The sequence below is a fragment of the Perca flavescens genome, chromosome 4 (genome assembly GCF_004354835.1).
Source record: "Perca flavescens isolate YP-PL-M2 chromosome 4, PFLA_1.0, whole genome shotgun sequence".
Classification (NCBI taxonomy): domain Eukaryota; kingdom Metazoa; phylum Chordata; class Actinopteri; order Perciformes; family Percidae; genus Perca; species Perca flavescens.
In genome coordinates, this window is record NC_041334.1 from 16,823,184 (window position 1) to 17,111,541 (window position 288,358).

A 288,358-nucleotide genomic window follows, 5' to 3' on the forward strand; every position below is an offset into this window, starting at 1 on the left:
TTAACTGAAATATACTTTGGTAATCAGTTTATCTCCAGATAATATTTGACACAATAAGAAGACCCTGTCAATAAATCTACCATAAAAATAGAATCTTGTACTATAATAATATTCATCTTGGATACAATGATTGGCCAGTCCTAAGGAAAGAGAAGAAAAAAAAACATAACTACTAGAAAGAAAAGTTCCCAACTGATATAAACAAAATACTTTTATACCACAAACACCCAATATATTTTCAATACACCTTGTTCAGGGTAATTGCACGCATGCACTGAGTTACACAACATGACTGGGACCTGGCTCTGCTTGCACTGCGTGGATAGCCACTTGAGTTCTTCTCTTTAGCTCCCAGAGAGGTCGACTGTGTGTAATGTAAGTGCAGCTTTGCCTCCAACATCAGGCACATCTGTATGCTGCTTCTGTGAAAATATACTAAAGGTTACGATCTTATCTGAGCTACAGACTGTGTGTGCCCTCTCTGTTGTAATCTGGGACTTGTTTGATATTTTCTCTGTTGGTGTCTTAACAGGACAGCCTCCTCAACCCGGTAACAGATGTGTTTCAGAGCCCTTAATATCCATTTAAGGATGGAGACTGAGTAATGATCACCGGCAAGTTTGTCTCATGCTACAGTTGTGCAGGCGAAGGATCTGATCTAAATCATGGATCAGTTGTGGGGAGAGGGGGCGTGCTGGTTTCTAAGTCGACTATCTTGTGTCGTCCAAGCAGAGCCGGTGCCAGAATTGGAAGCGCGAGTTTTATATTCTTTGATCATTTTTCAGAATTATACTGCAATCACATTTAAAATACAGAGCTGGGGTGGATTTAGTGGCTGGGATGGGGGAGGCCAGGGATTTGGGGGAAGATGAGGTGAGGAGAGGGGGTTGGGGGTGTGAAGGAGGGATTCTGGGAAGGCTCACCTCACAGATTGAGTGACAAGCACTATAAATTTAACAGTTACTATTATTCTTTTTTTTTTTTTAAAAGAAGTTTGGCAAGAGAAAGGAAAGAATGTGATGCATGCTAAAATGTCCAAGACAATGCTGAAAAGATAAGATGTAAACAAAATCAGCAGGTAGGTCTCTGGATTATTGCAGTTCGGAAAACTGCTTAAACATGACAGGAATTAATTCTATTTTGTAGTCTGAGCTGTCAGACCTCCATGGCTGGCTGTAATACACTCGTGTGCCACCAGAGATCACTGTGGGATAGAGTCTGTACAGAGCAGGCTGGCTCTTGTTAGACCCCCCACCCCCCACCCCCCACTCCTGCAGACTGATCCTGTCACAGAGTACCCCTTCAGTGTAAAGTGCTTTGCTGTCTCAGCCACATTTGGGATGAACACTAGACCTTTATTGTCTGTAACACCTGGTGACAAACATTCTCATGAAATAAAGTGACACCTCCAGTTGTGTCTAGAAAATAAATAACATAACTGTGACAAAATGTAAAAACTTACCAATGTGAGAACAATATTGCACATAATCTTACAAAACTCTAAGACTTTGTCCACAGTGATAGAACAGTGTACAACAAAAGACAACACTAGTAGGTTATAGTGTCTCTGAATTAAGTGATCCATATTTACAAAGGTGAAATGACCATTTCTACAGCTCATCCATTCGCAAACTCAAAATCTCCTATTGCGTTACATAAGACTATTTGAGCAAGATTGAAATATAACAAGTAACAATATAGTGAACTCATACTTTTCTTATTTTTTGCAAAAGACTTGTTTTCAAGGTTTCTAGCCATGTCGCCGGCTGAGCGGCAAACACTCCAGAGTTGATAGGAGGTGACAACATTTGACAACCTTTCACCCCACTCTGCACCTTGAACATGTAAGTCATCACTATAGAAACCACTAAAACAAATATTGCCACATAGTACCATGCAAACAGCAATTATAAAACATTTATAATTCAATAAATAAATTCATTTCCAATAAACTTCTCCAATAAACATCAGATATCTTTTCTTTTGAATACATTTTAAAAGGCTCAGTTGATGCAGGCAATGTTGTGGAGACAATCCCAAAATAGCCATGTTCTTCAAAAACTAATGTGAGCGTTAAACAACCCCTTTGTCAGAGTTAAGCGTGACAAGCATATTAAAGAAAATCTTCATGACTTGGCACCCTAAAATCTTCAAAAACTAGGAGAGGCTGCTTCTTAAGTATCACAGGTGTCAAAGGTAGGTATGTTAAAAATTTCCAAACAGTAACGTTTAGCAGATAAATATTCATATTTAAACATTTTCATGATTCCTGTAATTTTCTTTAAGTAAAGTACGTAAATTAATAATCTGGTACGTTAAAATTGGTTCACTTTATTTATGGGATTAAACATGGTAATAATCGAGAGCTTTTTTTTAAAGAGAATAAACGGGTGGGGGATTTGCCCTCAGTTGTTTAATATTGCATCAAGGTATTCAGTATAGTTTTGTAATAAAAACAGAAAGCTAATGCTGTCCAGAGACCTCAGGCCAAATGTTTACAGGTACAGCCTCGTCTTGTTAAACAACAACCACCACCACCACTGATATGTATGTCTATACCCTTTTTCACTTCATCTTTAATGTTGCTTAGTCATCTCTATTTACAGTAGAAATAAATCTATTGATACTAGCAGCATTCACAACATATGGTCCGACATTCAAGCAACACTAAAAACATTAAATACTGTTTGTAAATAGTTCTAGAAACTAATTTGTTTTGCTTCCCTATATTGTATATACTGTATATATATACTTATTTATTTATATTCATATTTCTACTACAAGTGCAAATGACCAAAAACAGTTTCTTCCAGAAAAAAACAAACAGAAATAAATTAAAGTGACAGCTGTCCTTGGTCAAAGTGAGATGATTCTGTTTTTTTTTAAAGACTTACGAAATCTACATATACAAAATATATGTGTAAAAAAATAAATAAGATGATCGCATGAGTCCAGATTTCAACTATTGCACATTCCTTCCAAGATGCACTTTTTGAACCTAAATATGATTTGCTTACCAGTCATTCAGTCAGGCTCAAATCTTAACCAATCTAGAGGATATAAAATCTCACTGGAGAGTCTACTGCATAGAGTTCAGTCTTGTGGACAATGTGAGTTTCCTAGCTACAGAAGCCATTGTCCTCTCCATTTATTTAGACTTGACCCTTTAAATAATCAATCGATAGATGTTCAAAGTCTCAATTCTGTAACAGCTGATATACCGGCTTCTAATCTGAGCTTCCGAACATCTATTCTTTTATCATTTATAGGGCGACTTTCCAACTACGGTGTCATCGTTACCGTACTAGTTTCATGTAGACACCTCAGTTTTCCTTCTTTTATGTAGCACACTTTGTTCCCTCTAATTCAATAGAATTTTTGTTCACTATTTCTCTTTGAAAAATACTTTGATATGGCACATTTAATGTAATCTAAATTAGGCAAAAACAACAATATATCTTTGAGTGACAATCAAAATGACATACAACTATTTCATTAATATGTGTAAGTTTTGTCTATAAACATAAATACATATTTGTTCTCTAGATGAAAAAATAACATTTAGTGTTTTGTTTTTTTTAATTTAATGAATTTGATGAATTCATCAAAGTTTCACTTTGTTGCACAGTGGCGGACAGTGCAGGTGCAGTGCTTGTTGAGGTTACAATGACGGTTACCATAGTGACAGGAGCCTATGCCATCCAATAAATAAATAGATAAATAAACGTTGAAAACTGCGTTTTTGAGCTGTCCCTCTCAGCGAAGGAATGTTTTCTCTCCACTAGAAGCTTTTTAGTATGTCACAAAAATACTACACTCATACTGAACAACGCGTCAGAGCTTGTACATTATTTACAGTGATCCACACGAGAGTCGAGGGGTGCTGGCATTGACAATCTCCTCGGGGTGTTTGTACTGTCCCCATTGTTACACCAGCCTTCTGGTAGGAAACGCACTATTCACAGTTTTAATTACGTGTCAATCTCTACAAACTAAGCTAGCCTTGTTGTATTTTTTTTGGCACTAACAGTGGCCAAGGGGATGAACAGCCACTAAGAAATCAATTGAAAGGAGGACAGGTAGAAAGACAGTGATGGCGGTAACACAACAAGTGGAGTAGAAACACCCACACAGTTATAAGGACGCCATGCTAAGGATTATCAGGTTAAAGATAATACTGAAGGTTTGATCCACATGCCTTTTCAGTCTTCTTCGAAAACCAATGTGAATTTCACAGTTCGTACTTAAGGACTCTGTTCTCCTTCCAGCTGGTGGTCCTGACCGTGGGTAGCAGTGTCTTTTTGCCTTGAAAGATAAATCACATAGAAGACAACAGGCTGGAGCGCTGTGGGAGGTGTGCGATCACCACAACGGAACTAAACAGACAATCCTACGTTGAGCTCATTTCAGTTAGGCTCTCGTTCTCCTATTCAAGCAGAAGCTGCTGCTGTTATGCCACACTTATATTTGAAAAAAATTAATAAAAAAAAAGTAAAAGAACCCAACAATAAGGAATGCAAAGGTTTAAACAAAGACAGACACAAACATGCATGCACGCTCACACCTCGGCTTAACAACCCACACCCAACACCACCACCTCCTCCTTGCAGAGTGACTCCGACTCAATGCCAGTTATTACAGTAGATCGAAGACTAGCGAGGAAAAGAAGTCTCTTCAAGAACAAATCTAGATAGCGTCTAAATGAGTCTAGAGCTGACAGTAGTTATAGTTGCTGAGCGTGTGATAGTGCTCATCGGTCTGCTGGGGATGGAGCGGAAGGAGAGGTGCTGAAGCTGAGCTGGGCTGTTGGTTGGGTGTGAGAGGACTATCTTACAGAAATAAGCGGTGATAGAAAACATAATGATGAAGCAGCGTTGATGAGAGCGTGGGAGTAAGGTTGACACAGGGACAGGGCTGAGGGAGGGGCATGGGAGGGGGCTGCTCTTTCAGGAGTAGATGGTGATAACCTCGCGGCCGCCTCCGCGGACCAGGAGGACCCGGTTGAGACCGTCAGTGAGGACCTCGAGGAACTCCATGTCTTGGAGAGAAGTGTTAAAGAAACTAGAAGAAACATGTACAATATACCTGTTTACATATATAATATACTGCAAGCACTAATACTGGGTTTCACAAAACAAAATACTTAAATCAATAGTTCAGTATTTTGGGAAAAACTTGTGACTGGGAGTTTATATGCCAAACTCTTTCTTGACCAGGAGCAGCCACTTCCTGATATAAGTTGTATGGATCTTCTCATCTGTCGGCAAGAAAGCCAATAAGCGTATTGTCCAAAATGTCAAAATATTGCTTTAAGACGCCCTGTTTGCTTTTACCTGTAGAAAAAAAAAAGTTATAAACAAAGTCATAAAGTCATAGTATAGTATTTAAAAAAAAGTCATAGAATAGTTTGTCATAAAAATGATAAGTCATAGTATGGAAAAAGTCAAATAAAAATTCATAGTATAGTATGTTGAAAAAAGTGAAGAATGTCTTAGTATATAGTATGTTGATAAAAGTCAAAAAAGTCATAGTATAAGTCGAAAAAGTTGTATAACAGGCATATTATAGTATGTAGAAAAAAGTTATAAAAAAGTCATAATGTATGTCAAAAAAATCGTATCAACAAAAAAGTTATATAGTATGTTGAAAAAAAGTCAAATAAAAAGTCACAATGTAGTTGTGCTGGTTCGATGTTGTATTTATGGTTCACACTGAAAATAAAACAGACTGAAAATGAGAAACTCTCAATACAGAAGTAGGGTTTGATCCTTCCACCTGAGATTATGAAGTACCTGTTGAGTTTCCACAGGTACATGTCGAAAAAGTCGTAAAAAAGTCATAGTATAGTATGTTGAAAAAAACATACAAAAGTCATAGTATGTCAAAAAAAGAAAGAAAAAAAGTTAAAACGCTCCTTTAAGAGAATTGGACCCTCAACCTCAAATCTTCATTACATCACCCACACTTTAGCCTGCTGAGCTATTTGCGAAGCTAGAAGTGTGCTGGTTCGATATTGTATTATGGTTCACATCGAAAATAAAACTGAAAATGAAAAATTCTCAATACAGAAGTAGGATTTGAACCTTCCACCTGAGATTATGAAGTATCTGTTGAGTCGGCAACTCATCTTGGTGAGCTATACCTGGAGCTTTTCTTTATTTATTTGTTTAAACATTTGTTGTTCAACATCAAACATCTTTCATAATTAGTTTTACTGAACTGTAACTGACAAAAAATCTATTTCAATTGAACTGCAGTGTGCTAAAAGAGTAATTAAAACTAAAATATCACCTCCAAATGTTATTTCAAAGGTCTATCTTCTGCCTGCAATGACACTGTCTGCTTATAAATCCTAATTAGTTATTTGCCTCCACTGCCTATTTACACTATTTTCTGATCACAAATGACAGTGATATTTTTTTATTCCTGAAACCAAGTAAATTAACTTACCATTTATTGCTTATAACACAAAATACAGGTTTATTCCTGAAGCAGGAAAGTGCCTCAAGGCTTAAACTGATTTTGATTGTATCTGTAGAGCGCCACTAAAAGGTTTGATTTTTTTTCACACCACCTGAATGTCAATTTACAAACAAATCCGTTCATTATATTTATAGTGCAAAAATGGGAAAAAAAAACTTTGATCTAAAAGTCTTCTATATGAATCCTTCATATTAGTGACATAAATGTTTGCTTTTTCCTTGTTACAGGGATGATGGTTTTTCCCCCCAGTGTATTTGAGCGTCCCTCATTTCTTGAAAGTCCTGAGGATAGTTTTCAGATTAAAAAAAACTAATACAGATTCACTTGACTGCACTTTAGGCCTCCAGTCTTTTTTCGTATTAAATTTTAAACTCTGAGCTATCTCGAGCTGCCTTTATGGCATCGTGATATTTGAAAGAATGCAAGTGACTCAACAGTAATGGAAGCGTCCTACTTGTGTTTTGAAAGCTCTGTCTCTATCAGTAACTCCTCTCAGTAAACCTTCTGTCTGGGTAAAGGATACAGTTTTCGTCACCTGTCCTGTTTTTGGGTGGCCCGGGCATGTTGAGGAGGACTAGCTTGGCCTCTGAGGACTTTTTGATGATGACTTCATTCAGCCGAAGCGCTGTGTGCATACGCCGCACATTGGACTGGTTCCTGAGGGGAGACAAAGCAACAGAGAATAAGGTCAAACTGTTTTACGCTGATCAAGTGATATTTCAGAGCATGTTACAAAGCATTTTGTGATACTAAGCTGGTCGAGGTGACAGAGGCTCATTCACACAACAAGTATTCCATCTTCATCTGCTCATGTGGCCAACACTGTCAGTATGACTGAATGAGGTTTATAGGGACTTCAATACTTACAGGTTCTCCCACTCGCTGCAGCATGGCAAGAAGAGAAACATATGATTATCAGTACTAAGATGGGAATGCTTTTTTAGTGTACCCAATCTAAGCTCTGCTAAAAAAAACAACCTTATAAATCCTTCCACAGCACTCTGGCAGACCTCTTTGGTGCTACATTGTACAGAAAAATAAAAGACCCAAGGCTCTTTTGGTCAGGAACAAGAAGGTACTTCACCTTTACAACAGGTTCAATGAGCATTTTAAAGCACTCACGGCTTCATGTTGAAGATGTCTTTGATGCCCTCCGGTGTGGCTGCGCCAGGCGGTTTGGCCGGCTCACCGTCACACTTCTCAGTCCAGGTCAGCTGGATCTGCTCCCCGGGGCTCTTGGCCTCCTCTGCGGGGGTCAGCGGGGTGGCTGGGGTTGCGGGGCTGGTTGGGGTGGTGTTGTCGTGGATGAGCTGGACCTGGGCAGGGGGGGACACAGGGGAAGAGGCCGACTTTGACTATGAGACGAGAGGAGGAGAGGACGGATGTGGATTTACATGTACATTACATTGAAGGTTGAAAGAGGCGCGGTTGAGGTGGATTTAGAGGAATGCAGGTCAAAGTCACAGAGAGCCACAGTGTTTGAGAGAGGGAGAGGGAAGAGAAGTGTGATTAAGGAGCATTACTTTGTTTAGTCTGCATATTATGTGGTTTGACGCAATCGGTTCAATGGAATACTATACCTTCTGTAGCATATTTCCCAAAATGTCAAACTATTCCTTTAAAATTATAGAGTTGTAGTATTTCTATTACAACACACTTTTATTTTTAGTTGTCATTTACCGTGTGTTGTGTTCTACTATGTTATCCAGTTTTTGTTTATCAAGACATTTTATAACTTAAAAAAAAAAGAAAAATAAATCACAACCCCCTCAGAGTGCCTGGTTTTATCCCCCGGCTCAATCTGCTGAGTTAAATCACCTACATGTGAGCACACAAATGATCTTTACACTTCAAACTGGGGTCGGCTGTGCTCTACCTCTTCCTCAGGCTTCTCCTCCTTGCTGGCGGCTGGCGGGTCCTCGGTCACGCTCAGCTGGGTGGTCACGGCGGCCGGGTTCTTACGGCGGATTGACCCGCGGGATGAATCAGTGATACTCTGGATCTGTGAAGATACAGATGAAGAAAAAGCAAGGTAGGAGTCATATGAGTGGAGATTTGAGGATCGTTTCATTGCAAATGTACTGATGTGGAGAACCAGGCAATCTTAAAGTTCTACAAAGAACTTGGAGGAGCTAATAATAGTAACACTGACATCAACATCTTTTATTTTCAATATCTGTCAAAACTGTGATTCACAAAAGCAAAGCAGTTGCTGCTGTGGCTGTAGTTAACGCTGATAGAAAGGGTAAATATGGTGTCCCACTGCGCCGATTTAACCGTAGATATGCTTTTGTCCAGAGGGGCTTATGTGTCAAGTCAAGTCGAATCATGCTGAGCCATGCCAAGTCGGCCCGTCAAGTCATGTCAAGTTTATGTGTGCATCTTTGAGTGCATTTCAAAACAACAAAACTTTGACATAAGCAAACTTTCTTACCTCTCTCTCACGCTCATTCTTGCTCAGGTTGATCTGTTTAAGCATCTGCGACCGTTGTTCCATCACCAGGGTCTTCTCGTAAGTGTAGGCTGAGATGTCACTGTCATGCTAAGGTGAAAGAATGAATGAAAATGTTTTTTTGTGCTTTTCACATCCATTTAACAGAATATTCAAAGCCAAATCCCTCATGCGTGACGCTGTCTTTGTTCCTGTTGAATCCTGGATGAGATATGCTTGCAACACAAGCATAAACTAGTTGAAATGACGTGTCCACCGACCACTTCTCAAAGCAGATGTGGTTATATCTGTTCTGAATGGCCACACCTGGAGGCAGGGTGAAAAGCGTGCCTTTCTAGAGAGGAGTGAGACACGGTGAATCATACAAATTGGCAAATCAGCACACACGTTCGGACAATCTTTCCTCAAAGGCATTCATGGTGTTGCGCTGGGTTGTGCACGCGGAAATGTGACAAGAGTAATAGTGTGAAGAATGAAGAAGAAATTAAGAAAAAAAAGGGCTTAAAAGAGAAAATGTATTACTTTCCCACCTCCGCATACCCATCCTATTGCTTCATCAAGTGGGCGTGAATGTCTGAACGTTGGTTTTAAAAAGATACAAAAATGGCGGACGCATTCACCCCAATTCTAATGTAGGTGAGATGAGGGGAGAGCATGTTTTTCAGACTGTACAACAATTTGACGAGCACTTTTGCTGTAGAATACTGATGCCTTAACACACGCACACACACACACACACACACACACACACACACACACACACACACACACACACACACACACACACACACACACACACACACACACACACACACACACACACACACACACACACACACTGTATTTCATGCTGTATCTCGCACCAAGCCTGAGGCATCGCTGGGTTATCTAATTATGTAACCAGCTCCACTGAGATTAATTATTAGTTATATTCTGACATAAGTGGTCACAGATATATAAAAAGTCAGTCTAGTCTTGAGAAAACTCACCATTTCTACAACTTCCACCATGGCATCAATACGGAGATGATAGAGGAATGTGGTCAGGTCTTTTTTCATCTGGATGCTGTTGTCGTCCAACTGGGCCACAGTGAAGATGCGGATCTTGCACTTCCTCCAAACCTGAGCAGCAAAAACACTGCTGACATATCCTCACAGAAAAATCTGTGACTACTTTATGTTGGTTTTGGCAAATCTACCGGTTTAGAATTATGAAAACCTACATAATTCTACTACAGAAACTATTTCTGAGCTGCATCTCAGAGTATTAAAACTGCAAAATGAACGTCTTAAAAGAACATTACAGAAAATATTATGAAAGGATGACGGGATATGACATACATCAGGTGTTTATTTTGTCTGTAAGAATCTAGACCATGCTTTGCTTTATTTCTTGATTTTACTGTAGTGTACTTGAAATGTTTTTTTTTTTTAGTAATGACTGTTGCGCCGTACCTTGTGCTGGCGGAGAAGGAAGGGCAGCAGCATCAGCATGCCTCCATCATGGACAATCCACCACACGTCGATGTGACCCTCAGTGAAGCGCTCTCCATTGGACGGGAAGGCCGAGATGTTCTTTGGGACAAGCAGAGCCAGGTGAGCAGCGGTGGTTTCTCTGACCAACTCTGCAGAACGCACACATACAGAGAGGCAGAGGTGTTAGTGATTACTACTTCTACAAATTGTCTTCATTATAGAAACTATCATGACAGGATTTATTCATATTCTTTCGGATTTCGTTTTTTGCAAGGCTTTCTTGATGTAGCTAATTGGCTGTGGTTGACCTCAATGGGGAGCTTTGACATTGATCAGCTATGATTATAATACATGTGTGTTTATGATCTGAACTGGCATGTTTCTGTTACTGCATCGTTTTGCATGAATAATTCTTTTGTCCATTGGCAAATATTCATTCTTTTCTTTCATGCTGTACTGATTTTTTGCGTCACTTGTCCCCTCAACAGAGAGGTTAAGTAGCAGGATGAGCTGCTGAAAAGCTGGAGCCGGTAGGGATTTTGTCCTGCTGAGATGCTTCGGGAGCGATGCTCGAGATAAAAAGCCTGCAGTTAGTGCTTAGAGAAGTGCACCACTCCAACACTACCCCAGAATCTGCCTTAGGCAGAGCCAAAGCTTTTGGATGGGATTATTGGTTTCTTTGCTTTCCCAGGGACCCACCAACAAAGTTTCTCCAGGTCTGGTGCTCGTCTCCCTGCCTCCAGTTGCGTGGCCAGGATACCAGCACAGCGTTATGTTTCAGGCCTCCTAGCCCACTGGCCTGGAGGAGGTGGGAGGTGGCATCACGCAGGTTCGAGGACACGGTCACTTGACAGAAGCCCTTCACCTTCTCAGTCTCCATCAGTTTGCGCAGCGCCTAGAAAAGCCAAAGACGAAGAATAAGAATACCTTCTTTTTGATAATGTAATAATAGTGAGATCTGGGACCAGCTTTCAGCCCCTACTGGCTTGGCCCCTTGATCAACTATGTGCCATGTGGGTCTTTTCTGGCTTGAATGCAAATGGTCCCTCCTTCCTGTCCTTTTGTTTTTCATTTGTAATTGCGTTGTGTCTGATCACTGCCTTCCCTTACCCTTTGATCACTACTATTTACATCCTGCCTAATCACTGAGAAAAATGAATACATTTTTATATGACATAAGTTTAGATAGACTTCCAGTTCCAGTGGTGACTGTAGGTAAGTCCCATTGTTAAATATAACGACTATAATAAAAAGAGACATGAATATTAGTAGGTACACACATACATATATATATATATATATATATATATATATATATATATATATATATATATATAAATACCCATATATGTATACAGATTTGTACACTAAACAGAACATAGAGAATCCCAGGTTAGACAAATCCCCTGATGAAGGTGAAAGCAATGTCTGTTTCAAATATCCCAGATTTTAAAACAAACATTGTCTTTTGACCGTGATAAGTATAAGTTGTGTTCAAGTATATATCTGTGGCAGCTAGCTACGTGAGGTTTCCTGTCTGTGATCCAATTTAATGAAATAAATGATCTTCCACAGAAGAACAGAATTTAACAAATTTTGTTCTTTTTTTTATCATCTGGATTTTTATGCATTAATCTTATCTTATGTGTGGGTTTTTTCAAACTTTAGGGCTCCCTACCTTCTCTGCACGCTGGCTCTGCTCGCTGTTCTCCAGGTAGGTGCCCTCTAGAGCTGTTCCAACAATGGTCAGACCTTTGCCTGCCTTCAGCTGGTTGGTCAGAGAGAGCAGACGAGGCTGCTCCACATTTTGCTCTGCGTCTGTACTAACCAGCGTCAGCAACTGGGGCCTGAAGAGAGGGGAGAGAAAGCAGAAAAAAGTCGAGGGTAAAAAATGCAGGGCAGGGAGAGCGATAAAGAATCAAATAAAGGTGTGAGGAAATAAATGGGCGAGTGGGTAAAGTACAAGTCCTAGTTGGGAAGGAGAGAAAAAGAAAAACAGCATACAAGGTTGATGTGTTAATAGGAATTCACAAATAGTTTTCTTTTTTTGAAAGCTGTGTGTAAAAGAATGGCTGAACATGTACAGACATGATGTTAATTTCTCTGTTAATTAGAACCACGGTAAAGCAACACAATGTGTACCTCCAGTTCTTGGTGTGCGGTGGACCTTCCTCCAGCCGCATGAGAGCGTAACGTGCAGCGCTCAGAGACAGACCTCGTATCCCATCACCCCACTCTTTCTCCGCACTGTGACACGGACAGGCGCCAATCAATATTCGTCAATCAAAACATGAACAATAGCTTTGCAGCTTCATTCTAAATTTAAAAAGTGACAGTGATACAGTCAGCACAGTGAAACAACTTTTAGATGACAGTTTGACATAATGCAGTGTGATAAAGGATTAGGCATCACTGGTAAATGTCAAGTTAACATGATGTCATTCACCACAGGGAATCACAGCACTTAAATACTCAGTGTGCATGGCTTGGTATTACTCCATTATAAGTGTGGATGGATTACTGAGCGGGCCGCACAGGCACTACTTTAAGAAAACCGATCCCTCCTCTCAGGCTTTTTTTGCTGGTTTCCTATAATATTGGTATAGTGTGTAGTAGTGAGTGTCAGTGTGGATCTGCTGTGGTAGGAAGGCCGCTATAGTTTTTGAACCTTCATCTGCAAAACATCGCTGAAAGAGATGCAAAACTACTATGCAGCCACATCGTTTGTGATTGCTTTGTGTCTCTTTAAGTCTGGGGGTCTTGCTCCTATACAGGAAGGGTGAGGGGGCGTTTTACATGTCTGTGCCCATTGGCCAGTTGTCTCAAAATCCACCCATGTTTATAAGTAGGAAGTTATGCATAACACATGGTAGCTACATGTTTCTTACAGTACACAAAGTGGTCTGCTAGGACATCAGCACCCCTCACATGAGTTACAGGAGCCCCAACAAAAAGTGGAATTAATTTCCCTTTAAAGCCCTGAACAAAAAATATTGGAGTTAGAAACTCCGTATCACACACACGCATGCACGCGCGAGCACACACACACACACACACACACACACACACACACACACACACACACACACACACACACACACACACACACACACACACACACACACACACACACACACACACACAAGCAGCAAAACCCAAAGGCAGCCAGCGAATCCAATCTCTCCTGGGGTTGCGCTCCACTTACCCTGCAAACTCTATATACTTGTAGATCGAGCCGGCAATAACCATGGCGACAATGGCGTAGTACCAGGAGCAGAGGAACATCAGAGTGAGACACAAGCTCATCCCCAGGAAGGACAAAGCCCTGCATAGAGACACGGACAGTAAGATAGATGCCCACAGAGACACATTTAAAATCTATTACCAAAGATTCAGCTGCTATTTGTCTCAGTAGCTGCTGAACTGACCAGTGGTAGAACTTGAAGCGGGGCCTCCAGTTTGGAGTCCTTAGCAGTGTCTGCAGAGCACAGGCCAAGTTCACAAACATGTAGCACATCAGGAAAAACCTGCAGGACACAGAAACACAGAAACTCAATTTAAAACAATGATCTTCTTATGTCCTTTGTGCCATAATTGGGTGATTACACCCTGATTGCTTTCCAAGGAGTATGTTGTCTTAACATTCACTGGTAGTTTAGATATATTGCTAGAGCAGAAAAGCGGCCTGCCCTTTTGTGTGATGAGCTAAATCCTGAGCCCATAAAATTTGGCATATGCAAAATTGTTTAAAGAATAGCAGGGGACTGGCTGCTCTGAAATCTCCCACAGTTGGTTTTTCAAAAATGGCAGTAAATTAGAGAGTTCAGTTCTCACATGGAGAGGATGGGAGCCACCGCATCCAGGGAAGCAATGAGGATGCCGATCTCGCAGATACAAGCTGTCAGCAGCAGGGACCATGTGGGTTCTCCGTTGGCCTTTCCTTGGCCAAATATCTGCGCGGACAATGCAGAAACATTAACACCACTGTTTTTTTTTTAAAGAGTAGGCCTGCTTAGAGTGCTGTTTGTCCCAGCATGTAAAGTTCTTATAAAGTAAGGGAAAATTATGACAAAGTAAAAAAGTCGACAGACTTACCCGAAGGGCGGGCACGATGCCGTCCTTGGCGATTGCCTGCATGAGACGAGGAGCTCCTGTCAAACTCTGCAGCCCTGCACCGCAGGTGGAGAAGAAGGAGCCAATCACGATCACCCATGGTGATGGCCAAGCCAACGTGCCAATCACCAAATTCCCGTGGACTCCCTCTCCAAACCTTAAGGAAATGTGACAAGGTTGCTTGCCATTTCAAAACACCCCAAACCTCTTTTTCTTTTTTGTATTATTAACAGCAAGCATATTATGGAAGGAATAATTTCAGGGGAAAGTTTCTCTCAGCTAATCAAGGATGGACTTACTTGTCCCTGAGGACCACACCCTCGATGCAGGCACCAAACAGAACCACACTGGACATGTCTGAGCAGTTATGGATCAGGAAAGCAAAGGTATTTCATAGACAGGTGTCATGTTTTTAATATGGTGGATATTTGATATTTGTTTAGCTGGCATGAATGTTCCTTAGATAAGATCACAGAAAATGAATATAAAAATCATAAACCTTTCCCTTTGAAGATGCACTTAATGATCTGATAAACCAATCAACTGTGGTTGCTGAGAAGACATCAATCGATTTTGTTTAAGATAATATATCAGAGATCAATGACATTGTAACTAACCTCCTTCTGCTTTATTAACTTGTGATTGCATAGGCAGCCTGCTGATGCGATTAGATGTCTAATCAAATTTTAGACCCCAAGCTGATTACTTTGAGATACATGGAAGACATTCAAGAGGGATGTTTCAGAGTTAGAGGCCTGTAAATAGGCCAAACGTTTCACACACCATTTTTGGTTTAAGCTCAGTAATCTTTTGTTTTACATTAGTATGTGCCATAACCGTGCTAGCATCTTTTACATCTGTTCAATAATTTTACAGCAGATGAAATTAAATATTCAATAAAATACAAACATGTCGGAGGACTCAGAAGTCTTTGAGTTAAAAGAAATTGCCCATATTAAACCTGTGACACCAAACTGATTCAGTAGTCATGCCAAAATGATTTAAGAAAAGAGAGTCAGCATCATCTTCCATGAATGATACAGGCATACCAATCAGATAAACAATGTAATACCCCTAATCAAAAATCAGAATGGTATTTTAGCATTTATGGCCTTATTATGGTGCTCCCTGCAGGCCAATCAGTGTGTTTTTGTGACAGTAGAGCAAAGCACCACAGTGCATCATCACTTTAAGTCCCGTCAACATTGGACCCGTGGTGTTTGACATATCATCGCAGGGTTTAAAATATAATTTGATCTAATAATCTGGCTGGAATACATCAAGTACTTTTAGATGGCTAGTATGCCTGCTGTAACAGCTGCACGTTTCATACTGTCCAAACAGTTTATTCCACATTCTATTTATTCTATGTTTTGTATATACTCTGCACTTTTTATATACTTTTTGCACTTCTGGTTAGATGCTAAACTGCATTTTGTTGTCTCAGTACTTGTACTGTTGTGCAATGGCAATACAGTTGAATCTAATGTAATCTAAACAAGGTCATAATTAGAATTTGTGTAACACAATCCTGGGAAGTATATCTAATTTATTATGTTTTCTCTGGCTGATCAGCAGGTTTTAAAATACACTATTCCACTGATATAATATTTGACAAAAAAACTGGCATCATTTTAAATACTTAAATTATGTGAAAAATAATCGGTCTGTGCAATGGCTCTTGTTATCCTGCAGAGGGCAGTAGTGAGAGGATACAGACGAAAGAGGTGGTGCAGATAGCTGCAATGGTTCCAACGGGGATTGACTTCTGGGCATCACGCAGGTCTCCGGAGCGGTTGGAGCCAGCCATGATACCTGAACAGATAGTCGAGAAGCAAACATTAACAAGGTCAAGAGATTTACACAACACAGGGCCTGTTAGAAGCAGCAGAATATCACTGAATTCATATACATGCATAACACAGAAACTTCAAGACAACCCTTCCCCCCCAAATTAATGAACAATGAATTAATGAAATACAAGTCCCAATAATGCTTCAATAGTGCTGCAAATTCGGAAGTGCCTTAAACCTGCATTCTATCTGAATTCCAGCAGGGGGCGACACGTGCGGTTGCAAAAGGAGGTCGGTTTCTGTAGAAGTCTATGAGAAAGTGACCCACTTCTCACTTGATTTATTACATCAGTAAACATTTTCATGAGTTTATGGTCTCATTTGCTAGTTTTAAGTCTTCTGCAACACAGAATGATTATTATGGTCTCGTTGATTTTAAAATCGGTGATAAAGCAGGGGGTATTTTCGGGCATGGCTATGATTGCCAGTGAAAGTGTGTAACGTAACGTAGAGTGTAAGGGCTCCTCCCTCACTCCTCCCTCTCGTCTAAAATCGTAACATCCCCAACCAGGATGGCTGCGCCCGTAACGGCAAACTCGACGACTCATAACAGATCTCCACAAACCAATGGGTGACATCACACATGCTCTGTCCATTAATATTATACAGTCTATGGTTTTAAAATAAAGATTTTTACCTGTCACAGAGGGGAAGTAGATGCCGACCAGCAATGTAAAGAAGCTGGTGATGTCGGCCAACACGTAGCGGTTGGCGTTGGTCAGAGGGTCATCCTGGTCTTCCGCTGACTCTGTGAACTTTTTGGCAATCAGATCCCCCTTCTCATAGTAGGTCCCAAACAGATTGTCTGGATGGGGGAGAGGGATGTAGGGAAGAATAGACATGAGAATCGGGTGAATGTTTCATGTAGACAAAACCAGATTTAAAAAAAAGGACATAAACATGCTCTCATTCGAGATTGCAAAGCAGTTAACATATTTTTAGATGTGACTTACCTAAATGTAAGATTATCTGGTTTACTTTAGCTATGCAGTGGTCAAAAAATAAATGTATTTTAGGCTCCAAAAGGCCTGGGCTTAAATTCAAGTTCAAATATGGGGCACGTTGTCTCCCACTTAAACCTAGTGCTTGAACCGTGACCATTTAGGGTTAGCCCCAAAAACAAAAACATGGTATTCAGATCACTAGTATAACTTGCGGTTAGGTTGATTACATTGTAGTCATAAAGGCATCTTCTAAACTAAAATACAGTGCCTATAAAAAGTTTTCATCCCCCACCTCGAAGTTTTCATGTTGTATTGTTTTACAGCATTGAATCAACGTAGATTTAACAGATTTTAATTTTATTTTTTTACACTTAACAACAACAAAACTTCATGGTCAAATTGAAAACAATCTCTATACATGGATCTAAATTAATTACAGTTTAAAAAAAAATGTAATCTATATTAAAAAACAAATATTCACCCCCCTTTAATAGGACACAATTATAACGACAGTGACGACAATTTGGTTTTAGTCTCTGACTAACATTAAAGGGTCTTTTTGTTAAAACAATAAAACATGAAAACTTCCAAGTCGGGTGAATACTTTTTCAGGCACCATACGGGCTCTGATTTTCAAACGTGGACCCTTAACAAAGGGCTTACTGTTAGCTAGCTTTGGGCTTTCTGTAGCCTCAGGTTTCAGGTAGCCTTGGGCTGACAAATGTAAGTGCTACTATAATAAGGGTCTATAACTTTCTTCTGCTTTGTTTTGGTGAAACTTCAGCATTTTCTACATTTCCTGGAAAGACAGTCAACTCTTTTTATGGCAATATATGTTTCTATATCTTCTTTCTATATATGAGATGTAAAAATACATTCTAATCCAATTTAACAAAGTCAGTGTATTTATTACATTGATGTAAATGGTTAGAACAAAATATATACAGCCTTCCTTAAAGGTCCCATGACATGGTGCTCTTTGGATGCTTTTATATAGACCTTAGTGGTCCCCTACTACTGTATCTGAAGTCTCTTTCCCGAAATTCAGCCTTGGTGCAGAATTACAGCCACTAGAGCCAGTCCCACAATAAGCTTTCCTTAGTATGTGCCATTTCTGTGTTTGTAGCTATTGAGGAGGAAAGAGGGTGGGGGTGTGGCCTTGACCAACTGCCACTTTTCTCGTTTGAAAGCCATGATGCCATGGGACCTTTTAATAATTTCATTATTTACTCCCTGCCCCTTTTTTTCTGCAGCTGCTCATACTGGAGACGGATGTTTGTACAACAGAGAATCACTCAGGCACCTTTGCACAGCAGTGCAGTTTGACAAAGCCGTTTACCTTCGAGGAGAGAATGGCAACACCACTAATTATCTGTGATTCAGCAACATATTAAGACAAGAGACAGAAAGACATGGCCTTGTATTTGTGTGCTCACTGTATGAAAACTATATATAGGCAGATCCAAACGGGATGAACCGACCTGCCAGGATTCCACTGGTGACCCCTGGGATGCCCTGGATCTGAGTCACATTGTTGGCTGTAAAGTACTTGTCGCAGGTAGCGTTGAGGAAAGGTGAGTCACAGAATATGCGCCACAGCTGGGTGGTGACTGTCCCATTAGCTGTCTCAACGGTCTTGGCACACACATCGAAGGACTTCCACACCAAAGTGCGGTTGCCCAAGATACATACGCTGGAAAGAAGAAAAGCACAACACATTTGTTTTGACTTCTTGTGTAATACAATATCAATAATAATACATTAAATCACAAAATACCACATTCTGCCTGTCATTTGACCTGATTCCAAGCAATTTGATTAATTTGGTCACTCATGGTATAGTCTCGCTTTGCCAGACCTTCCTCCACAGCCCTGCGGAGGAGGGTCTGGCTAGTCCACACAGCATTCCAGGATGGGAGAAAAATGTGCTCTGGTTTATTGGCATTTCTTTAAACCAATCACAATTGTCTTGGGCGGTGCTAGCCTCGGGTAGGAACTTGTTTTGGTGGAACGTGTACGTTCAAAAATTGTTTTAGTCATGCAACCCGAAAACTCAGATTGGACAGAGAGTCTAGCTAGCTGTCTGAATTTACCCTTAAATGGACCTGAGTTTAAAATTAGTAGACTACTCATGGTGCAAACACTTTACAGAAAAAAGTAACCAAAATCATTTAAATAGCAAAACAAAATAAATAAAATACTTTAGAAACTTAAACCACAAACAATATTCTCGCAAGGAAGCTTTGATTTAGTTCTTTTTGCAGGTCAAAACACGTCCGAGCTAAAAATGCCCTAAAGTGGGTTGAACGTCATGAATCAGCATTTTAATGACTATGTTTCAGTGTGTAGCAGCTAGGTCCCGCTCAGTTTCAACCTAGAAGTCTAATGGTCTCCGGACCTGGTCAGAACGTACAGTAGTTTTATTAACACATGTAATCTGTAAAGTAATCTGAACGAACGGAAGCATGTCAAAGCAGGCGGAGTATTTGAATGAAAACGAAACCCATACTTCATTCATTTCCAAGCTTTCAAATCAATGCAGATGGCTTTCTAGCATCGAACCAATGTAGTGACATGTTGTCACAAACCTAGCGGCTGTTGTGTGCTTGTGTTCCTACATCAGTCGTGTATTGAATGTGCCCATGTGTGTTTCTCTGTGTAAAGGATATATTTTGCAACTGTGCTTATGTTCTGTTTTCTGTCTCGGTTGTCGCTGCTTACGGGAATTCGGGAGCGTCGATGCCGGTCTTGATGACCCCGGCGTAGACGGCCAGGATGGAGAGAATGACGCAGGCCAGAAACACCAGGGCCAGTTTGTTGACGTACTTCACGCCCACAAACACCACCGTGGCCATGGAGGTCAACAGGATGGTGCCGTACACACGCATGTTGTTCAGCAGGGCAGCCTCTGCTTCAGCACCCTCAAGGCCCTCCAGGGGAAAGATGGCCGCTTTGGGTGCTATGTAGATCTGAAGTAGAAGGGTTAAGTTATTATTCCTCCCCCCACCTGTATATAACAAGGGATATCACACCTGCAATTTTCTCATAAAAGTTCCATACAATTGCATTGTTGCTAAAGGGCATCTTGGTGGTAGTTGTTTAGGGAGTGTTACTCATCCACCTTCCCTCCTCACTCTTCCCTAGCCTCTCTGGGGATGTAAACTGGCAGATTTCAGGCTTTTCACAAGCCTGCTCCTCTAGCTCACTGTTTACTGCTGAATTTAATAAATCTCACCAAGGGTAAAAAGGGAAATATAATAAAAGAGAGGTGAGAAAAGTGTGAGGTGAGCAAGGAGGACAACTCTGTGAAGTGTGGAAACATGGGATGCTCACATTAACGGTCCTCTACTGGAGCTTGAAGCAGCACATACAATACTGCTCTTCTATTTTAATTCAGCTTAATTAGAGAACTCAAGCATCGTATTAATATTCAAAATTAACTGCCGTTATTACACTTTAACGATCTAAGAATAGTCCCATCATATATAAAACGGTAAACCCCTAATTAGCCTGTCAGTATCTGTCATCAGCTTTAGATGATTCATGCCAAAGCTGTTACATAAGCATGGGAATTTCTCTTTTATTCAAATAATCATTTGGTTTCCACTCAAGACAGTTGAATCACTATAAAGAGGAAAATAAAACTGAGAAGAACAAGCAGGGAGTCGGGGCTCATTTTGGTCATTTGGCTGGAGAAAGTGATTTGATGCTAAGAACAGCATTATCACTAGGCAAACAAATCTCCTGCTTCACTGTGAACTGTTCCAGCTTCCTAAAATAGCAACATCAGTTTGTGTTCTAGGCTTGGGTGGAAGGATGAAACATATTCAAATCAGCCTTCTCCAGATCCGCTTCTTACAATTCTGCAGGGATTGTTATTTTACAATGGAAACTAAGCCAGCTTTGACCCAGAAGACAGAATTAACCTCCATGCATGATCAAACTCTGAATATCCATTAGAGGCATCCAGAAGGAGAATAACGGAAGAATACAAATTAAAAAAAAAAACACACACTCCGGTATTCTGATAACAGTGGACCAAAGTGATGAGAGCTGTTTCAAGGAATTGTCTTGTTACTCCGCCAGTGTGTTGATCGCTTGCTAATGCAGTATTTACATAATTACCCAATAGCCCATGCAGCATGGGGGACTGCATTGGAAGGAGTAGAGAACAAAAGTCAGAGGAGGAGGTAGTGGAGGAGAGGAATGAAGACTGAGATGAAAGATCCCTGCATTTCATTAACTGATCAGAACTCACGTTGAAGAACACACAGCTCGAGCAAAAATAGCTTCAAAGCGCTTTGAGGAGGAAAATAGACTAAAGGAGAACGTTATTTAAAAAAGGCATGTGGCACATACTTTAGTGATGCACTGCTGGGTTCCCTTATTATTGGGAGCACACAGTTCATTTGCCAATTCACCATTAATTGTACTGCACTGATGTGTCAGTCTCCACAGCATTCAAGCTGCACAGCATTCTGCTGTCAGAAATTATCAACAACTCTTCCTGGATTATATTCTGCTTAATTACATTTTGGAAAAATCTATTTATATTATATAGTATCTATGGTTTATCATGACAGACGTTAAAGGAAAAGCTTGACATTTTGGGAAGGACGCTTGTTAGCTTTTCTGGCGAGAGTTAAATGAGAAGATTGAAAATAAAATAAAATAAAGAAAGAAAGATTGCCCATATTCTCAGTAGACATCAGGGATTGGTTTTTGTGCTGCTGTTTTTTTTGGCTCCTTGCCTCATATTGAACAATTTCCATTTGGCACCAGTTTTGGACCGAAGCAACGTGGAACCAAATCTTTTATGTAATACTAACATAATTTAATCTGTTAGGTCATATCCAATCATAGCACTTTTGCACTTGATGCTTAACGACATTACCATCCTCTCGAGAGGAGATTTTGTGACAGTGTTATCACTATGACAAAACTGTCAAAGTATAATGTTGCAGAGTTTACTGCAGGAAAGGAAAACGTTTCAAGTACGCCGTACAAAAGACTGTTTCCTTTACTCGCATTAACATGAAGCCACACACTAGGCTGTCAGTGGTCTTTGCTTCTAATTTCTGGTATGATTAAAAACATGGAGATGTTGTCACATTTCTCATCAATTATTAACCAGCGTCTCAGAATAAATCTGAGGTGAAAAAATACCTATAGAGAAATGCACCATTTTATATCTACAATGCCAAATGTGAATATGTGTTGTCAAGTAATTTGAGTCCCATGATCGTATACACATTCACTGTCTGGTCCGACACACTCGTAGCACATTCCTCCAGATCCCACCTCTCTTCCAAGCGACATCTCAACTGTTTCCATTTGAGAGTATTGTGAATGGCAGAAAAATGTGTGAAAACGATAAAACCTCATGATGACAGTAACAGAATGAGAGAGGGGATGTTTCTCACCAGGAGGAGCTCAATGGCCCCCAGGATGTACATCGCTCCAGCGAAGGTTGTCCCCAGATAGAAACAGATCCCCACTGCTCCCCCAAACTCAGGGCCCAGTGAACGGGATATCATGTAGTAGGAGCCTCCAGCTGCACACAAACACAACGATGTTAACAGAAAGGTTTGTATGTTTGTATGTCTTTTAATGTTCAACTGTATAAATCACTCAATGTGCTTTTCATTTTAAGTAAAAGCTCAAGCACAACATTTATGAAATTAACTAAGTGAATTTCAATCAATTACATTTTCTCTGTCCATTATTTAAAGCACACTAAACTACTTCAATTTAAGTTTGATATTTGAGTGCCACAGTTTTTGGGCTACAAAAAAAATCATCATTAATGTTATTTGGCAATAATTCTTTTTTTTCTTCTTCATATTTTACTCTATAAAATGTAACCAGAGCCCAACATATTGTCAATTGTTGAATTTCTGCAACTACAAGCCAAACCACCACCCCCCCACCTAAAATATCCAATTCATAACAAAGAAAAGCAAGAATTCGTGAAACTATAACAAGTAAATGTCTGCTATTTTTACTTGAAAATATATTAATTGATTGTAACACCTGAAATTGATTATATTGATTATACGTGTTTGTGAAATTTTACAACTTTGCTTTCTCATATTGTTTTATAGTTGTCATTATGTTATGCTGTTTCTGTGACAAATCTTTTTTTTTATCGTGTTTTACCACAGTGCAGCTTTATTTCCTAACAGTGTGCAAATAAATTAACTGAGCATAAATAAATAGACCTTAATCAGCACTTTGCAGCAGCATAAAGGCTGGTACCAGTTATAACAGAGACAGTTATAATTGGCTTACAGTTTCACACTTTTCCACAAGCCTGTAATTTGCTCTGACCCCAGCTGTATGCACTTCAGCTGGTAAGACGCAGGCCATCATTACTATGTAAACTCACATTATAAAATATAGCTATACTACGTACATTAATGTGTCTGCATACAGATACAAACGCATACATTCACTTTTACATTTCAGGCATTTGGCTGAAGTTTTGTTTTGTGTAAACGATGTGTGATGACAAGTTAAAGTGCACAAGAACCCAGACTAAAGCTTTTAATGTTTCTGGGGATATCAAGCTGCGCTGGATGTAATGTGCCAAAAGCAATCAGTGAAAAGAGAATTTTAGAAGCGGACAGACTCAAACAGTGATGACTGTGTGATGCCAGCGTCTGCTCACCCACCTGGCACTACTCCATTGGTAGCGATGGCACTCATCGAGATGGCAGTCAGCATGGTCTGCACAGAGAGGGAGGGGAAATGACAGAGGAACATGATATCATCATATTTACCAAATCCTGCATATAATGTGAATGTGAAGAGTTGATTGCGGAGTTTCTCATCCTTAATACACTGTTAATTACACCCAAATGTACTGTATGACAAAGTAAAGAACTGGTTTCCATCTGTAAATGTAACAATGTTCATAATTAATATATCTTTACAATAAAAGGAAAACAAGACTATGAGTCTACAGCCATGCAGGCAACTATGTTGTACTTAGCATAGCGGTGTTTTGAACTAAATGCTAATGCCATGAAGCTAACATGCTCACAATGACAATGCTAACATGCTAGCAGGTAATAATGTTTACCAAGTTAGCACAAAGACTGGAAACAGCTAGCCTAGCCCTGTAGCATCTTAATTAAGCTTGTTAGCATGGTAGGATTGGCTAATCAGCACTCAAGACAAAAGTATTGTACAAATTAATTTTTTGAGCTTGAGAAAGATTTAAAGATCAACCTCATGGGGGCACTAGAGGAAAAAAAATCGGAAGATCACTAAAGTCATTAGTATTCATCATCTAGAAACCTTCAATGTCTGTACAACGTGCCAATCCACCCAATAGATGGAGAGACATTTCACTAAACAAGTAAAATCTTTGACCTGCTGGTGGTGCTAAAGGAAAGGTCAATCAAAAGATCATTGAAAATCTATCCAATAGTTGTTGAGATATTTCAGTCAGTGGTGGACCGACCGACCACTTTTTTGTCAGATAAGCCTACCACTTTTAGAAGTTAACTTTTCACATTTTAATTCCCTCCCAGTGCAGTCCATGATATAAGCATCAGGCCTGTTGTATATAACATCAGAATACCCTGTGTTGGAGTTTACGTAAGGAGCACCCCAATTTAAAGCAAAGCTAAATGCTGAAGCTTGGTTGTTGATTAGATATATAATAATGCCACTGGGCCTGTCAACAACTGTCAGAGCCCATTCAGACAGCCAATTACAACTCTAATGTAACTCCGGTGCTGGGAGAGAGGAGAAAAACACCGGAAGAAATGTAAGGGCATGCTAGGATGGATATCTGCCTGCAACACAAACAGCCTTTACTGCTCTGCAGAGAACGAGAGAGGGAGAGAGAGATGCACGCAGCGAGTGGAAGAATGGGCCAGAGAAAAACCAAATGACAAAGTGAGAAATAGAAAGATAGTGTGTGTGACAGTACAAAGACAGCATTAAGATTTCATCATTCTTTCAAACGCTATTGTTGAATTTCTGAGTGTCTTTTTACATTGCCTGCACATGAAAGAGAGTGACGAAGCATGAGGAGGAGATGTGAGAGCAGGCTAGTAAAAATCTGTGCCATCTCCTGAAACAGCTGCTACGTATACATTTTCTCCGTTTTACTGCTGTAATTATATTATTTGTCTAATTTTATTGTACCATTATTGTTGCATTTGTTGTTTTAGTCATTGTTTCAATGTTTCAAAATATGACTTTTTATAGCCCACAGTCTCTTTATACAGCTGTTACTGATTCAGCTTCTAAAAGATGGTTTTTTGGGGCTTTTATGGCCTTTAATTGACAGGATAGTCTGAAAGAAAGAGGAGAGAGGGGGGATGACATGCAGCAAAGGGCCGTGGGCTGGATTCAGGGGGCACACTCTACTGGGTGAGCTAGTGGTTGTCCCATTACTGACTGGGCTTCAACCCAGTTTATGAAAGCTTTCACATTTGAAAAAAATGTTGACGTATGTATTCAGTGTGAGGTGGGTCTTTCCTGGGTACAATTCATTGTAACATATTTTACATTTACAACAGCAGGACAGAAAACAAAAAGTCAACCATGATTAGTCTGACTTGCAGGATCTAGACTTATTAAAAAAAATCCTGCCATATTTCAGATGGAATTCTCCTCTCCTTGCCGCTTCCCTCCCGACACTATTTTGCAAGGGCACTGTCGCCACATCCTGGGCTTGTATTGAATTCATTTTCATGTATTTCTTTTTTCTTTTTTTTTTTAGCTCAACTTCAATACTTTTTTGTTCTGTTGTGAATGTTGTTTAAAGAAAGTTTTAGTTTACAGTTTAGTTGACTGTAAATTACATTTAGATAATTTACAACATGCCAGTATATGTTACGTAATCACAACTTCTTTTGAAACACCCAAATGTTCGATTTATAAAAAACAACTCTTAAATATCAATACCAGTATCGGCCTCAAAAATATAGTATCACTATTCTGAATTCACTGGTTTAATGGGTTTTACTTTTGATTTCTTCTTCTTCTTTCTTCTATGGGTGGGGCACTTTTAATAAACGTAAGAATACTACGACATTTATTACTATTATTATTAATAACAATGAATAATAACTATTTTTTCCTTGACACTGTATAATATCATTCAGTGGTCATTGTTGTGGTGTTCTTGCACTGCGATTCCTGAAGATTAAATCTATCTATTAAAATAATTTTTTTATTTAGGTAACTTAGACCAGCAAGAAAGACTGGGACTTAATAACGGAAGAAAAGTCTGGTGAGTCCCAGCCGGTTATGTTGGACAATCATTACGTCCGTCTCTGTGAAGACTGTAATGTGGTTAGTGTCACCTGAGGGCCCGGTGGACTGACAATCAGGAGTGAAGAATGAGTGGGACTGGGCTCTGTTCGTCTCTCTAATCTGGTCATAATGAGGCCGAAAGCTCTTCTCCCACCACAGCAGATAAGACAGTAATTGTTTAAGTGTTTTATCTGATGTGGGCAACAGCCACGCAGAGGTAGTGCGTCGCATACTTGACTCATAGAATCACCACACAACTGTACACGACTGCCACCAATTGGAATGGAACTATTTGATTTAGACATACTAGTACAGTCAAATAGGGGCAGATGTACATTAGAGGTAATATTTGGCTCTGGATTAAATGTATTTCAGTTATGGTATGAAGGCAATGTGATTTTTTTCCCCAAAAAAAGCCTGGATTTTGTCTTTCCAAAAAAAAAAATATATATATATATATACCTGAACGGTGAACAATGTGATTGTGCATTGAGTTTGGAGGGTGGTTTCTTGTTTCTTTTTTTCAGCCTTTTCAAAATCAAACACACATGAGCAGAAGTGTAAGGAATTGATTAAAGTGTGTCTATCTCCTCTAATGTAAACTGCAAACATTAGAATACCCGGTTTACTACTATAGTAGTAAACTCTTCCTCTAAAGTACATCATAAGCTAACTACATTCTTTTGTGTGGTTGCTAGAGTAAGCATTCAAACAAGGTTATATCCTAACAATTTTTTTATTTTTTCCTTATCATACTGTGCTGTGTGTGTAGAGCTCATTATTGTCAACCTGCATTACAAAAACAATGGCGCTTAAGTTCAATGTCTTTTACATTGAGCACCAGCTGGTAAGGATGCTGACTTTTTGCCTGGAACACTCTTTAGCTTCAGTCTTTTTTACAATAACTTATGTAGCCTTCAAGTGCACATTTAAGGCCTTTTCACAGGCTTCTAATTTCAAAATGAGTCAGCCGGTATAGTCTGCTAGAAATGAGAAACCTGCTTTTGTCCAACTCTGTGTGAAATTAAGGACACATTGTGTAAAAAAAATCACATAGAATTTCGAGTGGTAAATCTGCCACCATTATTTTTGTAAACTGCATGTGTGTGTGAGAAATACTTGACAGGCGTGAAACCAGTAACTAAAGGGGGTGGGGCTTAGCAAACTGTCCCTTGATCCCTTACTTTAGATAAATTTGGATGGATTTCATCGTAGTTGTAGATTTCTCCTTTTTTTCTGCCAATGTTAACAGTCTACAATACATTTTTTGTCTGGACCACGACAAGCTCCAGACGGTCTGTCATTTTCTTGACATGCAGCTAGCAGATGTGCTTTTGTTTTTCAATTGAATTCTATTTCGTCACTTTACCTTTACTGATAGACGTGTCCTACTTTTTATTCCACATGACCCCTCTGGGCGTCACTGCAGACAGGGACATTAATAAATGGCATCAATCAGCTGCTGTCACAAACACAGAGGATCGCTCTCTGACCGTCCTGCAAAGTTTGCACTGATCTCAGAAGGTCACGCTCTAATTTGCTGCAAATGTAAATGAACTCGATGCAAATGTGAATTAACTTGACGTGTAGATTAAATTCTTTAAAATTTAAGGCTAACATTTTTCAGCTTTTGTCTCTTATTTTTTCCCTGGTCAGATGATGGATGGTATATCCTTGACGTCCACTTCCGGGATTACTCCGGTGCCGCAGGAAATTCGGCCGGATGCATGCGTTTCCTTCCGCTTTCTTTGTGTTGGAATTTTAAACTCCGGTGGATTTATGAGAACTATCTTGACTGCACTAGCCAGACCCTCCTCCGCTCCGCAGCGTGTGGATGGTCTGGCAAAATCAGACTAGATGATGCATGGCCAAAAATCCCAACTACTTTACCTGATGACCTCATGTCTGAATCAGCCCCTGATTGGTGGACTGGCACTGGAGGCAACAGTGCTGTTGCAGTCTGCTGTAGTGAGCAGGACGTGCAGCATCTTTTTTCCCACTGACCCAGAGCCTGTGGCCTGTTTTATCGTCCCACTTTCAGGCAGTGCAGGTAATGTAAAGCTGTAATGGTTCGAGAGTTTCTTAGATAAAGAATATGCCCTACTCTGGTTTGCCAACACTGTTTTTCTCTATGAAGCCTGGAGTCAGTGCCTGTATGTCCAAACTCAACATGCACCCACAAGCCCTCTGGCCTCCAAGCGGGCCAGTAGAAAACTTCAGTTTATGCCGCCTCGCCATCTGTCTTGTTCACATGAGGTTCAACAGGAGACAGCCTACATATTAGACTAAAGGGATAATTTCCTTCTCAGGCAGTGTGAATGCTAGCGAAACTTGAAGAATTGCTAAGTCGCCATGATTACGTCTGAGCCCGAGGAATGTATCTGGCGAAGAAGCTAATTTTCATTTTTAAGAAAAGCCTGCTGATATACCCGTGACTCTGACTGCAAAGGACACTTTAGGTCTCTTTCTTCCCAAAGCTACAGTCAAACTCTGATTTGGCCTTTAGTCGACCCCAGACTTCAGCGGAAATTGGTTTTGACAGGAACGGAGTTTCTGCGCTGCCCTGAGAGCGTGCTTCATTAGCATGCTTCATTACACAAATGCACAATAGTTTTGTCAAGTACAACTTCATCCATTCACATACTATGGTACAGTAGAAGTCTATTTTCAGTGAGCTGTTTATAACTTGAAATCCCTTTGGACGGTATTGCAGAAGGCAACAGTGTCAGGGGAAGGAGATGAAGGTGAGTTTTTACCTCAATGGATGGAGACTAAGCACAAGAGGACAAGATGCAGCTGTGTGAGAGAGGTGGAGGAGAGTGGTGGCAAAGTAGGAAAAAAATTGGATGGTGAAAAGAGAGGGAGAGGAGAAGAAAGAGGAAATAATGAGACAGTAAAATAAAAAAAGGATAGAAATTGAGATGAGAGCAAAAAATTAAAGAGATGAAGGGAGAATAGCATCCTTAGCATTTAAATGAGTCAGGACACAGAGGGCAGACCACCCTTCCCCTCGCAGCATTTGGATTCGAGACGTGCAAGTAATGAGGAAGGCCAAACAACAGATGACTTTCCATCTAGAATATTAAACCTCATTTTATCTTGGTGTCAAGCCTGCATTCATTATCTGGGCTAAAAATACACACATGCCGCGCTATGTTTGCATACATGGGCTCGGAGATATACTGACTTTTAAAATGGTTGTGTATAATTTTATAGTTAATGGTATATAATGTGTCAGCTGTTCCACATGGAGGCACATTCCTTATTTTATGACTCCCAGGACGTGCGCGGTGGTCGACGGCTCGTTAAAATGTTCTGTCAAAATGTTGCGTGACCGAAGAATAACGATGTAAGTGTTCGACAGTTGCAGATATGTGCTGCTGTGATTGAACATATAATGAAAAGTGCTCTGTCAGTGATATCCCATCATGCAGTCATGTGAATAAAACATGGGGTCACGTTGTATATAATCCAGCTTCACAGCATGCGTGATTCCTCCCCACTTCAAGTTCTCTGGATTTGGTGGGGATCGCTGCATACATGTATTTACACACACACACACACACACACACACACACACACACACACACACCCTGGAGGGCTGGGTGGTTATGTGTTATGTAAGGAGCTCAGGAGGAGAGAGGTGGGGGTTTCTCACACACCGTTCACGCTCAGGCTTATTGCCCCGGGGCTGTGAAATGATTTTGGTGTGACTGAAAAGAAATAAGTGTGTGTGCGAAAAAGATAGAAATAGTGAGAGAAATTGAGAGAGAAAAGGAGGGAGGAACAAAATGTATGTTAAAGAGGTTAAATATTCCCCAGTATGTGACGTGTGCAAGGCAAGCATGAAGGCATTTAGTATAGTACAGTCTCTGCATTTGTGTGTTTGCATGTGTGAGTCTGAACTAGCTTTGATCTTAGAGCATTTTTACTAACACTGCACAATTTCTTACTCTGTAAAAATCTTTGACGTTCAGTATAACACAGAGCACCATATTTTTTTTCCAGAAGCTTCCACAGAATATTCTCACATTCACGAATGAAACACAATTTAATAAGCAGCCTTTTTACAGTTTTTTTTTTTATATCTAGCCTATATTTTAGAGGAAATGATAAACATATTTTCCCCAACAATTACATGTTATATCAGTTTTTAAATGAATACAACCATCAAGCAAAAGAAATAAGGAAAAAAAGAGACTGCTTTCCCCCAGTACGCGGTTTTAAAGCCCTCTCTACACTGTCACAGAGAAACATGATTGGGAAGCATATTGCCTGTGTGTCTGTGCAGGCAACTTTGCTATGGTTGGGATTTGAGGGGGCTGTTCTATAAATACACTCTGTGCTAGAGGAGAATCTAGGCTGCACAAACACACAGACATGCCAACATACAGTCCTGTCACAAGATTGTATGCGCTGCGTCCATAATAATACAACTAGAGCAATGAAAGTGTGGCATCGTCCTTCTTTTTGCATTTCTCAAAGGGAACCTTGTTTGGTACAACGTGTTTGAAGTTAGCCTTCATAGCTACTGTCATGTGACGGTGGCAGTTACAGCAACATTACACTCCACAAAGGGCAGTGTGATCAAATTAAGATACAATTTAAAACTTCCTCGCTTGAACTGCTACTTTAATAAGGCTTTGTCGGGTTTGAAGCAGGGTCAATATTTCCACTTTAGCAAGTTAAAATAGTTATTATTTCCCAAAGGCAATAAAACTCAGTATGTTATTGTGTACGCCAATAGACTGCAGTGCTACTCACATGTTTGTCCACCTACCAGGCAGTGATGAAGGACATTATGTATAAATCTATGTGTAGAATGAAAGGTAGAAAAAGGGATGACTAGTGCTGTACTTCAGAGTGGTGATTCACTTATTGGCATGTGAGCATTTGAGAAGATGTTAAATTGCATGTTTTCCCATTATATGTGTGTATGTATGAATGTTTCAAATGTGATATTTGAGTTATATATATACTATATGTTTGATTTTTTTTTTAAGGTTAAGTCAGATTCTGTCAAAAGACCAAAACCAACAATGAATTGAACATTCAACAAGTATTTACAGTATTGCCATAGACATTAAAAACACATCACTGAGCCACACTGCTCTAATTGACGTGTTCCATCATTACCATGAAAATGGGGCGGGCACTGAAGTTAATTTTGAGTCGATCCCACATACACCATTCTGCTGTTGTAAATACTCGCTAGCAGCTGAATGTAGTCCCAAACAAATGCACAATTTACTCCTGTTGAGTAGGTGTTGCTGAAAACAATAATGCCCATCTGAAATTACTCAGCCTATATAAAAAAATACAATATAGTACATAATTGGGACCAGTTTTTCAAGATTTAGGTCTTTAGTGGGAGTGGGAAAGCAACGGGTCAATATAAATTCTAATCTAACAAAGACTTAACAGAGGGGTCGAAGTTGACCTTTCCTACAGAGCAGACTAATGTTAAGAGTCTGCATTTAGAGACTCTTAAAGAGAATTTATGACGCCTTGCACTGGTCTGTAGGGCAGTTAAATCTGAGCTTCAGACAGCAAGAACCTGGACAAAATCATTAGGGAGGCAAGCTTTGTGCAATGGTGTTTTTTGGACTCCACAGAGGAGGTGGGAGAGAAGAGAAATATATTCATATTGACCACTTCATGATATAGCAAGGTGTTTTGTTAATCAATTATGCATTTGTTTATGGATACAATAGGTTTCTGAATCAGAATCAGAAAGGGTTTTATTGCCAAGTAAGTTTTTTAACACATACAAGGAATTTGTTTTGTTTTGTGTCACTGGCTAATCCAGTGAATTAAATACCTGACAAATCAAGGCACTTCATCACATTCATGCAAAAGTCATATAAAAATACCGCATTGTCCACAATAGGCCAGCCAGCCACAGATACAATATTAAAGTAATAGCTGTGGTATAAATGGTAGGCAAATTGATAAGATATAATAGTGCATCTATAATACAGCTGGTACCTTTTACTAATGCACAGCTCATTACCTGTACACAATCTGCTGCCATGCATGCTATAATATGCTTTTCTTCAGTTTGAGTGTGCTGCAACAGAAGGGCTAAAATAAAAGTAGGTGACACTCACTGTGGTACAGCACATGAAGACTATGAAGAAGGTCCCAATGACACCTCCGATTCCCACCAACCAGGTCATCCTGAGGAAGAGGATCACTCCGAAGATGTTCTGGATGCACGGCAGGTAGACGCCGATCAGAGTGCCGAGCGCGGGGGCCTGAAGTAGGACGAGAGAGGAAGTTATTGTAATACAAACTCTAACTTGTCATTGACTGATGAAGTTAATTAATAAGTGTTATTTGGAACATAATTGATAAGTGGTCATTTCCCAAACAGGATTCATCAGTTGGCCTGCACTGTGACACAATTTTGATGATGAAGATTAAGTTCCAGTAACACTTTATATGGCAGTGTATAGTATAATTTTGAATCTCAGATCTACAGAAGGTGAATGTTTAGCTACCGTAAGTATCTCTTCGTTATTTGCAATAAGTCTGACACACCAGATGTGCAGGACCCACTGAATGACTCCTGCTTCACTTTGGGTGTCTGTGTGAATCATTGAAAGTCAACATAGCAGCCGTGCATGCTGGGACACAGTGTGCAAATTAGTCTTGGTGTCTTTTTTGTCCGAGGGTCACGTGTAAAAGAAAACACACTACAGATGGTCATTCTGCCATTAAGGCAAACAGCCATTTACTTGTAGGACAGATTATTACTTTCAAAGGCCCACTTTGTAATTCTAATATGGTGCTTTAGGTTGAAATAGCTGCTGTTGCGACATAACTGTCTCTGTTTATTTTTATTTATTGTTGATGTGTTTTCCATTATGCCAATGTTAACAAACTCTTTCTTTCTTTTACTTTTCCTTGTAACTGTTGCAGCTTAACATGGACTTTAAACTGTAATGTTTGCTATTTGTTATTTAAGTATTTAAAAGTTAACAGGCTCAATTCATCCGCCCAATTGCACCTTTTAGTTATTTTTTTTTATTTAAGGATTTCCTTTGTTGATTTCCAATTCCAGTACAATAATTACTTTGAGTCTAAGACACAAAGAAAACTTGGAGATCAGGAGGCAGCCAGAGGACCAATCTGTTCAATGGATGGATGGATTATTATTTTACTTCTTTACAGGCTCCTTTATTGCAGTGGATTAGTTCTGGTTGGTTTTGCTGCAGTGCTGTCCCTGGTGTGGATCAGTGGACAAAGAGAGAGCTACTTTGTACGTCCTTATACAGCACGGAAATCGGTTTCAAGGTTGTTCCATTGAAGGCAGTTACTGACATACAGAGACTGAAGATGTATTTTGTTGTACGTCAGATTGATAAATAGGAGATTTCTTTTCCCAAAGGTTTTTAGGATGTTCTTAATGTGTGTGTGTGTGTGTACCTATTTTTGGTGTATGAATGTGTCCTGTGTGTGTTTGTGTGTGTGTCTGCACCAACGTGATGGCATGTATTAAATCTGAAGGACACATCAGCTGACCCTGTACATAATAGAGAAATATTAATTTCCTGCTCAAGGACAGCTTGGCCAATGATAGGTAATTATGCCGATATCCAGCCATGACCTATTTTACCAAGTGGGAGCGCAGACCTTAACTGTCACAACAATACACGACACATGGACAAACATTCTCTGCTGCATCTCTATGCTTAAATGCAGACAAACAGGATGGAAATGGGTCTGATTACCTGTAGTTCATGTCAGTAAAGATACAGACAAGGATTTGTCACAAAAAAGGTGCATATTCCTCGGATTGGAAGCAAAATGGGTGATAATAATTCATCTCACACTTGAAGGTTGAAGGTGAGTTATTTACTAGAGTTGTTTGCTATATTGTTTTAGTTCTGTCTATATATTTTTTAGAATGGGATATACTGTTAAACTACTAAATCATAAATTTTGAGATTTAGTTGTGTCTTTAAATGGATTCATTACAAATCCAACATACACAAACTTCAAATAAATGGGTTAAAAAAAAACCTGAGGTGTTATTCCTAAATCAATCAATAACCTTTCACCAAACAGAAATACATGATGTTATTGATGCAAAACATCCAAAAACAGGCAATTTAAGTAACAACAGCAGCAGCAGCAGTTTACAACTATGTATATGAGCTAGATGCGCCATATAAGCAAGAAAGTAATAACTGCTTTTCTTATTCCATGGCACTGTATGTGCCTGTTTTGGGTTTTAAATCTGCACACTGTCAGAGTTTTTTTGCTGTTATATCGTGGCAATTTTATGAGACATATTAGCAACATTCTCCGTGAACCATCACCTTATCGTGGTGGAGAGGTTTGTGTGTCTCTGTGAACCTGAGGGCTGTGTTGTCTGGAGCTTTGTGCTCCTGGTAGGGTCTCCCAAGGCAAAGTGGTCTCAGGTGAGGGGCCAGACAAAGAATGGTTCAAAAACCCCAATGAAAAAGCTAGGCAGAGATGGAGTGACCCTGCCCGGAGGAAGCCCGGGGCCCCCGTCTGGAGCCAGGCCCAGACGGCGGGCTCGTCGGCGAGCGCCTGGTGGCCGGGTTTGCCACGGAGCCCGGCAGGGCACAGCCCGAACAAGCTACGTGGCTCCCATCTCTCCAGCCCATGGGCCCACCACCTGTGGGAGGAACCGTTGGGGTCGGGTGCGATGCCACATGGGTGGCAGTGAAGGTCAGGGGCCTCGACGGACCAGACCCGGGCGGCAGACGCTGGCTCTGGGGACGTGGAACGTCACCTCTCTGTGGGGGAAGGAGCCGGAACTGGTGCGGGAGGTGGAGCGCTACCGGTTAGATCTGGTGGGGCTTACCTCTATGCACAGTCTTGGTTCTGGAACCATACTCCTGGATAGGGGTTGGACTCTTTTCTTCTCCGGAGTTGCCCAGGGTGTGAGGCGCCGGGCGGGTGTGGGGATACTCACAAGCCCCCGGCTGACCGCCGCTGTGTTGGAGTTTACCCCGGTGGACGAGAGGGTTGCCTCCCTAGGCCTGCGGGTTGTGGGGGGGAAAACTCTGACTGTTGTTTGTGCATATGCACCAAACAGGAGTTCGGAGTATTCGGCCTTCTTGGAGACCTTGACTGGAGTCCTGCATGGGGCTCCAGTGGGGGACTCCATTGTTCTGCTGGGGGACTTCAACGCACACGTGGGCAATGATGGAGACACCTGGAGGCGTGATTGGGAGGAACGGCCTCCTGATCTAAACCAGAGTGGTTGTTTGTTGTTGGACTTCTGTGCTAGTCATGGATTGTCTATAACGAACACCATGTTCGAACATAGGGATGCTCATAAGTGTACCTGGTACCAGAGCACCCTAGGCCGAAGGTCAATGATCGATTTCATAATCGTGTCATCTGATCTGAGGCCGTATGTTTTGGACACTGGGTGAAGAGAGGGGCAGAGCTGTCAACCGATCACCATCTGGTGGTGAGTTGGGTCAGGGGTGGGGAAGACTCTGGACAGACCTGGTAAGCCCAAACGTGTAGTGCGGGTAAATTGGGATCGTCTGGAGGAGGCCCCTGTCCAACAGACTTTCAACTCACACCTCCGGCGGAGCTTTTCGTGCATCCCTGTGGAGGCTGGGGGCATTGAACCCGAGTGGACAATGTTCAAAGTTTCCATTGCTGAAGCTGCGGCGAGGAGCTGTGGTCTTAGGGTCTTAGGTGCCTCAAGGGGCGGTAACCCACGAACACCGTGGTGGACACCGGTGGTCAGGGAAGCCGTCCGACTGAAGAAGGAGTCTTTCCGGGATATGTTATCCCGGAGGACTCCGGAGGCAGTTGCAGGGTACCGAACGGGCCCGAAGGGCTGCAGCCTCTGCCGTGAAAGAGGCAAAGCAGCGGGTGTGGGAGAAGTTTGGAGAAGACATGGAGAAGGACTTTCGGTCGGCACCAAAGTGCTTCTGGAAAACTGTTCGCCACCTCAGGAGGGGGCGGGGAACCATCCAAGCTGTGTACAGTAAGGATGGGACACTGTTGACCTCAACTGAGGAGGTAATAGGGCGGTGGAAGGAGCACTTTGAGGAACTCCTGAATCCGACTAATACGCCCTCTATGTTAGAGGCAGAGCTGGAGGATAATGGGGGATTGTCGTCGATTTCCCAGGCGGAAGTCACTGATGTAGTCAAACAACTACACAGTGGCAAAGCTTCGGGGATTGATGAGATCCGTCCAGAAATGCTCAAGGCTCTGGGTGTGGAGGGGCTGTCCTGGTTGACACGCCTCTTCAACAAAGCGTGGAAGTCTGGGACGGTGCCAAAGGAGTGGCAGACTGGGGTGGTGGTTCCCCTTTTTAAAAAGGGGGACCAGAGGGTGTGTGCCAATTATAGGGGTATCACACTTCTCAGCCTCCCTGGTAAAGTCTACTCCAAGGTGCTGGAAAGGAGGGTTCGGCCGATAGTCGAACCTTGGGTTGAGGAGGAACAATGCGGATTCCGTCCTGGTCGTGGAACAACGGACCAGCTCTTCACTCTCGCAAGGATCCTGGAGGGAGCCTGGGAGTATGCCCAACCGGTCTACATGTGTTTTGTGGATTTGGAGAAGGCGTATGACCGGGTCCCCCGGGAGATACTGTGGGAGGTGCTGCGGGAGTATGGGGTGAGGGGGTTCTACTCAGGGCCATCCAATCTCTGTATGACCAAAGTGAGAGCTGTGTCCGGGTTCTCGGTAGTAAGTCGGACTCGTTTCAGGTGAGGGTTGGCCTCCGCCAGGGCTGCGCTTTGTCACCAATCCTGTTTGTAATATTTATGGACAGGATATCGAGGCGTAGTCGGGGTGGGGAGGGGTTGCAGTTTGGTGGGCTGGGGATCTCATCGCTGCTCTTTGCAGATGATGTGGTCCTGATGGCATCATCGGCCTGCGACCTTCAGCACTCACTGGATCGGTTCGCAACCGAGTGTGAAGCGGTTGGGATGAGGATCAGCACCTCCAAATCTGAGGCCATGGTTCTCAGCAGGAAACCGATGGAATGCCTTCTCCAGGTAGGGAATGAGTCCTTACCCCAAGTGAAGGAGTTCAAGTACCTTGGGGTTTTGTTCGCGAGTGAGGGGACAATGGAGCAGGAGATTGGTCGGAGAATCGGCGCAGCGGGTGCAGTATTGCATTCAATCTATCGCACCATTGTGACGAAAAGAGAGCTTAGCCAGAAGGCAAAGCTCTCGATCTACCGGTCAGTTTTCGTTCCTACCCTCACCTATGGTCATGAAGGCTGGGTCATGACCGAAAGAACGAGATCCAGGGTACAAGCGGCTGAAATGGGTTTCCTCAGGAGGGTGGCTGGCGTCTCCCTTAGAGATAGGGTGAGAAGCTCAGTCATCCGTGAGGAGCTCGGAGTAGAGTAGCTGCTCCTTTGCGTCGAAAGGAGCCAGTTGAGGTGGTTCGGGCATCTGGTAAGGATGCCCCCTGGGCGCCTCCCTAGGGAGGTGTTCCAGGCACGTCCAGCTGGGAGGAGGCCTCGGGGAAGACCCAGGACTAGGTGGAGGGATTATATCTCCAACCTGGCCTGGGAACGCCTCGGGATCCCCCAGTCGGAGCTGGTTAATGTTGCTCGGGAAAGGGAAGTTTGGGGTCCCCTGCTGGAGCTGCTCCCCCCGCGACCCGACACCGGATAAGCGGACGAAGATGGATGGATGGATGGATGGATGGATATTAGCAACATTTTCAAAGTTTGTTCACAAGAGAGCACTGACATTTTTTTGTTGTCCTGCTTGTGGTCACAATTCTTTAACAACCACATTAAAAAGGTCTAATGTTTTTATTATGTGTTTATGTGAAAAAAGACAATTGAACAATATTTAATTTAACTCTCAAATCTCAATCGACATCAATCTCAAAGCCCAGTATCACTTGGGCTGTAATCTTTTATCTTCTGTCTTCAGCTCCAACATTGCAAAAGTTTTTTGAACACTGCTTGGTTGTCATTAATGGCCACTAATATATTCCTTCAAAAGTTGTTATTAAATGTGCTATAACAGGATGTACACTACAAGATGGAGAATTAAAAAAAAAAAGTCCTGCATGGGAAGAGACGGCAGATGCTGAATTCATAAACCAGACTTTTAATCAAATCATGTGATTTGTTTGGAGAGGCAAGTCCAAACAGGTCTTGCAAATATAATTATCTTTTTAATTTCCTTCAGATAAACAACAGAGCAAGAGCTCACACTCTGAACTGTAAATGGCAAGCTCATCACACAGGAAACCCTTGATCTGGTTGTGAAGAAACGCAAAAAACATGTTGAATCTCATCATATCATATCACACATCATATGTCCTATCAGAACATATCTTATATCATATATGTTATGTGCACATACACTGCATCACATATTGTTTCACACCATTATGTGACGGTCCATTAACCCAATGTAACATACAGTCAGTGGTGGAAGAAGTACTACGATCATTTACTGAAAGTAGTTTCTTTTGCTATTGGCATAAAATATACTCAAAGTACCAGTCCAGTATCAGTCGTAGCGGCACTGCAGTGGAGGGTCACCGGTTTAAGTCCTGCACAGACCAACGTAGAGTGTGGACTGGTAGCTGGGGAGGTGCCAGTTCCCCTTTTAGGCACTGCCGAGATGCCCCTGAGCAAGGCACCAAACCCCCAACTGCTTGGAGCACTGACTATTACTACATTTACACTCCTAGGTTTTAGTTTTTAAGCGGCATTTTGAGCCACAACATAATCCCTGTGCATACAAAAACTATTCTCCGTTTAAACTAACACGCCCAAACCGCATAACTCATGACCATTCACGTATACTGGGCATGCGTGTGCGGATGTAAACAGGAAGCAGCATGTTAACTCCACCTGGTTGGTGTTGCCATGGTAGTGGCTTTTAGTTACAGAAGAGACTACAAGAAAAGCAGCAATGGCGAAAAATAAGACGAGCGATTTCTTCTTCTTTGTATGGACCGACAACGAGGTGGAACTGTTACTGAAAATAACACGCGACTACAAGGCGACAAAGGTGGCAGAAAACACAGACTGCAAGTCTGTCTGACTTTACTCTGCTGTTCAAAAGCATGGATGTAAGTTGAAAATACAAAAATACTTTGGAGAAAGAACAACAACGGTAAAAAGTAAGACCAGGGACTGATGTTGAGGTGGAAACGTTACTGAAAGGTAAACGTTACTGAAAGGTAAATGTTACTGAAAGGTAAATGTTACTGAAAGGTAAATGTTACGAGAGTAGCGTAAGTTAGAGTGAGAAAGACAGGTGCATTGAGTAGGGGACGTCAGTGCTGAGTGGCCGAGCAAGGAAGGATAGCGAGTGGTAAGAGTCAGTGAGAGAAGCTCATGAGTGCAGCTGTGAGGGAAAAAGAGATGCAAAGTGAATTAACAGTGAACAATAAAATACTGCCGCTTTTCCAACGGGTCTGGCAGCCCGAAACAGGAAAGATGAAACATATAAGCCTACCTAACTGATGATAAGCATCATTGTTTCCAAAGGTCTCAGTTTGTGGCTTTTGAGAATACAACACCAGAGATTTCAAACCAAAACGGGGTCTGAAGTGTTTTCAAGTTTAGGGGCTCTGCAACACCAGAGCAGTGTGAATGCGTGGTGTAAACGTAGGAACATGGAAGGCTTCTATCATGTGGACGCGCCGACAGTTTTGTTGTCATTACTTAGAATTCCTTTAAGCTTTAAGTACAATAGTTAAATAAATGTACTTAGTTACTTTCCACCAGTAGCATGGCATGTATGCAGGCAACTTATCATTTACATGTATTGTGCACCAGAATGAAACTATAAACTAAATAATAAAATAAAAAAAATAAAAAATAAACTATAATATATTATCCTCATTTTAGTATCTAAACATAACATTGTTCAAGGACGAGTAGTGGAAACTGTCGAGAGCGAAAGAAAGTACTGCACAGTGTACTGTTGTACTTAAAGGTGCCCTGTGGAGTTTTTATGTAAAGAAAGTTTCTGTTTACATTCACCATGTGTGAGTCCTCGTATCAGGGATGGAAATTAGCTTAACCTACCAGCCACGGTGGCGGGTAAATAAATGTAGCATACCAGTGTTTCAGCTATATATATTTATTATCGGCGGTCCGCCATTACTAAATTGTCATGAAGTCGTAATTAAACGACTCTGCCATGAAAACCGCAGGTAATATGACAGCTACAGTAGCTTGGAAATTAGCGGTATGGACACTGAATTTGCTGAATTTACAGTTTAGAACCGAGACAAGAAGCAAAGGTTAGCAAACGCTGCAGCCCCGCTGACTCCCCGCTGCAGGAGACGTTGTATTCCCCTGACACGCTGTATTAACGTTACTGTTTAAAATGTTTATCAGGTTTACTTAGTGTGGATGCATACCGCTCAAAACCAACATCAAATCGTAGTAATCTCAGTATTTTGTTTTCTTTCTAAACTGTTAAACCACCTGTTTCACGTAGCATTGTTTCTAAGTTACCGTCTATGTGCTGGAGTGGTGTTTAGCTAGCAAATAAGCCCACTGACGGCAACGTTATTTTTCATATTTTGGCACAATGTTAAATAATGACAGTAGTAGTGGTCATAGTGAGTTAAAATGTGGTCTAAGATGCACAAATTGCAAAATGTTATGTATCTGGACTTGTTCATTAACGTTAGCTCTGTGTGATATCTGCAATGTTAAAGCTGAACAGACTCAAAGTAGTAAAACGGATTTTATTCTGATCCAAAGACTGTAAATCCTAGTGGAAACACTCTATGCGTGTGCTAAGAGAGAAAGAGAATGTTAGTATTTTCCTTAAGACCTTATGAAATAAACATGATTGAGTATTATAGATCTTGTTATATTATTTTTTACATGCACTTATACAATTGCCGGTTAAAAAAGAATGTGGCTGGTTAGAAAGTTGAGTGGCTGGTAAATTTTGGAATCCAACAGCCACAGTGGCAGGTGAACAAAAGTTAATTTCCATCCCTGCCTCGTATGCATGTATGAGGTAAAATACAACTGGGACCTACACAGAAAAACATTCCTCCATAGTGCTACTTATGGTCAAAAACTTCACAGGGAACCTTTAAAGGTCCCATGGCATGTTCATGTTCATGGAAATTTCACATTATGAGGTTTTTTAACATTAATATGCTTTCCCCCAGCCTGCCTATGGTCCCCCAGTGGCTAGAAATGGTGATAGGTGTAAACTGAGCCCTGGGTATCCTGCTCTGCCTTTGAGAAAATGAAAGCTCAGATGGGCCGATCTGGAATCTTGCTCCTTATGAGGTCATATGGAGCAAGGTTACCTCCCCTTTCTCTGCTTTGCCCACCCAGAGAATTTGGCCCGCCCATGAGAAAGAGAGAGACACCATGGCTTTCAAACAAGCAAAGTGGCAGTTGGTAAAGGCCACAGCCCCACCTTTGATATTATCCCTATTATTATTGTTGCATTTTACTCTTATAACATGCCATCTATAATTGTCTCATTGAGCCAAAATGTTACCTACAACCTTGCCTCTTCTACAACCTAATCCTCGCAGCAGGAAATCTCTGAACCTTCAGCCTTATTGAGCTTTAATCAAAGATCCACATCGTGGCCTCCACAGGTTGCTGTAGGGAGCAGCTGAGAGCAAACCTCGTCCATCTCTGTCATCTCCCCCACTATAGGATAATGAGTCGCACAGTTTGTCTGTTGTCTAAGCTAATGCAAATAAGATTGTGACTCACTGTGAGTGTGCCCTTCAGTGTGACGGGTAGAGGATTTTTCATCATCTGCTTGTCGAGAGTCTTAATAAAGTTTAACTTTTTTTTTTAATGAATACTGAAATCCTGAATGGGCGCCAACCTTTAAAACTACATTTGTATTATGTAAGCAATGTGTACATTTAGTGGAATAGTTGGCTCTCTGTGCACCAATGGTACAATTACATGTGAAGACGTCGTTTAGGCTGCTGGTCCAGTATCATATCAATATCACTATGATTTCCTGCATTAATACAAAACCCACAAGAAGACATATGCTAAAAATAAAGTCTGCATATTTCAAATATTCAGTCAGAAAGACGGGACATATTTTAACACATGGCTACAGTTAATAATTAGAAGGACAATGTTTTTTGTTTTTTTCACAAACAATCACAAACTATTAGGATAAAAAAGACTACATGTATAATTTCCAAACACATATCATATCTTTTCACCTCCAAATTATTTTATTTCAATGACTCTCCTGCCCAGTAGCAGTGTAATTAAATAGACTGAGTTTCCATTGACGGGTTCTTCAGGGACTTCATGTGTAATGTACATTAGCAGTCAGGTGTTGCAGGAAGAAAGGTAACCCTGCCATCAGCACTTTGTTGTTAGACCCAGAACTGCTGCTGCTGCAGAAAGTGGTCTGAGGTCAGTTTGTAATAACAGGTAAGTTATTAGAAGGGAAATCTGTGAACATTTACATACAACAGCAGACACAACGCCCTGAAGAGGATGAAGGCTCTGTAAGTCCTTTCAAGGTGGCTGATTCTAATAATAAAAAAAAAAGATTTCTAAAACTACAATGACTTTGTTTTGTGGTGTTTGAAGTCAAAAAGGTGAACCCATATTTCGCAGTCTCTTTTAATAGGAACAAAATCATTGGCAGTATTCAGTTCAAACAGATCAAAACAAAAGGTTCCAGCCAGGATGCCAACTTCCTAGTTTGTTGATTTTTATCAAAAAATAGATAAGAAAAAAAAGTATGGCTTTGTAAATTTAAACAGCATTTTGAGGTTAGACTGCGAAACCAAAACAGATAACATCTTGGCAGAATAGTTTGTCAAAAAAGCTATAACAGTACTGTAAAAAATGAAGTGAGATATTTTTGTCCTCTAATGTTTTTCATACATATCTGTAGACTCAGAGGAAGAAAGGTTTAAAAGCATGGACAGACCGAAAATAATGATTACAGATTTTACTAATCTGACCTAAAAGGTTTATGAATACTACACAGTATTACAAAGGTGTTTATGCCCCATAACACTCCACAGGAGAGTAACATAACCAAAATAGGCAATAACCCTCTCCAGACTGCAAGATGTCATTTTCCCCACCTGCTCCCCCAAACAATGGAGAACCACAATCAAGCAGACCTTGTATGTTGGCCCGTTGTATGAGTGTCTGTGGCAGCTGAGTGATAAATTATAATCCCCATTGAACAATGGGCGGGCTTTGAAAAACAGTGTGTGACTGCTAGAAATCCTTGGTGTTACATAAGATGTACTGACGCAGATAATAGAAACTGAGAGGGCTTACACTGAGTCTGAGAACCTGAACATGATAAAACACCTCTGTGGGTTTGGTACACAGCCACCAAAACAAAAAAATCTGGTGAACTAATGGATGCTTCTAATGGCTTTTTATTGAGAAATCTCCTGAAACAGATGAAACGATTGTGTATGCATTGAATCAATGACCCTGTTGGGGGTGGGGGGTGGGGGGGGGTTGGACATTTATTGAAAGTGCCACTTTTCTATTTTCATTCAATTGGTGTTTCATTTGTGGACGGGGATTGCAGTCCTGACCTGCGTCTGCTCTGATAAATGCATACACACAAGCACACACGCACACGCACCCACGGAATGAGTGTCTGTTCAATGGGCTTGGAGCCAGCAGAGTGATGATTTCCCCGGAGAGCAGGCCACCGCGAGCAAAGGCAGCACTGACTGCTGCAGAGCCACAGGTTGGCCAGTGTGGCACCACTGAACTAGGAAGGAACAGCTGCCCACCGACCCCCCTGGGAAGTGTAGTCAACCCACCGAATGGATGGCTCAGGTGTGTTAGATGCAACAGGACCTTTCAATACATCTGCCGTGGCACGTACTTCAGATCCAATGCCTCCTGCTGCCCTACCACTTACCACTAGCCTCTCACCAGGCTGGACCGCTCTCTCTCTCTCTCTCTCTCTCTCTTTCTCTCTCTCTCTGCTTCTCTCCAGCCTCCATCAGGAGCACTTTATTCACATGATCCACTGAGCAATAACCAAACACAATGTTATTGCATTCTTCATTCTGACACTGCCTTTATCAGTAAAACAACAGCACTGATTATTTGTTTAATTATTTTTTTTTTAATCCACACTTGCGGTTATGAAAGTCTCAAAGTAGCAAATGTGACGTTGTTGTAATGTTGCAGCACCTATTTGGAAGGAGGTTGTGGTGGATGGTTGGGTCAACATGTGAATGACATAAGGTAAGGTTAGAGAAAGATTGCGTTAATGGTAAATACAATGAGAAAAGAAAAATGATGGCTTTGCAATTTCAAATACTGCATTGAGCTTAGACTGGTGAATCTGAAATATAACTTCTTGTCCAATGTTTTTACAAGTTGCTTTCTACAATATATGTGTGCATGGAAACCACGGTGTAGTTCAGTTTAGGTAAAGATCGTGATTATGCTAAATAAATTATGGTCTGGTTAAGGCCTTCATACACTGGAAACATTTCTTTTGTACAATAATTCACACGTCAATATATTTATATTATTAATATATTATAATGTTTTTGTCATGAGTACTTTCACAAAGAACGAGAATATTACTTGGCAATATACAAATGTAATCTTTTTCCTAGACATATGCTACACTCTATATACAGTCTATGGCTACTCTGCGTAACTGTTTCCCAGAGACCTCATGTGCCCACAGCCTTATTTTGACCCTCCTATAGAAATCTCCTGAATTGATGAGGCTAACAAAGGGAGGACCTTCTCTCTAGTCGACGTCAGAGTTTGGAGATGAGAAGAGTTAATAAGGGAAGGTGAAAGCAAATTCACATCCTTGGTTAGCTGCAGGGGAAGGAAAATGAAAGAGGGCAGAGGAGTAGGGGGAGGAAAGTGGGGAGACTACATACATCTGAAAGGAGTTTCAGGAGATAAAAGGAAACTTCCAGCCCCCCGGGCTCTGGGACACCCTGCCAACCTGCTTAGGCTGGCAAAACCAGTGTCGTCTTTTACTGTAAATCACTTCTTACAGGAATTCTTCTATGCTCGGCAGCTGTACCAGAATCTACTGCACGTGGTTTAATGTTTATTAATTCCTTACCGGAGCTGCACCTGACTTTGTAGGCCAGCTGATTAGGTTGCTATAGAAAACATCATCCAATTGTCCCCACTTTCTACAATAGATCAATAGAATTCCACCAATACATAATCAATTCATATGATAGTTAATTCATAGTCATTGTCATTATGTCACACATTCTTGTTGGATGTGTTTCTGATCGGATTGGGTAAGAACTTAGAAGAGAGGAGAAATGGATAGAAGAGAGGCATGAAAAGGAAAGATAAGAGGAGGGAACAAAAGAAAAGCAGACCAGAGGAAAGAAAGTGAGAAGGTAGGTAAGGAGAGTTGGAGGAAGTGGGGATAGAAAGGAAAAAAGAAAACAAGAGAGGAGAGGCAGCAGCAGAGGGGAGAGGAGGAGGAAGAAGATGAGAGGAGGGAATTGGAATAGAAGGAAAAGGAGGAAACAAGGGAGGAGTCAAGAGGAGAGGAAGGAGACGAAGAAACGAGCGAGGAGAGGAGCACACTTTTAGTTGTATTTTTGTGGAGGCAGAGACAGAGGCATGAAGTGGAGCGGGTTAGGTGGAGGGAGAGGGGGGGGAGGCTAATGACAGTAGGGGAGGTAGACTGGGAGCTTGTAACGCCATCTCCACGCTCTGCTGGCCAAACAGGAGCTGATAGGGCAAATGTGTTTCTGCTCAGGTGTGCTGAATTATTAAATAGACAGTCAGAGGAGAGGCCAGCCAACATCAGCCCCCTGACCGACTGTGGATGAACCAGCGGTGTGTGTGTGTGTGTGTGTGTGTGTGTGTGAGTGTGTGTGTAAAAGTGTTATCCACTAGTTATCTGTAAAACACTGACTGCTGTATCTTAACGTACTCTATGATGCTGAAGGCTCACCACCTTGAAATAGCGTATCTGTACATGTACACTAGAATATTCTAGGTTAAAAGACTCCACAAAGCCTCATATGTTCCCACCAGTTGTGAAACCTCTATTTAGCCTCACTATCAGGCTAAAAGTCTCCTTATCCAATAAAGCACATGTGCGGCCGCTGAAATTCAGGTCAGCAGCAACCTGGCCTCGATGAAAGCAGAACAGGTGAGTGGAAAATGGTTTCTACGCTGTAAAAACCTGCCTACGAATGACCCAAAAAGTGTTGAATCTAGAGAAATGTGATAGTGTCAAACAAAGAAACTGCCAATCAAGTAAGCAAAAAAGATTTCTTGGAAATCAAGCCACTAAAAACATCTTAAAACTAACTATGAAAAAAGACTTCAGAAATTCAGGACAATAGCTCCTAAAGCCGGATTATTTGCTTTGTAATTTATCCCAATCAAGTTTGAAAATAAAATGCAAATGGTGCTTGACTTTTTCTTTTTATCATGGATTAGAAAGAAAAAAATAAGTTTTAAGAGCCTGAAATAAGATATTATGAATTTCTTGCATTGTCCTTTTTTCAGTGTAGCATAGTAGTATTTTTTTAAGCAGGAATGCCAGAATAGAGCTGTGTCCAGCTTCGAGGATTTTCTGCTTTTCTTTATCATGTATGACTGTGTATTGAATATCTTAAGTTCATTTAATGAAAAAAATAATCAACAGATTAATCAATGATGAAAATAATAGTTAACTGCAGTAGAACAAAAACCTCCACTTAGCTTGTTAGCCTGGTGTCTTCACTAATAGACAAAATGTGAGGTGTGAAATCTCAGTTTAGCTCCGCTGTGAACTCATATGCACGCTGCTGTAATATAACATGAATTGACATTAATCAGGACACATCCTTCAGAGGGCTGCCTATGTGAACACTGATATGATGCACCGGGCTAATGAGAGAGGGCGGAAGTGAAAAGGGGAGGGTGAGGGCAAAGATAAAAGCAGGGGTCATAAAACAACTACGAGGGAAACATTTATATGAGAGAACATTAATGTGTAAAAAAAAAAAAAGGGATAGAGATGTTCCTGTAATTCTCTACAAGAGCAATCGTCTAGAAAATTACTTGAATAAAAGTAAAGAGCGTTACGTTTGGTCGATGCACAAGAATATATGGAGCAAATACGGTAAATAAGTTAGAAGTTTGTAATTTTAATACACACAGATTTTAGTTCCACACACGTGTCGAAGCGATAACTAAATCAGCCTTTTATCATCTAAAACAAATAGCCAGAATTAGAGGTCTCACGTCCAGACAAGATTTAGAGAAGCTAATTTTCATCTCCAGCCACATGCACTACTAAAAAGGTGCCTTGTCTTGTATTCCCATAAAGATCATTAGACAACAGCAACGTATTCTTGACAATGACGCCAGATTTCTAATAAGAACCAGAAGAACTGAACATATTACTCCTGCATAAATCTTCCTTTTTGGCTACCATTTAGTTATCACACTTGGGAAACTGTAACTGCATTGAAACTGTATACAGTATATTGTGCATTACTGTATTTTTAGTCAATTTGTGGTCTGATTTCATCTTCCTCTGTATTTCCTTTTCCTCTTCATTGTGTTGCCAGCACTACAAACTGTAACAACAACACTGACATATTGTTACCTTATAAACTTGTTATACTGTTGCCTATCTACTCATCCAGCCGATACAGAGCAACATTAACATTTATTTGGAATCGTGTGTCTTGTCATCTGATGAATTTAAGTCCACAATTCAATTCAAAAAGATCTGGTCTTTCAATTCAATGGTTCTTAGCTACTAAATGCTCAACTATGTTGACCAACTAGTCGCTGATTTTATTTGTCTGCTGTTTGGTGCTTTGTAGTTGCAGTGTAGAGGGTGTTTTAGAGGTTTTTGCTAAAACCAGATGAGAGTGGAAACAGTTATCTAAAACAGTAAAGTTGCAGTCCAGAAACCAAAACAACGAGCTGAAAGATGCTAGAAATGCTCCAAAGACGTTAAAGGGAACTGTTGAGTCGGTTGATATTTCCCTGTGGGTTTTTCACAAGTCATTTGATCCACAGTTAATATAACACATATCGATTCTTTAAATTGTCTTGTAACACATTTCTTTGCCTTAAGTAAAACACTTGAATTGCCCCTGTGTTTGAAAGGTGCTATTCAAATAAACTTATGTGTAATTTCAAATGAGTGAGGTCAGGGAAGAGAAAATTGCCGGCAGATCAGCTGTGAATGGTTTCTATTTTAACCTGCGCGACCTCCAGACTGCTCCCTCATGTCACATGCCAACCAAATCTCTAATCTTGGCTTTAACACTGCGACAAAGAAAGCCCGCTGCTTCGTTCCCCCTCCCTCGCAACTTACTCACTCACTCCAGGGACCGATGATGAAGGAGATGGAGAGCAACGACGAGAGAGAGGGAGTGGAGCGAGAAATAGAGAGGGAAGGCGAGAGAGAGAGAGAGAGAGAGAGAGAGAGAGAGAGAGAGAGGTTGGTGTGTGAGCGAGAAAACGCCACAGGCTTCCTTAATGAAAAGCCTCTCATGGCGATGGAGAGATTGCCTGTGGAATGGTCTGCTGATTGGAGAAGCAGCAGCTTGGTGTAGTGTGCAGACTAATTAAAGTATTGAAGGGGTTGGGGTGACAGGGGAAAGATTAGACTTGCTCCCAGGGTTAGCCGAGCCGAGGGGAGCCAGACAAATACACCTTACATTGGGAACAACTACGTAGGATAATGGGGGAATATACCACAAGCAAACGGTGAAGCCATTTTGAATGAATGCTTTACTCCCATGTGGACACTGTTGTTGTCTAACGCTGCTACATGCAATATTTGTATGATCGCGACATAATAGGTAGTAGCTTTGAAACCTGTTTAAAGGTTAGGCCACCCAAATTACATCTCTTTCTAGAAACAGTGTCCCTGTCTCACTCTCAAGGACTATTTCTTCCTGAGAAGAAGTAGTTTGTGCTCACAGTGAGTCTATGGATTATCTTGATGAACTGAGAAATTCTGGAAAGAGAGGTTGCTGTTGATGTTTTCAAATGTAATTTGAATTGTATTGGGCTCGAGGCAGAAATTTCATTGTGCAAATAAAACCAAATGTATCTGCATGACTAGATACCACAAGAAGCAAGTGGAAACATATTGTATAATAATGTTTGGGTGAACGTGTGGTTTGATAGCATGTTTTGTGCTAAAATGAATTGATGTCAAACTGTCCGTCATCAGCAAATGTAGTTTGCTTAGTTGTCATTGAGATGGCTAAGTTTAGTTTTTAACAAGCGTAGACAGCCATGGTAGCAGTGAGGCTGTACCAATGTAAATGGAAATGTTAACAATTTTGCAGGTGAGAAATAAGAGAGGGAACCTCACTGAGTTGAAGGGAAATAATGGAAAAGTGACTGACATGTGAGGAGAAAAGCAAATATATAAGGGAGAAGAAATAGCAGGCTGATTGGGCACCTAGGAAGACAAGCTGGGTCAGAGATCATAGAAAAGCTGTCAACCTGTCACTGCTGTGGCTACTCAAAACTAAACTGTGTTTTTACCTCACATAGTCTGGAGTTACAGAGTTTTATAGGAAATATGTTACCACATTAATCAGTCCATTTCCCACCAGTCTGTCACGCTAATTTGGGATAACTTCACTCATTATTTGCATTATCGTCATCGTTATCGTACGTCTCTTCTCATTTCAGCTTTGCAATGTCATATCTCGCCTTGCTGCTAAAACCACCGTTACCCACAGGATTAATAATGTTGCTGCCTGTCTGTCGATCAAGTGCTGAAAAGTAAACTCCTTCCTGCTGGCATCTCAACACCCAACAGCAGAAAATACCAGGGGATCATGTGGAAGGAACTTATTAGTGAGTGGCATTTAAGATGCAATCCAGAAACACGAACAGGGAATTTATAATATCAACAGAGAATGATTGACAAGTTTTAAACTCATGGAGCTTTTCTTTCTCGCCAGTGAGTGTGTTAACAAAACAATCATAAACTCTGCTATTAGGGATTCATGATGTAATGGAAAGTACAAATCTATATTCGGAACACTTAACGACCATCTCCTGGCAACAAGCTTAACAATCTGTCAGGTGAACAAGTTGTCCAGAATGCACAATAAACAATATTACAGCAAATGTGCATCCACTGCAAAGTGATATATCTATGCACACTTCATCATAACAGCAGACTTTTGCGAGATGATTTTAGTAATTTGCTTAAACAATATTTTCAATATTATTATTAATGTTGTAATCAGTATCAAACTTCTACTGCAGCAACAGGAAAAACTCCTCTGCAGCATACATCTCTGATAACAACAAGCTGCTTTAGCTCAGCATGCAGTTACAAGCATTACAATGCATCAAGAAAATACTACACTTATTCTTATTACACACAATGACCCCAGAAAACCCATTAGTGCTTTTGTTTTTACTGCAGCGCACTTAATCTCCTGCAGTTCTTAATGATTTATAGTAGAAATACAAGGATTTATTGAATGGAGCAGGTCAGTTTTACCTGAATTTTACATCCTCATGCATCGAGAATGTGTTGTGTTTGCTGCTATAGAAGTTACAGATTACCATAGTTTACAGTAAATTAGTGTGGTACGGACAGCTCAGAATATGATTTACATGATAGAAGAGAGATGAAAATGGAACAAAGCCCATATAAGCCTCAAACAGAGACCTAAGTTAGAAGTCATAAATCTTCAGAGAGCAAATTCCATATAGGCTCTTTTCAGAACAAGAATAGAGCAAAGTTGTACTACATTATACTACAGGAGGAAACGCAAATATGCGGCCAATAATGCGCCATAGTATGCATAGAGAAAAAAAAAAACGTTAAACTAGAGTGTTTTTGCCAGAATTTTGTATTGTTATAGGTATTTGAAAGTAAATAAAATCCAGATAAATTCTTCGACTTTTTTGAAAATTAAAACTATAAAAAGCCCGTTTTGTAAGAGCAGATATAGATTGCATTGCATCCAAATATTATATATATAGATTCTCTGCTCTAGTTGACAGACAGTTCAGCACATAACAGCAGGGTGTAAGATGCAGGCAGTTGCAGCATATATGGAACGCCATAACCAAGTGGCTGGCTTGTGTGACTTCCCAATCCAGAACAGTGTTTCCCCTATAACTGTACATATAATGAATATAGGGGAAAGAATGAATATTTGGCATACTTTTTTTTTTGTGGCCGCGGGTCGCGAGGCCAACGGGAACCCCCGCCAGACAAAAAAAAAACATGTATTCAAAAAACAATGCCAAATATTCATTGTTTCCCCTATATTCATTCTGCAGCGCCATGAACTGCTCCGCTGTGCGTGGAAACTGTCTGTGGTTAGTCTGTAACAACAGGACAGTTAAGCCTGGTATCTAAACTGCTAAAGTCAGTTGAAGGATTGTCGGTAGCTGACGGGGAAGTAGAGCCTCTGATGGGCTTTGCTTACAATGAGACTGATGTTCAGGTCCCATGAGAGAGACTGGTGTATGGTGGTGCCTAAGAAGCGGAAGGAGGTGACCCTCTCAACAACCTGGCCATTGAAGGAGAGGGGAAGGTGCTGGGCTGCCTTCTTTCTAAAGTCAACTATCAGCTCTTTGGTTTTAGATGTATTGAGGATTAGGTTACTGTCCTCACACCACCTCACCAGCTGTACTACTTCAGCCCCGGTAAACAGATTAATCACCATCAGAGATAAGACCTACTACAGTGGTATAATCTGCACATTTTAACAGTCAACAACTGATGTTGAGTGGGATATACAGTTGTTGGTATAAAGAGAATATAAAAAAGGAGACAGGACACAGGAGACAGGACACACCCTTGTGGGGCGCCGGTGTTAAGAACCCTGGTTGATGACACATTATTATGAATTTTGACATATTGTTTCCTACAGGACAAGAACTTCAAGATCCATTTACACAGTACAGCATTAACACATATGGCTAGGAGAGAGTTGTACAGCCTGACAGGGATAATGGTGTTAAAAGCTGAGCTAAAATCAAGGAACAGAACACGTGCATATGTGGACTTGGCCTCAAGGTGTTGGAGAATGGTGTCACGCCGTCAGGCCCTGCCACTTTGCTGATGTTTCGACGGTAGAGCAGCCTTCTGACCTCTGACCTATGCTCTGAGAAAAAAGGGGGTGACCAAACAACCCGGGTGGTAGGGACTGAGAGAGCTTGTCTGAGTTTCACTGGACTCAAATCTACAGTAAAAATCATAAAGCCTCTCAGTAAGGGAGGGGTCACAGTCTAGAACATGATGCTTGGTCTTGTAGTTAGTGATTATCTGCAGGCCCTGCCAAACACCCTTAATGTCATGCACTTGGAGCTTGTTTTCAAGTTTTACTCTATAAGTGGCTTTAGCTGTTTTAACTGCCTTTTGAATTTGGTATTTAAGGAGTCTGTATTGTACTTTTCACCACATTTAAATGCAGCATTGTTCTCCCTGCATAGGTGCCTTACTTCCTTGTTGAACCAAAGCTTGTTGTTACTGTAGCTGGTGACAGTTTTGGTGGGATACACACACAGACTCACAGACATTTATGTAGGACATTACAGTGTCAGTGAAAATGTCAATATCATCATGTTCAAAAACACTCCGGTCAGTAATACTAAAGATAATACAGATGATGCTGTTTTGCCCTCATTGTTCTCAGTGAAGTTTGCTGGACGTGATGTACCGCACTACTAATGTAGCGTTTTATGTGGAGTGAGCACTGCGCCGGACTCTGTTTAAAAAAATAGCCATTTAAATGCTACATTGCTTGTAAGGAAATAAGGAAATAAAAAGGCCAACATATATTTTTTGATGTGGTTTCTCAAATACCTTGACGGGTTTCTTGCGCGATGACTCAGCCTCGTTGTTCTCGGCCTCCTCGTGCTCCTTGCTACCTTGTGGCAGGTTGGAGTAGTTGGCCAGGCTGCTGAGAAGAGAGGCCACCATAGGACTGGTGTCCATCTCCTCCTGTAGAGACGCAAACATTAACAAAAGGGCTGCAATCAGTGGGTTTAGAAGGAGATGCAATTCTTCAAAGAGTGTGAACCCACAGCTTTGGTACAGCTGAGCATTTTAACCCTCTCAGCCAGCCAGGTGAAACAGATACTGTAACACTAATAGTGTACTGTACTCAGATAAGTAACTATTTTAGGTTAAAAAACAAAAACAAAGTGCTTATACAATACATTTTCTGATTTTGTTTTCTATTTTCTTGTTTAATCTAGAATTCCCACTGAGAGCACCATGTAAATACATTTGTGCCGGGTTGTGGCAAATTGCCTTGCTGAAGTTCTTTCCTGTAGCAGTGTGATATTTGCCGGCATTAACCTGAGGTTCCAACATGTCCTTCACACAGTAATTACCCTCATTAATAGATGTCAGAGACCCTATCTCTCACTCTCACTGAATTGTGAGAGTGAGTGTACATCCTGCTTATTACCATCATGCCCGATTGTGTGCGTTAAAAAATCAGTGTGTGTGTGTGTGTCTGTGTGTGTGTGTTTGTGTGTGTGTGCAGAACACTGGACCGTACCTCAAACAAGGCCATGTTCTTGCCGTCATACTGCTGGGTCTTCTCTTCGGCAGCATCACTGCTGTTGATGAAGGGGCTGTTCTCCTTGGGGTTACTGTCACCTGAAAGAAACAGACACACACCTTCACTTTTAGACTGAACTGAAATAAAGAAGACCACAAAGACACCAGCAGCGCGCGTAAAGCACAGACCAGACCTGAGCTTCTTCATGTCAAAATAACACTTTTGTAAGCAAGAACAGGCCGACTTTTATTTCACTATTTATTAATTTATTGATTAAGCAAAGAAAGACACACCAGGAGAGGAGGGGAAGCTTTTTACGTCTCCATAAGTGCCCGCAGTCAGAAATGCAGAGGAACAGAACCATAATTAATGGAGTGTGCATTCACAATATGTGCAGCGCTATATATTCCATATGGCCAGAGGAAGAATGCAAACTGGAACATCTCAATCAGTTTTTCGCTACACTGACAAACAAGGAGATCACAAGACTGAACACGAATGCAGAGAAATATTAAGAAATGTTTGGCAGCTTTTTTAGTCTCGAATCACAGAGCAGTAGAAACAGTGTGATGTGATGTTATTTAGGTGACAGCTTGCTGTAGGCATCCTGATTCCATCGAGAAGCATCTGTGCACAAGTTCACAGATTTAAGGCACGAGGCAAATCTCCAAAACAAACAATATTGGAAGGGCAGCGTCCGACTCTTGGGGAAACAACATTTTGCAGTGTAATTGTTCCACTTATAACATAATAACTCTTCTTATTTCTCTTTCCAGGGTTTTTGTTGGTTTGTTTTTTCTTTTTGAGCAGAATGAGAGATTGAGAGGATGAGCCGACCTTGTTCGATGTTAACGTGCTGATTAAAGGCAAACTCAACACATTCTGAATCCGTTTCTGTTTTCTATAAAACAGTCCTAAACTTGTTTATTGTGAAGTAGCCACAGGACGCTTCATTTGTTAAGGTTATTATAGCTTAGAAGTTTTGGACCTTAGAATTTTTGAATATTTTATACAGGTATTTGTTGAGCTTAGAACTGGCTAATGGGTTAGAACTGCAGGTGCGTATTGTAATACACACAATTGAGGTAATAAATACCTGTGCTGCTGCTAGAATTAAGACAGCTTAATTGTGCTTCTACATTAAATACCTGTGGTGGCTCTGTGGGTAAAAATTGTCAGTTTGGGCTGGATTGTATGCGGGTACTTTGTCGAGACAACATGGTGCAGGTTGAAGAGAGGCTCTGCAATCTTGTTTGTTTTTTATAGTAATCGTGGTTAGATTTGCATGTGGAACTCTAGCAAAGCAATTTACTATCTTATTTCTTTCGATTAATCCATAATCATTCAGTCTATAAAACGTCAGAAAAATCCCAAAGTACTGCAAATGTTCGGGATATATTATTGATTATTAAAACTGGTGGATTAAGTGAGTAATTGTGCAATCACCATCATAATGAGTGCATAATTCTGACTCTTTAATCACAGTGTTAAAGCAGTGCTATGCAGAATTATACTGTAAATCAATCCCGACACTGTAAACAATTGCACACCATGACAGAGATTAGGAACAATGGATCAACATCTGAAATAAACACAGAGGATTGAAGACATTGGACCTGTTACTGTAACTACCACCACAGCCTCATGTGGATGTCTGTCATTTTACACCTTACTGTTTGGGGCCTTAGGCTTTAATTAGCCTCAGCACTTAAAGTGCTTCCTAACCAGACGTTTGCTCTTGTCTCGAAAGAATAATTAAATCCAGAACCACTTTGTTCACCAAGTACAATGAAGGTCTTGGTGGCGAAGGCTGCACAGAGTTAGCTGTCTTATTTGCGCCTTCCCCTTCAAGCGTCTCTGGAGGGAGACAGCAGATTGCTCTCCCTCTGGCTCTCGGTCCTGTCTTAGACTGAGCAGCACGAGACCCAGTTATTTTTAGCCAGGATGCTGGAGCCAGGATGCTGCAGCCATGTGCAATGACGTTGGGGCACCGCTAACAGCCGGCACACTGTTCTACAGAGACAAAGCAATAGGGCCACTCAGACAGAGAAGCAGAGAAACAGGGCCGTGCACAGAGATTCGGGGCATGAAAAGAGCACAAGAAAAAAGAAAAAAGCAAGCAGAGGAGAGGTTAATACAAAGAGATGGAAAGCAAGAGAATAAGGGTCCAGATGAGAAGATGGAAAGAGACACAGATAGATGGAGAGCGAACAGTGACAAGGAGAGAGATATGGGCTCAGACAAAGACAGACCTGAAATGGGAACCCACAGAGGGAGATAGAGGGAGAGACACTTATGTCTCCTGCTGTAAAATGTAAAAGCTTCTACTGCACTTAAGGCTCAGCTCACAGGTTAAAACATACACAGGCGGTTAAAAGGGAAGCTAGAGCATCCTGCAGAGACTTGCTTCTGGTACTATGCACCGTACAACTGGAAAAAAACAGAAAAACCTGATTGAAGTTAGATACACTAATTTGTCGGAGTGAATTTCAATTTTTACTTACTGATATTTTAAATATTTGTGACATAAATGATACAGCTGATGCTAATCCGCTAATGCACCTATGACTTGAACTAAAACTGAGCTCCATTCTTTCACATATTAGCCTTTGTAAGTCAATTTAAACCACACTTGATAGTACAAAATGATTCCTAAGTGCCTGAAGTCTCAATTTACTACTTACTCTACACACACACACACACACACACACACACACACACACACAGTTGTATATCTGAATAGCTAATGTCCCTTTTCTATCACTTATCTCTCCAGGGCCCATTTCTCCTCATCGTCTAAAAATTAAAACTCCACCATCAAAGTAATGATGGATATACACGGTTTGGAAAAATGACAGTGCCTAAAAGAGTTTTGCTCTGACCGCATCCCCCAAGCAGCTTATCCTCCTTCAATCTGATGGGATCGGTCCAACAATGGCTCTCGCTATCAAAGCCTCTCCCTATCTATGGTCAAAATCCAGAGCTGTACTGCTCACTGAGCATGCGATCGTCTTCCAAATCCTCGACTAAACAAAAACATTGAATGTGCACTCTTCTTTCATTTTCTTGTCCTAGACTTTTTACAGTGTTAAGATATTGAAACTCATAATTGCACCGTGGTTTATAACCTACAGTAGTTAAAGGGTGTGCTTTACCATATTGATTCATTTATTTTGCTACTGGTGCTCACTGCATTATTGTTTCATATTCAAAATGAATTGCAAAGATGCCTTGTTTGTAGCATGGGAGGAAAAATGCATACCGGCCATCTTTTTTTATGTTGTCACTGTGATGTTCAGTGCAGTTGTACGAGCTACAGCAGCACACACTGGTTTTCTGACCAGGTTTTACAGAAAGGTTTAACCAAATTCAACTTTGACGCTTAAATACGCCAACTTCCGCAACATGCATCCAATGGCATTGACAGTAGAGCTGAAAAGATTACTCTATTAAATGAATGTGAACTACTTTGATAATCAATTGATCACTTTTCAAGAAAAAAAGCCAAACATTTTGTGGTTCCAGCTTCTTTAACGTGAGGATTTGCTGGTTTTCTCTGTTCGCAGTGCAATCTATTGACTTTACCTTGGGCTCCGGGAAATATTGATGGGCCTTTCACCATTATATGACATTTTATTGACTAAATGTTATGTTAATGTGACAATTTTAGGACTGCAATTAATTCTTATTTTCATTATCTATTAATATATTGAATGTCTTCTTGATCCATCGAATAAACGTTCGGTCTATAAAATGTCAGCAAAACAGTAAAAGGTGCCATCTTCAAATAGCAAAGTCAAACAATATTTAGTATCACATAAGACAAAGTGAGAGGCTGGATCGACACAAACACAAAAATTGATTAACTGAATACTTTTCTGTCGATCAAAATCATTGCTTTACCTCTAATTAATAGATTATTAATACTTAAACAGGTTATGACGGCAGCAATTTCACTACGATGAAATGAAGTTCATTTTGTGCATCTTTTGATTTTTTTAGTTATGTGACTTCAGAGAGAGCATGCTGCTATTGTTTACATTATGATGTAACTCACAGCCTCCTAGCTGGGTGTTTTTGCAGGATTTTAATGTTTTATGTTGGCTCTACATTCTATGCTCTACCACGCACAATAGGGTATAGATTTGAAAAAAGAACTGCGTGCAAAAATTCAAAAAATATAGATAAAAAATCCAAAGTGGAGAATGTACAAACGTATAAAGATGGGAATAAAAATGTACAACTACTTAAATAGTATTCTTAAAGATGTAAGTAAATCCTATGTCTGCAAGTTGCACTTAGTGCAGTTTTTTTTATATATACTTAAGTCTTATCTAACACTCAGTCAATCATATATTGTGTTTAAGAAACAAAATAACATTTGGTGCACTGTCAGTTATGCTATCCCACTACTAGTGTATTTCTCACATGTTCTGTAGTGTCAACCAGTAAATATAGCCTAAGTGGAGGCCTGGTCCACTGCTCTCAGTCGGACATTTCACAGTTTTCCAGCAGATATTTGAATGAAGCCACAGAGGATTAGTTGGTGAGAACTATTTGACTTTGTTTTATTGATCCTTCATGTACGACAGTGAGGTGGCAACAGTCATGGTTATTGCTCACTCTTTTTCTCTCTCTCTTTACACATACAGTCTGCTGTGCTCTCTCTCTCTCTCTCTCTCTCTCTCTCTCTTTGACCCTTTCTGCTCTGTGTCACGCTGCTATACTGCTCTTTCTCTCTGCGGACTGACTTCAAGGGGAAAAGCCTAAGCGCTAGATGTTGATTCTTGGGGAGCTGACTCAACAGAGGCTCAGGGACCACTTGTTGATTTGGTGTGTGTGTGTGTGTGTGTGTGTGTGTGTGTGTGTGTGTGTGTGTGTGTGTGTGTGTGTGTGTGTGTGTGTGTGTGTGTGTGTGTGTGTGTATGAGTGTTGTGATGCTGCATATGTTTGGCTCAGTCCCCACTGACGGTGTTGTACAGCAGCAGATGAAAGGATGCGGCCAATTAATCTTAGTCTGGGCTGAGATGGCTGGATTTCAGCCATTTCGTGTGAAAATAGGGACATGTAAAATATGATAATTGAAAAATTAGGTCTTTTTTTCTTGTCTTTTTTTTACATATCCACATCACCATGTATTTACAGTTACTTCATGTATGAAAGTAAACATAGAAAATCCTTTTGGCTGTTAGTCAGACTCACAGTGGAGTAAACAGTGAGTACAGTACATGTGCTTGCAGAGACATTTAATTTGTATCCAGAGAGGAATGCTTTATCTGGTGGAAGAGTGAGGAATTTCAATGGAATTAGTGGGATGGAAACAAACAATCAAGAAAAATAGTTGGATTTTCTGGCTGCGTTCCCTGCAATTGTTCCTTGGTGCATCGGCAAATACAAGCAGGTCATGAGTTTACTGATCCTCTTGTCATCTCCGAATGTCACCACAGTTACACATTAATTCCTGTCTGGCAATCATTGGCAGATCTACCTCTCTCTTTCCCTCTCTCCCTCTCTCTCTCTCTCTCTCTCAGTGGTGGAGTCAGGTGAAGGATTAAGGTCACTTTAATCTGAATACCAGTCAAATCAGGATTGACAGTGATTTAACATTTACCCAAACATATCCATGTGCAATTCAGAAAAAAAGGATTTTGCCTAAAATTTACCTAAATGTAAGAGCTTTCAGTTACAAGGCAGTTTAGTATTATACAGATCACAGAGGGGCAGAGAGGTACGTATGTGTTGAACTTTAAACAAAACTATGTTAACATATGAAGGCGATATCATCTATTAACATGATTTTCCAATACTGATACATCAACAATATGGTTAATGTACTATGTATTTTGTATAATTTTTTTTCATTGCACCTTCCCTTTCTCCTCACTTCTACGTCTACGTCTACGTCTACAGTACATTTTACTTTTGTTTTTTCATGCTACATTTAGATGTAGTAGATGTCCACAATATATAGTATTCAAGTGTTTAAAGTTACTTATCTATGCACCTGTTCTTGTATTTCTGCTGCTGTGGTTTGACTCATCTTATCTAATATAAAACAGTCCAGGTATGTAGCTGATGATTATTTTATCAAGTATTGATTAATGTGACGACTACTTCCTTAATTTATTGTTGGGTCAATAAAATGTCAGAAAATAGTTTAAATGTCCCTCACAAATTCCAGAAGGCCAAAATGACACCTTCAAATCTTTTGTTTTGTCCGACCAAGAGTCAGAACGGAAAATGATATTTGAAAAGGAGAAAACAGAAGGTCTTTTTTTTGGCATGTTTGCTTGATAAGCGACTGAAACAAATACGTTATTACTGAAAACAGTTGCTGATTAATGTTTTGTTGATCGACTAATCTATTAATCCACTCATTGTTGAAATATCTATTTGATTAATTTTATTTACAATTTTCTGGACTACACAAATTTGTAAAATGATGACAAGATGTGATCATGTCATCTCAACTCAATAAAGGTCAAAGATGATAAACGATCAAATTTAATTATTGCCCAGCCGTAGACCTGTCAATTGGCTTAACCTTTCCAATTGATTGAAACTAAATACACTGCCTCCATCAGCACAAAGTCAGACAATTTGTTCAAATTCCAACAATTTTCCAACAATGAAATGTTTGCCAGGTTTCTGACACATGCATTGATTACGCTCTCTATCAGTTGTAGACAGCTATTAATACCGACGTACGAAGAAGTGAGAAACTACCTAAAAATACTGCATTTACAAGTGATTTACACGCTTTCAAAAGCACAAACATAATGTACAGAGGAAAAAAATAGCAACAGCATATGGTAACTTGCCCACACCTGCCCCCACACACTGTCATAAATAGATATTCTCTCACTCTCTTCCTTCCTATCATGGCTTCAGCACCACATCAGAGACACAACAGCCTTGTATAACGGGATCTCACGTTATGTGTTTTCTCTCTCTTTCTCCCACTCTTCCCAATCTAACTCTCATTATTATTATTCTCTGCTGCTGCTGTCTCATGATGTGTTTTTATGGTTATATTTACATGGAGAACACGCGAGTGTGGATGGATATGTAAAAACGCCCTTTTTTCCCTCAGTGCGGCTGCAGGACAGGACCTGTGCCCTGATCAGTATTCAGGCTGGTGCTTCAGCTCGGTATGAAATTGAATGCAGCCTTGCCTCACAGGGTACGACTTTGACACAGTCCCTTCTTTTCATTCCCCCAATATCTCCAGCAAAGATTCTTGCTCTTGATTGGCTCCTGAGCTGAAGGCAGCTGATTGGCTGAGAGCAGAGGGAGCCAAGAGGATGCCTGTGCACGTACATGAGAGTGTAAGGCAGCTCTTAGCATGTTGACCGGGCCTCTGCACATGTCACTGTCTGATGATGAATGCGTAGGTTTGGTTCAATTACCCCTCAGTGGCGCTGCCTTGCCTCTAGCTGTGCACGTCAGGATTAATTTTTGTTTAATGGCAGGCCCCTGCAATGGCTTCCCAGCAGCACCCTCTCTATCTGACATCAGGCATTGAAGGTGATTGTACGCAGGAGGAGACTGACAGGCAAATAAAACTAGCATCCCTCCTCTCTTTATTTGTTCATCTCTGCCACTACCGGCTGAGCGCAGGAATATCTTGACAGAGGAAGATACGCAGATGTTGCTGGGAGCTGACAACTGCCAGACTCAGCTATGAAATGATGCAGAAAAAAGGTGGATCGACAATGTTATTACTGTATATCATAAGGACACTTTTTTTCATAAACTCTTATCGTTCTATGACAGGATTCAATTTATTCCTCTGCTTGTGTTTTCACATTATCGTAGAATAACGGTCAATAATCTCTAGTGCTAATATTTTATAGATAAGAATCTATTTCCCCCCATTACACACATTACAAAACATTTGAATACCCCTGTTAAAGTTTTTTTTTCTTCTATTCAGATAGGAAGTTAAAAAAAGTTAAAGTTGAAGAAATAAAGTTGTCAGGCATAAAGTCTCTGCTACACTGTAAAAATAAGTTTAAAGATAATAGAACTGTGGCTTTAAACATTGACCTTGAGATACACTTTAGTCTGTTGGATCAAGACAAGGGCTTCCTTCCACTTTTCAGAATCATACTTTTGTCCTCTCACTTTTACAGTTTCAATTCATTTCTTTCTTGAAATCATTTCTGAACACTGTTCTTCTACTGTCCATCAGCCTAAATCCAGATGAGAGAAGCTATGAGTTGTTAAAAAATGTGAATATGGTCATCTAAGTGGCCTTTATTACAGAATTAAATTAATCTTTATTTTTATTTACAGATAATTATTCTAAAAAGACATTTAAACTGATCGTCACTCAAAGATAATGTAGTAAAAGACAGTGGCCTGTGTAGTAAATATGGACGTATAATATTTGTTTAAGTCTTCATTGTAAAAGATTGAATTGTTTTGCTAAACATTTTTTTAAATAACTTCATTACATATTTCTTAACAAAATTATAGGTGCAGATCAAGTTAGTCCATTAAAAATGCAGCACTTTACAGTTGGGCTACAGCTACCAATTAGGTTTATTATTGATTGATCTGCCAATTATTCTCTCAATTAATTGATTTTTGTCGTGTCTATAAATGTCAGAAGGTAACAAAAAATCAATCCATCACAACATTTCAGAGCCCAATGGGATCTCTTCAAATATCTTCTTCAAAGAGCTTCTGAAAACAAACATAAGCCCTCATGCTGCTTTCATGGAAAATAACTATCACACACACACACACAAGCACTTTCTCTTCTCAAAAGCTCACATTACTCCATTTTACACCCAAATGTACTTACACACTGGCACATCGGCGTTTAAACTTTTAAAACCAGAACCCTTCAACTCTCCGCAGACATACTTTGGCTTGTTCGCTTGTCACTTTCGGCATGTTCACTTGAAAAGAAAAGTGTCAGGCAGGAGGCCGCATGGTATAAGGCACAGCGAATGGCTAGCCATGTAAAGCCAGTAACACTGAGCCCCGGTGGAGCCTGGCTATCTGCATCCCTCAGGAGGTTGGCTGGCTATGGGAGAACACTGTGTGTCATGTCAGTCAGCAGCATGCCTCCTGCATGCATGGAGACTGCCGGTGGCTAGCTGCCTACTGCTGCTGTAATTGGTGAGCCACGGAGCCTAACAGGACTGGAGGGATGAAGGGAAGAGATGAAAAAAAATACGTAAAAAGAATCGCGGGGGTGGAGGTGAGGGAGTGAGAGTGGCAGGGAGGGAAAAGAATTGAGTGGGAAGAGAGGTGAGGTTGGGTAGGATTATACACTGGTGAGGTAATTGGTAGAGGAGCAAAGGGGTCCCACACCTGCTATCTTTTACTTTTTTTGAGAACAGCGTAGCCGGAAAGAAGATACAGGGGCAGGACGCAGGGAAAGAGAGGGAGGTGACAGGATGGGAGAAACGATAGCAGCTGGGAGATTGACTTATTTTCACGAGGTCATGGATTAAAAATTCTCCCCAACTTATCACATGCCAGGAAACCAATTTAACTTGGAAACATAATTTCCTTTGCCGTGCTCATGGTGCCAGGTCCGGACGTGGAGCCAAGCGCTATCACACTTTTATTACATTTGGCGCATTTTTGGACAGGGGGCTTCTATGAGAGGGTTCAGCCTTTTGACAAGATGACGATAGAGGTATCTTGGCTGAGTCAGAATTTGCGTGAGAGAGAGAGAGAGAGAGAGAGAGAGAGAGAGAGAGGATAGAAGAGAGGGAGAGGGGGTCGGGGGATCCAATCGCCTGCAGCAAAGTCTTATAGATGGCAGGGATGGTTTATGCGATGGCTAGGTCTGATCAAAGGGGACAGGGCTATCATCTCACCAGGTCCGCAGCTTTCTGGCTCTCTGATAGATTGCTGGAGGTGTGAATCGAGGTGCAAATTAACACCTGAGTGTCTTCTCTGCTGACCGACCCCCTCCCTCAGGCTCTGGCCACGTTCATCCATCCCCACCTCGACATCCAAGAGTCAGAGAGAAAGCAATCTAGCCAAAGCCCAGAGGACAACAGGGGGAGGGCACATCCTCCTCTCCTCTCTCAGCACCTTTCCTCATTTATTTCATTCTCCGGTCTTTCTCCTCTAAGGTGTGATACCACATCCCTGTGGTCTCTTCTCTCCAACACCTGTCTCCACTTTCTCCTTCCTACTGCTTTCCTTTCTGCCCTTATTCCCAACCCCTGAGTCCACTCTCCTCCAGAAAAATAACAAAGTCGGCAAGCAGGCAGGCCCGTGGACACAGAAAACCAATCTAACACACTAAGGTGAAATGGGATAGATGAAGTAAGTAAAAAGATGAGAACTAAAAAGAGATCAAATAAAGGAAAAGGATCATAAAATTTATGACAATCTGCAACCATTCCCTTGTTCTGCTTCTCAATTATGAGGATGTGCTGTTTGTCTTTGTCTTATGTAATAGTAAATTGAATTCCTTTGGGTTTTGTACTGTTGGCTGGACATAACCTTTTGATTTTTAGTTTTCTCACATTTTCTAAACTCAAATAATTGATTAATTGGGCAAATAATTGGCTGATTGATCTTTACTGTTGCAGCCTTACTTTTATCACCAGTTGTTGACAAGCTGTCCATATAATGTATGTCCCATTTGAGTAACCTGGGGATTGATTGAAATTCCTTTTATACAGTTTCATTGGAATGTTTGAGGTTTCTTAAAAGCAGCAAATTGTTAATTTATAAGGTCTATTATTATTATGCAGAATATAATCATTGAGCTGGCTGGTTATTCTTATGCAAATACCCAAACAGCATGACATTTTTTATGCGTTTGCAGGACCCACTACTGGTTCACAGGTCGACTCGCCTAATGGGAAAACTCCCAGAATCCTACATGGTTTGTCTGCTTCTACTGGCCTGGTAAAGCCTTTCCAATTGCTCAAAAATTAAAGCAAAGCAGCACTCAGGTACGCAGTTATTGTACCATTGACATCTCTCACAACAGCGCCAGTTTTGCTATATACATGACAGACAGCTGAAGCTAAAACATCCTTAAATATCTCTGTGATAGTACATCACAATTAGTGGTGCTGACCTATCTGCCAAGTGTGCAGCATCATACCACTTCATGTGAAGAGACAGAAAGAGAGACTTATTATGTAACGTTGCCAAAAATAACTTCAATGAAACCATCATCTCTGAAAGTCAAGGCAAGCTGGTATGGTGGGGTGAAAGGCTGAGGGGGATACATCTACATCAAACTAATTTGCAAGGAACTAACAGCATAAATTCAGCTGATTTGCAAGGCAACAACATCAGTGAGTGGAGAGGGTCATAAAACTCATGCAACCGACTCCATCTCAGCCCTGTTCAGACGTGTGATAAAGAACTGTTTCAATTTGCACTGATCCAGGACCATCACACCATGTGTCACAGTCCTGGGTTGCTAACAGATGTTTTTTCTTACTGTCATCTACCCAACATTACTTTTCCCCGCAGTATAAGTTTCTAAGTTGATTGCCCATCATCCATCGAGTTTGTATTTTCAACGTTTTTCCTGTAATAAATTTCCTGAATGAAAGTGAATGAATCCATCTGTTAAGCCCCTTCCTCAATGCAAACCTAAAATTATCTAGACGTTTGCCAGCGGACCTGTATGTGTTGTATGCAAATGTCCAAATCAGTACGACAGGACATTGACAGACTTTGCCCTGCCAGCTCCTTAGTACAAAGTCTGTGTAATCTCTGATTGAGCCCATGTGTAAATAGAGCCGGTCTATGTATCTATCGCAACTTGTGCGACACAGAAGACAACAAACATCAGGGTTAAGAAGAAGGATGATTTACACGAGGACGACTGGAGAGACAACGATATTCGGGAACTACTTTTGGACAAGGGCCGACGCCTAAATCATCAGACAAATTCAAAGAGCGACAAGAGACTTGGTTGTTTTCTGACCAAATTATGAACGGGCTCCGTGACAGCGGTGTAATCCGCTTCATGTCCTGCCTCCTGGCGCCACCCCTTGTCTGAACAAAACAGAGTATTTCCAGTAATTGAGAACACATTTGACACAGGCAATCTCCTGTTGTGTGCTACATGAAAGGGAAACTGACAATGCCCAAACCTGATTCTCCTGACACAACACATTCTCACTCCCAATTTGTCAAATAATGATACTCGGTCAGGATCCCTTGACGTCACTTTTTAACACTCTTGGAACCCCTTTGGCGTCATTTTTCAACATGCAGAGTAAAGCCACTTAGTTAGGGTTGGAGAAATATTGTGAGTGGGGTTATTAGATAAACATTTAAGGGACAGACGGGACAAGAACGGGACATGAAACCCGGTCTTCTGGGTGACAGTCCTTTGCTATTTGACCCATCCACCACCACAACCTACCTTCTTACACGGAGTTCCGGCCTCTGACCAAGTATTCAGTATTTGACGAGTTGAGGGTGAGAAAGCCTTGCCTGACATTGTCCAGAGATCTTATGAGATGCAGCTTAACTGGTACGTAGTGTAAAGGTGGATCAGGGAACCTAAACAGTAAAGTTATGGCTGGTAAAACCAAAACAATGAGCTGAAAGAGGTTGAGTGATAATTCTCTAAGGGTTTGTCACTACAAACGACGCCTTTCATATTACACCCATTGTTAATACAAAAATATTGATTAGTGCTGCAGCTTTAAGTTCAACTACAATGTATAATGCTGTATCAGCACCAAAGACTTGACATTTTAAAGGAAATAAAAAGAGAGAGAAAGCAAAGGAGTAGGAGGCAGCGAGGGATTACCCATAATGAGAAGAGTTTATAGCCTTCATTTGGTAAAAGTAATGGAGTCAGGAAAGATAGACTGCAGACTGAAGCACTGCAGCAGGCGGGCGGAGAGACAGACACAAACAGATGGACAGACAGACAGATGGAGCCGCAACACATAAAGATTAGAGCCTTGTTCTTCAATCTGGCCTGGCCAGATAAGACTACAGCATTCAGGGATTTATCAGGTGCCTCAGTACAGGTGCATTACCTGGACGGCTGAGCGTAGTCCCAGTCATTTACTGATAGCGTACAGTATACATGCCTTAGTGTGTGTGTATGTGTATCTCAGTTTCTTGTGTGCTCGTTTGCCCATTTATTTGTAAGTGTGTGTGTGTGTGTGTTTGTTTGTTTGTTTGTGTGTGACCACTCTGCCCATAGACCCACTGCAAGGCTGAGGATCATCTTGTCAAAGCCCGGCAGATCTTAGCAGATATTTCTAGTCTCTGGCAGATAAATAAATAATTGAACACTGGTTTGGATTTAGACAGAGATGAAAGCTTTAAGAGCTGAGCTTTTTTCATCTGAGCCCTAAGAGAGAGAGAGAGAGAGAGAGAGAGAGAGAGAGACACACACACACACACACACACACACACACACACACACACACACACACACACACACACACACACACACACACACACAAGAGAGAAATAAAACATGGCAACAAGCAAAAATACATAAGCACACACATCCATGTCCCATTACTCCAGAAATAGAACCACCTCTTTAAAGTGCACACATTGAATTATTGTACAGTATAATGTCAATGCTAAATAGGGCTTTTTAAATTCTCATGTATGCTAGTCACTGGCATTTTATAAAATATTAATGCAGCATGCAGCCTGAAAACACTTCTTTAAACTCCCACAAAAACCCCTCTCTCTTTGGATGCACTCTGGAAAAAAATGTAGAGAGGAAAAGAGAAGAGGGCAAATGCAACAGAAAGTTATAGCCAGTGAGCTCGGGGAGTTTATTTCCACTCTACTGTATCTTTTGGTCTAGACAGAATTATTTTTAAGTTTAAAAAAAAAGGGAGAGGAAGTTGTAAGAGGGCCTCTAGGCAGAGGAGGGAAGTGAAGGGGCTGTTTGAAAAATCATCCGCTTTTCCTCTTATTCACCTCCTTTTCTCTCTCCGTTACCCTCTGTAGACTACTGCCTGGCTGGTAGGAAGCACTGTGCACTTGAATAGAGTTGCTGTGTGTGCGTGTGTGTGTGTGTGTGTGTGTGTGTGTGTGTGTGTCCTGGTGGGCCAACAGACTCAAAGACTGTGGCTTTTGTCTGCCTTTGATTACTCCTATGAATTATGCATCCTGCACCTCTCTGTTTGTGTGTCCATGTGTGTCTCTGAGTGTGTGTGCTGGTGTGGAACTGAGCCAGAGACTGCAGTGTTTAGTGACAGTGACTGATACTGCTTCGCCCTTCTCAGACTCTCTCCTTTACAAGCACACGCACACAAAGTCATGCATACTCACACGGCCACACACTAACACGTTTATACACACATGGAAACTCAGTTACGGTGACAGATATTTGTCCTTGTCTCCTCTTTACTCTCTCATCTCTCATCGGACGTCGATCTCGGACAGAGATCTGAGCCCAAACTTCTGAACACTGTGAAGGTCAAAAACTGTGTGTAACATTAACAAAGCTGTAATACTTTAATTAAGTCAGGCAGGGTGTGGCGTGAGTCTGTGGTACACTCTTTTACAGGGACATTTGAGAATTTGTGGAACAGTTTAATTGTTTGAATGATAAACTTTAGTGCACGAAAGCACGGAAGGGAGGGAGAATGTGACGGGATGAGGCGGAGGGAGGGGCGAGCTAGCCTTGTTTTGTTTGAAAATACTTTGAACGTCAACAAGAAGTGTCGTCACCCAACATCGCTTAGAGCACCTTTAAGTAATTTTTTTCGTCAATTGACAAATGGATTAAATTGCTTTGGCACTAGTTTTGACATAAGATGGTACAAGCCCAGAGGGGGTATTGATATACAGAGAGTTCAGTCTACAGATCCTGTGGTCGGAAATAATCTCTGTTAGCTGCCAGCTTGTCAGCTAACACTGTAAAAACACTGTAAACCAACACAAAGCACTCAATTAAGGTTTTATCCATCCACAACCGGATGCAGGGCTCGCTATCGGTACTTAATACCTTTGAGGTATTAAATGAAATAACCCAGTACAGAGTAGTATGGAAACTTCTCTTATACAATACCTGCATTTGATCCTTCTTTTTACCCAGATCTCGAAAAAAATTACTATTTGGATGGTTTTGCTCGCAGCCAATCACCGCGAGCATTCTTTGATTTAATGTGACGTGTGATTGGCCCACTACCACAGCAGCTAATGGTGGTGACATTTTACACAACTGAATGCTTCCATTCACATAATGGGTATCAAATGAAGTATCAGTATCACTTTAAAGGTACTGGTATTGATAATATTGATACAATTGATAATTTGATTTATGTGTGATGCTTGTTTCTCTTCTCCGACCAGTTTGTATCATGGACCTATTCAATGGTTTCATTATACAGAGAGATGTTTCATTCTATTGTCCTTCTTTCAATACCGTGTTGTGGTTTACTGTAAAAAAAAACGTTGTTACCAGGGCTTAATTTTTCTCCAGTTAATTTCTGTTTGATGAGCTGCTGGATTGTTAGGGCATTACGTTAATGTCCAATTTATCTACAGAACATACTGTATAGCAAAAATCTGCGATATTAAAGAGAGCCTATGTAAGTGGCAAATACTAGTTAATGCTCAAATGTAATGTAACAGTAGCACAAGTAAAGAAGAGTTAAAAAGTCAGCAAACTGACTCAGTAATGTCAGGTCATCAACACATATCTAAAACAAACTTAGCTAACATTAGCCACCATAACAACAATCTACAATTACTGGCTGAGTGAGCAAAGGTCCATTTTATCCACGAATTTAACTTTAGATAAGCACATAAGATGTTGGGTCCAAACTAGTTTAATGATAGCCAGACAGATTCTTTTAAGAGGATTGAAGAATGAAGGAGGGCCGTCAATTCAAGAGTGGGCTTGTGAGATGGCTAGGGTGGCGGCGTTTAAAAAAATGTCAAACAGACGGTTTGTAAGACTGGATGTCTAAATGGGGAAAGTACTTTAGCTTTCTGGAGGGCTCCTAAGAAGCTTTGTGCTGGGGAGAGACGTGTATGATGGGCTTACAGTGTGGTCATTAAAGATAGGATTTGGTTTACAGTTTGACTATTTTGTTATTATTTTGTTGTATGGTCTTGTATATAGTTGTTATTGTGTCATCTTTTATTGGTTTTTGTCTGGGTGGGTGGTGATGATGAGTGTGTGTGTGTGTGTGTGTGTGTGTGTGTGTGTGTGTGTGTGGGGGGGTATGTTGCGAATTGTATGCTCTGTAAAAATTGTTAATCCCAACTTTTCACATTTGAAAGAGATATAATGTGTTATTTCTTCTTTCAAAAGTACATAATCTCGCTTAAAAAAATGCCTATGTGCAAAACCGCCAACCTCCTTAAAGCGCCTACGCATGATCCGCAGCAAAACTGCGTGGTAGAGCGCAGAGCACGGGGGCAAAGCGCAGCGCAGGAATGTTCTGGAATTGGTTGCGCCTTGAAACGACAGCGGCGACGAGGTCTGGGCTGCCCCACTCTCCTCATGGGAAAACAATGGAACAGCCAGCGCAGAGCGGTTTTACCGCGGATTATGTGTAGACGGCTTAAGGCATCAGCACTGTTAGATCTTTCATTAATTAAAACCTCTGTGTGTCACACACCAAAGAGCAGCACTAATTGCCACAAGCTGTTCTGTGGGGAAAACACAAACATCAAGCAAGTGCCAGAGATTTTCTTTCTATCAAGAGTTTCTCCTGGACCACATTAGAATTGGAATTACAACCGACCAGGTGCAAACTTCAAATAGAGTGCAACAATGCGGCACTTCTGATCATAACTTATTATGAAGTGACCTTATTGCTGTCACAGTTATATCACCACATCCATCCATCTTACAACACCTCTCTCAGGCCCAGAGGAGTCGTCCTCTGCTGATCATTAAGGAGAGTCTGGAACAACCCCTTAGTCATGGCCGAGGAAATCCCTCAAGACTGTGTGTGCTGTGTATACAGACAAATGGGGAAGGCTGGGCGTTTTGAAATATGCAGCGGTTTACTCTGTAGCTGCACAGTCATACCTCTTACTGACAAGATAGCAGGTGATGCATTCAGCCAACTGTGTTCTTTTTCTCTCTCTCTCTCTTTCTCCTTAATGTAATCTGACTCTCTGCCTTCCGTTTCTACAGTATCTCTGTGCCCACGGCAGGATATACAGTGGGCAAGAGAGAGGAAAGAAATACAAAAAAGGGGAAGAGAATATAGGAGATAAAGTAAAAAAGAGAGATAAAGGTTGGAGGGGTGACTGCCGTGTTGTTACAGTTGTGGGGGAAATGGCTGCAGTAGAGAGAGAGAGAGAGAGACAGAGAGAGAGAGAGAGAGAGAGAGAGAGAGATGGAGTGTAGGATATGAGCTCTGAGACAGAAATTGAGGAAGAGATCAACAAAGGGAATCCATTCAGTCCAGACATTGGTTTTCACACTGACATTGTGCTGCTCTCGGGATCCATCCATCTCAGACACAATGCATTCTCTGCCCACACCACATTTCCACTGAATAAAAAATACTGTCTTTAAGATATAGCGCTGGGAGGTGTCCCAGCAGCTCAGAGGGGGGACAGCACACACAATGTTGGGCCTTTTATGAGTTTGATCATCCTTCTCGCACCGCTCTCACCATCTCTAATGGTTCACATTTTCCAGTCTCAACAGGAGGGAGAACAAGGTATGATAAGCAACTTGACACTTCTTTGCACACTTTCAGCTCATATTGCAATTTATTCTATTTAAACCACTTCCTGAGGACTTTTTAGAGAGATAAAATTGGTCTTTTAGCTTAATTTACCATATGGGAGGGGTAAAAAAAACAACTATGAAATACACAGTTTCTCAGTATTTACAAACACAGGCTGAAATAAATGAAGAACAAGCAGGCCCACATATGTGGTTACTATAAGGAGTGAGGCAGAAGAGATATAGGGACAAGGCTAGTTGAATTCTGTGTAGGTTAAATGTTACATAACTTAAACACTATATTTGTATACTATAAAATATTTATTTTAACTTTTCAAGCATGCAGGGGTAAACCATCTGTATCTGTGTTTTGCAATCACAATACAAAAAAAAAAAAATATATATATATCTAATCGTACATTCTGTGTATATATATATATATATATATATATATATACATATACAGAATGATAGATAGATATAGCATCTGTTAACTTGTATCAGAAACAGCTCACAGCTTAGCTTAGTACACCTGCCAGCTAAATATTTATGTCATGTGTGTATATGGGCACCTGTGTTGGGTACGTCTTCGCTGTTGATTTTCTCATACCATGCCGAGTCAACTTGATTACTTGTTAGAACTTGTTATTTATTGTTCTCTTGTTACCTCATCAGATTGACCTCTGGACTTTTCTTCGGCTGCTTTTATGGATCCTCTAGAGGGACAAAGCACTGATAAATCTCCAGGTGCAATGTTACAGTATCTAATCTAAAATGTTGGTACATTCTCCTATGTGTTTAACTTCAAATACTGAGGGTCGCTCTGTGTACAACTGCCTAATGAGAAGAGAAGAGGTGGCTCCAACCAACCCTAATCTCCCCTGCTAATGCTACTGTACATCAAAGTGCCCAAGATCTTCATACTTGATAATTGACGGCAACAAACAAGTGAATCATGTCATACTGTACAGTTTGATCTCCAGGTGGCATTGCTGTTGATATTAGATTGAAATTTAAAGATATAAAAAGGCCAAAACAAGAAAAGACAAAATTACGATCAAAGTCGTTTGTTCTTGGCTGCCTGTGTGACTGATGTTCCCCCGGCGGCAGCAGCAGTATTCAACACAAACCAGCCAGGGGGCTGCTAATCTCTCCCCGTCCTCCCTGGTTGTGTGTATTGTCTAGTGTTTGACAAGCCACCTCTGCCAGCTTCCAGCCTCCAGCCACAGGACTGGCACAGTTGCCTTTGAGCCTGACTCAGAGAGATTTAATGGACTCCAACCAAGAGGCAGTTAACCAGGCCGCCATTTTGGGTAGTCTTTCTTGTTTCTGGGAATCGCTTTCAGGTCAGTGACTCTACCAACAATCAATAGGTTTTTTTTTTAATGAACAATGATGACACAGCTTGACTGAAGTCTATACAAGACTGGAGTAGGAAGCTGTTAAGATGTGATGAGTGCAGTGTTTTGTAACCAACTCATTGATGGTGGGTTTTCACTGGTAAAAACATAAACTTCTTTTACTGGAATAAGTCTGTTGCTGTTTAAATGTTTGGTTTAAAGACATCCGCAGCAACAGTCAGTGACACAGAGTTCCTCAATATTGAACATACAGTCACCTAAAGGATTATTAGGAACACCCTACTAAGACCATGTTTGACCCCCTTTTGTCTTCAGAACTGCCTTAATTCTTCGTGGCGTTGATTCAACAAGGTGCTGGAAGCATTCTTTAGAAATGTTGGCCCATATTGATAGGATAGCATCTTGCAGTTGATGGAGATTTGTGGGATGCACAGTCAGGGTACGAAGCTCCCATTCCACCACATCCCAAAGATGTTCTATTAGGTTGAGATCTGGTGACTGTGGGGGCCATTTTAGTACAGTGAACTCATTGTCATGTTCAAGAAACCAATTTGAAATGATTCCAGCTTTGTGACATGGTGCATTATCCTGCTGGAAGTAGCCATCAGAGGATGGGTATATGGTGGGCATAAAGGGACGGACATGGTCAGAAACAATGCTCAGGTAGGCTGTGGCATTTAAACGATGCCCAATTGGTACTAAGAGGCCTAAAGTGTGCCAAGAAAACATTCCCCACACCATTACACCACCACCACCAGCCTGCACACAGGTAACAAGGCATGACGGTACATACTGACTCTACTATCGGAATGTCTCAACAGAATTCAAGACTCATCAGACCAGGCAACATTTTTACAGTCTTCAACTGTCCAATTTTGGTGAGCTCGTGCAAATTGTAGCCCCTTTTCCTATTTTTAGTTGAGATGAGTGGTACCCGGTGGGGTCTTCTGCTGGTGTAGCCCATCCGCCTCAAGGTTGTGCGTGTTGTGGCTTCACAAATGCCTTGCTGCATACCTCGGTTGTAACGAGTGGTTATTTGAGTCAAAGTTGATCTTCTATCAGCTGGAATCAGTCGGCCCATTCTCCTCTGACCTCTAGCATCAACAAGGCATTTTCACCCAGAGGACGGCCGCATACTGGATGTTTTTACTTTTTCAGACCATTCTTTGTAAACACTAGAAATGGTTGTGCGTGAAAATCCCAGTAACTGAGCAGATTGGGAAATACTCAAACCAGCCCGTCCGGCACCAACAACCATGCCACGCTCAACAACCATGCCACGCTCAAAGTTGCTTAGATCACCCTTCTTTCCCATTCTGACATTCAGTTTGGAGTTCAGGAGATTGTCTAGACCTGGACGATAGCCCTAAATGCATTGAAGCAGTTGCCATGTGATTGGTTGATTAGATAATTGCATTAACGAGAAATCTTACAGGTGTTCCTAATAATCTTTAAGGTGAGTGTATATTGAAATATGTCGGTTCTACCCTAACGATCGTAATGTTTATTAAGGTAACCTTGGGGGTGATCATACTAAAATCCTGTTTTGAATGTCAGTCATGTCACCATTTTGCCACTTTCTCTTCCTTCTGTGTAGCGGCGGGGCTGTGTGATGAATTTAGCTTGTCAGTGATTTGTCGTAACTGCTGAGTTCTTTCGCATTCCCTCTGCTGCGTGCCTTATGAATACTGAGCAACCAACTGTGTGTGTGTGCACGCGTCTGTGGTTGTATTTTGAATACTAAGTGTTGCATAAACTGTACCGGTATGAGTGTGTGTGTGTTGAGAGCCGAGTGTCTGCGTCTGTGTCAGTTTGATTCTGCGTGCATGTGAGCGCCTGCGTGGATTAAGTTAGGTGGTGACTGATGGCATGTCCATGCTTGGCTATCCACAGCACATCTTCTTAGACTGTCTGAGTGACGGGAGGGAGACACACTCTAGCTGAATAAAACATGAATTCAGACACGCTGTCAGCAGACACAAGCCTCCACCCGATGATAAGACAGTTGTGCATGTGCGTGAGACAAGAACAGCTCCTTCATAAGATTACATTGAAATATTTATCATTTATCAGTTTGTGCTAAAACAGAAAAAAAGTTGCAACTTTTGCTTGTTTACAGCTTTTAATGTGACAATGTGCTTAATTTCCTTCATCTTACAATACTTTGGCTTCTATTTTCTGAAACTAACAATGAGTCTGTGCATTTAATAAGACACACTGGGAAGGAATTGTGTATAGGTTTATGCAGAACATGCTCACTTAATTCCATTCTTTCCGCAACCACCTCGCCTCAGGGAAGGGAAATGCAGCCAAACAAAAGAATATGTAAACCCTTTATTAGACATAAACATGCATGCATAAACATCATGCACAGTTCAGTCATTTATGACTAACGCATGGTACGAAATGTTCTGTCTTTCAGCCTTGCTCAGCATAACCTTGTCACATCCATGAGAAACATCATCTCTCCAATATGCTTCAGAATCTAATCTCTGTTCACTCTGACCTGATCCTTTCTTTTATTCTCCTGCCGGCTCCTTGCGTCCTCACCCTTGGCCTATTTTCCTATTCACTCTCTCACTTTACTCATGTCCTTTCCATCATCTCCCTTTCCCCCTTCCAGTCTTTCATAAACAGCTGTTGGTCTACTGTTAGCTTCTATGTCGGTGGATTCCCAACTGATGAGGCACTGGTTCTTACTAAGCCTCGGCAGATGTGCTGCTGGTGTTAAGTACACTCCTTCTAAGTACACTTCAGCTTCACTTAAGAAAACATCTGAAGCCTTCAAAGTGCAGGTTGACCGGGCCAACTGATTACTGATTACCACAGCCCATTTATTACTGAGGATGTAAATCTATGAAAAACTAACACATCCTCCAAACTAAAAAAATGACTTAAACAACTAATCAATATTCTAAATAGTTGGCAATCTTACAGAATCCTTGAGGGGCAAGGTGAACAATATATTTTTTGAGAGCAATATTGCCCTTAACCTAAAGTAAAATTGACCTTAAGCTTATAGGAGATTGACGTCGGATATATTATCTCCTGAATACAAATTGAGTAATTTGTTTTGGGAAATGAACTCTTCAAGATTGCTGCCTGTTTTTGTAGGGCAGGTCATTTTCCAGTCTGACTGACATGGCACACGGTCATTGGCTGAGCAAATACGCACCGGAAAACCTTCAAACAGCCATTACAGGTCATAAAAACATTTTATGGAGAAATCTCACAGTTCCATTATGTTTTACAGTAGCCATTTGTTGTTGTTGTTGTTGTTGTTGTTGTTGTTGTTGTTGTTGTTGTTGTTGTTAGGTAACTGAGAAGGTAAAACCTTTTGTTGATGCTGCATTTGGCTTAACTTTTCAATGCACTAAGCGCTTCATTCTGCATGGCTTACTCATTCTCAACAATTAGGCCTGTCCTAATATCTCATAAGAGGAAAGGTAGAATTAAGATATTAATAATATCTCCTACGCAGAAGATAATATCCTGTACGTAGAAGATAACATCTTGCACATACAACACTTGCCAACGCTGCCCGCAAAAAAATGTTTTCACCTTGCCTCTCTCCCCCGCCACACACTGAACATTTAACCGCAGCAGCTTTTTAAACTGTGACATTAGACCTCACCACGGAGGACAGGAGCCCTTTTGATATGAACGTGTGCGTGTGATGCTCCTTGCTTTTCTCCGCTGCCTTTGAAGATGGATGCCGGTGAAATGCTAATTATTCCGGGCCACGAGGCCGGACGCGTGCACAGTTCAAAGGCGGGGCTGGGTGCAGCCGTACCTCAAAGCGATGAGGGGTTGAATCTTTTCCGCACTGAGGCTTTACCGAAGGCTGATGTCTCAGCGGAGGCTGCCTGCTTGCTTTCCCCACATGTGTTACACAACCCCCCTCCCTCCAGAATGTATGGGTATAAGTGTGTGTGTGGGGGGGTCTCTGTCTGCATATGCTTTTGTAAGCATAGTAAAATGAGACACTCTTTTCCTCAGTGGCAGTGTACTGGAAGATACTTTAGCCTCCATGACGCTGCAGATTTGAAAGCTACACTCTCTTCTCTCACTGCCTCTCTGTACGTGATGTCCTTTTGAAAGCAATATATCCTACAATCCTTCACTTCCAAAATTTCCTGCTGGATGTTTGTCTTCTTTCTGACTTGTTAAAGTTTTTATTTGTTCCCTCATCAATCTCTTTCTAGAGCGTTGTCTTAGTTGTTGTGTCGCAGCAATCTCTGTGGTTTTGAGCTGGCGATGTGTGCACAACTGGAATGAATAGCTATGACTTGATGGTGCATTGTACTGCAGTAACTGTGTGTGTGTGTGTGTGTGTGTGTGTGTGTGTGTGTGTGTGTGTGTGTGTGTGTGTGTGTTGGGGGAGGTAACGGTGTATGACAGGTAAATAGAGGTCACTTCCTAAAGGAGGATAACAGAGGAGGAGGACACAGACCACATACACACACGCACGCACACACGCACACACGCACACACACACACACACACACACACACACACACACACACACACACACACACACACACACACACACACACACACACACACAGCCTCCTCAGGTGATTTATGAAACGTGTCAGCTTTGCAAGTGTTTGCATTTGAGGGGGATTTTGATGTATCACCCTTGAATGCTCAGTTCCAACAAGTTACTGCTGGATGCATTTTCATTGCTCTTGACAAAATGTGTGTGTGTGTATGTGTGTTGACTACGTAGCATAAGGATGTGTAGTACAGGGGACTCTCATTATTAGATGGAGCTCGCTGTGTCATCAATCAGTGCCGGGGAATAATTGCACCCGTTTGCTATTACTGATAGTTTACTGTCTGTAACCGTTTAGGAAAGTCACGAAGACACATGCACGCACGCATGCACACACAAAAACATTTGGGCTTTACGATAAAAGTAATACGTATGTTTTCACATGATTAGATGACTGAGTGCTCTAATGTCTGAAGTGGCATCTACATGATTCATCAAGGAAAAAGCAAAAAATCACATGGTAACATGATCACATTGCATGAACACACAGAAATGACACGTCCGTGACCAAAAAGACACACAAGTTAAACTTTTAAGCTGGTAAAAAAGACTTGACTGTGCTATTTTTGGTCTTGTGCTGGTTTGGTGTCTGTGACTGAAGCAATAAGTGATGATGGGATGATGAGACATCCTTTCTCGTTTCATCTCCGAGCTCCATCCCATCCGGCAGACAGGCTCTGTTCCAACAGAGGTCTGAATGAATATTTAATCATTTTACATTTTTTAGATACCTGTGTCAACGACCACTCTCTGATTAAAAAGAAATTCATCAACATGTCGTCTCTACTTCGCTTTCCAAACTGGAAAGGTATATTGTGAATGTAAAAGTTGTTTTGTTGTGTAAGAATAGCCTGCAGGAGCTTGGCAACAGAAGGATCCATGCCATGTTAAGGACCTATGAGTACTGTTTCATATTCACAATGTTCCTCACATCTGAGTCTACACATTTTCACACTCTGCTGCCTCTGACCAGGCCAGAGTCAAGCCAGTTCAAGCCGAGCAAATTACCCATATGTCCTTCATTTAGACTGTCAGAGGAAACATGTCAAAGCAACACCAAAGATTCTTTTGTACCTTAAAATAATGTTTCCAAAATCGTTTCAGTGGTTCGCCAACTTGTAACAGGGTGAACGGCACTTCTGCATTTGCTTTGCGGCCATCTATCGGCTAAAACCGCACTATGCAAGTTTGCCAGATCGGGTAGCGGATCTATAGTTCGAATGAGAACGGTAACGGACAATTCCGCATCCAACCTGTAGGGGGACTGAAGAGGAAAAGTGCTTTGGTGTTGCTTTAACAGCCCACCAAGAAACTACTTCCAATTTAATGTGGTAAGAATATAGTGCATACGGAGAGGATAAAAGAGAAGTATACTGCCTGTTTTTGTTAGGGGGATCCAATTACAAAGAAGGTTGGCATGTATCTTCATCTGCATCTTTATCTACCTCTGTCTTCAATTGAGAGAACTCAGCTGAAAAAAAGAGCGTATTTGGTCGGCCACATGTGTAGATATTCCAGATTTCTCTCGTTGGTCCACAACACACAACAGCTGCTCAGCCCCATCTAGCCTGTACCTCCATTGCTCCAAAGCTAACTTTTGATTCTACTTATTAGTGTGTAGCAGCTTAGACAGCTGCTACACCCCAAATTACAAGTGTAAGCTTTAACAACAAACTGGTGGGTTGGATTAGAATGAGGGTTAAGGTAAAATGCACAGGGTCCAACATAACTTTTTTTTAATCCTGGGCTAGTAGATCAGAGTTTTACCGGCCCATTGTATAATTTTACTGGCCCGGAAAAAAAGAACATGCATTGTAATGATTTATCCAAACAACAAACAAAAAGACTGTTCTGCATCTACAAAGAGTTTAGTCAGTTTAGTTGGATTTGCAAGCTAATAATTCCTAGTTAGTATACAGTAATAAAATGAGGCTATATAATTACAGTGTCCTCGTCCTATGACCTCATAAGGAGCAAGATTCCAGATCTGCCCATCTGAGCTTTCATTTTCTCAAAGGCAGAGCAGGATACCCAGGGCTCGGTTTACACCTATCGCCATTTCTAGCCACTGGGGGACCATAGGCAGGCTGGGGGAACGCATATTAATGTTAAAAATCCTCATAAAGGGACATTTTCATGCCATGGGACCTTTAATCCAAATGGTTAGGGTAATCAGAGAATCCTGAGGCTAGTCATGGTCATTTTTTCATGGTATTTGTTGCCAGCCTTGAATGATATCACACTGGCAATAAGCAAGAGAAGAGAAAAGGTGTTCCACCGCTGCGGTACAGAAGTAAACACAGGCTCAAGGCCAGAGAATGATTAGCCTAGATGAACTTAAGGCAGAGAAAGGAAGTGCGGTGACGGAGCAGCTCTTGCCATGACAATTTTTTAAAGCCATTGATAGATGTTGCGTTTTCTTGAATTTTGAGAAAGGAGAGGCTTGGTCCAATGAAGATTTAACAAAAAGATTTAATAACGAAATTGCAATGCTGGTAATAAAGAGGAGACAGATGTGTTTGACAGCATCCTTAAAAAGGAAAAGGTCATCCACAAAACCTCAGTCACCTTTCTTTTTTGTTTTGGGAGGGGGTAACCAATCCAATCCATATTACATCTGCAAAATGTGTCAGAGCTCTTTTTCTCTTCATCTTTTCCTCTGTTCCTGGCCTTGTCACTCTCTCTGCATCCTGCCCCTGTTGTTAGCTGAGTGGGAGGGCTGGAGGACTGCACAGCCTCTGCATGGCAAACAGTCCAAGGAGAGGGAGGAGGTGAGACACAGCACTGATGTGAGTGATTCCATTAAAGGGCGTTGACACTGGCATTAGAGGCTATTGACACGGCCACAGGTATTAATAACATAATGAGGGTGTTAAACTGTCACAGTGTGCTTGGTTAACATGGTCCGTGTGTGTGTAAACGTGTAAATGTATGCATGTGTGTGCTCTCAAATGCTCTGTCCTGTGCAAGGCTTGGTGAAGACGCTCTGAAAAGACAACGGCCCGGGGTTCGACTCCGACCTGCGGCCCATTGCCGCATGTCGTTCCCCCTCCCTCTCCCTTTTCATGTCTTTAGCTGTCCTGTAAAATAAAGGCCTAAAAATGGCCAAAAAAATAATCTTAAAAAAAAAGAAAGAAAAAAAAGAAGCAGTTTGAGTGTGGGCCAAGAGGGCTTTTTTTGTTACCTAACTTTTTGGAAAGCATCTGGTTAAGGTCATTAAAAGAGAAAATAAAATTGTAAAAAAGGCAAGAAAAAAACTTTTTACCATGCTTGTGCCTCTGTAAATTTGTTTCAGTCTCACTTAGACTACTTCAGACATCAGCGGCAAAGAGTTTATTATTTAGTTATTATTAGTAACCACTTTATTTTGAGCTTACACACAAAAAAGGGCGTTTGCTTAGACCAACCAGTGATATACAGTATGTTAGATTTTCTGACCTTTCATAAACCAAACAATTAATTGATTAAATAAAAGTGCTCATATTATCCTTTCCTTTATTGTGTTATATATCTTTTTTGTGCACGTTATAGATTTAAAAAGTGAAAAAGCCAAAAGTCCACCCCAAAGGGACTTACCATCTCCAACAGAAAACACTGTTCACAAACTGCTCCAAACAGCTCTACTGTAGTCCAGCCTTTACTTCCGTGATTTAACGCGTCACTTTGTAACACGTTATAATGCTCACCTAGCTGTCACGTTGCTTGGCCTCCGGTGTTGCTGCTTGCAGCTTTCTTGAGAACCGCTCACTCAAACAACTTCACACTGGACACTTCCTTGGGTCCTGATAAAGTACACCTGACCTGCCATGACAAATTTGCGTCCACTGGCAATGCTAGAGTATCGTGTCATTTGCTAACAGCTAGCTATTTGGGACCAGGCCATTTCCGGGAACAAAAGTTTATTATTGAAATTGTTAAGAGTATAACCCCTTGAGATGAAGCATCACGTTTTTGAGGTAAAAGTTACATCGCTGATGTTGAAAGAGTTTTCTATAAAGTAACATCTCCGGTCTCTCTTTCTTCATCTGTTTTTGAATGAACTGATTGTACTCATTCAATGGCTCAATTGCACACAAGACACACTCTCTAAGATTGCGCAGTTCTGTTTGCTGAATAAATAGAAGTGGAATAACAATACAGCCTTTTTGGACGAGAGCATCTGCATGATGTGATTGTCGTGTCGGTGGAGATTGGGTGTGCATATGCAAGATTTCCTTTCATCTGTTTCACAATCACCTTCTATGTGCACTGTGCTCATCAACTCTCAACATCGTTCCCTCTGAATGACGTTCTATGTTGCAATCTTGAATCATCATTGCTTTTGAAAAAAATCTACATCTATAAATCAGCTCGTCTCCTCTCGTGATTCCTCTGCCTTGTTTCCGGTTAACTGCCATCTCTCCTCAGTCGCTCCTATCACTTCTCTCTCCTCTAGCTGGGGAGCCAGCGTCACTGCAGTGTGACCTACTTAGCTGTGCTGCTGCTGACTGGCATGGTTGAGAGTTGGCATAGTAAATGTAGGCACCAGAGAGGCACCCATGATGGGCACCGCCAACAGAAACTCACTAAGCAACCAAGAGACAAAAAAAAAAAGCAAGAGTCGTCCAACCACTCATCCTGCATCTGTGTGTCTGTCTGGCTTTGGTACCAACATCTCACATCCACCTTTCTTGATGTCGATATAGGACAAATTATTGCATGAAGAAAATTATTTTCTGTGCACGGTCTGCAATACCTATGATACTTGATACTATGATACTTCATTGCAGGCGCAAGTCCATTTTGGAGATGTTTCCCTGAGTAATTCAAGATTCATTATATGTCCCCCGGTTTCCTAATAAGGTAAGTAATTTACTGCGGTAAGATTGTTTCATTTAGCTTCACATATTGTTGGATTCTATACACTGTAAATGGCAATCTGCTAGACCCATTTGGACATCCATCTGTACGCCTAGGTAGCAATTGTTATTGTTCTATCAGTCTGGCTATCACTGCTAATGCTAACTGCATGTCCTTTTTCTATCCCAAACAAAGCCTTGGTAATGAGAAACTGTCGATTTATTTTTTCCTGGTAAAAAGTTAATAAAAACGGGTGCTTGGAACAGAAAATGCAAAAGCTTTCATAAATGAATACTATGAGCTGAATCACTTGTGTGTTTTCTCAAACTATCAGGAGAGCAAACAGAAAGATTAATCTCTGCTTATATGAAAAAAGGCTCTTCGTCTGTTGTTGAAGATGTACTGTAACAGTAGCAGGCCGATGTATGTTAGCAGTGCATATAGCATGCAGCAAGAACAGGTTTGCCAAAAAAGTAAGCTTTAACTAGCCAATCAGTAGTAATGACACATTGGTCCCACCAATGTCATTTTTCACTTTTCACCTTTCACAGAAGCTTCTGACGTTTCTGTCATCGTTTTGGCGTGGCGTTTTCACTGGCACAGAAGCTTCGGTAGTGGTCGCAATTAACTTGATTTGCTGACTCGATGTCTGTCAGTCTACTTACAACAACCTCTTATATGTTTTCTTGAATTTTGAGAAAGGAGAGGCTTGGTCCAATGAAGATTTAACAAAAAGATTTAATAACGAAATTACATGACAAAAACAAGTTTTAACGCTGCAGCAGACTGAAAAGATGCTTCTCCCTGTGGATTCACATTTTACAGGCCCAAACATTTCTCAGTTTCACAAATATATTCCCTTGAATTTGTGGGTGGCTCCTTGGATGAAAACTCTCTCCATTGGTCCGTCGTCGCCCAAAAGAAGGGCGTACTTCTGAATTCTTAGGTTACTCTCGGTCATAGAGCAAAGATTTTTGCATGAGGATGTAACTTCTTTTCAAGCTACAGCAATTAAGCATTCTTTTGTTCTAAACTAGTTGGCACGACAGCAGGGGTTGGCTCCAAGACGGATAGACAAAAGGTTTCTTCCTGCCCCCTTGACCATTTGGAACAAAGAACGACATGATCTAATTATCTCGAGAAACTTAGGAATCAGTATGAAACAGAAAGATATTGATTGGGTGTAACAGTATTGATACAATCCTTCCGCCTTAACCCAGCTGCAGCATATATTGTGAATACTTTAAAACATAAAAATACATAGACATCAAAGATCAGCATTGTTTTAACTTTTTTAAACTCAACCTAGATCACTGATTCAGAGAATTCTGTGTTACAGCACTGTATAATAAATAAAATAAATACTGATTCAGTAGTACTTGCAGAGGGCATGATACAGACAAAATGCATGACGAGAGATATTTCAATGCTGGTAATAAAGAGGAGACAGATGTGTTTGACAGCATCCTTAAAAAGGAAAAGGTCATCCACAAAACCTCAGTCACCTTTCTTTTTTGTTTTGGGAGGGGGGTAACCAATCCAATCCATATTACATCTGCAAAATGTGTCAGAGCTCTTTTTCTCTTCATCTTTTCCTCTGTTCCTGGCCTTGTCACTCTCTCTGCATCCTGCCCCTGTTGTTAGCTGAGTGGGAGGGCTGGAGGACTGCACAGCCTCTGCATGGCAAACAGTCCAAGGAGAGGGAGGAGGTGAGACACAGCACTGATGTGAGTGATTCCATTAAAGGGCGTTGACACTGGCATTAGAGGCTATTGACACGGCCACAGGTATTAATAACATAATGAGGGTGTTAAACTGTCACAGTGTGCTTGGTTAACATGGTCCGTGTGTGTAAAAACGTGTAAATGTATGCATGTGTGTGCTCTCAAATGCTCTGTCCTGTGCAAGGCTTGGTGAAGACGCTCTGAAAAGACAACGGCCCGGGGTTCGACTCCGACCTGCGGCCCATTGCCGCATGTCGTTCCCCCTCCCTCTCCCTTTTCATGTCTTTAGCTGTCCTGTAAAATAAAGGCCTAAAAATGGCCAAAAAAATAATCTTAAAAAAAAAAAAAAAAAAAAAAGAAGCAGTTTGAGTGTGGGCCAAGAGGGCTTTTTTTGTTACCTAACTTTTTGGAAAGCATCTGGTTAAGGTCATTAAAAGAGAAAATAAAATTGTAAAAAAGGCAAGAAAAAAACTTTTTACCATGCTTGTGCCTCTGTAAATTTGTTTCAGTCTCACTTAGACTACTTCAGACATCAGCGGCAAAGAGTTTATTATTTAGTTATTATTAGTAACCACTTTATTTTGAGCTTACACACAAAAAAGGGCGTTTGCTTAGACCAACCAGTGATATACAGTATGTTAGATTTTCTGACCTTTCATAAACCAAACAATTAATTGATTAAATAAAAGTGCTCATATTATCCTTTCCTTTATTGTGTTATATATCTTTTTTGTGCACGTTATAGATTTAAAAAGTGAAAAAGCCAAAAGTCCACCCCAAAGGGACTTACCATCTCCAACAGAAAACACTGTTCACAAACTGCTCCAAACAGCTCTACTGTAGTCCAGCCTTTACTTCCGTGACGAACGTGCGTCACTTTGTAACACGTTATAATGCTCACCTAGCTGTCACGTTGCTTGGCCTCCGGTGTTGCTGCTTGCAGCTTTCTTGAGAACCGCTCACTCAAACAACTTCACACTGGACACTTCCTTGGGTCCTGATAAAGTACACCTGACCTGCCATGACAAATTTGCGTCCACTGGCAATGCTAGAGTATGCGTGTCATTTGCTAACAGCTAGCTATTTGGGACCAGGCCATTTCCGGGAACAAAAGTTTATTATTGAAATTGTTAAGAGTATAACCCCTTGAGATGAAGCATCACGTTTTTGAGGTAAAAGTTACATCGCTGATGTTGAAAGAGTTTTCTATAACGTAACATCTCCGGTCTCTCTTTCTTCATCTGTTTTTGAATGAACTGATTGTACTCATTCAATGGCTCAATTGCACACAAGACACACTCTCTAAGATTGCGCAGTTCTGTTTGCTGAATAAATAGAAGTGGAATAACAATACAGCCTTTTTGGACGAGAGCATCTGCATGATGTGATTGTCGTGTCGGTGGAGATTGGGTGTGCATATGCAAGATTTCCTTTCATCTGTTTCACAATCACCTTCTATGTGCACTGTGCTCATCAACTCTCAACATCGTTCCCTCTGAATGACGTTCTATGCTGCAATCTTGAATCATCATTGCTTTTGAAAAAAATCTACATCTATAAATCAGCTCGTCTCCTCTCGTGATTCCTCTGCCTTGTTTCCGGTTAACTGCCATCTCTCCTCAGTCGCTCCTATCACTTCTCTCTCCTCTAGCTGGGGAGCCAGCGTCACTGCAGTGTGACCTACTTAGCTGTGCTGCTGCTGACTGGCATGGTTGAGAGTTGGCATAGTAAATGTAGGCACCAGAGAGGCACCCATGATGGGCACCGCCAACAGAAACTCACTAAGCAACCAAAAAAAAAAAAAAAAAAAGCAAGAGTCGTCCAACCACTCATCCTGCATCTGTGTGTCTGTCTGGCTTTGGTACCAACATCTCACATCCACCTTTCTTGATGTCGATATAGGACAAATTATTGCATGAAGAAAATTATTTTCTGTGCACGGTCTGCAATACCTATGATACTTGATACTATGATACTTCATTGCAGGCGCAAGTCCATTTTGGAGATGTTTCCCTGAGTAATTCAAGATTCATTATATGTCCCCGGTTTCCTAATAAGGTAAGTAATTTACTGCGGTAAGATTGTTTCATTTAGCTTCACATATTGTTGGATTCTATACACTGTAAATGGCAATCTGCTAGACCCATTTGGACATCCATCTGTACGCCTAGGTAGCAATTGTTATTGTTCTATCAGTCTGGCTATCACTGCTAATGCTAACTGCATGTCCTTTTTCTATCCCAAACAAAGCCTTGGTAATGAGAAACTGTCGATTTATTTTTTCCTGGTAAAAAGTTAATAAAAACGGGTGCTTGGAACAGAAAATGCAAAAGCTTTCATAAATGAATACTATGAGCTGAATCACTTGTGTGTTTTCTCAAACTATCAGGAGAGCAAACAGAAAGATTAATCTCTGCTTATATGAAAAAAGGCTCTTCGTCTGTTGTTGAAGATGTACTGTAACAGTAGCAGGCCGATGTATGTTAGCAGTGCATATAGCATGCAGCAAGAACAGGTTTGCCAAAAAAGTAAGCTTTAACTAGCCAATCAGTAGTAATGACACATTGGTCCCACCAATGTCATTTTTCACTTTTCACCTTTCACAGAAGCTTCTGACGTTTCTGTCATCGTTTTGGCGTGGCGTTTTCACTGGCACAGAAGCTTCGGTAGTGGTCGCAATTAACTTGATTTGCTGACTCGATGTCTGTCAGTCTACTTACAACAACCTCATGTCAACCTCATCCGCGCTTGTCATCATTTTTTGTTGTTATATTTCATGAATGTAGATTGATATCCCTCTAGCTACCTACAAAGATGGAATCTCATGCCTACAAAGCGCACCAACCATCTTACTTGCTGAACAAACCGAGGATGTGGGCAAGCTGATCTTTAACCCGTCCTGTTTGGTTTTGGACTTAAATCCTTAACATTGCTGATGTTTTCTCGGGCCTGCTTGAAGAACCAGATCAGTGGGGAGAGTTCAGTGAGAGTTGAGCAAGTTGTTAATCACAGTGGCCCAGTATTCTCTAAACTCTCTAGTAACTTTCTGGAACTCACTGTTTGGTGCCTTCGGGCATTCAATAGTTTTAAACAAAAACTATCTGGCCACTTCTTGGCCCAGGCCTGTTTGTTTCTCTCAGTACACTCCACCCACAGCGGGACCGCACCAGCAACACAAGGAAGTCAGTGTTCATCATCAAGGGAAAAGCAAGTAATTCTTTGACTGTTTCGTTTGTTTCCCTGTATAATTTCTTTCCTTTATCTCTCCAGACATATAAACCTATATGCATGCTGCCTTTACAAAAGCACTCGTTAATCCCACAGTGGGATTCATGAATACCATGCAAACACAATGCACGATTCTGCCATACCCAAATCATTAAGTGGAATGCAGGTGCTGTATACTGTAGATGACACAGTAGATGATGCTGAGCTGTTTATTCAGTGCTGAACTGTACCTGCACTTGTCAGTCACAGTCCACAGTCAAACATGCAGCAACAATCAAGGCACAATTCCATTCATTTCAATACAGGATGATGTTTTCCGGGGTGTTCATGCATGTGTGTGTGCAAGATTGTGGAAGACTGCGTGTTGACAAATACAGCTCCCGTGTGATAGGCTAGAGTGCATTTTCCTGTACCTTCCTTTGCTTTCTGGCATTGTGTGACCTACTCCAGATGTTGTGCTAACAAGCTGGGAGATTAGTTCCACCTCGTCATACCATCTACAATAATTTAGAGTAACAAAGCTTTTTTTCTTTTTTGTTTTGCTGTTTTCTCCCAGTAACCACCACACAGAATTTGTATGAAGCCGCACTCCAGTTCATCTACCTCCCTTTACAACATTTGTGGGAACCACATTAATGTCTTGATTTCTGCATTCCCTGTGCAGTGCAATTTCTTGGAAGAGAACAATATGTAAGACGATCCAATTATCCGTCCACATAGCCAATCCATCATAGACGTTTTATTAAAACAACCACGCACCGTTCCTCCATAATGCGTAATTTTAATTATCATTCGTTCTGCGGACATTCATGATTCTGCATGTGTGTTTCTGTTCAAATGAATGGGAGAAAGAGAAGACTATACAGTTTGTTCTTATGTAAGTTTTTATCAGATAAATTAATGTGGACATGCTACTGTACCCCTATGCCTATAGGTGCCTGTGAATATATATTCATGTGTATATATATATATATATATATATATATATATATATATATATATATATATATATATATATATATATATATATATATTTGAGCATAAGCTGATATCACTGAGTAGAAATGCACTTTTACATGAGAGCCAAGCAATCACGCCTCAGTGCCTCCAGCTCAGGCTTTACTCGCTGCATGCCTGGTTTCCTCATGCAGGACTGACTGTCACTTTCCATCTATATACCCATTACGCAGGACCCCCTCACTTGCCTGATTAAAAACAGGCTAATTAGCACAATACCATTCCGGGAAAACAGGATTGAAATGATGGAAGCTGTGACACATTTCACAGTTCAAATACATTATAAAGGGTGTGTGTGGCATATAATTGGTCGCATCTAACCTCTGGCAACACAATTCTTTTAGTCTTCGTCAATGTCTCCAGAGAGGAAAGGATGCCCTGTGACTCTAATGAAGGTCTGGTTAGGTTCTGACAAACACCTCTGTGATTTGTCCGTAAGACCATGATGGACTGCGCTGCAGCCAAAATGGTCCAGGGACACTCCAGAGACTCCTGGCTCCTGATGAATCATTAGCTTGGGGTGTGATTGGCTCTGTAGGAGTAGTGTTGCCACACATGGAGCGTTCTATTCAGAATTAGTGGGGAGATGATGGTGCAGCACAATGTGGGTCCTATTTCACAATAGGGATTCAGAGTTGTTACACTCTGATACTGTGCTGTACCTTGCAGTCAGACTATATTAATTTACATAAGGGAACCTTATATTACGGGTATTAGAGCAAACATGGCAGTAGTCCTCTCAGAAACAGTGGAGGTAAGTCAGCCGCAGTGGCGAGGCATTTTAGAACAAAGGAAGGTTGGCAAGGGAGAGGCAAGTGTGAGAATTGATCAAAAACGGCAGGTGAAAAGGAATGCGAAGTCATGTTGCTATAGCAACAAGCAACGTAGCCGAGGATAAAGGCTGGAGTTCCATGCAGTCCCTTTCTCTTTCTCTCCCTCTCTCTTTAAACAGAGAAATATGAGCAGAGCCACTGCTTGACCATCTGAGCAGCTTCCTTATGCTCTCAGTGAACAGATAACACGTCGAGTATACTGTCCATCTGAATGTGTCATTTTACATTTACTCCGGGGGGGCTGGGGAGCACTTTAATCCCGCTACGGTGTTTTTCTTGGTGCCAAAGCCAGAGAGTGCGATCCATTCCAGGATGGATCACATGCTAACCTTCCCATTTGTATGCATGAGACAGTGTTGCTGCCTATATCATTTCTAGAGGCAAGCGCCTGCGTAGTTGAATAATAGAGCCAGGAAGACTGCTGGTTGCTACAGCAGCAGTGAAGCTCAGAAAAATATTTCACTGCGGCAATATGTACTGTACCTGTTAGATAAATAATACTACACTAATAATAATAAGTGTTTGTTCTTTGGACAAAACAGACTTAGAATTCACATGGCGAGAGAGTCTTTTTTTTTTTTCAGTAAATGAGCCTTGGAACATTTTTGGGGAAAACATTATAGATTTAGTAACCCTGGAGGCATCAGAGATGTTTGCGTAACATTTTGTTTGGTGCCATCTGTGTCCATATTTATGAGTTCAAAGAGGAGCAGCAGCATAAGCAGTGAGGCTGCAGTAATGGCCGAGGCTGTGGGCTTCTCAACAAACAAAGACTCGACAATTAACTGACTGTCACCTCAGCTTGAAAGTGTTAATCTATAGCCTCCTGCACTAAAATCCCAAATATGAATTTGATGGCCTCATTCAGTCAGACATGATTTGGCCACCAATGTACCATTAGGCCTGTCAGGCCTTCAGGCCCAAAACATACCAAGCACAGATGATTATTCCCTGTTGCTTCCGCCTCTGAAAGAGAGGATGACATCTGAGGCAAAAAAACAAGGCCATAGGCATACTTTTTAAATAATTTTTCTTTATCTGTCTGTCAGGGGAATGAAAGCAGGAGACAGTCACTAATTCATTGGCCCCTCACAACAAATACTCTTCACTACTCTCCGGCTGATCAAAAGATACTTCAAATCCATTCAAATAAAATCACCCTGATTCAAAAAGCTCAAAGCTAGTTCAAAGATCGGGGAAAAAAACACTGCCCGCTGCGTAACAAACCACAAAGCAGTGCACGGACCCGAGCATGTGGCATCAACACCAACCTGTTCTTATTACTGAGGTAATTGACGAAGCTGACCCGGCAGCCATCTTGTTTAGAGACATCTGCTGAGGAATCCTTTGATGTGTCGGAACCGTGATGGCAGCCCCCCCATCCCATTAGCCCCTCTGTTTCTTTCTCCCTGCACATTGTGCCTCCCAAATATCAAAGGCTCCTTCACTCCCTCGCTCTGCACCATCAACGATAATGAAGTTAAGTGAATGTGTGACGAGCTGCAGCAATCACGTCCAAGAGGAGTCGCGGGGGAAGAGGTTAGAAAATGAGGGAAGACGATTAGAACGAGTGGTGAAAAGGGGAAGGAGTATCATTTCAAAATCCAAGAGTTTGTTCACAGCTTTAGTGTAAGAAGGGCACACACTCACAAGGATGAACATGTGTTTTTTGTCAACACAGCAGAATCATTAGCTACTCAAAAGATCTAAAACTACGGTTACTCAAGTTGACTGGGAAGCAGCTGTGATGAAGAGCTGCTGAGCCAAGGTCCTGGGCTGCTAAGCTAAAAAAGTAGCGGTCTGATGACCAAGCTGGGAGGCAGATGAAGAGTAGGAGGATGAGAGGATTAGGACGTGTTGGGTTTAATAATCTAGACATCCTGGACGAAGATGACAGGGTAGAAAAGGAAGAAGACGATAGATAGCAAATGAGGAGGGATCAGCAGTGTTTAAGAAGAGGTCTAGGGATTACTGGATGGAGGTCATCAGAAGCTCTCGCTCTCACATACATGTACTGGAGAAATCTCTTTCTTAGAGACCGACATGGAGTAAATGGACTGAGATCAGAGGACTTCACTTGACAGCACTTGAAAAATGAAAAAATTATAATATGTGAAGCACCAGCGGTGATGGCTTTCTGTTTTAAGCATTCATAGAATACAGTATATGTGGCTGATGGATCATGAATTATAAGGCAAAATAGGAGAACATAAGGGCTTCTATTTTAAGAAGCTAGAGGCTTTTATGTCCTAAGCAGAAGTCTAAAGCTGCATTATTGAATAATAAAGACCATAAGACCATAATAAATGCATTCATTAGGGGAGTCACAGTGGTGGGAAGTGTCACTGACAATATTTGAATGATGCCGCAAGAACATGTACAAGAAAAGACAGCATCTATTCAAATCAGTCTCGGAGAAAAGATGTGAATAGCTCCAACGCTGTCGTGTGAGTGGAATATTTCACTCGAGTTAAAATAGGATGCAAACTACAAAAAAAATGTGATGGAATATGAGGCTCATCTAAGGTTTCCCAACTTACTTGTGCCCATCAAGATAGAAAGATGGACAGAGATAGACAACTTCAGTTATCTTGCCATGTTAGGATCCATGTAGCCATCTTTCTGACTGAAGTCTGAAGTCTAGTCAGAAGAATGAGCCAATAATTCTAGCTTTAGATTTGTGTACTGAGGGTTTCGATGTTTCTACTGCTGGTGACGTCTCAAACGGTTATTACAATAAATGAATGCACTTGGGAGTGCAGTTTCTTTTGATTATAAACATGTTTTTGTAGGGAAATTGTACCTACAGCACAAGAACTTCATGGGTGGAGTATCACACAACATTTCACTACTGAGTCAGGTGATAAAATCTCTATATTGTAAGTTCACCACTACCAGTGAGCCCTTTTACATTCTACATGTAGTCATTTGACCCATTGTTAATATAACACATTTTTTTACAAAACATTACCTCCAAGTACAAAAAAACATCAAGTGACAGCCTGAAGTTTCAATTGATAAAGCGAATCAGAGGCACAAATGTGACAAATAGTCAAATTTCATCTTGTCAAGTACCCAAAAATGTATAAAACTTCTGTAAATTGGGAATCCATAGAGACAGAATATCCTCTAATCTTGCTTGCTGAACATAAAACATCAAACGCTAAGAGCGCCTCTAAAAATCCATGTATTTAGGCTGCGGCACATACCACACCAATCCCAGAGCTCTCCAGTTAAGTTGCTCCATTTCCTGTGTGACAATAGCTAAATGGGTTCCTATTGAGGGCCGAGATGGGACACGGGGCAAGTGGCATGGCTCTCCGCCGCCTGTGGGGGGGCCCGGCTGACAGATGGTTTATTTCCATTTGCTGAGGATGCTGATAGGCTCTCTGGGCCGTGGCGAAATGGGAAATACTATTCATACAGGCATATCAGCGCCAGACACTCGGCTGACTGAGAGTTATGCAGACATGTCAACTAAGCTGCCGTCAAAGAGAAAGAGAGAGAGAGACGGTGAGCTAAGTGATCGGCCTAGCCAAAGGCGACACTGTACTCAGGGGAACAGTGCATGAAATACATACCTAAAGACATAAATATTTAATTGTGAGATTATACTTTACATCCATATGTCCACTTAGCTGGGCTGTGTTTAAGTGTGGGCTGAAAGGCTGATTGGATCAGATGGCATAGAGTGGCTGCTGTGGGGTGTGTAAGTGGCATTTGATTGCATTCTGTGTGATTGGGAGAGACCAAATTATGTAAAATGTTTAGAGATGCACCTGAAACATGAACGTAAGTAGTTATAAGTATGGTACATTATTAAATGAGCTGAAATCATACTGTATGGACAACGATGAAATATATGTGTTGACAGTGTATTTGTGCTACTGTTCACATGACATATGAAAGCAGCGTACGTGTGAAATAATCACAGAGGCTATTAGCCAATAATAACATATCAATCAGTCTGTCTGCCTCTGCACGTCTCTCTGTCCTCTTCCATCTTCTCTGTCATGTCTGTTTCATCCCTAAAAAAAATTACACTATGACATGAAACAGCCGTAACAACATCTAACAGCTGTACCATAGACTGTTAAAACCAAAAGCATTTAGTGTGTGTGTGTGTGTGTGTGTGTGTGTGTGTGTGTGTGTGTGTGTATGTGTGTGTGTAAAATTAGCTGTCTACAGTTTGTTCTGGGGGGAAAAGTGTCCTCTTTCTACAATGAATGACTATTTTCCCAAACAGCTCCACTGATAGCCCCGCCATTGAAAATGTTCAAATTATAGTGTTGCTCTTTGTGCCCTGGTCATAATGGCCCTAATCCAGTAATGTCCCTGTACATTTATCTGTCACTTCAGGCAATGTGTGAAGGGGAAACATGATACATTGGTACATCATTAACTAATTCAATAGGTTATTTGACTGTAGGTATTGATTAATGGGGATTTACTTTTGTATCATCATATTTATTTACAATCAACTCAATCAATTTTATTTGTCACAGCAAATTCCATATAAAGAAGATAATGGTTTCTGTTGAAAGAGTAGGCTTCAAATCACCCCGTAAAAACAAACTGAGGCTCCCCCACTGTTCTCTGCATTATAAGCCCTGGAAAGAGACATTTCATTATGCTTCCACCCACACATCCCCTCCCAAACCCCTGCCAAACCATTTCCACTAAAAAACCTTAATATCCTCTAATGACCCTTTTGGGTTTCCTAATGGCCAGGAACTAACAGGAAAACTGGAAAGACAGCAAAAGCTAAAACATCATCACCAGTTCTGTCCATTTCATAGTTAAAGCCAAAATTACAAATGGACCATTGGGCATTAATGTCGTCAGTCATGCAAATGAGGAGATTTATAATCAGAGTCTGCCTTTATAGGACTATGGCATCTGGACAGCAGGTTGTGGCAATGAATGAGAGGCATTGTGCATAATAGATCAGTTTTCATCAATGGAAACATCCCTGTCAATCTTAATTACTTTAGTTAGCAGCCAGTAAGCTAAAACAGATAAATCCGTATATATATACAAGTCTTTATAGAGTAACATGCAAAAAATTAGGAACAACTCAATTTTGTCAATATATTGCATTTTTACTCACCAAACCTTATTATCTAATCCATAATAATTTTATACAACTCCTGTCCCTGTTTCACATTAACGGGTACAGCTGACGTGGCACTAGGGGTGGGTAATATGGTTAAAATTCTATCACCGTATGTGTAATTTAATATCCCAATATCGATATTTATAATTTTTTGGATAAAATAATAACAGGAATGTCTATTTGAAAGTAAATACCTAAACAACCAATATTGCCAGTAAAAGGTCCTGGCCACTGATTGTCCCCATCACACACACCTGATACTAGTCACCACAATATTAACAGTATGGCAAAATGTCTAGACAATAATTAATAGATTAGTTAATTGGCAGAAAATGTATTGGCAAAAAGATGATTATCAGTTTATCGTTTAAGTCTTTAAGTCAAGCAAAATATTAAATAATTGCTACTGAAATTTGAGGATTAACTGCTTTTCTGTTTTTTGTATCATTTTAAGTTGTTGGCTGGCTGTTGGTTGGACAAAATAAAACATTTTAAGAAGTCTTTCAGATCCTGTGATGGGCATTAAAAAAATTGTATTTCATTGAATAAATGATTAATTGTTTAATCTCTAGATTCTATGTCTCTGCTTTTTATTACTTAAAAGATAATAGTAAGTTGCAGCCCTAATGATGCATCTCCCACCCCTGTTGGTAGCATTGAAAGTCTATAAACTCTGTCTACTTTAAAACATATTTTAGGGTGGACCTGACCAACAACAGGATGAAATCAACGTACTGAAGTTACTTTCTTCATTGATGAAGAAAAACTAGTTTACATTTCTGAATCCATGATGAAGGGAAGGGAATATCATTTGAATTTGCTTTTATTTTTCCTCAAACATGTCCTTGCCTTTCTGTGTGTTCCCACTGCTTTTAAAAGTTGCCTCATTAATAACTTGTTCACTACACTGTCAGTAATTAATCCGTGGTAACTGTTTTCATCATCTAAGTTGCATTATTTGCATCATCTGAACTTCAATTTGTGCACTGAAGTTGTATGCAAAAGCATGATGTTGGTGCCGTGCCCATCTGCCTCATTAGCAATTCCAGTCCATCCCAAACATTATGTGTGTGTAAAGTGAGTCCAATGGTGTACTGCTGGCCAGAGTCCTGACGGTGAAGCAGACTGTGAGGGATTGATCCCCCTCTGTGCCCCTCCCAGACCCCCCACCCCCTGCCCAATTACAAGATTGTGTGTTTGATATCCGCCAGGCGCTCTTTCTCGGTTCCACAAAAATGTCCACCTCTGGCCTTGCAGTCGCCTTGCAGTCCCTCTGCCCACTCACCCACCAATTAAGCTACTTTTTAGTTTAAAGACACAGAAATCCCACAATACCATGCTGTACAACAGAGGATCCTCCCACACACACACACACACGCTGGGGTTTCCACAGCTGAAACTGTACATCCACATCGCCCCACCCCACACACGCAATAACGAGTTTCTCCACTGCTGCTGGCTGACTACAACACCAACAGTTTTCTTCTGCGAGTCCAGCAGCTTGTATTTGTTGTGCCAGTATAAGCATACGTGCACATATATTAAAAGAGAGCACATGCATATGTATGAGAGTCACAGTACACACACACACATGCTCAGGGCAGGAAGTAAACACGTGATGGCAAAGCGCATACTGCATAACAACTACTCTCAAGATGAAAGTAAGAAATATATTTTTCAGTTGGCTGGTGGTTACCTATTAAATATGGAGCTGAGAAAATTGTTTAGCTATCCTCGGAGAGAGTGCCGTGACGCAGAGGTACGCGTGAGCTTAAAATGAGGAAAACGTGACTTCTCTCTGCTCTTTTTGAAATGCAAATGATTTATACGCCAGGGAAATTCCCCAACCTAAATACTGTCTATTCCAAATGAAAGTGAATCTACCACCGCTGCAATTTACCTGGAGATACTAATGAATGGCAGGAGGGAAGCATTTTGTTTGTCATGTTTAACCTCAGTAGAAAGGGTTCATACTTAGCAAATATATGGAACATTTCCAACAGCCCAGACTGTAACCATGGCAATCCACATTACCTACTTGGTTATTTGTCTCTCCTGAGCCAAAGGAAAACAGCTTGATACAATGGGATGAAGCCAGGCTGTGACACATAGAAACGTAATAACAGAAGTTCTTTGGCTTTTATTTTCTCTCAAGTGACAGACCAGAAGTCTTCATGTACAGAGTTGATACGACTGATTGTTGTGCTACAGGGCCAAGTGTGTATCATGGTTCTGAGGCCGGTCTCAACCACACACCAGCCAAATCACTGCAAATAGGTATATGAGTGAGAGCAAATCAATATGAGGCTTTTCATTACGGTTCAATCTCCTGGCACAGGCCGGTTCACAGTAATGTCAGATAGGGTGGAAATTGAGACTCATCAAGGACTTTGGTCTCTTCAATAACGAGCCGCAGGAAGGCGACGATGTGTCACCGGTGTGGAACGTGAACCGTCAGCTTCGCTGGACTCGTTTCAACTTATTTGATCTAAGGTGTGCAGATTAACACAAAGTGCTGCACCTGAACCAAGTGGATTTCTTTCGATACGAAAACTGCAAACATTCAGGAAAAGCTCACATCTTTAAGATCATTAAAGGAAAAATCCTCCTGCTGATAAAGTGTTACTCGATCAGTTTTTAATACTGTAGTCTCGCATTGCCAGACCTGCAAAGGAGGGTCTGGCTAGTCCACAAAGCATTCTGGGATGGGAGAAAAACATGCTCTGGTTTTCTGGTATGTCTTTATTGCTTCATAACTTTAGTCCGTAACTTTTTGATATTATTGAACGTCCGTTATATTCAAGCCATTGCCAAATGAGTTGCTACAAAGCTAATTAAAACCCTCCGCTCCACACAAGACAACTCTCTCTGTATTTCTCAGTATGGCTACGTTCACAAGATTGTGTCCCCCGCTGACTTTCCCGCGCAGAAGCTCAAGTGAAGATAATTACCTTATCCAGTCCATCATGTTTTTTTAATCCTCCGTGTCCGCCTTGGCTACTAGCAACTGCGTGGAGGAGGTGATTGATCATGGAAGGCTTGTATGATGTGAACGTGCACAGTGTTGCTGTCATTACATAGAATTTCTCATGGGGGAGACAGAAACTACGCACTATAGCTTTAACATGGGCTGTATTTTTGGGCCATGCTTTAAGCATTGATACATTGTCTAGTAGGGTTTCCTGTAGGGCTGCAACAACGAATCAATAAAATCGATCAAATTTGATTATTAAAAAAGTTGGCAACGAATTTCATTATTTGTTGTGTCGCGCAACTATTACGCCACTCAGTCGCAGAGATAAAAAAAAATTGAGTTGAGTGCAGAGTGGAGCAGCGCGGAGCGAAAGAAAAGAAAAAAGAGCAGAGCGGGGGTAGAGGAAATACGGAGAGAGACCGGAGAGACCCGTAACGTTCTGAAACACAGGGGAGAGATTTCTCTGAGGCAGAGAAATCAGTACGACCTAACTGTATGTACACACCGCCGCCGACTTGAGCTTCTAAAGATACCGAAAGTCATTCATTTTCAATGGAAGCTGGCTTCTCTCAGCTGCAAACGCCAGCAACCAATCGGAATATAGACGTCCTTCGCGCTGGCTGATTCCAGAGAAACATACGATGTAAACTTTCGTTCCTACCAAAACATTATTAGCTCATAATCGCCTTTGCTGGGTTCCCTATCATTTATGATATGTTGTTTGCGTATAGGGACCAGTTAACGTTACCTGCCGGTCACATCGTCTCTAACCAGTCCTCTCACGGTGAAGTCCTGCATGGATCAACAGATGGTGGCTGCTCGCTCTGCCTGCATTCTGCTGCGGTTCAGTGGCTAACGAGTGAGCTAACTGCTAACAGACACCGCCGCGACCAACAAACAATTCAAATTCTGTCATTATATATGCAATTTATAAAAGGTTTCTAGTGTCAATGGATTTTTCTTCAGCCGTGTGTTGAACATGATCGAAGAATGCTGCCTCGTCAGAGTGGCCAAGCGTCCTTGACAGGGCGGCCGGAGCTTCTTTGCAGCTCAAGTTGGCGGCGGTGTGTACGTACAGTAAGTCATCCAAAGTGTGGGAGCATTTCACACTAAATAAATCTAAAACGTGTTAATTGCAAGATAAGCAAAAGCGACATGGCATGGCACGGGCGCACCACGGTGATGAGTCAGCATCTAAAACATGTTGGAGTCCTTGATGAGGAGGGAGGGAGTTCAACAGCAGGGTAAAGTCACTACACTATCCTACTTCTGTTCCGTTCTGAAGTGAGGAACTCTTCTGGTAGCTCTTCTGGTGCTGCTGTTTACTCGTTATCCAGCTGACTAGCATGACAAGCTAGCGTTAGCTCGGTAATAACCGTAGTAAAGCAGGGGTGGTATAGTTTGCAAGACTAAAGACACGGTTTTATTCACTCGCCTTTTGTGGCCCATTCATTTTTCAATCTGTTATCATGTATATATTCTGAGCTTTGTCCCGTATCAGTTATTGTTGACAAATATATGTGTGTGTGTGTTGTATAAATTAACTTAATTTGCACTTACTACAATGATGGTAATAATTTAATGAATACGCTTCAAGTGTGTGTGTGTCTGTGTGTGTGTGTGTGTGTGTGTGTGTCTTGTCTGTATCTGCTCTTTGGGTTACTTACCTTTATACAACTATTAACTAAAACAACAAGTATGTATCTAAGTATGTACTGAGTTGATGTAAATCAATGTTTTGTTTTTTTATCCGATTCATCGATTAATCGAAAAAATAATCGACAGATTAATCGATTATTAAAATAATCGTTAGTTGCAGCCCTAGTTGCCTGCAAAATAATGAACACTACAATTAGCTACTAGAAAGTAAATTGTTCTTTAATAAAACTGGTTTAAAATATTTTGGTGACACAGGAAGATCATTTGAGAGCTACTTTTCTTTCTGATATTGTCTTATATACGTAGCTGTAGCCCTAGAGGTTTACAAATCGACTGAACCAGAACTCTATTGAATCTGGTTTGGTAGTAAAGGGGCCTGCTGTTAAACAAGTCAGTAATGATATTTTATTTTAAAGATACATTTTTTTCTACTTTGAATTCTAGTTAGGTAGTGTTGTTGTTGTCCTTGGGCGTTTTTTGATTGCTAAAAGATTTTTCACCAGAAATGACCAGCATGACACCATTTGCTTATTCCTGCTTTTTGTCTTCCTCGATACAAAAAATTAGATACTCTACATGGTTTCTCTGTGATAATATATTGCTTCTTCATCAAAATGTTCATCCTTTATATATAATATATAAATGCCTTGTATTCATTATTTTGCCTCATTGAAAAAAATAGTCTTACTCTATTCTTATGTTTTGACTTGTAGTAGTTGTTTCATACAGTGGGTATAATGCAGAGTTATGAAAGTTGTGAGCGAGATGACCAAGGTTCCCGTGTTCAGCTTGGTTGAGCTTCTTTTGGCATGATTCATCTCTTTCCTTCACTTCCACTGACCTCCTCTCCCCCTCAATAAAACCTCTCTTTCTGAGACTATCCATTTGAAATATTTTACCTCGGAAACCCTTTAGCTCCCCTGTGTTCCTACCACTGTTTCTGTTGCTGTGCAGAGAACTAAAGTCATGTAATCAACGTGTTCATGTGTTCCAAACGAAAGGCAGTGATTTTGCTTTTGTCTCACCTAAATGCAATGAAAACTTGTTTTCCATTACTTATTTTCATGAAATTGCACATACAATACTCTGACACCACTAACGTTGATGGAAGTTAAATGCTGAATAAATGTTTTATTAGACAAGGAAAATAAAACATGTAGTAAAGCATATGTGTATGACTAATGGTGGTCTCTTGGTACTTGCTTTTGTGTGAGCTTTTCATCGCAGCATTAGTCGACAGCAAGCTTTGGGAAAGCAGAGCCTTTCACCGCTGATTATACTCTCTCCTGCTTATTAATTGACAAACCAATAAATGAATACCCATCCATTATATATAGACACCCACTACTGATGGTAACCATACTCTAATTAACAAGAAAACCATCTGCCCCATCGTTACGTAAGCCATTGTATTCATGTTTCATTACTACCTTTATTAAATTCAATTAAGTGATACATAATTATAATCTATATTTGGACTTCACGAGCCATTTGTACAATGGTGGTTGGTACACTGATGAAATATAGCTCTGACTCATAAGGTGAGTTTTTGTGAGGATGGTATTGGATAAGAAAGAGTAAAAATGTAGCTAAAACAGCTAGACATAGCTAATACAGGCAAAACTACCTTATTTGCAAACAGAAAACAGTAAACCGTATTTTTGCACAATATCAAATTCTCCTTCTCAAAGACACTGCTGAGGAATACAGTGTAAAGCATTGTCCTTTGCAATTTACATGGTTGACACAGCAAAAATATGATTATTATTAATAATAATAATAATAATAATAATAATAATAATAACAACAATAATAATAAATGTATTCAGAACACAATGGAAGGGCCATAGTACAGTAAATAAAATAGGACAATATACTGTATACAAAAATATAGCAATAAATATATGGTACAATGCAATTTTAAGTATTACTAGTCAGTATTGAACTTGACCTATACAGTATTTATACTGCAGGCTACAACAGGTCTATGTGTCTACTCATGTGGAGATGATATATTTTAGTGCTAAGCTACTGAAAATGCATTTTTGTTTGTGCAGCCAGAGAACGCAATCTCTCTCACTTACAGTACATTTCTGCTCTCTCTCTCTCTCTCTCTCCATTCACAGTATATAAGTCGCAGAGCAGGTAGACAGAGAATAATGACGTTGAGCATGCACAACAACTGCCGACCTAGGAGGGCCCCGGGGAGCATTTTGCAGTATTATGCAGTCAGCCATAACTAAAACATCATTACAACCCTATTCACAGCCCTGACCAATATACAGACTGGCTGGAGAGAGGAGATGAGTGGATGGATGGATGGATGGATGGATCCCATGGATTATTGTCATCAAGTAATCTGACGGCTATTTTCTCGATTAATTTGTACAGCAGGTGAAGAGAAAGTAATTCAATAGCAGCAAAGTAGCAGCTTTTCAAGTGGATTTTCTAATTAAAGGTATAATCCGTCAAGATTCTTATGAAATCAAACCCAGATTTGGTTGCTATTTATGGTAGCATTTTTGTCAGCAATACCCACTCAATGTATTTTTTTTTGGACATAATTACCTCTCTATATATTATTCATCATTGTTAGTCACCATTCCTATGTGGTATTTAAATTGCCTTCGAACGTTCATCAACAACAATATATGTGAGTATTCTTGTCTCATTACCCTTTATTGTACTATTAATGTTGGTGTACAGTATATAATATGAAGTACTTTTTTATGCTTTATTTGTGTACAGCAAATGTTAATGTATGTGATATTTTGTGTGTTTTGTGTATTTATTCTTGACAATTCACTTTCTCTAAAATGTATCTTATCTAACAGGCAATAATGTTAGAAAATATTTTCTTAAAAAGACTTTAGAGTGTGATTTATGTGGAGCAAGCTGGCTATCAGCAGTCGACTGACCTGCTGAGCCAAAGGCTGTTCAAGCAGAACGCATGAGCAATATTCAATTATGCATACCTTACAAAAACTACTCACTCATTAAACTGGAGCGAATGAACTGAATTGACACATTAATAAGGAACTGAATACATAAATGAAAAACTGCAGACAGTAACAAACATGTAGAAAAGTAGCATTAAATCACTTTTGCTTGCTAACAAGAACCCAGAACAGCTCCTCTTAATGCTGTACCATAATCAATGAGTGTAGCTGTAACACTGTAGCTTATCATTGTAATGATGACAGGATCAAAACTTTACATGATTCAGTAGATGTATGAAAATACAAATGGTACTCTCCACATTTAAACACCAGCAAGTGAGACATAAACCCCACTCTCATATCAATGTCATCAAACATTTTCTGTGCTGCAAATGCATCACTAAAACTTAATTTTCCCTTCAACTCGTGATTGCATCCCACCTCCTTGCACCACTCACACTCCACTTGCTCCAAAGAGAGAAATCTGCACATAATTAACAATATGGTGGGAGAGCAACATGATGAACTTATGAATATGTAAATCAGGCCTTTACTCAACATGCATCCACTTCTTCCATTACAACCTTTATTAATTTCCGTGAGAATTATGCATTTCATCTTTGCAAGCTTATAAAAAGGTGCGCAGTACAAAAACACACCCCTACAAAACACACACACACACACACACACACACACACACACACACACACACACACACACACACACACACACACACACACATACACAAACACCTTCACCCTAAAGCTGTGTGTAACTCTCTGTGCTGTCCTCTCCCAGGCTGCGACCCAGTCGTGTAATGAAGGCTATAAATTAGCACCTTGGACAGCGCTAGGCAGCCCTGAGCTCCTCCTGGATGTACATACTACTAGAGTCAGGCGAGGGAGAGGGGGGGAGCCTCTTTTAGCACTGAGGGAGAGCGGACAGCGACAGCCTCTCAAATTCCTACTGTAAAGAGGCAAAAAGCCCTCCCTATCTGGAGCTGCCCTGCATATTACTGATGACTAAACAGACTTATTCAGGTTGTTGCACAGCTGTGATTCAGATGAAAGGGATTAGAGGGGGAGGGTGTGTGTGTGTGTGTGTGTGTGTGTGTGGATCTGTGGGTATATGTGTGTGTGAATTAGGTCCTATCCTAAGAGATGCTGTAGCAGAGAGCACAGTGACAAAAAGAGAGAGATAGGGAGAGAGTGACACAGGGGGAGGAACAGATAGAGATATGTTGGAAGGAGGTGGTGGCGGACACTTATTCACCTCTCTGAAGGTCCGAGGTGTTTGTGCACATTACATGCATACTCTTAAGTTATAGCTATGCATTACTACGGAACACATAAAAATGGGAAGCCTGACCAATGAAACAGTCTACCATCTACACATAGCTGGAGAGGCGAAGAGCTTGTATGAACATGCGTGCCAACTTTAAAACTCCGTTCTGCACACACTTGGATGCATACACATGAATGCAAATCAGACGGTAAATTCGACAGTGCGTAACGGTAGAAGCACACAGAGACAGCAACGCTCAAGTAATCTTGTTAGCTTAACACTTCTGCATGCACCGTTATGTGGCTTTATGTCACGCCTGGTAACCTGTCCTTGATCGTTTGAATTCGTCACACTTATAAACTCGGTCATGTTTCAACCCTGTCGCCAACTTCTTACAACTGCTGTCCGTGCTCTTAGCGCACCATTGTAATCCCCCCACCCACAAAAAAAAGAAATGCCCGCATTAAGTTAAATATTCATGTTCCCAGCGCTGATCTATTTTTATCATTAAGCCCTCACAGGTAGGAGAAGCAGCGTTAGTGACTGTTTTCTCATCCGCAACCTGTCTCCCCAGTGCAGTCCTGACAACCACAGGAAAATTTGTGTACCGTAACGCAGAATGGGAGACATAAAGGAGTGGGAAAAAAGCTGTGGGAGAAATGTTGAGAGCAAAAGGGAAAAAGGACAGTGAAGGAGAGAGCTAGGCCTTAAGAGTGAGAGAGAGAGGTATGCAGAGCTACAACAATCTTCAACATATAGCAGAGTAAAAAGAAATACTGCCGGTGTGCAGCTTCTGCAGAATTATCCTCAGTTCAAATGAGCCGATGGGTTGGCCAAACCAAAGTTATCTGGGACTTTAATGGCATTGATGACTTAATACTATTCGAAAATAATTGTGCAGTGTCTGTCACTAGCACAAGAATTGGTTCAATCTCCGTCCAGGCCTGAAAAAGTATGTGCTCTCTGGTGAACAGCCGGTATAAAAGCACCCACAACACAGCTCTGCACAAACCAGCAACCCACAGGTTTTTTCCAAAAAGCCTGCAGAGACTGAGGACTGGGTTGAGCGATGGGGATTGGATGGAGGGCGGATTTTTGACAGCTGGGGGCGATGGGATTAGCAGCAATGGTGGTTTGGTATCTGTAAATGTGAGTGGTTTTGTGTGTATGTGTGTGTGTGTGTGTGTGTGTGTGTGTGTGCTAGTGTGTGCTAGTGTGTGTTTGTGTGAGCGTACACTTGCCCATACCGCCTGTCCATAGAGTGCCATATGTGGTGGGAGCATTTACATTTGCCATTAAGAATTTGGTCATTTGCACCAGGAAAACGTTCTGTATTGTGCATGCACGTATGCATGTTTGATTGTGTGTGTGTGTGTGTGTGTGTGTGTGTGTGTGCTGGACAAAACTGTAATGCCCTTACACTCACCATCCATCGTATGGAGTAAGCCCATTACTATTCCTGTCACAACAGCCTTGCAGTAAGAGCAGCAGAGGAGGCAAGCAGGCCGACCACCGTACAGCGCACACACACACACACACACACACACACACACACACACACACACACACACACACACACACACACACACCTCCTCTTCCAATGACAGCTCACTCCCATCAGTGTAAACCAAAATTGTGCACGTTATGTGCTTTATGAGGCACTTCTGTGCAACGTATTTGTGTGGGCAGATGTACAGTACAGTATCTACGTGTCTTGCATTGCCATATGAATGCCCCTGTTTTTTGCATATCTGCTCGTGTGTGTGTGTCTGTGTGTGTGTGTGTGCGACTGCATGACACATCCCATCACTCACCCTGGCTTTGCGCTCCCCCGTCCCCCTCCTCTGTATCGGTCAGGTTGTTAAGCATCCCGGCTCTTCTACAGTACTCTTCTGCTGCGGAGCGGTGTCACCGATTGAGCTCTCGGCGGCTCTCCCTGCGCTCCACCCACTGTGATACAGCCACAGAAGCAGCGTAGAAAATATGCCAGCCGGATCCACCTCGCTCCTCGCTGCCCGTAGGATGCGCGAAAAGAGGCAGCAGAAGAGAGAGAAGGATTTTTTTTCTCCCTCTGTAGATCCTCCTCTTGACGTCTCTTCTCCGCTGGCTTGTAAGCCTGACTCTCTTGCTCTCTCTCTGTTGCTCACTCTCTCTCTCTCTCTCACACTCTTCTCTCTGTTGCTCTGTCTCTCTCTCCAAGAGGAGGAGGAGGAGGAAAGAGGGAAGCTGCAGGAGTTTGGTGGATGATGGAACGCCTCAAAGCTGCACACTTGCTCTCTCCCTCCTTCTCCTTTTTCCTTCTCTCTGTCTCTTTTTTTTTGCCTTTCTCACTCCTGATCTCATTCTCTCCCACTCACAGATACAAAAAAAACTCCCTCTCCCCTGCTCAGATGATGTTGCTCAGTCACTGTAACTGCCAAACTGATTGCATATTGAAGCAGTAGTGTGATTTCTTCTCCATATATTTCTCCCCTCCCTGCCTCCCTCTTCTCATCGCGGCTGTCAGACAGAGAGGTGATTGTGGAAGTGGAATTGATGTTGTTAAAGAGAGAGCAGGCGGTAGCCTCGCCTCTCTGATGTTTTCTGTCCACAGAGGTGCATTATGCATCGGCTTTTTCTCCTGTCAGCTTTGTAATAAGCCGCCGCGCTCACTCCCTACTTTAATGTCAGATGCAAATAGAGCTACTGTTTCCTTCAAAAGGATGAACAAGCCCTATCAACATCATCTGTATGCAGTTATGATAAACATGGAGAGCCATGTACTCATGGAAAGACAAACTGCATCACCAATACGGTCATCAGTTTGGTTTAGTATATGCACAAAGGCATATACACACACACACACACACACACACACACACACACACACACACACACACACACACACAGGCACACACACACCTGCCTCTCTGCTCTCAGCTAACAAAACAGAGCATGGTCCTTTATCTTTTTCATTTTCTCTTATAATCCACCCTTTAGAGTGTAGATGTGTTTGGTTCCAAACAGAGATGCTGCATGGCGTCGGCACAGCATTGAAGCCTCGCTGTCAATTAGGCCCGTCTCATTTTGATGCATGCAGATTAATTTCGATCTGGTACACTGTGTACCGTGTGCAAAAAAAATAAAAAAAATGTGTAGTATGAAGACAATCTGCGCGCTTGTGTGTGTTTCTATGTGTTTCCCAGTGGTTGTGATCACACACCAGAGATATGAAAGCAATTAATCTTGGTTTTAGTCATGGTAGCGCTGATGCACGGAATAGATTTTCTTCAAAAAGAGGAGGAAAAATGTAACTGCACGCTCTGCTCCAGTGAATAAATTTATTACCAATGTTTCAGACAAAACTGGTTTTGTCAAGGTACAATTACCCTGACAAAGAACTAATACCTTAAAGCTTGGCAATACATTTCTCTACTGAGCTGTGTGTACAGATACATTTCTCTCTCTGTGTTCATTAGTAATCACACCATAGCCAGCAGTTTGTTTGTAACAACAAAAGACACGCACAAATTGAATTACAGTATCCACAAGGGGAGAGCCTTTGCATTTACATTCAGTTGAAACATTCGGTCCGTTCAACTGTGTCCTGAATGACTTGCTCATCATTGCTTAGTGTACAAGCAATCTGATTGGTTAAATGAGCATGACGTGAAATCATGCTGATTATTTCTATGGTTGACTGGTTACACAGAGACGTATTAAATATAAAGACTTACTAAATAACAAGGAGGTAAACAAGCGCATTAACTCTAATAATGGGTGCCTCTCTGGTAAAGTACTCCATTTCATGCGTTTCTGTTTTAAAACACCAGCGGATGTATGTAGATGTACTACTTATCCATACTAGACATATACTGTAAATGAGAGTCCCGCCCTGCAACAGTCACTGTCAGCTAGTCATTGACCCCAGAGTGATTGTGGTCATTACTGCTGTCATCTGGATGGATGGAAGGCTAGTAAATGGTTAACTTGATTTGTGCTGTGGATGGGTGGTGATGGCGCAATGGATATGACACATACCTTTGGTGAGATCTGGGTTCAATTCCCACTGCGATACATCAACCAATGTGTCCCTGAGCAAGTCACTTAACCCATAGTTGCTCCAGAGGTGTGTGACCTCTGACATAGAGCAATTGTAAGTCGCTTTTGGATAAAAGCGTCAGCTAAATGACATGCAATGTAATGTAAATACCAAGCTTCTGTTAACCTGCATAAAGGACCTAGTATAATGTCTACTCAGAGTTTAGGTATTCATTTAAAGGTCCATCTCAGGATTAGCCTTGCAAGGATATTATGGGTGGGGGGAAAAAATGTATACAGCATAGTATTGTGATATTTTCTGTGGCAGTACTGTATCGATACACAGACATCAAGTATCGATCGGTGTTGGTCTACTCGACAATCCCATTTTGCTGCAATAAAATTGAAGTGAGATGAAGAAACAGAGAAATTTATCTTTTTAGATAAAACAGATGTTGACAAGGTTTCCTTTTGGGGACATCATTTAAAATTGGGGAAAATCTGAAGTTGGAAAAAAAGGTAATAAATCGCATAACATTGCAATATTTTTAAAATCGCAATAATATTGTATCATAGGCCTGTCACGATAACAAATTTTGCTGGACGATAAATTGTCCCAGAAATTATTGCAATAAACGATAATATTGTTGTTCTGAGACCATTTTCATCTAATATAATGATAATTGCATAATAATGCAGGTATACCTTTTCAAAGATCAATAAACTTTTATTTCTAAAGAATATTTAACACTGGGAATGGAAGACATTTTAAATATCCACAATAAATGTATGTATGGTTATCTGGGACATATCTGGTCTCTAAACACTTGGAGTGCAGGGTCCAGTCAGCAGTTATGTAGGGTATAGTCAAGCTCATATAGGGGGTCATGTTTGAACTTGACCACATGTCCGTAGTGGCAGAGTAAAATTGGATGTCTTTGATCTCCTTTAGTATGTCATCTTTCACGCTGTTGTACAGTTGTGGAATTGCCGTTTGTGACACATATGTTCTCCTATGCAATTTGTACTGGCTGTCAAATGTTTGCGGCATTCGTCGAAATACCGGCTTTTCGACGATACTAAAGGGCAGCATCTCTTTAGCAATGAAGCAAACTACACTGTTTGTGAGTGCATACCATTTTGCACTGTCCTGTTTGTACTTTGTTTGTTGACTAAACGTCCCAGTGATTGTGTACTGTCGGGAAGACGGACACGGCCCATCTGTTGTAGTTTTTTTTTTCCCAGCTGGGAAAATTGCACCGGATGATTGTGTTTTAGTTGCATATGCATGTTTATTGTGTTGCCGCGTTTAGTTGCTACTGTTTTACAACAAACGCGACATATCAACTCGCTCAGGTTAAGTGGTTCACCGAGTGGTCATTCGGTTTGAATCCGAAGTGCTCCCACACTGCAGCTGTCACGTTTGGCTTTGAAACCAATTCCATCTTCTTTTTTTTTTATTCCTCCAACTCTCAACTAGTGTTTTCTCTTTCTCCTCACGCGGCTCTTTTGCTGCACTCTGTGGTAGGCTACGCCAGGAGTCCCGCCTCCCCACACAGAGACCATGCGGCTGACAAGTGACTGACACAAGGGTTTACTCCTCGTTTCGCTAAGGAACCGAGAAGGGTCACTGATGCACCGGAGTGGTCATCCAGTCTCTTTGGTAGAGAGAGAGAGAGAGAGAGAGACGAGGAAAACAAACAAGCATGCAAATGGAAATTATCGCAGCTGGGAAAATTATCTAGCTCATTTTTATTTATCATGCGATTAATTGATTTATTGCATATAAGAATCGCGAAGATACCGTGTGGTGATGGTGATTCCCACCCCTAAAGGCTATTAATGCGGTGGTATACCATAAATAAAGGGTGAGCTAATAATAAATAATGGTGCAATACATATGCACCATAATGTTTCCCTAAAATTTTATTTTGTGTCCATTTTGGACAAAAACATTTTCCACTGTTGGTATTGGTGCTAATGTGGCAAACTGGTTTATGCACAGTATTTTTGTTGCTATTGACATCATGCCTCTTGAAATTAGTGTTGGTGTACAATCTTCGGTATTTATTTTAGAAAAAGGGGGACTATGCTTTTTTAGGAGGCCCAGTTCATGTCCACCTCCATCATCCTGATAACTGTACAATTCACAGTACCACTTATCTGTGTTAAACCTGACGAACAAATTACGAAAAAGCAAGTTGATCTGACAAAAGTTGAGCAAAACCTGCCAGACAGTTATTATGGACAACTCCATAGGTAGTGCAGATGCACTCACATGTGACGTAATGGACTCTCTGCAACACATATACCAACACACCCTTTTAAATCAGGCGATCTTTTTAAGCTCTCAATGCACGGCTCAGTCCATTGGTCTGCCTGTATGGTGCTGCTGCTACTCCACAACACTGCATCATCACTGTAGCTGCTTACACAGAGCATTAATTCAACCTACATCCAGTGCAGCATCCACCTGTAGACTCAGATCTTCCTCAAAGAGAGGTGGACTGAGGTTATCATCACTACCAATCTCTGTCTGAGCAGGTTTAAATGTCACAGCCTGGACATCAAACATTAACTGTGCAAACTCTAAACTCACATATTGATATATCTGTTCCACGCGAACTGGCTGAATGAAATGAAAACGTATGTGTGCTCACAACCAAATCAGCTGACGTGGGCTAACACACTGCCAAATCTCTGCAATATTTTGATTAAGGGGGAAACAAGGTCGGCAAGGAGCCAACAGTAAATTTGAGTAATTTGTTGTTTTACATTTTTGAGCGATATGATGTTTTGTTTGACAACAGTGAGCTTGAAATAGGACTCCTTTATAACATAATACATGGATTTGCATGCCACCCATGTAACAAAGTATATTCTCTGCTGATTCACTTATGCCATCACATAATGCTAGAGCATTGCATAAAACATATATTATGTAATCATATATTGTTGTAATGGTCCCTGTGCTGAGCTATAGAAGAAGGGAGAGGACAGGGAGAAGGTGGTCGATGCATCCCCTAAATAGAACAAGGGACAGGTGAGAAAAGTGCCTGTCAGGCAGATCATGGCAAAGACATGCGTTTACTTCAGGATGTCTGCAAACCACTTCGAGAAAGTGGTCTATTGCATTCATCTGCCAGTCATCACTTTTACACCAGTGTGCTGGATGTTTAAAACGAACATGCCTTTTACCCAGATTTTCAGAAACACCCAATACAATAAACACATTATGGCATCGGCAAGATTACCAAATAGAGCTGGGGTTGGAACCTCAAATTTGACATCAAAACTGTTGTTTTTACACCAATAATATCTTCATATGTTGGGTGACAAGAATATATTGTGTTTCAATGCAATGACAAGGAGGAATTTACGAGGAGGACGGCAGGCAAGCACCCAGTGCACTGGAGCAGAGGGACCTGCTGGCACAGAAGCTGTTTTTCAGTAGAGGGCAGGAACAAACAGAGAGCTCAGTTACGCATTTCAAAATCAAAGAAAATGTATTGATCAGATGGAGTTATATCAACAACAAAAAAAGATGTCTGGTGAACGTGCTGAAAAAATTCCAATTTAACTTTATTATCCAAAGAAGAAGATGAAGTGGTCAGAGGTACAAGATGGTCTTCTTGTGCTGTGCAGTGCGACAAGAGCTGTTAATTTCAATCACGACTAGTATTCCAAAGGGATTTCGGGAGACAAATGTAAAAACATTTCCTTTTAGTTTTTTTTCCTTATTCGGTTCAATTCAAGACATCAGAAAGTCTAATGAATGCAATTCAAATGTTCTGTGGGCACTATTCTGTGCATGTACTGCTGACTCACTCAGGCATCTGAAGACTTTCTTATTTCTTAAGCAGCATGGCTTGCAAACAACTGAACAGTGTCTTGCCTACAAACAGCGCCTTGTTATTGGATTAGCCCAAACTCTCACAACACTCAGACACTGCCAAAACAGATAAAAGGATTTTGTGATTAAATGGAGATGCATGAGTCACACATTTTCCTGAAGTTGTACTTGTTATCTGTGCCTGATTACATGTATGTGAGCCGCCAGTCACGTGTAAACGTGCAATTTGTATGTCACGTTTTCCTCAGAGGAGTACTTTGAGCACCTTTGAGAGAACAATTTACAAAAGGGTTTTTGAAAAAGACAGGCAAAATTTACATTTTCAAGAGGTTCGATTGCAGGCATTTTAAATGTCATGAACTTAGAGCCGGACTCTAAACAGGACAATCTCTGTTGAGTAATGTTTTATGAAATGTAGCCATGCTAAGGTCATTTTGACCTGGTTTGCTCTACTCAAAAGCCTACTAATGAAGTAGAGGAACTCTTTTACTTTTAATGACGACAGACCATGGTCAAAAGAATTTCAATTTCTGAGCAGGGCTTGCTGACTTCTTGTGACCCTGTGTCATCAAAAGGAGCAAGGATGGAGGGTGCTGGTTTGCAAGAGATACAAGGAGTAAATGGAAGTCAGTTGAGACATAAAACAAAGAGAAGAGGGAAGAACTCAAGTTCTCCGACTGACTTTTCAAGCAATGAAGAGCATTTTTTGTAGTGTGGTGTATATGACAATGCATCTGAGACAGAGGCGTAAATATAAACAGTGCAGGCAGCGTGGTTGCACTGGGGCCCTTTTTTTACTCAATGTGTACAACGTGAGCCACGTCAAAGACACATTTTCATTGGCTTGTAATGAACAGTAATGTTTTGATGATTCTTATTCTGACAACATTATGTTGTGTCACAATGTTGAGTACTAGAGCCGGTCTACCTGATTGATAGTCTGGATCGACGACAATTAATTTACCGGATAATCGGCGGATCTTCCGCCGGATGTCGCTGGCCCTGCAAAACTTGGTTTCGGGAGACACCAACAAACTAAGAGCTAGCAAGTTTTGAAGAAAATAGGGGTCGTGCAACAAGGCAGGCCTGCTTGGTTCTTTGGGGGAATGATTGTAAAGATTTACAAAGAATATATTTATGATGATTTGGGACCAATTGCCGGGGATTTGCCATGGACAAAATGCACACGCCGATACACTGGTAAAAGCAAATTACGTGTAACCATGTATCCACCTAATTTAAACAGCTCACATTACCATATTATGTGAACAGTTAACTTCACTTAACTTGCAGGGTGCAAATGTTCCACCAAAAAAAGTTCCTTCCCGAGACCAATTTGATACTACCTGTTTGATAAACACATGCAAAGACGCTTACAAGATGTAAGTGGAAACAAAGCGTCCATAATCAGGATTTTTGGGGCTGATTAACTAACTTCTTAACATTATATATTAAGTATTCAAATTAGGAGATGAGAAAGTATAATGAATTGACAACTGTTTATTTATTGGCAGACAACGTGTGCAACATATTCCACTCTTTCCTTTCACTACAGGTTCAATGTCTTTATCTGTAGAATGTCACAGACATACAAAATAGATACATATTTATTTTTAACTCAAAACTTCCTGTTTCAGTTTCATATTAAAAGCCCTCTAAAGTTTCAGTGGACAAAATCTCTTAATTTGTTAACACAAGGCTTTTATTGTGAAATATTTGCAGGACCGTGTTGTGGAAAATGCACACACTTCCTAACCTTTTTCTGTCAATAAATTTAAATGACTTTTATATTGACATGAAATGAAACATTCCAATATCGATGGCCATTATCAACTGCAAACTCAATGTAGGATGCGTACTCTCTCTCCAAAGACACATCTTAAACCATAGAAATTCTCGCGTGCTTTGCATCATCTGATTGGCTCTTCTGATCGGCCTTTATAGAGACTACCAATCAAACTATTTAGAACGAATAATGGCAAATAATGACTGTGGCGGCGTGATGGAGGCTGATCAATTGGAGCACCCTTAGCGGAAACATATAAGATCTAACTTTGTTGATTTGTACACGAATCTATTACTAGAATCAAAAACCTGTTTCTTAATAAACCCCGAGGTCTTATGAATTTGCGACCAGTTCCAGGTTCTTTCAGTAGCAGACTTTAGGACATACAGAGGTTAAACCACTACACATTTCTCACTGCACAACGTTATAGGATGAAATAAAGCAAGAGAACCATCGCTTCCAACCTATCAGTAGCAGAGCCTCGTCTACGCATGTGTTGTGGTGTCTTGGACTTCTGCCAGATCATTATGGTCTGTCTTAGCACCTCCAAACATTGACAAGGGCATGCTGCATTTTACAGCAGCCACAAAAACTAAAGGCCTGGACACGGAGTTGAATTTCAAGTGGACACAAAGACAAAGCAAAACAAGAAAGAAAAATTCCTAGGAAGCTCTAAAGGTAGTTCATCCCCGAGTGTGCGGTGAGGGGAGCGTCAAGTTTTTAAATGAAACAGCATCCGTAATATTCTCTCTGGGTTCCCTTAGTGTCTGAAATCAAAACATATTTTGAGTGAGAGGAGGCACTTACACCTAAATAATGCAATACACAGACTTTCTGTCAAAAAAAATTGCAGCCAGAAAAGGTTCAGTCAGCATGGATGTTAGACACATCTAAGCCACCAATTTGAAAGTGCTGTTCACAAACACAGCCTTGGGTAGAATTAGACAATACAATCATGCTATATGTGTACAGTTTATAGTTAATTAGCCCAAAATAGATAATCTGACTCCGCCAGATGGATTGCTTCGCATTTGCTCGGCATATCCATCTGGGAACTTTCCATTGGAGAACTTTTGGGAAGGGGCGAAAATACTGGTTAGCTGATTGGATGAACCATGTGTTATGGTTTTGGTGTTGTCTTAGTTTGGTAGTCTGTTTTCTGTGTTGTCTTTTGCTCAGTTTCCTGTTTTATTTTGAAGTCTCTGGTTTTCTGTCTTGTCCACTTTACTTCCTGTCTTGTGTTTCCCTCCTTTTTTGATTGCTTTGCCCAGCCTAATGTGTTTCACCTGTTTCCCAGCCTTGTGTCACCTGTCTTGTGTTATCTCATTACCCTCTGTATTTAGTCTTTGTGTTCCCCTTGTCCAGTGTCAGATCCTTTTGTGTGTTTTGTGTCCTCGAGTGTCAGTCTTCGTCTATGCTTCCGGTTATTCCTGTTTTCTTGGAATCCCTTGGTTTTTGTTTATACCTTTTGTCTTCATTTTTGGAATCAGTTTTTGCCTGCTGCAGCTAACAGGACTCCCTTGGTTTGTTTGTGTTTCCTTAATAAATCCTCCACTTATAACGTTCTCCTGCCTGCCTGCCCATTCCCTACTCCTCCCTGCTACAACCCAACACTATGTTGGTGATAGACGGGCCAAATCAACCAATCAGATCCACGAAGCGTATGAAAATACAACCACAAGCCCGCCCCTGCTGCTGCAGGCAAAGCATAGCTCGTTAGCTCAGCAAGCAAGCAACACGTCGGTAAAGGAGATTTGTTTGTGTAACGAGAATTTAGGAATAAAAGGCCCCATTTCAGGTTCCCAGACCATTTTCCAAAAGAAGGATCCAAGAGAAAAAAAGCATTAGTGAGCGGCTAACAGAATTAAGGCTACCGCTGTCTGAAAATACTGGTTAGCTGATTGGATAAACTATCTGTCTATCACTACCTAACCTGCCTCAAAACCAACGCTGATTGGCCCCGTCGTTTGGCTAACTGCTCCAAATTTTCTCTGCCTCAAGATGCCAGACTGATCTGCGAGTGGAAAACTGGAGCTCGCGAGATCAGGACGGTCTCACGAGGCTACAGAATAGACCCTGTAAGTCAAATCTTTACGTGATGATGGCTGCATGAATCTAATTGAAGCGGCATTGTAATAATTAATGCATTCTGGTTTTCTGTCTCAACCATTTCGGGAATGAAATATGCAAACATTAAAATGACTTCCATAATCATAAAGTGAGGCTGATGTGCAGAGAGTGTTATTGCAGAGCAGTAGTGAAACAATTTGAGAATGCAGTTTGTTAGCACAATACCCAAGCACTTCTGTTGATGAGTTTAGCTCGATTGTATTTCCCACATGTCTTATTCTCTCTCTCTCTCTCTCGACTGTAAATCGGATCAGGCTCTGCTCAAAGAACAGCCAGATATCCTCCTACGGCAAGCCTGAGGACAGACACATACACGCAAGCACAAACACTAAAGGATGCCGTTATCACTTTTATTTGTATGAGATTGTGTTAAGATGAGCTCAAGAAAATTACATGGTAACTGTTTGAATTTAGCCCTGGTCTCCTGAGGGGTAATTTACAGAAGGCTGTGGATGATAATGGATGTTACTCAGGAGAGGCTGGATGGATTCCATCTACTGTCCATCAGTTTACCTGATGCTGCCAAATTGAAAAACAACTTTACACCCACTGTGTAAATTTGTCTTTATTGAATCGACCCGCTTTTTTATTTTTTTTTATTTGTCCTTCATAAACAAATCTAATCATAGCTTTGTCCCTTGCGAAAGGCTGATTTGCTTTATGAAAGAACATTCTCTGACGTCAGTGACGAATATGAGTGGGTAACGTGATGTAGAGAAAGGGAAAGAGAGGGGCACTAATCAATTCAGAGCACTTGTGTCAAACCTTTTGAAAGCTCAAAATGTGTCCTCAGTCCTGTTAGCCCCCGCTGGTAGAACAGCAACATATATTGTTCATCAGAGCACAGAGTCTACAACATGTGTATGCTGTCAGAGATTTGTAAAGTGTTAAGAAACCTGCAGGGCTGGCAGAATCTCTTGGCCCTCAGAGGGGTTGTCAAGTAATTAATCTGACAATAGCCGGGGCAGTCCTGAGTAACAGGCCCCCACATCTGACGGGGCTTTGATTGCGAGACAGGCATCTGAAGATGTGAGGGAGATTCTTGTAGCCTCGGCTGGAAAGAGCGAGGAGATCAAAGTGGTCTGGCGATGTTCCGACTCAGCAGATCCGGACTTTTGTTTGCTCTAAACACGTTTTATCTTTTAAGGCCTGCTGGCCAATCTCAGAGTGTTGTATTTCTAATCGCCTAATCCTTCCACAGCAGCCGCTGCCTCTCAGAAAGAAAAAGAAAAAAACTGACAAATACTGAGGTCATCTTCTCTCTCTAAATGCTGAGCGTGTTAAGGGTAGTAGTGTACTGTATATGTGTAGTAGGGCTGCAACTAACGATTATTTTAATAATCGATTAATCTGTCGATTATTTTTTCGATTAATCGATGAATTGGATAAAAAAACAAAAAAGCATTAATTTACATGAACTCAATACATACATACTTGTTGTTTTAGTTAATAGTTGTGTAAAGGTAAGTAACCCAAATAGCAGATACAGACAGACACACACACACACACACTTATTCATTAAATTATTATCATCATTGTAGTAAGTGCAAGTTAAGTTCATTTATACGCCACACACTAACATATTTGTCAACAATAACTGATATGGGACAAAAAACAGAATATATACATGACAACAGATTGAAAAATGTATGGGCCAAAAAAGGCGAGTGAATAAAACCGTGTCTTTAGTCTTGCAAACTATACCATCCCTGTTTTATTACGGTTATTACCGAGCTAACGCTAACTTGTCATGCTTGTGAAGCCGGATAACGAGTAAACAGCAGCACCAGAAGAGCTACTGGAGGGACGGTACGTTCCTCACTTCAGAACGGAAACAGAAGTAGGATAGTGTAGTGACTTTACCCTGCTGTTGAACTCCCTTCTTCCTCATCAAGGACTCCAACATGTTTACGTTTTAGGTGCTGACTCATCACCGTGGTGCACCCGTGCCATGCCGTGTCACTTTTGCTTATCTTGCAATTCACACGTTTTTGATTTAGCCTATTTAGTGTGAAATGCTCCCACACCTTGGATGACTTGGGTCGTACTGATTTCTCTGCCTCCGCCGAGTGTTTCAGAACAACGTTACGGGTCTCTCCGGTCTCTCTCCGTATTTCCTCTACCCCCGCTCTGCTCTTTTTTCTTTTCCTCCGCTCCGCGCTGCTCCGCGCTGCTCCGCGCTCAACTCAATTTTTTTTTTTATCTCCGTGACTAGGTGGCGTAATAGTTGCGCGACACAACAAATCGATAATTAAATTCGTTGCCAACTTTTTTAGTAATCAAATTTTATCGATTTTATCGATTCGTTGTTGAAGCCCTAATGTGTAGACAGATATGTGGATGTATATGTCCAGGACAGTTGCATTTAGTCCCAAAGACTTTTGCGAGCAGCAGATTGATCAAGCGGATGTCAATTTTAACTTGTAATGTGACAGAGTAGGCAAAAAAAAAAAAAGAAAAAAGTTTTTTCATTTCCAAAGTGGTTTATTCAATGAATCTAATTTCATTTTGCATAAGAGATGCTATTAAAACAGGTGAAATCATTGGAAATCAATGCAACAGCCTTATAATTATACCTTTATAATTATAAGGCTGTTGCAGAACATGAATAACAGGTTAGATGTTTTATATTAAACATAATCACTGAGTATGAGCGAGCAGGTTAAACTGCTTTTATGTGTGTGACTGTAATGTCGCCCTCAGAGTTTCATATACAACAAGCAGTTGCTCTGGACTCTAACCCAGCAAATTCCTGAACTATGAGAAGAACAGAAGAAACATCGACCGACATTCTAAGCCTGAATAGCAGAAAAATGCAGACAGCTCTTTTATCCTGAAACTCAACCCTGCACACATAACTGTCTAAGTGGTGTCTAAGTCTTTGGGTAAGACTGAACTCTGAATACTGATGTACCAATTATGGTACTAACTCCTTTAAACTTTGAATATGGTGCAGTATTTGTATGTGTGTTGCCCCCGAAGCGGATATTCAAATTTAGGGGGGAGACAAATATGTTGCGATGTGTTCTCTTGTGATAATACTGGACCTACTGGAACTGTGATAAGGGTCATTGCCTTTTATTATTTATTACTTATATTACTCATTATTGTAATACTTAGTAATAATTTGCTTAGTAAGAGTGTTCAATTTGTTGCATTTGGAAAAAAAAAAAGTTTACTCTTTAGCAGCACAAATGTAACAGTAATCATAAATGATTGTCTTACATCATTTAAGGCATTTCACAAAACTGCATACTGTAGAATGATATACTAGAAAACTGTAGACATATCTAGTTATTCAAGTACACTGCTATTACTGGGCAAGTAACAAAAGAATTGTGGTACAGAAATGCCAAAGATGTGTTCATGTCATTTAAAAACAATGTCGCCATTACATTGATTGTTTACTCGAAAGCACTGACAGCTTATGTTTTCAGCTGCAAAGTGTCCTGCTCGGTACATATTTTGGTCACAATAAAAAAGAAAAATTAAGCCGCCTACACAGAAAACCGCGAAGTTCGGCGCAGAGCAGAGGCAAAGCGCTGCGCAGGTATTCGTCCGAGTGGTGGAACAACAAACAACGGAACGGCCAGCGCAGAGCGCCTTGACCGGAGATCATGTCTAGGTGGCTTTAAGGTTAATATATCATATTTGAGAGTTTATAAGATTGGACAACGATATACTGATATCAGTATCAGCCTCAAAAATCCAGTATTGCTCAGGCTATAATGTATTGTATCATCATTGTTATGTGCAACACAGTAGAATATTGTGATAGTATTGTGTTGTTAGTAATCTTGTGATTCCACTACTGTTGAAGATATTGTAGCATATGTGTGTAGCTTATCTGTGTGTGTAGCTTATATCTGTGTGCGTGTGTGTGTGCGTGTGCGTGTGCGTGTGTGTGTGTGTGTGTGTGTGTGAGGGAGGAGGGAGACTCTGACATCTTCCCACATTAAAAAGGTGAACCTGACAGAACTATTGAGCTGTGGCGGCAGGCAGTCAACGCTGAAACCCCTGAAATGTTAGATAAAGACGTAGCGGGAAGAAAAAGCAGCAGCGAGATGCACCTTGTAAGAGAAAGAAAGAAGTGCACACACTGGTGGATAAGTTGCACTGAGAGAGGAGAGATATGTTTCAAGTGCTTTTGTAACGAGTGTTGCTATGTGCGAGTCTATGCGTGTACAGTATGTGTGTTTGTGAATGTTTGTGTGGATGACCATGCCTGTACTGCCTCCCATACGTCTTCATCTCCCCATACATCAACAAGCAGCACTGCATTATTTCCCCCTTTTTCCCCCTATGCATTCCATTTAAGCCACTGAGGAGGAGGAGGAAGGAGGAGGAAGGAAGGAAGATATGACCCAGTTTCATTTCCTCCAAAGAAAACAGACGGAGCAACAGAGAAAGAAAAATGAAGTGAAAGAAGGAGAAGAGGAGTGGGGAGAATCGCCCTGAATGAGAACACAAAGTAATGAGGGCTCATTTCCATACATGGCTCTACATCTTCTGGCTCAACCGCAATGATCACCACCTCAGATTGGTCAAACCAAAGGCAAACAAAACTCACAGGGACAGATTAACTGAGGCTTTTGCGTTTTAGTTTTTCAATGCAGATGTGATGCATTCTGCCCCAAATAAGTATTTATTGCAAACAAAATTGAACCAATGAGCTATTATTAATGAACACAACACAAAGAAATACTAGACCGATGTTGTGGTACATTATGTGGCCGTCAATGATGTAAATTCACAACAGGATGTAACAAGTGAGGTTTTAGGTCACTAAAACTAGACTGATCTCATAAAGTGGCGCCAATTCTTATGCCATTTTGGCGTGTTATCAAGACGCATAATAGCTTTTTAGCGTGTTTATCAACGCAGTTTGGCAGTTCGGTCGGTAAGTCTGCGGAGGGAGGTTGGTTGAGGTGGCGGATGGGTAACCGGGATTGCGTCCCGCGTGTGCCGTTTTTTTAGGATGCCAGTGTACGGGCTTATCTGCTAATGTTAGCTGCCGACCGTTACCTTGAAACCATCCAGCAAATAGACGTTTTCATGTCGGTTTTGAGCGGTATGCACCCCCACTAACCTGGAAAACTGTTTTAAAACAGTAACGTTAATATAGCATGTCGGAGAGGAATACAGCGTTCTCCTGCAACGGGAGTCAGAGGGGCCGTCACTGCAGCGTTAGCTAACTTTAGCTTCTTGTCTCATCTGGGATCTGATAAACAGTAAATTCATCAAAGTCAGCGGATTTCATGTCGTGGCTTTCATCGCTGTTTATCACTTAGCTATTGAGTGAAGTAGTACTCGCCCTGTTGTTTATTTGGTTGCCATGACTTTGCAAGTGATGACATCCTGTCACTGTTCCAGTTGCTCTGCTCACCCTAGGGGGAGAGAAAGCGAATGACAGTTCGCTTGAGTTCAGTAGAGCAGACGGCTCTACGACTTTATGACTTTTCATAAACAGCTGAAGGAACGGTGGTGCGTGGTGTACATAGCAGAAACCCTGTTGTGCGTCTGCCCTATTTCTGATACCGTGGCGCACCGCCACCAAGCTATCAACATAGAGGAAACACTGTGCTAAAACGGAGATTTTACAAAACGCCTTGCCTTTTAAAACTCTGGTTACTTTGTATCCGTGTGGACATTCAAGACAGAACGTTTGGGAAATGATGACGGCATCTCCTCAATTCGTGCAAGCCCATTGCTTCTTTGTGTAATGAGCACATGCCAGAAACAACAAAGGCTACCGGTATTGTAAGGTGACGCTAGGCTGCAACTCCACCTCGATGTCCGTCCACACATATTGTCGCATTTCGACACTGCACCATGGGCCGTGTACCAGAAAGATATTAAAGGGGCTGTAAATGACCTTCAGATAAAATAAGGGCTTTGAGATTTCCTCTACACGGCAATACATAAAGAAAATCCGCCAGTGTGCCAGTACTGAACCAAACAACGATAGCATAATGCCGCCCCAGTGTGTGATCTTAGATAGCGTGCTGGCATTCCGGAAGCAAAAGAGGAGCGAGTATGGCGTCAGGTTTATGTCATATCTCGTGAGCGTGATAAAACATGCTCACTATATTATTTCACACACGCATCTTCACACACCAATTCAACAATCTAGAGTTGTACAGGCAGCTGTAAGCGTGAGAAAAAACATAGGGAGAGGACTAATATCTACATGTGTGAAATAATATAATTTGCTGTAGAGCATGTTTCATCGCGCTCACCAAATATGACATAAACCTGACGCCATACATGAAGTGTAACACAACAGTGTTGGCATCTAGTGTGTGTGTGTGTGTGTGTGTGTGTGTGTGTGTGTGTGTAGTCACGCCATACTGGCTGTCCCTTTTCCCTTTATAGACATACGTCGATTCGACTCTATTACTACCTCTGCTCCCGGCTTAACGGCAAAACAACCCTGTCCGCCCATTCCGTGTTCGTACCTTTTAAACAGAATGTCGAGGCGGAATAACAGCACGACATTCCTGCCTTAAACAGGCGGAGTGATAAGGGTTTGTCTCTCTCTCACTCTCCCTTCTCTCTCCCTCCCTCCTTCTGTCTCTCTCTTCTTCTCTCTCTTTGTCTCTCTCTCTGTCTCTCCCTCCCTCCCTCTCTCCACCAGTTGCAGAGCAGTGTGTATTCCAACCTTTGAACTGTGATTATGACCTCTTCTTCACTTGCAAAGTGCCCGATTTTCTTAGTAAATCTGGCCCATAATGTTTAATTGGAACACACTAATGTACAAATATGGCTATGTATGCACCTGACCTGAATTTGTGACCATCTATACCAGTGTTTCTATTAATACAGGAGTATACATGTATACAGAGCCCTAATTAAATGGCCTAATGGTAGTTTTATAATAGTATCCACTCAAACAGTGGATCAATAAGCTGGTACATGATGTCAAGAACACAGAGGTACTGTAGGCAATTCCTTCCTTGGAGCAACATACTGAAGGTTTTTGTAGGCTGCTCATGTAAGCTGCTTTAGAGCACAGAACATCTGTTTATGTCAGAAAGGAGACACTTGACTGAGATGGAAAGGGGGCGATTCATCCAGTGTAACACAAATCAATGTTGGGTTCAGGCTTCACAGAAACATGATCAGAGAGATTATCTTAGTAAGGAGCTGGCAGCCGTATTTGGTAAATTTGTGCAAATGAAATGCAGTGGATGTTGTATTAAAAATAGCAAAGAAACTTACATAGGTTTCAGCATCCAAAATATGTAAGTATAAATGAAAGGAGAAGTGATGTTGTTGGCTGAAATCTATTTTTTGTTACATGAATTTGGTTCTGTTGCGTAACATTTAAGAATATTCTGCCTGCATGATGAAGCAGTAAGGTTTTACAGGGTTATTGTAAAATGTGTGGGCTTTAAGACGTTTATATTTATACACACCTACAAACACAAAACACATCTAAGCAGAAAGAGTTTTTTGCATAGAACTAAACACTGCTGTTGTATGTTCTAATTGTTTGTCCCTGATGCTTAGTAGTTTTGAAATGTACATGCCTTCAAGTTGCTAGTCCAGAGTGAGACATGACATAGTCTAAATAAAACAAAGTTCTATACGTGTACTAAATCTTTACTCCTTCATCCCTTTAATGCTCATAAGTAGTCCCCATCACTTTTTGAGTGGGGTCTGTCTGCATTTAGTAGACACTGGTCAAATATGAAAAATATACATTTATAAAAGATTAACAACTGCCAACAGTGATGGCAGAGATTGTCAAACAGGTGTAGTTCCATTAAGACGTGCCAGGGCCAGGTCCCTGCTAATGTGCGTGCTGGCTTATTGGCATGGCTTACTGGCACACCTAAATGGAATGAAGCCATAAATGTTGTTGGTTACAACTGTGTTTTCCCAACAAGTCAACATGTCCGCAGTGAAAATAGTCAATTAGGGAAGTTTCTATGGATAGATAAAAAGCAACTTCATTTTAACTTAACTTCTCACCTTGCTGCAGTGATATAGAGGTATTCTCCAGGGTGTGTCAGTACACTGTGATGTCACAAGTGGTGGGGGTCGGCAGAGGTGCAACATACTTGAAACTTTCAACCAGCCTGCGGTTAAGTTAAAAAAAATGTAAGACATTATAGATAAAATTGCTATAATGTATGGATGGTGATGGTTAACCAGCATCGATCAATATATTGTTAAAAATTTAAAAATACCTGTAATGTGAAGCTGCTAATCATGCCAAAATCATAGAGAACTAACACCCAACGTTGCAGTTCTTTAAAGATTTTTCTTCTTTTAGTTTACTGTTTGGATTTCACGATGTGTACATATACTGTATGTTTGAGTCTGAGCCGCTCTCACCTGACTTACATTCGTCAGGTTACCAAAAACACAATTCCAAAATAAACGCCTATGATAAACGCTGATGCTTGATTGCCCCCTAGTGGCCATAAATCAATTAATGCGTGATAGGTTACATGAAAGTGTCTTTTCTGCCATCATTCATGTGCAATATCAAAACGTCACTTTCCCAGTAACAATTGGGTTGAACCCCAAAACTATCATACCAGGCCATCATGCCACATCTAAATGTCAAAGGTAGGTATGGCATTTAGTAGCACATGAAGTAAACCACTTTTGTCTTAGTAATGTATTAAAAAAACAAATGATTTACACAAATCAACTCATGTTAATGGTCTAAGTATGTTGTTTGTTTTAGTTTTAATGTATTAGGTAATCTAAATCCAAACAAAATATTAGGTAGGTACTTTTAAGTTAAGGGCTTAAGTTGTTTTTGTATCAAAACATTTAATAGTATGTTGCTAAAAACAGAATATATAAATGCAAAGGTATCCAACCGTACATAGTTAGCAGCCAGGTGTGATCTCTGCCTGGTTTGTAATGCACTATTGCTCATAAAAAGGCCACAGGATATGAGGTCCAGATCTAGTGAGCTTTAAAAAGGCCATCGTGTATCTGCTCTGCTCCTGTGCAGCTGTACAAACTTATGGGGCATGCACAAACAGGTCAGCAATTACGAGAGACAATGTTTTGCTACCAGAACTACAGAAAAGTGGCATTATGCAACACGCCACAAATTAAAAGGCAATTTAACCTCTTCTAATGTCTGTGTGTGTGTTATCGTTCTTTAAAAAAAGAAAAAAAGAAGAGATAAAAGAGAAAAAAGAATAAATAATGCCTCACTCTTGTTTTAAAAGGTCTTACTTGGAATCTGACATATCTGAGAAACCGTTCCTTCATCCATGTGCTTTTATGTGCTATAAGCTCACAAAAGGTCACCTCATTACTGTTTCCACATTAAGTCAATTTTATGCGACATTGACCTTTGTTTCTATTTCTGTCGGTTCTTCAACAGTGCACCTACAGTATCGGCTATTCCTAACTAAGCTGACATTTCCACCCAAAATACTCAACTGTACTCAGGGGGTGGGAGGAAACACATTGTTGGCAGAATACACTACGTTATATATTTGATTTTGTTTTATTTTGCACAATAAAATCAAGACAACAAAACAAATTAAAATAAATGATAAAAAATAAAGATTGTGCAGGTGAGATTAAGAAAACCCCTGGGGGCTTATAGAAGGAGTTTCACCTAAGGAAGAGAGGAATAATACAGATAATGAACAATTACAATTACAAGTGTCCTAAACAAAAACAAAAAAAATTCAACACAAAAAAAAAGAAATTTAAGCCAGTTACAGTCACACAAGCTATTTTCCGACCAATCTGCAGACCTTTACAACCAGTATGTAAGTGAGGTCACGCCCCCACGCCATTATTTGACTAGTATACAGCAACTGTTCAGACTGCGTCCAGAAAATTGTCTACAGTTGAACGGGTGGTCATTGGCTTAACAGTGGGGCACAACACTGAGAGAGAGCAAATACTTAACCACACAACAACCCTTAAATGTGCAGTATACTCGCCGCAGCCGACCTGTTGTGCGCAAATGCGACGTCATGGGAGCGCCTTAACTGTTTATACTTGCGTGTGGTGGTCGCGACACTAGTTGCAGTCTTCTCCTGAACCGAGGTGTCACTAATGAGCAAAGGCTACCGACTTTGCTATTTCTACGGACTAGAAGAAGAAAAAGATAAACAATGGCAGAACCAAGGGGGTAAGCTTCGCTTCAGAACTCGAACCTCCTATGGCGCCATTTTGATTACCAATGTTATCACCCGACGTTAGCATCCTATTGACTGCCATTCATTTTGACGTCAGACAGGTTGCTCACGTCACATCTACGTCATCTCTCTCAGTTGGAGGCTGCGCGGTAAAGCTCAGCGCTCACCGGAAAAGTGCTTCTAATAGCCTACACTGATCTCCGTCCAGAGCAACAGGATCTGTTGGTCCATTCAATGGCGGTTACTATGGAGAACTTAAAAAAAATGTTGTTTTTAAAAATCCTCTGTGCCGCGAAGCGTTTTTTTTTTTATCATTTCACTGTGTGGGGAATTGGCAGATCAGCGCCCCCAGCAGCTGCAGGCGCCCTGCTTGCTGAGAGAGGTCAACACCCCCTACTTTCACAATGAAATGGACTAGTCCGTAACAGTGCGCCGCGGCGCGAAAGATAAACACAAAGTGACAGGAGAACTGGGAAGTACACAGAGATGGAGCAAGACCAAGACGAGTCTAAAACTTTCTTTTATGTCAATGGTCTAAATGCCAAAATGAAACAATGTTACCCAAGCGGCTCAAATAAAAGAAAAAAGCGAAAAGACATGTTTTCGGCAGTAGCAGGACCTTCATCAGCTCCCGTGGCCGATGATAGTGGTGTCGACAGCAGTCGCATATGCACAGTGGGGAGGAGACTCAAGAGGAGAGGGACAGAGATGAGGGAGTGAGAGTAGAACCTGTGGTAAGCACAACTCTCCTTAAAACAATTAACCCCTTGATAAAACTGAGTGGTGGACAAACTGTTGATGATAACACTACAACAATAAAAAAAGTTGGCATGCTTTACTGTATGATTGCATTAGTAGCCTATATAAACATTGCACATCATGCAAACTTTCTTAACGAGAATTGTAACTTTCCTATCTGCACTGGCAGACAAAAACTCATGATAGACCTCTTCAAATTATAGCATAGGGCCTCTTGAAATGATAATCATAAAACAAGCTATAAAAATATATATATATATATAGCTTGTTTTATGATTCATTAGGAATATACAGTTTTAGTGTATTAATAAATGGCACTTTGTTGAAGTATTTAATGTGTCAACTCTCACTGATTTTTGCTTACTCATTACATGGTGTTAGTAGTTTTAGGAGTAGGAGTTGGTATACATATTCAGGGGACCGCAAGGACGGGTACAGCTTTATCAATACTAGTTAAACAGTTGTACAGTTTTGTTCCCAACTTGTATATATTTTAAATTATTTGTTCTTATATTGTATCCTATTAGTATTTCATGTATATTGTATCCTATTATTTCATTTATATTCTGTGTGTGCTGTGTGTCTGATATTGTGCTGCTGCAACACTGGTATTTCCCATTTTTTTGGGATCAATCAAAATCTATCAATCTATCTATCTATCTATCTATCTATCTATCTATCTATCTATCTATGTATCTATCTATCTATCTATCTATCTATCTATCTATCTATCTATTTGTGATCTTATGTAGTGGGCCGGTCTGGACCAAAATGCCAGGGCTGATTTTTGGTCCCAGTCCGTCCCTGTTAGTCACTTTGGCTCAAACAGAGAGTCAATGTATCGATTTGATTCGATGACCTACTTTGTCGGATCAAGCCTTTCATTAACCACAAAAGAACTCATCTTAACACAGTAAGTTTACAAGAGAGTTTTGCAGTAACTCTGAGAGTCCTGGCATCCGGTTGTCCTCAAACTCGTCCATGCTTCCTGTTTCCTCCGGTCACGCACTTAAAATCCTGGCGCGCCAGCGAGATCTACATAATTTTGACGTCACATTGGCGCACGCCAGGTCAGCTGCAGCGACTGTAAAAAGGCCATAAAAAGTCATAGGATGAAATGAAGCTCATGGAAAACACTGTCTTTTGTCTGTGTTTGTGTTAATGCAACTTTGTCCCAAAATATACACACCAACGTCCTGACTTCTGAGACCTAATTATCCCTTTAAATAGTGTTACTTTTATCCTGCATACATTCATATCTTTCTCAATGTGGATTCAAGTAATTTGGCAAAACGTTGACAAGTATACCGAAGATGTCCACTGGGAGTAGGTGTTATTTGGTAAAACAAATCTTTTATAATCACAATTATATCACCTTTTCCTATTACTTTTGGCTATTTTTTTGGCTATATTTTTTATTTCTTTGGTTCTATTAATTACAATTCAATTCAATTCAATTTTATTTATAGTATCAAATCATAACAAGAGTTATCTCAAGACACTTTACAGATAGAGTAGGTCTAGACCTCACTCTATAATTACAATTTTCTTATTTCTACACCATGGTGCACAGGAAAATTATGACATAATGAAGCATAAACAAATAAAACTCCAAGAAAAGGGGTGTGTCTGCACATGGCTGCTTTGTTTAGGGCTATTTTTTGCTGATTTGGTATCCAGTTTTCAGCTACTACAACCTGGAGCCCAAGAAAAGCTACAGAGACAGAGAGTATATCAGCAGTGGCTGGTTTCTCTGTGGTTTCTGTATATTCCACTAGGGCAATATTTCAGCATGACAGGCCATCAAACATTAAATGCTCCTTTTTACCATAATGGAACTTTTTTTGCACATTTATGTTTTGTCATTTATTCTTTCTGTTGGCAAAATGAGCATTAATTATTGATTGTGCTTGTGTGTTTGTGGCCACAAAACTGGATAGGAAGCCAAGTGGCTGATCAATAAGGAAGGGGATCCTGCACACTATTTGAAGCTCACCACAACATCTTGTGGGAATACTTGTTTATCATCTGTGGTGACTTTTCACATCCAACCTTTAAAGCGGTTATAATGGATATTTTTATAACAGCAATGTATGTGACAATATAAAAGGCATCACTTGTAATGCTGAACCTACAGAGAATTATCACCTGTATTTAGGAGCTACGGAGCTTAGGCCTAATAGAGTTTCAGCTCATTATTTAGTTGTCTGGCCCACAACTTTACCGTTTTAACTCACTCTCACCACTCTCATAACGTCATTTTCGGCGGTAGCAGGCAGCTGTTTTTAGTGAAAAGGCTCTAAAAATCCACAGTACACTACCTGCTCAGCACCAAACAACAGACAGACACAGTTTTGCAGCTTTAAAGCTTCAAAATAAAAAGTCAAGCATTTTCAACAGGGGTTGCTGCAGCTTATTCTCATATTTGTGGCCATTCTGACTTTGGGTCATTTCTACTCGCCACCTCTGTTGTAGACATTCTGGATATGCAAGTCTGACAAAACAACACATATCGGAGAACCTGGATCAGGTACAAAGGGATCTACTTAGTGCTTGATCGATTAGACAGAATTGCGACAATTATCAAAATAAGACCCAGTTTGAAAAATGCTGGAAAGGCCCTTTAAAACTTTTGCAAATGGACATCTTGTATAAGATCACAGGTGTTCAAAATCGACTGGCCCAAAACAATGTTTTAAATGAAAAGAATCTGTCCAAGTTATAAAGATAAAGCAGCACATCAATATCTGATTGATGTCAATCAGATTTGTTGGATGTTTAATACAGTTAAAAAAAATACTTAAAGACTTGTTAAAGTGCTCATATTATGCTCATTTTCAGGTTCATTGTATTTAGAGGTTATATCAGAATAGGTTTACAGGGTTTAATTAAATAAAAAAAAACACCATATTATAGTTGTACTGCACATTCCTGCAGCTCCTCTTTTCACTCTGTGTTGAGCTCTCTGTTTTAGCTACAGAGTGAGGCATCTCACTTCTGTTCAATCTTTGTTGGGAGTCACACATGTGCAGTAGCTAGGAAAGGACTACTAGCCAGTCAGGAGCAGAGTATGAGGGCGTGCCACGCTAGCAGCTAGACGAGCATTATAACGTGTTACAAAGTGACGCACGTAAAGGCTGGACTACAATAGAGCTGTTTGGAGCAGTTTGTGAACAGTGTTTTCTGTTGGAGATGGTAGGTGCCTTTGAGGTGGACATTAGGCTTTTTCACTTTGTAAACCTATAACATGCACAAAAAGATATATAACACAATAAAAGAAAGGGAAAAAGCCAAAAAGCATAATATGAGCACTTTCAACAATTATGGCTTTCCTGTTAGTGGCAGTAACTGAGTAGCTGCTGCTTACATCTAAAAGTGACTAAGCACAAAGTGAACTGACTCTCAACCTTCGGAGCTCAGACGTCTCACATGAAGCATGTTGTCCAGCTGTGGAGCAACATGCAGTGCAGGCACAGACCAGCAGGCTGCACCAGCTTGACCCACTGAGCTAAACTCTCTCATCTTCTCTATAATTAACTGGCAATGGGAGTGGCCCGCATCACTAGAGGGACAATCTGATTGGATCAATTGACACCTCTGGCTTGTGATAGGTGATAATGTCCTATTCTGAGTGGATAATGCAGAGGTAATCTGCCCTGTGGAGATCCCCATCACTGCCAAGTCCCCACCCTACCCCAACTCTGTTAACAACAGATAACAAGATTACAGCTCGGCCCGTCACTGATAGAATTAAGACTATATCAGGGAGGTAGATCATTTCACACTATAGCATGCCACTGGATTCAAGTGTACACGTCTGTGTCACCCCCACTTTTCCTTCTATGTGTCGCCTGGATAGTCAGATAGCCTGCACAGACATTGTGTCAATATCATTCCATGCTTTTCATAAGTTTTTTTTATTGTGTATTGGTTTTTGGAGTTACTCAGAAAGAATTGCAATTAACGTTATTGGCAAAAATAATAAGATGTAGTAGCCTAATTTAAAAGTCACATACGTTTGCAATACTATTAACCTAATAGTAGGCTAACACTATTGCATGAAAACTTTAAATTATTTTATTATTATTATGATATTTGAGGTGGACAAGTCATGAAAAAGCTAACTGAAAACCTTAGGGAAGAAATCCTCCATTGCATGCTGGCTTTTGCTGCTAATCTGCTGTAAAATAGTGAGAAGGCCCCATTCTTTCTCTGCAAAAGCACCCAAAGTTTTTGACTTCTTGCTAAAAGAGGATGATGGGAATAAGTTAAAACCTGCTGGAAAAATGACTTATGATTACATTTTTATCCTCCAGTAAGGCAAATTGAAAAAGGTAGAGAAGGTGGTGCCAGGGACGGGAAGGACAGGACAAGCAGCAATATCTTCTTTGTGCCACAAAGAGGTTCAGGGGAAAACTTGTCTTTATTTTGAGCTAGTGTGTAATGTGTAGTTTTGCTTTGTTAAACCAAATACTAAACACGGATTGATCGCCGGAGAACTGGGATTCAAACTTGGGGCACCCGCAAAAGATTCTGCTCCTTCATCACTATTGTACCTCTGTAACCTGAGCCAATAAACTGCAAACACAGTCAATACAGTTGCTATAAGCAGCAGTTAGTCACACACACAGAGAACTGGAACTCCAGTCAGACACTAAGCATCATGTTGTTAATATAGTGCTGCTGAAGTTTTCACAGGTGCAAACTTCAGCACATAAAGATCTAGTCAGCTTGAAGTGGGAGAATGTCTGTCTTCTAAATCTAATCGTATCTGCCCACCAGAGCAGAGAGCAAAGAGGCACTGAATTCCGTTCACACACACACACACACACACACACACACACACACAAACCATTTCCCTGGTTCTACTTCTCTAACTTTGTAATTTAGGGTGAAGATTACGACATAAAAAAAGAAAGAGCTATTATCTGCCTGAAAAGGTTGTTTTGCTGGCTGGCTGGCTGGCTGGCTGGCTGGCTAACTTCACTGGCCGGGTTACAGCATGGCTGGCACATACCTAGTATACATACAGACTTTTATTGTGCCTCACAAATTTATCGCTTTCTCATTTACCCCAGCTAACATCACAAGAACTGCTAATAATTAAAATACTGCAGGAATGAACATGAAAATCTTCTCATGTATACATTGATAGTATAAACAGTTTTATATTAATCAATTTATAGATCTTGTGACTTTTCAATGCCCAAAGCTATGATCAGTATTTATTTTACACATCACCGTTTGTTGACAGGTATTTGGGAGAACTACTGCATACAGTATGTGAAAAAACAACCTTTTGTGGCTTTTGTAAAAGTTGGGGCTGAAGTCTGAAAATGAAAAAGGACTTACAAGCTCGCTTGACCTCTGTAGCATCTCAAGGCTACATAGGCCGCTACTAGCATAGTACCACGAATCTCCTACTGAACTGTCAACAGTTGAGTTGCCTTGTGGGCAATGTAGGCGGATGTCGTAGTGCTGAAGGAGGCATCAGATCAGAAAACACTAATGCGTCGTTCTGGAGGGTAATTACAAACAACCTATTTTGTGTCTTGTTGCCAAAAGAAATCATCATCCTTGGCTTGACAGCTTATTACGAATGTATCAAATAACATAGCGTACTGTAAAATGATTTAGTTGCTAGTATCAACAACAGCATTGAGGAAACTGAAACGTCAACACAGGGAGCTTTAGCAGAAACACCTGGCTGCGGCCTTGATAAAAACTTTTTCAGAGCAGTGACAAGAGGTAAAGAATGAAAAGTGTCTACTGAAGAAATTGGAGGGGGGTCGGCAGAATTCCCATGTTGATGCTTCAAATCTCCTGTGTGCACTAATGGGCTCCCTACTGTACCCAAGCGGGGCTTCAGCATATCAAGTGGTAAACAGCTTCAGTTTACTGTTGAGCAGGGTCTCGATACAATAAACTAGCTTACAAAAAATGTAAAAGGTTTTACCCATTGCCAAGGAGGTTGTGTTTACAGTCCAGTTTCTCTGTCTATAATTAGCAAGATATAAAAAAGAACATTAAAAATGTATTAAAATGTGTTGAAATGTTGTGTAAGGTAAGTCCATGTGCCAAGGAAAAAGAAATTAGTTTTTGTTGAAAATCAGTATCCAGATGCAGGTTGGGGATTTTTTTTCTTAACATTGCAAGAAAAGTAAGTTCATTTCCATTTTCTACTAAACTGTTGCACTTGGGCGCCCGGATATCTCAGTTGGTAGAGCGGGTGCCCATATATAAAGGTTTACTCCTCGACGCAGCGGGCCAGGGTTCGACACCAACCTGCGGCCCTTTGCTGCATGTCATTCCCCCCTCTCGCTCCCCTTTCATGTCTTCAGCTGTCCTGTCAAAAATAAAGGCCGAAAATGCCCTGACAAATAATAATAATAATAAAAAAAACTACTGCACTTGCTTGAATGAAGACATAAAACTGGCACATGACACTCAGTATTCTATATCAGTGTGGGTATGTGGGTGCAGATCCAGATTTAAAATTAAAATGTTCTACAGGCTATTGTACCACAAATTTTGCCTTTATTGACTGATCTTTCGAAAAAATGAAAACAGCATAACTAAGCAGGGGTCAATTATTAATACTAGGTATTAACAAAATTTCACAACATATCCAATACTTAGAGAGGATGAATGTTTCATGAGGAGGTGAATATAATGTAACCCTAATGTGAATGTTATGGCATTCTGTTTTACATTTGACTCTGATACTCTGGGGAAAGATTGAACACTCCCTGCCTCGCTTTGCTTGTTAGCACTTACTCTGTCACACTCCCTTATCTACGTGTGTGTGCGCGTGTGTGTGTGTGTGTGTGTGTGTGTTTAGTTGGTAACAGGGAGAGGTCAAGACAGAAAGAGCAAACAGACATTTCTACAGCTTCTATCAATTTATAAATCCCAAATCCTCTTAGCTGAGAAGTTGTGAACAAAGCTGTTTGACCGCTTTTGTCTGTATCGATGCTCAGCGTCCATCTGTGTCTTGCTTTTGAGGATTATACAACCTTCAAGATTCACATGTCAATCAAAGACTGCACATCACAAAACAGACTGCATGAATTCAAAGCAGACATACAGTAAGTCTTACACTGAGTGTGAGTATTTTCTGCCTCGAGCTAGCTTTTCCTGCTTTTCCATGCAGCTCATACAAGCTTGAAAGGAGCCTCAAGGAGAGATTGCGGCGTCTCAAACAAACTTGATAGTGAATTGGAGTGAAAGTGACACAGTGAGGTCAGCCTGCACCCTGCGGTGTCACCTGTTCCCACCTGACACACACAAACTGGTACAACCTCTGAAACCAGCTGCTGAGTCAGTGGGTATGGGGAGATGTGACAGAACAAGTGACGGAGCCAAATGAAGAGAAGGTAAGTTAATGTGAAGTGTGTTAGGTAGAAAGGACATAGGAAGACAGAGAAGTGGAGGGTAGCAGCGCAATGAAGGATGCTAAAGAGAATTTAATGTCAAGTGGACAGGAAAGGCTGACAGTGGCTGAGAGAGCAGAGGAGGAAAAAAGAAAAGAGCATCAAGGAACAGAAGGTGATGTAATGTGTGAAGAGGAGAACATTAGACCCAAAAGCCAAAAAGGGTATCTCTGTCAGATTCTCTTTTCTCTCTGGCAGATTCTCTTTTCAGACTGTGTACCAATCCCTCCTCCTCTGTCAGGATTTTCTGACCCGAATTCCAACCCTCTTCCTAACGGTGACCTTTTATTTTTATTTTTTTAAGATTTCTTTATTTAAACGGGACAACGCACATTTATCAACATGAGTACAGAGTGCAACATGTAAATGTGCCAGATTTAGCCATACAGGCTAATTTCTGCATCTGCAGCTCCTAGCATGTTGATGGCTTAAAACAGTGGTTCCCATCCTTTTTTCCTTGGCACCCCCCCTACTCATGTCTAAGAAAAGCTGACCCCCATATTTTGTTAATTTATTTGTTTATCTATTTGTTTAGTAAAATTATTATTAAATATTTATTTAATAAAATATTGTCCTCTGAGGAAAACATCCTTACCTTTGTATTCATTTTAGTTCTCTCCAAACAGGTATTGCGGCTGCTGAAAAACCAGCTTTGGTCGCTGGGTGCTCATTTGACGCTCCAAAATCGAGGTGAAGTAGGTGCATCAGTGCAGTTTGACGTGGCTCATAACGCTTTTGGTGCGTGGCTGGCCATTTAAAACCAGAGGTGTACTTCAAAACGCGTGTGTCAGACTCTTTTTTTGTGCGTTTGGCTTTTAGGTGACAATTCTGCATGTTCTATCAACAAGCTTTTAGACCTGCTGCCGTTTTCTGATTAAAAAGCAAACACTACTTTTCTCAGTAGGCCGTTTAGTAATTACAGCTATTTACAGTATCAGCTCAGTGTGCACGATAACATATACCTCCATTAATCTTAAGTGCTGGAGTGCTTAGCATTCAACTAAATACATTTACACATTTGAGAAAAATAAGTTGACAACAGGTTATGTTCTGCAAAGGCTCGGAAATAGCACAAATATGGCTACCAGAGATTGTTTTGAGCTCTTATTGACATGCACTACCTTCAGATGAATTCACCTCGTGGCTCTTATAAAATATTAACTTTGCTACCTTGAGGGAAAAAGGGAAATAAAGAGTAGTTTTGCAATAGCCTGGGACTCTGCAAAGGAAGCACCTCATTGTCTCTTAAAGTGCTTTCTGAGACTGCAACATAACGACCAGTAAAGAGCCGGCCCTGGTTCTCAGATAAGGCCCTGTTTATTTGATCAGGGATAGGGAACTGATTGGAAATTAAATGACATGGTGGCCTAGGATTGCTTTTATGTGAAAGTGTCTTAAAGGATGACCAGGGCTGCATAAAGGCCAGCAATTCAGGACTTTCTCTGTGTTTCATTGAAAAATAACTATAGGGTCAAATATATACTGTGTCTGTTTATATATACATATATATATATATATATATATATATATATATATGTGTGTGTGTGTGTGTGTGTGTGTGTGTGTGTGTGTGTGTATAAATTTGGCTGTACCTGTGGGCACATTTGTGTATGCACATCACATTTGCACACGTCCTGCAAGTTCAATCTAACCAAAGTCAACTTGATAAATTTCAACATAAATGGAAAATCTGCATCCATGTGCATGTCTGTATGACAGTCTATAGCCTGTATGCGCGATGCAGCATTCTGTATATAAACAAGTGACTCTCTGATCTCTGATTATAAACACAGGAAGTATGTTCATTAGTCACAGAGTAAACAAGAGGAGCAAGAGGAGGAGACATACAATATGCATGCCTTTGTCTGAAGGAGCCACCTAGAAGATATTAAGCTTGACCAAACAGTATTTACATATTTTAATCTGCTATGTATACATTTTTTAAGTCAGTGATATATCAGTCATAAAAAATAGATTTAACTTGCCTTGACTGTGATTGTTTCACGATTTTGACACTCATTTTGTTTCCCCAGCTTCAATTCTCTAATGTGAAGTCTAAACACATATGCTGGACCAATGAAACTGACATTGACCTTCTTATCTGACCGTATATACAGAAAATAAACATATTTCCTAAAATGTAAGAGTGCACGACTCCCAGGCAGAGAGCAAAACAAGGACCGTTTGATTTTGTTTGTGTGCAGTTTGTACCCTGCAATTCCCTGTTGGAAGGCTGGTTATTGTTCTTATAAAAAAACAGAATAAAAGAGTCAGTAAAACCAAAAGCGTAACTTCAAGTCCTGCTTGGGAGCACAGCATGTTTTGGAGAGAGGATATCATAAAAGTAAAAGGAAAACCACCATTTATCAAATAATGCATTTTCACCTCTTCATCTCTTCTTCTCGTTTACGTTATTGTCATTCATGGGTCAATGTGTGTGTTTATTATAGTGCATACTAAACTAACTACAGCATTTTCAATCACTCATATTCAAGCCTACACACTGCACCTTCTACAACTGGCCTATTTGATGGAGGATGAAAACTACAATGAACTACATAAAAAAACTATTTTATTTTTGTATTTTCATGCTATTGGGATCAAGTCATGCTGTTACAGCAGCTCAGCAGGCGATGACTGCACTCTGAAGAGATGTGTAGTGAGTACTCCCAGGGGACTAGGAACACTAATATGAATGATTGAAAGACATACGAGAGAGGACAGGAGTGGAGAGTCGGGAGGGGTTAGTTGGAGTGGCGAAGAAACAGAAGTGGGGATAAAACGAGAGATGGAGGGATGTAAAGAGAGAAGGGGGGGCTCAGAGGTAGGAGAAAGGGTAGGAACCGAGGGATGTAATCCATGATCCAGATGGAGGGTGGCTTGCTGTTGGGAGCAGCAGGGGATTGGGGCTCTCAGTTAATGTGACGGGCATGCTGGGTAAAAATAGCTCGGGGAAGCAGGGCAGGAGTCCTCTACGATGAATAATACACAGAGGAGGAGTGGGGTGTGGAGCGTAAGGGGCACTGGTTCACTTAGATAATAATTTAATTAATTACAGGATTTTTGCTTTCTCATTAACATCTTGTCTGTAAAATGACAATGACAAATGATGTTGGGCCATTTTTTTTATTTTATTTTACACTTGCATATGTCAAAAACATGCCATAACTCATGTGAGACCACAGAACAGAGAGCGTTACAAAACCATTTGGGTCTTAGAGGATTGAGAGGAGAAACGTGGGGCTTTTAACCCCGTTACTGTATATCCACAGAGACACAGGGAATGTAGCTCTTTCTATCAAATATTCACAGAGGGGAGAAATGCATTGTATAACAGATCCCCGCACATCCGTCTAAGACACTCTGTACTGCACATCAAATACAAGTACATTTTGTTCTATAAATTCAGGCAGAGCGTACATTCATTTTTATTTTCTGTCAATGTAAAGCTTTCAGTGCCTCCATTCGCATTACCTTTACCTTCATACCTTCATTCCTTCATACTACAGACATACTACAAAGGATGTTCCAGACAAGCAGGTATAAATGAAGTTTGTTAACTACACAACCCTGAACAAAAACACAATTTCTTGTCCGGAGTTACATGAACAAATACAACACTGTGTTTGATGTAGAGCCCTTTTTTTTATCACTTCCTACAACCTTTCCTCAATGAATGTATGTGTCTGGCCACACTCCACTCACTTCGGCACACAGTAGAAAATATCACTCCAGAAAAATTGGAAACCTAATCCATGTCAAATCCAACAATGACAGTGTGTTTCAGTCAGAGTTCCGTATTGATAGCAGCAGCAGCGGCGGTGGCGGTGCATTGTTTGAGCTTTACTTGTGGAACATTGATTGCCACGAGCATTATGTTTCTGAATGAGTTTGTTTACCCTGCTCAGTTTACAAAAATGATGGGGAAGATGTTGCAGCCACTCAGTTCTAAACTAATCACCGTCTCTTGACAAGACAACAAAACAATGTTGAGTGTGTCTCAGTGAAAAAGGTAGACGAATCACGCTTGACTGAAAATCTCACAGACTGACCATAATGCCTTGCCAACTGAACTCCGCAGAGTGGAGAGCCTTTACAACCATAATACAACCGTCTGTACATATCTACGAAAGTGGCTCACAGTAATCGTAGTGTCAAACTATTGTCTACTGTATGTATGTGGGTCTTTGAATGCAGCGTCTTGAATGAGATTATAAAGTGCATGAAGATGGACAGAATCCCTTTATTGTTAGGTTGCCTGTATTAATCTGCAGAATTGCTAAATCATCGTATTCGTCTTCTTCCTTATTCCTAATTATTTTCTCGAACATTGTGTGGCTTATAGACTTCAAAGTAGTGCTGGACTATTAATCATAAGTAACCGAAACCGAAATTCAGAACCTCTAACAGATGTAATTTTCCCATGTCGTTTTTTTTTTTTTTTATCCTGTTAATACTTTCTCCACTGTGTGTGTTCATGTACTTTCCCATTTAAAATATGCTACAGTGTGTGTAGTCACCTCAGAAAAAATCGATACACTTGAATATCGCAATCTTTATTTTGCAATACTGTATCGATTTTCAAAAAGGCAATATTGATTTTTTATTTTTTTTTACGTTCAAAAATATTCATGTAAGACAGTGGTTCATGTTTATGTTGTGTTTAAACCCCCTACCAATATATGGCTATTCTGAGACGTACCACTAGTGTCCTTGCTAACAGTGCCTAGCAGTGCATGACTTTATGCTAAAAGCTAACAATGTAGCTCTGGATGAACTTTGGTCTACTTTAGCATATAAACATTAGCTCACTAAGAACCTATGAACCACAATCCCAAACTGGCAGTCTGATTTTCTGTGTACTGAATTGTTTACCTAAAGTAATCTTCTTTGACTTTTATAAACATAAAAATATTAGTTTTTCTAAACTTATACTTAAAAAAAATCCCAATATATCGCCTTACGCACAGTATTGAAATATATTGAATATTGAATCGATAATATATTGAATCGTGACCCATGTATCGTGATACGTATCGTATAGTATACGTATCGTATCGCCAGATTCTTGCCAATACACAGCCCTACTGAGCACCAGGAGCAGTTTGTACAAAATAAAACGCTGTGTCCGTCAGTTGGACACATTTTGGCTTTAGTAAAGTTGCTTCAGCGGCCCTTCAGTTAAGTTTAGCCCACAAATTGTGACCGCCATGCGGCAACGACAGTTACGTTTGGACACCAAAATCACAAGGAAGATTACGAACACCCGTTTCCTGGTGAAAGTCTTGTTAACTTGTCCTGGACATGAACTCATACCGTCCAGCCTAACGTCAAAGGCTTGATAAAATCTCTTCTGCAGGTATACCGTACAGTATACATATAAGTATGTGTGTGTGTGTGTGTGCATGTGCCCTAGTTCACACACACGTACGGGGGAAGGGAAAGTGTGTGTGGCGAAGGATGTTTAAGTGGTGCAGATCTACAACCAGAGGCTAGAAATGGACTCAAAGTGCTTGTCGTCCTCTTTTCCTGCTGGAAGTGAATCCGTCATTCAAATATTTAAATGACAATGCTGGTGTGACATTGAACCCTTTTAGCAGATTTATCAACTCAAGTAGAAAGAACGAAGGGAGCCAAAGTGAAAAGTTTAAACCAGTGAATAAAGGGGGAGAGAGAGAGAGAGAGAGAGATAGAAGAGTGTTTGCTTTGAAATTTAAAAAGCTATTTATTTGAAGTTCTGTTTAGTAAAGCATGCCCTGCACAGAAAAACATCATTACACAAATATATGAAGCTTGTTTATCAAATCGCAAAGGCTACAAGGCGATGCTATAAAGCTCTGCAGTTGCTTTTGTGTGCACAGCGGGAAGTGGGTGATTTCAAAATTCTTTTTTTTCTAAAATGGATGTTTGGGTTATTTGTGACTTAACTAAACCTATAAAACATACCCTTACCATTAAAAGGGGCTGTTTTCAGTCTGCCTTGTGATCACTCACAAATGCACGCAGAAGAGGGAGAACAGATGTTTGGTGAAGGATGAAGGAAGCCCATTCAGTTAGGGTGTAAAAAAATAAGATATAGCAAAAGATAAGGTTGGTGTTACTCATCTATATTTTTGTAAAAAGGACAGGAAGAAACCAAAACCAATAATGGGTATATAGACTTTATATATGGTTATATGGTTTCTGAAGAGCCAAAATGTAATGAAGTGGGCTCCAGCCCCCCAGAGACCCCCTGGGACAACAGGTAATGGATGGCATGACATTAAAGGAATCCGTAATAGTGTCCGTAAATTTAAAGGATAGTATTTGGAGTGTGAAAACTGTCTGGCCCCAGCATCAGAGAAACAAAAACAGTGAAGACACATTGTACTGCAAAATAGACCTTCAGAAATCCGCTTTTACAGCTCTGAGGGTTCGGCTGATTCCAGCTCTGCATCTGGAATCCCTCTGGTGAATAAACCAAATAACAACATGTAGCAATGGAGCTCTCACCCATCTGTTCATTGTCTAAGGAAACATCTCTCCTTTTACTCACACAGCAGCCCAGGTACACACACTTAAGACTCCAACACATCACACAGTTTCAAACAGAAAGAGACAAACTCATTTTCCTTTCCCCTATAATAGATGGTGGGGGAGAATAACATTATGAAAAAGCTCGTTCTATTCAACACAGCAACTTCTACACAATAGTTACTCTTCCCTTTTATGTTGCAAAATCGATAGTCATGCTTGACTATGTCGAAAAAATGCTCTCTGTGGATAGAAAGCTGTCATATTTTATCAGACTAAACAAGAAGCAACCACATCTCTGAAAGTTGTCATACAAACTGTAATTGTGTGTATGTAACTGTATTTCAGCTGTTTTCATTCATATAAAGTCTGACCTTGAATTTTTGCAGTTTTAAAAAAAGGCTGGACAAGAAAAACATAATTTTTGAAGAGCCAATAATAGGTGCTACCCTGAAACCAGCACAACACATGCTCCATTTACATCTGCCAATCCAACATTGTACTTGGCAGCACAAACATCTGTCAGGATGAAGAGAACCGTTGGTTAATCTGGCACTCGGTGAGAGATTTTAACGGCGGTGGCTTCAGGTGCCAGCCGCTGCGTCCCAAACATGGGATTGGGACGCATGGGAGCCAGCAAAGGAGTAGCTGATTGTAGCGCCATATTATCTGACCCCAGATGTGTACTGAACATCAAATCCTCTGCAGTAATTCCACTCGCTGCTCCAAATACCAATCGAGGGCTGCCGGTTGCCATGGCAACGGCACTCCTGTCCAATATAGCAAGCTGTGGGTCTGCCAGTCTCTCCCTGTATCTCGCTTTCTTCGCTTTTTCCCTTCTCTCCCTCTCTCATCTCCCTCGCTGTTTTATCTCCGTGTCGCATGTGTAAATACCACAGCATCGGTTTGCTGCAATGTTTGCTTTTTTTTGTGGCTGTTGAATGACTGGCCCCATGCTGATAGCCCATATTTATGGACCGTGTCTTTAATGTACTGTAAGTAGGGGTTGAGGGATTTTTTTTCAGATGCTAGTGAGTCCTGCTGGCTCTGATTATGTTTGATGTGATCCGACAAGATGAAACATTAGCATTTGACTTTCAATCCCAATTTGCGAGGCTAGATTTGCGAGTAATCGGATATCTGCTAACAGTCCTTCACAATGAGTATGATCCGCTTTTCGTCTGGGGAGCAATGTGGGTTCAGCTGCACTTGCACTTTTGGTATAAAATGGTTACTGATAATTCAGAAAATGTATATGGATCATTGACCAAATAAGATCCAACTGCATTATGTATTCACACACAGAATGAAATGGGATGTTTTTGTATTTGCAATAATGATGTTCAGTAGTACAGCATGATCATTAACATTCGTTTTTATTCCACTTTTTCCATCTCTTGAGAAGATTCTACTTTATGTCATTTACCAAATGGTGCTAACCTATTTGTGCTGGTGCCTTCTTGAGTCATTCCATTATACATCACTGCCCAGCTACAGATTCACCAGACTGCCCTTTTCCACTTGGCTGCTCATGTGCCAGGCTGTGGTGCCCACTGCCAGAGCTTTGCCCTCTTCCAGTCTGCAGCCCCTCCTCCGCCTTATGCAGCCTTCACCAGGCATGCTGCTCTCATCTCGCCTCCTGACAGTCAGGCCCCTGGCGCTCTACTTTATGATAAAACTGGTCAAAGGAAACAGCGCAAAATAGAGAAGATAGAGGCATCTGTTAGTCTTTGTTGGTTGCAAGGTCTTTAGTGTATCTATCAGTCTGGGACAGATGTGCAATGTTTCCGACACAGACTTTACTTGGGCCGCCCAGGTATATTAACGGCCGTCAAAGTATATTTGACGACCCATTTTAGCATATTTATATTTTGTATGTAGATTAATGCATATAATGTGGAACCAAAGTTCACATGTGCGAGTTCCGCCCAAAGGCTGATATTAGCCGTACACTGTTAGCAACATGTACTGAGGAAACAGCAAAACGGCAGAGCTGGAAGACCCGTCTGCTGGTTCCTGGTCAGCTACAACAGCTACGGAGAGTTGTATACAAGATGTGGAGTTATATGTGAGTGGAAACTTATTAAAACACTCCTCCTTATGCACAAGTTTTATTTTATTTTATTCTATATATTCTGTATATCCAGCTTCATAGCATAAGAGATGCTCTTCAGTTTTTGAGCCTATTGTGACCTGTAGCCTTTAGGCAAAGTGTTGTTGTTGAAGTAAGTTAAATTATTAGCAAGCAAGTAAGGAGCCCAGAATACAGCTTATATAGGGAATTATTGATATATTGGGTATATTTAAGCGCAAACACAAATAGTCTAAGTCGGTGGGAAACACTAATGTGACATGCTGCAGAGCTATTTCAACATGTTCTTGTTTATTGTTTTTTTATGATTTTTGTCCAGGTCTATTGCAATTATCCCTGATCAGTTGTGACTGCAAATGATTTGTAATTAGAACTGCATCTTTACAGGTGCAGATTTTTTTTTTATCCTGTATTACATTTTGGCAAATCTACACCATGAAAAGTAACACTACATGAGCTGCAAACCTTTGTACTGAAACAATGTTCAGACAATGTCAGCTGGATTACTTTAATGTCTGAATCTAATGATAAGGAGACAAGATCTGAAGTCATAAGTGCCTTTTCCCCTGAAATTAATAACAGTATCATGAGTAATGCTCATATTTCTCATACTATGGGAACCTGCATGCTGCCTTGATCGAACATCAGCCTTGGGTCATGTTTAAACACAACACTGGACAGATGTTTCAAAGCTCTTGCTTAGATCACCCAGGCCACTAGGAATATCTGGCCAAGAAAACACAGCCATGTCTTAATCTGCTTTCACAGCTAAGCATATTTAGCCAACAGGATTACAAGCATGACCATCACAGCGTGCACGTGTCAGCAGAGAATATCAAATCAATGTTTGGCAAATGCATAAGCCTCTTATACATCCACAAGGGGAAAACATAAAGCAAATTATTTTGAGGTGTGAGGACTAGTGTCCGAGTTGGACAAATGCACTTTCAGAGATTTAACAGCTCGCTAATTAGCGTGGCTAATTATTCTTTCATTAATTAACTTGTGTTTGTTCAGGGGTGATAAACACAGCCTAAGGAGGGGCTAGTGGAAGGTCTGAGGCATGACATTTATGGTTCTGTATAGATGTGGCACAAAAAAACAACAACTTAAAACAGCATGGGAATATTAATTGCAACATGCAATATTCTTGAGCAGCAGCCGAGGGCACAAAATTATAGACAGTAGGCAGTATGGAAAAGATAAGAAAGAATGACCAAAAAAATCTGGTTTAATCATAACTTCACTTTTTAACATTAATAAAAATAAATATCACATTAAATGATTTAAAGTTGCAACATCCCAGTAACTTAAAAAAATACAATTATTCACACCCATAGCTTTACATTATGTATTATATGGCTTTACACAGCAGAATATCTGTCATTTGTTCTCAAGGTGCAGCTCTCAGAGTGTGACGCTGGAGACAGGATCCTACACACTGGATGAGAGTAGGCTAGTTTGTGTACTGCTGCTCTATGACTGAGCCAGATACCACAGTAGTGAGATGAATCACTCTGTGATTCTCCCACATCTCATTTGCTGCCAAGGAGAAGCCAAATCAGACCGGCAAAAGTCAGAGGCAAAAGGAACTCCACTGAACCCTGTTAAGCCATTGGGCGCTAATGAAATCTTCAGGAGCTCTTGTGAATTTTCTTTTTTTTTTATTTGAGCGTATTAAACATAGAAATGTAATGGATAGAAAGGCCATTGAACTGTTTCACGTGCTCATTTGATTGGTACACAACAAAATGGCGATTGTTGTAAGTTGTCATAGTGACAAAATGCGCCATTGGGGCCGTAAACTGTGTCGCAGCTCGCTGGGAGGAGAGCTGCCCAAGGGGGTAAGCGAGTGTCTGGCAAGCGTAGCTCCTATGGCGCCATTTTGATGCTAACAAGCACTCACCCTTCCGTTAGCATCCCATTGACTGAAATTCATTTTGACGTCACTTTGACAGCGAATAACTTTACATCTGAAGCGTTTAAAGACTTTATTTGTCCATTGTTTATTTCTAAAGAAACACGACAATGTATAAAAGGCTCCATTACCTTGTATCTCATGTTATGGCTCCGTAGCAGACGTTTTTGTAAAAATAGGTTTGTAAAAACGATTGTGTCATAACCACGCGACTTTCTGTCGCATAGTAGAGGAATTACCGTATAGTACAGGAGAAGCTCGCTGGCAGTTTCGACTTACGTTAGCTGTTTAAGTTTAATTACTAAATTTAACTAGCATGTTAGTTAGCAATAATTAGCCTGTGCCCATGTTATCTCCTTACATATACCTACGCTCTCCGACTCTGCAAGATTGGGAATGATTGAGATTTCTCTTGGCACAGCTACTAGAACACTTACAACTTTCAGACAGGTTGCTCACGTCACATCTACGTCTTCAAACTCAGTTGGAGGCTGCACAGTAACGCTCAGTGCTCACCGGTCTCCGGTCTCCGTCCAGAGCAACGGGATCTATTGGTCCATTATATATACGGTCTATGGAGCTGCCCGGCGCAGCTCGGGAGACGAGGAACAGTTAGACCCAGCGGCAGTGGGTCAGTGGACTGCTAACGTTACACCCAAGCCCCCAGGAAGAGCGCCATTTCTAAAAGCCACCATGGGCTTAGCGGATAACGGTGGTACTGCACCCCATGGCCCAGAAAGACTTTTCACATAGACATTGCATGGCGAAAAAAATGTCTATATTTCAGCGGATAATTTGTTTTGGGGTATATCAACTTACTAGCCCGAACACTGAAAGGGTCCTCATTTAAAACGTCACGTTTTTAACATTTTTAACATTTTTAACATTCACTAGAAGCAAATCCAGAATTATTAAATTTGGAATGATGAATGCGCATAATGGACAGGAGCAGACCCATGGGACTGCGCACGCCCAAGCTCACGTAGTTAGCTGTAATAATGGATATAGCTAATGGTTGAAATTCACGTGTTCTGTTAATACGTCCATGGTATTATCTTATGAAGTTATGATACATCCGAGTGATGTATGTATGTTGTAAAGTAGGGATGCACCGAATATTCGGCCACCGAAATGTTGTGATGACGCAAACAGAAACCGCGACCTGCACGTGTGTCAGTACCCGATCCGTTCAACCTGCAAAGCGTCTCCTAAGCAAAGAGGTTGAGACGGACCATGGAGTCAAAACAATGAAAAGTACGCTCTTAAAGTCTGTCAGCACACGTTTCAGTGAGATCTATTTGGATCCTCTGCACTTCATCGCGACTGTACTTGATCTGCGTTATAAAGACCATTACTTGGATGCGGAAATAAAGCAGGGCGCACGAGAAATGATCCAGGCCGCAGAAAAAAGGACTCGTCTCTCTGCACCAGATGAGGGGCATGCACCCTCGTTGTCTGATATGTTCAGTGAAATCCTGCAAGAAAGTGCCTCAAAAAATAATAATAATAACAATAGGTAAGCTATTCTGTTCTTAGGCTACTATATACTATATATAACTTTTTAATTAAACTTTAATATTAATTTATACAATTGCAATGCCTTGATTTTAGTAAAGTTAGTACACAGTCATAGCCATAAATGCTTGGTTTCCTCTTTTTCGGTTTTCGGTTTTGGCCAAGAATTTTCATTTCGGTGCATCCCTATTGTAAAGCCTGTTACGTGGATGTAACGTCATTAGCGTGTCCCAAACTGGCGGGGCTATCGGCTAGCTAGCTAGTTGCTAACATCAGGGTTAGCTAGCATGGCTGTATTAAGATCATGCCTACATAACGTTACTACAGACATAGTGATTACATCGCCTTGGTTCTCTCTTATGATACATCCGAGGGCTGTATGCTGTAAACCTTGTAACGTGGATGAGGGATGAAGCCATGGATGAGCTCTGTTCACGAATCTGCAGTCTAACTGCTAGCGCTAGCTAGTAGCACGACATAATGATTAAATCTCCTTGGTTGTCTAGCTCGTTTATTTAGCTAAGCATGTAAACGATCGGGAACAACGAAAACAATGTTTAAAGTTAGTGAATATTTTAGACAATGAAAAAAGCCCGGCGGAACCAGCAAGCCAGCCAGCCGGTGTTAGTTGGCTAACGTTAGCTTGCTAACTTCGCCTAAATGTTACCCCCTCGCCACACTGTTCACAGAAAACGAGCCGAATAAAGCTGTCACTCGTGGTGAGAGCAATGTGCTTTGTGTGGATGAAGCATGAAGTTAATCTGACTCATTTAGCGGCTGGCTCTCGGCCTCGTTACGTTACTACTCCACTGCTCGTTTGTCCGTGCAAAACTTCTTGCCAGAAGTCGGCTTATTATCAGAAGTTTATAGGTTACCATGGCAATGGTACACATAAAAATCATAGATAAAATGGCAGCTGCTACGTTGATTTGAATGGAAATAGCCTTTTTATCCATTTTATTTCTATGGTTTTAAATATGAAGATAACACAGATTTATCTTGTACTTGCATCACTCAACTCAGTCCTACTCTGAACACAAGGAAATCTTCCTTCTGTAAAAAATAAAATAAATAAACATCTATTTTAAATGGTTTCCTTGACTACCCGGCATCCTAGGCACATCCATTAATAGCACACTGTGACGTTGACGTTGGTTTCCTTCTCTGAACAATGGGTGAGAAAAGCCGAGAGGAAGAAAATGTGAACCTCTCGTTTCAGGGATTTTTTTTTTTTTTTTCTCTGTCAAAATCTCTCACAGGAACGAGAAAACAAAATGTTTGACCACTATTGGGATTCAACTGTCCAATCCATAGCACAGGGCTGTGTAGGAGATTAAGGCTGACAAGACCTTTAGCCGTGAAGAAAGAGCAGTTTTGTGTTGAGCTCTCTTAGGTGTCAAGGTGGAAACCATCAATGGCGACACAGCTCAAGTGGCAGCACCCATGGTACTGATATTTGCAGTTTCGACCTGCCTCTGGGAGCGTTACAGCTGGTATGAGGAAGAGCAAGTGGCTTTCTTTTCAGCGCAGCAGGAAAAGTGATAAATACACTCACCTCCACATCTGACTCAATAGAAAGCAGTTTGGGGGCTCAATTGGTCTGGTTCAATTCAATTAGAGGTGTACACAAACAGCCCGGACAATTGCACTCGGCCAATCTAAGCCTAATGCCGAAGGACAAGCCTCCACGCACTTCAACGCCTCGTCACTACTTTCTCACTTGAAGAGACAGGAAAAAAAACTGATACACACCTACACAGACGTTGAATAGTCGCACTATAAAGAGAGACTGAGAGATATGGGGAGACAGAGGAGAAAGGTAATAAAACCAGAGCAGTGAAGGAACACTTAAAGCTGAAATAATGGCTTCATTACATGTTCACACAACAAGCGAGGCAAACAAATTATATAAATTTGTGGCAATGAACATAAAATGCAATAGTTGTAGCTTCATGAAGGATGTATTTGGTGCTCTAACATGCATCTGTGGGTATTTTTCCGCCTAGAATTCAGTCATAAGAGCAGGTTAAAGGCACGCGTTTTTTAGGCTACAACATTTTTTGTCACATACAGCAAACATCTCCTCACTACCTGCGAGCTGCCGGTCCCCTGAACACACTGTAAAAAAAACGGGGTCTCTGTAGACAGCCCAGGCTCCACACTCGCCAGCAAAAACAAAGTGGTCCAACCTGGACAATGCAAACATACACAAACCGTGTTCCAGCGTTCAGCCAATAACGGACAAGAAGGATTTGGGGGGGATAGTGCGCTGAAGCACAGAAGGGAGGGGACGGGATGAGGAGGAGGGAGGAGCGAGCTAGTCTCCGTTTTGTTTGAAAATACTTTGAACGTCAACAAGAAGTAACGTCACCCAACATCGCTTAGAGCACCTTTAACAAGAGAGGCTTTGTTTTGTACAATTCTAGACTTATGAGCCTTCAAAAACCATTAGGACGCAATGGGAGATTTGCAGGCAGCTACGCGACATATTACAGCAGCTTCCATCGCTGGAGACAAAATCAATTTCAATTAAAAGCCAACCCTGGCCAAGACAGCCCCCCACTTCTGGGCCAAGAGATGGGCGGAGATAGGGAATCACAGCTTCAACATAAGCTGCTGACAAGCACACGGGGTGTGTATGAACTTGACCCAGAAGTTAGAAGCAGATGAACACTTGGACCTGCTCGACAGCATAAAAGCTTCCGATCCATTGATCAAAGCTTACATAATCATAAACAGGGACAGGTCATGGCTATAAACCTGTATGCATGGCATCTACTTTGTATTCTTTATAAAGCAATGTTCTATGCATTTGTCCCTGTCAAATAAACATTAAATAATTATTTATTTTTTTAAATCAATTTCCTCATGGGTGACCTTTTGAGTTCTGTCTTCTATTCATTTGTAGTGATTTTTAAATCACATCATTTTTCATTGCTTTGTCTCATGTCAACAAATGTCTACAAAATCCATACAACAAAAATTCAGACTTTATCCAGTACATGCTTCATTAGTCATTTAAGAAGACAATGAGTGCGCAGTAACACAAAGCAGCTAACACAAAGCAGCTAACACTACTTCCTAACTTGGCCCCAAATTTCTCCTGGTTTAAGGCAAAACTAAAACTGAGTTGCTTTGTTTTTTATGTGCTGTTAAAATAAATACTTAACTTAAAAAGGTGCCCTGAGGAGTTTTTCTTGTATAGACAAAAGTTATGTATACATACTGTATACTGTAACTACTTTCATATTGTAAAAGTCATTGTTTGTATCCTGAGGTCTGAAATATTTGTTGAATCCATTTCCTCCCAGAGATCAAATTAACAGTTTGAATCCTGCATTGTTGACATCCATGTTTACTCGCCAGCAGTCTTCTTCTTCACTTTGTTCTTGACGCATAGACGCAAAATTTCTTGCCGTGTTACTGCCACCTGTAGATCAGTGTGTGAAACCATCGGCACAAAGGTGTATGGCGTCACCCTCGTGGGCATGCATGTGTGTTCCCGTTCTCATACACAAGACAAACAAAACAGGGGCCCATTTATTAAAAACACCTGCTCCATAGCGCTGCTAGAGGACAAATACTCTACAGAGTAGCTTTAAATGGATGACACTGAGCCAGGAACTGAGGTAAACCAAAGCCAGTCGGCACCATTTCAGTGGAAAATGTATCCTCCTTGGGGACTGACTAAGAAGATTCCCGGTGTATCGCTGCCCATGTTTACTGTTGTTGGTTTGGCAGGAGACTAAATTATCTAGGGTATTTCAGAGTCTGTACTTGAAGTTGAAAAAATAGGGTTAGGGTTAGGGTTAGGGAACTACTACTTAAAACTACTAATCGAATGGGCTTTTAATTGCAGTGCATTGTATCTTCACAAAAAGGCATCTGTATTGAATTGTGGACCATTTTTGTACAAAATTATCTGAGAGGGATACATGCCCCTAATAATATATATATACAGAGCTTGACATTGACTTTTTGAGGCACTTGTCCTTCGGACAAGTACATTTACGTTTCACTTGTCCATGCATAAAAGTCACTTGTCCGGGTAACGATTCATCATTTTATAAAAAAAATTGTGTTTTGCTAATGCAGAATTTGAACAAACCGTTGAAAGGATCCAAACACTATCAACATTAATACAATTCAGTTGAAACAGTAGAAACAAATGTGCCCCAACAATAGATTTCCCCTTCAACAAGAAAAAAGGATCTCCAGACTCCATAATACAAAGTAATATGTTGCACGCCGGTGTGCAGAAGTTAATATATTGAGATTCTAAGTCAGTATTTTAAAGTTTGTCATTACTTTCAGATTCCTAGTCAATATTCTAAGTTACGTAGTCAATATATTGAGATACTAAGTCGATACTTTGAGATATTGAGTCAATATATTGAGATTGTAAGTCAATATTTTAAATGTTCTTATTGGTTTGAGATTCTTTGTCAATATTCTGAGTTACTAAGTCAATATATTGAGATAGGCCTACTAAGTCAATATTTTGAGTTAAATCAATATATTGAGATACTGAACCAGTATAGTGAGATATTAAGATATATATTGAGATACTAAGTCAATATTTTGAGATAAGTCAATATATTTAGATACTAGGTCAATATTTTGAGATAAATCAATATATTGAGATACTGAACAATATAGTGAGATATTAAGTCAATATTGAGATACTAAGTCAATATTTTGAGATAAATTAATATATTGAGATACTAAGCCAATATATTGAGATTCTAAGTCAATATTTGACATTTACTCATTACTTTGAGATTCTTAGTTTATATTCTGAGATACTAAATCAATATTTTGATTTAAAAAAACGACATTATATAACGGCTTGTTTATTGCTAAGGCAAAATTAAATGATTTATTAAAAATGTAACAACAATAACTTATAACAATAACTTATTTCACCAGTAAGTTCCTGTTAAACGACAAAAACAACCACTGGATAGGAAAAGGGTATTTTACAACAACTTTGAAGCAGCACGACGCTGGCGGGGTGTATTTCAAGTGAACGCAACATCTGTGTTTTTCCGACAACAGCAGCGGCACACTGTCATATGTTCCTCTCCAGTGAAATACAGACACACTTTTACACCGTTTAGCTGTCAGCATTTTAACTGTTTACTCCAGCTGCTAGCTAACGATAGGCTAACGTTACTTGCTGTTGAGTATAGTGTTAACTAGCGTAACATGCGCCGATGTTTAGGTTGCCTCTAACGTCCGTTTTCGGAGCATCCGAGAGAAGCGCAGGCATTTTAGTGGCACCGCGTTGCAATTCGATCCGGTAGATAACGGTGGTTAAGGCACCGGTGCCGTATTAGCACCGGGTCTCTCCTTTTCTGTCAACGATGTGGCGAGGAGGTAACGTTAAGGCGGAGTTAGCAAGCTAACGTTAGCTAACTAACACCGGCAGGTTCACCATGCTTTCATGCTGCATTGCTTACAGAGAACGAGCTGAACAGCGGGCTGGGTCTAACGTTAGCGGTCCGCTGACCGGGATTGCGGGGGAAAGAAATTATTGTTTCAAATCGGTAACATAGACGTAATGAGTGGCACATGACGTGAACTAACATGGCATTTGAGTTTGTTTGAGTTTTAACTTGTCCAGTGGGACAAGTAAATTTCTCTTCCACTTGCCCTACAAAAAATCCACTTGTCCCGGACAAGCCTTAATGTCGAGCCCTGTATATATATATATATATATATATATATATATATATATATATATATATATATATATATATATATACTACTGGTCAAAAGTTTTAGAACACCCCAATTTTTCCAGGTTTTTATTGAAATTCATGCAGTTCAATGTCTTATTGTACTCTGAAATGAAAGAATAGAACAAATGAGCAATTTAAGTTAAAAAGAAAATCATGGAATCAATTTATAAAAAAAATGTATTCTAAATTTTTGACTCATCAAAGTAGCCCCCTTTGGCAGATATAACAGCTGAACACACTCGTTGCATTCTTTCTACAATGGATATCAAATATTCTTCAGAAAGTTCTTCCCAACTCTGTTGCAGAAGTTCCCATAAATGTGTGGCACTTGTAGGTTGCTTTGCTTTCACTTTTCTGTCCAGTTCATCCCAAACCACTTCAATGGGGTTTAAGTCTGGTGACTGTGCTGGCCACTCCATGTTTTTAAGTTTACCATCTTGTTCTTTTTTGCTAAGGTAGTTCTGGCATAGCTTGGACTTATGTTTTGGGTCATTATCTTGCTGTAGGATGAACCCCTGACCAACTAGGCGTATACCAGAGGGTACTGCATGGCGCTGCAAAATGCTGTGGTAGCCGTTTAGGTTCAAGGTGCCTTTCACTCTGTACAAATCACCGACCCTGGATCCAGCAAAACAGCCCCAGACCATCACGCTTCCTCCTTCATGTTTGACAGTTGATGTCACACACATTGAGGAACCATCCTTTTGCCTCGACGGCGTACAAAAATCCTACGTGATGAACCAAAGATTTCAATTTTGATTCATCAGTCCATAGCACCTTCTTCTAGTCTTCAGTAGTCCATTGACAATGTTTCCTGGCCCAGGCAAGCCTCTTTTTCTTATTCTGATGTCTTACCAATGGCTTTCTTGCTGCAACTCGACCTATCAAACCTGCAGCTCGAAGTCTTCTCTTTACAGTTGAAACTGAGACTTGCTTATTACGACCACTATTAAGCTGTGCTTGAAGCTGTTGTCCTGTGAGCCGCCTATCACGCAAGCTGTTGACTCTCAGAAACTTGTCTTCTGATTCTGTTGTGGCTTTGGGTCTGCCAGACCTCTTCCTGTCAGAGTTTCCCCCAGTTTCTAAGTGCCTTTTGATGGTGAAGAATACTGTACTCACTGACACCTTGACTTTCCTCACAATTTCTCTGTAGGAAAGACCAACATTCTTAAGTGTTATGATGGTCTGTCTCTCTTCCATTGTTAATTGCCTTTTTCTTTTTATAGCAACACACTACTTTCTGCAGTACAATACTGTTCAAATAATGCTCACGAGGGTATGGTACCACAGTGTGTTCCAACAATACCTTTATACAAACAGAGGGGGTTGTAAGTAATCCAGAAGTTGGAACACCTCTGGGAATTGGTAGCACCAACTTTCAAAGCTTGATCAACCTCCATTGCTGCAGAACAGCTTTACGCTGTTTACCCATTTCTTGTTCCCTGAAAAAGGCCTTTTTGTAAAAGAGGCCTTTTTTGTTGTTGTAAAATTCTGAAATGTACATTATTTTTCAGTTTTGGGAAACCTTACTTTTTTTTTAACCTCAGGCAGTTCACCACTTACCTTTGTACCATTTCAAGCTATTCATTGGACTTGAACTGTTAAAATTTCTATAAAAAACTAAAACAATTGGGGTGTTCTAAAACTCTTGACCAGTAGTGTGTGTATATATATATATATATATTTTTTTTTTTTTTTTTTTTTTTTTTTTTTTTTTTTAGGCAAACACAGCTTTACTCTGCAACCTTGGATCACTGTTAGACCAGAAAAACAAGTGATATCATATTTTACTTTTACATTTTACTTACTGAATTTTGAACTTCAACAAGACAGGATGTCTGAATAATTCACAAGAAGAAACAGGACAACAACACTTAGTGTACAATAACACAATTCTACTTTGTCATCTACAATAGTGAGTAACAACTCTTGGTTAATAGTCTCTACTCTGCTTCAATTTGTGAGCCTTTCAGTCAGCGCACATAACATGTCACATATGTCAGCTGGCATAAATGGGTAATCCGTGCAAACTGTGACAGGCCATTATACAGTCTTCAGGGAAGACAAACCCTGACCTTTCATTGTCGTTGTTGTCCATGTTGTCATGCTCCTCATGTCAAGTGCACAGGAATCCCCACAATCTCCTCCCACTCACACTCACACACGTGAGCAGATACAGACACACATACAGTACACTCCGTGCCCACACAGGCATGCACACACAGATACGACAAACTATTGTTCACTGATGCGAATACACACACACATTGACAACCAACCCCCCAATCATGCAATCCCCTTCATTAATAAACTATGCCTGTGCCTGGAGAGGAGTTCAAGCATTAAAGACAAAAGCATTACATAACGCATGCATGGAATTCTAAATCACATGCTCGGCTTTGGGTTTTCACAAGTGGGAGTGTTAGCCTTAAATAGCTCGGATTATAACGAGGGATGCTTCACAGGGTTTGCTTCCTCCAGTCCTACATGCCTCGGAGGCAGGGCTGGGCTAATCTGCAGCTAGCTGCCTTAAGAACGTGACAAATAAACTGATTCTAGATCATACCTTTAGAATAAACAATATGTGCCCGGCCTTTATGTGCATCAACAAATAGAATGACAATCACCATCAACACGTTTATTCTGTGTGACAAACACAAGATTTATTATTTAATATGTATTTATTTTTATATTTTATTTTGTATTGCTTTTCTAATTCAAATTTTGTTTCAATATGTTATTACATTTAATTAATGTTGTTGATAAACTTGTATTGAACACTGCACACTGCAGATATTTTTTTTTACATTGAAAAGATCTTTTTTTTCCTGGCACAAAAGGGGGACTAAATAACAAAAACAAAACAAAAAAAAATACATTAGTGGGCTATCGGCCAAATCGTTATTTTATTTTAATCGATATTGGCCCAGAATTTCGGTGCAGCCCTAAATATAACTTATTCCTTTGTGCAAAGACCTTCATTGTATCAGTGAGCCACAATGTTGCACTGTCTGATGTGTTCATTATGATGAACACAACCACTGTAGCTTGTCCAACATACTATACTGTACATCCTCCTGCTGCTGGAAATACTCACTAGAGCACCAAATGTGTATTAATCCACGGCTGAAAATAGTCCCCAACAAATACACTATTCACTCCAAGTTCCCTGAGCACTACAGAACCCTTTATTTTTAAATGAAAGTACATATTTGCAACCCGTTTTTGAAGGATTCATATCTTGTAGGAACCAATGGGCTTGGGGCTTTTGTGCAACAGACGGGGCAAGTTTTGGTCTTTTTAATAGGAGATGTATTCCTATATTGACTTTCCGCCCAGTCCACTTCTGTCTCAATGCTTAAAATCTCTAACACATCTGGCTGTCTTAATCATTTATATTACATTTACATATCCTCCTGTGTGGTTTGTAAAGACATTATAAAACTAATCAATACAGGAAATGCTTTACACCAAAATGCAGTGCATCAGGTAATGATACTGTAGTGTACTGAATCATTACTACAATACAGCATTGTGTGTGTGTAATATTGTATATTATACATTCAGTGCTGGTCTTGTTCAGTAGATTTGTATACCCCACTTTTAAATCCTGGTTGTATTTTTTCAATACCACAAGGAATTGTAAGTTCATTTTCTGAGGGACCTAGATACAACTATCAAGTTGAAGGGATATTTGCATCCAATAATAAGTATATCTTCACAGTCATCATCACCATTTAAAAGATAGTACTTATTATGATTTATAAATGGAAATGGAGGAGCAGTCCATGTGGTTATGGTTGGGGGTCAATATTTAGGCAAGTGCTTCAGTAGAAGAAGAAAAAAGTGTGGGCCTATGGTACACATACTGAGTATTTGATGTAGTTCTTGCCACTTCTCATATAGATATTAAACATTGGCCCAAATACAGCGTGATTATGGTGCACTGATTTCACCAGTCTGAAACTAAATGATGGACAATTGCTGTATGTACCTGTTGAATAGGTATTTAAATTAATGGAGAGGAGGTTGACTTGGGGACATTATATTTTTTTGTTTGTTTCTGTGTGTGGAAGATATTGTAGTTGTACCATATTTTGTATTTATTAATGTACAAAGAAATACAGTTTAGACATGTTGTAGCATCATCTAAAGGTGTTTTTTTTACACATAAAGTCAGTGACACCTGTAGTAGAAACATATGAAAAAACACAGAAGTGTTGAAAGATGTGAGATGATTATGATAACGAAATCTTTTTGTTAGTATGTCTATCCAGCTGAGTATATATGATACTGGTAGAGCTGTAACAATTCCAAATTTTGCTAATAATTGCGATTAACAATATAATTGTCTTTTAGTCAAATTTAATCAATTCCAGTTGGTTGGTTAAATCACTGTCATGTGGCCCAGATAATGTAGTAACACAGGTACACAGCCTATAAAGTAAACAACACCTCTTTATTATTATAAAAAAAAAATTCTAACTGTATCCTCCTTGTCCTTTTTGTTGCTATAAACATGTATAGGGACAGGTGCCAACAACTAGCATAGCTTTAGCTCAACAGTCCGACCAATAATTAGCCTACTTATATAATTACAATTTGGCATATCTTAACAAAATCAACAATTACCCTCAACAGCCATACCCCTTAAGACCTTAGCTAATGTTAGCAATTAATTGCGGTTTTACAAAGAAACCGCGATTACATAAAGGAATTGACAATTAGACAATTATGTAATCATTGTTACAGGCCTAGATACTGGAGAAGAATCCCTCATCAAATGTATGTTTAATCAGTGCTGGCAGATCAGGAACGACAGAGAGCTGAGCTGGGATTGATGCTATGACACAATAACAGTCACCTCCTACAGTGCCCGTTGCCTGGTAGTCTATTCAGGTGTGATAAATGACACACACAGCGAATCTTACAAAGTCTTTGTCCTCCCAAGATCTATGAAGTGTCTTTATTCCCCAGAAATCAGAGAGCAATCCATCAAGTGAAAACTGAAAAGGTGGTTGCCTTGCAACCGTTAGAGAAGCACAGGGCTTCTGAAGGCTGGTGTGTGCATATGGAAATCTACAAGTCTTCCTAGCAAGAATGAGGGCAAAGGATTGGGTTTGTGCCTTTTATTTCAAATCTTGTGCAGCTTTTTGATATGGAAATGGTTGAGGTTACTGTTCGGCTCATTCTCAAGGCTTTGTCTCTCGCTCTCGATAAGCCTTGAGAGAGTACGGAAGTGAAAGAGATGGGAAATTGGGGCTAAAACAAGAGAATGTGAAGTGTGTGTGTTTGTCCATGTGTGTGTGTGTGTGTGTGTGTGTGTGTGTGTGTGTGTGTGTGTGTGTGTGTGTGTAAATGTGTGAGCGAGAGAAAGAGAGAGTGAGAGAGAAAGTGATAGAGAGAGAAAGAGAGACCTCGTTTGCCAAGGCTGTTGTGTCTCCAATGTGGTGGTGGAGCCACTGCAATGCACCAAAACCAAGGGGAGAGAGGGTGTAAGAGTGAGGGGGTGGGTAGAGAGAGAGAGAGAGAGAGAGGAAGATAGAGGAGAGGAAAGAGAGGGAGTCAAAAATGTAGAGAGGGGGTAACGGCAGAGGCAAAAGAGACTTTATCAAGAGGGAAAAAGAGAATAAGAAGGATCGCAGAGAGACAGATGGAGAGAACGAAGAGGAAACCTAGAGTGTGACGGAGTGTGTGGGAGAAAGGCACAACAAAACCTTTTTGACATCCATCTAGCTTTAGCTCACGCTGCTGACAATTGGGGTGGGAGGTGAGAAGGGAGGGAGGAGGTAATGGCTAAAATCCGGATGTCAACATTTCACTTTTCCTTTCACCTTTTTTATTTGCAGAGACAATCCTGATCCCTGCTGTTATGAGCAACACACATCTGTTTGCTTCTTTGACTGCACTCACAAAATGCAGGCAGAGCAGTCCTACCTATCATCCTCTCCACACACCATTAACAAAGCAAGCCAACCAAACACCCATTCACACACTGGTGATTTTTGCCATCCATTCAGCGGGCCAGACAAGCAAAGTGGCCACAAGCTGAATGAACATAACACGAGGAGAGAGAAAAAGAGGGAGGGAGAGAGAGAATTTGGATGCAGGTGAAAAAGTGTGTGTGAAAATCATAGTTAGAAATGAGTGAGTGCGGGCGTTAAGTACACATCAGGTGGACATATGATAAAGATTGATCATGCACGTGTCAGAGCTGTAATGTCTGCAGTTTGCCTGGATAACAACAAGCACATGGTTGGGAAACAAATGACTGCAGAGACAGAGGATCATGAAGTGTATTCACCAAATACTCGTCGTTACAGCAAGGCTTTTGGCAGGCAGATAAAGGGAAGGTCACAGTGACATGAAAAGGAAGGTGAGAAACAAAGCAAACAACAGAGAGGGAAAGAAAGGGAGAGGTTTATTGGGTCGTCATGACTCAATCCACTCTGCGAGCAACTTTGGGGCTGATTACCAAAGTGGATAGTGGCTAAATAAACTTAGTGCACTTGTAGTAAACAGATGGATGGATGAATAGAAGGCAGGGCAGAATAAAGATGTTGCACATCTTTCCACAAAGGCAAATTGATCATCGCTGTATATATCATTCTGAATTTATTTGTGTTATGGACAGTTGATCAGTCAAAACACACACACCATACTGTAGCCTAAAATATCAGATAGTTGTTGTTCAACTTAGGGCTGGGCGATATGGAGAAAATCAAATATCACAATATTATTGACTAAATACCTCGATATCGATACCGCAACGATATTGTAGTGTTGACTATTGGTGCTTTCACAAAATACTTACACAATGAGATTTATGATAAATAATCATCAGTAATGTGGCTATAATGAATAAGTGGGTAAAGGCAAATAATAGAACAGTTACAAAACCAGGACAGGAAAAGACACCACTTATGCCATATTACAATATTACGATATCCAAAATCACGATATCGATATAATATCAATATATTGCCCAGCTCTAGTTCAACTGGATGCACAAACCAAAGAGAGACAAGCCTATACTCTGCTCCCTGACACTTCCCTCTGCCCTGCCGGTCCTGTATTCTACACAAGCTATATTGCTAACGTTATGTAGCTAAACATCGCTAAATTAGTTCACAGCTCCGGCAGGGACGTAATGTTAGCTGTTTATAAAGTGGAAGTAGACAAATTACCAACTAGCTAGCGTTGCTGTCTGCTTATCCACTCCTTGAACGGATTATAGTATATTGCAGGCCATGGCAAGAAAACGTGTAGATTGTCAAAAAAGACATTGGCTCATAGATGTTTGTTTCTGAATGCCGGTGTTAGCTAGCATAGCTAACCTTAGTGCGCTAGCGAGCTATGCTTTTCCAAGAATCGTGTCAGATCGCAAAATGGCAAAATCAAATTCAATCCAACAGCACATTATACAACGTAAACAAAGACACGTTTTGTTGCCGCGGCCCTTTATGAAATGAGCAGTGGTGAAAGTTACGACATCAGGTTATGATGTCATTAGCCAGCGTGTTAGCTAACATTAGTTGAAATAATTACACTTAATGATTGAAACACCGCAGTGGGTGCTGCATATTGGTCAAATGTGCCTAAGACTTGCAGTTTGTGTATATATATATTTATTTTTTTGTCTTTTGAGAGGTGATCTGAGAGGTGATCTGAAAAAAGAAAAACTTGACAGGCTTGCCATGTACGGCAACTCTATGGAATTTCCAATGTGTTTTGCCCTCCAGGCTCAGCGACAGTCACATGACTGAAAACTATGAATAGAAGATGCAATGAACTGTGTGTTTGGTTTTATTACTGGAATTGGGGCTGTACAAATTAGGCAGCGGGATTAATTCTGGAATAATCTTCTATGTCATCCGTTTTTTATTCAAATTGTATCACAAGTTAGCAAGGCAAACAGATTTATTAATATCTATTTCTGTTTGGGTTTTGTATAAGGTGGCCTTGAAGGCAAAACACAACCGTAATTCACAAAACAAAGCAACAGCTCACCTTTTTTTGTGTTTTGTCATTGTATTTTCTGTTTTGCAGTTGCATTTTGTCTTTTGTCGTTGTGTTTTGTAAATTGCGGTTACGTTTTGTTTTGCTGTTGCGTTTTGTGAATTGCTATTGTGTTTTTCGTTTTGCCATTGTGTTTGCATTGTGTTTTCTGTTTAGCGGTTGTGTTTTGTGAAATGCTGTTGTGTTATCTCTGTTGCCGTTGTGTTTTCTGTTTTGCCATTGTGTCGACTCTTATTAATTGACCAATCCTTTCAGCTCTAGCAGGAACACAACCGAAGTGAGGGGCTGGCAAGCGACCTGACCCTAATCATTCCATAGTTGCCCCTTTCTGGCTGCCATGTTGGTGAAAAAAGTAATATAGGACATCTGTAATTTGTAGGTTGCAATAATCTTGATATATGTTCCCAGCTTTAAACAGTTTTACATTCACAGCTTTAATCCAACTAGTCACTTTGTACGGTAACTTTGCTCACCTAGGATAGGAAGGCAGACTTCTTATATTCCAACAAGTGCGTATTTATTTACCGTGTGCCAAATACATATGAATAAAAAGTTTAAAAAAAAACTTGAAACTATCAAAAGAAAACTCACAAATAAACCCCATCTGTTGATTTGGTCCAGTGATGTCAGTGATGACATCGTTAACTCAATAAATACACAGGAAATGCTTTGCGGCTCCTCCCCAAACATTCCAGAATACCAGTCAAAGCAACGAAGAAAAGGTAAGTATGAAGAAACAAACCATTAACTATTCAAGACCGCAACTTAAGGAACTAGGCAGTGGTTGTGTGTTTGCTTTAAATTAAACCAGTACTACACAAACAAACCCAGTATGGTAAGTGCTGAAATGTAACACAAAAGCAATGGTAAAAATTTAGCAAAAATCAAAACAATGTGACAATAACTAGAGCAAAGAGTGCAAAATGAATGTGGACAAATGTGTTAAGACAATCACAAGGGACAAGACGTGGTGAGTGCAGGGAATCTCACCCACTTTGCCACAAAGACAATCCGGCCTGCCTTCAAATGATCTTGGAAATATCATAATTACAGTGCATGTAACCTGAGCACACATGAGCAACCTACCAAGGTGATAAATAGGCTTACATCGGGATAGTCTAAGCTTCTTAGTTGCTGAGATATGACATTTATGCAGTGGAGAGGCAACAAATGAATGCATGAATAAATAAAAGCCCCCTATAACACATACTGTGTAATAATTTCCTGCTTAAATAGGTAAACAAAACCAATTTCAGAACTTAAAGTGATTAAAGTAATGGGATGGGAGATGCATAAGACTACCAGCAGAAGCAGCATTAAGATCATTAGTGTTATGAACGAATACACCTACTAATATTAAAGCAAAAAAACAAAACTATTCATAAGTTGTTGTGCACGGCAGCAAACATTGTTGACTGGAATGCAAATGTCAAATAATTTTACCATAATGTAGTGCAAATAAATACTAAAACTGAGCTATTAAAAACCAAACTATTTGAATTTTTTCAACACTGCCTTTAGCAATGTTTTTAATATCATCATTAATTCAAATGACTTCCAGTACTGCCAAACCCACTGGGAATCAACATTGCACATTGCAGTTCAACACAAGTGTTTTGGGTGGCAGACCAACAAAACCAATAAATGTCAGCAGTACAGTACAATATTGGACAGTCTCGCTTAGTACAAAAGGTAAGGCAGCACAAGCCTTTTGGACACTAAGATAAGATAAGATAACTTAGGCCATGATCACACTTGGCATTTTTTTTGGACAAGAAAAAGGTTGACTAGGGCGCTTTTGTAGTAAAACAAAAAAAAAAAAAAAACAGGCAGCGTTTTGGTTCCAGAAAGCAGCCAAGAGCGTCTTTTGTTGCTATAACAACCGCTACTGCTACAGTTTCCGTGATGTTTGTGGAGTGGTGCTAATTACTTATTTTCCTTGCCTATAAGAGGGGCATGTTGATATGATCAGAACTGCAGGTCTGAAACTGCCGTGACTGGATCATACTGGATGCTACTGACCAGGTGTCTGTACTGACAAACTCCCAATGGCAAGCGCTATTTCAAATACTCTTTACAAACAAACTGTTATTCTTTAGTCTATTTAGAAAACCAAATCAGGTAATGGTGTGTGATGAGCTGTCAGAAAAGCATATAACTGATTTTCAATGATAATTGCTCAAATCTCCTTTTTTATTGTCTGCCTAACATAATCAATGTATGTACTGTAAGACAATAGGTGGACATCCTTAGGACTGCTCTGCAGTCACCCTCTTGACATTGCGCCACAGCAGTGGCATGCATGGTAATGGTGATGGAGAGCGTGTACCCCCAACCGAGCGCAACCGGCTGACAGAACCTGTGGACTGTGAAGAGAACTGGGCTGTGGAACAACTCCAGTGAGGCACACACATGGGGACAAGGTCCATCCTTCTCCCTCATGCATGCTGCAGCACTATGGAACTCTGCCTGGTAGCCATCCAACCAAAAACATTACTGAAAAATTCACAACACGTAATTAAAATTGAAAGCACAACTCTTACACTATATATCTTCCTTACAGTTCACCTTTTCAAAACCCAAACTTAGCCTGCACGCCAGCCCTGAATTGTTTCCCAGCCAGAGAAAGGGAGAAATGGAGGGAGAGAGAACGCAGCGCAGCCATCCTTAGGGACAGGAAGGCCTGGTATAATTCCTGAATACCAGACCAGCCCCATGGGGATGTATGACCTGCATCTCTAGCCCGCTGCTCTCTGCCTCCATCGCCTCAGATGGCGTGTGCACTGCTTTCCAAATCAGACCAAAATAACACACACACACACACACATACACACACCCCAACTCTACAGCTCTTACCAGTGATGGAGTACTCAAGTCCTGGACTCGGACTCGAGTCCAACTCAAGTCTCTATTCTCTGGACTCGTGACTTGACTTGGACTCGCGGACTGATGACTTGTACTTGGACTCGGACTCGAGGACATATAAAATCGGACTTGAGCAGTCATGAAAATAGGACTCAGACGTTGGATGAAGTTTCTGACTAAATAGGTTATACAAATTTTAAATAAGATGTTACACGTTTCCTGTTGATGTTCTTTTGGGGGTAACACCCTTTACTTCACCGACAGTATTAACAAAAGATGAAGCCACCATGTCTTGAGAAGCTTCTTGTTTATTGTTAACCGGTCACTCACTTTACATCCTCTTTGGGATCTCTTTTTCCTCACAGTCACACGTACGCTTCTCAGTCGGACACCGCTGCCGCTCGCTCTCCTTGCTTGACAACACACTCACTGACGTCACTCACGTAACGCTGCATTCTCGCTCTTACTTTCACTACTCTCGTAACAAAGGAATTGATATTAATATATGCAACTGTAGTGAATGACTTGCGGGCTCCCTACTACATGTTCACATTTGGAAAATGCAGAGAGATGCGCCTCGGATTGTGGAGTTCGCCTACACGGATTTTAAATCCAATGCTGGAAAGAGCACCGCTAAATGTTGTTTAGAAAAAAGTAACCCTTTGCAATCGTGACAGTGGTGTCATTTTTGTTGAATGTAGACCCTCTTTTATTAGTACATCAGCTCTTTAAAGGTGCCAGAGTGGAGAAATGTAGGCAGTCTTGGAACTCAACACAGACTCAACCTTGATGACTCGACTTGGACTCGAACACTGGAGACTCGAGACTCGACTCAGACTCGAACTCAGGTAATGGTGACTCGACTCAGACTCGACAGTTGGTGACTCGACTACAACACTGGCTCTTAGGTTCTTGGGGCAGTGATTTATTCTGCCAACCTATGTCTAAAATTGATATAAGCAGTTTTTTTGGTGGGTAATGTTAGGGCAAACTTAGCGACACAACTCCCCCCCCCTCCACACACCCCCACCCACTGGGTTCAGCTTTTAAATGTGAGCACAGTCATGAGAATCTTGGCTGCCCACAGATCCTGACGGTGCTGAGCTGACAGAAGAAAGATCCCACAGGTCTAATAAACACATTCAGAATGATGAAACCAACTGCAATGCCTTGATGTGCCGACTGTGACACATGCAATGCAAAAACCCAATGCACGATACAGACAAGTCACTGATAGGCAATGGAAATGGAGGAAAGATAGGGACTGAAATAGACATCACAGGAATTACATATAGAAAATCTAAATTATTTCATCCCATTCAATTTCAAATTTGATCCAGCCCCCCAAGCCCCAAGCAACCTCATACTAGGGCTTTGACGCCGAACTTCGTTATTCGAATATCATTCGAATATTTAAAAAGATAATGGGTAGCACTTTATAATAACTATCCATAATTCATCATTTATTAAGCATTAGTAAACTATTAGTTAATGGTTTGTTCATTATTACTTATTAATTGTTCATACATAGTTCATCATGAGTAAAGTATTTGTTCACACAATTATAAATGGTTTGTTCATAGTAAATAAGCCTATTAGTTAATGGTTTGTTCATCATTATTAATTAATTGTTCTTACATAATTCATCATCAGTAAAGCATTTGTTCACATGGTTATAAATGGTTTGTTCATAGTAAATAAGCCTATCTTGAAAAATATGTTTGTAAGTACATGATTTATACTTAACAAATAATGAAACAACCATTTGGAAATGAAATAATTTTCCCATTATAAACCAGGTGCTAAATGCTTTGTTCATCATTTGTAAAGCACTGCTCCTATGTTAATTCTCATGAATGAAGCATTTGTATACACACTCATAAATGGTTTGTTCATAGTAAATAAGGCTCTCGGAAGTTATGTTCATAAATAGAAGTTTGACACTTTCTAAGTATTGCGAAAACCATTAGTAAATTAAATAATTGTCCCTTTATAAACTATTTACAAACTAGTAGTAATGTATTTGTTTATCATTTGTAAAGCATAGTTCCTATATTCATTCTAACCAGTAAAGCATTTGTAAATGCAGTTAGTAAATGGTTGGTCCATAGTAAGTAAGCCCATGTAAAAAGTTTATCAGTATATTTTTTAATAATTCCTACATGATGCATTAACCATTTGTAAATTAAGTAACTTTACCATTATCAACTAGGTACTCAGGAACGTAAACGGTTGTTTATAACTAGGAAGTTAATAATGAACAAACTATCTAGACTACATTTGTTCATGTCTTAAATAAAATGTTATGATTTAGAAAAAGGCCTAAACTAATAGCTGGGGTGTTAACACATCTGTTACAAATACTTACCAATAATGGAATCCATGATTAACTACTGGTTAATTAAGTATACTGTGTGAGCCCATCTAAAGTGAGTACTTTCTATGCAACATTACAAACCATTTATAAATGAGTTCCAAAGGCTAACAGAACCTGGACACACACGTATTGTTCTATTTGGACATGCCTTCAGAAAAATGCCAACGGATTGTTAGTGTTAATACATCTTTAACAAGCACTTACCAACACATCAATCCATGATTAACTCATGAGTATTAATAATTTCCTAATGGTTGTTTCATTATTTGTTAAGTATAAATCATGTACTTACAAACATATTTTTCAAGATAGGCTTATTTACTATGAACAAACCATTTATAACTATGTGAACAAATGCTTTACTGATGATGAATTATGTAAGAACAATGAATTAATAATGATGAACAAACCATTAACTAATAGGCTTATTTACTATGAACAAACCATTTATAATTGTGTGAACAAATACTTTACTCATGATGAACTAGGTATGAACAATTAATAAGTAATAATGAACAAACCATTAACTAATAGTTAACTAATGCTTAATAAATGATGAATTATGGATAGTTATTATAAAGTGCTACCAGATAAGGATATTCGAACAAATATTAAGCAGCCCTTAATATTCGAACATGTTATGGGCATTATTTTTTGTAAATGTGTTTGCTTGTAAACGTTGTTTTCAGTTCAGATTCCGAGGCTTTTTCACGCATTTCAAAATGTAACTACACGTCGCTGCGACGCACGTCTCTCCGCCGTGGCTCCGTAGCGTTGCATTCCCCCCTAATGTTCAAAGAAGGCTGGCCAGCTCAGCGGCGTCTTTCTCCCGTCCGCTGTCTCTCCTACCTACACCGGCCCCCGCACCCCGCACCCCTCATCCTGTCCCTTCTCCCCTTTCTACCTGCCTATGCGCAGTGCTGCTGCACATGAGGGAAGAACACAGAGGGGAGGGCGGGGAGACAGAAGAGAGAGGTGACTGTTTTGGGGCCCACAAGAGAGAAATTCCTTCCATGCTCGCTGGACAATACTGCAGACTTATTTTTTTTTTTTTTTACAGAAAGTTGCTGTCTTTTCTACAGAAAGTCGCCAGATTTGTCGCACACACACACACATGCGCCGACTCAACGCACACACCAGCACACAAGTATTAACATCAGACCACTTACGTAGGCTACGGTGAAAGCTCCGACCTTCCTGTCGAAAGTATAGCGTTGATAACAAACTTAGGTTTGATATCAATATAGGTCTTACTGAAGGCATTTAATGGTCAAAATATTATTAAACAAACAAACTTTGAATATGATTTTTGGGCAAAAGTCAAAGCCCTACCTCATACTGAGGCTTTATTGGTATAATCTTATTGTTAGACAACAGTTATTTTCATTATCAGTTAGTCTGCCAATTCTTTTCTTGATTAATCAACCAGGAAATTATGAAAAATGCCCATCATAATTTCCCAGAATCCAAGTTGCGGGATTTTAAGTTTAAGTTTGTTTTGTTCATTCAGTGGCTCCAAACCAAACGATAATCAGTTTACCATCACAGAAGACTATAAACAGAGGAAATATTCACATTTTAGTGGCTGGAACCAGTACATTTTTCCCACTTATGCTTAAAAAAAATTGTCTCCCTTTCAGTTGACTTGATCAACTAATTATTTTAGCTATAGTAAATATGATGAATATGCAAGATGCATGCCAAAGTTACTCTCTAAAACAATGCCAGAAAACATCCCCTCCATCCTTTTATGTAAGAATAAAGAAATACACATTCTTTAGAACAGTTCTGTAAAAGAAATTTCCGAAGACATTCATGGCCATTTCTTACATGATGTTCTAAACTAGCCTGACACGCTGAATCACTGTGGGATGTTAATGGTAGTCACTACGTGGGAACGCAGGCACGATAGAAATCTTGAGTGTAAAGGTTGAAGATCAGGCCGTGTGCCACAGAACGAGCTGTGGTTGTCCAAGTTACTGGATGTGTGGACCTGTGATGGATGTGTCATCTCAGTTGCGTGGTAGAGGAGAAATGCTCTCTTCCCGCTGAGGCTCTACCCCCGTGTCTCCCCCCCCCCTTCGTCCCATGATGTTAGTATCACTGAGGTCTGCCCTGCAGCCTGCCAGCATGAGAGGAGGATTTTGTCACTTTCTATCAATTGGTCCCAATCTCCCACCACACGCACATACACACATATATTTACACACCTCCCCCATTTGCAGATACAGTTACATAACAGCACGAGGATTTCTGGGCTAAGGGAGGTTTACTCCCCTTCTTGTGCTGTTACCTTTTTCTCTCCCTTACTTATCCTTCCTCCCATCCATCCTCACACACACACACACACACACACACACACACATACACTTTCTTCTCACTTGCCATTTGCTTAACACGCACCTTCGGTCAGACGCACACAACACAGACAGCGGTGTAATTTGCTGGGTTCCTGATCCCCTCTCATATATTAGTTTTTTCTACCACATGATTCTGACTGAAGAGAATATGCGTAGATGCTGGCAGTCTTGATTAGTACACGACTGCCCCCTGTTGTCTCAGCAGAGAAAAACTTGTCTGGGTCACTGCAGAGCAATTAATTTCTCATCGCATTCAACCTTCCGATTCACATTTGCTGTAACAGGTTGTGTATGTGCAAGAAGCTGTTAAAACCACCTTTGTCTGTTGTATATTAACTATGTATGTCAAAACCTAAACCTCTTGACAAAAAAACAATTAAAAGGATTACTTAAGCACCCACACACACACACACACAGCATCAGTCTTGTGTGTTTCCGCCATAAAAACCTTAAATTGACTGCCCTCTGCTGTCTGGTCAATGTCACCACACCTCTCTTTACAGTGTCCTCCCCCCTCCCCTGAAGAAGCCTCTAATCATTTTATTCCACTTAAACAGAAAATTAGATAGGGACCGGACATACATAGTTAATGGTGTATGAGTTGTATTGATCTGCACTGTATAGATGGCCCCCTTTGACAAGAAAAAAGGAATAACGGGGTGAACGATGGCGAAGAAGCCCTGACATTTAATGGTTCGCTAGATTACAAATCAATGGCTCTTCTGAGGTAGAAAATGTCGAACCATTTAATGGCATTACAGCAGGAGGGGAACAGATGGGCAAGAAGACGAAGAAAGGCAAGTGGAAGGTTAATGAGGTTTCCTGGGTCCACAAAAAAAGTATATAATGTGAAGTTCAGACTTATCTTCACAGTTTATTTTTCTGGCAGTTGATGTTAAATAAACCAAGGTACTGGCTGGAAATGAGAGTGTTCCGCTAACAGGTGTTAAAGGGACAATTAAGCGATATTCAACCTTTTCTCTATCCATTGGGGTTAGAGAAATGGTGTGAAAAAGCCTGCCGTTCTTTCCACTGTTCTCTGTGTCTCTGGGACTCAGCCAGCCGCAGTGGCAAAATCTGCTCTACTTCCGTATGCCATGGATGTCATTTCCTGTTGCTGGAATTCAATGATTGAGATGACTGCAGAGACGGATACATTTGCCGGATGGACATACTCACGTCGGAAAATTAATGTTTAGGCTTGCTACACGTAATATCATTACATTTTATCAGCGGTGGAAAGTAACTACGTTGTACATCAATACAATTGTAAGGTACTTTTAATTAAGTATTTTAATTTTCTCCTACTTTATACTTCTACTCCACCACAATTCAGAGTCAAGTAGGCCTATTGTATGTTTCACTTCACTATTTATTTTATAGCTTTAGTTAATTTGCAGATTCAGATTAATAATACAACATATTATGAATAAACTATGATGTATTAAAGTGGATAAAGATGACACAAGCTACCTTCGAAGTCATAATGTCATTTTGGTGAAAGTAACTCAAAAGTAACGCAAAAGTAGTGTAAAGCATTACAATTCAGAGACAGTAATATTGTAACTAATACTCTCAAATGACAGTAACTAGTGATCTATAATGTATTACATTTTGGAAGTAACTTGCCCAACACTGACCAGCACTTTGATATGTGTATTTTCAAAGCAACACAAGACAGATAACCGAGTCCAAATCACATCACAGGTGCATATGTGGGGGTGGGGATGTGTCCATGGCTGGATAACCATCAGACCCCATGCCAAACAAACTGCACTGAAAACCAGTAAATTGGTCTAGAGTTAACACCAACAAGGATCCTGTAGCAGAGTTTGCACTTCCCTTTTCATTCAATGTTTACATTATTTTTGCACCCCCTGCATATCAAAAGCTTATTATCCATAGCTTTTATCCAAACAAAACCTCACATCTCAAACAAAACCTCACATCTCAAACCTAATCTTCTTTTTGTGTGAACAGACGGCCAACAACAACAAATGCAATGTTTAGTATCACATTTCTCCCTTCATGACAAGAAAAGCTGTGATTACACAGTGCTTTCCGGGGGTTGATAAATAATCCATAAAAATCCTAACCAGGTCCACACTCTTCCCAGGAGTGACTATAAACAGCCACTCCACTATATTAATAGGAGTCATCCACAATAGCCCTTTGTGACTCAATATCTGTGTTCACCATCGGACTGCACCTCTATATCAAAGAGGTTCTTTATTATTTGCATGGCATTCATTACAGAACATGCATGGGCAGAAATGCCTGAATAAACACACAAACAATCCTCCGTCTGGTCAGCCAACAGCCCATTATCATGGGAGCACAATCACTGGCAGCCACTGCTGGATTAGACTTCAGTCGAATTTGAGTGAATAATAATAATATGCTGAAAATAGTCCTCAACAAATACATTATTTACTCCTGACTGAGTAGCCTTTGCTAAAAACTACAGTGTCCAGTGTGCTTTAGGCAATTATTTAGCCTAATTAAAAAAAAAAATGAAAGTATATATTTATGGCCTTTATGGTTGTTTTTGTGGAAACCAATGGGCTTGGGGCTGAGAGCTACAGGCTGGGAAAGGCAGAAAATACTTAGGATGGATTTTGTTGACAATAGAAAAAAAAAATGAAAAGAACAAAATATTTCCAGCATTATCCTTAATAATCTGACCATGTCTGCTCAGCTCTGCTCTGGTGGAGAAATAGCAGTATATAGACGATAACAAGCCAAACAACAAACCCATGTAATACACTGTTTAAATTAGAGTGAAAGGAAGTGCATGGCAAATTGCACACTCCTGTTATGCTATCCATTTATTCCTTGAAACACATAGATGGTTCTGTATAGATTCAAAGTAGAAATTCACCAGCACATACAGTATGTAGTGGCAAAGACAAAAACACAAACATTAATTGAGATAGACTATCAAAATCTGTTTGCTGCTGTCATTAGGTTATGAGGTTGTGCTGTTGTTGGGATTATGGGTGTTGTTGTCGCTGTGCTCCCATGCTGTGGCATTGTCTTCTGGATTGTATTTGCTTACAAGGAAACAGAACATCCTGACAGTGACACGGATTAAACCTCAGCCAAGTCGGCCTCTCTGCTCATGTACCAAAACACTTGGGACAAATTGGGTTACAGTTATTAACGTCAAATGTCTGTGTTTTTAGATCCAAGCCCATCTGCTACAATAGTTACTGTTGACACATTAATAAAACTAAACCAAACAAGTACTGTACATACACACACATGCGCTTACACAAACTAAGAACCTGTTTGAGCGATCACAGCTTGGCTGGAAACCACAGGAGTCGAGGCATACAAGGAGTGCAACAGTAGATAGAGTTCTAATAAGAGACCAGCCACATTCACACCAAATAGTTCAGACATATGGAGGTCTGCTCACTCATGTAAAACTGCATTTATTTTGAGTAGCTACAGAGAGCAAGCCAAATGATTACAGCAGCTTACGCTCTTATCTTAAAGCTACTCTAATCAATCTTTACATAACTTGTTTTCATCTTCCAGCACGTTGTTTTAGGTTTACAGCTCCCAACTTTACTGTTTTGGTTGACTTCCATCACTCTCATCAGCATTGTTTGTTTGTTTAGCAAAAAAAACTCTGATAAACCCACTGCATGGCCCCTGCCCACCACCAAACGTCAGACAAAAAAGTACTAGACTAGCTGCTTAACATAGCGTAGCATTTAGCAGCCAAAGAGCCAGCGATATCCCTCAGAAGGTTGGTGGACACCAAACAGAACTAGAGGGAAAGTGAATAATGAACTTACATTCATCAGGTGGACCCACTCAAAATGAATGTTAATGTTGCTCTAAGAAACTGTTTGCTTACACTCACTACACACACTACACTTTAGAAAGTTATTAATATATATAACATTTAAATGCACATTGTCCCTGTCAAGGTTGTGTTTAAAGCTCGCTGTGGTACATCCAAATTAACAAAAAATAAGAAGAAGAATGTTGGAAATATGAGGTTTCTGAATGATTTGGTAGTTTCAAAACCTCCCTTGCAAAGTACAACATGAGAAACGCTGAACCCATCTGCAGCCCATCCCACTGAGCCCGACTGATCTGATGGAGACATATCCCTTTACACCACTGCAAGGTCAAGGGCAGAGAGTGCACTTCGCAGCCAGACATGGATCTTCCTTCCTACCGCAGCCAGTCATCATCAACCACATTGGCTGGCTGAGCCGAAAGAGCTCACACCTCCCTCTGGATCAATAGAAACAGGATCACGGGTCCAAGCCAAGGGGGAGGAATTTAGATATTGCTCTGTTAGCGCCAGCTAAATTAAGCACAAGACTCAATGGGCATTGGTAGACACTGCAATTATTACAATGGCATAATTACATTGACAGATTCAGACTTGAACACATTCAGTCTTATTCTAAACACTCCATATATCAAATATCGAAGGATGTTTGATGCCACCTAAACTGCTTTATCATTATGCACTAGAACGGCAAAGATTAGTTAATTTAATCGTTCAGTCGGTTGACAATACTTTTTTAAGATAAAATGCCAAATATGTGGTTTCAGCTTCTTTGTAACACAAAGACCTTCAGGGAGTGTCAAGTGACCTAATGGCGGACTAGTTGGGCGAAGAGCTCCGTATAGTGCACTGCTGTATTTATCCTTTTGAAGATAATGACCAGAGATATTTGTGCTAAGCTGGGTCGAGAAATACTCTGGATGCCAAAAATGACAAAAAATTAAACGTTAGTGGCCAATGGAGATATTAAGCAGCATATGCTCCGTGGTGGAGATGTGGCTGAAAAGGGTCAAAATGGCGCTGCTGCTGCTGTTACTGTAGCAGAAAAGCAACAGGTTAACGACATGTCGCCGACGGATATTGGTAAAATACTTGCAGCACTAGAGAAAATGTCCGCTTATCTAGAGGGTCTGAAGGAAATCCGCCGCTCCATTGTTTCGATGGAGTCAAAGTTCTTTGGCCTGGTCACCAGAATGGATGAGATTGAGAGTCGCGTCGAGAGTTTAGAGGGAGAGACGGACATGCTCTGGGGAAAAATGTAAGCTTTTGAAAATCGATCCCAACGTAATAATGTCCGTTTTCTGGGAATCCCCAAGGGTTAGGAAGGAGGAGATACAGTGAAGTGTTTGGGGGAGCTGATTCAGGACTTGCTGGAGACTGAGGGAGAGATGAGATTGAGCGTGCACACAGAACCGCCCGTCCGAAGAACCAGCACCATTCTGGCGAGATTCCTAAAATCAGCGGACCGGGACCTGGTGTTGTGGGCTGCGAAAGGCAAGGGAAACTATCCTGGCAGAATAACAACATAATGCTATATCCAGACTTCTCTAGAGCCACACAGATAAAGCTTGACAAGTTTAACGAGTGTAATTAAAACGAGTGTTAAAATTTGCAGACTGATCTCATAAAGTGGCGTATGTATGACACGCCAATTCTTATGCCATTTTGGCGTGTTATCAAGACGCATAATCGCTTTTTAGCATGTTTATCAACGCCATTGGGCCGCCATTAACCTACATTACGTGTGAATTTTCGCCGTAGCAAGTAGTATGAAGGGACGTAAATCGGCAGAGAGCAGTTGGTTGGGATGGCGGGTGGGTAAAACACAGGACTTTCACCTAGCAGAGGTGGGATCGTGTCCCGCGTGTGGCATTTTACAACATTTTTTTTTTTAAAGCCTTCCCCAATGTTTCCTTCCTAAACCCAATGGTTTATTGTTTTCCTAAGCATGTGACGTTGGTCACCGTCAGGTTTTTTTGTTTTTTTTTGTCGTTTTTTTGTGTTACTAAAGCCTTTCCCAATGTTCTTTTCCTGAACCCAACCCTTTTTTTTCATTACACGCATGTGACGTTGTTCTCGCTATAGCACGGCACGTTCTCGTGTTCATTCTCGCGACGCCACGTGGTGTGTATGTTTACATCCGCTGTATACAGCGTAGACATACATGTGGATAGCTCAAAATGCGTACAGATAACACGCCATTTGGCTTTAGGAAAGTGGCGTGTATGTTTACGCAAAGTCATGATGCCATGTTTAAATTTGGGAAATGTATGGGTTTGGCAGAATTTTTAGAAAGTGGATTAAGGTGCTGTATTAGCACCCAGAGGCTGCGGTGCAAAGTAACGGGTTAATTTCTAAATATTTTGCTCTTGGAAGGGGAACAAGACAGGACTCACCTCTTTTTCTTTTGTTGTTTTGTTTAGCCGTAGAGCCTTTGTCAACAGCCATAAGGGGGGAGACTAACTTCCCATGTGTTATGGTAGGAGGTGTACAGACTTATTGTCTATTTTGTTGAATGGTCTTGAATATTGTAGTACTGTGTCATCTTTTCTTGATTTTTGTCTGGGTGGGTGGTGATGACGAAAGGGGGGTATGTTCATGTTGGGAATTGTGTGTTTTGCATGTTGTTTAAAAAAAAAAATGTTACTCACATAAAAAAATATGTCACCTTCAGTTTTGGGAAATTGTGATGGACATTTTTTACTATTGCCTTTAGCATTTTACTAACAAAACAATTAGCAAGGAAAATAATAAAATATGAATTGACAATGAAAATAATTGTTGTTAGTTGCAGCTTCTAAACAGTAGCAATCGGAAATGTCTTATAGTTAAGCTAACTATATAAGCCTTACACCTATGGTGTACTGTTCAGCTACAGTATGGTTTGTCTTTATGTTCTATTACAATGATTTCAAGTCACGCTGAACAGGAAAAAGGAAAGAAAAATATATCACACCATCCCAGCAAGCGATTGATTTCATATCGCTTGATCTGAAGGGCTTTCACTTCAGTGCAAGACCATTTGTGAGACAACTCTGGTGAAAATGTACTTTGTCACTATGGCAACCAGCAAAGTGGATGCAAAGATGCAGTCTCCACAAGGCTCCAGCTCAGCAAGAGCATAGCCTACTCTACGTGAGAGGAAGTCCCTCAATAAAGCTTTCCCCATCGCTTAAGGGGAACATAAGGAGATGGTGAGGTTTGTTCCTACTGTCCCTCACAGCCATCTTTTATGTCCAGAGGAATGATTGATATACGCTGGGGTATTCAAGTGGAGAAATGCTGAAGAGGCATTTCTATGTTAATTCACCTGCACGGGAGGAGATGGTGGCATGTTCTGAACCGCCAAGGCTTCTGTAGCAATGAAGTAGAGCGCTGGACTGGTAATTAAGAGCCCTTACTTCCACCTCACAGGCCGGCTGATTTAATAGTGGAAATCTGTCAGCACTGCTGAACCTTGGCGCAGCAGGAAAGATGTCAAGACAAGGGGATGACAGCTAATATATCCAATGAGAAGGTCAAGAACCATCTAGTGTAAGAACTGAAGGTAGTCGTGTAACTCGACAAAAGACATTGTGACAAAAATTGAATTGTTAGTATATTTTATAATGTGTATTATTGTTGTTTAAACAATGCTGGTCAGAGTGAATAAAGGATTTGACTGGATGTCTAACTCTCCATAGGGTAGGAGACTTCAGACCATAGCACAGAAACCAAGGAGCAGCAAATCTAGAGCTGAAATAAAGGCATTTATGGGAATCTAGGGAGCCTGGCCAATTAATCTGAAATGTCATAAATGTGGCAGCCTTCATAAATTAAATGCATTGTGAAATGTATTGATTCATTTGCTTTATTTGCACATGACTGGACCTGAATAATTGCACGTTTTCTAAAATCATTGGTAATGGTAACAGCTTCGATTCCTGGCCCGATGGGAATTTTTGCCACCATTTCTGCAGTGCTGCATTCAATTCAGACAATGACTTACAGGTGTTGATTATTTCACTCAGGTTAGTGGGTGACACAGGATTGCACAACAATGGCTCCGGTTCTCAGGGTTAGGGTTACTCAGAGGGGAACTGGAGGAAATTGCCATAACCTAACTGTAGAGATTAAGGTTTGACAAGCAATGTTTTTATTCACCATGGATCAAATTCATATTTATGGTGAGCACAGGAATTGTCCTGTATGCACTAACAGGGATACAATTCAATTGTGACAAAAAAAAGACAGATAACACACTCTGCAAGCTATCACCTAATAAAATATGTTGCTAGTAGGCTACAGTAAAACCAAAACAAAGCTACAAGGTTGAAACATACTTGACATTGACATCTCCTTTTCATCACCAGGGAAGCAAGTAGTTTCCCTGCTCACATGCAGCGGTTTCAGGTGGCATGTCAAAGCATGTGTAGAGGGTGAAGTATTGACTGCCTGAATTTAAGATCGTAATAAACCCTAGAAATCAGGCCACATAAAGTTAGGTCTATTAGATGGAGAGATGAAGAGCCTCTGGCTAGTGTCTCACAACGGAGGGGTTACTAAGGAAATTAACTGATGCCCTTCAGAGTGACCACTGATGACTTGTGCAGGAAAAAATGTATTCAACAGTGGGAGCAAACATAAAATAACAGACCATTTGAAAACCAAGCAAAACATAGCCCCATTTTTTTCTTTTCTTTTTTTTGACAACATAGACATGAATATATACTGTTCATTATACTGTTCATTGATCCCCAGTGGGGAAATTACAATTATATTATTATATTATATACATGTAACTTCCAATTGTTTGCGCAATGCAACTGTAACATTACAAATATTTTAGGTGGGAAAGGAAACGTGTGTCCTTTGCAGTGCCTCTGTTAGCTATATTGGCCAGACCGTGCCTTATGTGGCCATTACAAATTCAAGTCACACACATCGGTCCATAGACAACAGGAGTCAAGCACAGGAGTCAAAGCATCAGGACTGCTAGCATAAAGCCTAACGTTATAGCTAACAAACAGGATGAATGAAGCCCGGTTTAAGTGTCTCCCTACCTTTCAGCACTACCACCACCTCGGTACCGGCAGCATCCTCCCCCTCCGCATCGCTGCTGGTCGGGGGCTCGTCTCCCTCAAACAGTTGGTTCACCTCCCCCTGGATGTCTGAGGGGCGCCGGTCGCCGTCGCTCTTGGAGACGATGAACCTCTGGCTCATGGTTGTCGCCGATGAGACAAGCGACGGGTCTTCTTGCCACGGTGCGGGTTAACGGACAAAGACAGCGGAAAATGCTCTCGCTTTTATTTTTATTGTAGTCCACCTTCACCGTCTAGTAAGTTTACCTCCGACTACTACTGACAGGAGCGAACATTCGCTCTTTGTCGTGTAATTAGATGTGTAATGCCGACTGGACCATCTCATCAACCGGTGTCTGTTGGGGTGATGCTGCACCTGGGTCCTAGAGCCGGAGCTCCTTCGATTGTGGTGCCGTTTTAAGTACAATGTAAAAAAAAAAAAAATGTAATCACGCTTTTTTATAGCCCACTTAACTTGAAAAACGCATTTGCTAACTATTTGTATTTAGTGTTATTTTTTTAATATATTTTGAAATTATAGCATTACAAAGCAATGCAGCCACCTACAGTTGAGTTGAGTTGGCGTTGCTAGGCAACCACGGTAAAGATCAACTGTCAGTCAACAAGCAGCCGTTGGTTGATTCTCTGCTGTGAAGTTAAAGTAGCTAACAATTAAAAATAAAAATTGTATAAAAAAGTTAAAGGTTTTATAATGTAAAACGATGAGTGGAGAACACTTGTAAAAATGTGTATAAAAAAAACAACAACAACAACAACAATCTAATTGGTTGCTGTTAGGGCTGGATTTCCAGGTTATCTATAGATATAAAACAAGCAGTGGTTGGCATCAAAAGTAGTGGAGTTCAGCTTTTTATCCAACATTTGATTTGTAAGAGCCCATTAGCGCTCAGGGCATTAACAGAAACCAATCTTTGGGTCCTCAATCCCGGAAGCACAGACAGTTTTTGACCACACATATAGGCACGGGGGGGGGGGTTACAACCCCCCTAATAATCAAAACTGGCCAGTGTAACCCACCCCAAAAACATATTATAATTTCCTTTACATAAATTAAGACAATTGCACCATAACTTGATGCAGAAAAGGCACAAATTGTCCAAAAGTGGAGACCTCAACCCCCCCAATGTTGAACCCAAAGTTATGCCCTTGCACACACACACACACACACACACACACACACACACACACACACACACACACACACACACACACACACACACACACTAGACAGCCACATCACTACACAGCCACACATTAACGACACAGTCACTGTTTGTAGGTAGAAACCATGAAGACTTGATGGAAATAAATGAAACCCCTGGTTTAACTGCAAATACAATTTGGACTTTCTTTCATAGATCAAAACAAGGTAATAATTATCCAACCCGTAGCACAGCACCTGGGCTTAAAGCTTGGGCTTAGTCTTTACAGTATCAGAAATTACTGAAAAGGCATTACAAATGACATTTAAAAAAGGCTCTGTTTTATTTAAGTGTCTCAGTAAGCCATGACAGAGACAGGGACCTAAAGAAGCTAAATAGAATGAATCATACATTTATTTCTTTTTTTATACCGTGAGATATCAAAATGTCCTCTATGAAAAGGGCCTATTTATTTGTTGGGTCCGGGATCAAACCAGACACCATCCCATCACTAGCAAGTTTCTTACCTGCAAATATGTGATGTGGCTGAAGAACATACACACAATAATTTTAGCCAGATTTTGTATTTTGCCGTTTTTTGCATACCTTCTTTTTGATGCAAGATCACACAGTAGAATCAGATATTACAAATATATTTCACTGTTTCTTTCAACAGTGTATAACTTTTTTATAGCATGAAGGTGTTTAGCTCTGTAACATTATTTTATTGTGTTTCAACGTCAAACATAAAATATTTCACTAAATGCACAGGCATAGGGCAGGAAAAGGGCATACACTGAGATGTAAATTCATTTTGTAGCTATTTAGATAAATCTACTGCAATCCAATACCACATATCTGCAATAACACAAAGCTTATCAGAATAATTTGTTGTGTCATAGTGGCGTTAATCCAATTCAAGGATGATATGGAGGCTGTTTGTGCTGTGAAGTATTATTACACTGTTGGTGTTAAATGGTGTTACTAATATGTTGATATTACATATTTCCGTGATTCTATACATGGGGATAGACAGTATGTAGGTACGTGGAGACACAGACCCTACGCTGTAGCCTGACGTGGACCTCTCGAACAATGTAACTACGTGTCGCGGCTAAACACGTCGCTCGGCCGTGGCTTGGTAGTGTTGCATTTCCCCCTACTCGTTTCTTGGTTCTCCTTCTCCATAAACATTTTCCTGCTACAGATTTCCCACCGTGGTCAGAAAGCACAGGGGAGACACTTTGTTTCTCTCACTATGACTCTAGAATCGGTACTCGCTCCGAAGCTCTACCAAACACCCCACACACACACACACACGCCAGCCCTGTTATTTTCTTAAAGAGATCGACGCACACACCAACGCAAAAGCATAAATTTCAGGCCACTTACTGTATGTAGGCTACGTTGAAAGCTCTGCGTGGAGGCTCCACACAACCATAAATCACGCTTAAATCCTGGCTCAGTGTGTGCAGTGCAGTGTGTGATTTCTGTCTGCATTGCAAAATACTTTTATACTTCAGTGGTCATTTATTTATTAAAAAAGAAAAGAAAAAAAAGAGGAAAAGAAAAAGAACAAAAGAAAATCTATGTAATATTGATGACATTGAATTGTGTAGAAAGCACTGCAGATTACCACTAAAAACCTGAATTTAAGAAAGGTTGTTTTGTGACATTTGAGTCTTTACCTTTAACAGTAGTCGATTCCCTTTAAACAATTTATACATCTTGAGTAGGGTTGCACCATTTCACAAAAATATGATTGTGTGAGTGAATATTTATCATAGCAGTGCCCTAGCACATTCACCATAAAGTAGCCCACTGTTGCTGAAACCACTCAGAGATAACCTTGTGGTATTTTTGAATGCTCTCTGAAAGACACTTGAGGGGCACTGCATACTCTTTGCGCAGTCTTTGAAAAATCAAGGATATCAATTCTGAATCATCATTGTCGTCCGTGTCCAGTGACAGGCAGTTTTCCATATCTGTGAAGGAAGCAAAAACAAAAATTGGAATAGTACTGACAATATAAATTACACCAACCCCACAATACATTTTACCATGCTATGTATTCCATACATACATTTACATACAGGCACTAGTGAATAAACTCATCAGAAAGGCCGTCTCTGTTCTAGGAGCCACTTTAGAGCCATAATGGTGGAGAAGAGGATGCTGCACAAACTGGTATGCATCATGAAAAACACCTCACATCCTCTTTATGAGATCCTGGTCAAACAGTGGAGCCTTTTCAGTAAGAGACTAGTCTATGGGTACATCCTATGTCCCTTATTTCAGGGATCTTCAACAAGGGGTCTGGAACCCCTAGGGGTTCCTCGGATTCAATTCAGGGGGGCCTCCAAATAATTGTTCATTTTTGAGGATTTTTCAAAGATTCTTAGTCTTAACATGAATCCAACATATTATTAGCATATATATAAATCCCTGCTGATGATCATAAGGCTTACTGGCCTATATGTAAGATGGTCACTAAGGTAACCATCCACAGATACAGTGAATCCTAAGGATTCACTGTGCTAAATGTATGTTTTAACATTAAAACATGACTTATGAAATCATGGCAACAGTTATGCTATTTTGATAGCTTAGTAATATATGCAAAAAAAGGTATGTATAAAGGCATAAGGCCGCCCTACACGTTATTCTAGGCCCAGTTTAATAAGTAACTTTATTTGATACGATATACTGTATGGGGGGGTCCGTGCTCCATCTCTCTTTCAGTTAAAGGGTCTTTGGCTTTACAAACATTGAAAACCCCTGCCTTATTTGATAGCTCAAGGAGCGAGCATCAAGGAGGGATCACCAAGGAGCTATAGGCGAGTATACACGAGAGCAGCCTAACCGAAAGCCGTACAGCTTAAAGGGTTGCTAACGCCGCCCAAATGGCTGACGAATGTGACGCATCAGAGGAAAAGAACGTCCCATCCCTCTAAAACACATTTCTCGTTTCCTCTCTCCTCCCGTGATTTCCTTGCATCTCTCCCGTGTTTCCTTGGTGGGACAGACTAAGACGCGAGGAAGGGAGGAAATGGGATGAAATTTAGGGGAAGTGAGAAGGACCCAGTGTAGACAACGTTTCATCTCAGGATTGTTCCGGTGCCACCCAAGGTTCCGCCGGATGTCCCACACCTTACGCTTTCTATGTGTTGGCATTCTAAACTTTAGGCTAAATAGTAGGCTAAATGAACTTGTTTGGATTATTCTAAAATCTGGTTGATTCGGGAAACATCCTCCGAGCTAGAACCGACAATCAAATTATATTTATCTTTTTTTTGAGTAAAAATCTTATCACACACTCCACAGCCGTTGTAATTCCAGAGCTCGCCTCCCTACGTACATGTTAAACCAAAACAAGTTCCTTCCCGGGGCTATTTTGCAGAGGTACCGTCGCTTAGTGCCGCCCAAGACGACTGTGATTGGTTTAAAGAAATGCCAATAAACCACAGCACGTTTTTCTTCTATTCCAGAATGTTGTGTGGACTAGCCAGACTTTCCTCCGCATCGCTGTTAAAATAGGTCTGGCAATGCAAAACTAGTAAGAGACTGATTCAGCTTTGCTGTGACAAGGACCGCTACAGCAGGACCTTCCTGCCAGCTTCCATCTCCCTGTTCAACCAGTCCCCTCTGTGTCAGGACAGGGGGGTCAGAAGGTGAAGCCTCGCAATTACGGTACATGCCACTACAGTACACTCCCTTTGTTTTCATGTATTGATTGTAAAGACATTTACTCCTTTTTTCAAGTCTCACCGTGATCTGTGTTTAGGACCTCCGGTTTGGCCCAGCCGAGGCACTCTGCCTGTTTCTCAAACTCCTTCAGCTCAGCAGCAGAGACATTCTGCCTCCTACCTGTTGAAGAGATGACATATTTCAGATGAAAGCCTTGTGATGATATTCTGTCTTAGAATATCTACACTGTACACCAGTTTAACCCACACCACTGCATTCTCACTCACTACAGTGCATACTATTAAAGGCCTGTTAGGTATAGGTAGGTAGTTCAAAACAAAATACAGAAATAATTCAGTGATAGTTAGCAATATTTTTAGCCGTGCCACTAGAATGGCTATAAGATGGATTGGCATGCAATTTTGTGCAAACATTTATGTCCCCCTCAGGATGAATTGTAATAACTTTGGTGATCCCTTTACGCTTCCTGGAGCCCCATCGGGTCAATATTTTGTGGTTTATGACCAACTACCTGCAAAACTAATGGCATTCCCATCAGTCTCAGCTGTACTTTGTGTGTAGTGCTACTTAGCTAATGTAAGTATGATAACACACTAACCTGAGATGGTGAAAATGACAGCTTGTTAGCATGTGTTAGCATTTAGCTCAAAGCACTGCAGTTCCTAAATACGTTCAATCTCACAGAGCTGTATATCTTTAGTTTTGCTTCACCCCACCAAATAGTTATCGTTACAAATCTCTTCCTGCAGTTTTAGTGTCATGTTAAGATATGCTACTGTATATCCCCCATCATGGAACATATCATTATTTTATCCCTCTGTTGTCCTTACTGAAGAGCAAGAGAAAGTCGACGTCCTTGTTCTTGTCCTCCCCCTTTACAACCAAGCAGTCAGAACAGCCACTCTGCAGCAACACGTCTGGTTCACCAACTCGGGTATCTGTTGAAACATACGAAGAATGTGAATGGTAATAATACATTAAGTGGTTAACATTAAAACTACAATATCATAATCACATCAACACTACATCTGTATAATAAAAAAAACTCATTTCTTTCTCTTTTTTTACAGTTTAGCCTGCAGTGTAAAAGTTTAAAATAGTGATTAAAAGAAGCAGAGACAAAGAGACAATTAAACAATTAAACACCAGTGCACACAGAAAATGAAACAAAACTCTTACTGTTGATGCCGACATCAAAAATCATGTTGTTCTCCAAGAAAAAATCTTCTGAGGCAGTATCACAATATCCATACCTGCAAAAGGTTTATTAAAGATTTAACAACTAAAAGAACAAACTGTGCAGGACAGAGTGTTATAGGATGCACAAACATTCTGACGGTGTAAGGCATAAGATTATTTCCAATTTCATTGCTTACATTTTAAAGCTATAGTTGCTCTCTATGATGTTGGGTGTGTTCTTGGAGGTAATCTTCATTGAAATACTTGGCCAAAACACATAATTCAGTAATGTTGTAACCAGACAGGTATCCGAGGTCATGGCAATAAGATACCAACTCCCAGAAAACTGAAATAAGAAAAAAGGGAATTATTGATTGGTTATTTACTGTATTTATTTAGATGTTATATGCAATAATCTGAAACCTTTTAGGTGAATTGTTTTCACAAAACATTGCAGAAAAAGGAAAAATATGCACAAATGAATTTAGTAGGTTCAGTTAAATTTTGTCTTGTAACGCAGTTTGAAAAGTTAGTTATAAATGTGGAAAGAGATTTACGTCTGGAGCTTTGTCCACTGGCTTCAGCAGCTTCTCACAGACCAGCGGCGCAGGCTGGCACACTGAGGTGAGACTCAGCACCACAACAGCAACACACAAAGTCTTCATCATGGCTCTGATGCCTCGCTGTCTCTCTCAGGTCGGTCTTGTAGCAAAATCACTGACCAATCATTTTTGTGCAAAATCTACCCACCCCTGTCTGAGTTTGTACAACACCAACTAACCCCAAACGTTCTATTTCCAGTAATCTTAATGTTTACTTTTCAAACAAACACAAAGTACAAGTACACACAAATGCAAAAACTGCCGAGTCACAGTACAGCTTCAACAGAGCTGCTAATGCTGTAGACTCTCAGTCTCATTTGAAGATACATTTTGAAGAATCATTCGAACACACTTGGAAACACAAAACACCATGTTTTTGTTGTGAATCACAACTAAAAGCAATTACTGAGACATAGTAGAATGGTAGTCTTTATTTTCATTTTTTAATCCAATTCAGTAATCAAAAGTAGCACTCAATCAGAGCAATGGTTCCCAACCTTTTTTCCTTGGCGCCCCCCCTACTCATGTTCTTTTCATCAATACTAATTACATGCATATTTAAGATTTATATTTAATTTCAATTCAATTTTATTTATAATATCAAATCATAACAGAGTTATCTCGAGAAACTTTACAGATAGAGTAGGTCTAGGAAGCAGGTAGGCAAAGCAGAGGAGGCAGCTGGGCAGAGCGGTAACTGGAGAGAGACACAGGGTTAGTAGGTGCTCAGGGAACAGCGACAAAACCAGAGTAAAAGGCAAAACGGATAATACTGGATTTAGACTGAGAGCCAAGTTACCACATGGGTTGTAGATAACGAACTGGCGCCGACAAGGTGATCAGCCCGGGTTCAAGTATTGCAGGAGTGAATGATGAAGATGAGCTGCAGCTGTGAAAACTGGCAATGCAGTGATGGATCGGCCACGCCCCTTGACCTACTTCCCTCTGGACACTCCTCCAGCACTCCAGGTGGAAAACACAGAACATAGACAAACAGGGAAAACAAAACCACCCAACCCAAGGTGGAGAGAGAGCAACCCATAACAATGCCAGCACGAGGTTGAGGGTGTGGTTAAAACAGTGCGTGGCCTCATGCAGACTGACTGAAGCCAATAGAATCTAGTAGTGATTTGAAAGCAGTAGTAAGGCTATTGCTGTCAACGTCCACATGGATATTAAAATCACCTACAATAAGTACTTTGTCTGATTTAAGGACTACACGTGATAAAAACTCTGAGAATTCAGATACAAATTCTGAATACGGACCTGGAGCTTGGTAGACAACAACAATAATAATTGGCTGTACTGATTTCCGTGTTGGATGTTGAAGATTAAGAACAAGGCTTTCAAAAGAGTTATAATTTAGTTTAGGTTTAGGATTAATTAACAGGCTTGAATCAAATATGGCTGCAACTCCCCCTCCTCGGCCTGAGCCTCTAGGAATTTGAGTATTAATATGACTGGGAGGAGTCGCTTCATTTAGACTAATATATTCTTCATGGCCCAGCCAGGTTTCAGTAAGACAGAATAGATCAATTTGATTATCAGATATCAATTCATTTATTAGTACTGTTTTAGAAGACAGAGATCTGATATTTAGTAATCCACATCTAATTTTCCTATCCTTTTCTATCATTGCAGTGGTAGTTTTAATTCCAATTAGGTTGTTAAGTATTGCCCTTCTCTTGGTTACCTTTGATTTAACTGATCTTAGTCGAGGAACAGACACCGTCTCATTTTCTTTTGGGACAGGCTGTTGCTGGCGTGAACTGGATGCTAAATTGACTATGTTTGCAGTCAACTTCTTATTACTTAGGGGCTTCACCACTTTGTATGGTCCGTTGTTGATTATAATTGGAATAGTACTAGTACTACATGTTACTGGAATAGCACTAGTACTACATGTTACTGGAATAATACTAGTACTACATGTTATCCTGCAGAAAACATTTTCAGATTCATCCACTTGTATAGTGCTATCAGGATCAATACCTGGGGGACATGAATCTGTGATATTTTCAACAGAATGTCAATACTTGCCTTTCAGTGTGGTCGTTGTTGTCAGATAGCAGCCTGGCTCCGTGTCGGTTTGGGTGGAGACCATCATGCTTCAGCAGGCTGGGCATTTCCCAGAACAAGTTGAAGTTGTCGACATAGGGAATGCTCAGGGAAGTGCAGAGTGGTTCCAGCCAGGTGTGGAGCTAGAACAATCTGGACCATCTCTCCGCACCCTTCCTGTAGGTAGGTAGAAGCCCAGAGATGACAATCCTTTTACCTGTGCCCATCAGGGTGGAGAGGAGAGTGGTGAAGTCTTTCTGGAGTGCTATCGACCGTCTCTCTCTGATGTCGTTTGTGCTGGATGTCACGGACCTTGGCACCGGGGAAGCAGTAGACCTTGGAGGGACCGCTAGGTAAAGGGGGAATGTGGAGGTCCCTTACCATGGAGCTTCCGATGACCAGCGTGGAGGTTGATGAGTCCGAAGGGGGAGAGTCCGCCCTCAATGGGCGCGTCGACTGTGTGGATGGACCAGGATGAGCTGCGTGGGGACGTGGCAGAGAAGGGAACTCCTCGTCGTTCATCAGAATGCTGTAGCGGTTTTCTAGTTGTAGGGGTTGGGCTGGGGCTGAGCGTTGTCCTGACCGCCTGCTCAGGTGCTTGCTTACACGCCATGGCTCAGGCTGGTGTGGAGTGGAGCTGGTCAGCAGAGCTGGCTGGGTCCTCGGCAGAAGCCGAGGAGAGACAACAGGGACAGAGGTTGTATTAGTGCGTGGTGGGGTGAGAGTATTGCAGGTCACAGTGGAATCAAGACATTCGACAGTGTGTGTGTGAGGGGAACTTCCAATGATAATTGAGTCCAGGAACTGTTCACTTGCCTTGATCTGGTGGTCGATATTCTGGTTTCAAGTTCCGCTATCTTCTGGCTGAACAGGAGGCACGAGTCACAGCCAGGTGAACAGCTGAGGGAGGGCATCGTGTAGCTTGCTAGTTTAGCTAGTAGCAACGTAGATGGAGGCCTTCTCCTAAAACCGATCCCTTTTCACAAGTCGAATTACAACGCAGGTGCTCCTGCTTGTGTTAGCAAAATATGATTTTTAAATCCTTAAAAATCTGGATAGGTGTAAAAGTCTCACCGTGATCTGTGTTTAGGACCTGCGGATTGGTCAAGCCGAGGCACTCTGCCTGTTTCTCAAACTCCTTCAGCTCAGCAGCAGAGACATTCTGCCTCCTACCTGTTGAAGAGATGACACATTTCAGATTAAAAAGCCTAGGGATGATATTCTGTTTAATCTACAGTATACACCACTGCAATTTTACACACTATATTTTACAGATTTGGAAAGATTACCACTTTCTGTTAATAATATCAATATTTATATAGTGTAACTTGAAATTCTCATTTAAAATTAACATTACAATACTATTTGACCCCCCACCACACACACTTCCTTAGGTATATAACCATACTGATATATCTAATATAGATTGGCCTATTGTTTTAAAGATTCCCTAAAATGAAAAAAATTAATAAAAAAGTATGAACAGTTTGAAGCCATGCTAAAAAGGTTTCTATCTGAAGCGTATTCTTGCGGAGTGTTATTATCATAAGTAATGTACTGTATATCACCATTATTTGAAATATTATCACATATTTCCTTAAATCATCTCCAATGTTTGCCTTACTGAAGAGTATAACCGCGTTAACAGTTTTAACATCCTCCTTAAGAACGATGCAGTCAGGACAGCCACTCTGCCGCAGCACCATTGGTTTACTAGCTGGAGCATCTGTTGGGTAGTAATATTACATGAAATGGTTTACATCCTAATCAGATTTACACATCTGTAAAAAATAAATTAAAAATACAAATATTAACACAGTCCCATTGGCAATACAATCAAATCTTTAAATAATTACACTGAAGAATATATCAATATTTTTATTATGAAGTGCAACAGCTGTGTCCTACAAATTACGTCTCTATCAAAGGTTTACCATTATCCAGTGGCGCTGCCAAGGGGTAGCCAGGGGGGTGATTCCTTAACATATTATATATGTATATATTATATCATACAGTGCCTTGCGAAAGTATTCGGCCCCCTTGAACTTTGACCTTTTGCCACATTTCAGGCTTCAAACAAAGATATAAAACTGTAATTTTTTGTAAAGAATCAACAAAAAGTGGGACACAATCATGAAGTGGAACCAAATGTATTGGATATTTCAAACCTTTTTAACAAATAAAAAAACAGAAAAATTGGGCGTGCAAAATTATTCAGCCCCCTTAAGTTAATACTTTGTAGCACCACCTTTTGCTGCAATTACAGCTGTAAGTCGCTTGGGGTATGTCTCTCAGTTTTGCACATCGAGAGACTGAAATTTTTGCCCATTCCTCCTTGCAAAACAGGTCAAGCTCAGTGAGGTTGGATGGAGAGCGTTTGTGAACATCAGTTTTCAGTTCTTTCCGCAGATTCTCGATTGGATTCAGGTCTGGACTTTGACTTGGCCATTCTAACACCTGGATAGGTTTATTTGTGAACCATTCCATTGTAGATTTTGCTTTATGTTTTGGATCGTCGTCTTGTTGGAAGACAAATCTCCATCCCAGTCTCAGGTCTTTTGCATACTCCATCAGGTTTTCTTCCAGAATGGTCCTGTATTTTGCTCCATCCATCTTCCCATCAATTTTAACCATCTTCCCTGTCCCTGCTGAAGAAAAGCAGGCCCAAACCATGATGCTGCCACCACCATGTTTGACAGTGGGGATGGTGTGTTCAGGGAGATGAGCGGTGTTGCTTTTACGCCAAACATAACGTTTTGCATTGTTGCCAAAAAGTTCGATTTTGGTTTCATCTGACCAGAGCACCTTCTTCCACATGTTTGGTGTGTCTCCCAGGTGGCTTGTGGCAAACTTTAAACAACACTTTTTATGGATATCTTTAAGAAATGGCTTTCTTCTTGCCATTCTTCCATAAAGGCCAGATTTGTGCAGTATACGACTGATTGTTGTCCTATGGACAGAGTCTCCCACCTCAGCTGTAGATCTCTGCAGTTCATCCAGAGTGATCATGGGCCTCTTGGCTGCATCTCTGATCAGTCTTCTCCTTGTATGAGCTGAAAGTTTAGAGGGACGGCCGGGTCTTCTTAGATTTGCAGTGGTCTGATACTCCTTCCATTTCAATATTATCACTTGCACAGTGCTCCTTGGGATGTTTAAAGCTAGGGAAATCTTTTTGTATCCAAATCCGGCTTTAAACTTCTCCACAACAGTATCTCGGACCTGCCTGGTGTGTTCCTTGTTCTTCATGATGCTCTCTGCGCTTTAAACGGACCTCTGAGGCTATCACAGAGCAGGTGCATTTATACGGAGACTTGATTACACACAGGTGGATTCTATTTATCATCATTAGTCATTTAGGTCAACATTGGATCATTCAGAGATCCTCACTGAACTTCTGGAGAGAGTTTGCTGCACTGAAAGTAAAGGGGCTGAATAATTTTGCACGCACAATTTTTCAGTTTTTTATTTGTTAAAAAGGTTTGAAATATCCAATAAATTTTGTTCCACTTCATGATTGTGTCCCACTTGTTGTTGATTCTTCACAAAAAATTACAGTTTTATATCTTTATATTTAAAACCTGAAATGTGGCAAAAGGTCGAAAAGTTCAAGGGGGCCGAATACTTTCGCAAGGCACTGTATTAGTCTGGATCAATGGAAGTACATTTCCAGGATAACTGCCGGTGTGTGGCTCACACTTGCTTCAAGATAGCAAGCGACTCGCTGAAAATGGAAAGATTTGAAGAAAGTTTGGATAGTGCAATAATTGTAAAAATATACAAATTATATGTTTATGGCATTTACTATTAAATATTTTTCGGAGCATATAACTGTTGTGCGGACTTTACCAAATTAATTACATTTAACCATGTATCCAGCTAATGTAAAATGCTCACGTTACTGTATTGTGTGTTTACAATAACAGTTTAGGGCTGTCCCAAATGATTATGTTTTAAATGATTAATCTAGCGATTAGTTTTTTCAATTGGTCGATTAATCTAACAATTACATTTTTGATTAATCTAATGATTATTTTTTTGATTAATCTAACAATTCATTTTTCAACTAGCGATTATTTTCCCAATGCTCAATTATTAACAATTAACACAAAACAAATGTCAATAAGGTTCAAATCTCTATTTATTAAAATAGTTTAAAACTGCACTGTTCAAGTAAAATGAATTTGTAGTGCAACCTGAAACCAGATGTAGGCTATCAATATAAACAAAATAAAGTCACTTTCAGGAGGAATAAAAAAATAAAATCTTAAAAAAAACAGAGCAAGTGCAAAAAGAGTAGTGTGTATTTGTTATTTTTAACAGTTGTAGGTAAAATAATGAATAAGCTCTTGTTTAACATCCAAGCTCTTCTCTCTTTAATCTTATAGTAAAAAAGTGCAATTTAAGCAACATATGAAATCAGATGTATAAAATAAATCCAACAATAAAACTTATTCAGATTTCAAGTCACTTTCAGGAGGAATACACAAATAAAAAACTTAAAAATAAAAAAAACATTAAAAAAAAGTGCAATTTCCCTTTCTAAGGGAATTATGAGCTCGAGCCCGATCTAAACCCGACAATTTTTTTATACGTGGGCCGTTATAACTGATGTTATAAAGGACTTGTGAGATATCTGAAACAATCCGGCCTGGTTGCTCAATTATCGGAAACAGTGCTACAGATGGGGGAGACACAATTTTAGCAGTTTACCTCACACTCAAGTCAGTGCAGGACATATACCCAGAGCTACGGAGAAGCTGGAGGCATAAGTGAGCAGAACTTATGGTGTTTTGCTGCTGTTATCCTGACTCAGGGATCATTATACAAAGTTTACAGACTACCATGTTGTTGTTGGCATTGAGAGTAAAATACTCCCACACTTTAGAAGACAGTGTGCGAGCCTTTTTCTCAACGTGTTTTGAACTTGCGAGGAATCCATACTTGCGCTGTTGCTGGAGGCAACCATGTTATTTTTAGATTTCTACGCGTGGACGCAAATTATTTGTGTTGACGCATTTACGTAATCGATGATGTCGACAAATCGCCCCAGCCCTAGAACAGTTACTCTTCATTTAATATTGTATGTGTTTTTTTTTTTTTTTGGGGTGCAAATGTTTCACCAAAACAAGTTCCCTCCCGAGACTATTTTGCAGAGCCACCGGCGCTGCGTCCAGATCTTAGCGCCGCCAGGGCTACTGAACGAGTCGAATGTAACCGTGCAACCGGCCGGCCCGCTCAAGTCTAATGTAACCGTGCAACCGGCCGGCCCGCTCGAGTCTAATGTAATCAAGCGGTGTCTTGGTTCTCAGCAAGTTTGAGTTATTAACCAAGCCTTGTTTCTGATGCATCTTAGAGGATTGTGTTCGTGGCAATTCACACATTATCGATGGGGAAGTATATCACATACAAATACACGTCATGTTATTTTGATAGTTATGTTAAGTTAAATGTTAGAGAAGTGAATGTTGCTACATGGTAGGTAGGCTGTCACGAGGAGACCACTGTCAAGGCTACCGAACAAGACCGTAAAGACCGTAACTGAGGCTACTGCATGAGTCTATATTCAAACGGGTGTCTAGGTTCTCGGCAAGTTTGAGTTATCAACCAATCCCAGAAGCCTTTATTTCTCGTGCATCGTAGATGATTGTGTACATACAAATTCATAGACTACATTATCGATGGATATCACATACAAATGTACGTCATGTTATCTTAGTAGTTATGTTAAGGTTTGTTACGTTTGTACGTGTTAGGTAGACTGTCACCATGAGACCATGCACCAGGCTACTGAATGAGACCGTAACCGTGCCTAATGCATGAGTCTATGTAATCAAACAGGTGTCTAGGTTCTCGGCAAGTTTGAGTTACCGATAGCAGAAGCCTTTATGTCTCGTGCATTTTAGAATTGTGTTCATTGAAATTCATAGGCTACATTACCAAGGGGAAAGTATTATATCACATACAAATACACATAATGTTATCTTGGTAGTTATGTTAAGTTAAATATTAGAAGTGAATGTTGCTACATGATAGTTAGACTGTCATGCGGAGACCACCCACCAGGGTACCGAATGTAACCGTGGCCAGTGCGTGAGTCTAGCGTCGGTCAGTATGAGTGTGTAAATAATATGTTGAGACCGAATGTAACCGCAATCGCTCGAGTCTTCCACGGTGTCTTGGTTTCTGGCGGGGGAACGCGATCACCTCCCCCCTGCCGCCGCCGAGGGCACGCAAACCGGTGACCGAATCTATTAACTCGGTAGGCCAACCAACGACCATCTGGTTGAACCGACTCACGTAAAAGAGTTGGTTGTCCCATCACTAGAGACGATTCAGATTGGTTTAAAGAAATGCAAACAACCCAGAGTTTTCCCCCCTAACCCAGAATGTATGTGTGGTGTAGCCAGACCTTACTCCACAGTGCTGTGGAGATAGGTCTGGCAATCCGAGACTACTCTGATATTGACATAGTTTTCAACTAGCATATATCCAACTTGATCCCACAGAATTCCATGAATAACGTCCAAATGAACACAGCCCCTTAACTCAAAATCTGTGGCAGTTTCACAGAATTGCAAAACATTCCGTGATGGGCCCACGGAAGAATTCCGTTAAATAAACACGGCGCCTTAAGTTAAGGAAAAGGTCATGGGTGGGCTTACGGTTCCATGACAAGCAAGAAGAACGGGACGGTTGGGTTTAGGCAAAGAAGAAAGCGACTTTAGGAAATGTGACATGTGAGACACGTACCCCGGTTTCCTAGGTGAAAGTCCTGTGTTGTTTGACCCATCCATCACCCCAACCAACCTCCTTATGCGGAATTTCGGCCTTACATACTACTCGCTACCTTAGTCGCTCTTAATGCTACATCATCTTCTCAATGACTTTACATTGGCATTGTTTTCCGTGGTGGTCACACATTCCGTGCCACCACCATGGAATGAGCTGTTAACAGTTGGTGATCATTTCACGGAATTCTGTGAGACCAGGCTGATATATCCTACAAACGCATGATAGAATTTCTGAAATTAAGTTATACCCCTATGAAAAGTTTCCGTATGAATATGTGAATAATTTGTTAATTATTTTGAATGTTTTGCGATCTTCTGTGAAGTTGGGCACAAACAGTTTTTTTGTTGATTATGATAATAACACAGAATGAGTCAGTGAAGTGTAAAAATAGTGACTGGAAGAAGCAGAGACAGAGAGACAATTGAAAACATAAACACCAGTGCACACAGAATATTAAATAAAACTCTTACCATTGCTGTCAACATCAAATACAGTGTTGTTCTTATAGCCAGATTGCCTGTCTGATGTTGATTTGTTGTGGCAGTAACCATACCTGCAAAGGATTTATTACAGTTTTTCTTGATTGCTTAAACACATTTCTTGAAACTATGCCTCGTATTCTCAAAACAGTAAACACAAATCCATAACGTCTCACCCAATTCCCCAAAACATCCTATTTTCAGGTCAAAATGAAAACCATTAACTCTTACTGAAAAACCAAACTTTGACCTCAGACGGGACACACAAGCCGTCACAACATACACACTAAAACTTAGTTTTACACACTGGTGTAATAAATTCAAAACAACATTTCCAAAACTGTTAAGTTATCTTGCCACAAACCTTTTCAGGTGAACACAAGACACAACCAATGGTTACATTGGCACATTTTATTCATTACTGTATTACAGTACTACACAGTAAAAAAAAAACAAATTCTGCATTATTCTGCATCAGCATCCCGTCTTTGCTCTGGGTCAGGCCAGAGAATCTCGTCCACAACACAGGCTATATTGGCCCTAGCCAGGCAGCGGGGGTAAAATCCTCTTGCATGCCTGATCCACCCCTGGCACGCATCTACGGATATGTCTAGGCAGGCTTCTTCCATGGCCTGAAGGAGGTGAACACGCATATAAGGTTCTCGGTCATACACTTTCCACCGCCATGCCGAAAAAAACTCCTCTATTGGGTTAAGAAATGGAGAGTATGCAGGCAGAAAGAGGTTGGAAAATATTGGGTTTTTGGTAAACCAGTCGCGAACCAGAGCAGCGCGATGGAAGCTGACGTTATCCCAAACAACAACATAGTGAGGGTGCTCTGGTTGTGCTGGTTCCCTGTGGTCCAGCTGGAACATATGCTCTCTTAGACCGTCAAGGAATGCAAGAAGGAGCATAGTATTATAGGGTCCTAGACTGGCATGGCGGTGGAGTACCCCTCGTTGGCTGATGGCTGCGCACATCGTGACATTCCCTCCACGCTGACCAGGGACATTTACAATAACCCGATGGCCGATTATATTCCTCCCCCTTCTCCTTCTTTTGGTGAGGTTGAAACCAGCCTCATCCACAAAGATAATTTCAGGTGGAACAGGCCAGCCTTCAATCTCAAAGATTCTCTGCAAAACACATCAAAACACAATAGAGTATATCACTACCCTGAAGCACAGTTCAAGAGGGCACATATGGCATAAACTGCTATACTGTGATGGTGCACAATACTTCATACAATATCAAAAGTCATACCTGAACATATTCCACTCGTTGGTCTTTTACCCTGTCAGAGTTTCATTCAAAAGGGACGCGGTACACCTGTTTCATCCGGAACCGATGCTTTCGGAGGATGCGATCAATTGTGGAAAGGCTGATGGAATTTATTCCTTGAAAATGATTATTATCCTCAATCACTCTCCTTTGAATCTCTCGCAGGCGGATTACATTATTGGCAATGACCATGTTTACAAGCTCCCTCTCTTGCTCCTCTGACAAAAGCCTTAGCCCCCCACCACCAGATGGTCATCTCTGTATCCTACAAGAATAGAAGCACGCATTACTGTAAATTTGATGGATGTATTTAGTATTACAGAAGCATAGTACAACAGTGTATGTGATGTCAAAGCACAGAGTACAGCACTCAAAAGTTGCTGTACAGAGCAGTCGTACTGTAAGTACACCTACCTGTTTTCCTCCCTGAAGGTTCTGATGATGGAAGCGACTAAAATTAGGCTGGACTCGTTGCCCAGCCTCCCTCATGGTCATATCATGGACAAGAACATGGTCCACTAAAGTGGCTTGAATTTCATCCGAGACTGCTTGTCTCCTTGCCCTTACTCCTCCTCCACCTCGTCTTTCACCACGTCCTCCTCTTCTACCTCGTCCTTCACCATGTCTTCCTCCTCTCCCTCCTCGCCTTCCTCCTTCACCACGTCCTCGTCCTCCTCCTTCTCCTCCTCCTCCTCCTCCTCCTCCTCCTCCTCCTCCTCCTCCTCCTCCTCCTCCTCGACCATGTCCTCTTCCTCTTCCTCTTCCTCTCCCTCCTCGACCGTCATTTCTCTGTGGATCCATTGTTCCAAAACTCAATGAACTGACTCAGGCCATTTTATCTATCTATTGAAAGTTCTGATTGGTGTGTGATCAATTTTGACTCGTAGTGTTTCCACCTGGGTAATTGTGTGCTAATTGAGCTTCAGCTGTGCTGACTTGAGTGAGCAATATTGAATGCTGTGCTTTCTAAATGACAACATGGTGTAGGCAATGAGAAATTTGTGTGTAGAGTTTTGCAGTACAGTTCAACAAATCTGACTCATGTGTCAAAACCAGGGAATAGTGTTTATAATTTAGTGAAATGGGTGTGCTTTTTGAAAAATGGTGTTATGGTTTTGAAATTTTAGTTCAAAAGCCTGGTTATAGTGTTTAAGCAATTGAGAAAAACTGTAATAAATGGCGGCACGCGATTAATGCGATTTAAAAAAACATTACGCGTTATGCCTGGCCCTTAATCACATTGCGATTAACACGTTAATGCTGACAGCCCTACTATTTATACTTTTTTCCCACTACATTTTTCGACAGCTATAGTAAATTTGGATTGTGCAAAAGGCAGGCCTGCTTGGTTCTTTCAGGAAAGATTTTAAAGAGTTACATCACATATAAGAACACGTTTACAGCATTTACTATCTGCTGGGACGTTTTGATTGCTATGGACGAAATACACACAGCTTTACACTGGAAAGAGCCAATTACGTTTAACCATGTAAGGTTAACCAGCTAATTTAAATAGATTATGTTACTGTATTGTGTGAACAGTTCATCTTCATTTAAAATAGCATGAGGCGTTTTCTTTTGCGGGCTGCAAATGTTCCACCAAAACAAGTTTGTTCCTGAGACCATTTAGTAGAAAAAACTTTTTTTTCCTATCCCAGAATGTATGGTGTAGCCAGGCCTCCACAGCACTGTGGAAACTGGCAATATTAGACTAGGGGACCCATAGATATAAAACATATATATACAGTGCTAAGCATAAGTGAATACACCCATGCTAAAGTTGACTAAAAAGAGAAATATAAAATAATCTTTTGGAAATTGAAAAAATTACAGATGATGACAGATGATTTTATGGAAAGTAACCCATGCCAATCTCTAGGTATGGTGAAGGGCATGTGATGATGTGGGGGGGCTATTTTAATTCCAAAGGCCAAGGGAACTTTGTCAGGATGCATAGTATCCTGGATCCATGAAATAAAAATCTGCCTGTCTCTATGGGAATTTAACATAGGTACTTATGCCCCCTGTATTTTAAGGAAGAACATTTATTTATTTACGATACGTTATTCATTCACAAAGAATTTGTGTCCTTAAAGGTTGGATTTTTCCTCATTTTTTTAATTAAGATAAATTTCCAAAAGATGATTTTTTATTCCTCTTTTTAGTCAACTTTAGCATGGGTGTATTCACTTGTGCTTAGCAATGTATATATCATAGACTGTAAATATTAATCATTGTTAGCCTAATATTAATAGTCTATGGTCTATGAGGGGACCCCTATTAACTGTTACACCACCGAACTGCATGCTGGGTACAGCTCGCTCTCCGAGTCCGACGCTTGCTACAGCTTGCAAAAAAAATATATATATATACTGATTCAGAAAAATAAGAGAAACACCTATTTTTTTATAAAGAGACCGCCGTTGTTTGGATGAGCAGTTGTTTAGAAAGCTTTACCGGAGGTCAAGGAATCGGCCCGTTCCGAACAGCCACGGTTTGAAAGGACACTGCGCTTCTGTACTTTATTCCGTACACAGTCTATGGTTAGTACAACGTTACAAAGATGCTTCTGGCAGGCTTGTACTAAAAGTTAAGTAGGCTAACCTTGAGTATTTTGTAACGTGAGCTCAAAAAAAAGGTCATATCTAACATTAAAGTTATCTATGATGAATCATGTGAGCTCTTTATCTGGTTATCATGTGGTGCCTTTACATCCGTGGCCCTGTTATCAGTCGGGCAAGCGCAGGAGTCTGTTAAGAAGAAGAAGAATATGTAGTTGTCTGTACTACAGTTTATCTCTTAATGAAAATACAGGTTTAATACATATTGTAAATTACAATCAACAAACGGTTGTCATAAAATGAAACTCAACTCTAAATGTGATAGAAAATCAGTGAATGATGAGGGTTTTGGCTTTTCTCAGACACTGCCTGAAAGCAAAACAGCTGTGACAAATAATTTGATTATAATCTAATTATTTTTCTTATCTGATAATCTCTCTATCCATCTATCCATCCATCCATCCATCCTCGTCCGCTTATCCGGGGTCGGGTCGGGGCAGCAGCTCCAGCAGCAGGGGACCCCAAACTTCTGATAATCTAGTGATGATTTTTTGATTGATATTCAAAAGTCCTTTCTTAAACATCTACTACATCGATGCACAAATCTCAATTTTCTATATGCAGATCCTACTGATTAAACGTTTATAGGTTTGTGAGCTAACCTAATTCAAACATATATACTTTTATCTCATCAAGGCCTTAAAGGGATAGTTCAGATATTCCGTACTTATCTAAGTCAGTGTATTACCTTTAGTAGATGCCGCATGTCAGCAGTTTGGAGAAGCAGACAGGAGTACTGACACGGAAGCAAAGCAATGGACTGCTTTGGACGGGGGCAGCAGCTAAATGTATTTTAGCCACCTAAAATTGTAGCCTCGTGAGACCGTCCTGATCTCGCGAGCTCCAGTTCTCCACTCGCAGATCAGTCTGGTATCTTGAGATAGAGAACATTTTGAGCCGTTAGCCAAACGACCGGGCCAATCAGCGTTGGTTTTGAGGCGGGTTAGGTGGTGATAGACAGATGGTTTATCCAATCAGCTAATCAGTATTTTCAGACAGCGGTCCAGGAACCTGAAATGGTGTCTTTTATTCCTAAATTCTCGTTACACAAACGGCATCCTTTACCGACATGTTGCTTGCTTGCTGAGCTAACGAGCTATGCTTTGCCTGCAGCAGCAGGGGCGGGGTTGTGGTTGTATTTTCATACGCTTCGTGGATCTGATTGGTTGATTTGTCCCGTCTATCACCAACATAGGTGATAGACAGATGGTTTATCCAATCAGCTAACCAGTATTTTCACCCCTTCCCAAAAGTTCTCCAACGGAAAGTTCCCAGATGGATATGCCGAGCAAATGCGAAGCTATCCATCTGGCGGAGTCAGGTTACTAAAATAGGCCCACCTAAAAAAAACATCAATTTAATTGGCAAGGCAAAGCAGTCACATATTCTGAATATACTGTACATGTAAACTGATATTGTTTTTTTAAGTGGGCCTTTTTTGGGGTGGCTAAAATACGTTGTTCTGCTGCCCCCGTCCACAGCAGTACATTGCTTAGCTTGCGAGTCGGTTTCTCCAAACTGGGGGTGTGCTGACTGGCATCTACTGTAAGCAATACACTGACTGTGGGTAATACAAGTACCCATAATACAAGTTAAGTAGTTAACCACATGTCAAAATATCGGAACTATCCATTTAAGCCCTAGTTCTCTGTACATAATTATGTCACTCAGAAATTCAGTGCAATCATGCAACATTATGATTGTCCTAAAGAGCATTTGAGGATTGAGTTTAAGTGCAACAAAGATGTAACATGGGAATCCTTTATTTTATTTCCCTCTAGTTCCTTCTGGTCATGCAGCTGGTGATCCGCCGGTACCGTCCCTCAGACAAGGACACAGTGCTCGCCCTGTTCAGCATCAGCATCCGGGAGCACATCCGTCCATGTTTTCACAACGCCATGACCAGCCCTCTCTACCTCGCCATCACCCTGACTCTGTGTGTCACTGGCTACCTGCTCGGCTCCGTGTTGGGGGCTGTGGTGTTACCGGGAGCCTGGGTGGGCCTTGTCTACTACTGCTGTCATGAGCTATATGCCAGCTACGGCAGGGAGAAACTCCGGACAGAAATGCAGGACATCCCTGGGAACTATCTGAGCAGACCGGATGACTGTTTCTGGGTGGCAGAGGCTGAGGTTGATGGGAGGGCCCAGATCATGGGTATGGTGGCTGTAGTGGCCAAACAAAGTGGGAAAGAAAGACATGGGGAACTGTTCAGGATGATCATCTCACCATCGTGCAGACGGGTAGGCCTGGGCTTCAGGATGGCTCAGACTGTGATTGACTTCTGTAAGGAACGAGGCTTCTCCAGGGTGGTGCTGGAGACCAGCTCTCCAGCCACCGCTGCTGTGGCCCTGTACAAGAAACTGGGGTTCAGCCACGTCCTCTCACCCACCAAAACACAGGCTCCTGTTTGGTTTGTAACGCTGGCCAAGGTGTCAATTTTTAAAATGGAAAAACACCTGTAGACATAATCTTAATTAGCTACTATGATGTTTCATTTATATTCCTCTGTATCAGTGCTTTAAGCTTTTGCATCGATAATACTTTAACTGAAACCATTATCTGTAAGCTTTGTCTTACAAACACACTAGCTGTTTTAGCTATGACCACAAAAAAAAATACAACGTCACAGGTAATGCAAAGAGCAAGAGCCTTTTACTTGTTCTCTATGTAGGATCAACTTATCTGAATGTTTTATACGTGACGTTGCTCTTAAAGTTTTACTGGACCAAGATTCACAGACCAATGATTGTAGTACTGGTACTTTTTTTTTTTTTTTAAATAAATACTAGTTTCAACTTCTGTGATTTTATTCACAGTAGTTTGATAAAAATAAAACCACCCCCAAATTGTTTTACACCACTGTATGTTTTGCTTTACACATAAACACACCATCCTCTTTCCAACAGTCACATGCATTAACTGCAATCTTTAGTGGCCCTGTACACCCACACAAGAGGAATGATCAAAAAATGTTATCAATATATTGTGTCTAAAAGAAAAACATATCCAACCACTCACACTAACATTTTACACAGCCCTGGTGCAATAAAAAAGGTGGAGGTTTATGATTGTAAATGATAAACAGTAGAGGGTGCCATTTTATCTAAGTAACACTGAAGCACCCATCTGTGATGCAACTCAATAGTTTCTAGAGTCTTGTATTTGCATTTTTTACTATACATGATTGGGAGTCATTTGCAATATAGTAATATTACTGTAATGAGTATTAAAGCTCTCAATGTTGTGGGAAGGTTCAGTCCAAATGTTTGGTTTTTTTTGTTCAGATTGTCGTGGTATTTAACCTTTGAGGTCATAATATAGTTGCAGTGTATTTAGAGGCACAGTTTGCAGAATCTTCATTTGATTTTATAGCATAATTCAAATGATCTAGTTTACACAAACAAACACATAACCAGGATACTAGTGTCCATGTAAATGCACTCATATGTCGGCGACAATGTGTTTTTTTTTATTCTACCGCTGCAAGGTTGCCAAATGTTTGAAATCCAAAACATTGTAGCTTTAGACACTACCTTGAAATTCAGTTTTAGATGGAATTCCCCTTTCAAGTTATGACTTTATGCTTGGACTAGATATGACATACGGTAAGTCAATATTGACAGGGAGTTGGAGGCACTGTGTGGGCAAGCACTTCCCATGTGTATACTGTATGGGATTGCTCCAGTTGTGTTTCTTCCAACAGGACACACATCTTACTGTAGGTGAACGGATGCCTGACTGCCCAGACAGCAAGCCAACGTTGAATAAATATAGATTTTTCATCCGAATCATCATTATGGTTGATAGAAATTTCAATGCAAAATAAACGTTGAATCACCATTACCATATCGATGAAACCTGACGTTATTAATGTTGATGGAACAACATTGGAACAACATTAATCTATAGTTATCTTCAGGGGCGTCGGACTGGGGGGAAAAAGGGGACTGAGTACCCAGGGCCCTCATGTGAGGAGGGCCCAAAAAGATGCTAGAATGAATAGCTGTGGATGAGGGGAGGGGCCCATAGAAAATGCCTTTCTACAGGACCCAGAATTTTGTGCTACGCCCCTGGTTATCTTTTTGATTGATTAAGCCTTGATATTTGGTTTACCGGGCGATATTGCCAATGTGTTGAAAACTCATTGATTTAGAGTTGACTGGGAAACGACCTGTTGTTGAAAAGCCATCGACATATAGTTGCCCAGGAAATATGATTGAAAATGCATTGATATATAGTTGACTCGGAAATATGACTGAAAATGCATTGATATATAGTTGACCGGGAAATAGGATTGAAAATCCATAGAATTTTGGTTGACCGGGAGATCATTGGCTGGTAGACCAACGTACTGCACCGGACACATCTCATTTCTGGACCCTTGGGACCCATACGATCAGGTAAGCTGGCTTATGTAATGTTCAATATGAATGAATTGTACTAAATCAAATACTGTTACTTGTTAACATGATGGTTAGTGTAGTAACCCACGCAGTGCTGCAGTCATTGAAATAGATTTTGTTAAACCAATGTCAAAATCTGCCAAAGTTAATGTAACTTCGTGCTGATGGCTATCATGGTTCGCTTCCAACAGGTTACAATAAGTTAGCAAAAGTCTATTTTTATTGCTATCTTTTAATAGAACACCGGCACCAACGCTAGCATACTGCAGCCTGCCTGGCCACTTTTTGTTATAGCTGCCACTATCGTCACAGCCACAATTTCTGATATTGATACAAATGCCAACGTTTGTGCCAGCCAGACTAAATGTAATTTCACTGAGATCCAAAATTAACCATGGCAACGGCGTTCTGTGTTGCTAGGCCATTGTTGTGTTTGCAGACACTGACATTTATGCATATGCTCCACCACCAGTAGGTGGCACTATGATTGGTGTAATGAATGGAATGTACAGAGTGGTAAGAGTAAAAGAAGAGTTTACAACGTGAGTTTGAGAGCTGCTACCAGTGTAAAAGTGATCTTTAAAGAAGTCTTTAAAGAAATATCCGTCTCCGTTTTGAAGAAAAATTCAACAGCTGTCCGAAACAAAAGTTCGTAGTTCAGCCTAGCCTACTGACTGTGTGGCTCGTTAGACAGCCGGAGGCAGCAGGCAGCCTGCGTGTGTGTTGCTGTTACGAGTGTCAGTAGTCCACGCTGCATTGCCGTCACCATGACATTATCCCCCCAGCCAAAACATGAGTTTTTTCATGTCACTTGGCCTCAAAAATTTTCCTTACGAAAGGTGTCAATGCAAGCTGATCCTTTTTGCCTCCCTTTACTGTAATTCAAATAAACCAATGCACATAGTCTTGGGCAATTTTGAAAAGTGCTTTGAATGTAGGGAAAAGATGATAGGCTAGCCTACAACACTGGACAAATTGCCTTATCCGATCATTGAAAAATCTAAGGCCTAGGCTACTGAATTTGTTTCCAAGTATGCATAAATGTGGGTGTTCTGTTTAACTTAAAAGCAAATTTTTTGCATTGTGCTTGTATTTTCTGTTTTAGATGCTCTTACACAGGAGATGGGGACAGCCACTGTCACCGAATTTACTTTTGCCCAAGTGGCTGCGCTATGCGCCAGACCGGGCAGGAGGGACTGGGCGACAAACCAGTCAGACGTCAGAGGACCATGAACTGTAAATAGGCTAAAGAGGACAAATAATGAAATAAGAGGCTAATAAAATGAATTTGTTTTTACCTTAAATAGTGTGGTGTTGTTGGGTATTCGTAGGTGTACAGATCTTAGTGACTGAGAGGGCTGGTCATTATCGATAACTAAGATCTAAGTGTGTCTCTTTCTTTCCCCTTTCTTCTTTCACTAACTACACACAAACACGTACGTATACAAACACGTGCGTGAATAGAACTGCTTGCCCATAGCAAAGTAGCTAGTGTGTCCCTCTTTGTCAACCACACTTTAGTCGGACAGCTAACTGACTAGCTTAGTCACGTGGCGTTGCAACACAGCCCACTACTGCCCTCTTGAGGCTAAATAGCTTTCGTACAGCTAACACATAGCCTAGCTTCAATGAGCTAACGGCTAATCTGGGTGTGACCAAGCAACCCCTGGGTTTCGTCACCCCCCCTCCTCCCCACTCTCTCTCTCTCTCTCACATACACACACACACACACACACACACACAGTGTCTCACAGAGAAATGCTGTTTTGTATTTGCTTTGTTTTGTTGTAGATTAAAAAAGTATATTGGTTTTAATTGATCAAAGAATTATTGATCGGCCATTGATGATATTTAAGTTAATAAATTCTACTATACTTTATTTAGCAGTTGTCTGTGATTATTTGTGTACTTATTGTAATAATTGCTGGTTGAACACAGGTCAGTGCTCAAACTTCATCCTTCCCTTTGTTCCTTTAGAAAATACCAGATAAATTAATCAAATTAATTAAGATCTGTATTTTAAAGGAATACCACCTAATGAAACTATTTCACAGTTCGGTTATTGGCCCCTGAAGTTCCAGGATGGTGCCCCGTTTTGATTCTTTGTTGATTTGAAAAAGTTATTAATAACCATATTCATAACTTTATTAATATTGATAAAACATCTTTGATAATTTGCCAATAATTTGATCTGTACACCTACGAATACCCAACAGTGTGGTCAGGGTTTTAGGCTAGGCTATAGGCATACAAGCTTTCAAATGTTCTATCATTTTTTAACATCCTGGTTGTACATTTTCGTATTCCCAGCAATCATTTTCTATGGCTTAATAATAATTGAAATTCCATTGAAATCATGTTGATTCTTAGTTCAGTTGAAATTTCAACATTGTTTCAATATTCCTGATACTTGAAGTACCATTGAAATTCCATTGATCTATGGAAAGGATTTCAATATTAAAACAGGGTGCAAAATAATGTAGAATGAACATCAGAGTTCGATGTTGATTCAAAGACTTAATGTTGACAACGGAATGTTAACATTTCAGTTTCAGTGACTTTTGTCAGAGTTTGCTATCTGGGTGAGGATGATGTGGAGAAAGAAGCTGCTTGGGCGTTAAAATGCAGCCTGTTGTATTCGCCAAAAACAAGCTCCTAGAATGAGAAAAACAAACCCACACCTAGATAATTTGAGTATGGTATATTATATGGGTACTACAGGACGTAACATGAAGCAATAATAAGGAATTCTTATTTTAGAATGGGGGTGTATGTGTAATCAATCTTTTTAGTTAGGCTGAGTACTTCCATTTATTCCACTTTATACTTCTATCCCACTACATTTATTTGAAAGCTACAGTTACTAGTAACTTGACTAGTGATGCTTTCACACACAAAGACAGGCCTATTATGATATCATAAGATATCATTTTTTGTTATACATGAAACTCCACCTCGACCAGCTGACTCGGACCTCAACTTGAGATGCGAGACTTGTGAACAATCTTTATTTTTAGGAAACGTCTGATGAGCTGAATGTTATTCCCCTCCCTGCATAACCTATAACCTACCCACGCAACTCGTAATCAGTGTTCGAATTATACCATGGCCTTTGGGGGAGCCCACTTTTCGTGCGCTTGCAACTTACAATGACTTACAAAGATAAATAACAGCTACAAGTGTATGCACTATACAGGATTTACCCTATTATACTTTATTGACAGGAATTGATAGGTCAAACAGACACCCACAAATAGCCTAGTCTATAAACAAAGCATTAGGCTGTCTTTGATATTTCACATGAACAACGGTTAAAGTTACTCACGATATCAAAGAATACCATAATTCCTCCATTCAATTAGGCCTAAGCGACATACCCCCTGCTTCCATCCTTAACCGTTTTGCCACTAGCGTGTTAGCATTTGAACAAAGTGCTGTGTCCATTTGAACAAAGTGCTGTGTCCACAGTGTGTGCAGACTTACAGTATTGCCTGAGACCTTTTTGGAGGAGCAACACTTAGGTTTTAGTTTGTGGTCTCCCCCGTTTTAGCTTCAAGACAAGAATAGCATGTATAGTTCTCTTTTTTGAAATGAATTAGGTTTAAATCGCCGTCATGCGTGAATGAATTATATTTTTGCAATTTTGCACATAATAATCCACGATGATCACCTTACACAAAACTGAAATTGCACGTCAAAATGACACACTGTTAATATTTTCCAAAATTTCATAAATCACGTTTTCAGGGGAGCCGTGTCTTATTAAGGGGAGCCGAGCTCTCCCTAGCTCCCCCGTAGTTCGCACCCTGCTCGTCATACGTATCGTATCTGCTGCGCCACACGTGAGAGAGGACAACAAACATGTCGACTGCACCGGCAGCAAACTTCATACAACAAGGCCCACACAAAAGAAGTTCTGCCTCTCTTAGTTATGCTATTATAATTCTAGACTGCCCGGGGAGGTTCCTTCCTTCCTATGACACACTGAGCTGCTCTCTCTTTTCATTTGTTTCCTTTTGTGTGCATCCTTGTCCCAGTAATGCTTGTTACTAACCTAGCTCTGGGGAGTTCACTGTCGCAATAGCCACTGCTAATGCTTGCTCTTGAGGGAATTACTTGAATTGGTGGGGCTTTGGAAATTATAGTGTGGTCTAGACCTACTTTATCTGTAAAGTCTCTCGAGATAATTATTGTTATGATTTGATACTGTAAATAAAATTGAATTGAATTGAATTGAATGCAAAATATCAATGATCAAAAATATGGTATCGAGATAAAGGATTCTGGCTCAACCACATCTCATTTTATAAGGCACCTGAAAACGCACCTTGATAGATTAGCAAACGTGTTTAGCTCAGCACTGGCCATCTAACGTTAGCTTGCTTCTTGCTTTAGCCATGACCTAGGGGAGGTTAACTTAGACTGTCGCTAGATGTTATGAAAAAATAAATGAAAAAACATGTGGTAGTAGATTTACGTAATCATTTAAATCCCGCTGGCTGCAGTGCTTTGATATCCTTATATATAGCTATGCAGTGTTCTGAGCAGCCTGGATGGAACGCAGCAGGTGATACAACACTCACAAAGACTTGAGATTTGAATTGGATTTTAGCTCAGAGACTTGTCTATATATAACACTCACAGGAGCATTTTTTCGGCCTTTTGAGTAGGTTTTGATATTTTAAAGGTCCTATATTATGCTTATTTTCAGTCTACTTGTATTTTGGGTTTCTACTAGAACATGTTTACATGCTTTAATGTTGAAAAAACGTTTTTCTCACATACTGTCAGTATGAATATACCTGTATTCCCCCTCTGTCAGAAACACTCGGTTTTAGCACTCTTTAAGCACCCCCCCTCCCAAAAAAGCCCAATATACTCTGTTTGGTGGGCGTTTCTGGGTCTTCCGCATCTGCGCTCTCTGCACCGTCATTGCAGCCGGGGAATGACTGTAAGGACACTGTAGGGGCACCTTCTACCTATATATAGAATAGTACATCACAACTAGACGGAAGTCCAGTCGGCATTTCTCTGTGGATTGAGCGTTTTTGATACTTTTACAGTATTTATATAGCACCATTTACCTGCCTTATAATAAAAATACATGGAAATCTCGCTTTTGACAATATGGGATCTTTATAATCTCGAAGATTTTTATTTAAATAAATGTCTCTTAAGTCACTTTCCATCGCAGAAGGAGGTAACACAATGGCAATTGAGCCCATGGCCTACTGATGCAAGTATTACCATTTTTCTCAATTGTAGGCCTATACACAAAAAATATAGAACTATGCACAGAATTCTGAAGACTTGAAGCTCATGTATCAACAAGTAAAACAAATAAAATAAGATTAATTCTTTCTCTATGCTCCAGACTGCTAAACTCTCAGCACAATTCCATTGTTCACTTAAATAGAAACTCAAAATCAACCAGAGTGGAAGGACTGCCACTTTACATACCTTTTTATCCATATAAAAGTTATGCATGTTATCATCTGATTGAATGGGAATTATCAGTTGTTTATCATTACCATACTGTAGATATGATGGAGTGATAGCATTCAAAATGGGTGGGAATAGGCCTATATATAGTGGTTTGCACGGTGTCCCCACAATTATTAACATTTCTGCACAGACTCTGCAAGTGGCGTTATCTACTGTTTCACTGCACTTCGACCCAACATAAAAATAAAAAAAATGTCTTTAAGGATCACTTCTTTGTCAACACCGTCATTACATGAACTTTACCCTGGTAAAGTTAACTTTCAAAAAGGCTCGTCAGCGTGTTTCCTCTCATGTTCATTCATTTGAGCCTCTATGTTGGACTGTCCTGATCCCCAGCAAGGACCAGTTACACAAGTTGTCTGAGTAACGTAAGTTAACAGTGTCAATCTTTTTAAGTTATGTTATAATGTAGCTAGCAGACAAATTAATAAAGCATGAGTGTGTTTTGCAGATAATTAAATCTAACTAACATTGAAGGAGTCTCTGTCTGTATGTCTATCTCTCCTTCGATTTTCTCGACAGTTCATCTGATCGATTTCACACTTGGTGGGTGTATGCTGAGGACCCAAGGAAGTGCATTGTCATTCTATCTAAGTCATAATAGAGAAGTGCCAGTCTGTTTAATCTTCACATAGTGTATGGTAGATACGGTATGGTGGTAGATTACCTCTCACTCCAGTTTACTGGGATGAGAATTCACTTTTTCTTTTGAAACCTGCCTCTTACTGTATGTTTGTTCTTTTGTGAATTGTTATCAGTTTTAGTGGAAATATTTTCATTAGATTTGGAGACACAGCAACTCTGCTAGACACAGCTTTACAGTGGAGGGTGTTGTATGCAACCCTGTGAACAATGTAACAAGCCACTTGTTTAACCACATTACAGTAGCCTATTTAAACCACAACAAAGGTGGGCAAGGCTTTGCATAGCCTAGTTACCTCATACTGTTGTAGGCCTGCTGTAGTTACTGCACTTCCAAATATGTAGGCTACTTTAGATGCCTGTTCCTTTTAGCTCCATTGTTAAGCTTTCCCATATTCTGCTTAAAAATGACTGAATGAATGAATGATTAATCGATAATTGCGAAGGAATTTCCCGCCCTGGTAGCCCAGGCTACTAGTCGCCTCTGTTGTTTGGATTGGTTAGGAAAGGCATTCGGAGTGAGATTATTTAGGGTTGGATTAAGAATATTAGGGTAAACCAATCAGAGGCTGAGTAAGGCATACTAGGGCGGGACATGCCTTCGCCATCCTAGAAAACTCAAATTCGCATAATATACACTAGAAACTTTCATTGAAGAACGGATAAAGAAAGAGAGAGCAGATTAGTTAGATTTTAGAAAGCGCTGTGTCGAGTGTGATGTTATTTGGATGAGCGGTTCAAACTGCAAGCAGCAATACCGGAGGCCAAGCAACAGCCACGTTTTGAACGGACACTGCACTAGTTATTTACAGTCTATGGTTAGTAGAACTATACGAAGTTGTAGCACACACAAGATAATTAATTGCAGGCTTGTTGGCTATTTTGTAACGTGAGCTCAACGGTAGAAACTTAAAGTAACGGGGGTTCCGACAGAGTCTGAGCAAAGTATCTGTGATGAATCATGTGAGCTCTTTTATCTGGTTATCATGTGGTGCCTTTACAGTTGTGGCCCTGTTATTAGTCGGCTAACAGTTCAGGCAAGCACAGCTACTGTTTATAACACTGTAAGAACTAATAGAAACTGTAGGCTAGTTGTCCGTAGGACTACAGTTCTTTCTTAATAACACTGGCAGCGGGTTTATTACATGTTGTCGAAAACTAGAATCAGAAAACGGCTGTCATGAAGTTGGTATTTGAAAGATGATTCTCATACACAGCATCAAAACAGCTGTGACAAATAGATTATAACGATTATTACGTTGATCTATTAATCTAGTGCTAATGTTTTGACAAATGGATTACTTGTTTAGTCTAAAAAAAAAATGCCAGAAAATAGCCAAACATGTTCATTCTAATTTCCCAGAACCCAAGCGGAACTCTTCATAAATCTTGTTCTGTTTCTAATCCGAAAATACTCAATTGGAAATAACGAAGAGAAAATGAGTAAATCTTTACATTTGATAAGCTGAAACTAGTGAATGTTTTGGTATTTTTACTTGATATTTGACTTAAATAGGTAATACATTTTCTGTCATACAAATAAACTACATGAATGCACTTATGTCAAGCTGTTTCCATGTTCACATCTTCAGTGTTCAAATTATACCGTGGCCTTTGGGGGAGCCCACTTTTCGTGCCCTTGCGATTTACAAAGATACATAACAGCTACTAGCTGATAAGTAGGGCTGGGCGATATAGAGAAAATCAAATATCACGATATTGTTGACCAAATACCTCGATATCAATACCGCAACAATATTGTAGTGTTGACTATTGGTGCTTTCACAAAATATTTACACAATGAGATTTTTGATAAATAATCATCAGTATTGTGGATACAATGACTAAGTGGGCAAAAGGCAAATAAGAGAACAGTTACAACAGTCTGGTAAGTTCAGAATATGAAATCACTTTACTGTAATGCAGCCTTTAAAACCAGGAAAAGACCACACTCATGCCATATTACGATATTACCATATCCAAAATCGAAGACGATATCTAGTCTCATATCACGATATCGATATAATGTTGATATATTGCCCAGCTCCAGCTACAAGTGTATGCACTATACAGGATTTACCCTATTATACTTTACTGACATTAAACAAAGCATTAGGCTGTCTTTGAGATTTCACATGAACAACGGTTAAAGTTACTCAGGCTATCAAAGAATACCATAATTCCTCCGTTCAATTAGGCCTAAGCGACGTTAGGGAAACATTCTCTAAAGGTTCTGAGAACTGTAACCAAAAACTAACGTTCCCAGAACGTTAAACCGACTTTCCATTACAACCAAAACACCTGGAATTGCCTCCAGCCTGAAAATAAACAACAAGAACATCAAAGGGTGCAGCCAAAGAGTCATGTATATCGGCTCTTCCAGTCTCTCCACTGCTGGCTGTTCCAATTTAACGAGAGAGAGGAGCAAGAGGGGTTACAATCGTGACCGGCCTCTGACGAGCTGATACCAACACCATCTTCAACCAGAGAGGACATTATTTCTTCAGCTTCTTCTTGCGTTGTCACCCCGGCGGGAGGTTTGCTAACAGGGCTTGCAGCAGGTGAATTGGTCGTGCTATTAACGTCATCGCTACACAATTTCTTAGTAAAACCAAAATTAATTAAACTGCCTTGTTTTCTTCTTGCCATGGCTAGATGATAACTAACTGCTAATTGCAGAATAGAATTCAAAGACTTTGCGCGCCGATTAATGGCCTCCAACGTTTATATTTTTTCTATGAATTTTTCATGTAGCCTACTAAACATGAGTTGAATTTGCACCGCAGCGCCACCACGCCTTGATGCTCATGACAAGAATAGCATGTATAGTTCTCTTTATTGAAGTCAATTAGATTTAATTCGCCGTCATGTGTGAATGAATGATATTTTTGCAATTTTACACATAATAATCCACGATGATCACATTACACAAAACTGAAATTGCACGTCAAAATGACACACTGTTAATATTTTTAGAGACCCCGCAAAATTTCACAAATCACGTTTTTAGGGGACCCCATGTCTTATTAAGGGGAGCCCTGTTGTTCGCACCCTGCACATCTTACTCATTCAATTTTTATTTTTTGAGTCTGAGTTCAGGTAATTTTAAACATGTTTAAACATTTTAAACATACAGTGTCTTACTCAGATAAACCAATACTATAAACACAGGCTTCAGTGAGTGACACAGATGCAAATTTGTGCAGCAACATCTGGCCCCCCAAAATCAATGAACACACTCCAATAACTTATTGTAAGTAACATGGGAATCCTTTATTTTATTTCCCTCTAGTTCCTTCTGGTCATGCAGCTGGTGATCCGCCGGTACCGTCCCTCAGACAAGGACACAGTGCTCGCCCTGTTCAGCATCGGCATCCGGGAGCACATCCGTCCATGTTTTCACAACGCCATGACCAGCCCTCTCTACCTCGCCATCACCCTGACTCTGTGTGTCACTGGCTACCAGCTCGGCTCCGTGTTGGGGGCTGTGGTGTTACCGGGAGCCTGGGTGGGCCTTGTCTTCTACTGCTGTCATGAGCTATATGCCAGCTATGTCAGGGAGAAACTCCGCACAGAAATGCAGGACATCCCTGGGAACTATCTGAGCAGACCGGATGACTGTTTCTGGGTGGCAGAGGCTGAGGTTGATGGGAGGGCCCAGATCATGGGTATGGTGGCTGTAGTGGCCAAACAAAGTGGGAAAGAAAGACATGGGGAACTGTTCAGGATGATCATCTCACCATCGTGCAGACGGATAGGCCTGGGCTTCAGGATGGCTCAGACTGTGATTGACTTCTGTAAGGAACGAGGCTTCTCCAGGGTGGTGCTGGAGACCACCTCCATGCAGACCGCTGCTGTGGCCCTGTACGAAAAACTGGGGTTCAGCCACGTCCTTTACCACACCAAAACACAGGCTCCTGTTTGGTTTGTAAAGCTGGCCAAGGTGACGGTTTTACAGTTGGAAAAATATTTGTAGACCTGAAGTAATCCTGATCAGCTACTGTTATGTTGCTGTTATGTTCATCTGTATCAGTGATTTACGCTGTCGCATCGATAATACTTTACTAAAACCATTATCTGTAAGCTTTGTCTCACAAACATGAATGTAACCTGAATGTTGGTTTCACAATAAGTTTACTGGACCAACATCAATCACTGATTGTTTATTGTAGTACTGTTACTAATACTGTAGTGGGGAAAAAAAACTACTAGTTTCAAATACTGTGATTTGATTTCACTGTTTTCACACAAAAACATGCAAGAAATAAATCCACCCGCAAAGGTTTTACACCGCTGTATGTTTAGCTTTAACACACAACACTCACATCATGCGCATGTGTGCATATTGGGGTTGATCAGACTTCTGCTGAGGTTGAAGTTGGGTATAGCTCTGCTGGTATTACAAAAAGTCACAAAACCTAAACCAATATGAATGACAAAGGTGTTTCTCCTACACAAACAGGTGCAACAAAACTAACAGGGTCAAACACAGTCTTTCCCTCATCACTTATAGAGTACCTCTAAACAAAGTTAATAGAAGTCTTCCTGAAGGAATTTGCACTGAGCTTCATTAGCTTACTCAATAGTGTGCAGCAAATTGAGATTTTGGACACTTATCATAATATTGTGTCATCACTAACATCTGTTAACTCCCTGGTAAACATTATTTATGATCACCATCAAAACAACTGCTTTTTAAACACTGCTATACAATATATAATAAGTTTACTATTATGCCAACGAGTAATAGTAGGCTACCTTGGTGTCCACATCACCGAGGGTCTGTCTTCATATGATATGATTCATTAACACAGGAGACTTGTGTCCATGTAAATGTAGTCACTATGCTGCCACAGTGTGTGTGTTTTTTATTCTGCCACTGAGAGGTGCCAGATGTTTGGATTCCAAAACATTATAGCTTTAGACACTTCTAGATTACTTTGCTGTAAGGCGTGGACTAGAAATTACATGAATCAATATTGACAGGGAGTTGGAGGCACTGTGTGGGCATGCGCTTCCCATGTGTATACTGTATGGGATTCCTCCAGATGTGTTTCATCCCACAGGACAGACATCTTACTGTAGGTGGTACGGCCTGGGGACAATGTGGAGAAAGGAAGCTGCTTCAATAGCTGTATTTGCCAAAAACAAGCTCCCGCATTCCCAGAACAACAAACAAAAACAAACCCACACCAGACAATGTCAGTATAGCATATAGGTAGTAAGTACAATCAGTCAAATAAAGATTTTTAGATTATAGGGATGTATGTATAATGAATCTTTTTAGGTACTTTACTTGAGTACTTACATTTTATGCCATACTTTTCTAGTCCACTACATTTATTTGAAAGCTACAGTTACTAGTTACTTTACTAGTAATGATTTTACACACTAAAGATATTATGAGCCTATAAAGTTCAGTTTATAAGGACCTGTTCATAAAATATGACACAATGTTTTAGCATAAAATACATAAGTAGTATTGCTACTTAAGTAATGGATCTGAATACTACAGATACCACATGCGCACACACGCACACGCACACCATATTGTTTTTGTACTGCTCAGTCAACAAGTCACTCAGCAGCACAGATAGCTGCTGGCTCCATTGAAACAACATAACTGTGCTGTAATAACTTCTATTATTATCAACCCCCGATATGATCCAGTCAGACTTTTAATTCATGTTTCATTTGTAGTTCACATTTTTCATTAATTTTGTTGCTTTTACTTTAAACGGCATGCAAAAAAATTATTTTCTTTATATCAGCCTACCAGTGTTGTGGTTAAGACCATCGACTGTATAATATTTATGGACAAAGCATCCAGTTCGGCGAAGTGCTGCAAATGCGGAATTGCCTTAAACCTGCATTCTATCTGAATTCCAGCAGGAGGCGACATGTGCAGTTGCAAGAGGAGGTCGGTTTCTGTAGAAGTCTATGAGAAAGTGACCCACTTCTCACTTGATTTATTACCTCAGTAAACATTTTGATGCTGTTAATTTTTTGAATAATGGTATTGTTGATTTGATAAAGCAGGGGGTGTTTTAGGGCGGGGCTATGATGTGATTGCCAATGAAAGTGTGTAACGTAACGTAGAGTGTAAGGGCTCCTCCCTCACTCCTCCCTCTCGTCTAAAATCGTCACATCCGCAACCAGGATGGCTGTGCGCGTAACGGCAAACTCGACGACTCATAGCAGATTTCCACAAACCAATGGGTGACGTCACACACGCTCTGTCCATTAATATTATACAGTCTATGGTTGAGACCAGCTAAACCAAGACCAAGTCATCCCCAAGACCAGAGTGTATCGAGAACGAGACAAGACCGAGACTTTTAGGGTTTGAGACCGAGTCAAGACCAAGACCAAGGCAGGGCAAGACCAAGACAAGACCAAGACAAGATTTGTGTTAGACAGCCAGAGGTTCTTCTCCTGTCTCCCGCATTCACTTTCTTGGGAGTATGTGTAAAGGTGGCAGGGAGAGTGGGGTTTACAGTAACAAATGTCAAAAATAGATATGAGTCAAGTTATTTGTTGCATTTGCAAGTTTTAACACATAGGCATGAATCAGACAATGCACAGGCAATTTAGAGAAATCCCTGCAGTTGTGGTCTTAAAATCCAGAGTCTTCTTCATCCGAGACCGAGACGTGGTCGATTCCGAGACGAGACTGAGACTTTCAAAAATGGGTCTTAAGACTATTTTCTGCTAAGTTTGGTTATTTCACATGAGAGATTTCCATTTTTCTTTTTCTTCTTCTCTAAGATATTTTCACTGGATTGAAGTGGGCGAGAAAAACAGCAATAGTCACATACTTCTTTAGGTCTGAGTGTAAAAAGGACACGTACTTACGTACAGATGTATACACTCGGTGGCCACTCGATAAATGTCTATCTTCACCAAGAAGGTTATGTTTTCGGTTCAGTTTGTTTGACTGTTTGAGTTCATGCAACTTGGTGGAAGGGTGTAACGGGCCAAGGAAGAACCCATTACATTTTGGAGCGGATCCAAATCACAGGGGAAGATACACAAATTATTATTTATTATAAATTTTTTATTGGCCTTGGCCAATCTGTTAGTAGAGTGTTTATTTTTTCTTAGTGACTCTCCAGTTCATCTCTCTGATCTTCCAACTCCCTCTTCTTCACATCCTTGTACCCACAAAACCAACACATGACGCTTGTTTTGAGTTCACCTCAACACACATTTCAGGTAAATGACACTTGGCAGCTCTCCAAAGCAAAGAGTGTGATTGAGAAACCAGAGATACTCCTGCCTGTGTTATAACACTTGGCAGTGTTTTTGTGTGCTCTATCTGTCCGTCAAAGGGTTTGAGTTCAACACTTGTGAAAAAGCCAAACAACATGGCAATACTGAATCTGTGTCAGTTGTTGGAGAGGCTGAGGGGACAAACAAATCAAGGTTGTTACTGTTAAAGACCTTGCATGTGAGTCAACACACAGCATGTGTACACTTTGTGATATTATCCAAAGAGGGAGAAATTGTTTTTACCACTGTACTTTTAAAGATATGCCAGAGATACATATTCTGATCATTATTAATAATAAACTATTTATGTAGTTTACTAATGAATTAACACAAAAAAACAAGTTACTTTAAATTCAAAATACCTAATGAAGAGGACAAAAAACTCTGACAACCATTTAAGGCTAGACAAAACCAAAAAAAGGATCACACAAGAAGAAGCAATGATGTTAGCAGTGTGAACTGCATAAACATGGAAATACATGTTACAATAAAGGTTACAAAAAGGAAAAGCTCTTTATTAAGTGAATAATACAATAAAACTTATATGACAAATAAAAACAGAATGTAAATATGTACCGAATATATATAACGCAATTCAATTTAACGTTTGATGAAATGTGACTGTAGATTTTAGTTGGTTTTATGTGACAAATGCTGAGCATGTTTGTCAAACAAAAATAAAAGACAAAAGATAACAAAACAAAGGTAATGTTTTCGTTAAGAAAACTGTATTAAATTGGGAGGATATGTCTTCAACTCAACATCCCAAATAATTAGATATCAATATGATGCTTATAGAGTCGGCTGGTGTGTCAAACTACTTCCTACTACTGTGGTTAAACATTTGGAAATCTGCTAATTGTATCCAACCTTACATATGAATAGGGATGGAAATTAGCACTTGCCAAATGCGGGTCATTTTGGTGAATTTGCTCAACCTACCAGCCACGGTGGCGGGTAAATAAATGTTGCATTCCACTATAAACATTTATTATCGGCGGTCCGCCATTACTAAATTGTCATGAAGCCGTAATTATACAACTCTGAAAAGCAGTCTGCTCTAAGAACTTAAGCAAACTTTCATCCGCTCTCTCTCTCTCTCTCTCTCTCTCTCCCCTTGTTCGGATGGAGAAATCAACTCCGTTATACTGTTAGATGCATATAAAGCCTTCCTCAAAGGGAAGATCATAACAAAAAATTCTAAAAACTGTTAAAAAAAAGATGGAAAACGGCACTATGCAGTAGTGAAAAGTTACAAAGTGCATTTACTCACGTACTTAAGTACAATTTTAAGGTACTTGTACTTTACTTGAGTCTTTCCATTCTCTGCTACTTTATACTTCTACTCCACTACAATTCAGAGGCAAATATTATATATTATTATTAATATATATAATATCTATTTATACATTTAGTTAGATTATTAATACAAAATATTATTAACAAATAAAACATGAAATATTAGTATATTTTACACAGCAGTATATAAAGTAGTTCAAATTAGACCCAACTTTACCAGCTGCAACATTAAAGTGATACTTTAATCTGTCAATGACTATAATCCAATAAAATAATATACATTATTCTAAAAATGGGCCAGTCTGCAAAATGAGTACTTTTACCTTTGTTACTTTAAGTACATCTTGATCCCATGCTTTTGTACTTTTTCTGAAATAAAATATTGAATGCAGGACTTGCGATTAAGAATTTACTGTGGTTTGTGTGTCTGCAAACCCTCAACATTTCCACAATGGAGTGGAATAAAATGGCCCCATCTAGAGGAGAGACATCACATCATTTAATCTGATGATTTATTTATTGATGCTTTTAAAATCAATAATGAAAGAGATTTTCTGTTAGTTACACCAAACAAATTAAGTAATTTAAACATTGGAAATGGAATTAGAAGCAGAAATGAAATATACGGACCTTGCTCTTGTCCATGCATCTAGTCCTCCTGTGATGTTTTGTTTCAAGGATATTGGGTTTGGACATTGCAGTGACACTCCTCACTCTGTCTTGGAGATGTTTGTGAGGGTAATGTAAATGTGATACTTTAGAAATCTTTGAAACACTCCTGTGGGCCTTTTTATAGACATTGTCACTTATCTATGCTTGATGACGACAGCTAAAGAAAGACAAAGTAATACTGAAGGAAACAAGATGTTTATTATTCTCTGACTGAAGACTGTACAGTATAATTAGCCTATATACTGATATTTCTTTATCCACATAAAATGGACTAGGACCTGTATGTGTTTTGTTGCCATTTCACCTTTATTGGACAGTGACAGTGAAGATATAGATAGAAGACAAGAGAGGGGGAACATGAACAAAGGTCCATTTGTTGGATTTCAACTGGGGACCTTGGAGTTTGGCCACATGGCATCTGAACCACTGGGCCACTGGACTAGACCTTTATATGTGACCCTGGCCTATAGTAGTTCTCAGGTTCCTTTTCAATGCGCATCAATTATTAAATTAAAGTATAAAACATCCAGTGTGACTCCCTGTATACTGCAGTGGTGGAAGAAGTACTCAGATCCTTTATTCAAGTATAAGTATTAATACATTACATTAAACAATCTAAAAATACAAGTCCTGGATTCAAAATCCTTAAAATTACAGAAGAATGATCAGCAAAAGGTGAATACTTAAAGTATCAAAGTAAAAGCTATTACTAAAAGTAACTTAACTTACACAACAGATAAAAACACACACACACACACACACACACACACACACACACACACACACACACACACACACACACACACACACACACACACACACACACACACACACACACACACACACACACGTGTCCAACAAATGGAACAGTGGGTTCACAACAAGCTACTGGTTGCCCTGGCAAAAATCCTCCAATTGCACAAAACTGAAGGACAAATGCCCAAGTACACAAAAACACACACACACACACACACACACACACACACACACACACACACACACACACACACATACACACACACACACAAGGCTGCCAAAATGTGTAATAGTTATTTAATCTGGTCATTTTGACAGATTGAGCCTTTAATGATAAACAGATGAACATCTCCTGTGTGCTCCCTGGGAGGCAGCAGACTGCAGGTCTCTGACTTCCTCCGCAGGCCGTTAATAGAGAAGGGGGGGGAGGGGGTGGGGGGGGGGTACCGTAAATGAACAGGACGAACAAAATGTTAGGGGGTGGGGGGGGGGGGGTTACCGTAAATGGACAGGACGAACTAACTGTTATTCTGACCCTGTGACCCCTTGAGCCAAAAGCTTGATAAGGCATTAGTCAGTTTAGAAACAGGGCCAGTTCAACAAGTTTTTGTAGAGATGACAGAAACTGATTCACTGTAAAAATCTAAAAAAATTGTATGGATCTGTTCATTTAAAAAAAAAGAAAAAGAAAAGCCCAGCAAAAGATGTTCTTCCTGAGGACCCTGAAGCGCAATGGGCTACCTCAGGAACTTCTGACACGATTTTATTGCTGCACAATTGAGAGCACCCTGACATACTGCTGCACCGTGTGACACTCCAGCTGCACAGCAGCAGAAAGAAAGGACTTGCAGCGGGTTGTCAAGACGGCTGAGAGAATAATTGGCTCCCCCCTACCAAACCTGAGTGAACTATACTCAAGCCGTCTTCTCACACAGGCCACAAACATCAGGCAGGACACCTCACACCCCGGACGCTCCGTGTTCACCACCCTCCCCTCTGACTGAGAACCCACAGCACACGCACAAATAGACTCCGGAACAGCTTCTTCTCCAGAGCTGTGAGCATATTACAAAAATCATACACACATCCACGCATAGAAACATAAAAAAATTAAATAAATAAATAAAAATACACACATCTCTTACCCCCTCAGTGCAATCGGACTGATGTGCAATAACTGCTGTGTTCACTGTTTTAGCAGCTGTTTTATCTATTTATTGAGAATGTGTTAGTGTCTCCTCTCCTTGATGTCATGCTGTATCTGTCCCTGCGAGAGTTAGGAGAGAGTTGAGATGGCGCCGCATATGGCGACTCGGTGTGTCTGTGCATGTTGCTTAATGTGACATGCACCTACGATACCAAGACACATTCCTTGTGTGTGTAAACGTACTTGGCAATAAAGCTTTTCTGATTCTGATTCTGTATTCTGATGTGTATGCGTGTGTATATGTATGTATGTATATATATATATATATATATATATATATATATATATATATATATATATATATATATATATATATATAAATATATATATGTATATGTATGTGAGATTAAGGTGTAGAATGTGTAGAATCATCAAAGTAAATACCTGAGCTCAATTTGGAGTGCAGTAACAAATATATCTGAATAACTGTAAAGTAAAAAATTGATTTCTTTGGATTTTTTTGCCAAACATTTGCCAAAGAATAATTCTAAAAATGTTTTTATGCTTTGTCATTTATTGTTTGTAGAATAAAATGCCAAAAAAGTTAATCTATGCTATTTTAAATTAAATATATTTAGTCAATAAAGTGCACAAAAGTTCCTGAATCCATTTATTCTAACATTGTTCATTTGCATTGTTTTATTTCAATTTCCCAGAGAGAAGAAGAGGAATAGCTGACCATGAAACAACATTTTCATTATGCTGAATGAAATGTAACAAACATTTAAAATGTATTAGACATTTGATGGAAAACTGCATGTACTGTATTGTATTTCATGATGTTAAAACTCTACAATCTCACAAATCTCACAAACTGAACAATTTCAACTCAATGTCCACTTGCTTATATGTATCTTTCTATCTTGTTGTTTTACTTCATCTTAATGCCTTTACTTCTGTTTTATGTATAGCACTATGAATTGCTTTGTAGTTGAAAGGGGCTGTACAATTCAACTCACCTCGCCTTGTTTCCGGAGCTGTCTGTTTTTCTAAGCATTTTATATTAACTTTTAACCACCATGGATGAGATGAGCTGAAAGTTTGAACATCTATGTTAAAATGAGCTAACTCAATCTGCTGATGAAGACCATGTGAAGACCAGTCGAAAGCCCTTGAGTTGAGATTTTTTTTGATTCCTGAACTCCTGGTTTTTATTTCTTCTAGCCCCACATGTCTACAAAAAATGAACTTTTAACTCTTTAACACACTTTGTTTGGGACTGTCAGCTACACACTGTAACTCAACACAAATGGCAGCAGTTAAATCCCACAGAGGCTTAACTTAATGCTAAACAGAGGCAATTAAAGTTTACAGTGCTCTTTCTGAGAAAATGACTTCCGCTACGGTGAAATAATATTTACCGCCCAATAAACTGTCACTGATGCATTATTAAGAGTAACTACACCTCACAACGTTTACAAGAAAGTTTTACCAGCAACTAAACTGCTCTTAATATTCTTCTGATTATCGACAGCTCAGGCAACAGAGACGAGATACTCTAGCTTGTTTTTCATCTTTCTATCCGCATTTTAGAAAAAAAGAGCACAACAAGTTTACAGCTACAGATCAGAGTCCTACGGCAGAAAACCTTGAGGAGGTGGTTCAGGGAGAAATCGATACGGTTAAATACAATACAGTAGCAAAAACAAAGTTTGGAACGAGGGATGGAGGGAGACAGAGAGAGGGCAAACACACACACACACACACACACACACACACACACACACACACGGTGTGATTACGCAGTGAGGGGTTATTGATCAGATGTGCGGCCTCATCTATGTGTAATAACATCTGTGGAGAGGTCAGTCACTCTGTGGCCCCGCTGGCCCCCCAAAAGTCATCCGACATGGACAAGAGTCAGCCTGCACAAACGCAAACAACTGTACACATGGAGCTTATGTTTTTGTTTGAATAAATTTATTAAGGAATACAGGATTACCGGACATCCGATCACATCACCATAATGCTTAAAATACAGATCAAAGTATTACCAATGAGAAATAAAAGCTTAATTCCAATATTTTCCCTGTTCTATTTATTTTTCAATATTCCCCTCATAGGAACTGGAACAATGTTAACGGTACACAAACTCTCCCTGTCAGTAGAGTAATGATAAAACACAGCAATGCAGAAACAAAGACAGAGCAAAAAGAGGGGGAATCATTTGATAAGAAAGAGGGGCAGTGGGTTTAGTCTGGTGGTAGTCTTTCTTTAAATCAGTCACAATCGTCTTGGGCGGCGCTAAGCTCTGGACGTAGCGATAGTGGCTCTCCAAATTGGTCTCAGGAAGAAACTTGTTTTGGTGGAACATTTGCACCCTGCAAAAGAAAACGCCACACACAATACATTAACGTGAGCTATTTAAATTAGCTGGACACATGGTTAAACGTAATTTGCTCTTACCAGTGTAACGCCGTGTGTACTTCCATCCATTGCAATCCCGCCAATCGGTCCCAAAAAACGTCACAGTTCGATAGTAAATGCGTCAAACATATTCTTTGTAAATCTTTACAATCATTCCCCGAAAGAACAAAGCAGGCCTACCTTATTGCGCAATTCAAATTTGATTCAAAACTTGCCATTTTCAGGGTGAAGCTTGTTTGTTGTTGTTTCCCGAAGCGAATGGAGTTTGAGAACAGCAACACACAGACAGCGCACGGTGAGAGACATCTGACACGTAGCTCATGTCAGGCAATTATCCTGGAAATGTACTTCTGTCTGGTGGTAAGAAGTTCAGCAAGCTGAAGTAGGTTATAAAAGGTTTTCATTTCCCAAAGGATATCTCAGAGCTCACATCTGATCTTTTCCAGTTGTAAATGGCAAATTTAGATGTAAAATGTTTAAATGTTTGGAATTGAATGCATGTGTTTCCGGTCTTTGGGGACTCCAAATTAGCAACCTATTCTCACTCCCAACTCGTCAAATACAGCAGCTTGGTCAGTGGTAGTACTCGAGATCGGTCTTGCTCTTACTTTGCGCTCTCACTTTTTGAAGGTCTCGGAATCGACCGCATTTTTACTTGGCCTTGTCTCGTTCTCAGATAAAGAGGACTCTGGATTTTATTTTAAGACCACAACTGCAGGGATATCACTAAATTGCCTGTGCATTGTCTGATTTATGTGTTAACATCATTACTGTGATTGGATGTAAAACATCCTGCTTCAAATGCAACCAATAACTTTTTGGTACTATTAACCCCCCTCTCCCCTTAAACACACACTCTCAAGAAAGCGACTGCAGGCGATAGGTTGAAGAAGCTCTGGCTGTCTGGGGGATGTCAGCCAAATCATGAATGAAGAAGAATCTTAATTTGTTTTCTGTGGGTGTTTTTCAATGGGAAGGTGAATCTTTTAGATCAATTTAAGGAGTGCCTATGGTTAGCATTTTCCACATTTTATCGTGTCATGCATTGTGGGACTCGCACTGGTCCCGGTCTTGGTCTTGACTTGGTCTCAACCCCTCAAAGTCTTGGTCTTGTCTCGGTCTCGATATACTCTGGTCTTGGTGATGACTTGATCTCGGTTTAGGTGGTTGACTACAACACTGCCTGATACCAACGACGCAAAAGGAACCTTTTCGGTGTCTGTATGCGACGCACCGGGCTCTCAGAGCAACTGCTCAACTCTTGTGCATCCCTTTAAAAAAGTTGCTCCCATGTCCCCCTCCTAAAGCTGCTTAAGCCACTCATACAAGTTAAATCTTTTAGGTAACCATCACTACCAAATATTCATTCATTTTCAGAATTCTAACCCTTTAACCCGTTTGTTGACATAATGCCACTGTTATAAAAAAAACAACTCATAAATATAATTACTCTCCGTATACTAAATGCTAGGGGGATTTTTTTCACAGTCTGGGAAATGTCAATGATTAGCAACAACATTGCTTGGTGTTTTGTGCAGTGTCAAATAAAAAAATAAAAAAAAAACTCCCTTATCTTACCTTAGAGGACAAAATGTCCCCTTTCTAAAATTGCTATAAAATACTATATTCTTATTCTCCATTTTATTTATTACACTCTATTATTCTCCACAAACATCAGTCCTGACCATCACTACCAAATGTTTATTCATTTTCAGAATTCTAACTCTTTATAAGCCTGTTTGTTAACATAAATAAATGCCAGGTGGAGTTTCATTTGTTTTCACAGTCTGGGATATGTTAATGATTAGCAACAACATTGATTTTAATTCATTGCATCAAACACTGCAGTGCTCTATAATACAGCAGCAATAAGCTGAGTGTAAACCAGGAAAATAGCATGTATTTGCCCCTTGATTGAAAGCCTGATCTAATAGAGTGATGCTGAGGTTGAACTTACAAAATTCGAGAGAACAAAACACACCCTTGCCAAAATGTATACCATTCAAAAACCAAATGCCAAGCCAAAACGATCGAAAAAATAAAAAGTAAAAAATGTCCCTAGTGATGCACAACGATTAAATGTTTTAGACATGATCCCAAAATAGTCTTGCCAAAAACTGTAAAGGATCGAGCACAAATAAAACATTAAGTTGAATAAAGAAGCTTGTAACAGAATCATGTCCTCTACATCAGGATTTATTTCAGCTAGCCAGGCTTTAGAGAAGTGAATGAACCCTGTGACCTGGAACTGTAAGTCGGGCAGAAGAAGAGCTTGCATGGGTTCTCTCCACAGCCTCTTTCCACCACTTATCAGTAGAGTCAATGTCCAGTTTGTGCTCCCACGAAACCCTTGATTAAGACACATATTGTAAAAGGACTATATGCTGCCATTGTGACCAGATCTCTCCTTCTGGTTAAATAAAGGTAATAAAAAGATGAAATGAAAGCTATTATTTATCGTACAAATGAAATCTTTGTCTACCCTGTAAACAAAAGCTAATCTTAGAGGACAAGTTTTAGATACTGAATGAGAAACTCTGATGAATCAGATTCAGACAACTTTATTTATCCCAAGATGGCAGTTCATATGCAGCTCACCCAGTCCATGCACGACACAACTTCAAAACTCACAGGCAAGGTATCTGTCAAAGGCAACAGATCAACATAGTGATACATGGGTCAATTCATGGGGATAACGAGCTGTAGTAAACCATTTTGTTACGGTTCATATGAGTAACTGAATTTAAAAGAATGTAACGGCCATTTAAAATGACTGCCCACACACACACACACACACACACAACACACACACACACACACACACACACACACACACACACACACACACACACACACACACACACACACACACACACACACACACACACACCACTTAAAATGACTACTGTTAGTTTTTAGTGTAGTAGCCTGATGGCTGAAGAAATGAAGGACTGAGAGTAACTTTGTAGTTTGTTCTCTTAAATGGCACATTGTAAGACTGGCTTGAGGGCATAAAGTGATTTCCCTGGACAACAATGAGTTGCAGTTTTGTTTGTAGGACACATGGTATAACCTGTGTATAAATTGTGTTTTCAATGTGGCATTTAAGCCCAATTATTTTAATGTAACATATTAAATATCTTTTGAAAAGAGCAGCATTGAAGGAAGTACTTAGATCCTTTACTTAAAGAAAAGTAGAAATACCATGGTATATGAATCCTTAATTTAAAATGTTACTTAAAGTTACTATATGTAACTTTTTAATGTTTCTGAAAAATGAGCAAAACATTCATCGCAACTATATGACCTCCCGGTAAAACTAACTCAGTAATACAGCAGGTGTGGTGAAAACACTGGCGCTTTTGTCCAAAGCGGCCGCTAAAATCAACACAAATTGAAAGTTACAAATAGCCACTTTAAGGAAAATAAGAAGTATTATTAGAAGTAAAAGTACTCATTATGCAGGATGGCTCCTTTCACAGTGCCAATTTTAGATTATTTATATACTAGTGGGTAGATTGGTAGTATAGTACTACATCATATCATATATGCATATCAAAAGATCATTTTGTATTATATATTTATATAATAAATATATATATGGGATTAATATATATATATATTAGGGCTGTCAAAATTAACGCATTAATTTTTGCGTTAATTTATTAATATTTAACTCGTTAAAAAAAATTAACGAAATTAATGCAGCTGTGTTTGTTTACTTCATGTGGCGGCTGAGAAACGTAATACGTCTACATAACAGCAGGCGGCGCTACTCTGTATTGTTGCCCAATTAATGAAAACCGGCAGCTGATTGGACGAACGCGTCACATGGGTTTGTTTTCTCCGGATATTGAGAGCCAGACTGTCATGGCGGCCGTTAAGAATACAATCTCATATTGTACTAAGATAGTTCACTGAAACATGTTTCTGAAAACATTTTAAGTGAGAAATAGGCCGTGCAGTTGCTGAATCTGTCTTCATTTCAGCTCAACAAAGGTCAGTTTAGAAGATTTTCGTCAGATTTTGAGAGACTAGTCACCTCATTCCGTTCGCCATTTCCGGGTGCGTCCCGACTGCCCTGCCGCCGACTGAACTCTCGGCTCGTTGGAGATGAACTGCGCCTCGCCTGTAAAGTAGACGAGAGCAGGCGACAGCAGCCGGGGACGGTGACAAAAATCTGCTCTCAAGTCAGACAGTTTCTAGCTGTTTCAGCAGCCTTCAGCAGGACTAAGCCAAATTGTTGCTGCTGTTGTTCTGAAAGATATTAAACATTCTGAACTTAGCAGAACCTTTCCTTGTTTGGTTTTTTCTTCATATTTGCAAAGTTAAGTGATTTAGCATTTAAATATCCATTATTACAAGCTTCAGTCTCAATTTAAAAAAGCGATTAATCACGATTAATTACAGCAAATTGTGCAATTAATTAGTTAATTTTTTTTAATCGATTGACAGCCCTAATATATGTATATATATATATATATATATATATATATATATATATATATATTGTATATATATATATATATATATATATATTAATCCCATTAATTATGTTTTGACTCCTCAAACTTATCTTGGGACCCCTGCTCAGTTTGAGTCTGACCATCGTGTGCCTGCATGAATTCATGAAACTCTCATCAACAAATAACTTTTCATCAAGTTATTATGAGTGTAAATAAAAGAAAACAAAATCACTTTCTCTCTTGACTGTCTCTTTACCTCACTTTGTCTCTATTTGAATATGTTGCACACAGTGTGTTGTTTGGCATCATGTTTTGCGTGCAGCGTCTTTATATATTTTCTTTTAGTTTAAGATGTCTAAAACAGTTGTTGTGTATGTGTGTGCTAAGCTAGTTTGTTTATTGTGTTACTGTGACAATGTTGACTTCATTATTTTAAGATCTTTTGGTGGGTGTGGGGTAGTGGTGTCACACCTTTTATCACAATACGATATTTCTATTTTTTGGACAACGATACAATATTTACTGATATCACAAAGTCTGCCACGATACAATTTCAATTTGATTCAATTCAGGGGACTGCGACTGATACAAGATGATAAATAAACATTTAACACAATCTATATATTTACAAAAAGCAACTAAAATAGGATTTGACAAGCTCTAACAGACATTTAAAGTAAAAACAACCTATTCTTTTTATTGAAAAGAATAAATATAAAGTGGGAATTTCCAGTTAAAAGACGGGTCTTTAAGATGACGACATGTATCGATAATATTGGATTGGACAATTAAATCGATATATTGATTCATATTGATGTATCGTTACACCCCTAGTATGGGGAGGGTTTTTATTTTTCTGTAATATAAGCAATAAGAAAAGAAAATATAAGCTCTTGTATGTATTATGCGTGATGGATAAATGGCCACTGCCTGTAACGCCTTTGTGAACATCTACAGGAAACATGATAACTCAGACAAATGTGCTCTCTCCTGGTGGGTTTATTATGGGGAAATGGTGTTTCAAAGCGGGAGGTACTGCATGTTATCACTGTCACATCCGCGCAAATAAGTGTGGTGTCACTTTCCCCCCTGGCACAGGCGAGGTCGACCGGTGCATGTTTTTTAGCTCATTCACTCATTTACTTACCTAACCTTTAACCCCGTACACACACACACACACACACACACACACACACACACACACACACACACACACACACACACACACACACACACACACACACAGAGGTTGTAAGAGTTCAGAGCAGAGTACACAAGGACCCCTCTGAACTCAACAAGTTGGCTCCTTTCCAACGAATATATCACGTCAGTTGCACAGCTCATAAACGAACAGAGTCTCCGTGCCCTCCTTACCTTACACACAAACAGGTTAATATACTGCCGTGTTTTCCAAAACAACTTGGTTAGCCCTGGGCAAGTGTACTGAACAGCATTTAAAAAACCCTCTTTTGATCAGGTTGGATGCCCTAAGGGCTTCGCTGCTCTGGTCTACGACATCAACACGCACAGCGTGGGCACGGCCTGCGCCCTGGCACCAAAGCCAGACAGATGTTGTAAAAACCAGCTTGAGTGATGAGCTGGTTGAAACCACATCAGACTTTGTAAACATGAATGAAGATGATAGAAAGAAAACAGTGACATGGAAAAAAACAAGAGGAGAAAGCCTGGCAATGGTGCATTATCACATACAGCATTCACGCACAGGCCACATGCACACATGGTAGAATCTGCATGTGTGGTTCTTCTACATATTACTTTTCAAAGATATGTATGTGTTACAGAAATAATGATAAATGTAAAAAAAAATAATTTAACAATTTAAAACAAAAATCATACCAAGCCAACAAAATAAAAATCATTGGACATAAAAATGTCTTTCTGATGAAAAATGCAAATATATATAATATCAAACTATTACTTGGAGAAAGCCAGATTTGACTTTCTTTTTCTTCTTCTTTTTAATGGTGAATTGCAATGTAAATGTGCATATGCTTGTAGGCTACTGTTTTTTACTTGTGTGTGCCCCCTGTTTCAGGCAAGGTGGAAATTACACAGGGGAAGTGTCCTCTGGGCTCCGGCTCCTCAGTATTTGAGGGGATACACAGATACAGAAAGACAGACAGAAATAGTCTCTGCCTTGCCTTTCTCACCACTGAGTCAGTGGACTGCATTTTTTTGCCATACTTGTCAGAGTATACACACTCAAAATAGCAAGCATAAGTATGTAAATTGAGACACAGCATGAGTAGTGGCTCTGTAAGGTTGAACTTATAGGTGCAACAGTATTTTGAGCTAAATGCTAACGTCAGTATACTAACATGCTCAAAATGACAATACTTACATGCTGATGTTTAGCAGATTTTATGTTTACCATGTTCACCATCCTAGTTTAGCCTATTAGCATGCTAACATTTGCTAATTTGCACAAAACAGTAGGTACAGCTGAGGCAGATGGGAATGTCATTAGTTTTGCAGGATCATAAAGTATAAAGTATGGAGATGGCGTTGGATGAAAAGTTAAGGGATCATGAAATTTCACCCTGGGGAAACATAAAAGTCTGCATCAAAATTCCTGCTAATCCATCCAATAGTTGTCAGGACAAGCACAAGTGTGAATGTGGTGGTGGCACAAGTCAGTAGCATTCAACCTCTGGACATCATAAATGTCTCCACCAAATTTCATGGCAATCCATCCAGCAGCTGAGATATTATGACCAACAGACCAGCATTACCACCCATAGAGTCACGATGCTAGCATGACTAAACCTGTGCTGGCTCTCGCCTTAGTGGAGCCCTAAGCAACATCTGGAAATACAAAAACAACACACACATTCCTGCTGATGTCGGTATTAAATAGATAAAGAACTTTATATATTCTTACAAGCAGTTGTGACTAACATCATTGGTAAGAATCACTCATAGACCTGTCAATCTTTTTTCTGTGATTTTGGAGAGTGTTTCTCGGCCTCAGCCTTGAAATGTATTCCTAGGTTCTCTGAGCAGACAGAAACGCAAGCAAATATGTATTGCCTATGCAATTATGGATACATTGTTTTAGTTTATTTTCTTTCCCCTAGCCAGGGGCGTAGCACAAAATTCTGGATCCTGTACATCGGCATTTAGTCTATTAAGTACAATAAATCTGCTTGAAAAGTGATCAAAACATGGCTTGTGCAACTCATTTTTACAGTGGAAAAAGTAGTTGTAATAACTTATTCTGCCTTCATCTTTGCCCACATGTGAAAACCTCACACACAAAACCCACAAACACACTTTTCCACTAAGAGGGAGTTTCATTTGAGGTACTGCAGTGTCTCAACATGCTTGTTTTGATGGCTTTTATTCCCATTTCCGAGTTTCTCTCCTTGTTTTTACTACGTCATTGAGCAATGTAGTTCTGTTCCCAATGAAACCTGATATTGTAACTGTACACTTAGGAATGTTTTTCACCCAGTGAGTGGCAGGGGGTGTTCACATTTCTTCACTTGTTCCTAAAAAACCTCCTTTGAGGCTCCGCTGTTTGCTCATTCTCTCTCCATGAATGAGAAGTAACACATGCCACATGTCATGCAAGAATGAACCCACAAAATGTCCTGGAATTAAGCGTGAGGGGCTTTCTCTGCAACCCAGTGTTCTGGTTATTGTTGTAACAGATGTAGAACTGTCCATCATTCTGTAGTAAACAACACTGTTATCCAACAAGGAGGTGTTATGCTCTTTTGCTTGACACTGTTTACATCTCTTAACGTTCTAAAAAAAGAAAGATAACTTTAGTGGTTACTCCATCTATGCTCTTTTTTTTAAGATTATTTTCTGGGCATTTTAGGACAGCTGAAGACATGAAAAGGGAGAGAAAGGGGGAATGACATGCAGCAAAGGGCCACAGGTTGGAGTTGAACCGGCAGCCCACCGCATTGAGGAATGAACCTCTATGTATGGGCCCTGCACGCTACCAGGTGAGCTACCCAGGTAGCCCCTTCTCTTTTAAGTGAGCAGGTGGTAGAGGGGAATTATTATTGTTCCCATCAGTTTAAGAAGAGTCAACAAGAACCAGGTGCTGGTTCAGAGCTAGAGCTAGTGCCGGATCGGAGTTGGTTCGACTGACGAGCCTCCAAAGAACCGATTTGAAACTAGGCTCTGGCTCCGAACCAGTACCAGCTCTGCCTTGGTGGAAAAGGGGTATAAGTTGTTTGGCAAAGGCTCTGACCTTGTCACTCCTAGTAAACATACACTAAGAAGAGACTGGGGATTGTAACTTTTCACCGCCAAAACCACATTAGATATATAGGTTGTGTCAAGGTCTGTATCCCCTAATCATAACTCAACCCTAATCAGCTATCTCTAACTAACATAAGACCCAAAACCAGCATTATGCGAAACACTATTCAAAGAGAAGGGAAACACTATTTCATGGGGAAACAGACTTATACATAAACAGTTTCCCTAGCCCAGCCAGCTAAGACCAGGTATCAAACAACAAAATTTGTTTGCATTTAGACCAAAATCAATTAAGTATTGACTATCAGGTATCAAAAAAAATCACACTGAATTTGATCAAACTTCTTTTACTGAAAATGTTCCCAGAGCTTTCAGCCACATATCATGGATGGATTCTTCTTAGTATTCTTTAATCATATATCATCATATTTTCTGATCTAAATCATAACTTGACATTTTTGCATAGTATAGGCACTGAAATTGAATAATCTCAATAGGATAGCTAACCCTCGCACCAGCTATTATGCAGAATCTACATGAATGTGTTGATATGGGCCAGTGTGTATGACACCAGCCACCATCTGACCATTCACTAACAAAATACACGTACTGTACTTGCAGAGATGATATTGTATATAGTAAATCACGATTCTTCCAAACTTAGCAATCCATCTGATATACAGTAAGATACTGTATATCTTCTTAACAGCAAAGCATTATTACCTTATACATTTCAGAATCACAAAAATATGTAGTGCTGACAGTGTTGTAATGTACTTATGTCGAATTTTCACGTATCTGTACTTTACTTCGTTATTTATATTTCCGGAAATTTTACTTTTACTCCATTACAGTTTCTAAATAAAATGTATACTTTTACTCCACTACATTCCCCCTAAGCATTTTAGTTTCTTGTTACTACAAAATATAGTCAGAAGTAATTTGTTACACTGGAAACAAGCAGGTTTGGCGAACCATTGCTCCTAAATTGCCAAGATAATGCACCCTCCATTTCAGTTTGTGACCTAAAGCCTGTTTGTTGCCAAGCGGCAAAAAAAAAAAGGACAAAACTAAAGAAGAAGAGGAGGAAGCATAATGACTGATAATGTCATGGAAGCACCTGGTACAGGCTCTGCCACCATGGTAACAGACGATGACCACCCCGACAACAGTGGTGATGAAGATAACATTACACACCTTTGGCCATAAAGTTCATAATCAACAGTTTTTTTACTTTTACTTCTAATACTTAAGTACATTTCAATCAGGAGAGACTTCTTGGGCGTGACCACCGGTGGCAGAAGGGGAGGAGGCGGGACACACTCTATTTCCTGAAACGACAACTGCCAACCGCGGAAGAGAGAGCAGATTTAAAGCAGGGTATCAAGCTGTGATAGGCTCGTGACAAATGGCTGACCCTGATTGGTTTAACTAACGACACAGCCTCTCTGATTACTACTGACAAGGGACGTACCATGAAACAGCTGATCATTATGAGTGATGGAAAAGGTATATGAAGTCTTCCTTTAAGAATTTACGCTGAGCTTCATTTAATATTAGAAAATTACTTTTGATACTTAAGTACAGTAAATATTAGCTACGCTAAGACTTTTAATCAAGTAATATTCTAAAAGGAGACTTTTACTTCTACCAAAGTCATTTTCTGGTAAGATACTTGTACTTTTACTCAAGTATTGCTTTTGAGTACTTTATACAAGACTGAGTGCTGACAAGCAGCAGATGGCCATCAGTACATAGCTATGAGCTTAAGGTAAAAAATGAACGGCTGAGTGAAACAGCAACATGAACTGGAGAACAGAAGCTCAGCATTTTAAATGAATATGTAATATTAAATAATGATCAAGATGGGCTGTGTGCCAAACAACACTCAGTTTACATCCTTGAAGCCAATATACATTATCTTCAACTAAAGATGAAGTTTGATAGGAATTCCAAACAACTGGCACAAAGAAGGAAGGATCCATATACTTAATAAAGGTGCTGCATGGATATCTAGATCCACTCTGCTCATTTTAGTAAGATCTGGCGTCAACAAAGCTACGGGCACTGTGGCTTTGACGGGCGGTGTATCTAAACAAGGATCTAAATTAAGTTTTCTGAGCCCTTTTCCACTCTGCATCTGCATCTAAGTATTCTTTTTCATTCTTGGTTACAGTATGGTTATATCACTTTCAGACATTGCGTCACTGATTATGAGTTTATACAATACAGAGCATTTACATAGTATAACTTACTTTTATTATATTTACTAAGAAGTATCAAGTCAATGATGAGATGTGGTTAAATTGTTGTTAAAAGTGTTTCTTTAGGGTTCTTGTAAATTTAAATAAATCTATATGTTTAGTTAAAGGAATAATTTCGTTTGTTAGCTGTTGTTAACTTAAAGTGATGGTTCGGAGTAATTTCACCTTAGGTTCCTTTGCACCATGACCTCGAGCCTAACACCCCCCAGAAGCTTTTTTCACCTGGGTCTAACATTGGAAGAGTTAGCGTAGAGTAGCGTTAGCAGCTGAATAGCTTAGTGCAGGGGCTAATGGACCCAGGTTTGTATCTCGTAAATGACCCCACTAATAATGCCCGAAATGATACCAAACGTCTACAGTACAAATAGGTTATGTTCTCATAAAACGATGGATTGGAAAGTTTGTAAGTATACCAGAAGTTTATGAACACTTGCCTGCTCTCTTCTGCTCTCTGTTGCTGCTGCTGCTACCTGCAGTTAGATGAGTGCTTAGGGACGTCTACAAATTACTACACCGAAAAGAGATACAACAAAAATATTTATTAATTTAATGATTAAATAAGGTAATGTCTCCAAACTTACCTCAATTATTACTTGTCTCCTGCTGGTTATACTACAGCACTTACTTTAAAAAAAAAGTTAAATTAAAAAATATTTTTGTTGCATCTCTTTTCGGTGTTGTAATTTGTAGACGGCCCTAAGCACTCGTCTTACAGCAGCAACAACAACAGCAGAGAGCAGAAGAGAGCAGGCAAGTGTTATTTACATAAACTTCTGGTGTACTTACAAACTTTCCAATCCATCGTTTTATGAGTGCATAACCTATTTGTACTACTGTAGACGTTTGGTATCATTTCGGGCATTATTAGTGGGGTCATTTACGAGATACAAACCTGGGTCCATTAGCCCCTGCGCTAAGCTATTCAGCTGATAATGCTACTCTACGCTAACTCTCCCAATGTTAGACCCAGGTGAAAAAGGCTTCTGGGGGGGTGTTTGGCTCGAGGTCATGGTGCAAAGGACCCTAGGGGGAAATTACTCCGAACCATCACTTTAAGTTACGTATGTAAGTTAAGTATGTTACGTACTTAAAGTAAGATAAGTATGTGACATTAGCTAACTTATGTATGTATGTTAAAATAACTCGTATAACGTTGACTTTTGGTTTCTCACAAGACACATACAGCAGTCTCCTGGTTGAAAGTTCCATATTTGTTTGGCCACCCTGACTTCCTCCCGACCATGGATTTTGATTAGAAACATATTTGTGATACATCAAAACAAACAAACCGGACAAAACACGTTTCCTTCTAAATGTAATTAGGAATGCAGTTTAGTTGTATGGGAACGCAATTTTTAGAAGACTGGGCTGCTCTTATATGTTCATTGTTCTGCTCAGTGGCAATAAGGGCCAGCTGAAGGATGTTTTTTTGTTTGGTCAATAACCACCATGAAGCTCAAATGAGGCAATTTGAGGCAAACCTATCCATGTTCTGCCTTGAACGGCTTCCTTTGAATGCCCACCTGCAGGCAGGCTGACAGGACATCAGAGCATGATGACATCCACCAAAGAGCTGTTTATAATGATAAGATAACAGAGACAGTGCGATGAGTTGATGGGGCCATGGGGGTACACTGTATCTGGGGGTCAAAACTTTGACAAATTTACCTCTGAGGCTCAGGTCAGTGAAGAGGTCAAAGAATACCAGAGTGTGCCAACAATGTAATCAACAAGTTCTTTGGGGACATAGCAGCCATGGTGACATACTGCAGAGGAATCATAGTCTATTTTCAGTGGAGGATGAAGTACTCAGATCCTGTACTTAAGTAAAAGAAAAATTGGAAATAACACAGTCTAAAAGTACTCAAATTACATATAAAAGTCCTGAATTTAAAATGTTACTTAACTAAAGGTAAAGAAGTGTTATCAGCAAAATTTACTTGAAATATCTAAAAGTAACTCGATGTACAGAATGGCTCCATTTAATGTTAAGTTAAATAATATTATATGATTCTATTGTGATCACTAATAAATACATGTAAGAACATTTTAATGTTGGAGTTTGTCAATGTGGAGCCAATTTAGCCTTATTTGTGTACTACTCCACTGCAGTCTTTTTTTAATATTTCTAATCACTTATATTCATTATTGTACTGCATGTAGGGCACACTCACTTTGCTGAGCTGTTTCACAAAACCAAAATAAGGGATAAAGCCGGGATTTCCCTGTTATCCTGGATGAATTTAGCCTTGACTCGGTTTTACGAAAGCAGAGGCACATAAATCACCATGGAGATTTATTCTGTACAGCTAGCCTGCTCCCGACCAGGCTAACAGCCAGGATTTATTAATCCTGGAGTCTTTTCTGATGATTTAAAGTTGTGACCATTACTTTTTTTTATAATTTGTGACAGCCATTGTTACTGTTATATTGCTGTATGAAGACTGCCGTACATATTGTTGTTAGAAGTTTGATGAATATATTATGGCAGTTGTTGAGATAATTAGAAAAGGCTGATACAATTTCAAATGTGTTTTAAATGAAGTCTGTTAAGGGCAATACATACAAAGGCTGTACATTTCTATAGTTGACCAATGCACCTTGAATTATTTTAGTTGATTCATTTTTGTTATTATTATTCTTTAACAATAAGGATCATGTTTGTTCCACTTCCATGTGCATTGTATTTTGGCATTCTTAGCACACAATATGTCTTGTCCAGTAAACTGGGACTATAATTTGGCAGAATTGTACAATTTTAAGAACATATCCTAACTGTACAATCCTCCCAAATTATAGTCTTAGTTCACTGGACCAGTAACTATCTAGTGACGTAGGCTACTGTACATTCATGAAACAACAGGGAGAGGACACCTCAATGGTTTTTGAATTTAAATTTTGCTAGGGGGAAATAACTGATGAATATACTCTGTTCCATTCATGTTTACAGTGTGCATGGGATTGATCACTTAATTATCTTTATAGTTTCTAGATTTTAGAGTCCAATTTCTTCAGTGTCTTTTTTTTTTTTGTCAATATATACGAGGGAGCAAGGCATATAATATGTAGAGAAGGAAACTCGGCCTCTGTAAAAGATTTAAATAAAACGCGTAGCAGATAATAGCGGACAGACTGAATGATAGTCTAAAAATATACATTTACGAACTACTGCTCTTAATTTAAAGCATTCAATGAGTCACTTGTCATTTGCAAAAATAAACAGGCGAGCAGTGGAAGTTAATATGACCCAGGAAATTTATATTTTAACCCATGAGAGAGAGGAAGGAACAGAGTGAAAGAGATATCATTATCTTCTGCTTACTTTTAAGGCAAAGAGTACAACTGTTAATTTGTCAAAATGATTAGAAGCCTAATCCTTGAATGGTATGATTATGACGGTTTCAATTCAGAGCAGTGGTCAGTTAATGTATATGTTTAGGCTACTTACGCATTCAGTCGGTCCGCAATCGTCTGCCATGTTTTCTCGCTGTTTCATTACAGCGGCCGTGTTTCTTTTCTTTTTATACAAATAATGTGTTTCACGTCATCATACTTCCACAAGAAGCTGCTGCTCACTCTGTATAAAGTATGTACAATGTGTATTCTCCATTTTGCCAGCAGTAAGTGATCAACCTTGCGGTATTTTGAGGAAAGCCGTGGACGCGCATCTATCTGAATTATTTCAGCCTGGCTTGACCTAGTCGCTCCTCCTCAGCCTGGCTTGGCCTTCGTGAAACACACCAAGCCAGGATGCACAGATTAGACTAGGTCAAGCCTGGCTTTATCAGTTATCCTGGATTTATATATTCTGCTTTTGTGAAACAGGCCCCTGGTCATATTGTGGACAAAGACAACAGAAAACATCAACAAATAATAAACACCACACATAAGGGCTTCATAGCACTTACCTTGTCAATTACTACTGCCTTTGTTGCACTCCTTCACTAAATTGCCTTTACATTCTACAGCCTGTTACACCCGGTAACCTATTAGCTCCATGTATGCAAATTAGGGCAGCATGTAGCTTGCAATCAGGGGCGTAGCACCAGACCCTGGGCCCTATGCATAGGCAGTCCTGATGGGCCCCCATGTTCCTCAACACAACCCCCCCCAAAAAAAAAAAAAAATATATATATAATCAGGCCTCTGTACACATGAATCTATAGGCCTAGATGTTTATAGGGTAATAACTATTAACTGTAATGCTTAGAGTAGCCTGATAACACACATTTCAAACCTCCTTTCTCTACTACTACATTTTGTTTGTTTTCTCTGTACTTTTACTTGCCAGCCTGCATACTATGGTGTCTCTCTGATCATCTGTTAATTTATCTGGTCATAGTCCTGGATCCTCTGGCAAAAACTGGTCTGCACTGCTCTCCCTACTTTCCAGTTCCTCAGCTCTCATTTCCACACTGTGCTCAGAGCTCCCTGCTGTCTTCGCTCCCATCTTCCTCAATCAGATGTTCTCTATCATCTTTCTCTATGAAGGATACATCTGGTATTAACCTCTTATCCTAATTGTAACCTAATATAATAAAACACACTAAGATGTTAGTGTTACTTAACACCTTTCAGTCAAAATGGCTAAACATGATTTGCTTTAATTTTGATATAAGCTTCCCTTGTTTCAAATCCAAAGAGAAGGATGAGGGGTCTGTTGCTATTCCACTCCCTGCTGTGACAGTTTCTGAAACTGAGGGCGATGTGTTTCACAATGTTAACATCTGCTTCTACTGAATCTGACATAACTATAATGTTGACATGATATGTATCTACCGATGAGCTACCAAGCTACCTATGACTCTGATTAGCCTATTTTATCTAATTATAGACATTATAGCCTATTCATTTAAAAATTAAACATGTTTTAAATTAGGCTATTACAATGGTGTGTTATATGCAAACAGCATTGCTAGTGTAGTTTATTTATTTAGCCTTTATCTCAGATTACAAGTTTAACCAAATTACCATTTGAAAGTGTATGTTCTGCTCTTTCAATGGGTTGTCTCAGTCCGTTTTTAGCACTAACAGTCACGGAGTTATTCAAGCAGTTTAGCACCATGGATTTTGTTTTCTAGTTTGTGCTCACCTTTCTTTGAAAAGGAGTCATTTACCAATTGTTTCCCCTCATTTTGTTTTCTCTCCTTCTCCTGTCTTTCCTTTCTTTTTGGTAGCCTGATTTGGATTTCTTTGAGAAAGACATATCTTCAGCAAAAGTTTGCGCTCCACCAGACGCTCAACTGAACTAGCTAACAAACAAAATGTTTTTTTATACAAAATGTGGTCGGTCAATCAACCAAGTTATTCAGCCAATACACTAACTTTACATTTCATCTGACTTGCATTATGACATTTAATTAGGAAATGAAAATATCCAGGTGAAATAAAATATATTCTAGACTTTTCAAGGGCCCTCTCTCCCCTTGGGCCCTGGTAATCAGTATCGGTTTTACCGCCAGTCAGACGCCCCTGCTTGCAGTAAGTCAGTGTCTTCAGCTGCATACCAGATCACAATACCTGCTACCTTTGGTCACATATTCTTTGTTCTCTCAAGTTGTTTCTGCACTCTAACCAGCAGAACAAATATGTTACAGTCAAGAACAATCAACTAGTGACGGTTAGCTCCTCTCAGATTGTGAGTGACCCACTTTACCTCTGAACATATAATCCATATACACACAGCAAACTTTGACATTAAAAGCAAAAGTACAAATCATTTTAACAAAAAAAATATATATTTCAGGGTACAACGGGCCAAATATTTTAAAGTGCATCTAGACTGACGATTGATTTGTGCAACATTTTTTAGCTATCTTCAAACAAGACTAAGAGTCTACAGCGATGCTAGCGGCTCTGTAAAGGTGCTGACAAACCAAGCAAAGGGCAAAGAACTAGTGGCGACGAAGCCTGACTGTGGCGTTGTGTCATGTTGCTTTACGTCACCTGTGTCTTGGCCAAAAAGTTGCTATGATACATATTGTGCAGCAAAATAGCATTTGCCCCAATCAGCCAACAGCAGCAAAGAACTTAAATTTCTGAGCCAAATTCCAAATCTATACAAAAGTCATATGTCAACCTCAGAGTGTCGCAAGAGGAAAAATAAAAGGATCACCAAAATCATTTGTATACATCGCCTGGGCACAATAGACATCTGTACCAAATTTTGTGCTAATCCATCTTTTTAATGTTAAGATATTTCACTGGATAAGTGGAAACTTTGACCTCATGGTGGTGCTCGACATAAAGTCAAGGGATCACCACACCCTGTACACCCGTAGGATTCATCCTCTGACAGGCTCTGAATGTCTGCTCAAAATTGAATGGCAATCCATCTGTGTTGAGATATCTCACTCTGGTCTGTGGGCCAGTCCCTCCAAATTAGATTTTCACTACTGCAGTTAAACATGCTCTATTATATTTCACAATGCAGGAGTATGTCTATGGGATGTTTGAATGCATTTTTGGAAACATTTTTGGAAACACAAGAAGCAGAAGGGCTTGCCAAACTGACAGGAGGACAGACAAAGGCAGTTTCTCAATGTGGTGATGTCATAGATATAATCCTATGTTAATAATATTTATTTATTCATATAAGTTATCACAATATAAAGTCAGAGATGCTGTCCTATTTTTTTATGGAGTGCTACCATGAGTTTTCCAGATCACGTAGTTCACTTAGTTCACAGACCTTTGTTAACTGTACTCTCTTTGAGAACTCTGCATGCTCACTAACAGCAGTTCACCTCAGTCACCCCTGCCTCAACTGACTAATCTCTTCAAAAGGAATGATCCAATGCTAAAATCACTGATAACACAACAATGGTTGTTGTTGTGAGGAAACATTTTACGGTGCCACTTTTTTCACCGTATGACATTGCTGTTGCCTATCAACATTTCCCCTTTCCAAGGAACAAGCCTATGGCCTTACTTCTACTCCAACACTTTCCAGTCCTTTAGCTTGTTTCTGTCCAAGAGGAAGGAGGGCACTTCTCCATCCAGGGAATACTGACCCAAATACTGAGGAAACAGCAGCCTTAGTGTGTATAGGAGGAGGTCAGCGAGTTCACAGAGATCTGCTTCCTTACCAGCTCAAGCTCCAGTCCTTCCCCATCATCTCTATCAATAGGAATGACCTACCTTTTGGCCTGAGTCAATAATCTATGGGCGTTTGTGAGACCCATCAAATAAATAAAACCTTTGTTTGTCAGTGTCACAAATCTTTATATTTCATGAAATCAAAATCTGCTTGATCTCAAGAATTTTAATGCTCAATCAACACCACACAGAATGTGCAGTGATTCAGGACACAGAAAAACTTTGAATGACAGATAAAGTTGTAAACAGGGAGACTGAAAATTGTTTGCCTGCACTGTCGACACTATTTAGAATCTGTATCTGTCAACGCTGTGAGCCTCGCTGCTGCACAGGGAGTAGGGCATATCACGCTGCTAGAGGGTGAAGGATCTGGTGGTGGTGGGGTGCTCCTTGCATTACTACATTCCTGCTCTGTTGTAAATATTTTTATTCTTAGTGTAAGGATGGGCTTGGGAAGGGGGCACCTCACATTCCAGTTCAGGCCATATGTGACCACTCAGGCGGATGTGACTATACAAAGTATTTCCATCCCCACTATGTATCCCAACTAATCTCCTCCACTGTGGCCCCCGCATTATTTTTCCAGGAGCACGGTGGTCTTCTCATGTATGAATGAATGAATGTGCATCTTTGTGTGCATGCATGCCTGTGTATCTCCTTCGCATGTGCCTGCATCCCTGCGTACAGAGCAGCCTCCGCTTCAAACCCAATCACCGAACTCACTGACCTGTCAGTCAATTTGGACAGTTTGAGTCATCAGGTTTGTGTGCTCTGTGTGCTGATGACTCCCCTGCTGCCTGAGAAGGTCAGCTGGCCCCTATCTCAGTTCATCACTTATCTCTCTGCCTGCTGATGTCCCGGCCACAAAGCCCTCACTGATAATAGTGATACCTAAAAGATGAAATGATGAAAATGTTCAGTAGGGTCAAGAATCAGGATTTCAATCAGAGGCATCTATCTTTAAATAGTTTCTGTCTGTGTGTGAGTGTTTATGTCCTCAAACTATTAACTATTTAATACAGCACAGTAAAAATCCTGCATTAAAATGTTTACTTCAAGAGAAAAGTGAGCCTTTATATCAGCCCAATGTGCTTATATTTACTTAACTTAATGTTCAAGGTGGAGTTGGAGCTTGCAACTCTATTTAATGCTGGATAGTTTAATGAATGACAATGCAAACAGTATATTGAACCAGGGTTGGCTTGGTTACTTTAAAAATGTATTCTGATACAATTACTAATCACCTGTTAAAAAATTTAATTTGTGTCCTAATCCAAGTATCACAGTATTAAAGTAACGTAACTTGGTTACTTTCCATTACTTTTGGATTACCTCAATACCAAATAACTTGGGGATGGTGCACTCCCAGGCCGGTGGGCAGTTGTATCCGCACCGGACACCCTGCGATGCCATCCAGCTCTGCGGCTCAGCAGGATTTAGGAAGGAGGAGCGACGCACGTGGCCGCGGGCGCATGCACGGGATGCATGTGTGTGTGTGTCTTAAAGTTAAATAGGCTTTATTTGGAATATCCATTGAAATATTCACATTTTACATGAAAAAAGTTACTCTCAGATGTGTCCAGTTTGGGACGTTGCATAGCATTACTGTATGTGCTGGGGTACATTTTCACATAATTTATAGACAAGTGGACACCTGAGTATTACCCCCATATTGAAATACACCCAAAACATGCTTTTAGCGATATTGTAGTCAAATATAGTGATTGTAATGTCATAATGCAGCAACAAAGTAATCTGTATTTTCTGTCTTTAAAAAACTACTAATTACGATTAAAAAACTACTAATTACAATTAAAAAACTACTAATTACTAATTACGATTAAAGGATAAGGCTGGTGATAGTCTAGTTTTCAATCAATAAATCCCATTAAAGACCCAAACCAAAGCCTGATAAAACCTTCTCCAAAAACACATCAATGAGCAGCATGTTGTTAGGAAGTGACTAGCTAATAATACACAGGTCATACTGTACATACTACAGGTAGCTACAGTGCATGTAAATACGTAAGTCAAGGTGCATTCATTTACTAAAAATTGTTTTAAGACTGCCTTGAAAAATCTAAAATTGATTCTTTAACCCCCAGGCCACCAACACACATCCTATACGCATGTTAAAGATTGACGTTTTCAGTAAAAATAAATGGGCTTAGGAATGTTGGAAACAGCTTTGGTCTTTTCATGTCATTTGTTGTGACAACAAATGTTATAATAAAATATAACTGTTTGTGCGGAAATGTTGTGTGTTGTGCTCGAAGGGGGTCTCACCCAGGATGTAATTCAATGTAGAACCGCCATTGGTGTAAGGCAATGTTTACAGCGTAGGAGAGAAGCAACGGAGGTTTGTGTATTTAATATATTTCTCTGAGCAGTATGAACAATCATGTCAATGAAACCGAAATAGTATTAGTATCTCCATCGTTTACACGCAGCTGTTCTAGCTGTAGCTAGTCTTTGTTACAACTCCATTACGTGAGTTGTCTGCCAGGGAAATCACGACACATATGATTATGTTTATGTTACAAGGTAGAAAATCCTTTTTCATCATTGACACGAGGAAAAGTATCCTAGATGTCATTCTAGCGTTATGCACAACCATGCTATAGTTAGTCAAGCAACTATAAAACTTTGAATTTACACAAATAGGCAGAATTACCTTTTGACAAGAAAGCAGGCAACTTTGGCGTCCCTTTTAAAATCCTTGCTCCTTATGAGCTCTTTCCATCTTGGAAAAGCCACTCCAAAATTAACCTTGGTCTCGTTGCTTTACCTGTCGCGTTGTCGTTTTAATTCTCTTTTTTAACTTCCTTGGCGACTCAGTTATCTTCTTCCCCTCACTGGCATTCGTCACAGTCAGTGTCACTGAGTTTAAAAGCGTGAAAGGCGGAGGTATGTCCCTCTTTGGCTAATGTATTTTAAAGATGGAGGCGCAACATGGCTGCTGTCATTCAAGCGAGTCGCTCGTATGTATTCTGAATGATTCTGAATGGCAGATTCTACGCATACGAAAATAATTTGATTAGTTGGTGGAAGTAATTACACATGAATGAGCACATATTTGTGAAAGAAGAATGTTTTTTTTTGCTAAGAATCAACTAAAAGAATTACACAATGGAACTTTAAAAAGTCAACATTGACATTTGGTTTCACTGCTCTTCTGGGTGAGGGTCCTGTGGGCTTTTGTGAGTAATTACATAATACATAATACAAGTGTGGATGGTCATTATTATATAACTCGATATTGCTTTAAATTTTATTTATTTTGTTATTTATTAATGCTTTATTTTGTGCAGCCAATAGGGTAGGTATAGGGCATAAATGTTTTTTGTTGTTGTTATTTTGTATTGTATCAAGCCCCAAGGCAGAGGTGTTGATACATCTTGTCTGTGTTTTAGATGAGACTGTGCGCATGTATTTAATTATAGTGTCTAGGCTCCCTGAATAAGTATACTCTCTTTTCTGTGTTATGTTCCTGTACCCTCGCCAAACTAGATGGAACAATCTGTTAAATTCATTGTGTTTACCGTGCAATAAATTCATGATTGTTTTGTAAAACTCCACAATTGCATACACACTGAAAGCCACAGAGCTTGTGCTTGTATTTAAACTGATGAAATCACAAAAAGTAGCATGAGAGATAATGACTGAGTACCTTTGATGAACAAATAACACAAACATACATCCTACATTTACACATTTATTAAAGGTAAAAACCTTTTCAGTCACTTATTCTACACAATGTCAAAGAGGAGGGTATTGCGCAGGACTATTTGCCAACGAGAGAACATCAAAAGAAAACATGTTTTCTCAATGACTAGCACCCTGCGCAGTGCGAGCTGTCAGTGACGCTGCCAGTGTTATCTTGTGTTCAATATGCCAGGACACTGCAGGTCCTGAGGTAAAGCCTCGCTCAACAACCCGCTGCTCTCGCTTCATACTGTTTAAGGAATAACACTGTAAGAATAGACATTTCCTCTCTGCATTATGCCAAGTTTCTATCGTCTAATTGTTTCAGCTCTACCTTGAGCCTCTAATAATAATTTACTTCTGCCATGACAAAAAGTTTACAGTATTGGGAAGAAAAAAAAATATTTAAAGGGGTAGTGTATTGTTGCACAATTTAAAATACCCATAATGACAAAGATAACAATAATATGCATTGCAGGGAGAGGCAGATAAACCAGTTAGCTTATTTGAAGCCTCTAGCCTGATCCTACCAGACTCTCGTACATTTCATCTGTACAGAGAGTCTGGCCACTCTCCATTGACAACTTCATTGAAGGCGGGTTCTCTGTTGAAGTTTAAAACTATTGGATCTGCCCAGAGCCACTCTGGATCTGCCATAACCAATCGCCAACGTTTGGTCATAATGTCGGCTTAGCATCACTAGTGTTCGCCTTAGCCAGCTCCTTCACCTTCACTAACGGAGCAATATCTGGTGTGACCACCCTTTGCCTTCAAGACAGCATCACTTCTTCTAGGTACACTTGCACAAAGTTTTTGAAGGAACTCGGCAGGTAGGTTATTCCAAACATCTTGGAGAACTAACCACAGATCTTCTGTGGATGTAGGCTTCCTTAAATCCTTCTGTCTCTTCATGTTATCCCAGACACACTCGATGATGCTGAGATCAGGGATCTGTGGGGGCCATGCCATCACTTCCAGGACTTCTTGTTCTTCTTTACGCTGAAGATAGTTCTTAATGACCTTCGCTGTATGTTTGGGGTCATTTTCCTTCAGAATAAATTTGGGGCAAATCATACGCCTCCCTGATGGTATTGCATGATGGCTAAGTATCTGCCTGTATTTCTCAGCATTGAGGACACCATTAATCCTGACCAATTTTGCAAACATTTGCAGAAATGCAGCCCCAAGGAACTTGCAAGGAACCTCCACCATGCTTCACTGTTGCCTCTACAGCCCTTCGGCGAACAACCTGCCTTCTGCTACAGCCAAATATTTCAAGAGCACCTGCTGCCATTTTTCTGCACCCCAGTTCCTGTTTTTGTGCATAGTTGAGTCGCTTGGCCTTGTTTCAGTGTCTGAGGTATGGCTTTTTGGCTGCAACTCTTCCATGAAGACCACTTCTGGCCAAACTTCTCCGGACAGTAGATGGGTGTACCTGGGTCCCACTGGTTTCTGCTAGTTCTGAGCTGATGACACTGCTAGACATCTTCTGATTTCAAAGGGAAATAAAGCTTGATGTGTTTTTCATTTGCTGCACTAAGTTTCCTTGGCCGACCACTGTGTCTACGATTCTCAACATTCCCTGACTTTTTGCAAGTGTACCCATAAGAATTGATGCTGGTTTGAAGGCAAAGGATAGTAACACCAAATGTTGATGTGATTTAGATGTGTTTTTGGTCGCTCACTTTGCATTTTGTAAATTGATAAAAATAAACAATCATTATTTATATTTTTGAAAGCATTCTTAGTTTACAGCATTTTTTCCACGACTTTTGCACAGTACATTTACTTAAGTGCTGTACTTATGAACTTATGGTACATAAGTACAGCACTTAAGTAATTGTACTTAGTTACATTCCACCACTGATCAATACAATCCATCTTGTTTGTTTAATCTGTACAAAAACCAAAGGAAGACACACTATGGGGATAATTGATGTGTGTGTGTATGTGTGTGTGTGTGTGTGTGTGTGTGTGTGTGTGTGTGTGTGTGTGTGTGTGTGTGTGTGTGTGTTACACTTGGAGAAACTCTCGTTCAGTTAAGGTTCAAGGTTGTTCTGTACACCTGAGAGTCTGTGAATGAGCACTTTTACAACACAGGGGCCCTGCATGTTATTTAAGTCCTGCCAGCTCTGAGGGGGCGGTGTGTGTGTGTGTGTGTGTGTGTGTGTGTGTGTGTGTGCGTGCGCGTGTGCGTGCGTGCGTGCGTGCGTGCGTGCGTGCGTGCGTGCGTGCGTGCGTGCGTAATAGGGAGACAGATATCATGGAGGTGGTTTTACTGCAGGTAACCCCATCAACTAATCAACAGAGCTGATATCAAACAGTTGATTGATAAAATGTATCAAATGAAGCTTTCTACATATTTTTTTCTATTCCTGCTTGCTTTTTGTCATGTGTATTTATTAAAAAGTGTTTCACAGTTGGAAATAAATTAGATTTTAACATTAGAGGCCACATAGAAAGATCTGGAATAATAATTGAATGATCTGATTCTGAGGATTGCCATGTTTGAGAGGACTGTAAGATGAGGCAACAACCTGCAAAGCTCAAAAAAAGTTATTCTCCATTTTAGATGATTTTCCATAATATTAATGATATAATTTAACACTATATGTGTAATTAAAATACAAATTCAAAAGGAGAATGGCCCTGAAAATGCAGTTCCACTCCCCCCCCTCCACAAAGAACACACTCCAAAATGCAAACAAAGCAAACACACACAAACACACACTGCAATCTGTCAAATATTTGCCCACGGTGCAGAAGTGTGGCAGTAGTATTTGCTCAGCCAAAGTTTCGTTTCTTCCAATGGCGGGTCGCTCTGAAACACGGTTCAGAGCGTCACCTCCGATGTGGCCTGTATGTTTATTTATAAAGCGAGGGGGGGCGACGAGGGCACCTTCTCGGTCTATCTGGGGTCATACGACCCTCCCAACGTGGATAAATGAATAGTGGGCTCGACGGCCACACCATGCAAGACCGGCCCCTGATTGGTTCAGTTCACGGCAGGAATAAACACTCTCAGGGTATATATATTGTGGTAAGGTGTAACACTTCCAAGAAACGAGAAACCCCCACGATAATAGCCTATATCATTCTGCTTTATCAAACAAATCTACAAATTTCGAGGATGAGGACGCAGATCCAAAAAGTTCCTCAGATCGTAGAGTTTCTAAAAAAGAAATCTGTCGGGCTGCAGCACTTCAAACCAACATCTTCAGTGTGCGTCCTGGAGGAGAAGGATGCTGCGGAGGCTGCGCGCTGCCCTCACGCTGCCTCCAGAGCGCACAGCCTGGACGCGATCCCAGGACCCACCAACTGGCCGCTCGTCGGCAGTCTGGTCCAACTTCTCCGGAAAGGAGGTCTGACTAGACAACACGAGGCACTGGTACAGTATAATTAATAACTTTCCCTATTGTTTTCTTAGGAAATACAGCCTATTTTTTGTTCAACATTGGAGCAACAAATTTCTCTGACTGATAAAAGACTCTTTCAATTTATCTTAGGTTGATTACCATAAGAAATTCGGCAAGATTTTCCGGCTGAAGCTGGGCTCTTTTGAGTCGGTGCACATTGGCGCCCCTTGCTTGCTGGAGGCGCTCTATAGGAAGGAGGGAAATTACCCTCAGAGACTGGAGATCAAACCCTGGACAGCATACAGAGACATGAGAGACGAGGCGTACGGACTCCTCATTCTGTAAGTAGACTTTCGATTTCTTGTTTAATCATCTAGAAAGTGTCCACGATTCGTGGGGACGCAGCTTGAACACGCTTGAAGTGCGACGTTTTAAAGTAGGCTAAACTGTGTTTGCAGGGAAGGGAAAGACTGGCAAAGAGTGAGGAGCGCTTTTCAGCAGAAACTCATGAAACCGACAGAAGTGGTGAAGCTTGATCGCAAAATAAATGAGGTAAGGTTCAGAGGTTCCAAAGTATCGGAGTTTATGTTTTATGTTTTACGTGTTTATTGGTGATGATTAGTGACAGCTTCTGTCTTGTTTAAATGCAGGTGTTGGTGGATTTCGTTGGCAGAATTGGACAAATAAACGTCAGTGGAAAGATCGAAGACTTGTACTTCGAACTGAATAAATGGTCTTTTGAGAGTAAGTTCAACTGTTTTTGCCAGAGTTACCAATTTAGGCTGCAAGTATGGATTCGTTTTTATTATCAATGAATCTGCTGATTATTTTCTGGATCTATTGTTTAATATGTGTGTGAGGGGGGAAAAATTGATGGAAGTGTCATCTTCATATCAAGAAAGATATTCCGTTTGCTTTCACATTAGAAAAAAAAAAAGCAGAAAAATCCTCATTTTACAGGCTGGTACCAGGGAATGCGACTGAAACGATTAATTGATTACCAAAATAGTTGCAAATGAATTCTTTGTCGGTTGACAAATCAATGAATCAGCTCTACAATTCATTATTTTGTTTACCGAAAGCACTGGGATGCATCTGTTGTAACAGCTGTATACATATGCCATGTTTTTTTGTGACATAACTTAAAAAGAAAGATCAGTAAATAATTTGTGATGTATCTACAAGTATCTAGATATAAATATTCAATTGAAAAGTCTTTACTGCTCAGGCTCTGAATCTCTGAATCTCACTCTTTGCTTTTCTTTGTCGTTTAGCCATCTGCCTCATCCTCTACGACAAGAGATTTGGTCTTCTGCAGGAGAAAGTCAACGAGGAAGCCATGAACTTCATCACCGCTGTGAAAACAGTGAGTACTGCCTGTTGTTTGTTCCACTCATAGCAGCAGTGTGTCCCATATGAGAGGACACTTGAGATGATCTGAGATAACAGCGGTTCAGTGTCTGACTGACGCTCTCGCTGTATTTAACTGGGATTAAGGGGCAAACCAATACCTCTCCTCCACAGTCAGGAGATAATACGGGAATGCTCACAAAGGTCTCACAGTGCAGAAGGGGCAAGAAACAACAGAAGACATGATAAAGATTGCATAATTTAGTGTGAGTGAATGATGATTAGCTTTAATTAACATTCTGCCCTCTTTTTCTTTCTCTGTAGATGATGAGCACATTTGGCATGATGATGGTCACACCCGTGGAGCTCCACAAGAGCCTCAACACCAAAACATGGCAGGACCACACAGCAGCTTGGGACCGCATTTTCAGCACAGGTACAAACACACACTACAAAATTACACAAAAAGATTACTCTCATTTGATAAAGTTGTAGTGCAGTTTGTCTACACTGTTGTGCAAACCTGTTTGGGCTCAGTTCCAGCCACAAGATAGATAGATAGAGAGGAACAGAGGGAGGGTGGGTTTGAACTGAGTGCCTCAGTGTTTTTTATGTACTTGGCACTCGGGTAAATGGCAGCCAGAGTCATAGTAACCACATGACCTAAGAGGGAGAACTCTGCCAAATATTTGTAGTAGCAGGAGGTGGGAGGAGGGAGGAGGGAGGAGAGAGAAGAGGATGCTGCTGTAGCTCATTACAACCACACACACACACACACACACACACACACACACACACACACACACACACACACACACACACACACACACACACACAAGCCTGGTGGTAAACTTTATGATTCACATGAATAGTCACAGATCAAACAATTACAGAACTATAGAGGCATCACTGGTCATCCATATGATTCAGGTCATATGGATGTGATGTTATGTAAGGACATCATCGGGCCTACAGTACACATTTAAAAATGGAAATTTAATTTAACACAGTATCACACATTGCGACTCACCACGCTTACATATGGCCTGAAGCCTAAATCATACAGGCGAAGGAGGACAACCCAAAGAAAAAGATGAATGTTGACATAACTTGATCTGGATTACAAACACTGCAACACAGGTGGGACTAGTTACTATTATCATATTAGTCAATCTATAAAATGTCAGTAAATAGTAGAAAAATGACCCCAAGACGAAGGCTTAAAATGTCTCGTTTCGTCCGACCAACAGTTAAAAAGATTTTCTTTAAAATGATGTAAAGCAGAGAAAAGAAGCAAATCCTCACGTTGGTGAAGCGGGGCTCAGCAAATATTTCTCATTTATACTTGATAAATGACATTGATTGTCAGAATTGTTGCAGATTAATATTCTGTCAAACAACTTATCCATTATTCAATTAATTTCAGCTCTTTCAGCTTTAAAAGTCAAAAGGTCTAAGAAATCAGCTCTGATAAGTGAGATTTTAAAGCAACATGAGACCTAACCAAGCTCCAAACAAACAAAATGATCAGATTCCTCAATACAGATGCAATGGTTAAAACATTTTATATTATTTAATAAAAGTATCACAGAGTCTTTGTTTTAGGATGTCAAATAGGAGCAATGGACACCAGTAGGAAATAGCCAAGCACATGACCGATACACACTGAATACACTGATACAAATGCGAGATCAGTGTGATTACATCTTCACTGCTTTGTGTTTCCTCAGCCAAAGTCTACATAGACAAGAAGTTGAAGAGGAATGCCGTCAGAGCTCCTGATGACTTAATTGGTGACATCCTACACCACAGCTGTCTCTCTAAGAAGGAACTGTACGCAGCCATCACAGAGCTACAGATCGGAGGAGTTGAAACGGTGAGCAACATTTTGTACTACAAAGACACATTTCATTTACAGGAATAGTTTGATATTTTGGGAAATACGCTTAATAACTTTCTTGTTGAGAGTAGTCAGATAAGAAGATCAATACCACTCGCCTATATATAGAGGAGTGGTATCGATCTTCTTATCACTTACGTCAACAAAGCTATTAAATATATTTCGCCTAATTTCAAATTATTGCTTTAAAGCTATTTCTGCCTATTCCAGCTTTTTGTTTATATACAGTTAGCTGCACCATTGTATAGTTAAGAACTGTACAGCCTTTATAATACAATCAGGTGCTGCAGTTACAGTGCTTCAAAAGCAGGGAATGAGTGTTGTTTGGATGTAACTGAGGAGCCTTTGAGGGACCCCAAACATTCCTTAGCTCTCTTCAGGACCCCACTGAGGAATGAACTTATGGTAGCTGCCTCACTAAGTGACATCTCCTCTCTGCCTCCCTCTCTCTCTCTCTCTCTCTCTCTCTCTCTCTCTCGTGCTGTGTTTACGTTTCTCAGACCGCCAACAGTATGCTGTGGGCTATTTTCAATTTGTCACGTAACCCTGGCGCCCAGAGGAAGTTGCTGGAGGAGATTAGAGAGGTGGTGGCTCCCGACCAGGACCCGTGTGGAGAGCACATCAAGAGCATGCCCTACCTCAAGGCCTGCCTCAAGGAGTCTATGAGGTACAGTACAACAGGGTCACAGTGTAGAAAACAGAACAGCTACATAAAGCTCCTGGCTGCTGCTACTACAGTTACATTATGAGACATAATTAGCAGGCTATAAACTGCAGTGACTACTACAGCTCATGGTCAAGTTAAAACATTTGTTAGCTACACATTACATGACATAATATCCACCGATAAATTTGTTCCACAGTTTTCCAATCAGACTCACTGGCTGCATCATGATTTTGCTCAGTACCACGGAGATTAAGGGGCAAAACTCCCACACATGACTGCCTCAAAAACATGAGATATCCAGGCATGCCTAGCAACAACCAGTGATCCCAGTTTAAACCGAGTGGTCATGTTCAAATCACTTCCTAACCTAATGTACTTACACTTTCTCCCCTTCTTCTCATGCAGTCACAAGTTGCCTATATAACAGGTTATTTAAGGCTAATGCCATAACTACATCACACAGGGAATGTACATGACCCCCTGACTGGAGATTATATCTCGCCTCATCTAGCACTGAAAAACATCAAGAGTATGTTTAGCTCCTGTTAAACAGCTTAGATATGGGTGTCATGCTATACTATAGTTTCACTTTCCCATGTATTTATTTTTTTTTATTCTCACAGGTTATCGCCATCAGTCCCGTTCACCAGCAGGACTCTGGACAAAGACACTGTGTTGGGAGATTATGCAATTCCCAAAGGAGTAAGTGGCTTAGTTCTCCTTGCCATACACCTAACATGAGCAGATTACATTCTTATATAAATTTACATTTGACCAATGTCTGACGAAAAAAAAAACTTGTATACTGTACAAAGCCTAAATGGAGAAACTCTAAGAGCATGTGCAACTCAGCAACTGCATGGCAGGATAGGAATTACAGTAACAAGGTCTTTATTGGACTTTATACTGGAGCACACTATGTATTTAATTTGAAAATAATGCTGAAATTGTAATTTTTGTTCATTTACAGACAGTTTTAATGATAAACAGCCACGCACTGGGCTCCAATGAGGAGTACTTTGACAATGGGAAGAAGTTCAAACCTGAGCGCTGGCTGCGGGAGAATAACACCATCAACCCCTTTGCCCACGTTCCCTTCGGCATCGGAAAAAGGATGTGCATTGGCCGACGGCTGGCAGAGCTGCAACTCCAGCTGGCCATGTGCTGGGTAAGTTCAGACAGAAGTTCAGTACAGTTTATAGACTCATTAACAGTGTGTAGTTCAATACAATTTCTTAACACTACAGACTGATTGTTTTTTATTTTTCTACCACGTGACTCTCTTGAGGCTTTAATCCACTGATCAAATCCAACCCTGCGTGTGTTTCCTTCAGTTGGTCAGAGACTATGAGATTGTGGCAACAGATAATGAGCCGCTCGACGTGATCCATTCAGGACTTTTGGTCCCCAACAGAGAACTTCCTGTTGCCTTTATCAAGAGATGAGGTGAGTAGATTTTTTGTATCTCCATTTCTGCTTTTTCTCAAGAGAAAAGTTTGACGTCTTGGGAAATGCAGTATACATATTCTCTTTTTCCCCCAAGAGTTTGATGAGAAGATTGATAGCACTCTCCTCTGATGACAGTGCTATCAATTTTCTTATCTTACTTTCCACTGGAAAGCGGATAAGCATATAACTCTTACTTTAAAGGTCCAATGTGTAGGAATTTCTCCCATCTAGCATTGTGATCATATATCGCAATCAACTCTCTCTCAAAAAGCCGGCCTCTTGCTCTTTTCAATATCCTTTTTCTTTTTCTGGGCGAAGAGAACAATCCTGTTCCTGAAATTGGGATTTTGAATACGTGTGGTCCTCCATGTTTCCTTCTTCAAACTTGCCGGGGCCGGGAAGCTACGATACCCATTAGCAGCATTAGCAGCACCTGTCAGCTTATCATGCGACAGCCAAAACGTGAAAGGCGGAGCAGTATGTCCTGTATGTCCCTTACCAGCTAACGTATTTCAAGATGGTGAATGAATATGGAGCATCTACCCCAGTTCATGCAAGTGCAAATGTAAAATTTCAAGCCAAAAGGAATACTTGGAATTGATGGTGGTAGTAAATATTCATGAAAAAGGACAAGTTTGTGAACGGGCAACACAGATTTTGATAATGAACAACTAAACACGTTACACACTGGACCTTTAAGTCTGATGTTTATTTAATCTAGGTTTCTTATTCATGGTAACTACAAAAGGACATTAACACTGTGGCATTTGCACATATGAATTATTAATTATTTCCCTCCCCTCTCAGGCTCCATATTCAACTCTTGTGGACATAGTGACAGAAGACAATACCTCTGTTGCCATGGCGCTGATGGTCCAGTGACTCCCTCTATTGCTGCTCTGTAAATAGAATACATAAGACAAGCATTATTATATATGTAATCATTGCCATAAATACCTCTAACTTATTTAAAACTATTACTTATGACTGATGACTAACTAAAATACCAGGTGTTATATAGAAATTGGATGTTGTGCCAAGGCAGCTGTGTATGTAAATGTCTAACGATTGCTTTCCCTTGTTTAATAACATATATATAGGTCACGCATATGTTTATTTTTCATTGTGTATATAAAATGCTATTCTAATTTTGTAATATTGTACATTGTGTTATGTAAAGGCATATTTTATTCACTGAAATAAATACATAAATGTATTAAAGCCATGTCTGTGTTTACTTTTTAAACTGGTTGACAAGATTGGTATTAAAGTTGTTGGGTGATTTGGAGTCTTAACAGCCTGAGTAACAGAACTGAATAAATATTTTTTTTAAAGGTATGTATGCCTGTTTATCTTTTTTTATTAGACAAGCTCTGTTTTCCCTAGAGTTTGGTCCGATGCTTGATTCAGATCATTACAGAATCATTCTATAATCTCTACATTCAAATCAATCTAAATCCTTTTCAGATGAATGTTTGATGAAATATTTTCAAACAAAGTTGTCACGTGTTTAGTATAATGCTTTTTTCAGTGTAGATCCCCAATCATGGCGTGTGACTCCTTAAAAAGAGATGTCTGCTTGTGACCTCAGTGTGGACTTGAGTTATGAGTTTCTCCTCAGACTGCTTATACTTTTACTTTTGATGCTGTCAATATGTTTGTACTAAATCTGTTAATGCAGTATGTTTAATATAGTATTTTAACATTCTCATCAAAGGGTTTATATGATATTGTACGAAAGCGTATGCACAATAATTTGTATGATATCCTTTCACTTGGCTTAATTAACATTATGTCTCCCATATTTCTCTCTGGACAGAGATGATACACTGCGTACAAATTTGAAGTGAACAGTACAGTCTGTGACTAGTTGAAGCACAGGTCCTAGTGAGGATTGAACTCACGAGTGCTGGTTTTCGTGACCAAGTCAGATCATGTCCAGTGTTTCCTTTATGTTGATTTTGTAGTGGCGGCCCACCATGGCAACATTTCTGCCACCACGGTATCAGAAATAGGGCTGTACAAAAAATGTAGTCGCAGTTGCCTTTTAAATTATCCTGCTGCTCACATTGCAATTTAACAACAAGTAGAACTATTCAGAGGTTATTGGACCCGTCCAGTTTAACTCCACATACTGTTGTGTTGATGGAGTTTATTGTCAAAACGTTCGCTTTCTTCTGAGTCGACTATTAAACGAACAGCTCCACCAAAAATGTCACTGCGGTGGGTCCGTTCTAAGTGTAGACCTGTTGTAGATGTTAAGTGCCCTTTAGTTCCTCTGTTCGGACAGACCTGCCCCCACTGCTAAAAAAAATCCTAAAGGAAACACTGATGTCAGATTAAGAGTATGACATCCCTACGATAAAATAGAACTTTATTTATCCTATAGGGAAATTGCAGAAAACCTGAAGATGAAATTTAACATGACTGCTAAATGCTCAATATGTCCTTATATCCATAGTTTGGTAATGAAAGCATCAAAGATGACAACTAAGGAGATATAGCCTAGGTCCAGGTTTAAAAACCTTATCCAAGGTTCATAACCAGTGAGGGCCAGTACAGTATGACGTGTGTGTGATGTGTTTTACTATACTGAACTGTGACAAAGTGGGTGAGATTCCATGCACTCACCACTTGTCCCTTAGTGCTTGTGTACATTTGTCCATATTTACTTTATATATTGTTTTTTTCATATGGTATTCAATTTCAGTTTCCTTTAATGTTATCACTGCTGTTGTGTAACATTTCACTTACTATCCTGGGTTTGTTTGTGTTAAAATTCTTACATTCTTACATCAAGCACTGGTTTAAAGCAAACACACAAGTGAAGTTTAGTTTGAGTAAGATTTATTAAGGTGTAGGTTTGAACAGTTAATTGTCTGTTTCTGCATACTCATCTTTACTTTGTTCCTTTGTCTGGTCACCATGCAGGAACGTTTGAGGAGGAGTTGCTGATCATTTCTGGTGTATTTCTACTATTTTTTATTTTTTTATTTTTATTTAAACAGGGACAATGTACAATATACATTAACCTTAGACAGGAGAGATGCATTATACCAGGTTGTAGCACTTGTGCTAGTGCTAGTTTCCACCTGTAGTCCCTGGATAGGCTGATGTCAACAAATAAATTTAATAATACATTTATCCCAAAACCAACATTAAAATGATCACACCCTTCATTCATTCATCAGCATTCATTTACAAATACGCTCCCACATACACATCAATTACTATACATTATGTGAACATGTTTGTTTTAAAAGAAGCCATTTTATGGCCCGATGTGAAAAAATGTTAAAATTTACACGTAATCAGCTCTGTTGGCAACTTATTCCACTTATTCCACTGTATTTATGATGTCATCACTGACATTACAGGGCAGAACCAAGGGATGGGGGTTTCTTGTGTCTAGTGATTTGTCATGTTTGGTTAGGCTTTTGAGGTGTAATTGGGGGGAGTTGCATACCTCAGAAAAGTGTTCTTTATCTGTGTAATATAAGGACAAACTGTATAGCTTTGTTCAGACTGTGGTAAGGTTCAAAATGTTCAGAGAATCACCTCAGGGTGATAGTGGTGCGGCCCAGGGCTGATTGAGAGCCCTTTAAAGGCAGTGGCATTTTTATTTTGTTTTTATTTTTTTCGCTGCTTGAAAGAGGGGGAAGAACCGTGCTGCCATACACATGAGTTGTTTCATTTGGTTGTGGAGTTTTGTTATTTTGTTATGTTTTTTTTAAGTTTCAGGTTTCTTTGTATTTTTTAAAATCTATTTTCATTTTTCTTTATTTATACGTGTTGGGCGCACTGTAAATAAATCAGCCCTGCTTGGAATTTAAGAAGTCTGCCGTCCTATCATTTTGACACTGGCAATGCTACACCACACAGCTACACCACATGACCTAATCCTACAATGTCAAAATCATGTTACACAATCTATTGGTAAATATTAAACCCTGTGGTTCCCAACCTTTTTGGCTTGTGACACCTTACCAAAAAAAACGACTAGGCTTCTTGTTAGCGGTTTCACCAAAGATGTTTAGATTTCCTCCTCTGGTTGAAAATGGTTTCATTTAAATACATATTATAAACCGACAGAAAAGTAGCCTATAACTCTTTAATATGTCACAAAAAAGCAAAGATTGGACTTTTACTTATGTAAAAGATCTGAATACTTCCACCTCCGCTCGTTCTACATCAAGGGATGCTCCTTAAAGACAGCCTGAAGAGATAAGCTACACCAATTCCACACCAGCTCCTCATTTGTTGTCCTGACATTCCTGACAGTTTCACACCACTGTACCTTGATTCATGTGACTCACATGACTCCGTGAGGCCTAAAGCCTCACATGTGAGCTCAGTTGACTTCAACACGTGAGGCTCCACCAGTCAGGAGAAATGTGTATTTTAAAATCTGAATATCTAAAAATATCTTCAAGTATATAAGTAAAGAAAACTGTAATGTTACTGTAATGTAGAGTATGTACTGAACATTCAAGAGTTTTGTATATGAATGGAAACAACCTTATAGTTGTATAGTATAGGCTATAAAATAAAGGTTTTGTTCAACTAAATTACAATAAAAGATATTTTTCACCCTCGTCTATAGCCATGCCGATAGTTGCATCACAGTCATTTAGAAAACACTTTGTCCAAAGCAATGTATAAAGGAAAGTTTCATAGTTTGAGTTTAGTGTATAGTTTTATTTGACCAAGTTTTCTTGGTCAAAAGAAATAGTCCTTGAAAGTGGTAGACAGTGAGATCTGTGGATTACGGAGATCGACTGTGTCTGGAAAAGTCTGTATTGTTGTACTTCTTTAGTGCTGTGAAGAACTTGATTTCAATCATGTGAACTGTGGTAAAGATACAGGGAAAGCTTAAATGATAGTAATGCTCTAGTGAGGATCAAACTTACCTCCCCTGGTTTATAAGAGCAGAGCTCTAACCACTGAGCTATAGAGCCACAGACTTTGTGCGCGTAGTATGTCATCAGATCAGTGTTAGTACGGTCAGATGAGAGAAATACTGGTGTAGAGATTGAGCCCATTTATTGACTTAACTGAAATAGTGTTTTCAAGTAGTATAATAATGTGTAAAGTACTGAAAGTGACTCCTATATCACCTAATAGGGTTGAGGCAGAGATCTCAGTGACAGATACAGTCGGGGAAATAAGTATTTGACCCCTTGCTGATTTTGCAGGTTTGCCCACTTACAAAGAATGCAAAAATCTACAATTGTAATCATATGTACATTCTAACAGTGAAAGACAGAATCCCAAAGAAAATTCCAGAAAATCACATCATATGAATTTATTAAAATTGATAACCATCTGATGAGGAAAAACAAGTATTTGACCCCCTGGACAAACAGCAAGTATTCTGGCTCCTACAAGCCAGTTAGTCTTTCTTTAAGACACAGCCCCAATCCGAACCAATTATCTACATCAAATACACCTGCCTCACCTCGTTACCTGTATAAAAGACACCTGTCAACACCCAAACAACCAGCATCCAACATCACCACCATGGGCAAGACCAAAGAGCTTTCTCACGGACATCAGGGACAAGATTGTTGATCTGCACAAGGCTGGGATGGGCTACAAGAGAATCGGAAAGCAACTTGGAGAGAAAAGATCAACTGTCGGTGCAGTTATCAGGAAATGGAAGAAGCACCACACCACCGCCAACCTCCCTCGGTCTGGGCCTCCACACAAGATCTTGCCTCGTGGGGTCTCCCTGATCATGCGAACGGTGAGGAATCATCCCAAAACCACAAGGGGGAACTGATGAATCAACTGAAGGCAGCTGGGACCACAGTTACAAAAGAAACGGTTGGTAACACACTACGCCGTCATGGATTGAAATCCTGCAGCGCACGCAAGGTCCCCTGCTCAAGAAGAAACATGTACAGGCCCGCATGAAGTTCGCCATTCACCACCTGGACGACTCAGAAGAGGCCTGGAAGAAGGTGATGTGGTCAGATGAGACCAAAATAGAACTTTTTGGCCTCAACTCAACTCGTCGTGTTTGGAGGGCAAAGAACACCGAGTACAACCCAAAGAACACCATCCCCACCGTCAAGCATGGTGGTGGCAACATCATGCTTTGGGGGTGCTTTTCAGCCAAGGGGACGGGACAACTCCATCGTATTGAGGGGAGGATGGACGGGGCCATGTATCGTGGAATTCTGGACCGACATCTCCTTCCCTCAGTGAGAGAGCTGAAGATGGGTCGAGGATGGGTGTTTCAGCACGACAACGACCCTAAGCACACCGTCAAAGCAACAAAAGAGTGGCTGAAGAAGAAGCACATCAAGGTTCTGGAGTGGCCTAGCCAGTCTCCAGACCTGAATCCGATTGAAAATCTTTGGAGGGAGCTTAAAATTCGAGTTGCCAGGCGACAACCTCGGAACCTGAATGATTTGGAGGCTGTCTGCAGGAGGAGGGCCAACATCCCTGCCGAAATGTGCACAAACCTTGTCACCAACTATAAAAAACGTTTGACATCTGTGCTGGCCAATAATGGCTTTTCTACAAAATATTAACATGCTGTTTGTCCAGGGGGTCAAATACTTGTTTTTCCTCATCAGATGGTTATCAATTTTAATAAATTCATATGATGTGATTTTCTGGAATTTTCTTTGGGATTCTGTCTTTCACTGTTAGAATGTACATATGATTAAAATTGTAGATTTTTGCATTCTTTGTAAGTGGGCAAACCTGCAAAATCAGCAAGGGGTCAAATACTTATTTCCCCCACTGTATATCAAAGCCATAACTAGTTTCTGCACGGCTACATACCACAAGAAGTGAGTGAGAACAAATAAAGTATATGTTTTTTTGTTTTTTTTTAAATGTACATGAATTTAGCCTTCAAGTAACCGCAACAGAACTCGTGGGTGGATGGAAATTGTACAATACTGCCACCCTGTGGCCAAAAGCTGCTTTCACTGACAATTTAGGTTAGTTCACTTTTTATAAAAGTATGTAATCAGTTTATTTATGTATTTATTGTGACTGAAAAGATTTTTTTTTAGTTTTGTTTTTATAGGCCTTCATTTTTTTTATAGATTTTGTTGAGACATGATTATGAGGATTTATTTTATATCCCATACCATATCATACTGTAGGCATATTATATTTTACATTATTATGTTCTTGTGTTATACTGTTTTATTTACATTTGTATACTTTATAATAATTTTATATTAATTCAGACAAACACTAACTATTATTACTTCATCATATCATATTGTGTACCCAATACTTGCAGACTTTGCTGCGGCTAATCACACCACGTCAGTATGTCACTCTTGCCTTTTTATTGCTCTTGTATAGTCTTTTAGTCTAATTTTAGTCTAATGTTAGTCTAATGTTTTATTTTTTACTTTCTGTCTTTGTGCTGCTGCAACTCCTGAATTTTCCCTTTGGGGATCAATAAAGGATTATTTTATCTAATCTTAACTTCTGTTTAAAAATGGACAATGTAAAACACGTGTCAATAGTACATTTGTGGTAAATGAAATACAACTTTATTTATTCCTGCAGCAGCTCACCACACAGGTCAACAGATACAATAGATGCAGTAGATGAAGAAAGATAAAACACTTTTTATCACAAAGCAAAAAAGTCAGTGAAAGGCTATAAAACTATAAGTGGAAAATGTGGAGTTTTAATATCATTATAATATTACCACAGAGAAGCTCTTGACTCACACAAGAGGAAATGAGGCCTGTGTTTGAAGGCTGTGTGGAGTTTGAGCTGCACTCTGTCAGTGTACACACACACACGCAAACACACACACACACACACACACACAGAAAGAGAGGGAGAGGCAGGTCTGCACCTCCTGTCTGCTTGTCATCAGCAGCAGCGACAGGAAGCGTCTGTCGCCGCTCGTTTTTTCATTTCGCGGTGTTGGATGTTTTATTTGAGCAGCTGCCAAATGTTTAAACGTAAATCATAGAAGACGAAATAAACTGTAACATCGTCCGTTTCTTTAATTATTTACCTCATGCGTACAGCTTAACTTATTTGGCGAGTTTGTAAGTTATTTCAAAAGATAAACGTATCTAAAGAAGATCAAATAGTCAGAGCTGGAGATGACTTCTGGAGGTTTGGGCTTCGCTGAGGGCCTGGGGCAAGACATCAGTCAGGAGGAGTTGGACTTCTCCGACCTGTTTCTGTATAATCCACCTGGGGAAGACTTCCAAGACTGCTGTGATAAAGGTGTGTAGTTATTCTGCTTTTCAGAGATTTGACATATACATTACTCCTTTCAAATTGCATTAAGCTATTTTCTTAGTATTTTATTATTAGTGTATTAAGGTGGTGGCTTTGTGTTGAGCTTGTATTTAGCAGTGTTCTTTTGGATATCCATCAATGAGTACTTAGCTGTCAGGCACTGATGCTTTACTGTAATCCTCCTCTATCACTGTCATTAAGAAGGAGGGAAATCAACTAGACCCTTCTTTCTTTTTCAGAAACCATAGAAACACAAACATATATTGTCTATATCACAGTTTAATGGAGTTCAAATTCACTCAAAAATGTGTTTTCCTAATTGTAACCTCACAGTTTGAGCTTCACTGTGCAGAATGATGTTTGCAGGCATGGGTGTCGTTTTAAGAATGTTAGGTAGTTGAACGTTTTTTGTGCAAAAAAACATATCAGACAAAAATTATTATGGCATGCAGGAGCATTTTACATGTCTTAAAACACGGGATCCTACATTATCTCAGGGTAGTAGTCATCTTTGGACATGTGTGCACAAATAAATCCTTACTTTCCTTATTGACAGATGACTCAGGTGCTCTCCTTCAGAACCCCAGCCAGCCTCCTCTGCTGATAGTCCCAGCCTCCAGTCAGGACCCCTCCTCTCACAGCCCATCCACAGAAAACCTGTCAGGGGCAGGGTTTGACTCCTTGGGGCTTGCATCAAGACCAGGGACCATCCCTGCTCCCAGCCCCAGGATTGAGATCACTCCGTCGGGTGACTCTCTCAGCTCTCAGACCCTGCAGCCGAGCCCTGGCACCAAAGCTCTGGGGGCCTACAGGGAGTGTGTGAGCCCTGCCAGCAGTAACTCCTCCACAGGCTGGCCTGTAGAGGCATACTCTCCTTTGGCTTCACCATGTGTCTCCCCTAATGGAGGCGGCTGTGGCATTGGGCTGTCTGGCTTAGACCTCTGCATCCACCCTTCTTCTGCCCACTCCTCTCCTGGAGCCTCACCTCACAACAGCATCACAGACGAGACCTTTCTCCTGCCCCAGCACCAACGCACCGCCTCATCGCTTCCCCACCAACGCTCCCGCTCTGCCTCGCCACATGGGAAGCGTTCCTATGACAAGGCCCACTCCTGTCAGGGGGGTACTCCTGTCAAGCAGCGCTCCCGGAGCCCCAGCCCCATTCCCTCACCCCATGAGCAGCAGGGGTCCTACTACTTCCCACAATACCAGGCTCAAGCTGAGTTCCAGCCCCAGGCTCAGGCCCCCTGCCCGGGCCTGGAGGAGATGCTGAGCAGCCTGAGCTCCAGTCTACCCAGAGCAATGCCTTCTGCAGTGGTGCGAGATGCACATGGGCAGGCCCAGAGAAAGGACTGTGTTTATGGAGAGGGGTATGACTATGAAGTCAAGTCTGAAGCCTTCTATATGTGCCCAACAGTGTGGCCTTCGCCTCATCCAGTTCACCACGGAGCATTTGGGTGTGTTGTTCGTCCTTTCTTACATCTTACAAATAATATGTCTTAATAATAAGCTCAAATGTAAGCATTATGAAGTACACCACTTAGTTGACCACTATAAGATGACATGTTTGACATTGTTAATGTAATTCCTCTTATTGTCTTTCTCTCTCTATCGTTTCCCCAGTGGTCTCTCCGTGGCTCCACTTCCATCTTTAGAGTGGCCATTGCCCAGTCAGTCCGGTCAGTATGAGCTTATTATCAAGCAAGAGCCCAGATCTCATCACAGAGCTCACTATGAGACTGAGGGCAGCCGAGGAGCTGTAAAGACACCTAATGGAGGGCATCCAGAAGTTCAGGTGCTTTTTTTGGGTGTGGGGTGGACAAAAAAGGAAAAGCAAGCAAGAAAGAAAGATCCCTGTCATTTCACATTTCGTGTTACTAACAGTTTTGTAAAAGATAAATGAAGTAGCAGGAGAGATTGTAAATATAGGGTGGTATTTCCTGGATAATGTGTTTATGTAAATCCAACAGTCATGCAAATGAAAGCGCCTCACATCACCACTTCCACACGGACAACATATTAGGCCATGCGCTGTTTTAAAGTTCTAAAAGAATAATTACGAGTCAGGTGTATTGACATATACAAGCAGTGGTTCATGTGTCTGCTTTATTTACTGCTCTGGTGAGTTAATTAATAAGCCGCTACTGTTGGTTTTCCTGGCACTAATGCAGAAACGGCCTATGCAAATCAGTGTTCTTGCTAAGCCAGATAGACAGTGACCTGTGAAATCATCCCCACAGGGTAAATAGATTTATTGTGCAGTGTGAATTTGTTCTGCAGCCATGGATATTAATGGTATCATAGTTAATTTATTCTGGTGTAAAGCATGCATTTAATTGCCTTTTGTGCCCTTATTAGCTCCGCGGGTACCAAGGCACAGCTCCACTGGGGCTGCAAGTCTTCATAGGAACAGCAGACGAGAGGATCCTAAAACCCCACGCCTTCTACCAGGTCCACCGCATCACCGGGAAGACTGTCACCACACCCAGCATGGAGAGGATGATCCACGGGACCAAAGTGTTGGAGATCCCTCTGGAGCCAAAGAACCACATGAGAGTGGTGTGAGTAGCACAGAGACACTGTGGGATACATGTTATTAAGCAACCTGTAGCCACTTCTGTGGTGTTTTTGCATTTCCTCTCCCATAATTACAGATGCAGAGACACATTAAACTGAGTTGTGGGTTTGGTGGCTATTGATGCTCATGCCAGCTGCAAGGTTTTTGTCTTTTTCACTCCCAATAAATGGCTGTTGCTGCTGATGGAAACATACAATGCACCACTTCTGTGTGCCAGAGAGTTTTTCCAAGAAAGACCTACCTGACACTGCAGCAGCAACAACAAAATTAATTTTGATGAACTTGACTTATGATGAATCAAAATGTCACAGCCCACTGCTTTGACAGAACAAAACTAGGTTATACGTGGCTAATTGAAACAGACACAGATTACATCAGCAAACTATAGTTTGACTGCATGCGAACGGAAACAGACTTTGAATAAAAAACAAGGTTCCTAACGTATCACTTTCATTTAAAAACACGTTTTATTTCTTTTTTTACATTTCACAGGATTGACTGTGTAGGAATCCTGAAGTTGAGAAATGCCGACATCGAACTGAGGAATGGTGAGACGGACATTGGACGAAAAAACACACGTGTGCGTTTGGTGTTTCGCGTCCACATTCCTCAACCAGGAGGCCAGCTCAAGTCTCTTCAAGCTGCCTCTCCTCCCATTGAATGCTGTAAGAAGCGTTTCTTTTCTGATAAGACTAATCTTGCTACCTGTTGCAGGGTCATGACATCTAGTATTGTACAACTTGCAGTTTTATTTATATTACTGTTTATACCTGTATGTTTAAACTGTGGCCAAAAGTTAGATAGGCTGGCTTTAATGTGAGTGTTCGCCAGGCTATAGTAGTCAATATTGCAATTCTGAATTTGAATCATCATCAAACATTTGAGTTACCAACTGCCATGAAAGTGTTTTCTGACCTCTGTGTCTTCCTGTTTCCGCAGCCCAGCGCTCAGCTCAGGAGCTCCCTGCAGTCGAGAGGCAGGACCTGGACCGATGCTCAGTACTTGGTGGTCAACAAATGGTCCTTACAGGACAGAATTTCACATCTGACTCCAAAGTGATTTTCTCAGAGAAGACACAAGGTGAGGAAAATCAGTAATTGAATTGTCTAGTCATGTGATGTGATGTCATTTTAAGTCTCTCCGTACCCCTTTTTACATTTTTAAAGAGGTACTAACAGGAAATATTTTTAATTTAAAATAATACTTTGACATTTTGGGAAATATGCTTATTTGCTTTCTTGCAATATGAAGCTACTGCTAGTGGCCAGCTAGCTTAGCACAAAAACTAGCTTAGCTCTGTCCAAAGCTAACAAAATCTGCGTACCAGCACGTATAAAGCTAATTAATAAATAAATAAAATCTTGTAGGTTAAATAGGTACAAAAAAAAACAGTAAAAATGAAATATTGTGGTTTTGTGGGGGTTATATGTATTATTGAGGTGCTGGTAGGCGGATTTTGTTACCTTTGGACATAGCCAAGCTAGCTGTTTCCCCCTGTTTCCAGTATTTATGCTAAGCTAAGCTAACCTGTAGCTACATATTTACTGTACAAACACGAGAGTGGTATCAATCTTAAATCTCAGCAAACAAAAGCAAATATGTTGAAATATTCCTTTAATAAATTATGCTGTGCCTCCAATCATTATGAAAACTTAATGTGTGGGTTTATGTTGACATGTGATTGTAATGTGTTTATATTTGGACTCCAACCAGGTTTCTATGATTAAAATAGACTAATATTTTGTGCAACACTCAGATACGTCTGTGGCCTCCCAATATCCTGCTTGAGTGTATCCACCTACACCTATAGTATTTTTATTTTCATGCTATTTGCATATCGCCCGGGCAACATCAACTTTCAGTGACGCACATCTTCCTTCAGCCCCCACTTCTAACTCTGACAAAATGAACTATTAGAACAAACATTTACTCTTTTACTGGAGGCGACAACTTTTATTTATTTCTACATGGAAATGTCTCACCTCATTTACTGCTCCTCCTGCCCACACAACATTTTACATTGGGTTACATGGTTTGAGAGCAGAATGGGTACAGTTAACTGCATGTAAAGCCTCCCTGTTGCTTGGTGTGGGGTTTTATGCAACAGGATGTGGTCTGACAGACTGATAAAGATTCAGACCTAGAGCACAGGCTTTGTGTTTAGTTTTTTTTTGTTCAAAGCGTGGGTGGAAAAAAAGAAACAGCAGGTAAAAACTGAGGTGGGAATGAAACCGTAAACCAGACATAGAGAAACATGCTTTCCATTGTGTGTGTATAAATGTGCTCATATGATTTACTGTAAATTAAAGAAATGATTGACATCATCTGATTTCTTACAAATTCATCTTTTTATATAGTCATAATAGTAATAGTTCAACATTATGGGAAATATGCTTATTTGGTCTCATACAATAGTTAAATGAGAAATCCATTACCACTCACATATCTGTCCAGCAAATATAAAGCTTTAGCCGGCAGCCAGTTAGCTTAGCTTAGCACAAAGACAGGAAACTAGCCAAAGGTAATAAAATCTGCCTTCAGCACCTTTAAAGCCAAGAACCCCCAACATGTTGTTTTGACACTTTTTTCTTTTTGTAAGCCAGGCTGTTTTCCCCTGTTTCCAGTTTTTATGCTAAGCTAACTGGCTGCTGTCTGCAGTTACATATTTCTTGTACAAGCATGAAAGTGGTATCAACCTTCTCATCTAACTCTCGTCAAGAAAGCAAAAAAGCCAAAACCACTGCTTTAAACTTCCACTGTTTTAATTTGTGTACGCAATGCTGCCTCTGCTTTCAGACGGGCAGCAAATCTGGGAGGTGGAGGCCACTGTGGACAGAGACAAAACACAATCTGTGAGTTAACTTCCACATGCAATGAGGCAGTAGCATCATTTTGTATAACTAATGATGTACTTTTTGTATGTATTTGATCATTAAACCAACATTATCTGTTACAAATTCACATAAACAGAAAGCAAAACACAAAACATAAGATCCACACACAACATGCTGCTAGATATCATATTCAAAGAGTTTTATTCAAAGAGTTTTATTTCTGATACTGATTTGATTTGAAACAAACAAGCGAAAGATTTGGGGCAGCCTACGCTTCTCAGTTTCAACATGACAGTTTATCTGAATCGTGATCTTTTTTTCTTTTGTGTCGCAATCCTCGTCTAGAACATGCTTTTTGTTGAGGTCCCTCCGTATCGAAACCGGACCATTTCCCACCCAGCCAAAGTCAACTTCTATGTCATCAACGGGAAGAAGAAACGCAGTCAGCCTCAACACTTCACCTACACTCCTGTGATAGGTATATATATTTTTATGTCTATCAGCGATCTCAGCTCAGTCATTACAGGCGGAAGAGGGGTACCTTTAGTGTTTGAGAAACGAGAAATTGACTGAAAGGTCAACACTATAAGAGCCAACAGGGAAAGTCAGTCGTTCTCACCTCTATCAACACAATCAAAGACAAAATTAACATAAACTGAACATTAAACAGGTGATGATGTTGCTAATGTGGCATGTGTACTAAGTCACTCATCCGTTGATTGAGTCAAACTTAGAGAATACAGGAAATAGCACCACTTTATTCAGATTAGATCTAACTGCCATACAATTAAAGGAACATCAACACAGGAACATCAACACAGATCAACACAGTTAAAAGCAGCTACTAGCTTCTTTCTATGATCCTCACTTTACTGTACACTGATGTTCTACAATTTTACATGAAATCAGTCATTAGCTGTTAATAGTGAACTGCAGCCACAAAATAAGTTTTTGCGTAGGGCGACAAATCTCACTTGCTCTAAAGGGGAAAGTCACTCCGCTTTTGTTTTTGCTAATTCTCTCTCCACCTACATGAAATATTCACAGCTGACATGCAGACACACACTTGTTGATAAGCATTATAGGAAACAAATAAGGGAAAAGCTAACCATCCATAGAGCCATGCAGCTAACACAGCTAAAAAATATCACTGTTGGTCTTGTCATTCCATCAATTTGGTCATGACTGAAATATCTCACCATGAAATGTTGCCATGAAATGTTGCCATGAAATGTTGTGCAGGCATTCATGTTCCACAGAGGATGAATCCTACCAGCTTTGGTGATTCCCTTACTTTTCCTCTAGCGCCACCATCAGGTCACAATTTCAGTAGGCCCAGAATTTTGGTTTATTACATAGACTGTATAAAATATGGACGTAGTCTCCATGACATCACCTACAGGTTTCTGAAGAGCCAGAATGAAGCTCAAAGTGGGCGGTTCCCAGTGGCTCTGGCCCTCACCATCTTGGCAGTGCCGGCTGTGTCTATCTCCTGGCTATTCCAAAAAATGGGCAAAGAGGTGGAGGGTGGCTGCATCTCAGACGGGCCGAATGGCGCCTACAGTCGATGCTCGCCTCTTGTGACGACAACCACCTGTCACTCAAAGTGGCCATGCCCTTAATTATGCATAATTTTAAGCCTTTAATAATTCAATGTAGTTATATAGTTATTAAAAAAAAAAAATCACCCTCATACTCACAGTTGTAATGGAACTTGGCAATATAGAGACCAAAACCGTTTTTTTCAAGGAACTGCAGTTTTTCAGTTTTTTTGCAAGCTAACAGGCTAAACTACAATAGTTAACCCAGTAATTATCGCAAGCTAAACATCAGCATGTTAGCAATGTCATTGTGAGGATGCTAGCATGCTGATGTTAGCATTTAGCTCAAAGCACCACTGTGCCATTAGCATGGCTTTAGTCTTGTTTCTGTACTTGAATTCTTGTCAGTGAGCTAATGCTAGACCTACATTGATTTATCTTACCCTTGTTTTTTTATTTTAGCCGTTAAAGCAGAACCATTGGATGACTACCAGTTGAATTCGTACGTCTACTCAGACAATCAATCTCTGGCTGGCCTGTCAATGAAGTCACTCTACCATCACCTGGAGCAGGAGAGCAACCTTCAAGCCTTGAGTGTTTCTCCAACAATGTACCATCTAACCACTGTAGACCCCAGAGCCCACATGTTAATCCCTGATCCACTGGACGACCAACCAGTTTATTACCAGTCTAGAGCCGGCACTCTGATCAACAACCCTGTGCTGTACCACACTGCAGACCAACGTTACAGCAACTGTGGTGCCACCCTCCTCAGTGGTTCCCAGATGGCTTCCCACCCTGCTTCCACCCCCAGCCAGTGTGTCAGTGCCAGAACCCCTATGGGCAAAGTGGGTGAATGTCCTCAGGTTGGAGATTCCTTTGAGGCCTGTTTGGTGTCAAGACATCAGAGTTTTGTGCAGACATCATTGCCACTGGGAAAGTCACCAACTTCAAGATTCATCCAAGGTGACGTTCAAGGGAAGGCTGTAAGCCGAGTGGAGCCTCTGACCCAGATCAGCTCTGGAAGGGGAAACCATGAGGAACGAGCTCCAGAGAAAGTCACAGTCAAACAAGAAAACCTCCGCTATGCCTACTTAGAGGATGGTGAGTATTTCTTTTGCATAATTTTTTATCTTGAACACTTCAGTGAGACTTTATGTTCTGTATTTGATAGTATGATATTTTGTGTATTCAACTGTGTCAAGAGCGTAATTGGCAACACATTTACATTATCTCTCAATCACTCAGTAACTCAGGGTCTGAGTCTTGTCTCAGCTCATCTCCGCTTCAGCTGACAGATCACTAAAATGTTTAGAAGAGTTTTAGAAGATACTGTAATAATTACTTGATGTGATGGGAAAATTAATACACAACAAACATGCAAACTTGCATGAGGGATTGGTAATTGTGGTCCAGTCTGCAAATGCATACAAGCACATTGCAAATGTACGCTTGAAAATCCTGCCTTGTGGTTTGTGTTGGGCCTTTCTATCCACGTTCCTGTCTCTTTCAGTCTCACTCCTACTCACGCAACTAAAAACACACATGCGCATGCTCAGTCTCGTTTGAAATGAATCTAATACAACTTGCTTATGAGCCCTGATGTATTGAGGATGATGAAGAAGAAATAAGCAACATCACCATGAAATGAGAAAACAAATGATGTACTCTGACCTTGTTTGCTGTGGGACGTTTCTTTTTACACCTCTGTGATGGAAGACAGAAACAGGAAGTACAGGCAAATACATGCAGAAACCTGTGGTAAACCTTTTTTTTTAAAGCAGCAATGTCTTGGTCTCTGATACAGACTGCGGTAATAGTGAAAGTTTAGGTAACAACAACTATCTGTTTTACTGAGCATCAGAAGCAAATTAACCAAAATGCACTATTGTGTTTATATTATTATTTGCATTTGTTATGTTTCTTGAGATTATATTTAATATTGATAATATATTTATCACCTCATCACATCATCGCTTCAGAGACTGAAAGTAATCATTATACTGATGGATGTATAAAATTAGAAAATGTTCTGGTGAGCCCTTGGTGGATTTAACCACAAACCACATTGTCAGCAAAGGGGACCTTTCTTGCTCTCCCCCCTCATTTGCTGTCATCGCTTCACTGTTGACTTTATTAAAAGCATAAAAGTCCCCTAAAAATTGGACTTTGGCGACACTTGCTGGTAGTATTATAAACAAAACACTGTTATAGACAGCACAATCCCTGGACCATCCAACAAGTCAAACAAGTAACTTGAGTAAAAATTAAGTGAAAGCAGTTTTGACTCGAACTGCCTCTTTTTTTCCCACAATCAATCATAATTTCAAAAATCTATACAAAGGGATTTAAAATATAAAACAAATTACTGTACTATCAGAATCAGAAACTGGTTTGCACATACAAGGAATGTGTCTTGATTTGGTGCATATTAATAAACTGCAAAAAACAAGAGACATAATATAAAATATAAAGATTTACAATAGACAATATAAAAAGCATAAGAAAGCTATAAGTGGAATAGCTGTACAGTTTTGTGCTGGAATGTGCAAAAAATTCACCGGCTGGTGTGCAAAGGTTCACAGTATTAATATGTAACATTAAGAATGCAAGATGTCTTGTCTTGGTTTATTACAGCGTAGTTGTGAATACTAAAGTTGCTCACCCCTGTTTGTAATGTTTTGCAGTAAATGACATCATAAGAAGAGACATGAAAGGCCACAATGGAAAGTGATCCAGGAGGCCTGCGGAAGCCCTGATGTCCATCAGATTAAGCATAAAATGTAAAATGTTGGAATATGTAAGCAATAAAAAAATGGATTGGTGGCAGGAATTTAAAGCACATTATAGAAACTGATCCACTGTAGGCCTATATGATGACTTTAGACTTTTTTAGCCTTAGCAAAGATAGTATATAGGAAATGCGTCATACCTTATACTGTGTATCTATTCTGTCTTTATTTTAACCAGTTTGACTTCTGTTTATCTATATATTTGTACAATTGCTCTTTGTTAGCATGTATAAAATACTTTATGTTAAATAAATTCTGTTTATATGAATCAGTGTGTTTGCATTAAGAGCAGAAATGGACTGAAGAGTAAATCAAATATTCTCAACTAACACGTTTTAAAAACAACAACAATCTAATACAACTCCCTTTGTCTTTGAAATTACTTTTCCTGGAATAACGTCATATTTCAGCCACCATTAATTGATTAGATGTTTGGTCTATATAATGTTAGAAATAAATCATCATCTTTTTCTGCAAAATATCTTACTTCTCTTAATAGTACAGGCAGTTTGTCTTGTGATGATTAATAAACGGATACCAAAATAGTGTAGGTCAAATCAGTGGCCTAATACAAAAATGTCTAAATACTTGTCTATTAGACAAGATATTAAAATTACAATTTACTTAGAAAGTACTGACACTGAAGAATCATCTCAGTGTTTAATTGTTGACCCAACACTGTTTTACTTTGCTTTATACTTCAGCTTGGGTTGTTCTACTGTATTAATGCAACTCTAATGAACAGTGTTGTGGAAGAAGTATTTCAATCTTTTACTTAAGTAAAAGTAACAATACACTGTGAAAATACTTTACAAGTAAAAGTCCTGTATTCAAAACAAAAAAATGTCCCTGTCAGTTTTATTATTATATATAATGTTTATGGATTAATATTACTGCTGCATTAATGTGTATGTTTTACTGCTATAGATGTTTAAAGTTGTTGGGGTGATAGAATGCAAAACCGGTTTTACCCTGTCATAGTTGAATAACGACAGTTTGGTGGGTAAATAGGACATATATAGAAGCTCAAAATCCCATTGACACCCCTTTACTATGAAAATCTCATATTTTGAAACTGCTGCTGAAAACGGGCGCATCTCAACAAAGCTGGAAGTTGACGTCAACCTCCCAAAAACCGGAACCTTTGTCAGCCCATGGGTGTATTAAGAGAACGGTCACGCCCCAACATTTACATAGGCTACACAACTGACCTGAGATCAGGTAGTCTTCCGAATCTAGGTCGCGCAGATCTCTGCTATTCCATTACAAAATTCACTTCTGAAACGTTTTTAATGCGAGAAATCAACTCAAATATGGGCCGCTTTACGAAAATGGATGGCTAATTGCAAATTTTGTCCGACTGTGTGTCGGAATTCAGCGGCTGGTCCTGCCTGTGTTGTTGCCTCGCCGCCCGGCCTGCCTTCCTTCACACACCCCGACCTGCTCTGAGCTCGATTGAGCTCCCACAGCACTCCATACCCGCGCAAAGTCAGTTTGGCTAATGGACTACTAAACTCTGGTGCTCTGACAGAGCTCCAGGGCCTGCGGCTCCCCTCTTCCTGCTAGCTAAATGCCCGGTGTGTGTGAGTGAGAGCACGGTCAGCGAGCTTGTTACACCAGCAGTCTGTTACCACAGGTTCCAGTTAATCTTTTAATGTGTGTAATTATAATGTGTTGAGTTATTTAAACAAACGATTGGGGAAATAAACGCCGCTTGTCCGCGAGTCTCATTGATAGAGCCTGCGGCTGGATGTAGCTTTAAAAATGAGAGCTAGTTAGCCTCCTCTTAGAATTCCTCTGAAATTCACAAATATTCATTAACTTGAAATCAGACCTTAGACATTATAAGACCTTTAGGGAGATGTTGTATAAGTGGCGTGAGGAAATTCAAACTGTAAATATACAGAAATTATGCGGAAAATGAAGCTAACTATCCGTGATTTGTAGCTAGCTACACATAGCTAGGATTGAAGGGACAGTCATAGATAACGAAACCCCTAATCTTCACAAAAATTAATTAACTTGAAATTGGACACCGTTGTTAGCTTTAAGACCTTTAGAGATATGTTGTATAAGTGGCGTGACAAAATTCAAACTGTAAATATAGCTACTCTAGTTATGCCGGCAGCTGACAGCCAGCCTAGATTAACTGAAACTGTTGTAAGAGATTGCTGGTGTAACAAGCTCGCTGACCGTCTCAGAAGTGAATTTAATAACGTAATAGCCCTTGCAGTGAGACCTGCTGTCGAGTCTCCCATGTGTTTCTATGTAGTTTGCTCAAACCAATCAGCGCATAGCTCATTCTGAATATTCATGAGCATACCATATTTGGAAGAAAAGCTCTTGTTCCAAATAGAGCCATATTCACAGGGTAGTTAAGGGCCTAGTAAAATAGCATTCGGGCAATTTTCAGCCCAACCAATGTTACATACCCCATTAGGAGACCTTAAGGAACAGTGTAAAATACCCTATATAATCATTCTATCACCCCTTTAAAATACTTTATATAGGGTAGTGAAATATGTGCGGCATTCTATATGTAAGATCTTCATATGTCTGCAGCTGCGATCTCGATGTCCTGTGAGAATCATCTGTCTCTTAAGAGTCAACTTTCAGTTTTGTGACAATGCATTTTCCAGCTGATCCAAAAAGCTTTTTAAAGAGTTTATTTAGCTAACGAAGTAGGAGAATATTCTCAAAACATAAAGAAACACTTCATCCTTTATCAGAAAAATATAAAAACATCAAATTTTGATATACATGGTTTTCACTGGAGAGAAGGGGAATGAAAAAAATGTAATCTGCAAAGTAACTACACCTGTCAGACAAATGTAGGGGAGTTAAAAGTACAATAGGCTATTTGCCTCTTGAGATGTAGTGGAGTTGCATGGAAATATTAAAGTAAAGTAGGAGTACCTCGAATTTTAAACTGTTAAAGTACATTGCTTGAGTACATTTCAAACAATATTAGCTACAGCTCTAAGATACATGTTTTGTATATATATATATATATATATATATATATATATATATATCATTATCTTTTAGGTTTGACAAAATAGAGAACTGCCTATACTTTCACTCTCACTACTTCGAGAGGAGAGTATGCAATACAAAACATACATACATATATATACATATATATATATATATATATATATATATATATATATATATATATATATATATATATATATATATATATATATATATATATATATATATATATATATATAATATAAACACGCTAGAGGGCGACATTTTCCACAACATCAATCATTCATCGGCTCGGAAGTTGATTGCAGATTTGTAACGTCACTTCCGGTAGTCGGATGAGTTTTTTTTTTCTCCCTTTGTGAGCTAAATTAGCTCACTTTTTTCACTTGATAGTGTGTCACCGCGTTACTGATGTTGTTAACATTCCTGTAACGAGAAAAAGACAGTGGTAAGCTTCTTCTTCCACACACTAATCGGTTGTTGTATTCATGCATAACGTGAGCTTGCATTAATACATTTAATAATGTAACGTTCGCTAACAGTTACACTGCTGTGCTACGTTGTAAATGTGTCCTAGCTGGGTCTATCCCCCACTTTTTGGGTCTGACATATTCGTTTATTTTCCTGCTAACCGTTAAGTGTACTCACTTAACGACTTACTTACTGTTGTTTGCACAAATAGGTGCACTGAGGAATAACCGATCAAACAGCCGATCATCAGCAGCAGCATCATGTCTGCAGAACTGGACCTGTCCCCTCCAGAGGTCCCTGAGCCCACATTTCTAGAGAGCCTACTGCGCTATGGGCTGTTTCTGGGAGCCATCTTCCAGCTCATCTGCATCCTGGCGGTCATTGTCCCCACATCCAAGGGACGTGAACAGGTGGGTAGACACCAAGGGAAGGAGAGGAGCGGGTCTTGTGTGTTGCCCCCCCCCCTTAAATAGCGTTTCCTATTCTGTTGCCCTCTACAGTTGGGGTTAGGGTGTAGGCTTCTTCTTCTTCTTGTAGGATTCCAGCAGTGTAGACGCTGCCAAGCGCAGGGCATAGGCTAGGTTATGGTTAGGTGTTGTAAAGGTAACTAGTCAGGTTAAATTGAGAGGAACACAAATCAATGGGGACACAGATCAAAGCATCACTGTACACAATACCCTCCAATACCTGATGTTTTCAGTCATTTACTTTCACATATTGGGGAGAAATAAGGGTTTCATACAAATGTTGCAATTGAGCCCTAAAATGTAACATCTACATTCTGCTGATTTTAATCCACTTTGCCACCAGGACACATTGTCAATGTAACCTGTTAATCAGACTGACTGAATCCCCTTATTATTGTCTTTTGAATCGTTGAATCTAGATTCCTGCAGCAATATACAAGTCTGGAACCAGGTTAATGTCAGTCATTCACATAAATGAATGGCTTGGTTCGAAGAAGGTTCCCACACAGATTTGAAGAAAAAAAATTATTCAAACTTTTTGTGAAGGGGTTTGAATGTTGTACATTTTTTTTTTCTCTGTATGACAACATGAGTTTTATTTGATTGTAACTCAATTTAACAGTAAAACCATTTCTGTATACAGCTCAACATTATTTTACACAAAATACCTGAAAAATAAGAAATTCTTTTTTTCAGGAGTAGCAGACTTGTATCTTAGCTCACTTACCTAATTTAGACTTTTTTGGTATCACTACAACTAGGACTGAAATATATCTCAAGAAGAGATGAGATGACACCATACAGCCAAGTTCACTTATTATAGACAGCTAGTCATCAGCCAATGCAAATGACTTGAGTGTCTTATCTTGTATATATAGGCTTTGGTAATTTGTCTAAAAGAAAAAGGTTAAGCTTTTGACATGTAATTAATACAGTATATCACTGAAAGATTGATTGTTCTGTTATGTAATGAGTTTCACTGCAGAAGGGGTGAACACAACACTGTGGTGGCTACATCTGATATCAAAATACAATCAGAAACATTTGCAGTGTGGCACAGGTGCTGATAATAAAACTACTTGGAAATTCTTATAATTAATATCTTTATTTTTTCCATCTTGCCTAACCAATCTACAGGCTCTGCAATAACATAATTTTGTTGACAAGATCTTGCAGAATGTTACCATTCAGTCTTTTCTGAAATTCAGTGAAACCAGACATCATTTAGAAAGAGTAGTGCAGAAAATCTTATTTTTGAATGCCCATAAACACAGCCACCAAGGGCTACTCCCACAATCTCTATACTAACTGTCAGGAGAGATTATTTATAGACGAGCAATTAAATCCACTGTCTAAATTATTCTCTTTTCAGACAGTCATCAGATGCACTGATTACTCTCCACAGTATGTTGCCATTTCATCCTTTACAGCAGCTTGCTGTCATTCTGCCTTGCTATACAAACACAGGTGTGTGTGTGTGTGTGTGTGTGTGTGTGTGTGTGTGTGTGTGTGTGTGTGTGTGTGTGTGTGTGTGTGTGTGTGTGTGTGTGTGTGTGTGTGTGTGTGTGTGTGTGTGTGTGTGTGTGTGTGTGTGTGTGTCGGCTGCATTATCAAAATGTATATTACTTGTTATCACTAATTATTACCCCCCTATGCTCGGTATATTGTATTGTACACAAACTGTGCCATGACAAGATTTACTTGGAAAATGATACCTTAGCAAATACTGTATGTGCGAGTTTCAGACAGCAATAGCATCATTGAAATACACTGTTATCTAACCATGCTTAGCAGTCATGTATTTTTACACCATATTTAAAATGACTCAGAGGATTTGTTTTGAAATTACACAGGGGGGTTAATGCTTCCTGTGTTTGCTCTACAGGAGGAGACTGAGTCCACTGATGGCAAAGCCACTGAACAGATGAAGAAACCTAAAGGACCAGCACCTCAGATTCGACAGAAACCAAAGAAAGAGAGCAAAAAGAAGCGATAGGTGTGTGTGTGTGTGTGTGTGTGTGTGTGTGTGTGTGTGTGTGTGTGTGTGTGTGTGTGTGTGTGTGTGTGTGTGTGTGTGTGTGTGTGTGTGTGTGTGTGTGTGTGTGTGTGTGTGTGGTCAACATTGGCAGTTACCTATACAATTATGACTACAGGTATATGAAACACTAATGTCATATAAAAAATTACCTTGAAGTGTGTGTCCTTCACATTCAACACTAAGTATTACAAAGAGCAAATTGTCATATCGTTAGCTGATTGTTTATGCAGCTACATATTTTATTGGGTATTTGTTTTGAATGTATTTACTTTTATAATTGAATATGATTGATTGAATTGTATTTGGATTTCAACATACAAATAAATGCAGTATGTAATCATTTACCTCAGCTGAGCATTGCTAAATGTCTGTTTGGTTTCAATGAGTCAGAATGAGATCATGTCCTGTCCTTATATTTACTCTTGTTTTATGGCAGGCTACATGTAAGTTAGTGTTTTTTTGTGGCACCAGAATAGCCTGTTTCACTGCAGGTAGGTTATATTTAATAAATGTTTCTATTCTTTTTTTTTTTTTTTTTTTTTTTTTTGTACATTTACACGATGTTCAGAAACCATTGATTAAGCCTATATCCACAGTGGATACAGAATCTAAAAAGAAGATCTGTGATAAGGTAAGGTTAGACCAAATAAATAGGCCATAGTTTCATAATGACATTTAAGGATTGTACATGTTAAAAACTTATATCGGCCAATAGTAATCAGGTAATTTTTTACTCAACTAGCTAATAGAAGTTTAGGCTTCAAAGAAAGAAAACTACAAAGACAAAAATAGAATTGTGTTTAATGGGTTTGGGGCAACTGGCCAGTGTTAAATTAACATTTAATTACAATTTATATCTTAGCATTTTATTTGAGCAATCATGTATAGGCTAATACTAAGTATTTCCTAAATATTTTCCAAAGTGTTGCCATCTTGACTATGTTTAAATCAAGCTTACACCTCAAAAATATTGAATAAGTTCATCCTGACTAACATTTCAAACCGTTGAAGGCTACAACGATTAAGTTTTAATAACGATATTTATGCGCCGACCCAAAGTTACCATTCATGAGCAACCGATTCGGCTAGTACTATTTTGGTACTGGATTATACGTGAGATGTATTTAGTGAGTATTTGAGCCGTGTTCTTGTTACTACTTTTATTACAACAACAAAAACCTTCTCAATCGTGACTCCAAAGGATTTATTAGAGAAGATAAACGGGGGAGTTGTCGTGCCTGCCAACGCCTTGGTGAATTCGACTGTCACGGCGTTACGCAACACGACGTGAATCTTCTCTGGTCTCCGCCGTTGGCTGCGTATAAAGCGTAAAATCCAGGCTCATCATATTTGCGCTCTCGTGTTTCGTCAGTGATGCACTATCCCGTGCCCCCCTCCCCATACGAGGCATGTCTTCTCCACACCACACCACTCCTGCTTCCTCACATGAATGTACCGCGCCGTCGACTCTTCCCAGTTGAGCAAGCTACTTCACCGTAGTTGGTGTTCGTCCAGCCCACCGCAGCTGTGCCCTCTGCTCCCGAAGGCAGTCCCCGTCATGACCTCCCCTTTCTGCGATTTTGCCGATATTCGCTAAATGGGATTCGTGGCTGGTCCGAGGTTTCCACAGCAACTGGCCATCCGCTTCCATTATTTGTCTAATGAAGACAGCCATAAGGATTTAACACGGTTCCTCGCTGCGCGTCTCTGATTTTTGGGCTGAATCTCTAGACGCGTTAAAGGTGAGTTAATTAGAGCGTGTTGCGTTTTAATGCGAGAAAATGAGATTTATTTCATAATTCCATCTAGGGTTTGGGGTTTGTTACTGCTTATGTCTCATACTGATGTTTTACACACATTGTCTGATACCCCCCCTCTCACACCGCGACTTGTATTTCATTGTTGCACAGGCCATTCAGTCAGTGCTGCTCGCACATTTGGTCAGTGCCACTCAGTTTGTGCCAGGTCTCCGTTGTTGACGATTTACTACACCCCCAGACAAAATGCACACCGTGGTGCACATGCCATATTTCTGACATTCTCGCGACTAAAAAACGCACAAGGGCGACGCAGTAAATCGACTGCGCACAGAAATTACCAGCCAATAACCATCGAAATTCAAAATGGAGCTTTAACAGCACCTGTTTTGATTCATCAGGCCGCATATGCGCTGTAGGCTATGCGAAGACTACCACAGCAGCATTGTCGCCTTTTATCCCTGTTGCCATTCACAAATCCCTGTTTACGTCCCTAATGTGGATCAGTTTGGCAAACACGGACTGTTGATGTTTTTTTTTTTTTTTTTTTTTTTTATTTATTATTCCCTCCCATAGCAAAGGCGTTCTCAGCTTGACAGCTGCTTCTCCTGTAGGCAGCTACTACCCCACCCCTTGTTTCTTTGAAAGCAGCTTTGCTGACAACTGGTGTTTAATCCCGTGGAAATAGAATTTTAATTATGTGGCTAATCTATTTACAGTCGGTTTTGCGATATGGACGTATTCCAGCTAATTTCCACACAATAGTGGAATCAGGTTTCCTAAAAAATGACACGTGAATCATGGGAAAGCACAACATTGCATTTTTAACACTGGACAACCTTAGAGGATTGTATAATATGCTATGGCTGATAAACACAAAGGTACATACATACTGAGCAATAACATTACCTAATTGGATTGTTGAATGACTTTTTCTCAAATAATATTTTACAAGCTGAGAGAGTACATAGTGTGTCAAATACATAATGTTCCCTTTCACAGGGCGGTAGGAGATTGATGTTGGTCTTGACTTGTTAGGCTGTGACTAAATATTATTATTATATTGATGAATCTACTAAGTTTTTTCTCAAATTATCAATTGAATGTCATTCTATGAACATTATCCAATATTGAAAGATATTTCCAGTAATCTCCATATATCTTGTTTTGTATGGTCAACAGTTCAGTGCACAAATATTTTTTCGTTAACTGTCACAAAAGACAAAGCAAAGTGTTCCCAATTGAAGAGCTGAATTTTTGCTATTTTTGCTTTAAAAATTACTAATTGATTAATTATTTATCTAAATGGTTGCTAAATATGTGTTTAATCAACTAATTGATTAATCACCTAATTGTTGCAGCTCTAGTTTGCTATACCTGTCAAACATTCTCTTGTTTCTGATTCTGTCAGAACACATGAAAAGAATAGATACATTTTTGGAGGGAGAGAACAAAATATTACCCAAGTTTATTTTAATATCCTGTAAATCACAAAGACATGCTGTCTGTAAATGAACTGTCTGTCATTAATAAAATAATTGGAGTTAATAATTTGCTAAAATTGTGGCATCTCTGTGAAAAAAACTGCCTTCATGTACTCTTTACCACCCTTTGCCCTCCTTTATAGAGTCTGCTGTAGCTGTAGCAGCTATTCCTCATAGCCTGGATCACATTCAGCCAGAGCCTGCAGTTAAAGATGGACAGAAAACGGAAGTGGGTTTTATCAGCAATCCCCTTCTTCCTTCTCCTCTTCTTCTTTTTGTCTCTCCTCTGTGTGTTTGTCACTGAGGAAGAGGGGAGATGAGATTGGACAGCTAGACACAAGCTCAGACTTTGCAAAGTGAGCGGGGGTCAGCATAGATTTGGGGTAAAGAAAATAGGGAATATCTAATTAAGGCATCCACAGTACTAAAATGGGTCAAGACTTGATAGTTATGTAACTGCATTGTCTTTTCTTGGGCCCTCTTTAAATATATATATAGGCAATATGTGTATTATGTATGTGGACTGCACTGTTTCATGTTATTATCCAGCATATAGCAGGCTAGGACAGTGACGCTAATGTGCTCATTTCCGCTTGTTTTGATCTTGAGGAACCATCATTGTCCCCCCCCTCCCTTGCTGCTACTCCCCAGGGCAAACTGTAATTTTCCCATTCGACTGAAACACTGGCTCGAGCTCCTTCACTCTCTGCAGCACAGTGGCAACTGTTACCATCTGTTGTGACTCATTGAGGTTTGTTATGGACAAATGCGCGTGGCTAGAAATGTCCAGTTTTTGTGCTCAGCTTCAGATGGAGAATTACAAATGTGCATGATTAGACGGAGGACACGTGAGAAAGAGTTACATTCTTTGTGCAGTTGAAACCTGTGCAAAATCAAATGCAAGTTGTACTTAAAGGCAGCACTTTGAAACATTATGTTCTGCACCAAATTACTGCATTTATAGTATGGAACTTTAGCATCCCAGCTAATTGATCATTCAGTTTGGCCTATACAATGAAATTAGAAACCAACAACTTAAGTTTTTCCACAAGACTATGTGCAAATAATTGAGCAGATAATTGGAATGCCTGAAGTAAAGGCATTGTGCCCTGCAGGACAATATTAACTGTAGATCATCAAAGATTTAAAATATAGGTTCATATTTATTCTTTCTGAATACAACACTCTCATGCTAACCCTAAACTGTGGTCGCTCCTGTCCATACTGGTCCTGAAGATATTCCTTCCTGATGTACAAGACAAAATACACAGTCCTTGTTCTGTGCACAAATGCATTCTTCAGTTCATCTGAAGCCAATATGAGGCTACAGCCTGAGTTTAATCAAGTGGGTATCTTTCAAAGTTAGTAATTTCCATACCAAATTCCCTCATTGTATCATTGTATATCCCTGAACAATGGCTCATTGTTGGGCTGTGGTGGGGCACAGTATGAAAAAGATGGACTACAAGTCTACAGCCAAATTAAAATTTTGACTTGATGATGGCCTTAGATGAAAAGGCAGGTGATCACCAAGGTGATTACAATTCATCCTGATGGGAACATGTGTCCAGAAATTTCAGTCAAAGCCACAATTGTTAACCTCATGGTGGTGCTTGTGGAAAAGTCAGGAGATCACCAATACCAGTCAGATTCATCACCTGGTCACCATGAATGTCTGTACAAAATGTCATGGCAATCCATCCGATAGTTGTGCTGTGTATTTTGACCTCCATCACTTACGTTGGAAACGGCCAGTGTGTAGAACAATCACGTTTGTGTCTAGATGGTAACCCTAGTTTTGCCAAAACTCTTGCGAGACTCGCTGCCTGACGACCTATCCTAACCTTAACCATTCCAGGTTTATGCCTAACCTCAACCATCTTGCGTAGGGTTGGGCATCGAGAACCGATTCCTACTTGGAATCATTTCAAAAATTACGATTCCATCGGAATCATTTTTTCATTGGTATCATTTGGAATCAGAATTAAACATGCGCAAGTTTTGGTTTCCGTAGCAGCCAGGCGCTTATTGTGTTGCAATAGTGTGGCTTTATTTTACATTGAAAAATCCCCGTTAAACTGCAACCCACCGTTTGAATCAAAATAAAACTTTCCTCTTATTTGTGAAATAAGCATAAGCAACTCCACCACTCAAAGAATCGAAATCGAGAATCGATAAGACCCAGAATCAAAATGAAGAATCAGAATTGGATAATATAATATCCAAACAATGCCCAACCCTAATCTTGCGAGACTGGCAAATCTTGGGTTACCATCAAGACATGACCAACGATCAGCGACCAATAACTGTGTGTGTGTGTGTGTGTGTGTGTGTGTGTGTGTGTGTGTGTGTGTGTCAGCCTTGTGAAAATGTGAAACTATCCTTTAATGAAAGAGTCAGATTTAAAATGACAGCGTGGATTTATGTCATTTTCCAGGGCAGATTGGAACAAATAACTTACATCCTTGTAGGCATGTGAGCTCTCTTCCTTTTACTTTTTTCCACGTTCCATACATTATTCAGTCCATGTACAGAAACAGTTGAATAGAAGACTCTGTCAACACTGAGAGACACAGGCTAGTGATAAATGCACTGCAAAAATTGAAGCGCTCTTGAACTCAATCATGGTTCTGAGGTAAATACCCCTCAGAGAACAGCCTTTGAACGAAGCCTCTATTTGCCGTGATTCATATCTAATCCTTCAAATCTCCTTTCCCACAGCACAACCAGGCACAACTTTATTAACACAGTCAGCATGTCTATGTTTTTATTGTCTTTTCAGACATTTTTACAGCAAATTTATACCAGAAATGCAGCTCATACTGCTTTAAATTAAGACAAAACCTACTTTAGAAATAACACTTTTAACAATAACAATAATAATAATGATGATGATAATAATGATCTTGTAAAGCGAGGTGAAAGGCAACAAAAGTTTCTTTTGGAATAAGATTTGGATTTCTGTCCTGGGAAAAGGGAAAATAGAGCGTCTCTTTCACCCCCCCATACCTCATCCCCCCACTGCTCAGGTGCCTGTTCTTGTTGCTGTCACTGGCAGTCATCGCAGTGTGGTGCAGTCTGGTTCTCCCACAATTCTCCGTGCTCCTGTTGAATGGAAAAGCTCACAAGGCACTAAAATCTCTCCTTATTTCCCATTCATCATAACTTTTGTATAACGTTTTGTTTCATATCTTTGTAAGACTTTAAAATATCGTATTTTCTACCTGTTGGTGCTTTTGTCCAGTATACTTGTGTCTCCTTCATCTTTCCTTCTCCATTTATATCATTGGAAGTAGTCACATGTTGGCACGTCTTGATATTAGGGCACTCTGACACCATATTAGGAAAAGGCGTCAGGGTCAGCTACAGTGCTAGCTCTGTTGTTTACATACGCATACTCTGAGGGTTTCAAGGATACTCTGGTGTTTGCAGTGTCCTGGAGAGAACCAGGGGAAAGTGACTTTTATAGGACATGGCTTCTGCCATAACTGTATGGGGATATGTTTGCAGTGCTGGTCGAGGATCATTACCTCCCTATATCGGTGTGTGCTTAAGTCCGTTTTCTAATCGAAAGTCAAATATTACGTAGTACTAAGTGCATACTGCAGTACATTTAACTTTATGTATACTGTCTTTATTAATAATATGCAGCACTCACTGCATACTTTAACTTTGCAGTATACCATCAATTTGGACACAGATGTTGAATCCTCCATCAGCTTTATTGAGTCGTTTTCTAACTCACTCTGACCTCCTTGTATCACATCAACACTAATATCTCGGTAATTTTACACAAACAGAAAACTTCACATCGCAAATGTACTGTTAGAACCAACTTATCTGATATTTTGCTCTATAAAGCACTTTGAATTGCACTGTTGCTGAGATGTGCTATATAAATAAAATTGCCTTGCCTTGTCTTGCCTACAATGATTTCCTTTTACTCTACTCCTAAAGCATTGTGCTTCTATGGGCTGCGGTGTTTTAAGGTGCTCAATTTTTGGACCATTGATGACAGGAGTTTAGGCTTGGGCCATTTGGCAATCGGATCATATATCAACGGTTAAAGGGATGATGTACAATTGTTTTTTTCTAAGCCGATATAGAAGTGATTTTAACTAACTTACTATCGGAATTGAGATAGATGTTATAAAAATGATCTCTAAAAATTGATTTCTGGTGGAGCGGCAAGTCTGCCTGCTGAGCCTCGTTAATCAGCACCAATACATTCTGAATCCTTAATTACAAACCAGTTTGCTGTCCCTTTTCCATGGATCTGACACCTGATGGGCTATGCTTCTTCAGACAGTCACCCAGCCTCCCAGGCAAGCATGTGAAGTTGTTGCCAGTAACAATAAAAGAATTTTGTCAGTTTACACTGACATTCATTTTGCGTTCCCGAGTAGCTTCACTTAAAAAGAAAAAGAAAATTACATACAGAGTTAGACAACAATTACACATATAGTACAAAGATGAAAGCACATCAACAGCCATGACAAAGAAAGTTGTTTCATGATATATCCTCAGACCCAGATCTTAATTGGCAGCATACAGATTTTGGTTTAGCAACAGGATAAACTGGTGAATAAAAGAGTTTTTCAGCCTGTTGCATCTAAATGAAGGGACTCTAAGCCTTTGATTTGATGCTTAAAAGCTAATTCTATCCTAATACCTCTATCACCAATTACCTTTTAAGTAGCACTGGATCTTTTAAGACAATGAGTAGCTTTTACCTGGATTCAAGCACACTTAAGTATATGCTTGTTTTCATATTAACTGCGTGGACTGCTAATTATATCTGTTACATACCGTAAGTGCCTTCATTATTCTTTAAAATCTAAGACTGTGATCACTTGTGGTCCTGTCTGCCCATGCTGCTTATGTTTTGTCCTTTAAACATCTGCTTCCTCAGTGAGCTGACATTTGAGGCAGCAGCAGCACCCAAAGTCCATTACTGATATCCAGAGTAGTTGGCTAAATCGAGCGGTTTATTCTTCACACAGTTCACACAGTCTTGTCCACCTCTCCTCCAGGCCTATGGGCCTATCTCTGTGTGACTCAGTGTTGCACCATGGGATATGTTAACCCCCCAGTGCGCCAGATTACATCCTGGCAAGAGTTGAATCAAAGCTTGCATGACCGTGCTTGAAATCACTCACGCTTGTGCACATTCTCAGCAGCTTATGCGCCCACACATCTCCACAGTAAGATCCTTCCATATCTTTGAGATTTCCCATACCTGTGTAATTATGTTATGCTTGCACATTACACTTATAACACCCACTAAGCCTCAGCTGTCCATGCAGTACACAACAACCACCTACACATTCTTTTTACAGCCACTGCTAGTTCCTTCCTCCTTGTCTGTTAATAACCCTCCTTGTCCTGTCTATCACACTCTCACAACGCTCATACGGATACATGCATGTGTTGGAAAAAGGATGTGAGACTAGTGTTAGTGTGCGATAGAGCCTCGTTTCCCAGAGAACAAGGAACAGCTGCACACACACACACATACACACACACACACACACACACACACACACACACACACACACGCGCGCGTGCGCGCGGTGCATACACTTTGTCTGGAACTGAGAGTGCCTCTATTCACAAAGGAACAAGACTGTTTCATGTGTGTATGACTGTCTGTTTCAGCCGGCCTTAAATAGCCGGTCTCACAGTGAGTCACTCTACACTCCCTCAAGGGGTGGACTTGGTGTGTGAACATGGCACTCCAACTTTCTGTGGGTGCACTTGACTGTCTGAGCGTGTTTGTCTTTGTCTGCACTCATGATGACAGCGCACTCTTGTTGCATTTATCAGGCCGCCATAATAGATGTGTTCTGCATAAGGATGGAAAGGAGAAGCTGTGTTGTAATTACCTGTAGGAGGTGAAACTGTTTTTGTCCTTGTCAACTCACCAGTGTTCGCACTCTGTTTCATTACAGCCACTGCTCCTTTATTTGTTTGCTTATTGATTCAGAACAGATTGAATCAACAGATAGGGATGCCCTTGAATGTATTTGTGTTGGCTTTTTCAAGGTGTCCTGTTCTCAGAGCATTTGCATGCTAAACGGTTCTAAATGAACCTGGAGCAGCTCCAGGAATACTCTGTGGTGAGCAAAGATGAATATGATACGCTCACAGCACACACTGCTGAGAGGAATTTTAGTTTGAGAAAGGTGAATCAATAGAAACTGAAACTGAATGAACTGGAGTTTTGAAGAAGCTGAAACCATAGAATGATGCGTTTCCTTGATGGTTATTTGATTTTTTAATCAATAAAATTATTATTAAAAAAGTTGCTGTTATTTTTCTCTCGATCGGCTACTTGATTAATCGTTTCAGTGCTATTTGGGATTTAATAGCGATGACAACCCAGAGGAGACCTTTTTTCCATCTCTTGGGACTTAAAGTGCTGCATCCTTACTCATCACTGGCTCTCTTCCCAGGTCTGCACATGGGGGCGGGCAAGAGCAAGCCCAAGGAGCCGGGCCAGCGCTCCATGAGCCTGGACGGCACCATCGGCACAGGCTCAGACAGCGGCCACTTCCACCACCTGGGACCTGCCCAGCAGACTCAAACCCCCAACAGGAGCCCTGCCGTTGGGACAGGCAGGCGGGGGCATCAAGGGCAACACCAGCTCGCCCCCACAAACACTCCTGAGCTGGCTCTCTTCGGAGGGGTGGACCACACAGGCACCATCACCTCGCCTCAAAGAGGACCTCTCTCAGGTAGGCGACACTTTGAGAGAGGGGTTAGGTCTGCAAATATAGCAAAATGTTACTCATTACATGCTTCAGTCAAATAACAAATGCTACTAAATATATAATATATAATAATATGGTTATTCACTCTCTTGCCAAGAAGATTGACACCACTGTCACGTCACTAAGTTCAATGTGATATGCTACAGCCAGCAGCTGGTTAGCTTAGCTTGGCATAAAGACTGGAAACAGGGGAACAGCTAGCCTGACTCTGTCCAAAAGTAACAAAATCTGCCTACCAGCACTTCTTAAGTTAAACAATAGCATGTCTCATTTTTTTTAATTCATACAAAATAGAAGTGTAAAAGCAACACATGGAAGTTTTGTGTGCCAGGTAATCTTTTGGCCAGGTGCAGCAACTTCCAGGATTCTCTGCTGGTTGCCTTGAAAATAGTCCTGCACAAAACCTCCCGTATAATTAGTGAGTTTTTGAGGTGCTATTAGGCAGATTGTTGTTTCCAGTCTTTGTACTAAGCTAAGGATTTCCTGGCTTCAGCTTCATAGGGAACGGATATGTGAGAGATCTTCTCATCTATCTCATGGCAAGAAAGAAAATAAATGAATTTCCAAAAAAATCAAACTTCTGCTTTAAATGTGAATGACACAGTGGATTCAAAGTACTCTTTCATGCCCAATGAAAATGCACAAAATAGTCTACAAAGAGATGCAAGAATACTGTACTCAACCTGCACTTTGGTATTTAATGCTTCTTTTGAACTTCTGGTTGGATGTCAACTGCATTTCATTGGCTCTGTACCTGTACTCTGCTAAATGACAATAAATTTGAATCTAATCTAAAAAAAAAAAAAAAAGTTAAGCTTGAGCAGAGCTGCAGAATGGGAACAGATTTAGTAAGATCTGATGAGAAATTTGACTTATCTATTAGTCCGCCCTGACTTGCTTTTAGTTTGAGATCACAAAAAAGTCCTGAGAAAAATATGTAAGAACTGATTAACAGTGAGTCATATGTCAACAGAAAATATTTTCCCTTTCTCACCATTGGCTGTCAAACTAACTTTAAACCTTCTCTTTGACTTTGAAGCCCGCTGTGCCACACTGTCCAGATTTGACTTGACATTAAGCTGTAATGTGTCTAGACTGGCCAGATGGTTCAGTTAATGTTACTCCATCCAGAGAGTGCAGGGCTGCTGGTGTATCTGCTGGCTGCCTCCTCCTGTGCGTCTAATGAGCCGATCGATGATTGGCGGGAGAGCCCCCAGCTTTAGATTACTGGTTCATTTAAAGGAAGGGGTAGAAAGCTACGCAAAAAATGGAAAGCCAGTTGATAGGATGGCTTTGTCCTTCACGGATGATCAGCCACAAGCAGAATGAATGTCGATATTTCTCATTATGCCTTTGTAAATTGTTTTATACGGATATGGAGCAGAGGCCAAATATACTGAAGATTTATAGCTTTACAGTGGATAGAGCACAATATCATCTAGGGCTAGACCTGTATTATTGAAGTTAGATTATGGAAGCAAGTGTGAATAGATCTTAATGGGAAGTACCATTGTCTTGAATTACATTGTTCCCTAAATGCGTATTTCTGTGTGTTGTTTCTTGCAGGAGGTGTCACTACATTTGTGGCGCTGTATGACTATGAGTCACGGACAGCGTCTGATCTGACCTTTAGAAAAGGCGACAGGCTGCAAATTGTCAACAACACGTAAGAATCAACAGCCTCTCTCTCTCTCTCTCTCTCTCTCTCTCTCTCTCTGATGCCACAACTTCACAAAAAGATAAATGAACAGATTTGTAGTCGCACACATGAGGTGACAAATGTGTAAATGAATGAACACAGTCAGAGCTGGTTACTGTGGAGCAATCCAGACAGCCAAGTCTGATCCTCTCCATCTGTTGACTAAAATGGAGCAGAACGGTACTTTACTAATGCATTCTGTTCCTCTCGGGCAACTGTCTTCATCCTTATCTTCTTTATAAAGAGCCAGTCGTAGCATGGTCGCTACACTCTACATATATTTCCTCCACACAGATAACACCCAAAAAATATGTTTCCCTGTTGGACATCAGCACATGTTGAAGTTTGTCTGTGCTGTGATTTTAGTAGTAGGAAGTGAAATATGATGTGAATTTAAAGCATCTGTAGCATGATTCCTACACGTGTTCTTCTTTTCCTCTGAGCTCTTTCCCTAACTTCCTGTCATAAGTCTGATCTGCTGTTCTTTATCTATAATCCGGCACTACATAGTAGGGCTGCAAAATATAATGAATTCATTCTTAATATTAATATTACAGTTCCAATATCTACATTACAAAACAGTATTTGGTGCATGGGATTTTTTATAAACATTTGTAATGCAAATACTGAATAAAATGTACTGGGACTGTAAATTTAATCCAGAAATCCTGCATGAGGATGTGATCCTTCATGGATAGTAAATCGGGAGATATTTATGCATTCCTCTCTTGTAGAATTATTAAAAATGTTGAATACTGCTCTGAAATTGAAAATGGAACTTTAAACTTTAAAAACTGCAGCTTGTGTAACCCCACTGTGTAGTCCCACAGCATATACGGCTCCTCTGCTATCTGTCTGTGCTGTGCTGCTTGCCTTTGCTGTGTCTCCTTGCTGTGTTTTGATGTGTCTGCTGTGTCTGTTATCTCTCCCTCTCTCTTTCTCTCTCATGCTTCATGGTTTCTCCTAGGAAAAAGTACAGCTTCAGGTCAGTAATACTTAATGCAATAAAAAATCTCACACAACCTTTTGTTCACTGTCCCTTTGCTGCTGCGCGGATTTGTCTGTTCAAGCTCGTAGCGTAACTGCAACAAATTATTAAATTGTGGAGAAATTTGGTGCTCTTACTTGCTTGGTAGGTAACATATTGTACACCACTTTATATAGAGCAACAGATAACATTTTAAAATGTAAACTGAGGGACTACAAGTGGAACAAAAGGTTGCATTTGACCGTCCTCATTTAACAATGTGTTTTTCTTTCTCTCACTTTGGGTTGAGTTGTGTATTTTTTTTAAACTCAATCTTTAGGTTTCCTCTTTGCTTTGTAAAGAACATATGGGTCGTCAGTCAAACAATCGAAGTTTCAGCTTATATCAGAAGTAGACATTCTCACTAAGGCATAATTTGAGGACACAATCTGAATTTGAGGACACAATCTGAAGCATCCTGTACTGCAGATACTGTAATATTTAATCGATTAGTCTGGCGATATTCTACATTTTTGTAATTGGCAACATATCCCATGAAAAGACCAGAACCAATAATGTATTTATCCAACTAACAAGTATTGTCTGTGGAGCCAAAGCCTGATTTAGCTTATTCCTCTGTTCCAGTGCCATATACCTCAATTTATTTTACTATTAAAACTATTAAAAACACATCAATGAGCCAAACTGTTGCACTGGTTGATATATATGTGGAGCTGAGAGCCACAGACAGGTTGCAATGTAGGTTTTGGTCTTTTTATGGCAGTTGTTGACAATACTAAAACAAATAGACTAATATTATTCTTATTCTTTTGAAGTGTACTTCCTCCATGAAATATTGTGTCTCTTAATTGGGAATAAACTAAAAGATCATTAAACCTAGAAATGTTATGGTTGCCTCGGTCAGTTTTCTGTTTATGGTTGACTCTCTTGCCCTCGCTCTTTGTCTCTTTCTCTCTCTGTCACAGAGAAGGGGACTGGTGGCTCGCTCGCTCCCTGACGACAGGAGAGAGTGGTTATATCCCCAGCAACTATGTGGCTCCGTCCGACTCCATCCAAGCAGAAGAGTACATTATTCTTCCCTTGTTTCACTCTTGCAGTTTCTTTTCCTATAGATATGACATTTCTTCTTAGTGCCAAGCCTGAATGTAGCTTTATTCTCTATGCTGTACCTGCTAATGCAAAGAGTATAGAGAGAACATATTCCAATATACCATCCAGTACAGTCCTCTGTATTTCCAGTCAAAACCTATTTCTGCCTGCCTGCTCTAGGCGCTCAGTAGTAGCTTCTCTCTGATCTTATTCTCCGTGTCCCACTTTGGCAGGTGGTATTTTGGGAAGATCACTCGGCGCGATTCCGAGAGGCACCTTTTGAACTTGCAGAACAGACGAGGAACCTTCTTGGTGAGGGAGAGCGAGACCACTAAAGGTGAGAGAGCAGACACTCCAGAGACTACAGGCATTATCAAGATGGTTCAATTAGGTCTTCTGTGTTTCTCCGTGTCTGCTAATAATGATGTATTAAATCTCTCTTTCTAAGGCAACTTTAAGAAATATTTAATGTAAAAAAAACATACCTTTAAAT

General features: G+C 40.3%; 7 protein-coding genes and 1 long non-coding RNA gene across 12 annotated transcripts in view; 6 read left to right on the forward strand and 2 right to left on the reverse strand.

Annotated features, from left to right (window-relative positions):
* Nucleotides 1-2,880: 2,880 nt before the first annotated feature.
* slc12a5a (solute carrier family 12 member 5a) lies at nucleotides 2,881-176,195 on the reverse strand. The gene is made up of 25 exons (XM_028574778.1): nucleotides 175,599-176,195; nucleotides 54,059-54,159; nucleotides 53,356-53,493; nucleotides 32,707-32,853; nucleotides 23,995-24,049; nucleotides 22,744-22,874; nucleotides 20,042-20,289; nucleotides 18,802-19,013; nucleotides 17,014-17,181; nucleotides 16,240-16,338; nucleotides 14,823-14,880; nucleotides 14,506-14,680; nucleotides 14,245-14,363; nucleotides 13,839-13,937; nucleotides 13,616-13,735; nucleotides 12,553-12,657; nucleotides 12,089-12,257; nucleotides 11,110-11,305; nucleotides 10,390-10,559; nucleotides 9,925-10,056; nucleotides 8,918-9,025; nucleotides 8,360-8,485; nucleotides 7,606-7,799; nucleotides 7,007-7,140; nucleotides 2,881-5,038 (listed from the first exon to the last, which is right to left on the reverse strand). The coding sequence occupies exons 1-25, from the start codon at nucleotides 175,756-175,758 to the stop codon at nucleotides 4,947-4,949; spliced, it is 3,456 nt and encodes a 1,151-aa protein (XP_028430579.1). The 5' UTR covers nucleotides 175,759-176,195; the 3' UTR covers nucleotides 2,881-4,946.
* Nucleotides 176,196-192,136: 15,941 nt separating this feature from the next.
* Nucleotides 192,137-193,471, reverse strand: LOC114554947 (uncharacterized). Its single transcript, XR_003692495.1, has 3 exons — nucleotides 193,293-193,471; nucleotides 192,861-193,143; nucleotides 192,137-192,733 (listed from the first exon to the last, which is right to left on the reverse strand). It is a non-coding gene; the product is annotated as an uncharacterized LOC114554947 (long non-coding RNA).
* Nucleotides 193,472-195,200: 1,729 nt separating this feature from the next.
* Nucleotides 195,201-198,683, forward strand: nat8l2 (N-acetyltransferase 8-like 2). 3 transcript variants are annotated; one of them, XM_028576428.1, is made up of 3 exons: nucleotides 195,201-195,421; nucleotides 195,943-196,087; nucleotides 197,281-198,683. In XM_028576428.1, exon 3 carries the CDS (start codon nucleotides 197,293-197,295, stop codon nucleotides 197,962-197,964), a length of 672 nt encoding a protein of 223 aa, XP_028432229.1. In that variant the 5' UTR covers nucleotides 195,201-195,421; nucleotides 195,943-196,087; nucleotides 197,281-197,292; the 3' UTR covers nucleotides 197,965-198,683. The 3 variants fall into 3 exon arrangements, with proteins under 3 accessions (XP_028432229.1, XP_028432228.1, XP_028432230.1); XM_028576427.1 differs by lacking the exon at nucleotides 195,943-196,087; XM_028576429.1 differs by lacking the exon at nucleotides 195,201-195,421 and having other exon boundaries at nucleotides 195,939-196,087.
* Nucleotides 198,684-206,680: 7,997 nt separating this feature from the next.
* Nucleotides 206,681-210,316, forward strand: LOC114554838 (probable N-acetyltransferase camello). The gene is made up of 2 exons (XM_028576899.1): nucleotides 206,681-206,870; nucleotides 209,345-210,316. The coding sequence occupies exons 1-2, from the start codon at nucleotides 206,781-206,783 to the stop codon at nucleotides 210,026-210,028; spliced, it is 774 nt and encodes a 257-aa protein (XP_028432700.1). The 5' UTR covers nucleotides 206,681-206,780; the 3' UTR covers nucleotides 210,029-210,316.
* A 34,211-nt stretch (nucleotides 210,317-244,527) lies between these two features.
* Nucleotides 244,528-251,170, forward strand: cyp24a1 (cytochrome P450, family 24, subfamily A, polypeptide 1). The gene is made up of 12 exons (XM_028576681.1): nucleotides 244,528-244,785; nucleotides 244,904-245,094; nucleotides 245,212-245,305; nucleotides 245,404-245,497; nucleotides 246,028-246,119; nucleotides 246,428-246,539; nucleotides 247,834-247,979; nucleotides 248,504-248,670; nucleotides 249,294-249,372; nucleotides 249,641-249,838; nucleotides 250,005-250,116; nucleotides 250,927-251,170. Exons 1-11 carry the CDS (start codon nucleotides 244,528-244,530, stop codon nucleotides 250,113-250,115), a joined length of 1,542 nt encoding a protein of 513 aa, XP_028432482.1. The 3' UTR covers nucleotide 250,116; nucleotides 250,927-251,170.
* Nucleotides 251,171-257,946: 6,776 nt separating this feature from the next.
* On the forward strand, nucleotides 257,947-268,624 carry nfatc2b (nuclear factor of activated T cells 2b). The gene is made up of 10 exons (XM_028575694.1): nucleotides 257,947-258,342; nucleotides 258,914-259,814; nucleotides 259,981-260,152; nucleotides 260,716-260,918; nucleotides 261,428-261,600; nucleotides 261,875-262,015; nucleotides 263,732-263,787; nucleotides 264,115-264,247; nucleotides 265,773-266,414; nucleotides 267,998-268,624. The coding sequence occupies exons 1-10, from the start codon at nucleotides 258,216-258,218 to the stop codon at nucleotides 268,042-268,044; spliced, it is 2,595 nt and encodes an 864-aa protein (XP_028431495.1). The 5' UTR covers nucleotides 257,947-258,215; the 3' UTR covers nucleotides 268,045-268,624.
* A 2,768-nt stretch (nucleotides 268,625-271,392) lies between these two features.
* manbal (mannosidase beta like) lies at nucleotides 271,393-274,429 on the forward strand. 2 transcript variants are annotated; one of them, XM_028576450.1, is made up of 4 exons: nucleotides 271,393-271,547; nucleotides 271,782-271,980; nucleotides 273,410-273,504; nucleotides 273,923-274,050. In XM_028576450.1, the coding sequence occupies exons 2-4, from the start codon at nucleotides 271,831-271,833 to the stop codon at nucleotides 273,963-273,965; spliced, it is 288 nt and encodes a 95-aa protein (XP_028432251.1). In that variant the 5' UTR covers nucleotides 271,393-271,547; nucleotides 271,782-271,830; the 3' UTR covers nucleotides 273,966-274,050. The 2 variants fall into 2 exon arrangements, with proteins under 2 accessions (XP_028432251.1, XP_028432252.1); XM_028576451.1 differs by lacking the exon at nucleotides 273,410-273,504 and having other exon boundaries at nucleotides 271,398-271,547; nucleotides 273,923-274,429.
* Nucleotides 274,430-275,443: 1,014 nt separating this feature from the next.
* LOC114554227 (proto-oncogene tyrosine-protein kinase Src) overlaps nucleotides 275,444-288,358 on the forward strand; it is a 19,835-nt gene continuing 6,920 nt past the window's right edge. The window contains exons 1-6 of one of the 2 annotated variants that reach the window (XM_028575923.1): nucleotides 275,444-275,817; nucleotides 283,772-284,053; nucleotides 285,656-285,755; nucleotides 286,756-286,773; nucleotides 287,742-287,840; nucleotides 288,099-288,202. In XM_028575923.1, the coding sequence (XP_028431724.1) occupies nucleotides 283,780-284,053; nucleotides 285,656-285,755; nucleotides 286,756-286,773; nucleotides 287,742-287,840; nucleotides 288,099-288,202 (595 nt within the window). In that variant the 5' untranslated portion in view covers nucleotides 275,444-275,817; nucleotides 283,772-283,779. The remainder of the gene's footprint in view (nucleotides 275,818-283,771; nucleotides 284,054-285,655; nucleotides 285,756-286,755; nucleotides 286,774-287,741; nucleotides 287,841-288,098; nucleotides 288,203-288,358) is intronic. The other variant, XM_028575924.1, reaches the window with a different exon arrangement.

Coding starts and splice junctions, on each gene's coding strand:
- cyp24a1 (XM_028576681.1), top strand. CDS start 244,528: ATGAGGACGCAGATCCAAAAAGTTCCTCAGATCGTAGAGTTTCTAAAA. Junction 246,120..246,427: donor TCATCACCGCTGTGAAAACA/GTGAGTACTGCC, acceptor CTTTCTCTGTAG/ATGATGAGCACATTTGGCAT. Junction 248,671..249,293: donor TGCCTCAAGGAGTCTATGAG/GTACAGTACAAC, acceptor TTATTCTCACAG/GTTATCGCCATCAGTCCCGT.
- nfatc2b (XM_028575694.1), top strand. CDS start 258,216: ATGACTTCTGGAGGTTTGGGCTTCGCTGAGGGCCTGGGGCAAGACATC. Junction 260,919..261,427: donor AAGAACCACATGAGAGTGGT/GTGAGTAGCACA, acceptor TACATTTCACAG/GATTGACTGTGTAGGAATCC. Junction 266,415..267,997: donor CTATGCCTACTTAGAGGATG/GTGAGTATTTCT, acceptor AATGTTTTGCAG/TAAATGACATCATAAGAAGA.
- LOC114554838 (XM_028576899.1), top strand. CDS start 206,781: ATGAGCGGTTCAAACTGCAAGCAGCAATACCGGAGGCCAAGCAACAGC. Junction 206,871..209,344: donor CTAGTTATTTACAGTCTATG/GTTAGTAGAACT, acceptor ATTTCCCTCTAG/TTCCTTCTGGTCATGCAGCT.
- slc12a5a (XM_028574778.1), bottom strand. CDS start 175,758: ATGAGCCAGAGGTTCATCGTCTCCAAGAGCGACGGCGACCGGCGCCCC. Junction 24,050..32,706: donor TCTTCATGTGCTGTACCACA/GTGAGTGTCACC, acceptor CTCTCTGTGCAG/ACCATGCTGACTGCCATCTC. Junction 14,881..16,239: donor CTGCACCACCTCTTTCGTCT/GTATCCTCTCAC, acceptor ATAACTGCTCAG/ACATGTCCAGTGTGGTTCTG.
- manbal (XM_028576450.1), top strand. CDS start 271,831: ATGTCTGCAGAACTGGACCTGTCCCCTCCAGAGGTCCCTGAGCCCACA. Junction 271,981..273,409: donor CATCCAAGGGACGTGAACAG/GTGGGTAGACAC, acceptor TTCTCTTTTCAG/ACAGTCATCAGATGCACTGA. Junction 273,505..273,922: donor GCCTTGCTATACAAACACAG/GTGTGTGTGTGT, acceptor TTTGCTCTACAG/GAGGAGACTGAGTCCACTGA.